The 274163-nt window shown below is 51.6% G+C and overlaps 3 protein-coding genes across 5 annotated transcripts; 2 read left to right on the top strand and 1 right to left on the bottom strand.

The window, feature by feature from the left end:
* The first annotated feature begins 30793 nt into the window (after positions 1–30793).
* On the top strand, positions 30794–145130 carry PEPD (peptidase D). The gene is made up of 15 exons (XM_057534730.1): positions 30794–30870; positions 39136–39319; positions 41237–41364; positions 48663–48726; positions 55532–55579; positions 56975–57036; positions 65309–65353; positions 75621–75696; positions 76618–76664; positions 120839–120907; positions 122351–122428; positions 132570–132718; positions 140432–140616; positions 143968–144159; positions 144630–145130. The coding sequence occupies exons 1-15, from the start codon at positions 30854–30856 to the stop codon at positions 144765–144767; spliced, it is 1482 nt and encodes a 493-aa protein (XP_057390713.1). The 5' UTR covers positions 30794–30853; the 3' UTR covers positions 144768–145130.
* A 4656-nt stretch (positions 145131–149786) lies between these two features.
* Positions 149787–158097, bottom strand: CEBPG (CCAAT enhancer binding protein gamma). 3 transcript variants are annotated; one of them, XM_057534520.1, is made up of 2 exons: positions 157964–158097; positions 149787–151669 (listed from the first exon to the last, which is right to left on the bottom strand). In XM_057534520.1, the coding sequence occupies exon 2, from the start codon at positions 151578–151580 to the stop codon at positions 151131–151133; it is 450 nt and encodes a 149-aa protein (XP_057390503.1). In that variant the 5' UTR covers positions 151581–151669; positions 157964–158097; the 3' UTR covers positions 149787–151130. The 3 variants fall into 3 exon arrangements, with proteins under 3 accessions (XP_057390503.1, XP_057390504.1, XP_007165134.1); XM_057534521.1 differs by lacking the exon at positions 157964–158097 and adding an exon at positions 157171–157936; XM_007165072.3 differs by lacking the exon at positions 157964–158097 and adding an exon at positions 151881–152323.
* Positions 158098–227365: 69268 nt separating this feature from the next.
* CEBPA (CCAAT enhancer binding protein alpha) lies at positions 227366–229928 on the top strand. Its single transcript, XM_007165224.2, has one exon. The coding sequence runs from the start codon at positions 227473–227475 to the stop codon at positions 228535–228537; it is 1065 nt and encodes a 354-aa protein (XP_007165286.2). The 5' UTR covers positions 227366–227472; the 3' UTR covers positions 228538–229928.
* Positions 229929–274163: the final 44235 nt, after the last annotated feature.

Genomic DNA, 274163 nt, shown 5'->3' with positions numbered 1-274163 from the left:
ACACTCGTGTCTCCACCTACTCCCCACCCAAACACTTCCTGGCCCACTCAGGCTGCTGTGTCACAGCCCGGCTGTTTTCACCAAAATTGGCAGGTTCCACTTAATCACCAAATCCCTCAGCTACCCCCCAGTTCCCAGCCCCTCCACCTCCTTCAGCTTGAATGAGGGAAGTGAAACAGAGCTCAAGAGACTCAGCTGCCCAAGGAAGATTCCTTAAACCCGGTAGTGACCCTGTACCTGCAGGTCCTGCCATCAGCTAACCCCCAACAAGCCATTAAGAAGAGAACAGGCCTCCAGGGCAGGCAGTGAATTCCCATCCCCCTGTGGCGTGGGGCAGAGTGCTTGTGGGGTGTCCTGCACCTGCTGGGCAATATCTCCAGCCCTTAGCACAGTCTGTTCCCTGGACAGCACTGAGGCTGGCAGATGAGAGGGCCAGCATGGGGGTGGGGGGCAGGTGCAGATATGTGCCCTCCACCATCCCCACCCTCTTTGGATGCAACCTTGGGTAACTCTGTGGTCAACAAAGATCGGTGTTCCTGGATCAGGAAACACAGGTCGTGAGCACGCCCAAATACAGGCTCCAATGTGCTTATCTGTGTGCACATGCACTTGTGCATACACACCCCTCACAGATGTGCACGTGCGCACACTTACATGTAGGTACACACCTGCACCACACACATCCATGTGCACGTACACAGACACACAGGCATCCTGTCTGCCCCGAGGCTGTCCCTGGCACCTGACTGTCCTTAGATGCCCTCTTGCCCCCTACAGCCCCCCGAGCGTGGCCTGGGCAGTCCCAGGAGGCAGTGCTGTGATTTCATTTTCCATTTTCTTCTTCTCACCGAGGAGGCCTCTGCAACATGAGCAGCCCGAGGGTACGAGCAGTGCGCAGAGCTGTATGAGATTCATTTGAGAAGCTCCAGTGGTGGTGGTGTCAGACTGTGTCAATTCCAGAGTGTCAGACTTTATTAAAAAAAAACCTGTGTGATGAACACGCACACACACTTACACACACAAATCCTCAATGGCACACTTGAGCACACTCACAAGCATGCACACTCACACATGAGAGATAAAGGGCTCACACAGATGAGAGCACTCCATACACATTTTCACACACACACACATGCACAGCACAAACACAAACGTGTATAGGCGTGTACACACACACATAGACAGGCACACAGGTAAGCATGTGCACAGAAACCAGGCGGCACGCACACATATGCCAAAGCTGGTTTGCGATTCCTGCCCGGTCTTCCTGGGCCCACTCGTCCCAGGTTGGGGCCCTTGGCTGAATGGACAGGAGACACACTGACTCGACTGACCTCCAAAAGACGGGAGCGGAAAATGCTGATTCTGCCTTCTAACCATTTTACACACGCGCTGGCCCTCTCTCCAGGCTCCCTCCCCACCCCACGTCCCGTAGATGGCCTCCAGGTCGCTCTGAACCCCAGCTCTGAGCTGCAGAGTTGCTCAGAGCCCAGGCACTTTGGCTTGCTGCCTGTGTCACCCCAAATTGCCCCCCTCAAGGACACCCCCCACCCCACCCCACCCTCCACCCCCATGCTCCAGGCCCTCCAAGCCCCCCTCCCTCCCCCCAGACCTCTAGGCGGTGGGTGCCTGCTCCAGAATCCTATGTACCCCGCCAGGCTGGCTTGGGTGGCCCCTTCTCTGGTGCCCCCCGCTCCCACCAGGCAGAGCTGGGCCCCTGGCCTCTGCTGTCCCTGAGCTGGGCATCCATACCTCCATGGCTGTCCTCTCACAGTGTCATGTAGTGCAGCTCCGTTGCCTCTGCCATACCCAATAAACCCCTTCTGGAAGCACAGGCTCCATCCTCCTCGTCTGAATGTGCCAGGAGGCTGACTCGTGGTAAGCCCTCAATAAATATGTGTTGGCGGAATGAATTAACAGATGAATGCACCCATGTTGCTAAGTTGAAGTCAGTTCTGTTCTGTTTGGAGACAGGGACCTAGGCCAGCTGGAGAACCCTCCCTCTCTGCTCTACTGTTTTGAGTTCAGCAGTGTCCCCAGAGGGAAAGGATCTGCAGGGAAAACTTAGCGAGGAAAATGCCATCTCCCAGCCTCATAAATCTGCAAAGGCCCACCTTCCTCGGGAAACTCCATCCTCTAAGTGAAAAATGTGGAATCAGACGTTCTGTATTCAAATCTATATGAATTCGGATCATTGACTCAAAACTTTGGGTTATCACCCAGCTGCGGCTCAGAGCACGGACACATCACTCTGAAGGGAAACGTTCAACACCAGCAGAGGAGAGATATTCCCGTGGTGATGGCTCCAACGGGAAGAGGTCACGTCTCCGTTCCCATTTCCATAGGCTGAACCTGTGCCCAGTGGGCACCCGCAGATGACTGACCTCTGCCAGTGCCCAGTATCTGTAACGTCTTCTTATGCCACGTGCCCTGGGGAGGGCAAGCTCCCCTTCCACCACCCTCTCCCCTAAGTAAGGTCAACTCACCCCCATCTTAGCTGAGGCTTTTGCCTTTTCAAGACGCTTTGGATATTTTGGTTCTTGAGTTTCCACATTTATCATTAAAACGATTATCAGCTAAAAATGCCCTGTTCCCTAAAACAATGCAATCAGAAGGCAGGAGTGCATTTGAAGTTATAAATAACTTCCTTTCTCCCTGCTACTTGTTTGCGGTGCTATATAAATCTTTAGGTGTACGAGTTTCATCATTACTAATGTTCTTTAAAATGTAATAAAACTTTTCTCATTAAAAAAGCCAGCCAATCAAAATAAGCACGTCACAGACCCACAGACTCGGGCGCCGCGGTATTTGCATTGCAGAACAACTGTAATTTTATTCATGGATTAGCATAGCTGCAGCCCATCAGTAATTAAACACGGAACAGCTGTCACTCTGCGGCATCCAAGGCAGACAGGATGGGATAATGAGCCCCTGTCCCTGGGCTCTGCGCAGGGGGCTGACGTAGGAGGAAGGGGGCTGTGCAGTGAGGGGCCGGTGCGGGCAGGGGCTGACCTGTGTGGGATCGCTGAGCTGGGCTCAGGGCTGTCCCGGGCTCACGCACTCCAGGCTGTCCTCCTTGACTCTGAGGCGAAGAGGGGCTTAGAGAGACAGCGGAGGGTTTGCTCGATTCGCACAGACCTCAGGGCTCCTGGTGGAGATGGGCTGGGTTGGGAGGCACTTTCAGCTTCCTGCCTTGTATCTTCTGTGCTGTTTGAAAAAGGTTAACAAGCCGGCAGGTGGTGACTTTTGTAATTGACAGAGCTGACTTTTAAAAAGGGTCCGGTGCTGAGTGGTGAGAGCAGAGGAAGGGCTCCGGTTGGACTCCCAGAGACTCGGAGGGATGGGTCCTAAGTGTCTAGGTATCCAAGCCAGAAAGGGCATCTACAACCTTCTGGCCCAATGCCCCCATTTTGTAGGTGAGGACGGCTGAGGGATGGAAAGGCACCGTGGTCTGGGGCAGTCGCTGGTGAGAGCCCAGTACAGGACTGGGAGTCTGCAGGTATGGGTTCTAGACACCCACAGTCCACAGTGTAACCCAGAGCAGCTCTGTCTGCCTCTGGGTCTCAGTCTCCTCCTCTGAACAGGGAGTGGGATGTGGTGGGGTGGGGTCTTTAGGGCTGTTGGCAAAGACATCCTGGGAGCAGAGTCTTCCCGGGGCCCTTTTAGAGATGGACCTATTCATCTCCCATGGGGCCTAGATGGGGGGGCCAGCGGTGGTGGTCCAGTTTGTCGTCTGTCTGTCCTTCTATGAACCCCACCTGGACTCCCCTTATACCTCTCCAACCCCCAGTCTGCACATCAGCTTCTCTGAGGGTCTCCTTCTCCCTCTCTCTCCCTCCCTCTCTTTCTTCCAGGCACTTCCAGGTTGTGTGTGTCACCTCCCAACAGCATGGGACATGGGTGATGTCTCCCAGGGCCCCCTGAGGAGCCCACATCAGGGGCCTGAAGGCAGGACCTCAGGGCCCCGAGCTCCTGCAGGCCAAGCTCCCTGCCAACCGCCCGAAGCTGCACACCCTCAGGTGCCTGCTGACCATCCTGACCCAGGCTTCCTGCTGGTCTGGAGGCCAAGGGAGGGGGCGGCCTTCCTCCATGAGGAGTTCTTGGCTTGTCCAGTCTCCCAGGGCACTCTCATCTTTGTCAGTTGCTGCCACACCAGAGTCAGGGAAGAACTGAGCAGACCGGCTGGCCAGGCTATGGGCGGGAGACACAAAGGCCCCCTAAGGGGGCTGCACTGGGGTGGAGAGGGGAGGTCTTCCGGGAGTGGACTGGCACGTACCGACTCTGGTCTGAGATCAGATAGACTCGTGTCCTTTACCCACAGTGACAACAGGGGCAGAGGGGACGCTACTCAGTGACTTGGACGGGGCATTGTCTGTCCTGGGTGTGCAGATGGGGATGGGAAGGGTCCATGTGTCCACTTGTCTGGATGATGGCTTTGTGGGAGCTGGGGGGTGGTCCGGAGGGAGGGGTAGTGGCTGGGAATCCCTGGGGCCATCACCGTGGGGAGAGGAATGCCAGGTCATAGCTCGGGGAGCGAGGGAGGCCCCATTGCCAGTCTGTGCCCTCTAGGACCCAAAGAAGGGGAGGCCTATAACCCAGACCCAGAGGTGGGGGAAGTGTCTCCACCGGACACACACACTGAGCTCCAGGGCTCGGCTGTACCGCAGGTGTCCCCGGGTCTGCTCATCTCCCTGTGACAGCGAGGATTTTATGTCCTACTGGGCCTGGTGTCTTCTGTACCTTGATGTCTGGACCTGTGAGGGTGGCTGGATTTTCAAAGACATCTGTGGCACCTGAGGGCTGACAACAGAAAAGAATATTTGAAGTCAGGGACCTCTGGTGAGGCTCCTGGGGCCAGGTAGAGAGAACGTCCCAGTGGGTAGGTGGGGCCCATGTTTGCAAGGACCAACAGATGCTGGATCTGACCTACCCCTCGGGCCGGGGACCCTGTGGACTGGGAGGAAACGGCCCTCCAGGAGAAGGTGGTCTCCTGGGCTGACATCCCACACGCCCGGGGCTTGTGGCTGCTGCAGAGGCCCTCAGAGGGGCATCTGCCTGTCTCTGTCTGCTCTGGCACAGGGAGAAAAAGCAAGTGCTTTGGGGCACGTGAGCGTGCATGTGTGTGCGGTGTATGTGTGTGTGCATGTGTGCAAGTGTGGGTGTCTCCACCAAACCATGCAGTCTGGGGGGCCAAGAGTCCCAGGAGCCAGCTGGATGTCCCAGCCCCAGCATCTCTCTCGGCCCTTCCTCCCCTGGGCAGTGGACCCATCGGATAAGCCCCAGGAATGGAGCGTGTTGCTTCCCCCAGGTAGACTTTCCCCTCGGCTCCAACTGCGATTTAGGACCAAGGTGGTCTGAGTCCAGCACAGAGAGAAAAGGCTTTCTTGGGGCAGGCTGGCACGGCTCCCGCTGCCTGTTAGCAGCTCTGACGGATGTGGTTGCTTGGGGAGAGAAAACCTGCTCAGAGTGGGTGGGGCTTCAGGCACTTCTGGCCACAGTGGCTAGTGGTGTTGTGGGGCTGGGGGGCACTCAGGGCCGCTTAGCTCTGAACGCAGGGCCCGGAGGCTTAGCGGCGTGGAGGGAACACTGAGGCATCCACCAGCTCAGCTGAGTCGGCAGGTGCTGAGCGGGAAGGGGGAGAGGTTGCCTAGCGGGCGCCTCCTGTGACCCAGTGGCCCGGGCTGAGCACCATCAGACGTGTTTGTTAGGCCCACGCAGGAGGGGCGCTGATGCAGAAGGCCAGCGAGCGCTCCAAGCCAGGAGAGAAGCTGCTCCCGCCACCCATGAGCATGTGGGCTAGGGCCTCCCAGCAAGACCCAGGCCCCCTCCTGGGCTGCAAAGTCACCTCCTAGACTCTCCCTGGTCTCTCTTCCTTACACTGGTGACAAGCATCCGTGCTCCACGCTGCCTCTGACAAGAGCCATGGCCACAGTTTAGGGGGGGCGCTCTGTTTGGTGCTGTACAAGCACCTCCCCGTGCACCTTCATAACAAACCCACGGGATGGGTGCTACCGCTCTCCCCCTTCACAGAAGTTACATCAATTATAACTCTACTTTGTTGTTGTTGTTAAAATTTGAGCTTTTTATTTTTTTAAATTAAGTAATTAATTAATTTTAGGCTGCGTTGGGTCTCCGTTGCTGCACAGGCTTTCTCCAGTTGTGGGGAGCCGCGGCTACTCTTTGTTTCGGTGCGCGGACTTCTCATTGCGGTGGCTTCTCTTGTTGCGGAGCACGGGATCTAGGCACGCGGGCTTTGGTAGTTGCGGCATGCAGTCTCAGTAGTTGTGGCTCGTGGGCTCTAGAGCGCATGCTCAGTAGTTGTGGTGCACGGGCTTAATTGCTCTGCGGCATATGGGATCTTCCCGGACCAGGGCTCGAACCGGTGTCCCCTGCATTGGCAGGCGGATTCTTAATCACTGTGCCACCAGGGAAGTCCAGTTATAACTCTTTTGATCACAAGGACTAAAGCCCAGCTCAAACAGGCTTAAGCAAAAGTGGGATGCACTGGCTTGAGCATCCAAACAATCCGGGGACAGCCCTAGCTCCAGGGCTCTGAACAGTCACGTGCTTAGCCCTGAACCAATCACCGTGGCTGGGGAGCGTGTTGCTCTGATTGGCCCGCCCCCGAGTTGGTAGCGGCAATCAGCTGCTCCAGAAACAGGACGACAAAGAGTGGGGAGTCCCCAGAGAAGCATGGGGTGACCAGAAGGCAGATGACTCCTGGCTGGCTGGCAAAGCTCACCACGAAAGCCAGATTTGAGCCAGGGCCTGCGGAGGCTCCAGAAAGCCCCGTTTCTCTGCTTCCCTACAGTGTTCTGGGGTCACTGGGCTGGCATGCCTGCCCCCAGATCTTTACTGCATGGCCCCCGGAAAGCCCCTGACTGTGATCCAGGCCTTGGGGACCCATTTCTGTCAGCATCAATTCTGCTCTTGATTTTGAGAGGTGCAGGATGCTGGGGCGAGACAGGGTCCTCTAGCACAGGCTCTCCAAGCTGGGGCCCTGGGGACCCCAACTGGACTGTCACTGCAGTTACATAACTTAAATATATGGGACGTAATTATTTTTTTTAATCTACCAATAAAATTGCCTCTGATTATTTTAGTCACAATACAAATAGCCTCAATTAGAGCAGAAATAGGGCGAGGGTTTATGGCTCCCATGAATCTGACAGCAACCCCAATTCTGAGGCAGAAAAGCAGAAGGCCCTCTATGGCCTTGCCATGAATCTTGCAGCAAAATGTCCCTAATTCCAGTGTGGGCGCTGCAGGCTGGGAGGAGGGGGGACGGAGGACACCTGGGTCACCTGTGCAAGGCCCCAACTCCCATAGCTTGTCTCAGACCTGCTGAGAGAGGGAAGGTCTTCAGGCCTGCAGGAAGGCTGCACGTGGGTTGAGGACACTGACCCATTTACGGGTCCACGCCCCACCCTGCAGCCCGGTTTTCCATCTGTCCCTCTGTTACAGCCTGCAGGGCCTGGACTAGCCCCACTCTGGACCTTGCTCCCAGACTCTCCTGGGCCTTCAGCTCCAGTCTGGCCCACTCAGCCCTCCCAGCCAGCCTGACACCCAGGTTCCCTTTTACAAGAGGGCAGTTTCCACCTGCTGTCTCCAAAGGCAACCCTGTTGGAGAGACCCGGGCCCTGAGATCCAGCCAACCCCTCACATTACTGATCGAGAAACTGAGACATCAAGGGGAAGAATAGTCCAGGGTCACACAGCAAAAGAAGTGGCAGACAGGGGACCCCAAGACTCTGTCCCCAGTCCCGGGAGCCACAGGGACCCACAGGAGAGTATAGGACAGAGGTGGGGCAGCCAGCCCTAGGAGGGAAGCCTCATGGTCCTGCCTGCCTTGCCCCACCCTCTCCTTCTCCTCTGAGTGTGCAGCTGCTGAGACCCCTGAGAGCCCAACCCAGTCTCCTCGGCCCCGTCAAGGACAAGGACACCTCGCCAAGCAGCCATCCTCAGAGGTCTAGACTTTGAGCTGGACTCAGCCATGGAGCCCCTGCCCTGGGCCCAGCGCGATTCCCCTCAGGAGACACTCTCTTTCCTGTTGCAGATTCAGTACGTATGGCGGGTGACCCCATCCGACCTGGGCCACCCGCCCAGGGAACGGCGTCAAGGCTTGAGGACTTAGAGCCGGCACACTCCCAGCTCCACGGTGACAATGGCTGTGCGTGGCCGCGATGTCCCTGCAGGGCTGGGGCAGGGCAGGTGTAAGGCTGATGCGTGGGGACAGCAACGGCCCTCAACCCGGCCACTCCTGCTCTTTCTGAGGAGCCTGAGCGTTTGTCTCTCAAACTCTAATGGAAATGTTTTGGGGGATTTTAAAAATTGGAATTGTGGTGAGAACACAGATGAACTTGGAGAGAAATAGGATTTTCACAAAGCGAGTCTTCCCAACCCTGAAAGAATCATTTCTCTCTAACCAGGCTTGTCTTTTTGTCCTTTCAATGTTTTAGAGTTTTCTTCATCTGGGTCTTGCATGTTTCATGTTCAGTTTATATAGTTTGTAGCTTTATTGATGTTGTGACTGAGGCTCTTTTTTTTTTTTTCATTTCATTTCCCAGGCAGCTATTCACTGGTACAGGGGAAGCTGTGGATTTTTCTCAGGGTATCTTCCATCAGCCCACTTTTCCAGGCTTTCTCAGTGGCTCTAATTGTTGTGCAGTTAACTTTCTTGGATCTTCCCGGTAAACGTAAACATATTGTTTACCAAGAATGAGAATATTGTTTCTTCCTTTCTAATCTTTGGTTTTCCTTTTCTTCACTTTCAGTCGTATTGTGCTGGCCAAGTACCCTTGTTTAAAACTCACACATAGAAGGGTCACCTCCAGCTTCCCACTGAGGCCCCAGAGATGGGCCCCTAAGAGCCCACAGTCCTGTGCACACCTATCAGCGTTCCCAGTGGTGCTGGGGCTCCTGTCCTCAGCACGCCCACAGTTCCAAATGCCTTACCTCTCCCTGGACTCTCTCTTCCTTCTCAGGGAACTCCAGGGCCAGGCTGGGGGTGGAGGCGGCCAATCCCTCCACCTCCTTGTCCAGGGGCTCCAAGGGAGATTTTCCTGGCTTGTCCCCATGTGTCTCTTCTTGAGGGCCCCTGGCCACAGTGCTGACCGCAAGGATGAACTTGTTTCCTGACTTAAGACCCATCTGGGTGTTTCCTAACAAGGGCTGGCAGGCCAGGGGGTGGTATGGGGGCTCCATGACCCTCGGAGTTCTGGCCATAGAACCATGGTCCCACCTCCCAGCTGTGCCGTCTGATCTTCCGTCCAGCACGTGTTAGTGGGGCCTCACTGCCGGCCGCACCCAGCGCAGTGACTGGGGGTCCAGGGAAGACCAGGTGAGGAGGGGGGAGGAGACTTGCCCACAGTGCAGCGAGATTGGCTGGGGACGGGGGCAGCTGCTGGGCTTGAAGGTGAGAGAGGCCTCTCCGACTTGCCTCTGCGGTGGGAGAGAGGTAGGGGTCACCTGGCGGAAAGATGGGGGGAGCAGATGGGGGACGGCAGCCCAGAGGTGTGAAAGGAGCACTGACCGCCCAAGTCCCGGGTTCCAGCAGGGCAGGATTCCAGGCTGGATGGAAGAGGACACGAGGCTGCAGGCAGATGGGGGTTTGTGCAGGGATGCCCAAGGTAATGAGCTTGAACTTTACCCGGAGGGTCTCGGGCTGAGGATGAGGGGCTTATGTAAGAAAGATCACAGCTGGGGGGAAGGGGGACTGAGGACATTCTGGGGGATTGTCCACCACCCCTAAATTACTGGCATTTTGATTTGACCAGTTAGAAATCTGAGACTAAGTCATGGTGTTTGTTAGTTTGGGGCTGCCCAGCACCCATTCCCTCTTCTCAGGGTCCTGATTCTCCATGGGTCTCGCTCCTCCTGTGTTCTCAGCCTGTGTGCCTGGAGCTGTGCCCTACGTGGGGCCAGCTTGTGACCCAGGGCCCAAGCCCATCAGAACACTGCTCCCCTGTGCCGCGGTGATGGGCCCTGCAGTACACAGGTGACTCTGGCCACACGGTCAGGCCCCGTTAGAACTAACCCCAGGGTGTTGTCTGAGCCACTGGGATGCAGTGCCCACCATGTCCTAATGGACCTGCACCTGGACAGATGTGAGAAACTACCTGACCGCCACGTGGAGCCCATGAATATCACCAACAGAGTCAACCAGACTCCAGAGTCTAGATTCCAGAGTTAGTGGTTGAGGCCAGCCCTGCCTGAGGCCAGTCTGCTCTGGATGGGATTTGCTCAACCCATAGTGGGCTGGGTGTCCTGCCCCTTGCCACCCCAAGAGACCTCCCCATGCCCAGCATCCTTCCAGTAACTTCCCCCTTTTCTGGCTTAAGTTAGCCCAAAGGGGTTTCTGCTGCTGGGTGGAGGAGCTGGCCCCAGAGGACTGCTTTGTTCAAATGGACAAGAATGAGGAGACCCAGCTCTGGGAAGACCCTGGAACCAGCTCCAGTGCAGGGACAGAGAAACCCAGCATTGTCCTTTGAGGGTTCAGACGGCAGGTGGGAACTCTTAAGGCAGATCCAGGGATGAGCCTCAAGACCGCCTGGGGTGCAGGACGCCTGGGGGCAAAGTGGCTTGAGCTGGGCCTTGGTGGCATTTGGATGGGGGAGAACATGCTGGTGTGGGACACCCAGGGGCCAAAGGCCTGAGGCAAGACAAAGTGAGGAGGCCTGGGTCCTGACGCCTGGCCGGAGCAGAGGCTGCTACAACCTGGCACGCAGGCTGGGGAGTTTGGAATTGACACCCAGGAAATAGGACATCACCGCGATATGATTTACTCCAAGTGGGTGATCATTGATTTAGGACTCCTGACAGGTGTGCTATTCTGAAACTTGACAGAGAGAAACATTAAGTCCAGGAGTCCCCATTCTGCATGGAGCAATCCCATTTCTCTACGCCTGGTCAATTCTACAAAAGCACTTTTGTCCCCTGGAGGGAGTCAGGATGGATTTGAATTAACCAGGAAGTTCTTTGATTGCTATTTTAAAACTTCTCTCTGCTACCCGGCCTGACATAATAATTACCTGCCTGTGATTTATCTCTGGCAGATTATGATCGATGATAGGGTTTGAGGTGACAACTGAGTATGTCCAACACCTCACCTCCTCGCTCGTCATTCAAGCTGAAGCAGCCCTGGTTTTCCCTCTGGGCTACCGATGTTCGCTATCACCTTGCTGAGAATGGGTTACAGAACGGGGTGGGCATTTTGCAGGGAGTCCTGTCAGCTCACACAGCACCCTGCTGTGGTCAGCCCAATGGGGGTCCATCCATCTTCGTCTTGGCCCATCACCTTGTAAGTCACCCCTTAGACAGAGACTCACAGCCCAGATGCTAAGCCAGACTTCTTCTCCCACCTTCCCCAAATATATATACTGAGCTCCTACTGTGTGTCTGGCACTGTTCTGGGGACACATCAACGAACCAAACAGAAAGAGCCCTGTCCTCGGGGAGTGTGGAGGGAGCATGAGGGGCAGGGTGCCACAGGCACATAATCAAATCAACAGGAAAGGAACTTCAGAGACAGATGTGCTATGGAGGAAATGCGACAGGGCCCGGGAAGGCCCCTCGGAAAGGTGGCATTGGAAGTGGAAGCCCAAGGACCCAGCAGTGGAAAAGGCAGGAAAGAGCAGATCAAGCAAAGGGAACAGCGAGGGGTTGGGGAGGATGGGACGGAGGTGGGGGGTGCGGATGAGGGGAAAGTGGGGGGCATGAGCTCAGAGAGGTTGATGGGGCATTGGGGGTGGTCTCCTGCAGCTGGGGGTAAGGTTGCCCCAGAAGAGCAGCCCCCATCCTCCCCCAGAGGAAGCCCTCGGGGAAGGGGTCTCAGTGCAGCCAGTAGGAAGCCCGGGGTGGAGTTCAGGACGGTCCGCACCAGCACCGTCAGTGGCCCCTGGTGGCAGGGCGGCATGATTGCGGGCCCAGTACGGAATGAAAACGCAGGACCCCTTGTTCAAAGAGCAGGAAGAAACTTCCTCTGTTCTTCAACAGTCTCTCTGGCCACGTGTCATGGTGTTTTTTAATTTGCTATTTAATGCTGCCCTCCCTTGGGCATGGGGAACCTTGTGGGGAGAATGCAGGTCCTCATGGGCACCCAGGGTCCCACCCTGCAACTCAGTGCCTAACCCGGCCTCCCACTGCCTGTGCTCAGGTTCCCAGGAGTGGAGGGTGACAGCAGTCGCTGGGTAGGGCGCGGAGTAGGCAGCTGGCATGTGGGAGGTGGTGGAAGGAGGGGACTCTAAGCTCCAACACGTGTTCCATTATCCCTTTGAACTTCACTTATAAAGCACAAGTTCAAAGATAAAAATGATTAAGAATCTCAGGGGTGGGAGGTACAAACTATCAGGTGTAAGAAAGACGTCTTCAATGCTGTCCCAGCAGTGGCCACAGGTCTCTGTCCACATGGGAGGCTTGCCTCCTCCCCTCTCCTGCTGAGGGAGCCCGGTACCCCTAAGCCATGGACCCTGGACCCTGGCCGGCTGCAGGGAGGGAGTTGGATGAGGGTGCCTAGCTTGTTGGTGCTGGTGGTCTGCTGTGCACAGGGCCACAAGCCACGGGGTGGTGCCACAGTGGGTGTATTTCTTAACAGGTCTCAGACCTGGACTCTGCCCTGGTTCTGCAGTCAGCTTCCTGTGAGTCCTTAGGAGAGACATCATTAGTTCAGCTTGGCCTCAGTGTATTTATCCATGAAATGGGCACAATGCCTTCTCTGCTCCAGGGTTCTCAGAGCTGTGGTGAGGCTATGAAGGACATGAGGGTCAAACAGCTGCTGGGCATTAAGATGTAGTTTGGTAAAAATAGCTGTGTGTGAAAGCAGAGAAATCCAGTGGCGGTGTGTGACTTTCCAGGGCCTGGAGAATCTGTGATTGGTTGGCTTGTCCCCTGAACAAGTTCTTCTGAAAGACAATTATCCTGAAAGATAATATAAGCATACTAACAAACATTTGGAAAGCAGAAGAATATCCTTCATAAGCCCACAATCCTAATACAACCGTTGTTAAAGGTATAATCTGGGGAATATGTGGGCAGAGTCTTTGGTGTGGTCGATGAGCTGGTGTGACACGCTCATTATTCCAGTCTTGGCTCACTCTGGGCCCCTCAGGTGATGGTGGGGTATAAAGAATGACTCTGAAGCCAGACCAACCAGGCTGGGGTCCTGCTCTACACAGTTTAAGAACTGTGTGATCTGGGCAAGTTACTTAGCCTCTCTGAGCTTCAGTTTCTTCATCTATAAAATGGGGATAACAATGGTACCTATTTCATCAATATATTAGGAGGCTGGAGTGAGATGGAACTGAGAAATACTGGTCCTCTCCTTGCCCCCCTGCCTTAGCCACTGCATGTGCATGGCCACACCCCTCTGATCCTGGCTGTGTGCCGTGTCCTGAGTCCTCCAGCAAGAGCCACCAATGGTGCATTGGGAGGGGGCTGTCACCTCCGCACAGAAAAGGCTGCATGTCTCTTGTGGAGGTGCAGTGGACAGGTGCACGCTCTCTCTCTCTCTCTTTCTCTCTGTCTCTGCACACCTTAGGATGGGTCTGCAGGCAATACAAGTGTCTTGGGAATGAATCTCCTGTTTCCTCCCAGGTCCTCCCTGCCCCACAGGCTCCTTTGAAAGCGAGTCCCCTGACGTACTGATGTGGACATCATGTCCCCTTTGTGGCTTTTCAGGAGGCCCAGCTATGAGGGCTCACAGTTCCACCCTTGTTACCAGAGGAACTGGCCTCCCCATGACATCTGGCTTCCTACATCCTGCTCTGTGCCTGGTCACCATGTGTCAGCCTTCACCATCTGCAGGGAACTCAACTGATGCTGGAAGAAACACAGCCACAGTGGGGACACGACCATCTGGGAAGCTCAGGGGCTTCCCAAAGCCTGCCACATGCCCAGTTCAGGCACATTCCACCTCCAGGCACACCGCGCCTCTCAGTCAGTACCTTCCTAGGCTGGGGTATGTACGGGATGCCAGGTTGTCTGAGATGTGAACAGGCGATGCTGTAGCTCACATGCACAGTCCCAGAGCCCGCGCTGCAGGAGGGGCTGGAGCATCATCTCTGCTCAGAGAGGGGACCCGCTTGCCAGAGATCACACAGCAAGGCGAGGGGCAGAGCCAGGCCTTGAGTCCAGGCCTCCTGACTCTGAGCCAAGTGCTTATCTTTGGGGAGGAGTTGACAGAGACTGGAAGGGTGGGTTGGCCAGAATTTGGGGGTCTCAGTTTTTTCCACACTCCTGAGACTTCCCTGACCAGCCCTCTTCCCCATGGATCTGTCTTATCATCCTGGGGAATGCCAGCATGAGTGCCAGGAAGAAGGGTGGCTGCCTGAGGAACCCGGATGTCATGAGGTGAGTTGTGTTTCTCCCAAAGATACGTCCACCTGGAATCTCGGAATATGACCTGATTTGGAATAAAGGTCTTTGCCGATGTTATTAGGGATCTCAAGATGCGATCATAAATCCAATGATAAATGTCCTTATGAGGACGGAAAAAGAGAAGACACAGAGCCTGAGGGAAAAGCCCACGTGAAGATGGAGGCAGAAACTGGAGTTACGGGGCTTCCCTGGTGGCGCAGTGGTTAAGAATCCGCCTGCCAATTCAGGGGACACGGGTTCGATCCCTGGTCCAGGAAGATCCCATATTTCGTGGATCAACTAAGCCCTTGCACCAAAACTACTGAGCCTGTGCTCTAGAGCCTGTGCTCTAGAGCCCGTGCGCCACAACTACTGAGCCCACGCGCCTAGAGCCCGTGCTCCACAACAAAGAGAAGCCACTGCAATGAGAAGCCCACGCTCACCAGAACTAGAGAAAGCCCGTGCGCAGCAATGAAGACCCAACACAGCCAGAAATAAATACAACTAAATAAATTTATATTAAAAAAAGTTTAATTAAAAAAAGAAAAAGAAAGAAACTGGAGTTACACCACTGCAAACCAAGGAACGTCAAGGTCTTCCAGCAGCCCCCAGAATCTAGGAGAGAGGCATGGAACGATCCCCTCTCAGAGCCTCCAGAAGGAACCAACCCTGCAGACAGCTTGATTTTGGACTTCTGGCTTCCAAAACCATGAAAGAATAAATTTCTGTGGTTTTAAGCCACCCAGTGTAAGGTAATTTGTTACAGCAGCCCTAGGAAATCAGTACATCTGGGGAGCCCATCTAAGGGCAGGGTCTCGGCCAGTCAGGGGTCACTTTCTCCGGGGTGGGCTTGGTCAAGTGCAGCAGCATCATCCTGGTAGAGGTGGGCACGAGCCCGCTCACATCCTGCCTGCCTTTCACTCAAGCGTGCGTTCTAGCGGGTGATAAAGGCAGTAAAGACAGATCTTCAGGAACCACTGCAGTAAGAGAAAGAGACTCCGGTGTAGAACTCAGCTCAAGTCCTCCATGTAGAGGCCCCTGGGCATTTTAGAGGGAAGATGGGGGGTAGGGAGGGGGAATAGGCAGGGGCGGAGGCAGAACTGGGGAAGTGAAAAAGTGCACAAAGCAGGTGGGGGTTGGTCAATGTGATTAGGCCCCTGGGTTTGCTCACTGGAGCTTATGGAAGTCAGCTCCTACCCTCCCCCCGAGATGGGGAGACAGGGGCCCTATCTTCAGGTGTTGGCTGGAATAGACAGTAAATTTTTTTGGCAGCCTTGAGCTTTCCAAGGCAGGAAATTAAGGGGGTGGGGGGAGTGGGCTGTCCCAGGGATACGGCCTTGAACTGGTTTGGTGATGTCTGTCAGCGTGGGGAGTGGATGAAATTGTTTGTCCTGAGAGGCTGCAGTCCTTACAGGCCAAGGTTGGGGCCAATGGGCAAGAGGGCTCAGAGGAGCCTGAGTTTGGTCAAAGAGAGAGTCTTTGCCAAGGAGATGGAGGCAGGTGCAAGCCCAGCCCTCCCGGCATGGAGTTCTAGTGGGGAAGACAGCCAAATCAATGGGGAGTATGCGGTGACGGGGAGAGTGCGGGAGCAGGGGGCACGTGGAGGAGAGACATCTGAGCAGACAGAAGGCAGGGCCGTCAGGGAAGGAGGGAAGGTCCAGGCTGGACCTGAAGGTGGTGGAGGCAGAGGGGGCAGGGAGGGTGGCTGGGGAACAGCATATGTGATGCGTGAGGCTTGGAAGCAGAAGAGCCAGTGCATCAGGGATGTGGAATTAGGGGAGGTGGGTGGGGGCAGTGAAAGATGGGGCCTGGGCTGACAACAGGGGGCAGGTGGAGTTGTACCAACATTCGCAACCCTGCCTGGTGGTGGGACCAGACACAGCATCGGTAAACGCTCTCCGGGTGATTCTAAGATGCAGCCCTGCTTGAGACCTGACGGCTTTAGCTTAAGGGTAATGTGGCATCCCTGAAGGGCTGTGAGCAGCCGGGAGGGACAAGATCAGATCTCTTTTATTTAAAAGCTCGCTGGGCAGAAGCTGGGAGAGCCTCGTTGAATGTTCTAGCAATTACCCAGGGAGGGAAGAGGGAACCTGGTCCAGGGCAGTGGGCTTGGGAGGAGGGAGGGATTCCAGCGATACTTGGGGGAGAAGTGGCAGCATTTGATGACAGGTGGGATGTACCTGTGAAGGTGAGGTGACACCAGATTTCTGTGTGGACAGCTGGCTGCATGGTCACTGACATGGGGAATCACAATGGGAATTGGGGCCATCAAGTAGTGACCACGTGAGGCTGTTTGTCTTGCCCAGTGATACCTGAGTGGTGCTGTTGGGAGATACAGAAATAGAGCCAAGGGGAGAGTCTGACCTGGGATGAAGGTGCTTCAGTTGCCAGCACGTGGGCAGCAGTTAAGAGGATGGAGGGCCTGCGACAGAGGGCCCCTGGGGTGGGGGGCCTTCATTTTTTGAGGGATAGGCTGAATCTCAGCAGTTGGAAAAAGACCAGCCAGAGAGGCAGGAGGAAGTCAGGAGAGGATGGGCAGCTGGGAGACAAAGCAAGAGAGAGTTTCAACAAGGAGTGAGTTATCCCCAGCGCCCTAAGGTGCCAAGAGGCCAAGTAGGATGAGGCTGAAAGGCGTCTGGTGGATCTGGAGGGACAAAGAGCCTGGGCTGGGCTGGGCTGGCTGTCCTCCTGTCCCCCACTCCTGGCCCCCAGGCTGAGGCTTGCTTCTTACTTGGAGCCCCAGGCAGCCCGGGTGTCAGAGTAAAAGGCAGCTTTGGGCGCACAGAGGGAGAGATCTCCAGCAGGATGTAAATGTTCAGCTGGCTTTAATAAGGAAACTTCGGAGTTTAGGTGTCTTCTCCTTTCCTGCCTTAGGAAGAGGGAATGCAATTTTTTTCCCTCAAGGGCAGCCTAGTATCCTCCTCAAGGGCAGCCTAGTTAATTATAGCAACATTTTACAGACTGAAAAGTGCACACACCCTAAGCATGCAGCTCTGTGCATTTTCACAAACTGAATACACCCGTGGAACCACCCAGATGAGTCCAACCCAACCTCACTGGCCCCAGAAGTCTCTCCTGTCCCCCGCTTCCAGGCACTACTGGCCACAGGTAACCATGATTTTGACTTCCAACTGTTTAGCTGAGTTTTCCAGTGTTCTTCTTAACTTTTTTGTTTTTCATTTATTTTGTTTTTATGTTATTAATATTTCTTTTTTTATAAACAGGCAATACATTGCTTCCTAAGTTCTCTTAAAAAAGAAAAATTCTACCTAGTAAATTTGGAGATCTAACTGGCTTTATTCAATGAAACATGGATTGGACAGCATCCCATAAAGCAGATAGAAAGGAGCTCCAAGGAGATGTACAAGACGGAAGACATTTATAGGCAGAAGGAGGCAGGCAAGGAAGTTATTCTAGCAAAGAGCGGATTGTTTCAGGCGAGGTCACCTTCCTATGGGGGAGGGGACATCTATCTCACTAGTGCTGACCAAGTAATTCCAGATTGACTGGTTAAGTGTCACTTTCCTGGGAGAGGCTGAAACTGCAATTAAGTTAGGTATTAAGCCTTAGTTTGCTGATGTCGGGGCTTAGCACAAGTGACTCCATTTTAGCCTGTTGTTTCCCCCTTTTTTTTCTTTTAACAGTTCAAAAACCAAAGTGATATAAAAGAGTGTGCCCATTGAGAAGTCTGGCTTCTATCCTTGTCCTTTTCCATCCCCCCTACCTTAGAGATCATGAGACGGAAAACTTTTTTCTGAAAAAGGCCAGATAATCAATATTTCAGGCTTGCAGGTCCTGCAGCCTCTGTTGCAATTACTCAGTTCTGCTGTTGTCATGAAAAAGCAGCCATAGAATCACACAACACCTGCTCTGTGTCAGGCTGATCTCGCTCAACACCGTGTTTCTGAGATTCATGCTCTTTGCGGCATAGATCCATTGCATGATAGCACCACTCTATTTGTCCAATCTGCTGCTGATGGGCATTTGGGTAGTTCTAGTTCAGGGCTTTCCTGAACAGGGCAGCTATGAGCAGCCTTGCCCATGTCTGCCAAGGGACAGATGCTCATGTTTCTGCTGGGTGCGCACCGGGGAATGGAGTTGCTGGGTCAGAGGTGGGCACTCTGCCTTAAGGTTTCAAATGAACAGCTTCCATTCTAGGTTTCATGAGTCATCCAAGCTGAATGTAAAGACGGAGACAGAATTTGGGGTGAATGGTGGAGGGACAAAGAGGATGAGGGGGCAGGGCGCATGGGCAGCCTTCAGGAGACAGGAGCAGAGTGGGGGGTGGGGACTCCGTGGGGAACTGGTCTGAATTGGTTGGGAGTCAGAAGGTCCTGCCTGGGGACCACGCTTGCCTTCCCTCTTGTGGGACCCCACCGTCCCTGTCGACTCTGTCTTGAAGCTTTCGCCATCCTGGCTTCCAGGAGAATCAACCAGGGAGTTTTCAAAAATCCCAATGTTCTATTGCCATTCCTGGAAATTCTGATTCAGTTGTTCTGCGTGAAGTGCAGGCACTAGCAGCTTTTAAAGATTGTCCAGGAGATTCCAGTGAAAGCCAGGGAAGAGGACCACTGGGCCTCATGTGGTAGTGGTCATGTGAGATCACAGTTGGCCCCCAAGAATCTAACTGCCCACTGAAGTCCACCCACCCACTGGCAGACATTGTGTCAGTCAGGGCTCCCGGATGTAAACAACAAAAATGGACTTAAGCAAATGTATACTGAAAGGACGCCCTTGGAAGGGTGTGAGGCAGCTCTCAGAACCTCCTGAGACCTGGGCTGGAGAGGAGCCCATGGTGGGCAGCCTCTGGTACTGCTCCCTTCACAGCCTGCCCAGCTGCCTGTGCCGGCTCCGACAGCGGCTCTCCTGCTGCGCCCTAGGCAGGGCACCGGCCTGGCTGGGCTTGGCCTGCACACCCAGCGGCCCTCGAAAGAGAAAGGGTGTTGAGGCACAGGGCAGCTACAGTGACAGTGCCCCATGGGCTCTGGCAGGGTGGAGGCGGGGTGGGGAATGCTCTACCTGTTCTGGAAGGGGCTAAACTGGGCAGGATGGACACTCCCCAGGGGATGATGGTCTGTGCCTCCCCCCATGGCCCTTTCTCACCTTCTCTCCAGTGGCCCAGATTCTGCAGGAGCACTAAAGCCCCAAGACACAGGGGACCCAAGTGAGCTCTTGGCTGGGCCCCTGGGTCCAGCAGAGCGGAAACCGACCAGCAGTGTCCTTGGCCCCTTCCCTAAACTATCCTGCTCTTCTCAGCGACAGCGTGACCTTTACCAGCCAGTCTGGACAGTGTCCTCTCTTGCTGTGGTCACCGTTGGCATTTGCTGCCTGGGGCTGACAGTCCCTCAGTGAGCTGGCTTTGAGGTCAGTCAGGGTAGAGCATGTTTCCCCCGGGGGCCACCCAGGAGGATGAGACATGTCAGGTTCCCAGGGAGTCCCCAGCAAACGCCCTGGGAGGCCAGGTGCCCCTCCGACCTCTGAGGTCTCTGGGAAGGGGGGCCTGTGGGAGCTGCTGTGGATCAGCTCCATCCCCCCGGGCCAGCTGACTGGGCTACTTCCCTCACTTCCCTCCCCCTCACTCTGGGCTCAGGTGCTGGGAGCAGTCTCTGAATCCATGGAAACCACAGAGGAGGCAGAAATCAGAAGGGAGGAGGGGGCTGAGAACCGTTTTGCAAATCCTGGGGAGGGCGAGGGGAGTACTCCTTCCTTGATGAGTAAAAGCCAAAGGTACCATTTTTCTCTCCCTGGCAGCCACCCCACTGGGGAGGGACTGGCCCCCATTTCTCACCAGGACGTAGAACGGAGAGCAGGAGAGGGATTGCTGCTCTGGGGGGGAGCCAGCAGGCCCCGGCGTGGGGGGCGGCAAGGGTCAGGGGAGGGGAGAAGGGCCTGGGGAGCAGGCTGTGGTGGGTGTGCGGATCGGGGCTCAGGGGTCAGGGCTCTGGGACTGGAGGTTGGGAAATGGGTGTCAGTAGTGGGGAGAGGCAGAGTTGGGAGGTAGGGATGGGGAGTTGGGAGTCAGGGGGTGGGGAGATGGGGTTGGCCACACGGTCCGGGCTCCCGTGAGCCAGGGTCGTCCCCCTACCGAATGGCCCCAACTTCCCAACTGTCCTCTTGGCACTGCGCTGCAGTCCTCTGTCTGTGATCCTTGTCAATAATAACCAGCCCTTTTCCTGCAAAACACAAACCAACCTGGGAATGTAAGTTGGTGCAACCACTACTATGGAAAACAGTATGGAGGTTCCTCAGAAAACTAAAAATAGGACTACCGTATGATCCAGCAGTCCCACTACTGAGCATATACCCAGACAAAACTATAATTCAAAAAGATACATGACCCTTATGTTCATAGCAGTGCTATTCACTATAGCCAAGACATGGAAACAACTTAATGCCCAACCACAGATGAATGAATAAAGAAGATGTGGTACATATATACAATGGAATACTACTCAGCCATAAAAAAGAACAAAATAATGCCATTTGCAGCAACATGGATGCAACTAGAGATTATCATACTAAGTGAAGTAAGTCAGAAAGAGAAAGACAGATACCATATGATATCACTTATATGTGGAATCTAAAATATGCCACAAATGGACCAATCTACAAAACAGAAACAGACTCATGGGCATAGAGAACAGACCTGTGGTTGCCCAGGGTGGGGGTGGGGGAGGGAAAGGGATGAACTGGGAGTCTGGGGTTAGCAGATGCAAACTATTACATTTAGAACAGATAAACAACAAGGTCCTACTGTATAGCACAGGGAACTATATCCAATCTCCTGGGATAAACCATAATGGAAAAGAATATAAAAAAAGAACGTATATGTGTGTATAACTGAGTCACTTTGCTGTACAGCAGAAATTAGCACACTGTTGTAAATCAACTGTATGTCAATTTTAAAAAAAGTCACAAACCAAACAACCTCCCCTCTCAGACAGAGTAGGAGGTGCAGAGGGCATCAGCGATGGCTCCAACAGATTCCAGGGCCCCAGATGGAAGCAAGCTCCCCAGTTTTCAAAGGAGCCCCATAGGCTGCAGGGCATTCCCGAGACAGAGGTTTTTTGTGTTTTTTTTTACAGTGGTTTTATTTATTTTTTAATTACACAAATGCCTGAATATATTCTCCTTAAAAAAAAAATTCAGCCATTAGATAAAGGTATAGCCCCTCCAAGTTGTCTCACAATTCCCCCCCCTCATCCCTGGTTATCTTCCTCCAGACCTTTTAAGCATTTTTACAACATATACACGTGTCTGCGGAGAATTCATAGAACTGTCTATGGTTTTATCGGTTTATAAACATAATGATATAACACAGTATGCACCGTTCTTCAACTTTTCACAAAACGAAATGCTGTTGAGAGTTCTCCAAGTTGATACCTGTAGATCTAGGACATTCCTCTTAATGGGTCTCAAGTGCAGGAGCAGACAAGGGTTCACATGTGGATGAACGCGCAGACTGCTTCTGGTTTTTCGCTATCACGAATAATTCTTCAGTGAACTTGCTGGTTTGTGGCCTCTCGTTTTCATGAGGCAGGATTTCTTTAGGGTAGATAATGAGAATTGCAATTACAGGTCAGAAGGCTTTGTTTTAAATTTTGGGGTTTTATAGCTATTTCCAAGGTACTCGCCAAAGTAGATGTCCCAATTTTATTTTCCCACAGCCTTAGAACATTTGGTCTTGGCACGCTTTTACTCGATGCCCATCTTGGGGTGAGAGTGATGGGCTATGGGCTCTTTAGCCAGCAGGGGCTGGGGCCCCGTGGACACCAGGGGTCCCTTGGCCAGGCCAGCGAGCTTTTCTGATTGGGCCATGGGAAGGGCAGGAGGAGGGGGCCTCACTGGAAAGTGGGGTGTGAAAGGGCCCTCAGTGGGAGGAAGGATGGGAATAAATGTGTGAGTGATGGGGGTGATGAGCTCAGGACCGAGGCCCAGCGCCCATGCCTCATCCTTCATCCCTGGAGAGGCAGCTGACAGGCCAGCATAGGACTGTGTGTGACCTGAGGTCACGAGAGAGGTTTAGCTACCTTGGGTGGCTGTCACACAATAAACCCCAACCCGGCCACAAACTACTGGTGGCTAGCGTGTTGGCTAGAAATCCACGTGGCTGGGTCGCCTCCCAGCCCACCAAATCCAGATCTCTGAGGGGTGGGTGACATGTCTGTCCCACCCCTCATGCCCCCAGCAACGACACAGAGAGAGCTTGCAGCTTGTCCTGTGCTGGGTGGGCCGTCCCCAGGGGACTTGGACCTCCTTAGAAGGGGCCCTTAGTCTTCACATGGCAAGTGCCCTTGGTGACAGAAGGGACAGAGTCTGCCAGATCCAAAGCTAAAACTGGTTCTCCGTGCAGCCAGTTCTGCAGACGGTGTTCACCGAGCATCCGCAAAGATTCTGGGAGCTCTTCTCATCCCAGTTTGGGCCTCCTTCTCCCTCAAGCAGAGGTGGTGCCCGGGGGAGACGCTAGGTCCGTTCTCCTCCCAGACCCCCCGTAAATAAGGCCTGGCTGCCCACCCCCGACCGGCACTGCTGCCCTGGTCGGCCGCCCAGCCTCCCCCGGAGGAAGCTGACAGCGGCCCCGTGCCGGGCCAGCAGCTGGTCCTGCGGGCGGATTCGTGATCTGGGAGGAGCCGCATGTGCTGAAGCTCCTGCTTCTGGCGTTTCCACTGTGAGATGATTTTCAGTAAATTCTCCCTCAAGCCCTAAATATTGATCTCCGAGCTCTGGAAATAAAATTGTAATTTTCCCAAAGACTGTTTGAACGGGAATGTCCAGACAGGATGGGGAAGCGAGTGAGACCCCTGCCGGCTCCTGAAGTTGCCGGTGAACTTGGCATCTGATTCGGAGACTGTGCTACTGTCTGGACTGAGCACAGCGGCAGCAACGTCTTGGGTACCTATTAATCTTTTTAAAAGTTGCCCCGGATAGAATGACCAGCTCTTGGAAGTGGGACAGGTGCTCAGCTTGGACAGTCCAAGCCTTGGACTTGGGCAGGCATCTCTGCAGCGGGATGCTTGTCTTCATCTAGGTGAGAAGGTGCTTTGCTTTGGGAAGAGCAGGGCTCTCCTCACGCTCTGTGCTTGGTCTCCCACAAGGTTTGGGTCTGTCTGAGCAAGGCTAGCCTAGGGGTGAACTCCCTGCTGACTGTCACCTCTCAGCTACCCCTCCAGGCTACCCAGGTACAACCCCATGCTATGTGCGCCCCACGTTGGCCTTGCTTTGGGGTGTGACAGTGCAGGCCAAGTTCCCAGGCCGGGCTCACTGGCTTTTGCTGCACCCAAGGTACACACAAGGCTCCATTGGCATAATCGTTTGGACCATCTCTATTACAGGGGCCCTCCAGTCCCCTTAGAAGTCTCTTTCAGGTATTCCTGGCGGGGTCACCAGAGGGGTTCTTACGGAAACTCAGAGTCCTCCCACTTCCTGTGCTTCAAGTCGGCTGCCCAGAAAGCTCCACTGGGGGCACCACGTCTCTGCACCACCGCTGCCCAGTCTCCCTCGTGCAGAAACAGAGCTATGTGAGGGTGGTGCCTTTGCACGCCCCCAAGGCGGTGCAACCACACGAGGCCGGGCAGAATCGAGGTCCCAGCAGCCAGACTATGCTCCAGGTAGAGGTGAGTTGATGGTCACACTCTCTCCCCAGGGCCCCACAGTGGGTGCTGCTGGGACCCTGCACCTCCCAGAGCTCCACGTGAAAGCAGCGCCTAAGGCCCCTGTCCCCAGCCTCCCCTCTGGGGTGTTAGTTTCAGGCTCTCCTCCCTCTGCCCCGTGTGATAACCCGGCATAACAAATCATCCAATGTAATGGCTCAGAACAACCGTTTACATGGCTCGGGACGCTGGGGCTTGCTTGGCCGGTCTCAGCTGGACTCATTCGTGGGTCTGCAATCAGTCCTTGGGTAGGCTGGAGGCTGATAGTTGAAGCCAGCCTTGCCTGTGTGTCTGCTGGTTGGCAGGCTGTCGAACGGGCATGTTACATTCTGGCAGGCTAACTAGGACATCTTCATCCGGTGGCAGGGCTCCCAAGAGTGGCAAGAGGGTCGGTCCCAGTGGGTGAGCCCTTTCCGAGGCCTCTGCTTTCGCGAATGTCTTGTTATCCGAAGTAAGTCACGTGGCCAATCCAGATTCAGGGGCTGGTGAAATAGACTGTACTTCTGGATGGGAGGGGCTGCAGCATCACTAAGCAAGGACATGGACACAGCAAGGAGAATTTGAGAACGATTTTGCAATCTATTGTATGTCCCTAACCACTCTCACAAAACTCCTTGCAGCCCCTCTTCCCTACGTGCAAACGCATGCCTACAAGCAGAGCCCTGCTGGCTTCATAGGCCAGGGATGCCCTCTCTGCAGCCTTCCCCACTCATCCGTTTTCCTGCATCTCTTCAGCATCTCTGTGTTCGGCTGGGCTGCCAGCTCATGTATAGAGAGCAGGGCTGGCTCGCAGTGGCTAGGCAGCCCCAAGAGCCAGCAAGTCCTCTTGAAGGGAATAAGCACTGACCACCTTGGCTTGGGGCTATGGACTCACCCATTTGTGTCAAAGTTGCTCTGTAGGTGGGCAAGGTTAAGAGTGACGTCATGGGGCATCTCACCCCCTTTCACGCCTTGAGGATGAGGGTCCTGGTGCTTTCCTGCTGCCCCTACTTCTCACATGACCACTGAAATAAGTATGGCAGCCATCCTGAGCCAGGGGCTGTGCTGAGGGTCTCATGGGGTCACCCATCTAATCTCTTCAACAATCCTCTGAGCAGAGACCCATCAGCCCCATTTTACCAAGGCGGAAGCTGAGGCTCACAGAGGTTGGGTAACGTGCCCAGCACCACACAGGGAGTAAAGTAAAAAAGCCAGGAATGGGATCTAGGTTCCTGCATCCACATTCCTAACCTCCGTGTACATGCTCTCGGATAATAAGTATCATAATAAGGAAAGTGACTACTGCCATATTTGTATAGTGTTAAACTGTTCCCTAAGAGCCCTGGTGTTCAAGGCCTCCTCTGCCCCTTAGAACTGCCCCTTAGGGGAAACAAAAGCACCCTGTTGTCTCCAAATGGCAAAAGTGAGGACCAGAGAAGTCAGGGGACCCAGGCTTCTGATTTTGAAGTCCATGCACTTCCTTTCTTTCTCCACCACATGATTTCTAACAGGCTGTTTGTGCTTGGGGATATTTATTTGGCAATGATATGGAGGCAGGGCTAGGTAAGACCTTTAGAGCTAAAGAAATGAAGATGATGTATCCTCTCATGTAAACTGAAAAGAAAAACCACGAAACAAGAAACTCACACTTGTGCTGAAATGAAAACCGCTGCCTTCTAGACTTTTTGATTGCAGTACTCAGGACTAGTTTGTCCAAGTTGACCTTTTCAGGGTTTTATTTGGGGGGAGTTGCTGGCACACCAAATTGGTACCCACAATGTTGTGCGTCACAGGGATTTGTGTGTATCTCCCAGCATCTTAACCCCCACCTGTTAGGAGAATTGGATTTAGTGGGATGCTGGGCTCCCAACCCTTCCTTCCCCGCTGCAGAAGCCCAAAGGGACAAGATGGCCAGAGCGTGGGCATGAGGCTTGGGCTCTGTCAGTGGCTACACTGCCCACCAAGGGCTTTGGCCATGCAGGGAGTGAAGCCAGGATGCTGGATGCTGTGTCAGTCCAAGGTGATGTCCAAGAGTAGGGGTAGTGGCAACAATTAAGGGCAGCAGTGTGTGGTGTGGTCTGGCCGTGCACTCAGCTACCAGCCTGCCTGGTTCCCTTCTGTTTTCTGAGTCTGCCTCTCCTGCAAATGTGCCTCCTAACACCCTCCTGACACATCCTCTACTTGAGGATGACCAGACTCAGGGGCTCTTTGTTACAAAGAACGCTGATGAGCATGGGGCTTAAAATGGGAAGAGACTGCAGGCAGGCAGGCAGGCAGGCAGGCAGGCAGCCCCGGAGACTTGGCATTGACATGGGGGAGTGGGAAGTGGCTGCAGGAAGGAAGAGGTGGGGGGGATGGCGGGGGCAGGGGGAGACAAGGCACTGAGGAGGAAGAGTGGACAGATGTGAGGTCAGGAGAATGAGGAGTCACAGGTGACCCCGGTCTTGCTGGTGGCACAGACAGTTTAGGTGGCTGCTGGGGACATAGTCTGTGGGTGATTTCATGAAGGGCAGAAAGCATCCCCCTTAAAATGACACCCTGACGGAAACCCACGAGAGGGGCAGTTGTGAATGTCAGCAGGGACATCAGGGACATTCAATAACTTGGAGCGGGGCAGAGGGAGAGCCCATCCCCCGGGGAGATTTCTCTCCAGGACACAAGCCACAGAACCCAATTTCCCTGAGCTGCCACCGTACACTCATACTTCTGAATTTCGTTCATTTTATCAAGATCTTGAAACGTGGTAATAAAGTTACACCAATGAATAGCCCCACACAACACGGGAAATGCAATAAAAGTGAAAGCAATAAAAGGTGGAGAGACAAGCCACTCAGCACTGATATGACTTGGAAGAAATAAAAGTAATTATCACCTGTGCAACCTGGCCAGCCCACTCCGCGTGTGCGCAAGAAAACAATTTCAGAACTTTATTTCCTATATTGAATGTCGATAATTGGATGTATTTATAAGTCTCTCTGGAAGAAAACAGCTTGTGATTTCAAGATGAGAAAACAGTCTTCCAAAGAGTGAAAAACAATATACTCCCATTTTCACACACAGACACACACACACACACAAAGAGCTTGTTTCCTTCGATGTTTTTAAGGTGCTATTGGAATGATTTGCCTTTCCGAAGGCACCGTTCCATTTCTCATCCTGAACTGCCTCATAGACCTTGGCAAAGTGCTCAGCAGGGACCACTTCATTTGAGGCAGTGACGGGGCTTCCTAGGGAAGGCCCCCCCCCGGCTGCTGCCTGCCTGCCTCTTTCCTGCAGGAAGATGGATACCCAGGAGGGCTGGGCGGGGCTAGGAAGGGCAGGAGGAGTGTGACGTGGTGTAGGGGCTCCTCTGGGGGTGCTGAGGGATGGTGGTGATGGCTGTGGCATGCTCTGGAGGAAGGAGCAGGCCAGGCTGGCCCCAGGAGTCGGAGAGCTATAGCTGCCGCTGCTGCTGATGTTGCAAAGGCTGAGGGTTGGTATCCGCCAGATCTGTGATGGAGAGGTGGTCTCCTGGGCATTTCATTTCCATCACTCTCCTTCTTTCCCTACTAGGGAAGAGCTTGGGTTAGACTATGCCACCCCCCTCTCCCATCTCACACCCGCACATGCCTGCACCCTTCTCTTCTTTCTGTTCAGTCTATTTGGTGCTGGCTTCCTGAGCCCAGTCTTCTATTGTCAGCAAAAGCAAATAGTCACAAAAACCCCACATGCCACCCCATGTGGGTTTCACCACCCGAGGCTGGTGCCCCCCATGCAGTTAGCACAGAGCCCCTTGCCAGCGCCTCCTGCTCCAGACGTGGGCTCGGACCCCACTGCTCTCCTGCTCAGAATCTCTCAGTAACCCCCAACTCGTCACACAGCCCTGCTCTCAGCCCTCCCAGATGGTGGGCTCCTTGGCGACAATGCTGAGGGCCCCTCTTCCTCCTCGGCCCAGACCTCCAGGGCAGGGTCTGGGCCCCATCCCCTCCCAGATTGGCACGTGAGACAGCTTGGTAGTAAGGGCAGAGCTGGCATCCAGTGTGGTCACACAGAGCCTTCCGGCAGACCAGCATCCTCAGATGTAGCAGAAGATGGAAGGGGCCCGTGTCCTGCTCTTCCAGGGATGCCCCTGCGAGGCCCCAGGTCAGAGTCTGGCTGGTCGCCACCTCTGGGCCAACCGTCTCCAGGCAGCCAGCTGTCAGCAGTGTCCATGGAGCTGCAAGAGCTTGGTGCCCGGGTCGAGCGGTGTGGGCAGAGCAGGGAAACCTGGCAGTGTCACAGGGACAAAGGGAGCCACGGGAGCTCCAAGGAGAAGCTTTCCTGGGACCAAGTTTCTCTGTGGTCTCTGGCTGGGGCAGGGCACTTCATGAGAGTCATGATGCCCTGGCCACTGGGCTGGCTGAGCGCTAACACATCTCAGCCACTTGGAGGTCACGATGAGGGGAGACTTTCAACCAACAGTCTGTGACCTCAGAGGGGACGCTGCGTGAGGCTTGAGTGTGCTGGCTGGAGCTCTCTCTTGCTGATTTATACTCTCTCGCTCCAACTCTCTAAAATCAATCTTTTCCCAATTGCCTCCTGGCTTCCTGCAGCATTCAGGGTTGGCCCTGCATGAGTAATCTTCACCCACTCCCAAGGCTGCTTCTCCTGGAGCCCCTGCCAGAGCCCTGATCAGGAGGGGGGTGGCGGGTGGGGACAGCCCTGCCAGAGCCTCTGATGGGGAGGGGTGAGCAGTAGCAGGGCAGCCCTCTGTGCCAGGCTCACTGGCAGGGCAAGCCCTCCATCCAGACAGACCAGGGTGGGCAGGAAGCAGGGGCAGGCCCCTCCCACCCCCCAGCACTGCCCACAAACAAGGGTGCTCCACTCAGTTGGTAGGTGCCTTGCTCCTATTATTTTGTGGCTATTTAGGATAATTACTTCTTTTTCATACTAATAAACACTCAGAGCTGGCAGTTGGCTTAATTTTCACGTATTTTTTTGTCAAAATCAATGGTGGAGGGGCTGTGATTAGCTCCGGGGCAGGTTTTCCTTCCACAAAAGAGCATGAGAAGTTCATTCTGCTCACCCTTTGCTATTTTTAAAAAGTGTCCAGTCTCTTTCGCTGAAGGTGGGAAACTGCATAACGGGAAGTGGGGGGCGGGTCCAAGTTCTCAGGGCAATGGGCTGGGCAGTCGGGTGTGGGGCTTATACCTCTGCTCTCCTCCCTGGAAACTGGCAAGAGGGCGGACAGATCCTCTCTGGGGTCCTGCCTGGAGGAAGTGGGAAGGGGGAGGAAGGATGGATGTCCCCTCTTCCATCAACTCTCCTTGGTCTTATCTGGGTTAGGGAGGTGGGAAGGGCTGTCTGGAGGTGCCACCTTCCTCCTCATGGCTTTGGCCATTTTAGCTGTGCCACAGGCTAAAGGTGCCGGGATGCCTGCTCATGAAATCCTGCAGCAGCCCCGTGAGGCGATACCATTAGCTCCCACCTGTCAGATGAGGAAACCAGGGATGGTGCTAGGACTTGAAGCAGGCACGCTGTGTCACCCACCCTGCTTATGCTCTGGTTTGATTCCTCCCCCTATTTAAGGGGCCTGCTCTCTTCCCAGCTTTGTGGGGACAAACAACAGCTGCTTCTCCGTCTCGGAGTCCCTGGTGCCTCCCTAGCTCAGCCATGGTGACCCGCATCCTTGTTCTGACAAAGAAACAAGAGGCACCCCCCTAACCCAAGGTCTTCAAAGAGAAGCTACTTCCAGCTGTGAGATAGCTGGGGGCTGGGGTAAAGAAGCCCATGGGCACGTGCTGGGCCTCACATCCTGTCCACACACATCTGCATAACCCTCGTGGGGGCCAGGACTCAAGGGGTAACCTCCCCCACCAGCCCTGGGGCCCCTTCCTTTACTGAGCCAGTGTGAATCACTACCAAGTCACTACTGCATGAGGTCAGCCCCTGTGTGAACTCAGGTGAGTTATCTACCTCTCTGGGCCTCGGTTTCCTCAGCTGTAAAATGGCATTAAGGACAGAGCCTACCTCACAGGGCTATTGTGAGGATTCAGTGAACTGACACTTGCAAAGCCCTGGGGCACACTGAGTGCTCCGTACCTGTTAGTATTACTATTATTCTAAGGCACCGGCAACACAGGGAGCTCCCCTGGAACATCTACTTACCACCACCCTTCCTGTCCCACTCCCCAACCTTCTGGAGGACACTGCACCCAACAAGAGTACCCAGCAGGGCAGAGGGAGATGCCCACAGTTCTCCTGAAACTGTGCCCTCCCTGTGCCCACTTCTCCCCAGCCCTCCTCACTGGCCTCCCTGTCCCCAGGTCCTTCTCCATCCTGCAGTTGAAGGAGCTTGGAAAGGTCCCAACAGACCTAACTCCCCAGCCCCATATTCAAGGTGGTGCAAGATCTGACCCTTGCTTACCTGAGGCTGCACCTCTCACTCCCACACCCCCCTCCTGGACACTGAACTTTTAGTTTATTCCAATTGCCCCGGCCTTTGCTCAAGCCATTTCCCTTCTTAAGCAACAGCTGTCACCTCTGTCCCGTACCTAGACTGGGTCAGAGGCTCCCTCTCCCAAGGTGTCTTCCCCCTGGACAGGCTGGGACGCCAGGTCAGGGCCAAAATCAAGGTATCCACTGCGTCGGGAAGTTCCTTCCTATTCTGGAAAGGCCTCTGCCTCCACACCAGCCCCGCCCCTCGCCTGCAGATGGCGGCCGGCGTGTAGATAGATTCTTCTCCTTCTTCAGGGCTCCGCCCCTCCGGGTCCTGCGGAGCCTTTTCACTAGAGGGGGGCGGGGCAATGGCTCCCGGCCCCGCCCAGGCCCCGCCCAGGCCCCCGCCCCTCGAAGTGGGACCTGGTGGGGCTCAGCTGACGCCTCACTTCACGTGACGCTGGAGCTGGGCAAGCATGGCGGCGGCCACCGGGTGAGTGCTGCTGCTGTCCCCGGCCCTTGCACGGCGGCGCGGAGCGGGGACTTGGGCCTCCTAGCTGGACAGTGGCTAAGAGCCCCGTTGCAGGGCCGCGTCCCCGCCGGGCGTGCAATGTGGCCGCGGGCAGCGCGCTTCTTCGCGCGGGTTGGGCGTCCAGCGCGGGGCGTCTGGCTGCGCGTCCGACTCAGCTCCCTGGCCACTGCCCACTGCCCTCGGGGCCGCAGTGGCGTTCAGGCCCCACCCGCGCGTGTGGAGTCCCCACTGTGCGGCCGAGGTGGGGTCCACGCGCGCATTCACGGTCACGACCCTCAGATGGGAAGACTGCGTTGCCCGGGCGCTGGGGACCTGGGGCCCCCCCCCGCCCCCGGGAGGAGGCAGCGTTTGAGATGGGCTTGGAATCCCCTCCCTAGCGCGGCACTTCTCCTCTTCCTTCAGGGCCCATATGGAACTTCCTCAGAGAAGATTTCCCTAAGCACCTATCCTACTCTTATCCCCACCTGGTAAATTATATAGTACATAACAAAAAAAGAAACAGCTTGTTTCTTGTCTTCTCTCCATTTAAAGTGTGAGGTCAGGGCCTTTGTCTGGTTTGCTCCTGGACCTTGTTAGTACATGTCTTGCACACAGTAGATGCTTCATAAATTCTGCTGAATGAAAGAATGGTGAATGGTCCTAGTGGCAGGAAATGTGGACGGGTGGGCTCACTGAAGCGTTGCGGAGTGTCCCTGATGAACATCTGAACAAAGGTTGAGAGTTCAGAGTGTTCTGGGGACGGGGGACAGTGGAGCGTGTCCCTGTGCTGGAGGGCACAGTGTCCCAGCTGGCTTTTCCAGACTTTGTCCTAAGGGACTGGAAACTTCCAAGGGTTTTTAATCTGCTCAGATCTGCCTTTGAGACGACTATCCCCTGGGCTATGTATGAGTTCAGGGCAAGGCCCAATTATGGGGGCGGCATTTGGGCCTGGAGATGCTGGGGGCTGGGAAGGGGAGTGGTAGAGAGAGGGCAGTGCCCCAGACGCCAGGCTGGAATTGAGATCAGAATGGGGGAACTGGTGGTCTAAATGCATCTCTCTTTTTGGAAGGTAGGGAGAGTGGCAACAGAAAATGGCCCCCTCAGTTGGCCCCCAACTCCAAGGTTGGGAGAGCTTAGGACATGCAAGTCAAACACTTAATAGGCACCTGCTGTATTCCAGGAACAGTACTGGGCCTACCCTTAGATGTTCATGGGCCGCTGGGGTAGATGTCATGCCTCTAGTCTTGGTGTGTGTCATTGACGGGCATGGATTCTGAGCTCAGAGGAGAGTGTGGGTAGGCTTCACTCCCTGGATGACATTTGTGCTCGTCCTTGAGCACCCCTGAGGCAGAGAACTGTGCTTGCAAAGTCCCAGATGAGTGTCAAGGAATCTAGGGCCAGATCCTTGAGCCCAGCCTGTGACCCTGTCTTAAACAGCAGAATGAGCAGTAGGTGTAGGCCAGTGCCCACATGTGGGTCAATTACCCCTGTATCTGGGCCACCAGCTGGTCACAGGGAGTTCCAGGGGCTGCATTTGGATTCAGGGCTCCATGCTGGCTTGAGGTCTGCTGCTCTCCCGAAGAGACAGGGAGCCAGGCCGGTGATTGGATGGGCGTGAGTCTAGAGCTGGCTGAATCCTGGAAGGAGGGCCCTTATAGCAAAACTGATTCTCTGGGCCATGGAGCAGTAAAACTGAGTGACAGAGGCCTTGGAGAGGTGTGTAATCGGAAGGGAGACCTGACAGGTGCAGGTAGCTTCCAGAGATTGGCAGGACCTGCTTGGCAAGAGCCATCCCAGGCTGGTATGGGTTACCCTGCTGGACACTTAGAGCCCAGCAGATTCTTTAAGTGGAAGAGGCTTCGAGTGTGTTTCCAGCAAAGCTCGGTGCCCAGCTGCATACACAGGACAGATCAGAGTGTCAGGCATAACGAGGCACCATACCATCAAGTCACAGCCACAGGCTCCCCAGGAGTTGGATTTGGTTGCCTGTAGAGTCCTTCCAGATCCTGGGCCCAGGGAGGCCTGGGTGCTTGGAGTGTACTCCACGTGATGTGGGGAGTAGTGGAAGCCCTAAGCTAGTATCTCAGATTCAACTAGAAACTTGAAAAGCTCTTCTGGGGAGTGTTTACGGGTTGATCCTGCTCTGTCCTGCCAGCCTGGGCAGGGACTTCAAGTTTGAGACAGAGGGTCCCACAGCCCCCAGAGAGTCTGCCGTGAGGTCGTCTCCACCCCCTCCCCTAATCCAATATCACTTGGTGGGAGGGAGCCCTGCCTTCTCCTTGAGTCATGCCTTGAGCTTCCCATGGACAGAGATGAGACTTCTCTGCTCTTGCCAGACCTGCTGCATCGGCCCCCCACATGGCTTTTTCCTTTCTCCACCTCCCTTTGCCCACTCACCGGCTGGCCCTGGAGAGTCCTCATCCTCTGACATATTGTTCACATACTTGCAGACTCAGCTCAGATGGTTCCTCCTCCTAGAAGCCTTTCCTGACCCCCCTCCCTCCTGACCTCCAGTCAAGGCTTCCTGCTCAATATTCCAGAGAATCCCAGTTTTTCCCACTGGCAGAACGCTCTTCTACATCTGCACTCCTACCCATCATGGTTGAGTGAGAGGTTGCTCCCCTTCATGTCTCTCCGGCATCCTTGAAGCCCAGGGACCAGTTCAGTTTGTGTCTCCAGGACCCCGTGGCCGCCCAGTGATTGGTGCTGGGTGACACGGTGCCTAATGAATAAGAGGAGGATTTACTTTACACTAGTCCAACATGCCATCCCGCTTTGCACGGAGCCCTCAGTGACTGAGGAAAGGAATGGTGGGCGGGAGTGGGAACAGAAGTCTGAATAGGATGAAGGAGTATCTTTCTTTTTTTTTTTTAAACGTCTTCATTGGAGTATAATTGCTTTACAATGGTGTGTTTCTGCTGTATAACAAAGTGAATCAGCTATACATAAACATATATCCCCATATCTCTGAAGGAGTATCTTTAATTCTTTAACTGAGTGACTCTCAGGGAGCTGCTGCCCAGAGGGCTTTTACCCAGTGATAAGCAGCAGGTGAGCTGCCCTGGGTGTGTACCTATGGGGTCATAGTTCACGCTGGAGTCAGCATTTCTGGAGGGCAAGTATCTGGAGGAGCCAGGTTCTGGATCAGAGCCCGTCCCCACCCTGATATGAACCTGGTGCTCTTGGAGAAGGCGCATTGGGTTGACCTTGGGGGCTGGGGGGAGGGGTGGGTCTCTGGGAGGCAGGCTGGCCACTGAGTGCCCCTTTGCTTTCCCATGCCCTTCCCCAGGCCTGGTCTGACTCCACTCAGGTCCCTGTGTGTGCTTAGCCCCGCAACCCTCCTCAGGAGAAAGGTAGGCAGGGTGGGAGATGCTGACCAGCTGCCGTGAGGCCCCTCCAGCCAGGGTGAGTGGGCTGGCCCTGCTGACAGGCAGCCGGAGGGCTCGGTGGGCTCGGTGCCTGGCCTGAGCTGGAGGCTGTGGCCAAGGAAGCAGGCCGGTCCTTGACTGGCCTCTCTTGCCGGAAGCTTAGCAGCATGGCCCCATCCAGAAGTGGTGTCACATCCTAGTGCAGGGATCTTGTCCTTGTCTGTGCTGTGGACCCCATGGGCACCCGTGAGACCTTTACATGACTCTCAGCGTGATGAAATAAAATACAGAGGATTACAGGGAAAACCAATTGTATGGAAATACAGTTATCAAGATGTTAAGAAATAAATTTGTGGTATAGTAGTATATGCTTCTTTATACATTAAATAATAAAAGCAGCAGGTCTAAGAACCACCTTAATGTTGAAGTAGTGATGAGTAAAAGTGGTATTTTGAGGTACTGTGACATCAATAAGGTGACATGAAAATACCTCTGATTTCTGTTGGTGACAGATTCACACACTGCTGATACTACTGTGGTTTGTTGCTTACATTAATAATTGAAGAAAATGTTAATTTAAAGGTGAGGTTAGAAAAAATAAAGATATAATTTTTTTTCCCATCCAAGTGGGTGGACTCCCTAAACACTATGCATGAATCCCTTGGGTGAGAACCCTGCAGGTGGCCATTGAGGTCAAAGGAGGGGCTGACTCAGTACTGATTTGGGGGACAGGAGAGAGTTTCGGAGCAGTGGTATCACACCTTCTGCGGCAGCTGGTCACTGGCCATTTCCTGGGCTCTGGCAGTTGGCAGGGGGTGGGCTGGCCCATGGGGGCTGGAGCTTGTTCCGTGTGTCTCTTTGATACCCTGGAGCCTTTGTCCGCCAGCCCCTGCGGTCCTCCCCGGGTGTTGCCTGTGCCCTTGGCTGCCTGCAGTAAAGTGTGCCTTATTTATACTTGGACTTGGGGACGACCTGGCTTTTGCCTTTTAGATTCCGGGTGCCAGTTAGCAAAAGCTCCAGCAGAAACCAGTTGGGGATGTTTTATGGGTGCTGCTTTTGCTGAACTTGCAGGAAGAAGCCACCTGCGATGGCTCTGGGCCCAACATTCTCTCTGAGGGGTTGGTTTATGTCATGAGAAATCAAAGGGCATGTCTCTATAAAGCTTGATTCTGGGGTACCCTGCCGTAATGAATGACTGCAGCCATTGACCTGCCTGGGGGCTCTGGCCAGGCTGCCTTTCTCGTTCTGGCTGAGCCCATGGAGGACTAGATTGTGTTGTAGGTTTTGCAGGAGCAGCTGATGCTCACAGGAGGGAAGCGTATTGAGTTTCCTGTCTTGACCTGGGCTGCTTGGCCCTTGGGCCACAAAGGTCCTGTCTGGGTGCCCTGAGGAATTTAGGTCTCTCAGAAGGTTCTGGATAAGACAAAGCCCACCCTTCTGAGAGCCTTCCAGGTGGGGACGTGGTGGCAGTCCAGGTGGACCCGGTAGCTGGTGCGTTTAAGGAAGAAGGTGTGTGGGGCCTGAGGCATGGGGGGTGGGGGGATGAGGTGGGTGGGGCTGTGCAGGCCGCCGGCCGAGGCTGGGCATTTTCAGGCAGTTGTGCTGTTGAGTCTGCACAGATCTAGGCACCTTTGGCCGAGGCCATCTGCAGCAGTGCCTTGGTGCCGTTCCCTCTGTGCCGCTGGGAGTCTGTAGAGACGAGGCTCTTCCCTGAGCCCACCCCCTCCATGGGCTTTGCTGAGTGAGGGGAAAGAATGGGAGGGAGCTTGGGGGACTCTGTGCACGGGTGCTGGTGGCTGCACTTTCAGTTCCTGATAGCACGGCCAGCTGGGGCGCTGGCATGTTTGTGAGCTGTCACCTCTGTCCTTTCATCCTTGTGGCCGAGCATGGCAGGCAAGTGGCACGGCTTAGAGGGAGCCCTGGCTTCTTGTATCCACCCGCCCAGGAGGGTGAGTGGGGCCCATGCCCGGGAAGTGGGACAGCAGGGAGGCTGTAGTCCTGTCAGCATGTGTGGGGTGGGCAAGACCCCTCCACCCTTCCTGGCCGGGCTGGCCCGAGGGTTCTGCTTCCTGCCCCTCTGGGGCTGATGTGGCAACTTCGCACAGCTGCGTGGGTGGCCCCACGTTGTGACAGTTGTTCACTCAGCAGATATGTATTGAGCACTTGCTGTGTGCTAAACATAGTGCTAGGCACGGGGCAGCAGGGACCAGAGCAGACCCAGATCTCTGCGTTCATGGGGTTTCCATTCTAGTGGGCAGAGGCAGACCTCACCAGTGAGCACCAGTACACATTTATGTTGGAGAGTGAACACGTCATTTCAGCAGGGACTTGGACGAGCCTCAATCCAAGGGGTGACTAAAGAGAGTGTAATGCAGGGTGGGTTTACACAGCTGTGGGCAGGTTGGGTGGGGGGAGAATGAGCAGCCTTTGTAGTTCCAGGTTTCCCCAGGGAGGGAGCCGGGAATGGATTCTCTGTCCTCCCCCATCTCTTCCCACTCTCCAGCCTCTTGCCCTGTCTCCCAGTCAACAAATCCTCCTGGAGCTAACGAGGTCCTCGTGGGCCAGGCCTGGACAGAGTGGGAGAGTGGATTTGGAGACACGAGTAGGGGAAGCCCGGCCCAGGGCTAAGTGGGGGGACAGGCCGGGGAGAGAGCTGCAAGGTTAAAGAGGGAAGCCAGGGAAAGCCATCCTGAGAAAGTGCCATTGGAGCCAAGATGTGCAGGAGGTGTTACCTTCCTCTGAGGGTCCCATGGCCAGGTGAGTGTGGGAGGTGCCCCAGGGCCGTGAGAGCAGGTTCCACCTGCCCAACTCTCACTGCAGCCCCAGGCAGAGCCCCCTCTCTTGCACCAGCTCTGGGCTGTCCCTCCCCTCTTGGACCTCCATGCCTGCTCCCTGCTGGCCAGAGAGCCTGCAGGGCCTCCCTCGAGCACACATCACACGCACTGCCTGACTCCTGCACCCTGGCTCTGGCCTTGCTGGCCCCCGGCCCGCTCGCTACAACTGCACTTCCTTCCTTTGTTTAGTCATTCACGTGGCACTATTTTAGGTGCCGGGAAGGAGGCAAGGTCCCTGCCCTCACAGAGCTTACATTTTACCTGGGGAGACAACAAGCAAGTAAATATATACTGTTCGGCAGCGATGCGTGGCTCTAGAGAGGCGGGAAGAGAGTAGCGGATAGGTTTGGATGGGGTTATTGGAAAAGCTTCCGGGAAGGGGGAGCATTTCTCCAGAGGCCTGGATAAAGCAAGAACGCGAGCCTGGCAGGCACTGGGAGAGAGCATGCCTCGCAGGGAACAGCAGCAGCGAAGGCCCCCAGTGGGAGCGTTCTGGGCGTTTCGGGAAGGGTGGGATGCCTGTGCGGCTCCGCTCAGCGCCCTGTGGCCGGGAGTAAGTCTGCACCGTGTTGTAAGCGCAGTAGAAAGCGGGGAGGGGTTGAGCGGGGTAACGCCTGCTGGAATTTCCATTTTTCAAGGGTCCCTCTGGGTGGGTGCAGACCAGGCTGTGGCAGAGTCTGGGACTGGCAACAGCTAAGAGTTCCTGCGGTTGTCCAGGTGGGAGATGGGGATGAGCCGCATGGTCCGGGCTCCAGCTTGGAGGTGAGCTGAGGACGGAGGGCGGCCCGGAGCGGCCGGTGCTGGGCCGGGTTTCAGCAGAGAGCGTGGCCTCCAGTGTCCTGGGCACCGAGGTCCCCTGAGGACTGGGAACCCACCTGCAGATTCAGGAGCATGGGGCCACTGTGGCCTGGCAGGGGCTGTAGTGCAGGAGGGGGTGGGCCAAGGTCTGCTGGGGTGGATTGAGGAGAGCACGGGCGGCCAGGACCCGGGGATGGGCTGGGTGACTCTTCAGAGGGTATTTATTGCAAAGGGAGAGAGAAGTAGACGGCTGGCGAGCACGGGGGTCAAGGGGAGTGCTTTTATTTATTTATTTTCAAGCCGGGTGAGGTTCCTGTATGTCTGGATGCTGAGAATGATCCTGAGAGGGGAAAACTGATGCTGGAGCAACTTGGGGGGCGGGTGGGGAGAAAGGCGAGGGGAGGGGCAGGCCGTGCCCAGGTGGAGGGGGAGCCTCGGGTGGGGGCAGCTGTCTAGAGGGGCCCGAGGCAGGAGGGGTCTGGAGAGCGGGTGCTAGGGGGATAGGGGGTGTTTTCTCAGTGAAACGGGAAGCCAGTGTGGGCGTGAGGAGAGACACCCACCTGCTCTGCCATGCCTGGCTCCGCCTGGCCTTCAGTGAGGCCACCACAGCTCATTGCTTGCTGGCTGCCGTCCTCAGGGCCAGCACCCCAAGGGCTGCCGCTCCCAGGTCCGTCTTGTCGTGCTTCCTCCTTGCTCATTTGGCACCTACGAGCCTGGCTCGGCTTAGGGCCTGGTGCTGCGCGCCCTGGACGTGTGTGTGTGTTCGTGTGTATGTGCTGGGGACAGGTGGGTGTCCCGACTCAGGCGAGGAACAGCGCAGGCTGCTGGGTCTGAGACTTGCAGAGCAGGTGGCGGCCTGCAGACACATGGGCAGGGATCCAGTGTCGTCTGGGCCAGATCTCGCACAGATGGGAAGCTCCTTGAGGGCTGGAATTGGGGGTTGGGGGTGTGTGTCTCCACACCACTGCAGACTTTCCTTCCGTGGGCTTCACCCATCTACCAGTTAAACAGACCCAGCTGCCTCTCCTCCCCACTGTGCTCCAGTGCTCAGGGACAGGAGGGGAGGGTGTGGCTGACAAGCCCCTGTGGTCCTCCAGCGGCCCAGTGAGGGGCTGTTTCTGGGTCACGGGCAGGCCGAGCTTGGACCCGCTTGCCACGCGCTAACGGGGGTCGTGCCTCTGGGTGGGGGGCGCGCCTGGCGGTGCTAACAGAAGCCTGCGTGGCGGTGTGTGCTTGTGTCTTTGCAGACCCTCATTTTGGCTGGGGAACGAAACCCTGAAGGTGCCGCTGGCGCTCTTTGCCCTGAACAGGCGGCGCCTGTGTGAGCGTCTGCGAAAGAACCCGGCGATGCAGGCCGGCTCTGTCGTGGTGCTGCAGGGCGGGGAGGAGACTCAGCGCTACTGCACCGACACCGGGGTCCTCTTCCGCCAGGTGAGCCCAGCCGGAAGCCTCCCACATCTCTGAGTGTGCACTAGGCCCGCTGTGGGCTGTCTGCCCTCCTCCAGCATCAGGCCTGGTGGGCCTGGGCAGCTCTGCCCCCTGGGGGACCCCGAAGAGGCTCTCTGAAAGCAGGCCGAGGCTTGGGTCCCCAGGGAGCCCCCTCTGCGGGGGGCAGGGCCGTCGCCAGCCAGCCTCCGCTCTCTCAGGTCAGAGTCTGGAGCGACGATGCTCCCGGGGGAGCAAGCAGGAAGGCTTCGTGGAGGAGGCAGTGTTTGGTGTGAGCCCTGAAGGCCGGCGTGAATTCTGACAGGTGGAGCTGGGGATGGGCGTTCCGGGCTCGGGGTAGTATCCGCAGGATTGGACCTCAGAGGGCGGGCTGGGCAGCCTTTCCTGGCCCGGGAGAGGTGCAGATGGGGTGGGCTGAGTTCCTGGGGCCAGATTCTGCCACGGCAAGGAGGACGGGGGCTGCAGAGGTCCTGGGAGGAGGCATGTGAGCAGGGTCTGAGCAGGAGTCGGCAGCCCGGGCATTGGTCAGTGCCGACCCTGTGACCCTCACTGGGTTTTGGTTTCCTCCTGTGGGAAGTGGTCCAGGGCCTCCTCGAGGTTCTGAAACCCTGTGGGGCAGCGGGTGGCCCAGCTGCAGGAAGCCAGCTTGGATGTGGTGGCCTCGGCTGAGAATCACTGGCATCTCTCGGTTCCCAGGAACAAGAACAAGGACACTGGACAGAGGAGCTCACCCAGAAAGCCAGGAGGGCCCTGAGCTGGCCCCACTTTACAGATAAAGAAACAGGCTCAGAGGGAAATGACTTGCTAGAGGTGGAGCTGGGATTATTTAGAACCCATCTCCCGACCCCAAGTCTAGCGCTCTCTTCTCCTCCCTGCGCTGCCCTGAGCGGAGGTCTGATGCGCTGGGAACTGACCAGGGGCAGGCAGAGCCGAGAGGACATGGGCGTCCAGCATCCGGGTCAGGGAGGAGGCAGGGGAACGAGAGGGGTGCTAAGTGCGGAGAGCGTGTGGTAAGGCGTGGCCTCTGCAGCTGGACAGCGTCCACCCCGCAGGGCACAGGCCGAGACCCACTGCCACGGCGCAATGTTTTCTACGGAAAGCACCTCCTACTGCAGGGCTTCCCTCTGCCGTGTCGTTCTTGCAGCTGCAAGCCTGCCGTCCCTGTTGCTGGAGATGTGCAGGTCTAAATAAGTTTTCTCTGAGTAGTCTTGATGCTTCTTGAGGTTTCCATAGTCTGTGGCTTAAAAACCGATCTCCTAAATTCAGCTGTTGGCTCCCTTACTGGTGTTATGCAAGATTAATTTTAGAAGAGCGCCTCCTCCACTTCATACCTTTATAATGCTATTTTAGCTCCGTGTTTAATGCTAAACACTAAAGTCATCAGCTGCCCCGGGGGTGGGAGAAGGAAGGAAGAAGTCCTAAATGGAGGAATCCGTTTCTCAGCAGATGCCCGGCCTGGGCGTCTAAGTCAAGGTGGCATCTTGCCCGCCTGCAGGCAGTGGGGGTAGCAGAGAGGTGGGGGGAGGGAGGGGAGTGCGGGCAAGGCGGAGACGGACCCGTGGTGCTCCTGGGCACCCGTGTCTTAACCTGCCCTGTCTGGGACCTGAGGTGGGTGGCCGGTGAGGTGGGGTGCAGGTGGGGCTGGGGCACGGGCCTGAAGCAGGGTCTGAGCAGCCAGCCAGGAGGAAGGAGGGGACGGCAGCCTGCAGCTGGTGCAGGGGGCAGAGTGCTGAGGTGGAGGGTGGTGTGAGGCTGGGGGTCAGGCACCGAGAGCCAGGGAGCCCGAGCTGACTCTCCAGGGTGCGGGGAGGAAAGCGCTCGGTCAGATACCCCACCTCTCTCCTTGCACCTCACGTTTCTGTCCTGCTGATGGGGTGACCTGGGTCCTTGTTCCCGCCACAGGAGTCCTTCTTTCACTGGGCCTTCGGTGTCACCGAGCCAGGCTGCTACGGCATGATGGACGTGGACACTGGGATGTCGACGCTCTTCGTGCCCAGGTTTCATCCCAGCCACGCCACCTGGATGGGAAAGTACGGAGCACCCCGGGGCATGTGACCGTGCCTGCTGACCGCTGGCTGGCTGAGGTGGGGGTGGGTGCAGGGGGCCTGTGCGGGGGTGGGGGGGGGGGAGAATGAGCAAGGGGGAGGGTTAGCGGGCAGGCCCGGAGCCCAGAGCCTGTTACCCTTTGCTGGGAAGCGGTGTCAGAGCTGGAGCCACGGACCACGGCCACGTTTATTCGGAGGTGCTATTTATTAATCCTGAAATTCCGGATTCCCAGCTTTGTTAAGATGCCCGAGGCTTTGGCCTGGGTCAGTGGGAGGCAGCCCCTCCCTGGGTGTGGTGGGGAGGGCAGCCTGGGGCCCTTCTCTGAAGCCCATCACTGATGTGCAGTGCAGGGCGTTACTGGGTGCCTCCCGCGTGCCGGCCTCTGGGCTAGGCTCTGCAGCTCCCAGGATGTAGGCCCTGCCTCAGCTGGCTCCCCTGGGAGACAGGGTCGTGCTCTAGGGTTGTGCTGTGGGAGAATTGTGAGGCCAGAGGCCTGGGTGAGCCTGAGAGGCTGCCTCCCTCATCATCTGTGGTGCCTGCCAGCTTCAGGGCCCTTGGCCCTGTCCACCCCTCCCGGGAGCCGTTCCTGCCTGCTCAGAGGCGCTGAGGCAGAAGCTGTACTTAACTGGGGATGCTTAAGGTGATCAGAGGATCCTGCCAAATGCTCGCCGCCTTCCAGCGTGTCATTTCTGCCAGGAGAGTGCTTATTCTGGGCTAATGTACACATTGCAGCCTTTGCTGCCTCATGGGCCCAAAATGCTCAGTACCGGGTAGGCTGGCGGGTCTGCGGCTGGTTTGAATGATAAGGCATCCGGCTGCTGCAAGGACTTTGCTCTGTGCAGAGGGCCAGGGCAGGGCTCCCACACCTCAGCGGGCTTCTCTGGGGAGCAGGTCTGGCCACTGTCGGGCCTCCGATGCCTCATCTGTGGAACAGCGATGATGGCCCTCGTGAGGCATCGCCAGGGCTGTAGTCACAGTGATGGTCACTGTGGGGTGGTTACACTGGTGACACTGAAATGAGGCAGCGAGGGTGCTGGGGACAGGCAGCTTGTAATGTCCACAGTATTTGTGGCCATTCCCGATGGAGAGCCGGAATCTCTTCCCTCCTCCCTCGCTCAGTCAGGACCTGGGTGACTGCCTCCATGCGTGAATGTGGCCGCGTCACTGTGTGACTTCTGAGGCTAGGCTGTAAAGTGTGCTACGGTTTCCACCTGGTTCTCGCTCCTCAAGCCCAGTTGCCACTCAGTGAGGAGCCCAAACTCACCCATGTGGAGGGACCAGAGGCCCCGCTGACAGCCAGCACCACCCGCTAGAGTGGGTGACGCCAAGCCCCAGCCCTCTCAGGGCTTTGTTCCGAGCCTCGACCTTCAGAGTCCGTGAACGTGATACATGCTTTGTTACTCCCCTGCGTGTCAGGGTGATTTGTCACAAAGCCCTGGTAACTGGAGGAGTTTCCTGGTGAGAGTTTAGATCTGGTCTCCGTGAGAAGATTCTCCCGGAGCCCTTCCTGCACCTTAGGGTAATCACAGAGCTGTAGCCTCAGCCTGTGCTGCCAGTGGCCCCTGTGCCATGGCTTCGGCCTGGCAGCCCTCTCAGCCTCCCTGTGGCCCTGCCTCTTGGCTCAGGGTGTGCTGAGATGCCCACTGCTCAGCAGCGCTGCAGTCAGAGATGCAGCACCGTGAGACGTGGGCGTGGGCAGTGGCGAGTTTCTGTCAGGAGGTGTGGAGGGGCTCTGAGTGCGTCCGCTCTTCTGACTGCTGCTGCTTATGCAGAGCTAACTCTCATGAGAAGTCAGGGAGTGCCTGTCCGTGGGGGAGGGTGGACATCCTCCAGGGCGTGGCCCCTGCCTCGGGGACACCACGCGCCAGTGGGAAAACCTGAGCAAATCTCACCCTGCCTCCCCACAGCCATCATCTGGGGAGCCAAACAGCACTTGACTTGAGGGCTTTTGTTTTGTTTTGTTCTGGCCAAGCTGCACGGCATGTGGGATCTTAGTTCCCTGACCAGGGATCGAACCCGTGCCCCCTGCAGTGGAAGTGCAGAGTCTTAACCACTGGACCACCAGGGAGGTCCCAACTTGAGGGTTTAAAACCCAGGACCTGATTGGTCAGGGAGCAGCTGTTATCGGTTGGCTGTTCTAGAGCATAATCTCCAATAATACAGGAATGATGTTCTGTGCTTTGACCACGGCTGGGTTTAAGAGCCGCTGGTAAAAAGTTCTCGTTTAGTCTGTCCCTGCTTTGCCAGGGCAGCTGATTGTCTGGTACGCACCTTGGAGGGTACAGATGGGTCTGTAGGGTGGGTCTCCCTCTTGGAAAGGCTCCACGTACGCGCTGGGCAGGCCAGACCGAGCAAGCTGGTCCCAGCGGGCGTTCCGGCTCTGCAGCAGACAGCTCGCCCCTTGTCTCTTGCCGACCTGGCTCCCCTCCATGCCCATCCCCGGCAGGCCTTTCCCTTCCTCTGCTCTGGTGTGACCCTCCCTTAGTCCCCATGTCCCAAGCCTTTGGGAGAGAAGGCACGATGGGAACAGGGCAGTGGAAGGGGTTGGTTGTCTAGGGCTGGAGGTGGGGAGCAGCCAGATCTGATGTGTGTAGCTGTTTCCAGACGCTCATAATCAATAGGGTGGGAGCGAGGCTGATGGGATTACCTGGCCTTTGCAGTCGAGACCCACCGGGCTGAACGTTTGACCTTCAGCTCCCCAGCTTCCTTTTGCGTCCCTGTCTGATGGCTTTTGAAAATCCATCTGGCAGACACTGCAATCCAAAGTCATCCAGGGAAACAACACCCCCGTCTGTAGGTCTGCCGCTTCCCGTGTAAACAGCCTGTCCTGTTGTCAGGGCTGCAGACGCCAGGGGGCTCGCGGGCAGCCTGGTACTCCGCCTGTTCCTCACCCCAGGCCTCTGTGGGGACAGGAGTGTGGTAGCTTCTATTTTGTTTTTGGGGTCTTTGCTTGCAAAAGTTTGGTGTCTTTTTGATGTGAGAGTGTTTCCCATCATTTTCATCAGAATCAGCCTCAGCTGATGGCAGTTTTGGCTGCTGGGGTGTCTGGGGTCCTCTAAGCAGGTGGGAAATTGCCTCTTTGGGCAGTTTCAGCACTGACAGAGGGTGAGCAGCTTTGGGCCAGGCTGGGCGACCCTCCTAGAACCTTTGGAGCCTTGGTGGTTTTCTGCTCCCATCCCTGGCTGAGGCCTCGGGCTTGGAACGTGAGACAGTGTGGCCGGCCTGGGGTTTGTAGGGAGGAGGGGGCTCTCCCCAGAGCTGAGGCCCCGAGCGCTGCACTTTCTGGGATGGAGACTGATGTGTGCTGTGGTGTGTGTGTATGTGTCTGCAGTGTGTGTGCCTGTGTGATGCGTGTGGGTATGTTTGTTGGGGGGTATAGTGTGGTATAGTATGTGTGCTGGGTGGTGTGTGTGGGGGGGTGGAGTGTGGGAGTGTGTGTGTGTGTGTGTGTGTGGTGTGTGGTTGTGGGGTGGTGTGTCTGTGGGATGTGATATATGTGTGGTGTAGTATGTGTGTGGAGTGGTGTGTGTGTGGGGTGGAGTATGGGTGTGTGTGTGTGTGTGTGTGGTGTAGGGTTGCGGGGTGGTGTGTCTGTGGGGTGTTTGGGGTGTGGTTTTTCACAGTCACTGCCCCCACCCCATACACACAGCTGGGTCACAGGACGAAGGCTGCCTCCGCCCGCCTGACGGCCTGGCCCCAGCTGCCCCGTCTTTAGGGAAGGCGCCCCGGGCACTGATGAGGGGTGCGGGAATTCCTTTGGCTCTGACCCCAGGCGGTTTGCGGGGAGCCTGACCCCGGTCAGCCCGAGGCCTGGCGAGGCGTTTGGCCCCTCTCCCCGGGCTCTGCTGCCCACGGGCCTCCTCTCCATCACCTCTGCTCTCCGCACCGGCCTCGCTGGGAAGTGCTGCCTCGCCGCCCGGGTTCAGGCGCCTGCATAGCTTTGGAGAACCCTGCTTTTCTCTAAGAAGCTAAGAGAGCCTTGACATGGTTGCCGACTTCCTTCTGGGGCAAGTGCGGGGTGCCGGGCGTGAGCGGGAGGAGAGGCCGCCGCGCTGTATGCGGCTGCAGGCAGCCTGCGGCCGCTGGAGATGGATGGTAACGGCCCTGTTACTTATTCATTAGCCCCATGCGGGTGGTCAGCTCGCCAGCTAGACCCGCGCTTGGAAATTTCATTTTCTAGAGGGCTCCACCGTGTCTGCACCATGGGCATTAATTGAGAGTCTCCTTCTCACAGGAGGGCCCGCACAGGGTGTGGGCACTCGCTGCGCCTGCCCTGGCCCTGAGTTCTGGGAAAGGCCTCGCCTGTCGCATGCTGGGCCCAGCTGCCTGTGAGAGAGGCCTGCGTGGGCCGGGTTCCCAGACACTGGCTCCTTCTTGAAGACACAAACCCTTTTGAGTGGGACCCTCCCTCCTCTCTCCTGCCAGAGGTGCCCCTTCCTTCTGAAGGGAAGAGTTTCTGGGGTGGGGTCGGCTTCCCTACTGACCCATCCTCTCCCATCCAGTTGCTTCTACTTGGATCTCCCACACGACGGGGTCTGGCATGAGGTGACCTACTGGACCCCAAACTCCAGTCAGGGCTCCATGCAGCCCTCTGTGAGGCTGCTGCCAGCCTGGCACTCAGGTGGCATATAGCTGCCCAGTGACCCCTCCAGCCAGCTCTGTAGGGCTCACGTGGACTTGCCACTCCTTCTCCTGTCGACACCTCTGGTGGCTGGCTTGACGTGGTGGCACGGCACACTTATCTCTTAGGGTGACATTTAAGTGATTTTTACTATAATTGGCCCCCAAACAGGAAAAATAAGTACTATTCAAACTTAATTATCTCTGCCCTTTAGGAAAAAAATGACACGCCAAGTGCCAGAAAAGATGCGCACAGCTTTTCGGGTTGTATCTGTCAAGTGGTTATTCTTGCTGAGAACCAGGCCTGTGGCTAGTTGGGCGATCTGGGGGCCCTTGAGGCCCAGTGTGCATCGAGGAGGGCAAAGGGCATTTGGTGAGGCCGGCCCCTGAACTCACTTCCTCCTGGACATCGGGATGGCTTCAGCCGGCTCTCCCATGGGCTGGCTGGCCCTTGCCACTCCTTGGCTCCCGTGGCAGGTGAAGTGGCTCGTGGCTGGTAGGTGAGGGGTGGACAGGCAAGCGCACGGCCCTGGGGCCGCCCACAGATCACAGCTGCCTCGTGTTCTCCTCTCCTTTTCCCCCTCGTCCCCCCAACTCCTCTGGTTCCACCCTGTCAAGACCTTGACCTCAGGCTGAATACACGGAGATGTTCCCAGGTCTGAAGTCTCCTAGGTCTCTGCTGAGTACTGACTGCCAAGACTCCCAGGTAGGGCAGGCAGGAGCACGTTTCCCGAGGTGTCCTTTGGCAAGACAGCTTGGGAGAGTTAGCGTCCCCGACGGGAGGTGAGGTGAAAAGGTCAGTGTCCAGGCTAATGGCCGAGATGCCCCTCTGTAGGGATCATTGAGGCTGGCCTCGAAAGCATGTCCTTGGCTCTTCCTGAATATTTTGGGGGTTTGCTTTTGATGCCTGTCACAGCTGGAGGGGATGAAGTGACTGGGGACCAGGGGTGAATTGGGGACCTGCTGAGAATTCTGGGCGTCTGTCCTGAGCAGGGACTGGAGCCGGGGCAGTCCGCATGAATGTGGTGATGACACCGATGGCCCTGCCTCTTGCCTCTCCGGCACGTGCTTCTGCGAACGGCTGCAGGGTCAGCTGTGCTGAGGGTGTCAGTGCTCAGTAGCAAGGGTCAGCGAGCTCTTTGCGGTAAGCCCTGGAACCGGGGCCTCCAGCCTCCAGGCAAGGTGCTTGTCATCAGTTCCTGCCCCACGTAGAGGCTACAGGCAGTGCTAATGGAGGCACAGCCTTCGGCCATTTAACTTTGAGTCCCGTCTCAATCATAGAAGCTAACGCAGTTGGATCGTGCGGATTTAATTAACAACGGGAGCTTGATACCCAGTGCCCGCTTCAGAGAGGCCAAAAGGGCGGTAAAGCAGAAAGGGTTCTGGGGCACCAGGCCGCCGACCTTAGTGGACCACTGTCTCCCCGGCCTGGCTCGCTGCCTGCGGACACCCGAGGCCGCCCATCTGTCCCTGGATTGTGCTCTGTGTTTCCTGGCCACAGTCCGGTCTGGGACGCTTGTTTGGGTGGAGAGGAAAATGGTGCAGGGCTCAGAGAGGGGAGTGGGAATCTGTTTCCTGGGTAGCGGTGCTGGTTGGTCCGTGGTGTTTCAGAGGCACGTGGAGCTTGCTTTTAGAGTGGTCGTTTCCGAGTCCCACAGCACTCTCCCTCCCTGTCCCCTACGGGCCTCCCCAGGTACACTGTCCTTGGCACCTCCACCTGCCTGTCGTCTGCTCACCCTGAGAGCCCAGGCAGCACAATCTGAAAACCATCTGCTATTTCCTCTGAGGCTTCTTTCAGATCTGACACTTGGTGACTAGAATATCATGCAATCACAGGCAGGACGGGAGTGAATCCCCCATGCTGATGTGGTGCCCAGGCGTGGGATGGTGTGTGTGTGTGTGTGTGTGTGTGTGTGTGTGTGTGTGTGTGTGTGTGTGTGTGTGTGTGTGTGCGCGCGCGCGCGCATCTTGGACACCCTTCCCCCAGGCGGCTAGAGCTCCTGATGTGAGCTCTGTCACCAGCAGTGACACTGACTCATCCGCCTACCAAGAGGCTGGGGGGTGGGGATGGTGCTTGCTGGACCCACCAGCCCTGCTTAGCGCAGCCGTGACCAGGAGCCCTTTGTGAGGTGGGCAAGGGCTACCCAGCCTCCTCCGCCCTGCGTCTTTGTCTTCTCACTGGCTGATTTTTCAGGGACGATGAGTAAGCTTGAATGTTTCTCATCACAGTGAGTAATACTGTTACTGACTTCTTTAAAATGTTAACTTTTAAACTTTTCTTTAAAGAGGCTCTGTGGGGGCCTGGGAGGGAGCTAATTTCATGCCCCAAAGCATGGGTGGGCTGGCTGGCTGCCCGGTGGGCTCTCACTGGTAGTAGAGGGAGGTTTGTCCGCAGCTGCTTGCCCCAGGCGGCCAGGGTCACGAACTCGAAGGAGGAGCAGAGGTTGGCTGGGGGAGGTGGAGAGATGCAGGTGGGGTTCAGCAGTCACCCTGTGGCCCAGTGTCCTTTGCCCTCCGAGCCTGTGTTGGGCAGACCGGCTCGGTGCCAGGTGCCGGCTGGGGCAGGGATGGGTCCTGGGCTTCTTGGCCTGGGCTCAGAAGGCAGCCTGGACCCAGCTGCGGCCAAACCCTGACCCTGGCGTTCCCTGTGCTTCTTTTTGAGGATCCACTCGAAGGAGCACTTCAAGGAGAAGTACGCCGTGGACGACGTCCAGTACACAGATGAGGTCAGTAGTGGCCGACTCCTCCCACTGCAGCAGCCTGGCTGGACATCGCAGGACAGCACGGTCCAGCCACCAGCCCCCTCAGCAGTGCCCTTGTTTGGAGAGAGCAGGCAAGAAACATGCCTCTCAGACCTCCCCGGGAGGCCCCTGGTTTGCTGGGGCAGTGCCCGACTCGGTAGCCGGTGTCTTGTACCTGGCATGTGGCCGCTGAGCTGCCCGGAGGAAGGATGTCTCTGTGAAGGTCTGATCAGGCTTGGCCGGGCCTTCGCGTGTTGGGAGGCCCTTCCCACAGGCCCTCACCAGCTGCAGGTGCCGCTGTCAGAAGAGCCCCAGACAGCAAGAGGCCTGTTGGGTGGGGTGGACTTGGAGGGCCCCTGGCTTTAATTCTCTTCCCAGCATGGTTGCCCAGTGGCATGTGGCCTGGGTGGGTATGTGACCGTCCTCCTGGGGCTATGAATCTGTCCCCCAATCCAGGCAGTCAAAAGGGGCTGCCCCTGACTTCCACTGCTGTTAGGGCCAGGCCGTGGCAAAGGTGAGGGCACAGCCATGTGCCCCCCTCGTCTCCTTGGGGGAAAAGTCCCCCCGATACTGCACCACTGCCTGGTGCACCGGAGGCCTCTGCTTGTCCCTGGGTGCTGTCACAACCCCCATCCTCTGTGCAGATCGGTGCTGGGTAGAGCATGAACACTCTGAGGTGAGTGCCTGCCGCCCGGGGTGCAGCCCTGGCCTGGCAGGATCGGCTGCACGGAGCCCCCCTGTGCCGCATTTCCCCAGACAGAGGTCGTCGTACACTAAGAGCTGGGGTGCAGTGTGGAAGCTGCCGGAGGAGCCAGCCAGCGGGAGGCCGAGCAGCTCCCGACCCCACTTCCCCTGGGCAGGACGCAGTCTGTGCCAGGGAATGACAGCAGTGGGTGAGGGGCTGCTTCCCAGGGATTGTGGCCAGGCACACAGTGCGGAACTGGTGTGTCTCAGCCCGGCCTGCTCAGGGGCAGACAGCTCACCGTGATGAACACCTGTGCCCAGCCCCCGGCAGGCCAGCGCCAGTGTCATCCTGGGCACAGGACAGTCCTGCTGCAGTTCTGCTGTCCTGGAAGGCCAGCCCACTTCTCTGTCAGTATCCTACCGATCCTCCAAGGCCTCGCGCAGCCCACGGCATCCCCTACCAGCTCCGGTCCACACTGGCAATCCTCCTCTGGCTCTTGGGACCAGTTGTGGACCCTGGCCGTGTTCTGGTCTGTACCCTGCCCTTTACTGTCTTGTCTTTGTCACTAAGGCCCAGTTCTTTTTCCCCAGAGTTTACGATCACACTCTCTCCCTGCCCAGTCCCAGGGACGTGTGGACATCAGAGCTGGTTGGGACCCAGGGCTGAACTCAGCAGCCAGGGGCACGGTCTGGTGCAGAAGGTGACCGCATGGGTGGATAGTCAGCCATATGGTGGTGCCCAGTCAGGAGGGCGTCGTGGAGGAGTGCCCCTTACTTCCATGGGGCCTGCATCTGCAGCACCTTCTGTCTGGCTAGAGTGTGAAGGCAGGGGGGCTTTTGGTGGGTCTTTATTTTATGTCATGTGATTTCAATACCAGGTTATTGGGGGTGACTCATAGCATCTAAAGAGTCTGTTAATATACACGTGATGTGTTGCATCGACCTTTGGGTATAGGATCTCCAATAGTCTGAACATTTATTTGTACACCCCTAATGAGGTCATTTGCCACTTACAGTAAGTCCCTTACAAATGAACGAGTTCCATTCCGAGAGCGTGTTCGTAAGTTCAATTTGTAAGTGCAACAAGGTTAGCCTAGGTGCCCAGCTAACACAATCGGCTATATAGCACTGTACTGTAATAGGTTTATGATACTTTTCACACAAATAATACATAAATAACAAACACAAAAAATACAGAAAACATTTTTAATCTTACAGTACAGTACCTTGAAAAGTACAGTAGTGCAGTACAACAGCTGGCATACAGGGGCTGGCATTGAGTGAACGGGCAAGAAGAGTTACTGACTGGAGGAGGAAGAGGAGGTGGGAGATGGTAGAGCTGAAAGATCATCAGCAATAGGAGATGGAGGGCAAGCTGCAATTTTACTCACACCTGATGTTGATGGAATGCACTTATGCATCTTTGAAAGTTTGCAACTTGAAGGTTCATATGTAGGGGACTTACTGTACCTTGTATTCTTGAAGTGCTAGAGAGAGAGGGACGCCCATCCTTAGTACTGATTTTGTTCTGACCCTCTCCTTTGGTGGGTGTATCCCTCCTACCTTTGTAAACTGCATCTTAACATTATTGCTCTTTGGGACCTTGACCTTCTGGGTCTCCTCGGTGTGAAACCTGGAGGGGGCAGCCTGGGATGGGCCCTGAGGCTCAGCGCATCAAGTCAGAGCGTCTCTCTGCCGCAGCCTCCCAGCCACAGTCTGGTGTTTTTGCTTTTATGACCGGGGTGGGTGGGGAGGGGGGCGGAGGCCGTGAACTCAGCTCCACTTACACAGTGATTTCTGGCGAGAAGAAGAGCCGGCCTCCAAATGCAGTAAAACAGAGGAGGTCTTGAGTGTCAGGCCAGGAAAGCCTGTCATGATAGTGTAGAATTACAGCCCCACAGACCAGCTCATTCTGAGTCTGTATTTATGAAGCAGAATCTTAAGTGAAGGCTTCAGTGGAGTTGAGAGCACGGAGCTTTCTGCGGGGCCGCGCCGTTATCACTGTCATCGTTAATCGGCCTCGTTGTGACTATTACTGCTATGGATCTTATTGGAAACGAGGGCTCCTGTGGACCGTGGGACAGGTGCTTCACTCCAGGGTGGCACCTGTGGGTTCCAGCAACCTCGGCAGCTCACACAGATCCCCTCCTCCCTCCGCCCTGTCCCGTGGTGGGCCACAGTCTCACCCCGTTAAGAGGAATCCAAGGCTCCAAGCAGTGAAGGGCCTCATCCACGGCCGCATGGCCACGGACCCCACCAACTTTGGACCCCGGGGGTTCGCCCTCCACCTCTGCCTTTGCCCTGTCAGAAGTGAACGGATGCTGCAGGACACGCCTCCAGAGGTGACAAGGCTCCCAAGTGCCTTTGATTTTCTGTGGCTTGAAATGGGGCCCGACTCAAGTACAGACACCTGGGCTGGGAGGCTCTCGAGGGTGCCTGGGGCTACTCCATCACGGAGAGCGACAGGAAGCCCTTTATGTTGGGGAAGGCTTCCCTGGACCAGTTCCGTGGTGCTCAGCTTGATCTGACCTTGGGCAGCCTTGGCTACAAATCACAGACGAGAAGCAGCTGACACTTGTCTCCTGTGAAAGGAGGCAGGAAGCCCCCACCCCAGGCCGTGGCCCGTCACTCGATACCACACGTACAGTACAGGTGTCTGATGTAGCAAACCTGGCTGTCTAGTTTCCCTCCTCCTGTAGGTGATGCTGAGTTTCTTGAGAAGGTAGAGTGAACGGTGGCTCCCCTGAGAGGGGGGAGCTCGGGAGAACCCTGAGAGGGGCTACTAGGCATTGCCATCAAGGTGCAGTGCAGTGGCTGGTGTGCATGGGGACGGGAGTGGCCGGGCGGACGGCACGTTTTGTGTCTCCTTTATGGCACCGGGCGGGTGTTGCCAGGGTCACTGGCTCGGATGTAAGAGGCCTTGGTGGCAGCACAGTGATAGATGCTGCCCGCCTCTCTGCTTCGGTGGGTAGAGGCGTCAGGGAGTGGTGGGGTCTGCGGCGGACCCTCTGAATGCTGTGTGGGACTGCTCGCCCCAGGTTACTAGATACACCAGTTGTTCACGAGTAGCTGCAAATCCATGCTGTTCGTGGTCTTTCCCAATGTTTAAATTTTAGAAACAAATTGAAGTTTTTATTTTTTAATTTTTATTTAGCTATTTATTTTGGCTGCACCACGCGGCTTGTGCGATCCTAGTTCCCCGACTAGGGATCAAACCCGGACCCTTGGCAGTGAGAGCGCGGAGTCCCAACCACTGGACTGCCAAGGAATTCCCCCCAAATTGAACATTTTAAATGCATTGCTGGCCGCCAGCGTGCAGCCCTGTTTCAGACTGCCGTGAAAAAGGTTTATTTTTAAAAGCTTTGCTTTTTGCACGGTGAAGCCCAGCTCCCGGAGCAGTGCAGGCTTTCTTGACAGCACTGGTCAAAGATTGTCCAGCCCCTTTTTCTGGATCTTCACCCTTGAAGAGTGGCCAGCAGGCCTGGTGGGAGCTTTGGGCACGAGGGTGCGTGAGGTGTCCACGGGAAGCCTCTGACTGTCCCCAGGGGAGGATCCTTGTCCACAGGGTTCTGAGGAGTTCTGTGCGTGCCGTCCACTGCGACCTGCCGGAGAGGCCAGGCTACCTGGGAAACCGATGCTGTGGCATGAAGCAAGGCAAGGCGTTTAACAGCACTGGTTCATGAGAGCTGGTGGGTCCCCAGTGACCACTGGTCCATGGAAATGAGGCCCCGTGTGGACAGAGCCACGTCGTCCTGTGTGCGGAGCTGTATTTCCCACCGGTGACGCATAGCTGCCTCAACGTCCGTTGCCTTAATTTCGGAGGCAGGGAATCAGGGTGTGCTGACGAGAGTGTAGCACTGATTGGTCTCCACGGGGAAGGACAGGTGCAGCGGCCTGGCTGGGGGAGGTTTTGCAGCCACAGAGGTAACCAGGGCCCACTCAAGCGTTCATGATCAATAAAAGATGCTGCCCTGCCAGGACCAGCAGACGCCCGGCCTGCTGCGTCAGGCCTCCTCCATCCGTCTGCACATCGGGTGGCATTGAGAGGGCTGCTTTCTCCTCCATTATCCCCAAGCAGCACGTCCTGAGTCACAGCCGAGAGAAAAACCAGCAGCCCACACATTTGTTATCCTGCTCCCCTATCCCAAGGACAATAGCACATACAATCCCCAAGTGCCTACTCGTGCTCTGGTTGTGCTGCCGTAATTGACGGACCCGCTCTGTGCTGATGAATGTAGAACCTTCAGTCGCCGTAACAACACACCCAGGGCCCGACAAGTGCGGCTCTGGTTCCTTCTAATGAGCCGCCCCCTCCTCGCAGAGGGCCTGGGGCGTGCTAGCGACTCACCACGCTGTTGTGTGTGCAGCTCAGAGGCTGGGCTTCAGTCATTCTCAGAGCAGTTACTGAGCAAGCGAGGAGGGTCCAGGGAGATGGAGCGTTGGGCTTGCTGGTGGGAGGGTGGTTGGTACACATCCAGAGAGCCATCTGGCCGTAAGCATCAAAACCTTGACAAAGTATGGGGCTTGTCGACCAGCAGCTTCACTGGGTCAATTTTTTTTTTTTTTTAAGGAAGTCATTTTTTTTAAGGAAGTAAAGACTTTATATCAGGATGTCCATCAGGGCATGATTTATAAAGTTAATCATTAGAAATAATGTAAGTGCCCAGTAGAGGAATGAATAAATAAACTATGCCAGATCTGTTAAGAGAATATGACACAGCCACCCCTGTGCTCTCTTTTAATTACGGGCAGATTAACCCATAAGCCTTTTCACTGGTGAAGTCTGGACGTTTGCAGTACCAGCTTCCTGGGTGGTTACGTGAGATGAGTCTGCAGTGACTGGCGCAGGCTGTGTAATCAAGTGTTCCCTGGACGTTTACCATCCCCCGCGGTAGTGACTGGTAAAAATGGCGTGTTTGAAGAATATTTAATGACAGGAAATAAGCGAAGCATGTAACTTCATATGATCCAAATGTCATTACAGATCTCTGTTTTTATGTGCAGAGATAAAAAGTCTCAGGGGATGGTTTTGTAGGTGTATTTTATCTTTTTATAGTTTTCGGTATCTTCCAGGTTTTCTCTGGGAGCCTCTCAGTATTAAAAAGCATATATATATATATATATATATATATATATATATATATATATATATATATATATATGTCAGAACTTATCAAAACGTGCACTTGAAATAACGTGCAGCGTAGAGTATGTCGGTGATGGCTCAATAAAGCTGTTGAAACAACAAACAACAAATCTTCCTCACTCTCGCCCTGTGTCAGGGTGTGAGAGTTTAGGGTGGGAGCGTGGGGAGGGGGCTCAATACGGTAGGAGCTGCAGTGGCCAAGATGCAGAGCAGACTGAGGGGTGGGGCCAGGAGAGGAAGAAGGTGGTCCCACCGGGGTGGCCCGCACCCTTGGGGTGAGGATGTCATGGCCGAGGCAGTGTGATCAGCCAGGGGGGCAGTAGAGGAGGGAGTGGACCAACCCGCCGGGGGGCCAGAGACCTCAGTCCTGAGTTCAAATTGAGGAAGCGGCTAAGATGGGGAGAAGGCGTCCCAGGCAGAGGTGAGAGCCCAGGCAAAGGCATGGGGCGGTGAGCTTGCGTGGCAAGCTCGTTCAGGGGGTCGGGTGGGAAGCAGCCAGCGTGCAGGGGCCTGATTGGGCCGTGGGAGGGATGGAAAGCAAGGATGTGGGGTTGGGGGTGGCAAGTCCATGTGGTCAGGGGGATGAATGGGGGCAGGGAGGAGGGTGTCTACCCTGGGCACCAGTGCCGAAGAGACTGCCTCAGTTGGTCTTTCATGAGGGACCAGGCAGATGAACAGAGGTGCTAGCCTTGGAGGGCGAGTGGGTCTGGCTGTTTGGAGCTGGGATCTGTGTGGGGCTCGGAGCCAGGGCAGCACGTGGGGAAGCCAGGTTTAGGTTTGAATCCCTCTCTGTTACCTGATAGCTGTGTGGCTTTCAGAAGTCCCTTATTCTCTGTAAACTTCTGTTTTAAGGACGTGCTTGATCAGTGTGAGCTGTCAGTATTTAATAACGCTGGTACGTCATCGCCATCAGGCTTCACGTGGTGGCGCTAAAGTGGATTTTTCTTTCTGACCTTTCAGATCGCCAGCGTCCTGACATCACGGAGCCCCTCCGTCCTCCTCACTTTGGTAAGTGGCTGGTGTTCAGGGACCAGGCAGCGTTTGAGTACGGGGAGGGGCTTTAGGGAGCTGCTTGCCCCTGCAGAGGTCAGGGCATGGGGAGGATTGAAAACTGAGAGCAACGGTCATTGCTGATAAATAGTGACACCTCAGTCTGAATTGCTAAACGTGTCCAGGACCCGTCCTCCATTCTCCAGTCGACCTGGGCTGTGTCCTGTCCCGAGGCCACTGTGGACAAGACGCCACGTGTACTCCGAGGGTTAAAACCTGACTAGAGGATGTATTTGTGTCAGGTTGAGCTCTTGGGGTTTGTGGATGTAGAATATCAATTTGCTTCCACACTGTGTCTCCTCCGTTGTTGATAGAGTTTGAAAAACACACCCTTTGCATCTGCCCATGAGGGTGCTGGGCTGTGTGGCATCAGATTTTGGACTCGGGGCACTAAATGACGGAGGGCCTGCTGCAGCCTGGGGCAGGCAGGGGTGCACGGTGCATCCTCGCAGGGCGGGGAGGGGGTGCTGAGGCTTTGAAATGACTCTGAGAAGAAGTCTGCTTTCTTATACTTCTTCAACGTTGGGGAGCTTCAAATATGAAGAGTATGCAGCCCTTCTACCCTCCCAAAGTGACCCTTCTCTCCTTTGTTAATTGATGTTTACCGAAATAGTTTTTCTCAGTTATTTTTGTTGGCACTACACATGATCTCTTTTTTCCACCCTGCTGTTTTGATGGCTGAGAAGAAGCGTTACGATTGTGGTCGTGGAGGGTTCAGTGTGTTTTATTTGGGGGCATACAATTAGACATCGACCTGAAGGTCTTGAGGAAGAATTAAAAGGCGATTTAAAAGGCCTGGCCTCTCTGGTGATGGCACGTTTTCCTCTGAATCTTTTGTTTTGTCTCCGCTCCTGTCTGAGTTCCAGTTGGAGTCTCCTTACAATTAGGGAAAGGAGAGGAATGTAACACAGAGTCTCGGTGTCACGGAGAAAGGCCCCTCCTGCCTGAGTCGGGTCACACCCGCGTCTCTGGAAGGGCCGGATTTGGCAGTGCTTTTCAGGACACTGTCTGTGGGGTGCGTGTGTGCACACACGTGCACAGGGAGACCAGCCAGCCTTGGGGCGGCGGAGGGATTTGTGGTTGGAGATGGTCCTAGTCCGAGGTCTTCTCACCCAGCCTGCACCTGTGCCCAGGCAGCCTGAGCTGGGGTCAGCAAGGTGCTTGGATGGAGGAGGCCTTGCTTTCTCTCCTTTTCAAGCTGCAGCAGAGAAAGGAGGGCTGCCCTTGTGCTGGGGCCCGGCCTGGAGTTACCTGAAAGGCGGGCAGGGATGGGTTGGCTGGGCTGAGGCGGGGGCTCCCCGTCGTCGCCCCGTGTGGTGGGTCCGCGCCCTCACGTTCCCTCTCTCTCTCCAGCGCGGCGTCAACACCGACAGCGGCAGCATCTGCAGGGAGGCCTCCTTTGAGGGCATCAGCAAGTGAGTCCTGGGGCCCCGGGAACCGTCTCCCTTCATCCTCCGTCAGCTCACATCTTCACCAGCAGGCTGGCCCAGTCTACAGACTAGACACAAAACACACAAACAGGAGGATGCTAAAAAGGGATTAGATTGGGTGATTCGAGGACATGCTTAGAAAAATAATTTGCCTAAATTCACTCCAACCTTGACTTTAAGGATCGATGCCACTTCCCTGTCAAGCTCTATCGTGAAAGCACAGGCCCGCCACGTGCTTAGGGAGCCCTGGCCACCGTGCACACACATGGGGCGGCTGTTTTCCTTCCAGGGACCTGCTCTGAGCTCCGTGGTCTTCGTTTTTATCAGCCCCCTCCCCTCCTAGCCCCTGACCTGCTGCAGCCTGGCTCACAACTTCCCCGTGTCCCCTGCTGCCCCAGTCCCAGACGGCCCCCCCTTACCTGCCCTCGCTCCCCAGCGTAGCCCCAGGCCGAGCCCCCCAGCTCTGTTCCCCTTCTAGGCCTCCCCAGGCAGGAGGGCAGGTGTTGGGCACAGGGAGCCAGCCCCTCTCCCGCCTTGCCAGCCTCACACCCTGGCCCCTGCGTCCCCGGGCTGGCTGCTGACGGGCCCTGCGGGAGGTGGTCTGTAGGGCCCGAGGCTGCAGCAGATGAGCCCTTGAGGGGAGGCACCTGCTCCTTGGGGCTGCCGAGTGTGGACAGTTCGCCTGGTCTCCTGTTTCTCCGGCCCCAGCCCCTCCCCCCCGACCTGTACTCTGCACCACGGCATCCTCTGTCCTTCGGTGGACCGAGGAAGTGCCTTATGATTATGTATGAGCCTGAGCCACGGGAATTTGTGCATATGTGTGATGCGTGATGCGATTAGGAGAGATTATGAGCTCATAAATATGTATCACTTCCCCCAGCGATAAGAGCGGTGGGGCATCAGGTTTGCTTCTTTTCATCGCACGCATCTCCGCATCCTCTTGGGAGCTCCCCAGAGCGGCCTCGCCTCCCACACCGGCAGTGATTAGCCCAGCTCGTTGAGATGCTGGCCGTGGAGCCGCTGTCTTTCTCCAGGCCCTTGAGGGGAGTGGTACGGGGCGCAGCTTGCTGCAGCCTCTCCTGATCCGAGCCTCCCTCGTGCCCCAGCGCTGCCCGGTGCGGGGCGGCTCCTGTGCCCTGCTCACCTGCCTCCGCTCTGGTCCTGTGCGCTGGCCTCTCCAGTCTCGACTTGGGTCTCCCTGCCTTGTGGGGAAGCCCTGAGCTAGAAGGAGGGAGCCGTGGTTGCTGCCACACCGACCGGTTCTGTGACCTTAGCAGAACTCGCCTCTGAGCCTCAGCTCTCCCATGTGAAGCACGGTGCATCTCAGGCTTGCTGTGGGATGAAGTGAGATCCCGCTCGTCCGGAGCCTGGCGTGGAGCTGGTGCTTAATAAACAGTTGCCCACGAGCAAACCCCCATCACGCCCCAGTGCCCCTCCGAGCCTCAGTTTCCCCGGCTGTGTAGTGGGCCAGTGGACTTCAGGATCCCCGATGACAAGATTCCTGGATGTCAGTGAGCTGTGGGGTCTTTCTTCCCCGCCCCCACAGCCGAGGTCTCTGCTGCAGAGAACGCCTTCTCAAGCACCCAGGGCCCAGGCCCCGGGGGTGGTGTGGTGGGGATGGCTCCTGGCTGCTCCCTAAGGTTTTCTGGGGGAGCAGTGGGGCACTCCAGGGACATCATCACTCTCTGTGAGCTCTGGAAGTTGAGGCCTCGTCCCCACTCCCCCGGGAGGAGTCCCACTGTGAACTGACCTCTCCCTCCACTGAGCAGACCCCAGCCTCTGTTCCCTGCTGCTCCCTGAGCCCCCGTGGCCCCTGCCAAGAGCCCAGAGGATCCTGTGCTTGGCCAACACCCCACCCCACCTTGGGAGGCTTTTTGGAGAGCCTTAACTTTGCACACTCTCCCAGGCTGGCCCTCTTCAACCCATGGTCCAGTCCAGACGGGGGCTGACTGTGAGCCGCCCCCCAGGCCCCTCATTGCTGGGCTGAGGGCCTGCCGCCATGCTGGGGGAATTCATTTCCACACCCATGTGGCAGGCTGAGTTTTCTGACTTGGCTGAAGTATCGCAGGTGAGAGCCCTCCCTGCCTTGGGGTCCCCCGGCCCCCCTGTGGTACTCCCTCCCCTCCTGTCCCCTCACACCTTGCTTTGGGCCTCACATCCCACTGTGGCACCCTTCGTGTAGCTCCGCCCTTAGGGGTTGCTCCATTTGGGTACCCCCCCAACCTGCGCGCTGTGGCCTCTGACCTCGGGCCCCCTGCCAGCACCTTCCCTGCAGAAAGTCGTGTCTGTATGCCTGGGGTCTGGGTGCAGCTCAGCCCCCTGTCTCCCACCCACCCCAGCTCTGCCACCTTTCGGCCCCTGCGCCAGGCTGGAGAGGCCCTTGTCCTCCAGAGCTGTTGCGGCTCAGTGACCGCATTCACCTGCCAGCCATGAGCACCTCCAGCAGTTTGCAGGGATAATAATAGCCTGTTTCCTATGCAAGATGAATCTTGCTGTCGTCCTGCTTTCCAATACTCAACTGCTTCTATCCTCGGTCGCTTCTCACTGCCCTAATGCAGTGCTTTATTCCTGGAATTTTTGTGTTTGACCCTTTTGAACTTCTCTGCAGCACCTCCCATCTTGGATCCTTCATTGACCTGGTCTGGCAGAAGTTCAGGTTTTGGCCTCTCGGTTTGTCCCGATGGGCCACGCCAGGCCACCTTCACCCCTTGGCCTGGGGGCAGGAGGGAGCTTGTGATGCAACAGTGGCCTCGGCTGTCCACCCAGCTAGGCAGTCAGCCTGTCAGCTCTCCGGACGTGGCTCCTCAGGGTTGGCTGCCTCGGGCCTGTCACCTCGGTGGGGCTGTGGGTTTGGTCCTGGGAGCCCTCAGACCTCCCTTGGCCTTCCCAGATCAGGGCCAGGTCGCCCGCTGCCCACGGCAGGGGGTGTGCCAGGTGTCACAATGGTGGGGTCGGCAGAGGACTCGGAGCGGGGAGACAGAGGCGGGGTGGGGTGGTAGACATGCGCTGGGATCTCCCCATGGCCGGGGGCCCCTGGGCTCACCACAGGGTGTGGCCTTGTCCTCCCTGGGGAGCCAGGGTGTGATTATGCTGGGGTGACGGGAGCAGGTGGGGACAGTCTGTAGGCCTAGTGCTGAATTTGACTCCAGCCCCGGCCACAGCTCCTTGTACAGCGGGATTGGTGCCTGGGTAGCTCCCGGGGAAGGGGTGGAAGGAGCAGGCCCTGTAGTGGGCTCCGGCCAGAGGACAGGGTCAGGTGCTCGTTGCCAGGTGCTGGTGAGGGCAGGGCCGGGGCGGGTCTGTGGAGAGGGTAGCTCCACAGGAAAGACACCTTCTTCCTGGGGGCGGCACATACCACAGCTGCCTGGAGCAGCGGGGTCCTGCAGCTGGGAGCAAAGGCAGACGTGATTCGTCTTTGTTAGCATCAGAGGAGAGGTAGACTTGAGAGCAGGTTTTCCTCAGACAGACGGACAGACAGACAGACCCTGGCTATGAAGGGAAAGAGGTTATCTGTGGGGGGCCAGGTGGCCGATGGGCCGCCTTCTTGGCCTGAGACAGTTCCCTCCAAGGCAGGCAGGCTGCCCAGGAGCCCTGGGCAGGGGCAGCGAGTGGAGGGCGCTGTTTCACGCCGTTGTCTGACGGAGAAACATGGTCGATGTTTTACATTAGCTGGTTATTCAGGATAAGCATATTTCTTATCTTCTGGCATTTACTTAAATTGCCTTGCATATTTGATGACGATTGGTTACAAATTAATTCCATTTAAATAAGCAGTTAAATATGAAATTGCTGAATTTGGGGGTTATTAATGCAGGAATATTAATGTTCAGGGATGTGAATTTTCAAACCCAAGAAATAGAGGGACATTATTAAAACTCGACAGTTACAATAAAATGGCAGTCTGTGGTGTGGGGACCAGTGGCTTTCTGGTTACTGTTAACTTATGTATCAAGTTAACAATTTGGATTGAGGTTCTGATTATGGCTCATGGAATCTCCATGAGTCTCCTGAAGAGACAAGAACCCGCCCCAGCCCCCATTGCGGGTGGAGTGGGGGGCCTTCGGGGACCTGTTCTCCATCTTCCAGTTAGAAACTGCAGGGAGGAGCCCGGGGGCTGGGGCGGGGCTGGCTGGGCTTATACTACTCACTGTCGATCACCCAGCCCACGGCTAGAGCCCACCAGGGAGGTACCCTCTGCTTCCAGGACATTCCCCGCCTTCATGGGCTCTGGTGGGCTTTGTTGTTGTTTTTACACAATTATTACATGCTCGCTGTGGAAAGCTCTAACTAGCACAGAGGCGAAAGCAAGGAATGTTCAAATTTTATTACCTGAGTTAAACCACTGACGTTGCAGTGAATGTCTTTTGGACTCTTATGTGTGTGTCTGAGGGTGTTTCTCTATCTGGATGTTTTTGTGTCTGAGTGTGCATTTGTGTGAGTCTGTGTGTTTCTGTTTGTGTGTATATTTGGGTGTGGATCTTTGTGTGTTAGTCCAAGTTTATGCCTTTGTGTGTGTGTGTGTGGATGTATTTGCCTGTGTCCGTGAATGTACATCTGTGTGTGTCTGCCTGCGCCTCTTTTCTAAGCGTATGCCTGTCTGTGTGTGTTTCTGTGTGTTTGCATCTATGTCTTTGTGCCTGGTCACCTTGCTGTTTGTGTGTGTGTGTGTGCACGTGTGTATATGTACGTATGTTTTGTAACATGAGATTTTACTGGCGTGTTTGGCTTTTGAGGAGATAGGCCATCGCTTTTCCTAGCGTCAAAGTGATATTTGGCAGAATGGGAGACAGTCTATATTGCCGTCTTTATTTATGTCATCTCCTGCTCTGTTCTTTACTCTGAGCCACGTTGGCTCTCTGTGGTCTCTTTGATATTTCACAAGTAGGGCTTGATTCTTCAACATTTTGGTAGACTTTGAATTAAGTAGTCTTATTTTTATAGTTAGGGATCCTGAAAGCTTCGAAGATCTGTAATCCTTTCAGCCTGCTAATACCTCCTTCCCTCTCCCCGTCCTTGTCCCTCCTTCAGCCAGAAGTGGGGGTACCAGCTGCACAACCACAGCATTAGATAGGTGTTTTCAAACACCCATCAGTGAGGCCATGGAGGATTCCTGGTGGGTCACAATCCTATATGCCCTGTGTGATATCCTGGCTTGAGATGGAGCAGGGCTCAGAATCTTGAGGATTGAAGGCTTCCCAAGGCTTCTCTGCTGAGGACCATACATTGTGCTGAGACACATTGTGCTTACCTAGCTGTGTCACTGATGGCTTGAGCGCTGAGTCACACATGACAGAAGTGTCCCAACCTGATCCTTTTGTCTCCTGGGTTCCCTTTTCAGTTATGTTCATCTTATCAAAGAACTTCTGGCTTTGTAGATTTTTCTCTATTGTATGTTTGCTTCTTATTTCATTGATTTTTTGCTTTAAAAAATTTCTAATCTCCTTAGGTTTTATTTGTTCTTTCTCTGGTTCATTGAGAAAGAAGAAAGATATTTCTGGGATGGAAGTTTATTTTTATTGATTTATTTATTTGGCTGCGTCGGGTTTTCATTGCTGCACGTGGGCTTTCCCTACTTGTGCCAAGTGGGGGCCCGCTCTTCCTTGCAGCGCATGGGCTTCTCATTGCTGTGACTTCTCTTGTTGCGGAGCACGGGCTCTAGGTGCGTGGGCTTCAGTAGTTGCAGCATGCAGGCTCAGTAGTTGCGTCACGCAGGCTTCAGTAGTTGCGGCACGTGAGCCCAGTAGCTCTGTGGCATGTGGGCTCTTCCTGGACCAGGGGTCAAACCCGTGTCCCCTGCATTGGCAGGCGGATTCTTAACCACTGCGCCACCAGGGAAGTCCCGGGATGGAAGTTTAGATCATTGATTTTCAACGTTCTTTTCTACTGCCTGCATTTAGAGCTATAAATTTTTCTCTAAGCACTACTTTAGCTGCATTTCACCAATTAACGATATTTCATGGTTTTATTTTCTGATTTTATTATTATCTCTTCTTTGAACTGTAGGTATTTAGAAGTTTATTGCTTAATTCCCAAACAATTTTGGATTTTATATTTTTCTGTTACTGATTCCTAGTTTAATTCTACTGTAATCAATGAATATTCTCTGTATTTCATCCCTTTGAAATTTGTTGAAACTTCCAACATATGTTATTGTTTCATGATAAGTGTTTCATGTATACTTAAAGAGAGCATGTAGTCTGCAGTTGTTGGCTGTAGTGTTCTGTATATGTCAATGAAATTAAGTTGGTTAATTGTATTGTTTGTATCTTCTGCAACTTTACTGATTTCTCTGTTTGCTTGTTCTGTCATCAGAAGAGATATGTGAAAATCTGAAACTATGCTTGTCGATTTATCTGTTTCTCATTTCTGTCAATTTTTATAAATCAATTTTATTAGAATAAAATTTATATACAATAAAATTCATTATGTGTATAATTCAGTAAGTTTTTAAAAACAGCTTTGTTGGAATATAATTCACATACCTTACAACTGACCCACTTAAACTGTACAACTAAAATGCCTTTTTGTATGTCTATAGATTTGTGCAGTCATCATCACAATCAATTTTAGAATATTTTCATCACCCAAGAAGAAACCCTGTACCCATTAGCAGTCATTCCCTTGGCCACCACTAATCTATTTTCTGTCTTTATGGATTTGCCTACTTTAGCATTTGATATAAACGGAGTCATACAGTATGTGGCCTTTTATATCTGGCTTCATTCACTGTGTTTTCAAAATTCATCCATGTTGTAGCATGAATCAGTACTTTGGTCATTTTTATGGCTGAGAAATATTCCAGTCTATGGATATATTGGTTTCTGTTTGCATAATATATCTTTTCCCATCCTTTCACTTTCATCTTGTGTCTTTGAGTCTAAAGTGTCTCTTTTGAGCATATAGTTGAATCTTTTTTTTTTCCCATCTATTCTGCCAATCCTTGTCTTTTAATTGGAAAATTTAATCCATTTGCATCTAAAGTAATTACTGATAAGGAAAACCTTCTTTCTGCCATTTTGTTATTAGTTTTCTGTGTCATATATTATTTTTGTTCCTCAGTTTCTCCATTACTCCCTTCTTTTGTGTTTAATTGATTTTTTTGCAGTATACAGTTTTGATTCCTTTTTTATTTCATTTTCTGTATATTTTAGTTATTTTCTTAGTGGTTACCCAGAGGATTACAAATGACTTCTTAAACTTGTAATAATCTAGTTTGCATTAATATCAGTTGATTTCAATAGTACACAAAAATTATGCTCCCTTCCTTTGTGCTGTTATTGCATACAGATTGCATCTTTATACATTTCGCAGTGATCTACACAGGTTTATAATTATTGCTTTACGCAGTTGTCTTTTAAATCAGATAGGACTTACAAACAAAAAATACATTTACACTGTTTCTGTACTTGCCTATGTAATTACCTTTACCAGTGCCCTTTTTATCCTTATATGGATCCTAGTTACTCTCTAGAAACTCCTTTCACTATAGTCTGAAAGATTCCTTTTAGTATTTCTTATAAGCTAGGTCTTCTAGTGATGAATTCTCTCAGTTTTTGTTTATCTGGGACTGTTTTAATTTCTCTTTCATTTATGAAGCATAGCTTTGCTGGATATGGAATCTTTGTTGACAGATACTTTTCTTTTAGCAATTTGAATATGTCATCCCGTATTCTGCCTTCTGGCCTCTGTAGTTTCTGATGAGAAATCAGCCATTAATCTTACTGAAGATCCTTTGCGTGTGATGAATTTGTTTTCTCTTACTGCTTTTAAGGTTTTCTTTTGACAGTTTGATTATGTGTCCGGGTGTGGATCTCTTTTGAGTTTATCCCACTTGGAGTTCATTGAGCTTCATGGATGTTTACAATGATGTTTTTCATTGAATCAGCAAAGTTTTTGGCCATTGTATTTTCAAATATTCTTCTGCTCCATTATCTCTCTCCTTTTCTTCTGGAACTCCTATTATGTATATGTGGGTATACTTGATGGAAGAGGCTATGCTGTCTGCCTAGCGAGGGTGGAGGATGGCGTTTTGCAGCCAAGCAGCTTGTTCTCCAACTGACGACACTTGGAGGACGTGGCCTGGACTGCCAAGTCTGCTGCAGGACGTGAGCAGCAGCAGGCCTTCTGTTGTCCAGGGAGTCATGAAGTTAAAGTTCTCTTGGTCAGGCTTTCTCTTGGTATGTCTTGAATGAAGTATTTCTTGCTGGGAGATGATAGACCACTGAACTAATGGACTTTACTTGTTTTCTGTCTGTAGGTTCAATGTCAACAACACCATTCTTCATCCGGAGATTGTGGAATGGTGAGTATGGCTTGTGGCTGTTTGTTGTGCTCAGCCCAGGAAGGTGAGAGACCCTGCTGTTCCCGCCCACTCCATCTCAGAGAGCCCCTCAGACAAGCTGGTCCCTAGAACTCTTGTCTCAGCCTCTTCTGTTTTGTATTTTTTGTTTGTCAGTTGGTCTGTTTTTTCCAAAAGGACACACGTCACTCGAATGTCAATTAAATTTCTCTTTTTCTTTAGGAGTTTTTATAAGAAATCTTACCATAAATGAGCCAAACGTATATAGCTCAGTTAAAGTAGATAGTGAAAAAGAATAAAAATAAACATCATACATGATCCTATTACCAGAAAGGTAAACATGTTTTCCTCATGTCATGCATATGTCTTGACTAGTTGGCATCCTTTTTACGTGTCTTACGTTGCCTGCTCTCTTTTTTTGCTGGTACTGATAGCCCTACCTGCAGTGTGTTTTCTGCTGGGTCACAGCAGGGCAAGGTGCCTCCAGTTGGGCATCGCCTCTGTGGGCCCTTGAAGAGGCCCTCCACTGATGTGCTGCCAGTTTTCTTCCTAAGCCATCTAGTTTTTTTTTTTTTTTTTTTTTACTTATTTATTTATTTATTTTAAAAATTTATTTATTTTATTTATTTATTTTTGGCTGCGTTGGGTCTTTGTTGCTGCCCACGGGTTTTCTCTAGTTGCAGCGAGCAGGGGCTACTCTTTGTTGCGGTGCACGGGCTTCTCATTGCGGTGGCTTGTCTTGTTGCGGAGCACAGGCTCTAGGTGCATGGGCTTCAGTAGTTGTGTCACGTGGGCTCAGTAGTTGTGGCTTGTGGGCTCTAGAGCGCAGGCTCAGTAGTTGTGGCACACGGGCTTAGTTGCTCCGCAGCATGTGGGATCTTCCTGGACCAGGGCTCGAACCCGTGTCCCCTGCATTGGCAGGCGGATTCTTAACCACTGCACCACAAGGGAGGTCCTCGAGTTGCTCTTTTATAGCACTAAAATGTGTTTTATTTGTTGTATGGCTGCACTTATTCTGAATGTAGGAGAGAGGAGAGGCAGGGCTTTGGCTGTATCGTCCCCTGACTGGGAGGCGTGTGGACTCCTCACATCTGATCCTAAGGCCATGCCTCAAGTTCCCTGTCTAGTTGGGAGACCTTGCTCACTTAGTCTTGAAGCACTTGGGAACACTGTGGCCTGAGGATGAGGGTGAGTCGGCCGTTGAGTTTGGGGGAAGTGCAGAGTGGGGAGAAGGAGAGCGTGATCCAGGCCAAGGGACCACTTGTTCAAAGGCTGGAGACAAGAAAGGTTGGTGGCTTTGTGTGGCCAGCCTAGAGCCACACACTGCGGAAGTGACCCCTGAGGTTGGTTAGAGAGATGGGCAGGGGCCGGGTGGGCCGTGGTGTCTGCCTGGACTTTGTCTTGAGAGAAATGGGAACCAGGGGAAACCTTCAAGGACTTAGGCAGGAGAATGGTAGGATCAGGTTTTCTTTTTTTTTTTTTTTAATTTGTTTTTTAAAAATTTTTGGCTGTGTTGGGTCTTCGTTGCTGCGCACAGGCTTTCTCTAGTTGCGGAAAGTGGGGGCTACTCTTCGTTGGGGTGCGCGGGCTTCTCATTGTTGTGGAGCACGGGCTCTAGGCGCATGGGCTTCACTAGTTGTGGCATGTGGCTTCAGTAGTTGTGGCGCGTGGGCTTAGTTGCACCGCGGCATGTGGGATCTTCCAGGGCCAGGGATCGAACCCGTGTCGCCTGCATTGGCAGGCAGATTCTTAACCACTGTGCCACCAGGGAAGCCCAGGTTTTCGTTTTTTAAAGCTGTGGGTCAGGAGTGGGAGCAGGCTGCCAGTTAGGAGGCTGCTGCAGGGTCCAGGTGGCCGTGGAGGGGTAGGTGACAGAGTTGAGAGTAAGGGGCAGTCAAGGGGAACGCTCCTGGGAGGAACCGGCCTTGATGCCTGAGTGAAGGGTGGAGTTGAATGTGACTCTGGGGTTTTGTCCTGAACAGCTGGGTGGTGTGTCACCAAGATGGGGCAGGTGCTTTGGCAGGTGAGGGACTTGTTTGTGGTGTGTTGAGTTTGAGGCAGGTGCCAGGGGGAGAGAGGCTGGTCCAGAGGCGAAGATCTGAGGGCTGTTGACAGGCATCGATACTGACCCTTGCGAGAGCTGGCGGGTGGGCGGGCCAGCAGCTCTGTCGGCAGCCCTGGCCCGGTGCCCATCCTGGCCGCACACTCTGTGAGCATGCGGGCTTGTGTCCTTCCAGCTCACAGCCACCTCTTCTTGTTTTGATGAAGTAACAAATGCCTGGCCCCTCCGTAGCCCCCAGTTGGCAGAAGAATAAATCCTGGCTACTCAGGGACCGCGTCCACCTATGTCCCAGATGTGACATCCCTTGTGGCCGCTTACATTCTGAGTGCTTTGGAGACCAGGGCTGGGTTGTGCACCCCAGCATCTCCTGAGGGACAAGTCATTAGTTCGTCACTTTGGAACGAGCATGCTTTAATTCTGGTGACATTTCCAAGGCTCTGAGGTAGATTCTGCGTTCATAAGATACTTCCCAGTTTTATTAAAGCCAACAGCAGAAAGGACTTATTTGGCATTTGATGGCAGTAGAACTGTTTTAGAAATGTCACGTTGTCCTTACTGCCTCAGGGGTGTGTTTTAGCAGCGTGCGTTCTGGCCTCTGTAGTGACTGCAGTCATTCTTGGTGGGAGCCATGCGAGTCATCTCCCTCCTCCGGTAACTGAAGGAAGGATTCTGGGTGGAATGGCGGGCAGGCCCCTCATTTACAGGAGAGACTGGGTTTCCATGGTATTAAATTATGGCTCATTGATGTATCTTTGGGCCCCTGTCCTGGATGCTTTTTCCAACGCCCCCCTCTCGGCCCGTGGAGAGAAGTTACCTGGGGTAATGGAAAAACTATCCAGTTGGGCATATCCAAATTCTCACCCCAGCCCACCCACCTCAGGAAGTCATTTAACTTCTCTGAGCCTCAGCTTCTTCATCTATAAAATGGGGATGTAGTAATGCCTAACTCACAGCATGGACGTGAAGATTCATGCTGCCTAACAATTACCATAGACTGGGTGGCTTATGAGCAACAGAAATTCATTTCTCACAGTTCTGGAGGCTGGAAGGTCCAAGGCCAAGGTGAGGACCCACTTTCTGGTTCATAGACGGCTGTCTTCTTTCTGTGTCCTCAAATGGCAGAAGGGGTGAGGGAGTTCTCTAGGGTCTCTTTTATAAGGGTACCAATCCCATTCATGAGGGTTCCACCCTCATAACCTAAGTATCCCCCAAAGATCCTACCTCCAAATACTATCACGCTGGGGATAGGTTTCAACCTATGAATTTGGGGGGAACACAGTGTTCAGTGTATAACACCAAGCCTCAGTTTCCATACCTGCAGAGTGGACGTGGTCTCCCTTGATGGATGGCTCAAGGATTGAGTGAGAGCAAAAGTCAAGTGACAACACATCCTAGTAATCATGCTGTCACCTTTTGAGACTTCCTTCGTGCAAGGTGCTATGCTAAGCACTTGACACACGTCACCTTATTTAAAGAGGTATTTTATTTATGTTATAAGGTAGGACTCTGATTATCCCCATGCTACAGGTGAGCAAACTGAGGCACAGGAAAGTGATTTGCCCAAGAAAAAGCCAGGAGCTGAGCCCAGGCCAATGGTTCCAGGCTCTGATGCTGCCCCATGTGGCTCTGAGGAGTACCCTGAGGGGCTGGGGGTGCTGCCTGAGTGTCAGCCTCTCTCTCGGTTCATTCTTGGCCATCCGACCTGCTCAGAGCCCACAGAAAAGATCTTGTGGAGGCCAGGGTGTGGTGGGGTGGAGGGCCTGGGGACGTGCAGCTATGCTTCCCCCAGCACGGCGCCCTGCCACCCACATGTACCCCAGCTCCCAGGTAGCGGCTGAGCTGGGGATTTGGGATCCTTCCCGCAGCCTGTCTGATTAGGAGGCAACAGGCAGCCTCTCCCAGCACAGGGGAAGCTTCACTTCTCATTTATGTTTGGGTGTCACTCATTTCCTTTCTGTGACTGCTTTATTGTTTTCCATTCTCTCAAGCAGTACCTTTTTGATTTCCTGTAAATTCCTCTATAATCATACTCTTCTTCCCCACAAACATGAGATCATAGCTGATCATTTCTTTCCTTGTGCTAGGTATTGCAGTTTGAACGTGGAGGTCAAAAGTTGAAACTTAATAAGAGCAGGCGTCTCTCACTTCCATAATTTAGGCTGTGGTTCTGCTTTCCTGTTCAGCAGATGATTAAATTGATCTGAAGGTGGGGTAGGAAATAAAAGGAGATACTTCTGTGCTGTTTAATAGCTCGGCGCCGTGGATTTCAGTTAAGCACCTCTGGAAGCGTCACAGAAAAGCAAGCATGTCAGCCATTGCCATGCGCCTTCTCGGGTTTTGAGTGAGGCTGTGTTAACTTGAGTCGGTGTCATGCCAGTGTTAGAGCTGTTAATTACACGGAACGGAGGTGGCCTGTGTGTATTCATCAGGCAGCGGGTTAAGCTGTCTATTTCTATTCCCCTGCCTTTCCGTGCACGGGAGACGGTGAGGGGTGGATGGTTTGGGGCAGACACGCACCAGGATCCTGCATCCTGGGTAATGTGTCCCAAATTAGAAAAGGTACGTAGATGATGACTTAGATTCTTGGTGTGTCTGTGAAAAGTATTCCAGTAGGCTTGCTGCCTTTGTCTCCCGGTGAATAGGCATTTAACCCTAAGTCAACGAGAAAGCCTAGTGGAAAGTGGGGACCTGAGAGTAGCGGGGAGAACCTGACTTACCGTGCACTGGGAGGCTGGACACAGGGGGTGGGAGCAGTCAGGCCCTGGTCCCAGCTCTCCCTGCACGTGGCTCTCGACTGCCTGGCCCCGGTCAGGTCTCAGGCACACTCAGCTCACCACGGGCTGAACCACCGTTTTCTTCCTGGCTCTGGTTTCTCTGAGAGGACTGATGGATTGAGCTTCCTGAGGATATGTAATTCCAACCAGCTCTTTCCTTTCTGTCCCTCCTGTTGTTCTGGGATTTTACCCTTTGAATCCCTGGGTCACAGGGTAGGGAAGGAATGGCCGTGGGGGTCATGCGGTATGGAATTCCCGCACTCCTCTCCCTCAGAAGCCCCTGCACATTCATCTGCGGGAGAGATGGAATTCCTGTCCCTTCAAGTAGGTTTTGTGCAACGCTGTGGCACTTTGATGCTTAGAGACCGATTTTGGAAATACTTCATCCTGTCTTGGTACTATTTGAATCAGTGGAGCATTCAGACCTCACTTAATTGATGTCTTAATCCTGCATATAATGCCCAGAGGCAGTTTTGTGACCTGTGAATATTTAAGGAAAAAAAAGATTGCACGAATGAATCTCAGCTTGGTCCAGTTTTTGTCATTTCGGGCCAGTAGCAGGGGACTCTGTGCCTTCACCCCTGCCACCCTGCCTGTGGTGCTGCCTTTCCCCTCAAGCAACCCCCTTGATGTGGTGATACTCACAGGCCTGGCCACGAGCTGGGGACCCTGCCTGAGTGCCTTCATCTCCTGCACACGTCAGGCACCTCCTCTTGCTGCCGGAAGAGCCTGAGTTGCCTTCTGCCCAGATGTCTTTTTTTTTTAATTAATTAACTAATTAATTATTATTTTTGGCTGTTTTGGATCTTTGTTGCTGTGCACGGGCTTTCTCTAGTTGTGGCGAGCGGGGGCTACTCTTCGTCGCGGTGCAGGGGCTTCTCATTGTGGTTGCTTCTCTTGTTGCGGAGCACGGGCTCTAGGTGTGCAGGCTTCAGTAATTGTGGCACGTGGGCTCAGTAGCTGTGGCTCACAGGCTCTAGAGCGCAGGCTCAGTAGCTGTGGCGCACAGGCTTAGCTGCTTCCCAGACCAGGGCTCGGACCCGTGTCCCCTGCATTGGCAGGCAGATTCTTAACCACTGCACCACCAGGGAAGTCCTGCCCAGATGTCTTAAGTGGCATCAGTGCTGTCCTGTCCTGAGCCTTGGTCCTCTGATGCTTCCTGAAGGAGGTGACCTTCGTCCTCCCCTGGGGATAGAAGCCTTGCAGATGATACTTCTAACCACCACCCCACATGTCCTTGGGCTGGACAAGGCGGGGGCTGAGTGTGAAACTCAGCATCCCTCACTCCAAGGCGGCTGGGCCTACAGAGGCTGAACCCCAGCAGAATCCCCCTACCTTGCCTTTTTGTGCTCGGGAGTAAAGGAAATAGCCTCCTCAAATTCAGGGCAGTGAAGTCTTCCTGCAGATGAGGAGAAACTGTGCAGAATGCTGGAAAGTCTTACCGTTTTCTGCCGTGATCTTAAAAACGGTTTCTGGTGCTTGTGTTGTGGCGATAACGGGGCCAGGCGGGGATGCCTGACGCCAGGGCGAGACTTCAGCCCCAGAGTGCCCTGTGGACAGTTGGGTGAGCCGGCACACAGCAGCCTTTACTTTCAGGGCCCTTAAAGCTTGGATTCAACTGGGCCAGGCCAGTGCTCAGCCAGGCCGGCTTCACTGGAGAACTGCCTTTGCCCTGGTTCAGTTTGCTTTTTTTTAACATGACTGAAAAAATAAGTCCTGAGGCAACCAGCTAGAGGCCTGGTTTGTCATCTTCCCCAAAGTGAAATGAGAAAAGAAAGCAGGACTCTGGGCCTCGATGACGCAACATGCTTATCATCTCTCATAGGCAGGGGGCATGGTCTGGGCTCCAAGAATCCTCTCTCCTTGGGCTGATGGAGTCTTTTTCCCGGCTCTTTTCAAGCCTGAGGGTGCCTACGGGGCAGGGAGGAGGCGAGCGGAGAGCCTGTGAAGTGGGCCTCTGAGGCTGGGGCTGCCTCTTCCTGCCTCTGTGGCGGGGGGTGAGGCAGTGGTGGTGGGAGTTCGGACTGCTGAGGCCCGGGGAGGCTGTCCCCCACGCCCTGTGCTGCCCGGGGCCTGCCCGGCTGTGCGACATCCCACCACGACCTGGTGAACGGCCCAGGGAGGGCGGGGTGGAGGAGGCCTCCTTTTCTTTTTGACATGAACCATTCTCTCTCCTGGTTGGAAGAAAGGTGTTTTCCAGCTTTGGTGCAATGCCCAGGTACTATTGCTAACCCGTAGTTACTGTGTGTCTGCTCTGGGCCAGGCACTGTTCTAGCCCTGGGACCCTGCCCTCCAGGGCTATGGGCTTTTAGGGAGAGACGTAAATGAAAAGGAAATTACAAGCGTGATAGCTTACTGAGGATTCACATAGACTGCCCAGGGAATAGAGGGAGGGATCTAGCCTGGGAGGGGGCTGGAGGGAGCCCCTCCCTGCTTTCTGAGAAAGGAGCTAGAGGATGAATGTGCAGGAGCCGGTTCCAGGCAGAGGAGTCCCTGTCGGGGGTTGGGGGGTAAGTAGTGGAGACAAGCAGGGTGTGGCCTAGAGAGCCTCCTGGTCGCTGGATAGAGTTTTAACTTCATCTGGACGACATCTAGAGGCTACTAAAGGTTTTAAGCCAGGGAGAGCCTGGTCAGATTTGCATTGCCCGAAGATCCACAGCTGTGGTCGGGGAGCAGACAGGCCTGGAGGCCAGAAGAGCCAGAAGAGGTTGTCCAGGCTGGAGAGAGTGGGGTCTGGACGGAGCGAAAGGGGAGGCGTGAGAGGTTGTGGAGGTGGAACTGCCGCCCTTGGTCGTCGGTTGGATGTGGGAGTGATGGACGGATGAGAGGGAGGTGCCCAGGTGTCTGCATTAAGCAGTGGGAGGTGGGGAGCTGTGGCTGGAGATGGGAGCCTGCAGAAGGGTGGGAGTCTCTGTCCTGCTGAGCTGGAGGTGCCTGGGGGGGTCCTGCAGGTGGAATGCAGCTGAGAGGCCTATGCCAGAGCGGGGGGTTTGGGAGCAGGTGCAGTGGCAAGGCCGGGGGGCAGGGAGGGGAGGGCCCGTCAGAGATGGAGGAGGGGAGGCAGCCGAGCACGTGCCAGCAGAGGCAGGCGTCACGGTGCCTCTTGCTCTTGGGAGGTCACGGAATGCCTCTGGGTTTGGCACCCTGGGGGTTGTTATCCCACGTGTTGGTGAGGCGGTGCTGGCAGAGTGGCAGGGGCTGAAGGGAGAAGAGGGGAGGGGAGAGGGTTAGTGAGAAGATGGGGAGGAGGTTTGTAAAAGCTGCTCTCCCTCCTCTCCGGAGGCAAGGACTGTCAGGGTTTCCTTTCTGGAAGCGTGGCTGGGTGGTGGGGGGAAAGCTTGGCTGGAGGACGAGGTGAGTGGTCATGGAGCTTCCAGTAAGAGCGGCAGGTGCACAGAGGCGGTTGGGGGCTGGGATCTGAGCCCATGTGTGCGTGTTGGGGGGCTGAGCGTCACTGACAAGAGGGCACCCCTTCCCTTGTAGGCGGCGAGAGAGGGGAGGATGGGGGTGGGGAGGGCTTGGGAGTTTGGAGAAGAGGTGAGAGTACGTCCACCTGCTGGCTTCTGTGTTCTCCAGGAAGTAGGGGATGAGTTCATTCATGTGACAAGGAGCCCTGGGAGGGCCCCGAGGTGGAGGAAGTTGAGAGGAGCCTGGACGCTCCCCCTGTGACTCCCGGCAGAGCTGGGGTGTGTGGAGGCAGGTGGCAGCTGGCTGTGCCGTCCGCCCAGCTGAGTGCTTTCCCCCTCAGCCCTCGTGTCCTGCACACACAGGCCTGGGCTTTGGTTCATCCCTTGCGGGCGTTCGGCCGAGCCTGTGTGGATCGAAGGGCACAAGTCCTAGGGGGTCTAAAGTGTTGGCCGGAGTGGTGGCTAGAGGGCTGGACCAGGGCTCTAGGCTGAAGAGAGAGGCAGGGGGTCAGAGGCGGTTGTAGCCTGGGCCTGGTTCCCACCTGTGTTGTCACTCTGGTCGGCACCGCATCGGAGAATAGAGAGACCCGCTCCCAGCTCACAGATCCTCGGGCTGGGGCCGAGTAGGGCAGGAACGAAGCATCAGGGGCCGCTAGGTTATCTGTGAGTGGATTTGGACCACACCCTCCGGGGCACGGGAACCAGCGTTCTGTTCCCCCGGGGAAAAGCTGCTCCCAGCGCCCCGAGGTGGAGCCGGAGAGCAAGCTTAGGCTTCAGGGTCTGCCCCTGAGCAAAGGAGGCAGGTTCATCTGGAGGAAGTCTCAGTGGGTTGGGGGTTTGTCTTTCCTACATCCCCTGGAAGGTTTTACAGTCTTAGGAAGGTGTCCCTGTGCTGTACGATGCCTTCCTCCCCTCCCAGGGACAAATGGCTGGCTGTCCTACATGGGCGTCGTGGAGACAGCACAGGTCGGTAGCTGCCTCTGGTGGAGGTGGGAGCGCCTTCCCTGCCATCCTCAGCCGCCTTGGCGGTGGGCAGTGGTTGGACGAGGGTTGCGCTGTGGACGGAGGGGCAGGCGCTAATCTGCCATCATGACTCTCCGCTTTGCTGATCTTGAGGGGGCTTGAGCATGTTCCCTCCATGAGAGGGAGAGGTGGCTCTGTGGGAGCTTTGGTGAAGGCAGGTCACCTTCATAAAGGGAGCAGGGTCAGCCATGAGGGATGCACTGAGGATTCCATGCGCTTAAGGGCTGGGCCCACTGCCACTTAAATGCCGTGAGCTGGAGGTGCTTATTTGAAATGGGTAGAAGTAGAAAAAGAATATTTATTTAGCTTCTCTACGGGAGGCTTACTTGGGGTTGAGATTGATTGCAAGGACCAGAAACCTAACCAATTTTGGGCAAATGAACATGAGCTTATTGTGAGGACCCCAGTACCCCCCTGGAGTCCAGCTGGCAGGAGGCACAGCTGAGCCTTGAAAGGACGGCAGGGTCTGTTGGTTGCACTGCCCCGTCCCCATTCCCAGCTTGACCCTATCTCACGCAGGGGGCCTGAGTCACATGGTTTTCCAAGGCTGCCTGGACGGGTGGGTGTGGCGGGGGGAAATGGGAGAACTCTTCAACCATCTGGGCAGAGTTCTGGGAGTCAGCACACTCAAGATTCAGGTCCAGCAGCCTTGCCATGTAGATTGTATCCCCATTTAATGGATGAGGAAACTGAGTCTCAATGAGGCACCGTGTGTCTGGCTACAGAATCTGGGCTTCTGCCACCCACAGCGGCTTCCCGATCTTGTAACTGCAAACAGCCTGCACCCCTGAGGCTGGCGTTGGGTTGGGATGGGCTGTGCTTAGTGTAGCTCATCACTCCTGGGGCTTGGTGGCCCATCCTGCCCCCATCCTATGCCCAGGCAGCCCATCTGCAGCCCTGGGCTCCTTCCCAGGCTGTGCAGGGTGTGGAGGTTTCCCTGGAGGGGTCTGCCAGCTCCTGCTGGAAGTCGCTGACTTGCTGCTTCGTTTTTCTCCTTTCTGCAGCCGGGTCTTCAAGACAGACATGGAGCTGGAGGTTTTGCGCTACACCAATAAAATTTCCAGCGAGGCCCACCGGGAGGTAAGCTGGACGCTGGCTCATTGGACCTGCCATTCTGGGTGGGCTGGGGAAGCAGCATTGCTCTGTGTGGGGCAAGACGGCGGTGTCGAGGTGGACGGTCTTGGGGGGGCGCTGGTCCCCAGCAGGCAGGAAGTGTCACTGCGGACCCGAGATACGGTGCTGGCTGTTTACTGTTCCCCAGTGGGGACAGGGCAGGGAGGGACTGTCCTCACCTTAAGGTACCCACCCTCAGGGAACTTCCCAGCAAGAAGTCCCGACTTCCAGGACAGTAGAACTTTCCCTCCTCACATTCTGGCGGTCCCAGTTCCTTTTAAAGAATCTGTGGTCCTTAACCAAGATTCAAGCACGTTTATTACTAGCATCCATTTTTTGAAAACACCCTCACCTGGTTCTTTCCCAAACCTTCCCACTTTACCTGAGGAGCAGGAGCAAATAAGGAAGTTTATTTTTGGAAATGGGTCCGGGCCATTGGGATAGCCCAGTACCTGCTTACTGACATTTGCAGAGTTGTGTCAGGAGACAGATACAGATGGGTGTCATGGGGGGCAACACAATCTCTTCTCCGAGTTCATTTTCTCTGTGTTTTATAAGCAGGGAAACCTCTTAGGATAGTTGTCATAGGCTTCTGAGCATTAAGTATTCACCAAACATGTCTTGGCTAAATCTTCACTTGCCTCCCAAGGTGTTTATCGACTTCTGAACAGAAGTGCTCCGGAGTGGTTTAAATAAACTGTATGACTTCGGAGCTTTAAAAAAGTTCTAATTTGTCACATTTCTGCACCACTGTGTGCACGTATAATTCTTTTTTTATTTTTATTTTTTAAAGAAGAGATTCTTTTGAAAAAATGCTATACATTATTTATAAGGCGGTGTTACTTATCTCCTTAATACAAATGTCTTTGCTTAATATCCATCCTCCAGGTAATGAAGGCTGTAAAAGTGGGAATGAAAGAATATGAGATGGAAAGGTAAGCTGCTGTGTTTCTCTGGGTAAAGATTAAAATGTAAAAAACAGTAATTTACGTTCGCTGAGCAAGTAACAGATGAGGCGCGGCAGCCTGGCGCACAGATTGAGTGGGAATTAGGAGTAGGGCTTCGGCGTCGTGGGCAAAGAGGATTTTTCTTCCGACTGTGGCCACCTCCCTGGCTCTTGGCAGAGTGTTTGATGGTAATGGTCTTTGATTACTTTTCAGGGTGGTTTAGTGCCCCATCATTCCACTCTTGGACTTTGTTGCTGCAATTTGCAGGAAACTACCAAATAACTGCTATTGTGACTCTGAAAGCCGCTAGTAAAACAGCTTGCCATTTTTATGTGTAAACACTCCCATTATGTCTGCTGTGCTTGGACGACTGGGTTGCGGGTTGGTTAAGTGGCTCATAAAGCGTTCTGGAGAGCTCCATCATCCTGCAGCTCCAGTTAGGCTGCAGGGAGCCTGTTGCCACCCGGGGCCTTCCCAGGGCTGCCCTGCTGTGCTGGGTGTGGCCTGGCCAGCTCCTCAGCCCCGTGCCAGGACCCAGGGGTCAGTCAGCGTGCTGCGGCCCACAGCGTGAAGGAGCCCTGGGGTCAGACCCAAACTGCCCCGGTGGCTCCCCTCCCACCCACCTCCTGGGGCAGGAAGCCCCCATTCCCGAGTCTCTCACCAGTGACTGCACCGCGTGGGAGCCCCTGTGGGGATAAGACACTGAAGCTGCCGTTTTCTCCCCCTGTGACATAATAGGAAATGCGTATTTGGTCTCTGCCCCCAGTTCCTGGCACGGAGCTTGTAAAGCCTTTGAAATGCCCTGATAGAGAGGAGTATCTGTTGTTCTTTATAATAAGCCCCTTTCCACCGCACCTGAGTTTATGCTAATGAGGGACTGTCGGAGGCCCCGACCTCCTGGGAGAAGAGAGGGACTAGATATTGAGATTGAGTTCTGACCAGTGATTTAATCAATCCTGTATCTAAGGAGGTAATGGCACTTCCATAAGCCCTAAACCAAAGGGTTTGGAGAGCGTCTAGGTTGGTGAACACCTAGAGGAGGTGCTGGGAGGCTGGCATCCCTGGAGAGGGTTTGGAAGCTCCACGCCCCTCCCCCACGCCTTGCCCTGTGCCTCTTTTCCACTTGGCTCTTCCTGAGTTGTATTCTTCCTAATGAAGTGATAATAGTAAGTAAAGCGCTCTCCTGAGTTCTGGGAGCCATTCTAGCAAATTATGAAACCCAAGGCTAGGTTTTGTGGGAACCCCTGATTTAAGGCCGATGGGTCAGAGGTAAAGGAGGCCTGGACTTGTGATTGGTGCCTGAAGAGGGGGCAGTTTCGTGGGACTGAGCCCTTAACCTGTGGGGTCTGCACTAACTCTGGCAGTTAGTGTCAGAAGGTGTCCACAGAGAAATGGAAAATTGCTTAGTGTGGAAAACCTACATATTTGCTATCAGAAGTGTTGTGAGTACGAAAAAGCGTCTTACCTTGGACCCTCCACCCTGGGCTGCCCTCTCCTGCCTGGCCTTGTAAGAGCTTGGTGCTGCTGCCCCTTCCCCACCTCGCAGGGCCCATGTCCGCCCCAGGTACCCTCAGGGCCCGCTCTGCCTCCACACCTTAGCAGTGCAGAGTGAGGGCGAGGTACAGACAGAGTCGGCAGTGGGCACCGTGGGCATTTACAATCACCATCATGTGGCTTGGGGGTAGGCAGCTTTTTTCAAAGTCTAATAACCCTTAAAGGAGTCCTGAACAGCGAGCCTCTATATTTCTCTCCCCTTACCCTGGGAGGTAAGAGGTTAACATGGCCTCGGAGGCCCCGCTGCTGTGCCTTCCCAGGAGGGGCATGGAACAAGTGAGTCATCAAGGACCCGGCTCTGTCAGGCCAGCCCAAGGAGGACGGGGAAGGGGCGGAGCCGTCTAGCTCTTGCCTCCGTGCTCTGGGATTCCCAGGGTCCTTGCCCCAGCCCCGCCCCCACCCCCGACCTGGGACAGGACGAGTTCTGCGGGGCTGCCAGGGAGGTGGGCTGGGCAGTGGGTCCCTCAGATTGGCACTGGCCCAGAAGCCTGTTCCCAGCTGAATTGGCCCACAGTGACCCACAACTGATGCTTCAAATAAAACAACCCAGAAATTGGAGCAGGACTCGCTTGCTCCGGTGTGGGGCCACGCTGACTGCTGCGTTGTGCCCTAAACTGCGGGGAGTCCAGCTCTGAAGGTGGCTCCTGGGAGGGGCCTGAGCCGTCCTCGGTGTCCCAGAGCCAGAGCAACCTGGGTGTGAGTTCTGGGTCGGGGGCTGGTGACTCAGAATACCTCCCCCAGCTCCCTACTCCCCAACCCGAGGTAATAGAGGTCTTTTCTTTTAATGACAAATTTCAAATACCCCCCACCCGTAAGTAGAAGAGTATAATGAACGTCGAAGTCCCCATCAGGGTTTTCTGTTCCGTTTTGTTTTACTGGAGTATTTAAAATCAAACCCCAGACATTGTGTCATTTTACCTGTAAATACGTCAGCGGGTGTCTCAGTGGATGACGGTATTGTTTTCCTTTTCATGTAACCACTGTGTCATGATCACATCTAAGTAAGTTAACAGTAATCCTTAATGTTATAAATGTCTAGTTCATGTTGTCTAAAACTATCTTTTTAGAACTGGTTTGTATGAGTTGGGATTCAGGGTCTACACGTTGCGGTTGGCTGTTGTTTGAAGGAGACCCTCTTGTTGAGCTGAGCTCCGAGGAGATCTTACATTTGTCTACAAAGGGCTCAGCCTCCCGCTCCACACTGCGTCCCAGGTTGGTCCCACTGCTACCTCCTCTGTGGACCAGGGGCGGCCCTCGGAGAAATGATCCTGAGGCTCAGGGCCCGAAGCAGCCGCCCTGAGGGTGCTGAGTGGCATTAATCCAGCTCAACGTGCCAGGTGTGTGCCCTGTTGTGCACCTACTATGCGTCGTGCCCACCCTGCGGCTGGCCGTAGGGGGTACAGGGGGGAAGCAGTGGCTGCCCTCGCACCCTCAGCCCGGCAGGGGGGCCATCTGATCTCTGGGTCCCTGAGGCCTGAGAGCAGGGGGTTCCTGGGGTGGAGTGTGGGGAGGGGTTTTAAAAGCTGAGGCAGAGATAATGAGGACAAGAGACAGAGTCTGTTCCCGAAGGGCAGGTAGGAGGGGTGACCCTGGGAGGCAGATGGTGTCACCCCCTGGAGACAGTGGGAAGATGGTTCTCCCAGGACATTGGGGTGTCCCTGGCTGATTTGAGGAGGGCACCACCCACTGCCAGTGCCAGCCTAAGCCCGGGGGCGTCTGCAGTGGTGAGGGGGCCGATGTCGCTTTCTATGTCCCCACAGGCACGTCCCTGCCCAGGTAGCCTGGGATGCTGTTTGGTGGCCTGTGTCCTCGGAGCCTGGGAACTTTCTCTCGGAGGCCCCATCTCGTTAATCTGCAGTGTCTGCCCCGCAGTTGGTATCAGGAAATACGTGTGGGCGGGTTAGATGGATGGGCAGGAGAGAGAAGAAAATGTCCTGAACTACTTTTGCCTGTCTTCTCTGCCGCTGTGAACTTCAGCATTCTTCTCTTAACCAAGTGGGAGTATGAGATCGTGTCTAAAGCAGGTGGGGGCTCCCCAGGAGGTGTGGCCTCCTTAACACAGGCTGGACCGATGCCCAGGAAGGTCCAGGGCAGCGACTCTCGGGCAGGCCACCGACCCCTGGCTTAGAAGAGCATCCCTAGAACCTTCTGGACGTTCTGCTGAGAGCATGGCCAGCTCCAGCCCCACGGAGGGACACAGGGCAAGAAGGGCAGGGACTCCTGGGCATGGGGGTGGGGGGGAGATTGGGGCTGATTTTCTGGAAGGCGGGCATACCACCGGCACAACGGCGCTCAGACTCAGACAAGGGCCGCTGGCCAGGAGACCCAGTTCTAAGCCTCATCTTTTTGTTTTATCATCAAAGGTTTGTCATAAAATCTGGAAGGCACGTTAGAAACAAGGAAGCCAGCTGGTGGCATTTATTAAGACTCCTCCTCTGTGCTGTGCCTGCGAGCAGGGTTCCAGGGAAAATGAAAATCAGTTTCTGCAATTGAGGTGTGGTAACTTGTGTTAAACCAATAAGACGTTAATGTTTGGGTAAATCGGGTGCTAATGGCATCTGACTGCAGGCCCAACCAGGCATGCATCTTACCTCCTCATGTTACTTAATGTTAGTGGCGTCACCGGCTTATAGCCGGCTGGCATGGGGCTGGCAGCTGAATCAATTACCGGCAAACACTAATTTAGAGCATGCTCAATTGGCTGTGTAAGCAGGTCCCGGTGCACATTTGCCACAAGGAGATTAATAACTTGATGTTTTTGACAGTCTGGGACCTTAATTGAAATAACGCTCTCTTTCTCTCCAAGCTATGAACGGGGCATTTCGGGCCCTTTCCCGGCAGCTCCCGTGGGGGGTGTGGGAGTCATTTAACAGGCAGAGGGCTCTGTGAGGTGTACTAGGGGACAACACGGCGTTGTCCTCCTTCCCCAGCTGGCGTCCTTCTTGGCGGACAACCAGACCCCATCTGGACACCCCTGACAAGGCCTGGGTTTCCTTGTGCTCCGTCACAGGCATCAGCCCATAATAAGAGTCTCCTGTTTTCTTTGTCATTTTTTTTTTTTTTAGCATCTTTATTGGAGTATAATTGCTTTACATGGTGTGTTAGTTTCTGCTGTATAACAAAGTGAATCAGCTATACATATACGCATATCCCCATATCCCCTCCCTCTTGCGTCTTCCTCCCACCCTCCCTATCCCACCCCTCTAGGTGGTCACAAAGCACCGAGCTGATCTCCCTGTGCTATGCGGTTGCTTCCCACTAGCTATGGATTTTACATTTGGTAGTGTGTGTATGTCCATGCCACTCTCTCACTTCTTTCAGTCATTTGTTAATGTTGAACTGCATGGCTGGGCTACTCCGTGCTCAGAGTCGCCTTGCTTTTTGCTCCCCTTTGTCCAGATGGAGCAAGTCAGGAATCTGTGTGTTCAGTGTGCCCACTGGGCCCGGATTGGGGGTAGGGAGACAGGGCCAGGCCTGAGGGTCTTCCCCCCAGGGCTGGAGGGTGGGGGTCTCCCCCCTACAGACAACCCCCCACTACTCACACCACATACCACACACAGATACACACACACACACAAACACACCCCACCACACACCACACACACACACACACACACCACACACATACACTCCCCACCACTCATACCACATACAACACACACACCACCACCACACACCACACACATACACTCCAAAACACACACACACACTGCCCACCACTCACACCACACACACACACACACACCACCACCACACACCACACACATACACTCCAACACACACACACACACACACACACACTGCCCACCACTCATACCACACCACACACACACACCCCACCACACACCACACACACACTCCACACCACCCATACCACACACTCACACACACACACCAAAACAACACACACAACCACACACATACACTCCAAAACACGCACACACACACTCCCACCACTCATACCACATACCACACACACACACTCCAAAACACACACACACAGCCACACACATACACTCCAAAACACACACACACACACTCCCACCACTCATACCACACACACACCCACACACACCACACACACACACAACCACACACATACACTCCAAAACACACACACACACAGCCACACACATACACTCCAAAACACACACACATCCCCCACCACACACACACACACCCCACATGCACACCCACCACACACCACACACACACACACCACACACACACCCCCACACCACACACATACGCTCCAAAACACACACACACACACCACCACACACACCACACGCACACCCACCACACACCAGACATACTCCCCACCACTCACACCACATACCACACGCACACGTCCCACATCACATACACATACCACACACCATACCACATACTCACACACAGATTCCATCCAAGCCACGTGGTGCTGGATCAGTGGCTTGATCGGTGGTTGATCTTTCAGATTATCAACCCAGGGAGCAGGCTGCAAAAATCCTCGCTGTGTTCTTGTTAAAAAAGGCCTGTTTTTTTTTTTTTTTCCTGAGGATTAGAAAATTTAACTGTAGTGAGGGTAATTGGAAGGTGGGAGAGTTTACAGGAAACCCTGCACCGCTACTAACCCGTGGTGATTGTGTCTGCAGAGAGCGTAGGCAGGTGTGTCAGACCTTTTCTGTCTCTCCCGCCCAGGCCTCCGCAGCACAGTTACCCCCTGCGCCCACCCCTCACTCTTTGCAGTGCCACCCCACCCCCTTCTCGTCTGGACCAGCTTCTCTGTCAGATCTGCAGGAGCTGCATCTCCTGCTCTCAGGTTAGCGTCCTCTTCTTTCTCTGCCCATCCCTCCTGGTGCGCTGTCACCCCTGCGGGGCCATCTCTTAGACGCCTGGGCCTGCGTGGCCCTCCTCTCACTCTGGGTCTCTCTCTGCCTGGCATGCTGGGTGTGGTGGTCAGACATGGCCCTGTATATCTCTGAGCACCCCATGCGTCATGCTGGGATCCAGGTTTCATCGGTGATGGACAGCACCAAGAGGCCCTTATTCCTTCCTGCTTTCCTGGAGGTCCTGGAGATGTTCCCTGGAGTAGTCCAACGTAATCTGGTCTCAACCTAGGCAAGCTTGGGCCTCAGGGAGACTGCCCTCAGTTTATCTACCTCAGGAAGGTGCTAGATTTTGCCTGGGGCCTTTGCGGCAGGTCTGGGTCCAGGCAACCACTGAGAGCCCCTGGGTAAGAAAAGCTGTGATGGGCCCTTCTCCGTGGGCCTGGTCACTGTCTGGGCGGTGAGTGCCCTGCACCCTCCACAGCAGACATGTCACTCACTCTCGTTGGCCACTTTGAGGGATTAGGCTGCGGCCTGGCCTGCTGAGACCCCCAGGTCTGGGTGTGGCCCAGCCGGCTCTTTGCCTTGCGTTGCGTGGCTGGTGCGGCTTTCCTGCCAGCACCTCCTCGGCGGTTGCAGATGAGCCACACACAGCCCACCACGAAAGGGTCAGGAAACCCCCAACTGTTTGGTGCACCCCTCAGGAAGGCAGCCCATGAGTCCTGCACCCCACCGCACCTCGGCGTATTTGAGCCGAGCCCTTTCTGACAGAAGAGTCAGGGCCGTCTTGGGTGGAGAATTCCTGGGGTTTTGAGCAGGCTTTACCTCATCCTGGGCCCCCCGATACCAGGCAGGGCAGGTCCTGTGTGCCCACCCAGCCTGCTCTGTCTGCAGACCTGACATCAGAGAGGAGAACCCAGAGGCTCTGCTGAGCCTGGTGTCTGGGAGCGTAGCTGGGTCTTAGCGGTCGTGGGGATCTGTGGCTTAAAGCCTGGATAGCTCATCTTGCTTAAAAGGTAACTGAGAAATGGGCACATTTAGGACATAAACTAGCGTGATATCCAGCCAGAAAGCTGGGCGAAGAACCAGAGGGAAGGACTTCCTGCAAATGTGCACCCTGGTTGATGCAGCCCTAATTAGAGCTGTTGGGGGCAAAGCCAACAGAAGTAGGCATTTTCTTTTCAGATGCCGGGGGAATTGCCCCTGGAGAACCCACTGGGTAACCATGGTGCCAGCAGGCATCTTCATGGATTTGCCTCTAGTGTTTCACCATTGAACCTGGTGCTGTTGATTTTCAATAAATATTTATCATAAGTTTAAGGAAGTAGTGTCTTCTTCCTGGCTTACTAGGAGATTTTATCAGGAAAGGATGTTGAATTTTATCAGCTTTGTGTGTCTGTGTTTTAAGCAATTAATAAACTTTTGACTTTAGAACAGTTTTAGATCACAGAAAAGTTACAGGAATATTACAGACAGTTCTCTTTTTCCCCTGTTGTTAATGTGATTGTGATACATTGTGACCACTCATGAACAGTGTCTTTTTTGTTTTTGTTTTGTTTTTTTGTGTCTGCGTTGGGTCTTTGTTGCTGCGTGCGGGCTTTCTCTAGTTGCGATGAGCAGGGGCTACTCTTCGTTGCGGTGTGCTGGCTTCTCATTGAGGCGGCTTCTCTTATTGCAGAGCACAGGCTCTAGGTGTGTGGGCTTCAGTAGTTGCAGCACACAGGCTTAGTAGTTGCGGCACACTGGCTCTAGGGTGCGCGGGCTTCAGTAGTTGTGGCACATGGGCTTAGTTGCTCTGCGGCATGTGGGATCTTCCTGGACCTGGGATCGAACCCATGATCCCTGCATTGGCAGGCGGACTCCCAACCACTGCGCCACCAGGGAAGTCCATGAACAGTGTTGATATGTTATTATTATCAAAAGTCCATACTTTATTCCACTTTCCTTAGCTTTTACCTAATAACCTTTTTCTGTTCCAGGATCCCACATTACATTTCGGCTGCCCTGGGCTGTGGCCAGTTCTCTGATTCTCTGACTTTCCTTGTTTTCAGTGACCTTAACAGTTTTGAGTGGTACTGGTCAGGTATCTTGTAGAACGTCCCTCGGTTTTAGTTTTTCTGATGTTTTTGTCATGGTTAGACTGGAGATATGTGTCATTGGGAGGAGGACCCCAGAGGTAAAGTGCCACTTTTATATCTCATTGTTTCAAGGGTACATGTTAGTGAACTGACTTATCACTGATGTTGACCTTGATCACCTAACTGAGCTAGTATTTGTCAAGTTTCTCCACTGTAAACGTACTTGTTTTCCCCCTTTCCATACTGTTTTTTCAGAAGGCAGAATACACAGCCCACACTTAAGGAGTGGGGAGTTATACTCTATCTCCTTGAGCGGGGAATTATCTACATACACTATTTGTAATTCTTCTGTAAGGAAGATTTGTCTCTTGTCTCCTGTTTATTTATTCAATCGTTTATTTACTTATATCTGTATGGACTCATAGATATATATTTTATACTTTGGTTTATAAACCAATATTATCAATACATTATTTTGTTGCTTAAATTGTTCCAGCTTGGCCATTGGGGACTCTTTCATTTGGCTCCTGTGTCCCTCTGACACACTGAATAATTTTGCTTTTTGAACACTTTCTTAGTTTCTGGCACTGCAGGATGCTCCAGGCTCATCTTCTACATCCCTTGCTCCAGCCCTTGAATCCGCCATTTCTCTGAGGAGCCCCCGTTCCTTTTATTGGATCATGGTATCAGATACCAAGATTGGGCGCTGGGTGTTCCTTAGATTAATTTTATGACTAGACTTCCTGGTGCAGAGCCAGCCGGGCATCCCCGGCACACCCGACTTTGTTGTGGTGGATTACTATTTTAATAAGCTGCAGGATTGAAATGGGGAGGCAGTCCACGTTAGAGGTTAGGGCATGGTCTCTAGAGACTGGTGTCCTGGGTTTGGGTCCCAGTTGCGCCACTTACTGTGCCTCAGTTTCCTCATCTGGAAGAAAGGATAATAATAGCACTTCATAGGATAGTTGGGAGGATTTGGTGAATTAATATATGTATAGTATATAGAACAGTATATCTAGTAAGCATCATAATGATTGTTTTATGTATTTATTTAACATCTTTATTGGAGTATACTTGCTTTACAATGGTGTCTTAGTTTCTACTTTATAACAAAGTATAAAGTGGTCACAAAGCACCGAGCTGATTTCCCTGTGCTATACAGCTGCTTTCCACGAGCTATTTTACATTTGGTAGTGCATATATGTCCATGCTACTCTCTCACTTTGTCCCAGCTGACCCTTCCCCCTCCCCATATCCTCAAGTCCATTCTCTAGTAGGTCTGCATCTTTATTCCCGTATTGCCCCTAGCTTCTTCTGACCATTTTTTTTCTTTTTTTTTTTTAGATTGCATATATATGTGTTAGCATATGGTATTTGTTTTTCTCTTTCTGACTTACTTCACTCTGTATGACAGTCTCTAGGTCCATCCACCTCACTACAAATAACTCAGTTTTGTTCCTTTTTATGGCTGAGTAATATTCCATTGTATATATGTGCCACATCTTCTTTATCCATTCATCTGTCGATGGACACTTAGGTTGCTTCCATGTCGTGGCTGTTGTAAATAGAGCTGCAATGAACATTTTGGTACATGACTCTTTTTGAATTATGGTTTTCTCAAGGTATATGCCCAGTACTGGGATTGCTGGGTCATATGGTAGTTGTATTTTTAGATTTTTAAGGAACCTCCATACTGTTCTCCATAGTGGCTGTATCAGTTTACATTCCCGCCAACAGTGCAAGAGGGTTCCCTTTTCTCCACACCCTCTCCAGCATTTATTGTTTGTAGATTTTTTGATGATGGCCATTCTGACCAGTGTGAGGTGATACCTCATTGTAGTTCTGATTTGCATTTCTCTAATGATTAGTGATGTTGAGCATCCTTTCATGTGTGTGTTGGCAATCTGTATATCTTCTTTGGAGACATGTCTATTTAGGTCTTCTGCCTATTTTTGGATTGGGTTGTTTGTTTTTTTGATATTGAGCTGCATGAGCTGCTTGTAAATTTTGGAGATTAATCCTTTGTCTGTTGCTTCATTTGCAAATATTTTCTCCCATTCTGAAGGTTGTCTTTTTGTCTTGTTTATGGTTTCCTTTGCTGTGCAAAAGCTTTGAAGTTTCATTAGATCCCATTTCTTTATTTTTGTTTTTATTTCCATTTCTCTAGGAAGTGGGTCAAAAAGGATCTTGCTCTGATTTATGTCATAGAGTGTTTTCCCCTAAGAGTTTTATAGTGTCTGGCCTTACATTTAAGTCTTTAATCCATTTTGAGTTTATATTTGTGTATGGTGTTAGGGAGTGTTCTAATTTCATTCTTTTACATGTAGCTGTCCAGTTTTCCCAGCACCACCTTATTGAAGAGGCTGTCTTTTCTCCATTGTATATTCTTGCCTCCTTTATCAAAAATAAGGTGACCATCTGTGTGTGGGTTTATCTCTGGGCTTTCTATCCTGTTCCATTGATCTATGTTTCTGTTTTTGTGCCAGTACCATACTGTCTTGATTACTGTAGCTTTGTAGTATAGTCTGAAGTCCAGGAGCCTGATTCCTCCAGCTCCGTTTTTCATTCTCAAGATTGCTTTGGCTATTCGGGGTCTTTTGTGTTTCCATACAAATTGTGAAATTTTTTGTTCTAGTTCTGTGAAAAAGGCCATTGGTAGTTTGATAGGGATTGCATTGAATCTGTAGATTGCTTTCGGTAGTATAGTCATTTTCACAATGTTGATTCTTCCAATCCAAGGACATGGTATATCTCTCCATCTGTTTGTATCATCTTTAATTTCTTTCATCAGTGTCTTATAGATTTCTGCATACAGGTCTTTTGTCTCCTTAGGTAGGTTTATTCCTAGGTATTTTATTCTTTTTGTTGCAATGGTAAATGGGAGTGTTTCCTTAATTTCACTTTCAGATTTTTCATCATTAGTGTATAGGACATAATGATTGTTTGATGTTATTTTACTGGCATTGTATATAGGTTCAAAATAGGGGATTGAGGTAGACTTTTTTTTTTTAACTTCTTAGTCATATTTTAAGATGAGAGTTTTTGAGATCATGATCTGGGAAGCTCTCCACATTTTTCCATTTTTTGGAACAATTTAGAAAGCATAGGGGCTGTCTGTTCCTTGAAGGTATAAAGGAGTCTTTTGAAGCTGTCAGAACCTACTGTTACTTTGGAGAGAATTTCTTTGATGCCTTTTCAAATTTTTCCTGGAAAATTTTTGTTTTCATCAAGAATTTTAAACTTCTTAGAACCAAGTTATCAATTTTACTCTCTTAATTTTTAAAAATATGTGCTCTAGGGAATTCCCTGGCGGTCCAGTGGTTAGGACTCGGTGCTTTCACTTCCCCGGGCCCAGGTTTGATCTGTGGTCAGGGAACGAAGGTCCTGCAAGCCACACAGCGTGGCTCCCCACCCCCCCAAGAAATTCTCTATAACTGTAGTTGTATTTCCTTTCTCATTCCTAATATTATGTATTTGTGTTCTTTTTCTATTGCTTAGCATTGCCAGAATTATACCAGTTTTATTGGTATTTTCATAAAATCAGTTATTAAATGTATTTATTGGTTCTGCTTGTCTAACTCATGGATTCCCAGTTTTATTATTGATTTCTTTCTCCCCCCTTCCTGACCTTGTTTTTGAACATCCATCTTTTAACTTGTTTAGTTGAATCTTAGTTTTTTATTTTTTCCTCTTCAGTAATAAGTGAATTTTAGCTAATATATTTTTTAATGCTGCTTTGACCATATCCTAAGAGGTTTTGATTGATTTGTTTTTTAACCCAAGAAACGAACTAAGAGCATTTCTTTTCATTTCTAGGTAGATGTGTGGTTTGTTAACTTTTTATTATTAGTTTCTGGTTTTATCACCTTTATAGTGAGAGATTATAGTCTATGTAAATTTTGAGATTTTTCTTTGTGGCCTATTTAGACATATTCTTTGTCAATCTTTTATGGAATACTGGAAAATGTTTATTTTTTATTTGTAGAGTACATACTTTGGTGTACATGAAATCAGATTTCTTACCTTATTGCAGTCCTCTGCCTCCTTCCTTATTTTTGTATATTTAAGATTAAGAGAGATGGTTTTATGAATTCCTCTTTGTGATTCTTAGTAGCTTTTTTTTTATTCATTTCCATCCCAAGTTGTTTGACGTATAAAGGTTGACGATTAAGACTTTATTGTGATATTTTACCTTTTTACAGCTTTTAAGAACCATTTTGACCTAATTAATCCTTTTTATCTTGAATCTGACTTTAACTGATACTGGTTTTGCTATTAAATGTTTTCTTCTGTTGCATTTTCCTGGTGTATCTTTGCTTACTCCTTTATTTTGAATTTTGTTCATTGGTTGCAGTTTACCTGTTCCAAATTGAGCCCCTCCCAGTGTTAGGAGGGCCATTCGCATCTGTGGTGATGACCAGTATGTTTGGTTTTTCATCCAGAGTCTCCTTTGGTGCTTTCTGGTTTTTGTTCTGGCTTTGAAAGAAAATTTTTTTTTGTCGTTGGAAAGTTGGTGTTAAAAAGTTAATCATTTTAATAACAGTTATTTAGATGTCACTGTCTTACTGCATCCAGTGTGGACCCCTATTTCGTACTGTGTTTTCCCTTTCCTCTAAAGCATTTAGTTTGACCGCGCACATTGGAGAGTCCTTGTGTTGCCTCCTATGTGAAGGAGGGCTTTACTGGGTATTGAATCTCTGTTCTATGAACATGTTCCCTCCATTGTTGCCTGAGATCTTAGGCCAATCATATTCTTTCTCTTTTGTAGGGAACTTTTAATTTTCTTGCCTGATGTTTTTAGGACTCTTGAGTGCAGCAGTATTTCCCGAGGATCTGTCTCGGTACCGTTCTGAGCTTCAGCCGTGCTTTGGGAGTCATGGATCCCACTAGCCTCGCCAGCTGGGTGGGAGGCCCTGGAGGTGGCTCCTTGAGAAGAGGCATGAGTTGGGCCTCGTGTTAGCCGACAGCTCTTCAGCCAGGCAGCGCGGGTGGGTGCGGAGGGCAGCACAACTCAAGTGGCAAGACTCAGATCAGGTGTATTCTGACCTAAGCCAGTGAAAGGTAACGCAGAGAAGCAGTCACACCTACACACAGAGCAGACGAGGTGGAGGAGGACACAGCCTGTTGACTGTGATCCAGGTGACAGGTCCGGTGATGCCAGCAACAGCTCTGTGGAGTCAGGAACAGCTGGGCCACCAGCCAGGACAGGCCAGAGGCAGTGGCCGCGTGCACACTCAGGTGAGAATGTCACACGCTCTGTATTCCCTGTCTCTTGTCCCGCTGGTCACTCCCCAGGGACAGGCATTTATCCCCTTGGGTCATGTTATCTGAGACCTGTAATGTAATTATATATCATGTCACCCTGGACAGATTTCACTCCCTGGTCTCTCTGTGACTTCCTTCTCAGTTACAGGAGCTAACGTGGTGACCCATTGGGTGCCAGCAGCTGTGTAGACAGGCCTGGGGTTGTCCCTGCCTCGGGGCTCTCATCTTTTCTCTCATAATCCCCACTTCTGCATCGGCGGAAAGTTCACAAGCTTGTCTTCTCATTCACTTCCTGTGACCCCCTTCCAGAAGCTCTGCTCCTCCCTTATTACGCTCATTTTATAACTTGGCCACCACATCTGTGGTCTTAGAGAGCCCCTTTCCATTGTGGCCCCTTCTCCATCCATGACTGTTGGCTCTTGCTCTTCAGATGTGCTGACCTTGTGGAGCCCATAAAAACATGGGCCAGAGACTCTAAGTCGCCTCCGGTTTCCCGAAGGGAGACTTGCTCTGGCTCCTTCTGCACAGCTGACCGAGAGCTGTCTGATTGACCCTGAGATGCAGGGTGCCGCTGAAATGGCTCAGGCCCAGAAGAAAAGGGGAGGAAGGTTTGGGTTGCCTGTGGATTCACTGTCAAGTTGAGCCACCCAAAGGAGCTGAGGAGGGTGTGAGCCACACTGGGGGTGCAGCAGGCCTTTGCTCTCTGGCAGTGGGAGACATCTCCCCTGCGCTGGCTGCTGCTGGAGCTGGCTTTGGCCATACCCCATTAGGTGGCCTGCCTTCCCCCGGGGGCCCTGGTGAGAATGGGCTGCAGACCCTGTGGCTTTCCAGAAGCTTCTGTCAGGTTAGGGTCTTGTGGGGAGTGGAATCTCTGGTGTCCCTACTTCTTACTCCCCAGGAGGAATTTTCTAGCAAGACAAAGTCCAGAGGTTGTAAACTGGTGGGTAGCCTTTGGGCTAGACCCAGGGCGTAAGCAGTGTTAGTTTGGCCCACACAGTGGAATTTTTTGGTTTGTTTTGGTTATTCTAAGTCAACAGTTAAAAATCAGACTTCTCTGGGTTTCCCTAGATATTGAAATTGATAGTATCCTTGGGCTGAAACTCCCATAGAGCAGCAGCCCAGTTGGGCAGAGTAGCCTTTGGGGCACATGCTGCAGGCCCCACCCCTCCCTGATGCCTCCCCAGCACTGAGGCTGACCCCTTCCAGCACCTTTTCTCATGGCTCTCATGACATTGGTTCTTTCGTAGTTGAGAAAAATTTCTCATACCAGTGTCTCTATCAATAGAAGGAAAGAGGAAAAATAGTCAAAAGGGTCATGTATTTCAAGAAAAATGGGAGTGCTGTGGGGAAAATAAAAGGACTGTTTCTCATATTTTGTGTGTAAATCTCTGGTCAGCTTCACTCCTTTACAAGTTACCTGCCAGGTGCCCCTAGGCCTCTGAGCTGGTACTGGCCCTTACCCCGACCCTGGAGTAGCTTTTCTGCTTTTCTGTACAGGAGGAGCCCCATGGCAGATAGGAACGGGTGAGGATGTGGTGCGTGGACCAGGGGCCCATCTCGGAGGGCAGTCTGCCCTGTCTGGGTCCGATGGTCAGAAAGCATTGCCCTGGGTCTCAGGAGCGTCTGGTGAGGAATTATCCTGTAGGAGCTGTTATTTCGGTTTGGCCCCCAGAACAAGCAGACAGTTGTGATTTTGCTGCAAGGTTTGGTGCTGGTTTTTGGAAAATTCTCCTCCAGACCTATTACATTCTGGTGCAGAAGGATACTCCCTGTGGGAGCAATTATTCTGGGCTGGGAGTTTTTCCCTCCTAACTCTGAATTCTGTAGATGTCACGAAGGGTTTGGTCCAGGAGCTCTGAAAGCCCATTCCCGTACCTGCCAGCAGGCGTGTACGCTTCTAAAACCCGGAGGTGATGGATGCTGGAACCACAGAGAGGGTCTCCCGCTTAGAGGTTTCAACAACAGGGGCTGCTCTGAAGCCACAGTTGTGTCCCCCACGAGCCCCCGCAGGCCAGGCCGGCCTCTGTGCCCTGCACCGGGACTCCCCTTGGTCCCTGGCATGGAGGGTGGGCCGTGGGGACCTTTGAGCTTCTACTGTTGTCAAAGGGCCTGCCACGGTCCTGGCTGCGGCCTCCTCCTCCCGCAGGGCGAGGAAGGGTGCAGGGTCGGGTGGACGGTCAGGAGATGGGCTCCTGCAGCTCCCGTGGACCCGGGACTCTCCTCACACTGTGCTTGAGGCTCAGAAGAGACAGGGATGTCCAGGAACCAGGCTGCTGCTGCCTGGCTGGGGGCCATGTCCGGTGTTGGTGACAGGCCTCGGGCCAGGGGTCTGGGCTAGCATGTCGTCACTGTGGAGTGTCCTGGGTTCCTTCAGGCCCCAGTACTGCCATGACCCAAGTCCCTTCCTGTTCCCTGCTTCTCTGAGCAGAATGAGACGACGGCCCCTGCCCATGGGTGCAGCCCTGGCCACAAAGGCTGGCATGTCCCGGCCAGCACCTGCGGGAACCTGGTGTGGTTGCCGCTGCTCACAGACCCAGCTGGCTGCGTTTATGTTGATTCCACTGTTCCGTTAGAAAACCCAGTTCTGTGGCAGCCACGTCTCCTTATCCCCTTCTGCTCCAGCGTCATGCAGCTGTGCCTTCCCCCGGGGCCATCCTCCATGAACGTGCCACACCCCCGCCAGCCAGGTGGCCTGCACTTGTGACAGCACTTTGGGTCCCCTTGCTTGTGAGTGCAGCCCCCTACCGTCTGTGCCTGGGCCTGAGGTGGGGCTGTTCTCACATCCCGACCTTGAGGAGCAGCGCTGTGGCCGGCCCGGCAGCTCTCCTGGGTGTCCTGGCAAGGGCCAGGCGCTCTGTAGCCATTCCTCCAGCCTGGGGTGACTGGGGCCTGTTGGTGGAGAGCTCTGCCCGTCTAGCCCCTCGCACAGTGGATGCCTGGTGGCTGTTAGAGTCAGGGCCTGGCTCGGCTTGTTTTTGCTGTGTTGTGTTTTTTTTTTTAACATTTATTTATTTAAAAATTTTTTGACTGCGTCGGGTCTTAGTTGCAACACGTGGGATTTTCGTTGTGGCACGCGGGCTTCTCTCTAGTTGTGGTGCACGCGTGTGGGCTCCGTAGTTGTGGCGCGTGGGCTTAGTTGCCCTGCAGCATGTGGGATCTTAGTTCCCCGACCAGGGATCAAACCTGTGTCCCCTGCCTTGGAGGGCGGATTCTTTGCTACTGGACCACCAGGGAAGTCCCTGTTTTTGCTGTTTTACTTTGTCTTGCTGTTCATCCCAGCAAGAGAAGTGGGGTTTGACTGCTCGACCTGGAACTGGGCTGGTGGCTCTGGAGTTGGGCACCCTGGGTTGGGGAGGCTGGCATTGGCTGGGCCCTGCCCCCTTGGGTGGTGAGTAGCCCTTTTGTGGGATAGGGGTTCCTTGGGAGAAGGAACTGTACCAGTACCAGCTGCAGAACTGGGGAAAGAGGGTCCTCCTGGGGCGCCTCGTTTGCAAATGGGGTACCTTGTTGGTCCCACTAGCCACAGCCAGCTGGCGTGTGTCCCTGGGGCCCTGAGTGACATTCTGCTGAGGGGTAGGAAGGGCTTGACTGAGGCATGGGCAGCTGGTGCTGGCTTCAGCTGGACAAGTCACTGTCCCACGGGTGAAAAGACACAGGAAGGAGTGTGCAGGTGCCTGCGTGAGTCTGGGGCCCGGCTGCCAGCACAGCCCGTCCAATGAGAGTGTGGTCGGTGCCTTTCTCCCCAACGCGGGGTTACTCAGAATAGGCTCTACGCAGTCCGTATATTTTCAGCATGAGCTGGAGTCTTTGAATCATTTATCTTGGCAGCTCTTCTTGAAACTGGAGAAAGGTAAAAATTCATCTAGGTGCTGAGAAAGGAGCCTGGAAGAAAAAAGTGTCTGGTGGCTGCCGTGATGGGTGGCGTGCTTGCAGGTAGTGCTGGTGGCTCAGAGATCAAACAGCGGAGAAATGGTTTCCCAGGAAGAACTCAGGGAATTCTAAGTAGGTAATGAGTAGTGACTTTCTTTTGATTTACGGCAAGACTTGGCAATCAATCTATAATGCTTTGAAGAGGAAAGAAATGAATCTCCGAGAGGCTGCAGTCTGGATGGTTCGGACTGGCAGCCCTTCCTTGGGGTGGGAGTGGGGGTGGGCGCCAGAACTCCAGCCAGGGGTGGGCTGGGTGGGGGGCTCTGCATCTCTCTTCGGCCATGAAGACATGAGCCCCTCCTGGCAGGCAACAAAGCTGTGGCTGGAGCTAGCCTGGGGGAGTGGCTCCTCATATCCTCTCTCTGGCCTCTGAGGTCTTGGCTTTGACCCTGGTGGGACTGTGGTTCAGCTTTTAGGTCATGGGCGATTCAGGCTCTGGTGGTTTGTGACCACAGCCTCCCTGAGAGCTTCTGGAGACCTCTCATCCTTCTGGCCTGAAGGTGTCTGTATTAGTTTGCTAGGGCTGCCATAACAAAATATCACAGACGGGGGGCTTAAGTTATAGAAATTTATAGTCTTACAGTGTTGAAGCTGGAAGAGACCAAAATCAAGGTGGGGGCAGGTTTGGTTTCTCCTGAGGGCTCTCTCCTTGGCTTGCAGATGGCCACCCTCTCGCTGTGTCCTCTCATGGTCTTTCCTCAGTGGGTTAGCACATCCCTGGTGTCTCTGTGTCCTAATCTCCTCCTATAAGGATGTCAGATTGGATTAAGGTGCCCATAATGGCTTCAGTTCAATTTAATCACCCCTTTAAAGGCCCTGTCTCCATACAGTCACATTCTAAGGCACTGGGGTTAGGGCTTCAACATAGGAATTTGGGGGGCACACAACTCAGCCCATAGGAGTTCACCGCTGACATTCCAGAGGGGAAGGTAGACAAGCAGGAGAATTATCAATACATGTGGTGGTAAGTTGGAGTCCAGGAAAGAACAGGGAGCTGACGGCCCAGCGTGACCCTCGCACTGAGGCCGAGAGGGGCTGAGGAGCCAGCCTGGCACTGACCCACCTGGTGAGGGGCACAGGGACCGGGGCCTGGTGGGTAAGAGAGGAGCGGGTGGCAGGCCGGGTCTCAGTGAGACGCCCCTCGGAGATGTCTGTGATTGGCATGACTTGACCTGCTGGGGCTGTGGCTTTGGGTGGCAAGTGGACAGAGGCGGCCACAGGAGGGCAGTGAGAGGAGAGGATGGGTTGGAGGATGGTTGAGGCTGGAGCTGGAGCTGAGGGCTTGCTGAGGGATGGCACGTGGGGGTGAGGGAAGAGAAGGAATGGTGGGAGTCCCAGGCTTCAGACTTGCGGCCTAGTGGTGCCGAGCCAGGCTGTGCAGGCCGAGTCACGCTTCCCCGACGCCCCTTGCCTGTCCCCTTACAGGCAGGTCTGGTCCAGGCAGCTCCAGGTGCCGCGCTTCCAGACTGCTTGCTTCTTTTTCTCCCGCCTCCTACCTCCCAGCCACTGTAGTGCCGGCCTGAAACGCAGAGGCTCGGCCTTAGGGCTGTGCTTTTATGACATCCGTGCATTTGGATGGGAGAGAGCTCCCTAGGGACCTGGCTCTGCACTTTCATTAGGGCCTGGCTGTATTGCATGTCCCTGCCTTAAGTGTGTGTGGTGTGTGTGTGTGTGTTGTGTGTAATGTATTCGTGTGTGTGTGTGCTGTGTTTGTGTGGAAGGGTGTGCACACCCATTAAGCACGCCCCCTCACTCTGCCTGCCTGAGAGCACACAGGCCTGGCCCTTGCAGGTCCCTTTAGACCACGGGCAGGAGGTGGGGTAGGTTAGACAGATCTCCAGAGGGACAGAGCCATTTGTGGGGCTGACGACCAGGTGGAGGAGTGAGGAGGAGCTGGGGCAGTGGGTCTGGGGTCTTAGAAATGATCTGTCAGTGACCTGTGCGGACAGGATGGTGGTGGTTCTCAGGGAGGGGCAAAGGGGCTTTGGGGATCAGAAGTTCTTGGTCCAGCATGTAAGACACAGAACCCCTGAGGCCGGGGCGAGTTCCCTCAGCTGTTCCTCTTTCAGCCCATTCGTTTGTTCTGCAGGCATTTATTAAGCACAAACTGTGTGCCAGACACTGTTCTGAGCCCTGGGGATCCAGCAGTGAAGGAGGCCCTTTACCCTGGAGCTAGTTCTGGGAGAGGGAGGCCATGGGCATTGGCCAGGCGGCAGCGACAGCCCCGCAGGCGTTTCCAGAGGCCTGGGCTTTTCCCCCTTCTGCTGTCAAATGAGGGTATGATGCATTTCACCCTCACGGCAACCTTCTGCATGTAGGCACAATTGACTCTTTTATAGGCAAGGAAAGTGAGGAACAAAGAGGCTGAGTAACTTGTCCAAGGCCATACCATTGACAAGAGGCCAATCCATTGAGCCAGGATTGGAACCCTGGCCCGTGGCTCTAGAGTGCTTGACCTTCGCTGTTGGGCCATGGCGACCTCTGCCCTATGGATGGGGGCCTGCTGCTTTCATCCTGGCGGTGATCACTGCACAGTGCAGGGTACCAGAAAGGCCCAGGTCTCTTCTATGGGAGTTCTGATTTTTTAAATTACCTATGCAAATTAAAAATGACAAAGACCTATCACTTTATGAATTACGATGACATATAACCTAATGCCAGAATGGGGGTGGGGGGGAATCTGGCCAACCCTAGGTAAGGAAGAGGTTCTGCCTCCTGAAGTGCCTAAGAAATGGCAGGGCATTCAAACCACCCCCCACCACCCCCCCACACTCACCCCGGGTCAAGGTCAATCTCAACCAGGAAGCCCAGGGGCCATTGTCTAGAGGCCAGGGTGTGGCCTTCAGAGGTTGCTCCAGCCTCTAGAAACATTCTCTGTGGCCCTTTAGAGACCACAGGTCCAGAGCAAAGGGACAGGTTGGGCAGGGGAGCGGTCGGGTAGACATGCGGGAGCGGGCAGAGGTCACCAGCAGGCAGAGGTCACCAGCAGGGATGGACAGTTCTGGACTGCAGACAGGGCAGGGAGAACAGGCCCTGCCTCAGGGCCTGTGGCAGCCTGGTACGTAGCAGGTGCTCAGTAACTATTCCTGAGGAAGAGGAGGGCTCCACAGGCCCCTCGATCAACCCTTGGAGGATTCAGGGGCCAGGGAGTCTCCAGGCCAGCTGGGGCCAAAGTCGTGCATGTCAGAGCAAGATCACGTCCCACCCCCATCCCACCCCACCCTACCCTGCCCACAGCCATCCCCTCTTCCAGGCAGCCTCACTTCCTGTGGATGTGGTCACTGGCCCTGGTGAACCTGACAGCCCAGTGGTTATTGAGGAATTGGGTCTGCGCCCCTGCGCTGGCAGATAAGAGGCGTGTTGGTGTCGCAATGAGGCGCAGTCATTCAAAGGTGGTCTCGAGGCCAGACAAAGGCCGGCCTCGCCAGAAGGATGTTCATACGGCAGGCTGTCGAGGTCACCTCCGCAGGCCTGGAACAGCCAGAGCTGACCTCGCTGGGCTTGGCGGAACCTACAGAAACCAGCTTCACTGTCCCTTCAAGACCAGGATTTTCCGAAGTCATTTCCAGATATAGTCCGTGCGGCGAAAACTGGCCCAGAACTACGTTTAGCGTTGTCCGTTGCAGAGAGTTCTGATTTGACCATTCAGAGGGTTCACCGGGAGGGCAGCGGAAGCCCTCTGGACCCTCCCACTGGTCTTGGCCGAGCAGGCTGACAGATGCCCCCCACACACTGCCTGTCCTTGGCAAACAGGCCACCCCTGGGCCCATCCTGCCCGCCGGCCAGCAAGTATTGGCTCATTCCCAGCTTGCCTGTGCCAGTTGGTTGGATTACAAACATTTATTGGGGGAACTACAGGTGCCAAGCAGTGTTCTAGGAGCAGAGAGACAGAACAGAGGGAAACCTATCTGCGAAGCTCTAGAGGAAAGAGAAACAAAAGAAATAAGTAAAATGTACAGAATATTCGTTGGTGACAAATAACTACAGAAAACGGAAAACTGTGAAAAGTGATAGAGGGAGTCTTAGGAGTGATCTGCGGTTTTGAGTTGGGTGGCATCACAGCCTCGCAGAGAGGTTGGGTACGACCCAGAGGGGCTGGGGGCCGAGCCCTGGGGTGGCAGAGGAGAGGAGCAGTGCAGAGGCCCAAGGGGCAGAGAGGAGAGGGCTGGGGGGTGAGGGCCGAGAGGCGACAGGTCGGGCAGCGGAGGGACTGTCTGATAATGGAGAGTAGCCTTAGGCAGCTGTGCTGAGCGGAGACAGCAGTGGGGCAAGGGCGGCAGCAGCAGGCCCCACGAGGAGGCCCTTGCAGTGGTGAGAGGTGACAGGGCCCCAGTCCGGGGTCAGAACGTTTGAGGGGAGAAGCAGACAGGTTCTGGGTGTATTTTATGCTGGACCTGTTGAACCCGAAGGCTCAGAGGTTATCGTGGAATCTGGTCCCTGTCTGATTTGGAAGGTAGAGCCAGCAGGATTTGTTGTCAGATCAAGGGTGACTGCAGGGTTTTCGACGTGAGTACCTGCAAGGATGGAGTTGCTATTAAATGATTGGGGTCGGGGGGAGACTGGCTAGAAGAGTCCGGACCACCTGTGCCTGGGGAGATTGAGACAGCAGAGGGGAAAGGTTCGTCTCCAGCCAGGGTCACCCGTCTTGTGACAGGTCCCACTGGACATCGTCTAGAACTTTTATAAATGAACCATTGCTATGCTTGAGGAAAAGCCAGCATACAATCATTCAGAACATTTCTTGGAACCGTTTTCTTGTAAGGTTTGGCATTTGCTCCAGGGAATGTATGAAAGGCATTAATCAAGGCCTGAGGGTGGCAGCACCTGAGAGGCTGTGGTCTGATTTAATCACGGACGCTGACAGTTGGGGGCGCCAGCCACCCTTCACGAGGATGGTGCTGGGCTGCGTGACCCGCAGACCCCTGACGAGCCAGCTGTAGTGGTCATCTCTGGGCCGAGCCCTCTCACTTGGGAATCTTCTTTTTGGTGAGCCCCCAGGAAGCTAAAACCAACTGCCTGGGCCCCAGGGGCCCTGCCGGGTCACCCTCAGAGACCCTGCTTCTTGGGGAGGCTCGACGGGCATGCCAGCCTGCCCTGTGCCCGGTCCCCCTCCCCACTTGCCCCTGTGCACAGGGGAGAAAGCCTTTGTGCTGACCCACCTTTGTCTAAGGTTTGGCCCCTCCAGGAGAGGATTTGGAGGGTCTAGTGCTGCTCCCCAGTCCTGGCAGAAGTCATGGCCAGGACTTCCCTGGTGGTGCAGTGGTTAAGAATCCGCCTGCCAATGCAGGGGACACGGGTTCGATCCCTGGTCCGGGAAGATCCTACATGCCGCAGAGCGACTAAGCCCATGAGCCACAACTACTGAGCTTGAGCTCTAGAACCCGCGAGACACAACTACTGAGCCTGCGTGCCACAGCTACTGAAGCCCGTGCGCCTAGAACCCGTGCTCTGCAGTAAGAGAAGCCACTGCAGTGAGAAGCCCACGCACCACAACAAAGAGTAGCCCCCGCTCGCCACAACTAGAGAAAGCCCACGCTCAGCAGCAAAGACCCAAGTCAGCCAAAAATAAATAAATAAATAAATAAATAATAATAAAAACCCAAAACAAAACAAAAAATAAGCAGTAGTTTCTAGCATTTGCAAAAGCTGTTTAAAAAAAAAAAAAAGAAGTCATGGCCACCAAGAGCTGGGGCCCCTTGTCTTAGGTGCCCAGCCGAGGGGAGGCGGGGCCAGGAGGTGTAGGACCCGCGCGCTGCCGGTACCCTCTGGGGTCTGTGGGTGCCTGTGAGACATGGCAGGTTATGAGAGCCCTGGCCAGGTCACGATTTTCCCTGCCCAGGCCATGACTTGTCTGGAGCACGGAGCAGCCCCTCAGACCTCCACTTCAGGTCCCCTCCGAGAGCAGCCACTTGTGCACTGCCAGGGAGGAGAAGTGTGTCAGTGGGCTGGCCTGGAGCACAGGTCCCTCTTTGTTAGACAGCATTCTCCTTGTTTCCTGTGTTCTTACAGAAGCACACCTCAGTCCCAGAGACGTCATTGGTTTGGCTCCACAGTTCTGCTCCGGTGAGAGCGACCAGTACAGGGAGACTGTTTTCCTTCAGGACAGCTGCCCCGCCAGGGCCGGCTATTGGTGCGAGCAGGACCCTGCCGTACCCACCTCCATCACCCAGGGGCCACTCTGGTTTGGCCTGGCTGGCTGGACAGTGGAAGAGCTCACCATCTGGCAAGGCTGGGGGTGTCACGGGCCCCGGCAGAGGTCTTGGTCTTGCAAGGAATAGGGCTAAAGGGCCAGTGGAACCCTTTGACCTGCCTCTTCTCTCGATGTCCTGCAGTCTTCATTTTCTGGCAACCCCAAAATCAGGCGGGTCTGGCCCAAGAGAGGGAGCGGCCCAGCGTGTTGGTTGGGGCTCCGAGCTGGGGCAGGATCCTAAGATGGGCATCGTTTCTCCTGCAGAACAGGCACGGCATGGGTGTTGAGATGTGGCGTCCCTGCCCCCGGGACAGTTATTTTCCAGGCTCAGGGGCGGATGGATCTGTTCACCCTGTACCCAGCCGAGTGTCTGTGCCAGAAGCCCAGAGCCCCCAGGGCTGCCCTCTGAGCGCCCTCCCTGGTTTCTGGACGTCGCACAAAGTCTTGCTGGTTGGTGACATCCTTGGGGGCTTGCCTTTGGGCAGTAGGCCAGCCAGCGGGACGTGGAGGGCGATTTCCAGCTGTCCCGGAGGATCACCCATGGCTTTAATGCACTTCTCTCCTTATATTTCACAGTTAGACGCATCACTCCATCATTCTTCCTGTGTTATTTTTTTTCTGCCCATGTCATTGGCTCTGCTGCGACGTGGTGGTTGTTGGGGAGAGCTGGGTATCAGACCCCACATGTTACTGAGGGTTGGGAACCCCACCTCTTCCAGCAGTGAGGTGACACGACAGGAAGTGGTGAGAGTCAGCGAGAAAACAAGCCCCTCTCCACACGGCCCACACACCTCTGGAAATCACTGTCTGAGTTGCTTCTGATACCACCCGCCCCACCCCCGCAACCCACTGTCATGTCATGTCTCCTTACCTGTACTGGGCAATTTGGTTGGATTTATTTCTGTGGGCTGTATGCACTTAGCAGTTGAGAAAGATATTTGTCATTTTGCTATACAACATCAGATACACCGTGGCCTAAACGATTGTGACAACAGAGAGTTCAGCCACAGTCTAAAATTTCAGCATTATTTATGATGCCGAGAGGTCCGGCGTCTACAGCATCTCCTTAATCCGGTCTAAATCTAGAGCCCTGTCTCCCGGGCCTGCCTGTGTGTCTCTAATGGCTGTTAATAATAGTCCTCCAGGCACCCTGTTTGCTGATGGAAAATCCATCTGAAGCTTTTGCATCTCATGTGGCAGTTAAAAATTGACGTTTCTTTATTGATGTAACTGGTTCCTGCCAAATACTTGGGGACAAATAAAAGTGATTGAACGCAGAGATAAGCAGAGAACCATTTGTTCATGGAATGGCTGGCCAATTGATGTTGGTAGTTAAACAAGCTCCTTGAAAGAGGAAAAAGTAGACTGTTTCAAGAAGTTAACGTTCAGAGTGCCAGGAATGGGCGACACAGGCGTTCTGAGGGTCAGAGCCCCCGGAGCTCTGGCTGCCTCCTCGGGCCTTGTTGCCGCTCCTCTCGCATGCCCTGCTTCTCTCTGCCTCTGAATTTCCCACTTGCTCTGCCCTCTGCTGCAGACCCCCTCCTCCAGGAAGTCTTCCTGTGAGTCCCGTCACTTTGGCTGTGCTCTCCCTCACATGGCTTCTGCTTTGTCCAACTTCCCACTGTCACGGTTAATCAGGTAGTGTCTGTCTCTCCGTGGACGAGGGCCTGGGTCTGCCGCACTCATCCTGTTGTGGTCACAGTATGTCACGACTGGCGCATAGTAGGCGTGTGGATGGTATTGCCCAGGGACCTGATGGACAAGCCGGGGAGCTGGGCGTGATGAATCTCTCCCGGCCGCTTCCCATCCCGGGCCCTCCTGGGATGCAGGCGTGAGGCAGGCGGGCTCTCGGGAATCACCGGTTTTGGCCTGTCATCCTGTGGAGTAATTACTTTAGACCAGCAACAAGTGTGGAAGATCGAGGAGGCAATATCATTGATTTTCCCATAAAGGTGCAATTTATAGTAAGTGAAAGAAGCTTCCTGGCAATTCCTCACCCATGTTCACCGATGGGCCCCTGAGTCCCTACAGGGCTAGTGGACAGAGTCTCTCTGGTGACCTCATCTGGGGCAGCCCCCGAGGCCTCACTGGTGGGCACTAGTCTCATGGCCCATGCCAGGGGCAGGTGCCTCCTCAGCCTGGGGGGCCCTGGAGCTTGGATTGTGCTGGTCTTGGTCAGGCAGGAGCAGCCTGTCCTCGCCAGCGGGAGATGCTGGAGAAGGCTCGCTCTAGCCTCCAGGTGGGGCTCTGGGGGTCCACTGGGAAGGCTGCCCGTCTGAGCCCTCCCGCCCCTTTCCTCCTCCTCCACCTCTCCTCCCCTCTCCTGCTCCTCTCTCCAGAAGCAACCCTGAAAGCAAGCTGGGAGCCGAGAAGTTGGGGGAAGCTCTGGGCCAGTTTGACTTCAGGCTTTTCCTCGTCTCCCCCAACTGGAGCCCACCTTTCTTCCTCCTCACTGCTTCCTGGAGGCCAGCCTCTTTCTTCCTCCACACCTGCTCTACCTTCCAGTGATGCTCGTTGAGGGATATTCAGTGCCAGGCACTGGGAAGGCAGAGGACCTGCTGAGAGCTCTGGGGGGGACACCGACCTGCAGACGGGCTTCGGACTAGCACAAGACCAGCCAGGGGACCCCATGGGAATGTGGTGTGAGGGGCCCGAGGCGGCCCTCAGCCTGCAGCCCTTGGCGATTCGGACCCCCAGGATGCTGATGTGAGTGAGAGCGGAGGGTCATAGGATCAGCACTTATGTGACAACATCTAGTCAAAAGTGTGCTCAAGGCCAGAGAGGCACGCTGTGGAGCCAGGACCCCAGCACCAGGGCGGACCCGGCCTGGGGCTGAACCAGGGGGAGGGTTCTGGGGGCCTTTGTCTCCCAGCCAGACCCAGGCCCCAATTGTTCATTGTTCTGGGCTGTGGCCAGGTGAGGGAGGGGCCTAGCACCCCCCCACCTCCTGACCACCTGTCCGTTCTGAGGGGCTGGGCAGCCAGAAGTGACGAGGGAGGCCACCTGCTGAGTCACCCATCCCGCGGCCTCCCCTCGGCTTCCAGATTCTGTTTTCTCTCACATTAATTGCATTTATTATTCATAAACTTCTAAAACTGGCTTCTGGGGCCTTAATTTTCCAAGCTCCCCAAGGCTGGCACAGCTGAGACTCTGTGTTGGGCTCATCAGGGATCCGCTGTGGCTTTGAGTCGAGATCAGATGCTGGCTGACGCCCGCCCAGGGCCTTTGAATTTGGAAGTGAAAACAAAGGCCTCCCAGCTTGGTGGCTTTCCAGCAGCCCAGGGAGGCTGGGCTTCTTCTCTCCTCTGCCTAGAAGTGCAAGGTGGATGTGAAACTGTCACCTCAACTGCCCGCACTTGGCCGCCCCCGGTGCTGGGGGCTGTCTGCCACCTCCTCTGTCCCTCCTCGTCCCTCCTCATCCCTCCTCGTCCCTCGTCTTCAGTTCTGGCCTGTGTTCTGATAGTCCCTGTTGCTCACGCTGCAGTGGGCCTGCACCCTGGGGCTCCTTCCCTGGGGAAGTTGATGTCTCTCTCTGCTCCCTCTCTCCCGTTATCCTCAAATGTTTGCCTGTCCAGTGTCTGCGCGGCCCCTGACCGCCCTGTCTCAGTCTGCACTCAAAGCAGGAAGGGCTGGACCTTGCAAGCCACTTGCTGAGCTCCCTCCTGCTCCTTCCCGACCCCGTTCCCGAGGCTGAGCAGCCACTCAGAGGGCATGACCTTTCCCAGCCACTTCTGGACGCCCCCAGCTGGTACCTTTCTCCCCTGCTTGAAAGGGTTTGTGTTTTTCACTCCCTCTGCCTCATCCCCAATCAGATTTCCATTTCTGCAGAGGTCTCTACTCGCAGATGAGGGGACGTCAGAGTCCCTCTGCAACTCCATTTCTCAGGAGCATGTGACCCCACCTTTGGGGCTGGGGGGAAGGCTAGATGTGCTGTCATCCCACGGGGTAGGTCTGGCTTTAGGAGAAGGTGGTTTCTGCCAGCTTTGCCCGAGATGACCGAGAGAGGCAGGACCCAGGCCCGGTGAGGCGCTCCGAGGCCTCACTCTCGGGTTCAAGCCTCTAGGTCATAAAGCGATGGGCTTGAAAGTTTCTTCTCCGCCAGGGAAAAAGCAGCAAACATGAAAAGCAGAGACACTGGAGGACGACTGGCAGCGTCCACCAAAGCTGAGCATCCCGTACCTGGCGACCAGCAGTTCCACTCCGCATACAGCAGACACGCCAAGAGCCACACGCGAGAACACTGTGTATGTGGGCTGGGGGTTCTCTAAAACCGCGGGGACCCAAAGCCCGCCTGTGGAGGTGGATGGACTATGGTGTGTTCACGTGATGAGTACCGTTGAGCAGTGAGAACCACAGGTCTCTGCACACGAGACCAAGGTCAGGCGGCTCCCGTGGGGTCAGTGTTGAGAGAAAGGAGAATTGTTCCATTCCATGAAGTTCCCCAACAGGCAAAACTCTGGTGATGGAGGAGCAGATGGGGGCAGAGAGAGGGGGCAGCGGTGGCACCTGCCAGGGGACTAGACATGTTCTGCGTCTTGGTCTAAAGGGTACATTTGTGAAACCTCATCAATCTGGACACCTACGATGTGTGCGTTTTACTGTACGTATGTTATATTTCAATAAATAGGTTTACCCCCCAACCCCCAAAACAAAACAAAACAAACAACTCTACAAAAGCAGAGCCGTTGCAGTGACAGTCTGGGCAGAAAGGCTGCCGCATGTCTCTGTCCTTTGTGGTCCTTGTACCTTCCAAATTTATAGGCATCTCAGGAGCTACAGGCTGACACGGTAAGATGACCGTTTGTGTGTTTTCAGAATTATTCCATTGGCCAGTGACAGAAAGAAAATGAAAAGTTAAGTGTAATTTGGGGAAGTACCGCCCGGGCTGTCTGGTAAGGCCAGGACCTGAATATTGAGTCTATTAGAAGCAATTATAAAAGGGACAGCATTTTTTAATGTTTCTCATTTGACAGGAAGGTTTTTAAATATGGGGCATTAGTTAATAAAAAGTCCCCAGAAGCCTGTTGCAATATATTACCTAATTCCTAACAGTTCGTAGTCACTGAAATAGGTAAAAAGGGAATGTAAAATTAATATATAGTTATTATTAAAATTGCCTTATAAATTAGTTAAGTCCCCTGGAGGTACCAAGTGGGCATCATTATTCTAAGACCGTCTGAAGGGCCTCTCTGTGCCCTGTGTGTGTGTGGAGTGGGAATGCCCAGCAGGGAGGGGAGCTCTCGGCTCCGTATTTAAGGGTAAAACACCTGCTCATGCTGGAAGAGGCAGGAACTAGCAACCAGACCACAAGAAATCTCTTCCCTAGTTGTCAAGAGTTTCTGAGGAAGCCTGCGCTTTGTGGCCTCATGATGCTTGTCCTGTGCCTGAGACAAGGAAGGCCAGGAGAGATAGCCGGATTCACATGGGGTGGAATTGGTTGGGAGCCGCATGCAAGTGTTCGTGTAGCTCCTGGGGCCCTGGGGACCACCGTTTGTCCCAGAACTGGGGTGGGGGAGGATGCGGGTAGAAAGTGTCTTCCCCCAGAACATCCTGCTGCGGGCAGGTGGGCGGGAGGGTCTGATGCCATGTACCCAGCCATAGCTGCAGGTGGTACAGCAGAGGGGGACCAGAGGCTCCCGGGAGACGTGTGTGCATTTGATTCAGGCAACATCAGGGCCACTGTCTCCAGGTTACACGTGCAGGGAGCCCCAACTTCCCACCTTTGCCGTGCAGCAATGCATTGCATTGGGGATTTAGAAGCTGTGAATGTAAATCCATCCAAATCTGAGCTGTTTACTGAATCTGAGTGCTCTTTCCAGGGGCATTTGGTGAATGTCATGCTTTCTGTGTCCTAGGTGAGGTTTTCCCTGTGCATGCTGAATCTGTGTAGAGTAGCAGGCTCGCTTCCATGGAGCAGCTCAGTGCCCTGGGCAGAGAAGCGTCCTCCTGCTCCCAGGGGAGATGGAGAGCTGGGGTTTCCCAGTAGCAGCACCAGGGGCAAATTTGCTTCTTAGTTTGGCCCTTCAGAGCTGCATGTACAGCCCTATCCTGTCTCTGGCTCCCTCCACTCAGCGGGAGGCCAAGCCCTGTGAGTTTCCCGATGTTGGGGGCGGGGGGGTGGTCCATGGAGGGCAGTGTGTACGGTGTGGGCAGCCAGAGGAAGCAGGTGAGGCTGTTTTCCAGCCAGTCTCTGACGTCCCCAACTTAGGCTGCAGGAGGGATGCCTCCTCACGCAGACAGAATCCCATTCCAGAGAAGACAGATAAGTGAGCTTTTGAAGCAGGGCTGAGCAGACATTCTTGTGGCTTGGACTCTTCACACTCCATACCAAAGGGCCTTCCTACAGCATTTGTTTCTGAACTGTGATCCCTCAAGCCGGGCTGAAGTCTTCTCAAGGTTCTCAGTGTGAGTGGCGGGCGGTGTGCACTAGCGACCCCTCGTGGCAGCATCGCAGCATTGTCCCGGATCGTGGCCGTGTGGGTTGTGTCCACGTGGGAAAGAGGCCTGGTGGAGCCAATGGGGCAAGGCTGGCTGCAGGGGAGCTGGTCTTTAACAGGTAGCTTTCATTTCTTCCAAAAAATATTTTCAAAATGAAAACAGCTTTCTCAGATAAAAAGATATTATGTGTGCCAGCAGGAAGTTCAATCAGCACAGAACATAATAGACAAGATATGAAAAATATCCTGTGATATTCAGAGGTTCACTAATCCCTGTTGCTTTAGCAGTCGTGTTCTGGATCTCTCCGGGGGCACAGACAGACAGACTCGGGTCTGCTGGGATCACACTAGGCCGAGTTGTCCCTCCTCCTCTGTGAAGTGGAAATTTCTTCCGTCAGTGAACCAGAACCCGCTGCACCCGCGGGGCTGCACTGTAATCCGCTTATCGAGCCCTCCGCCGGGGCGGCCAGGTGGTTTCTGACTTTACAGCGTGAACAACACTGTGATGATCAGCCTTATCTATCCACCTCTTGGGTGTTTAACTGATAATCTCTTTGGGGTGGATTCCTGCTAATGGAATTTCTGGGGGGGATTTTGATACACAAAACCTAACTACCTTCTAAAAGTTGTTCTCCCACACAGCTTGCATGGTGTCAATGTCTGGTGAGCACATACTATGGGCTTCCTGGGGATTTTCTCATTTAATCGTGTGAGGTGGGGATGGCATCTTTGCTTTATAGCACACAGAGCCAGGAAGGCTTTAAGGAACTGGCCCAAGATCGCACGGTGGACAGATGGGTCTTAGAGGAACCAGGTGGCCTCTCTCCAGAAACCGAGTTCTCAGCTACCGAGCCGGACAAACACACACACACATACATACATATACATGTACATCCATAGTGCCTGTGGGCCCACTCGGACAGCAAAGTTAATTAGTATTGTTTTTATTATTAATCATCTTTACCAGTCTGATAAGGGAAAAGTAATATCCCACCTTTATTTGTACTTCTTTGTCTACTGGCAGGATTAAACTTCTCTTACAGGTGTTTCCTGGGCATTTGCCTTCGTGGCTTGTCTGTCCTTGGCACAATTTGCTCTTGACATGTGTAGGTTGACTTACTGATCTACAAGAACACTTTATAATAGGGCTCTTCATGTTATAGTTCTGTTGGTCAAAATACTTTTCCCAATTTGATATACAGGAATTTTTAAATATAATAGTCAAATCGAGCCTTTCTTGTATAGTTTATGCCTTTTGCATAGTTACATAGACCGTTTCTAGCACCTCAATACAATTCAATTATTTGCGTATGTTTTCTTCTACTTTTATGATTTTCTTTTAAAAAATATCTTCTGTACGGTTACAAAATATTTTGACGCTGGTATGTATAGTATAGCATATCCATGTATCCATGTGATTTCATTTTTAAGTTGTTAACTCTTTATCTAAAGTGCATTTAAAGTGGTGAACGAGCAAGGATCCTGGCACTTTTGCCCTCTTGAAATGAGTAGTTGATTCCCTGTCTTTGGAATAATGTCTTTGCCCCACTGACTGATAATTTCACCTTTACCATATTCTAAACTCCTATGTGTGTTAGCATAGGATAGCCTTTGCTGCCGTAACAACAAAACCCCAGATCTCAGTGGCTCAGCCTAGGGACAGTTTATTTCTGGCTCATGTTACAGTCTGAGTGGCCCCATGTCTCTCCTCCAGACATGGGGAGGGGCTGCTTCATTGCCCAACGCTGCCCCCTTTGAGAGGGGAGAGAGAAAGCACAGAGGACGTACATCCAACTTAAAAGTCTTGCTGAGAAGCAGCACACGTCCCTTCCCCTTGTACTCCCATTGGCGAGATTCAGTCCCGGGTCCCAGCCTAACTGCAGGGAGGCTGAAAAATGTGCCCAGAAGGAGGAAGTGGAGTGGTGAGCACACGGCCAGGTCTCCACCTGGGGCTCCGCCTAGACAGGCAGGGCTTAAGGCTGTGTGTGTGTGTGTGTGTGTGCACGCGCACACATTCTGTTTTGGTCATTAGGCATGTGCAGGCCAACCATCCCTGCCGTCTGTTACCCTTTCCCCAGATGTTTACTGAGGACTGACCGTGCGCTCCTCACTGTGCCCAGCCTTGGGTACAGGGTGACTTGAGCCTGCTTCTAGGAATTCCCTCTGAGACTGGAGGGGGAAAAGGCAGGCACTGTGGCACAGCCATGTGCAAGCCTAACAGCCATGAGAGGGCGTGCACGTGTGTGTGTGAGAGAGAGAGAGAGAGGGTGGGGAGGAGGTGGGGAGGAGGGTGCCTCAGCTATGAAGAGCTTTCGATGGGGAGAGGAGGGGGAGGCTACTGGGTGGGCCCTGAGGGGACCTGCTTAAGGCTAGCAGGGTAGCCAGGTGGCCTGGGGGGAGCCACGAGGAGGGGCCGCAGTGGTCCTGGGGAGAGGGGACCTGACGGGGTGCTGGCAGTGGGTGCTGCTGGAGGTGGAGCCTGGGGAAGGAGAGCTCAGGGCACACTGGCCAGCATGAGGATGCTCCCCGCAGGGGTCAGCATGGCAGGTGGGAAAGCACGCCTCTCGGGGTGGCCCCCTCTTCCTCATCCTCCAAGTTCTCACTGCGTTTCGTGAGCTTTCTGAATTTTGGCAGGTGATTTGGTTGCTCCTGCAGGTCACTCTGGTGAGATGCTTTGCAGGGTGTACAGGGAGGGGAGTGGAGAAGTCAAGGGACTCTTCTGCCTGGTGCTGCACAGCAGAAGGGGAAACCCAGGCCCTCATCGCATAACTGGTGTGTCCGCCTTGGAGTGTGGCTCTTACAGGCCGGGAGCCAGGGGCGCGCGCTTCAGGACCAGGCAGTTCACTGTAATTAGATTGCCATCTGCCAGGACGAGGACAAAGAGTTCCTGCAAGCACCTTTGCTCCCTGAAATGGGATTTCACACCCATAAGAATTCTGCTGCTTGTCTGCTGGCTTTGGTTAGCAGCGTTAGTACCATGAAGAAAGATCATTTAACTTTGCATCAACAGGCAGAGAATTATTAAAATATAATTAAAAGCATGAATTCTTCTAATTATTGGCTTTATATAATGTGCATTTTAAAACAAGACATCTGTTAAGGCTTTCTTTTGAATCTATCCAGAAACCAAAAGGGGGTAGCATTTTAATTAAAAATGGATTATTTCAAAAACAGTTTAATCACCCTGTCATCAGAGGACTTAGACCTTATTAATTAGCTGTTGATAAGTAGGTTTAAGTTACCAAAATATTTAATTCATGGGGGGTGTTAGAGGTGTACTTCTAGGAGCCTGCCCTGCAACTCGGGGGTGTGTCAGTTGGAGGAAGGTTCAGAGCATGGGAGTGAATTCTTAAATCACCTCTCCCGTCCCCTTGGACCCAGAGTGGACATCCTGCAGCAGGGTGGGGACAGTGGGAAGCACTGTGGCGATGGGAGGTGGCATCGTTCTCTGGCCGTGTCCTTGCTGTGCTGAACCGCGGCTGAGGCCCCGCTGATAAGTTCCCGCGGGAGCACCGACGCGGCCCCCACCGTGCTGGAGACGCCACTGGCCAGGCCAAGCCCTCCTCTCCGCCCCCCACCCCATGCTTGCAGAGTGTCCACACCGGCAGCACCTCCTCTTTTCAGGGCTGATCTTTCTCCAGGGGCAGCGTGAGTGCAACCCCCCATTTATCATCTTTAGTGGATGACGACTTTCAAAGTGATAAGTAGAGTTCTCTGTTGTTTCTTCAGCCAACTGTGACTGAAAGAACGTTTGGAGTCGTGAATGAGGATGGGAAGGCTCATTAGAAGAGGGGTCTTCGGCAGCTCACACCAAACAGCCGATATGCTGCCAAAAAGCACAGCCACACGCAGGGTGGGAAGGGCCGTTTCCACCAAGGGTCCCCGGGCCTTGTCGGACAGTGTCTGGGCCTCCATCCACTGCTGTTTTGACTTCGACCTGGGCTTTGTGGCTCCTGGGGGCTTGGGAGAGCCTTCTCAAAGAAGAGACATCATGTCGCAGGAACCTGGGGTAGCGGTTGCCTGGTGAAGCACCCATGGGTCTCGCTTCCTGCAGGTGGCCTGCAATCCTGGGCTGCAGGGACGCAGCTCCCTGGGTCCCTCCAGCCTAGGGGTGACCCCGGCCTGCTGCTGCACACTTACCTCCCGGGTGAGCAGTTCCCTGTATTCGGTGCCCTGTGCTTAACACACCTAGAGGGGTGTGTGTGCAGGTAGGCCTGGCTTGGGCAGCACCTGCTGCTCTTCCTCTCCCCTCAGAGCCTTGAGCCGAGGGCAGCTGGGAGGGAGGATGTGGACACGAGACCAGAAGATGAACCAGAATAAGCCGGGGCCCAGCGGCGGCTCAGCCAATCAGAAGATGAGGGCCACGGGGGTCTGCCCAGAGCCGGAGCCGGCCCAGGGAGAGGGAACCAGTGCTTGGGACTGCCATGTTAGAAAGGCAGTGATATAAAATGGTGCTTTCCAAAGAAAGTTCTATCTGATATGACACTGCTGTGAAATATTTTAAGATTATAAGACTGAGAAGGGAATTCGATGTTTGGAAATAAAGTAGCACTGGGCTCTGTAGAAACAAAACACAACACCCTAGAGGGATTCAGGAATAAGGGTTAGTCGTCCTGTCCTACCTGCACCCGGTGGAATCCGGGGCCCTTGTCTCCTGCAGGATTAACATTTAGGAAGCACCTGTTTGGTGGAAGATTCCAGGTTTTGTTTCTTCCACTGGGGATGGGAGGGGAACTCATGGAGTGGGGAGAGTTGTAGCAGGTGGTGCCCCCAAGGACACCCCAGGGTGGAGTAGGGCAGCTGCCAGGCACCCAAGGTGCTATACAACCGTGGTCCCGAGTGGGCCCCAGACAGACAGTCATTGCCCTGACCAGGCTCTGTCAATGACCCGGCCTTATGAGGAGCTATTAAATAAAAGAAGGTAGAAACATTGCCAAGCGAGACTCCAGCCAGGATTCTGGGCTAAAGGGAAGCTCTCACTCGCCTGCACTTGGTAGGGGAACAGAGCATTGTGGTAAGAGCTTGGCATCTGCTTGTCCGAGGCCCTCGGCAACTAGGTTTGCTGGAGGTGGCTTTGTTCCCTGAGACCCCTCGGCATCCCCGGTGCTAAGGATGGAGGGCCCATTTGGCCTTTGTCCCCGGGGTCCACACCAGCTGGTGTCCAAGGCTGCTGAGCTGGGGACAGGAGCAGGTGGGGGCACTGGAAAGAGCCTAGGTTCTCTTGGGGTCCTCACACCAGCTGTTTTCCAAAGACTGGCAGATTTGGGGGACGTCTGGGGACGGGGAGCTTCTGGACTGTCCTCCCACCCAGAACTGAAAACAGGCTTTTCTTCAGAGAACTTCTGCTAAATCCTTGTATTATTTGCTTAATAGTTTATTTACTTTTTTCTTGAGATACATTTTAAAAGAAAGCTTTGTGTTCCTGTCATGAGTGAAACCCAGTATAATTTGCAGGAAGGTGACTTTAAAATAAATACCTAATGCATCACACATGTTTATCAGTGTACCCCATCCCATAATGTCATCTCATGGACCCATGTCATGCTTTGGGAAACACTAGCTCAAAGAAAATCCCTTCCCTCCCCTCCCCAAGAAGACTCCCTGTGTATGGGCTTCCCTGCCCTGCACCTTCCCGGGGAGGGGAGGAGGGGGTGCTGGCATCCCTTGGAGGGAAAGTAGGCTCTAGATCATGGTGAGTGAGGATTATCTCCCTCCACCCCTTCCTGGTCCTGCAGTTTGATCCTCCCTGGCTGATTCCTAGGGCGACCTGGTGCATTCTTAAAGGGGGAGTTTTTGGTTTGGGGCCCAGAAAGGTGTTCTTGTTGACATCGGCAAGAACTAGTTAGATTGGGTCAGATGAGAGCAGATGTTGGTCTCTGAGGAAGGCAGAGAACAGTTGGCAAATTGTACCTGTGTTTACATGGTTCTTCCAGGGCCTTGCAAAGCTGGGGCCTCTCACTTGCTGGAGAGAGCCAGCCCCAAAGAGGTCTGGATCTACAGATCTAGAATTTCCCACTTGAGCCATGTGCTGTGGGATCCAGGTTTCATCCTCCTGTGTGTCGTCACCATCCTGGGCACCAGTAATGCCCTGCCTGTGTCTGCAGCTCCTGCCCCAGGCACCCCGTTCTTTTTCCAGACAAAGAAGGAGCTGGAGAGGGTCAGAACAGGCCAGCCGCTTGCCACGTAGATGATGGTCAAAACCACTAGCTAGTATCCTTCATAGATAAATCCCTTAAAGATCAGTAAGAAAAATAGAAGCAGTTTTCTAAATAGAAGCAGGCCATTCAGAAAGGAAGAAATATGAGGAAATAAACATATAAACATGTCCAAACTTGCCAGTTAACGAGACAACGAAATCCTTTTTGTTTTGCCTACCAGATTCGCAGTCCAGTGGCAAACAGGCCGCACGGTACACGTCTCAGGACCCTGAAAATCCTCATGAGCTTTCTGGGGTCCTTTTGGCAGAACATGCCCTGAGACTCAAAACTGCAGATGCTCAGGAATTCTCTTTCTAGGAATTTAGCCCGAAGATAGTGAAAAGCCATATGGCCACGGGTGTCCATCGTAACACGGAGGTGGAAGCAACCTAGATATCTAACAGCGTGAAATCGGTTAGGTAAATTATAGGCTGTGGTCCTGCTCATGCAACCATTTACTTATTCCGTCACTCAACAGATGTACTGAAAACTTCCTGTGTGCCAGGCACTATTCGAGGCTCTGGGGATTCTGCGGTGAACAGAATAGACAAAACCCAGCCTCATGGGAGGTGAGAGAGGATGGATGGATGGATGGATGGATGGATGGATGGATGGATGGAGGGATGGATAATAGGTTGTATATTGGTGAAGGAGTATTCTTTACCCAGGGGGCTCAGGACAGGTGTCCTGGAGTAGGAGACATGAAGGAGAAGCCTGAAGGAGAGAGAGCAAGCTGTGGACCTGTGGGACAGACGTTCCAGGCAGAGAGAACAGGGCTCATCTGGTGGCCCTGAGGTCGGAGCTTGGCTGGTGGTCCCATGAGTAGCAAGGAGGCAGATTGGGAAGTGAGAGGAGATGTGGGAGCGAGAGGGAGGCAGTCTGCTCATGGGAAGGCAGGGTTTGAGCAGAGGAGCCCTGGGGGCCTACGTACACTGTTAAAGGAGCACACTCTGTAGGAGACGAGGGCTGAAGCAGGGCTGCCAGCTCCACCACTGTCACCATCTTTAAGAGAAGATGGTGGCCTGCACCAGGGGCAGGCGGTGGGGAGAAGTGTCAGATTCTGGGCATAGTGGAAACACGTATCTGTGGACAGGGAACAACGTTCTTGCTTTAGAAGGAAGCTTCCCTGGCACATTCCGGCCCTCATCCCGGGCTGGGTGGGGCCATTGGTCCTTGCAGACCCTCTTCAGCTCAGTTGGGCCCCATGCACAGGTATGAAGTGGAAGAGGCCAGTGAATACATAGATCCAGTTACCTGGAAAGATTGGCTTTATCTGCTAAAGCTGAACCTACACAGAATCCAGCGACACACAGCATTTCCACTCCTGGCTACGTGCTCGGTGGGGGATGTGTGTGCACGTGCCCTTGAAGACTGCACAAGGTCCTCGGCAGCACTATTCATGATGGCTGCGATCCGGAAACAGCAGGCACGCTCACCAACAGAAGACTGGGACACACTCACCCGGCGGAACACTGCCAGCGCTAAGGAACAAATGACAGTGACCCACCATGGGGGGTGGTTCACCAGCGTGAGGTGGAGAAGCGGAAGAAGCCAGACTCAAAGAGGTCTTGGTTTTTTATTCCATTTACGTCAAGTTCAAAAACAGGCACATCTAATCTGTGGTCTTGGAAGTCAGGCTCCCCGTGGGCAGGAGGACTGACAGGGAGGGGCCTCTGGGCACAGAGATGCTCACTTGTGACAGGCTGTCGTGCCGAGCCCTTACGATTCTGGTCCTTTTCTGAATGTATGTCAGACTTCAGTCAAGAGGTGACTTTTTTAAAGTTTAGTTCATTATTATTTTAAAAATCTGTGTTTTTGCACTAAAAAAATTGTCTGGAAGGATGTTCAACAAAATATTTGATAGAGATTGTTTCTAGGAGATAAGATTATGGATGATTTTAATTTTTTTTCCTTTGTGTAGAAAATTTCTAAAATCTTTTCCACACACACACACACACACACACACGCGCGCGCGCGTGCATATATGGCTGAAGTTTACTAGCAGTCTGATGCGGCCAGGGCTTTGCCAGCTGAAAGGATGTAGTGCTTTATCCCGGAATGGATACTGAGGAACTCAGGAACTCCACCTAATCGAGCACGTCAAGAATAAAGGGGAATATTTGTTAATTGAATGTCATGTTATGTCCTCAGTTACGCCTCATACAAGATAGGCAATTCAGAATTCCCAAGTATCCAATTAAAATGCTAATTATCTCATACCTTGATAAGGCCGCTCTCGCGGGGAGAGAGAGAGAGAGTGGCTTCTCCCTGGCACTGCCTCTCCTCATGCCCTGACCACCGCCGTCTTTACGCTGCCCTTGCCTCTGGCAGGCGAGCTTTCCCTTTCCAGGATCTCTGCACCCCAGCGGCCTCTCCTGGAGCACCAGCTCCTGCTTTCTACAGGCCGGGCTGGTGCACCGTCCCTGGGATGGGTGGGCCATTTGTCCTGGCAGACCCGTTCCCGCTCAGTCTGGGCCCCATGCACAGACTAGAGTCCAGGGCCCTGGAAGGCATAGCACAGCGTCATCCACCGCTGGTGTTTGGGAACAGAGCACCTTGCCCCGCCAAGTGCCCCCACCGCCGACAGATGTGAGGTTTAGAGGCATCGGGGTCAGAAACCCTACATGGACCCCAGGCTCAAAGGGACTCTTCTGAGGGCTTTCCTGACCACAGCACATCACCACGCTGACCTGCAGTTTCCTCATCAGCAAAGTAGGAAACCCTCTCCTCCCCTGAAGGATTGTCCTAAATGCCAAATGCTGCAGGTAGCTGTTGGGTCTTTCTCGCTGGCCAGGCCTGTGGGAGGTCCTGGGTGAGAAGGCGGCAGCACCCCCCATCCGGCCTGGGTTGCAGGTGGTCCTTTGTCCCTGGTGGTGCTGCATCGGTGCAGGCTGGGCCACGAAGCTGTTCTGTGAGCACTGGTTTTATTAATAATGCATTTCTGGGTTTATCCAAGGCTTTAAATCCATCCCTTCTTGATGTCATTCCGTGTGAATGCCACTTGCTCGTTTAAAACGTGCTCGGAGCCTCTCCGTGGTGGCTCCCTGGAGTGCTCTGTGTCTTTCTTCACCAGGGGGCCTGGGGAAGGAGGGGGACAGGGCAGCCCCCCGGTTCTCCACCGAGTGCCGGTACCTCCGTCCCGCAAGGAGGCCCTCACGCTCTGGCCCTGCCCACCTTCGTAACCCCGTGTCCTAACTGCCTGCCCTCCTAGACCCTCTGCTCATCCAGGTGGCCTCCACCACCACGCCCATCTTCTCTTCCACGCTCCTGTTCCTGGCTCGGCCTCCTGGGAGCCTGACATGCATCGAGGCCCAACCTGGGAGGGGATGAGGTGGCTGATCTCCCTGGCTGGCCCCGTCTGCTGGCGCTCACGCTCGCACTGAGAGTGTGACGACCCTTGCTGCCTGGGGCAGCCCTTCTGCCATAATCTTGGGCAGCTAATGCATTTTTTGCGGGGCTGTGGCTATCTGCTCATCAGATGATACACCTCAGAGGGCAGAAGCTAAGCCGTGCGGCCAGGAAGGCTCCATGGGCTGGATTTGCGGGCACGTGGGGAGGCCCAGCAGTATTGTCCCTGGAGACCTGGGCCTTGGAATCTGCTGTCCCTGCCCTGTTAACCCCTCTCCAGGCACTGACGGACGGGACTGCCACACTGTCGCTACAGGAACCCCATCCACGTCGTTATTCACAGCACAGACTCTCCCAGGTTACTTAAAGGTTCTCATTTATGCCTGGATACAAAGCATTTTCTACCTGTGTCTTGCTTGGGAAAAATGTATAGGCAAGAGTGTTAGAGGGATGGCCATGTCGGGGAGCTTCAGGGACCACCGCAAGGCGGGTGGCAGGGCTTTGGGCAGACCCTGCCCTTCCCTCTGCCCGTCAGGAAGCCCCTCCTGCTGCCTGGGGAGGCTGTGGGCCATGTGCCTGGTCGGAGTGCCCGCCACCCTTCCTCCGTCCAGGTGAGCCGGAGGAGGCTGGGGTGGTTAGGCCCACCTGACCCTCGCGCTGCACGTGAGAGTCCAATTGTCTGAAAGGGCAGGCGGGGCTGGTCTCTGGGGCTGCCGACACTGCTGCCGGGCTTTCTGTCTGCTGTCCTCTTATGGATAGACCAGTCATCTCTAGCAGTTCTGTTGTGACTCTTTGTAAAATCTGCCTGCTGTGTTTTCATACTGTACTTTTAGGTGTTAATTATCTAATATGTGTTTATAGTCTCTATCTGATGGTTCTTTTATCGGAAGTCCTGGGAGGGTCTAGCCTGCTGCTTGCTGTGGCTGACAGCTCTTGTGGACTATTTTCAGACTGTGAGTTCATCTTCAGTGTGTAGGGTGTGTGTATATATATGTGTATATATACATATATACATGTATGTGTGTGTAGACTTATGTAGACGTAGGTGTGTATATGTACCTGCATGTGTGTGTAGACATATGTGCATGTGTGTCCATACATGTGTGTGCACATGCAGAGATTGTGGCAGATCGTGGCTCTCCTGCCTGGGTTGAGAGTGTGGCCGCTCAGTTTGGCTTTGTCAGTTTGGCTCCAGATATCACCAGTCAGGAACCGAGTTTTTTGTTAGTTTCCTGGCTTCGGGGTTTCCAAACCATACAGGTCGTTCACACTTGAACCTGAACCCCGTGGAGGACAGACCTATGCTGCGAATTCTGAGGGAACATTCATTATTTTTTTCCCAGAGCCCGGGAAGCTTCCTGATTGCCTCCTGTGGTGCTGGTGAATTTTCTCCAAGTCTGTGCATCCCTGCCCAGCCCCCAGCTTTATGTTGGGGAGGGCTCTCAGTTCTGGCCCCCTACCTCTGGTTTGTCCGGGGCCTCTTCACTGTCCCCACATGGCAACGAATGCCAAGGCCTCCAGGTTAGCAAGACCGGCAGCTTCCTCTTCTCTTCTGGCCCCGCTTTCCTTTTGTCCTGTGGATGTGGCTCTGCTTATGAGTTTTAATCAGCACCTCTGAGTGTTGGGGGTGGGAAGGCTTTTGGCTGCATACTCTACCTGCATCTCATTGTGGCTTCCAAGGGGCTGATGGGTAGCTCACAGCCGAATTCGGCCATAGACATGTGTCATCAGTAGTCAGCCCCTCAGGTTATGCGTCAGCTGGACCCTCACCTGGTTCACAGTTTGCCATATTCTCCGTAAAGGTCTAGCGGGTCTTTATGAAGTGTCCTCCCGTGGCTGCCTGGTCCGTGAGCCATCCAGTGGGAACGGGGTGCCTCTGCTGCTGCGGCCCGTCCTCCAGGCCTGTTCTTGCCGAGCTCTGACCGGGCTGTGCGGGAGCCTCACGTCGAGCCTGTGGCCCCAGATTGGAGCATCCTTACTCCCCATGCCTTGAGAATCAGAAATATGTCAGACTCAGGGTCCTGGGCCACTGCACTTGCCCCAGAACTTGGGCGCCCTTGCATGTCCACGGCCCAAGGCTGAGGTCCTGGGGAGAGGGGCCCTTGAGGTGTGTGAGCAAAAAACGCAGCCCGTCGAGTCCACGTGTTATGCCACTAGAGCATCAGTTTGTTCTTGTATCATGTCAGACAGGTTCATTTGAAACAAAATCAGATGCTGAAGTCCAGCTTGAAGGACTTAAACCCTTTTAAGGGAGAGCGAATTTCCAGCATGTGGCATTTCCCCTCCTCTTTCCAGCTCTTCCTTGTGGGTGTGGGATCATGTGGCTGACAGAGGTAATCCGGGCTGCAGCTTGCAGATGAAAACTGGGTCGGCCGTTCCTTAGTCTGGTGCTTCTGTGAGTCATGCCTTTCAAAGGCTTTTTACTTCGAAGCCAAGGCATGCGATGAAGGCTGTTTCTACTGAGTAGATTACAGGTTAGGAAAACACCTGCTTCTGAGACTGGCTGCAGGTGGGGGAACCGATGCCACCCCGTTTCCCCAGGCTGAACCTTCTGATTTGTTCATTCATCACCCCTCTGCCTGTCCCCTGCTGTCCCCATCACCTGGAGAGTGGCTGCTGCCCCCAGAGCGCTGCTTCTGTCCGGGCAGGGCATCGTCCCCCAAGGCTCGGGGAGCCCCGTGGGTCCGTGGCCTGTCGGCATCCCCCACTCACCGTGGGCTGCTGTGTGGAATCCCAGTGTCTGGGTGGGCGGTGTGTGGCCGCCTCAGGGCCCTGACTCCGCCTGGCCGTCCTGTGGCCTCGGAGAGACTGAGGCTGAAGTCGGGGGCAGCCGCCTGAGCGGTCCCGCCATGAATACGGGGGCAGCTGATGCCGAATGCGGCTTTCCTCACCTCCCTGGGCAGTTCCTGAAATCCTTTGTGTTGAGGAAATATTTCCCTTGCAGATACCCAATTATTCTGTGGGATTTGTAAAGCAAGTCTGAAAGCTGATTGAATATAGCAGAACTGTTGCTGCATAACAACTCCTTAATACCGAATCGTAACAATTATGCATAATTTGTGTTTATGGTGCCTGGAAGATTAGACTCCTCCGTACAGACGTGCTCTAAAACAGGCCTAGAGCATGCAGGGCAGGATTGCCACTTAGTGTGCCCACGGGCAGCCTTGGTGTTCTGAGCACAGCCCTGTGGTCGGTCTTCCCTGCCCTGGTGGTCAGTGGGTAGGGTGGGGTCCACCTGGACCTGCTTCTCAACCAAGGCCACCCAGAAGCCTGGGCCCGGGCTCTTGCCCAGGCCTCAGGGAGGGGGTGAGGGCAGCCCCCCACCGTTGCCCCCCTCCCCGGCTGGGTTCTGCAGAGGCCGGGGCCTTGGAGCACCGAGTCCCACGCCCAGATGATCTCCCACCTGCCAGGTCCTGCAGTGTGTGGTGGGGGGAGGGGCCGGGTCCTGGCATCTTCAGAGCTGTTGGCACTGTGGTCTCCCGAGGGTTCAGCACTGCTCGTATGGTGTTGATGTGGCAGTGGCTCATCCTCTGACCTCCGTCACTCCCCTGGGCTTGCCAGCCTCTGCTGACCTCCCCTGGAGGCCTCCCCTGGCTCTGTCTCTGTCTGGGCTCAGCCTAAGGGTGGGCTACCGGCGACCTGCTCTGAGGTCTCGTCTTTCCCTCTAGACCTTCTCCTGGCCTCCCCTGCTCCAGGTGGGAGCTCGTCCAGGGGGCCAACCGGTTTGCTACTTGTCACAAGTAGGGAAAAGCTGGGCCTGCCCCCAGACCCTGCCTTCCTCCCCCTCCCTGGAGCCTGCCCTGCCTTGCTCCATCTGCACACGGACCTGCCCCTCAATCCCGTCCTCTAGGCCAGGGCCCAGTGTCTCCCGCTCTCCTTTCCCTGCGCCCCTCTCCGGGCTCAGGCTCAGGGCCTGGGTGAGTCCAGCACTGGGGCTGGGAGAGCTCTCATCCCTCCCTGGCTGTGCATCCAGCCCCTCCTCGTGTGGGAGGGTGTGGCCACCGGAGAAGGGAGTCACAGGGAGACGCTCCCTCCAGCCCTGCAGAGGCAGGTGGCCCCTGCCCCAGCCCATCTCCCTGCAGGACCAGGGCTGTCTTCCTGATCGGCCTGAAAGGCTGGGCAGTGCCGTGGCACTGGAAGTGGCGAGCTCTTCCAGCCTTGTCCCCTCTCCGTGCTGACCTCTGTGCTTCGGCGGCCTGTGGACTACAGGCTACCAGCCACAGATCCACGCTGGGGAGTTCAGGCCTTCCTGCAGGTGCAGCTGAGCAGGGCCTGGGCTGAAGATTTGCACGGGGGCGGGGGGCGTGCGTGCTCCAGTGACTCTACTCTGACGTGTCTTCCTTCCCCCGCAGCCTCTTCGAGCACTACTGCTTCTCCCGGGGTGGCATGCGCCACAGCTCCTACACCTGCATCTGCGGCAGGTAAGTGCGCCTCCTGGGCCGCGTGGGAATGATCACGGGAGAAGGTTAGGGAAAGTGAGGGGACCCCACCGTCCTCCCAGCTTAAACGCACCTGTTGCTCCCATGCCCGAGGCAGTGCCCACCTAAGCCTAGAAGTCGCTCTCCCCTCCCGAGGCTCTGGGAGCAGAGGTTGCTTCTGCCCGTCCTGGGAGGGGAGCCGGCCTGCCCACTGCCGTGCCCTCCCTTCCCGTCTCCAGCTGGCTGCTCCTCCTGGGGCTGGCCTTCCTCGCCCCCTCCACACAGGCACGCTCCCAGCATGTGGGGACCAGGCCGTGACCTCAGGCTATGCCAGCTTCTGTGTGCAGGCGGTGCAGAAGGAGCTGTATCAGTGCTGGAGGCTGTGGTTTTGCGTGTGTGTGGCCGTGTGGGGAACAGCACAGCCGTGGGTGGGTCTGGAGCTCTGTCGTGCAGGGTGTCACTGTAGGCGTGTTTGTGTGTGGCACGTTGTGGCTGGGGGTGGGGGCTCTTTGTACGTCCTGTGTGTCACCCGCACTTGGCCGGGTGTGCTTTGGAGGCACAGGGTAGAAATGACCACGAGTATAGGGGCAGCTCATGGCCGTGAGTTTGCACCGCTGTGTGGCTTTGAGGGGCACGTCCTGGGTGTGGGCGGCCCCCTCGTCCCCAGGCTCACCCCATCTAGTCTCCTTGTGCTCTCCCCTTGGCTCAGAGGGTCTGGCCTCTGTCCAGCCAGGATGGAGCCGGCAGCTCTGCTGATGTGCACGTCCTTGCCACATGAATAATACATGTGAACATCTCAGTCCTTGGAAATGTTCTTCTCTGGTGGATAGAGAGAAAAATCATTATTTCTACTTTTATGATTCCTAAGACTCCCAAACAGGGCCATAAATATTACACCCAGTGGGTTTTTTTTTTCCTTTGGACAGACTTAAAAGTCTTTATTTTTTCTTAAAGGCATCGCTCATTAGGGAAGTGTTCTCAAGCAGAGGAGCGAAGAGCCACTGGCTCGCCGTCTGTGGCCCTGGCCTGGCAGACTCCATGGCAGCCCCCAACACAGCCCGGGCCCTTCCCACTGGGCCTCCCCTCTCCGCTAGTCACCAGGAAATAAGGGCTTCTTTGGAGTCCCTTCCCCGGGCCTGCAGGCCCTCGCTCCCACATCAGGCCCACATCCCCAGCTCCAAGGCCACCTACCCGCACAGCCTCAGCCAAGGGAGCGCTGCCAGTGCCACCGCCATGAGCCCAGAGGTTGGCCAAGAGCTGTGTGACTGCAGTATGCCAGGGCCACCTTGCCCCTCACCCCCACCTCAGGCTGTGGGCCTGGTCCAGCAGCCCTGGGCCCCTGCTGCAGGGTGGACAGTACTGCCCTTGGGGCAGGGAGTTGGGGTGCTAGTGCCGGGGGCCTGCTGGGTGAGGATGGGCTATTGACCTCCCCCTGGTGCTCTGCAGTGGTGAGAACTCGGCCGTGCTGCACTACGGACACGCCGGGGCCCCCAACGACAAGACCATCCAGGACGGAGACATGTGGTGAGTGAGGCCAGCCCCCGAGCTGCCCTGGCTCTGCGTGTGAACAGCGGGGCTGCGGTGGGCCTCAACCCCAAAGGTGGCTGACCACGGCCTCTTGGTCCCACCCTGAGAAGGCTGACCACGGTGAGGTCCCCCCATTGCTCTGGGTCCAGACTTCTCTGCCAAGGCTTTGGCCTACATGTAGCCCCCTCTCCAGGACCAAGGAGGCCCTGAGAGAGGGGAGCGGGGGCCCTGTGCTGTGCGGGTGAGGCTCCACCTCAGAGGAGGGCCTGCGCCGTCTCCCGGCACCCACCACGCTCACTTCTCTGGCTTGGTGCTGGGAGGGTGGGCATCTCAGTTCGGAGCGGAGAAGACCCCTAGGGAGCCCCCCGCCCTCTGACCCCGCCAGCTCCTGCCTCAAGACTCCTTGGCACGAGCGGCCGTTGATTCAGTAGATCAGAGGTGGTGCTTGGCCCTCAGGCTGTTGGCAGGGCTTTGCTGAGCACAGTGTGATGTGCTCCCTGCCCCCCATGGAGCCGTGAGTAAGCAGACGTGGGCAGGACCCACAGCCTCCAGCCCTCGGATGAACCGTGCCCAGCAGGCGGGGGTCGCAGACCCTGCTCCCAGACCCCAGTGTGTAGGGCTCATACTGGGCATACGCGCCCCTCTCTTGGGTAGCCGCTCTGGCCTTGGCAGGGGCCTGTGGGCGCCTCACTGACCTGGACCGGCCCCGTCCTCCGCTCACGGGCACTTGCACTGCCCGCCTGTTCTCTCCACCACCCAGACGTCGGGCAGGGCCAGTCCAGGCTGCCAAGGGCTCCCGAGAGCCGTCCAGAGGCCGCCAGCCCCACGGGGCCACCTGTCTTGGCCTGCAGACATCTTGCTGTGGTCACCGACCCGCAGATGAGGGCACGAGAGGCGCGCGCTGTCCCGCCTGGTCCTTTGGTGCCTTTCCCTCCTGTTGCTGAGGCACCTGAGCCAGGCTCCATCGCGCTGCTTCCCGCTAATGCCGCGCCCCTTCTCGGGTCACACACGTGCCCTGCTGGGCTCCATCCCCAAGCCGGCATTCCGGTCCTGCCCGCAGCACTGGCCAGGACCCAGCGTCGCGCAGGGAGTGGGGAAGGCTGCACACGGGGTTCCCTGGCCCACAGCCACCGGGGGACGTGAGCCAAGAGATGCCCGGGTCTGAGCTGTCACTGCCCAGTGTTTTCAGAAACCCGCCCAAGCCCAGGGTGCCCCTGCTGCAGGGTGCACCAGGCACCCACCGGCTGCGGTGTCCACTCACCCAGGGTCAGGAGCTGGATGGATGTTCTGGCCCGGGCCCCTGTTGGCAGGAGCCCAGCTCAGCCTTCTGGGAGGAAACAAAGCCTCTTAATTCCCACTCTGAGCCTCAGTTTACCTGCTGTCGGTGGAGATAGCACACAGCACTTGGCACTGCACTGGGCGGCAGCAGGGACACGTTGGGACCGCAAGTGCTGGGTGGACACACGCTCTCTCAGGGGCCTGGGCCAGCAGGACAGGGACGGGAGCCTGCAGAGGGGAACACCCAATGTGGACACAGCGGCCACTGCCGCTCACTGCAACCCCCCCATCCCCAGAGTGTCTAACGCCCTTCCTGGCATAGGGGCCAAGGGCGTGCAGCAACTTTGACAGGGTTCTCCCCTATGCCTGCGCCAGGGACAGCTCTTTATGTAGATTTGCTCACCTTGATCCCATGAAGTGGGTGTCTCCCCCTCCCCTCACCAACCCCCCCCCCCCCCCCCCCCCGCCGCCCGACGTGTAGGCAAGGCCACTGAGACACAAGAGCGTCCAGGTACAGAGCCAGAGGATTTGGGGAGGGGGTCGGCTGCCTCCGGCTTGACTCAGCTGGAGACTAAGGAAAGTGGGGGGGGGCCTGCCCTTTGGTGGCCCCAAAGGAAGATCGCCTGGTGTCTTCAGGGACTCACGCTTCCTAGAACCTTTCCTAACGCGTTTGACTCTGCGGCCCCTTCTGGCTGGGCCAGGACGCGGGAACCCAGTCCCCAGGCAGAGGCAGACCCCAGCCACACCAGCAGGCCCCAGCTGTCCCCGTCGGAGGCTCTGCAGCAGGGCCATGTGGCTCTGAGTCTTTCTTCTCTGTGAGTTTGGCACGGCCCAGAGGAAAGGACTGCTTCTCCTATCTCTTTATGTGTCCTAAGACAGTCCTCCCCCCATGAGAGGCTGGCTCCGGGGGCCCCTGGCGCGGCGGGGCCTGGTTGATCGGGGGCCATGCGGCAGGCCTCCTCCACACGTCCAGACGCTGTGGCCTCGACCCTCCTGGGCAGTGTGTGTGGCACCTGCGTCTCTTGGTTGCGGCTTTAGAGACAGGAGTGATCCAGGGAATCCCACGGATGTTAATGCCAAGCCCAAACTGGTGATTTTATTTTTCTAGTGCTAACTTTGAAATGTAGCCAGTAGAGTAATTATGAGTTTATTATAGTCAATTTATTATGCAGCATTTAGAACAACATGTTTTGTTGATTACTGCTACTGCCAGATTGCTGGCGGCATTTATAATCCATTGTTTTATTGAAATTGATCTGCCAAGCGCCTACTGTGTTTGGTAAATAATAAAGCACTCTGTTATCCCAACACAAAATTCACAGCACTTCATCATAAGGTACAAAACCAAAATATAAGCATAGTGCAGAATTTTTCCTGAAGCTGAGCATCTCGCAGAGCCATGACTATTTTCCAGGGTGCCCATCAGGTGGTATGCTCTGGGTCTCAGTTCCTTGATGTCGGGTGAAAATGCCCCGAGATAGTTTAACATTTAGGAGTGGGGCTGTTTGGGGGCCAGAGCTGGTCCAGGACAGTCAGACTCTGCTGGAGAAAGTGAGGAGTGGGTGCCGAGGGGCAGCCAGCCCTTCCCATCCCTCTCCCTCTGGTCCCAGACGTGTGATGATGGACACAGAAGGCCCCCAGTTCAAGTCCCTGCCCTCCCCCTCCCTAGCTGAATGGCCACCCCTCTGAGCCTCAGTTTCTCCATCCGTCGTTGGGGGAGACACAGCACCCAGCTCTGAGGACTGGGGTAATGAGGGCAAAGCGCTGAGTGTGGAGCCCGGCACAGGTGGCTCCTGGCGGGAGAGAGCTGCAACACAGTGACGTCCCCAGAGCCAGCAGCGCACCTGAGGCCCGCCTTCCAGCAGCTGGTTCCAGGACGGAGGCTGGAGGCGAGAGCCACCAGCAGAGCGTGTGCCGGGCCCAGTGTATTCAGACAGCTCTCCGGTCACGTGGTTGCCTGCTCTGTGTTTTCAGCCCCGACACTGTCCTCGAGGCGCGTGCCAGGTGGAGCATGTAGCCGGCCAGGGCCACCGTCTACTCCTCTGTCCTTCTAAATCCAGGCGCCTCCCGGGAGCCGGGCCGGGAAATCAGGGCCCCGTAAGTTAGACAGACGCGCTGGTTCTTACTCCACATCAGACGCGTCACCCGAGAGCTGAGAAGAGGAATTTGGGGACCACTCCGCCATTTACCTCGGCTGGACGCTGCCCCGCTTGCTCTGCATGGATCCCGGGGTGGGGAACTGGACTTTGACGTGGCCTCAGGTCCCCACATTCCTCCCTCTTGGCTGGTTCTCAGAGACACAAGGCCTCTTGTGGGGCCTCTCGGGGCTTAGCTGTTGCCTCTGAGAGCCTTTTCTTTCTGTGGCCCTCGGGGTTCACCATGAACCCCGTCACCAAGTTGCTGTCCTAGAGAAGCCGTTAGCTGCTGTTTTCATTTTAAGGCAAAAGCAGGCAGACCTTCTAAAACAGGGTAACAGAAGTGTGGGGCACTTCTAATTAATGCTCTTGCCGAGCTCACACAGGGGACGGTGTCTAACGTCATTGAAGGCCCTTCCTGGGTGGGAGCCCCAGGAGAACCCCTCACCACCAAATTGGTCCTGACCCGGTCGCTCTGAGCACAGGAGTGGCTGGGGTGATGGTCCTCTGAGTCCTCACGCACTGCCCTCTCCTCCCAGAACCAGCCTGGGCTTTGGAAACCATAGTCTCCAAAGGTGGGTAGAAGCGCCAAGGGCTGGTGCCCTGCCCATGGGCCACCAGGGAGCGCCACTGTCCATGTTTAAGTCCCCAAGGAAGTAGTGCACCCAGAGTTGGACCCACTCTTGCACTCGACTCCCCGCCTCCTCTGGGCCCAGCAGGCACACCCCAGGGGGCAGAGGTAGGGAGGGTCCAGGGTCTGCATCCAGTGGGGTCTGATTTGGAAAACAGCTGGGACACCGCTCCTCACCTGCCACCTCCTCCCTCTCCCACCATCTGATCAGGTGGCGGAGGAGTGGTTCCCGGGGTAGCGTGCCCTGTGACCCCTATCAGAACCTTCTAGCTGCCCCAGTCGAAGGATGCCCCGGCCTGGGTTGCCCAGCTGCAGACAGCATGTGGCTGGTGGGTGGTGAGCCGGACCTCCCAGCACTGGCCAGAAGAGGGCAGCGTTGCCTCAGGACGTGCTTGCCGGGCTCATCTCTGCTGGCTGTGGTCTCTGTGTCCTGGGGCATGGGAGGGGGGCCGCCAGCTCGGTTAGTGGGGGGGACAGATGCCTGTCCCAGCCCGTCCCTCAGCAGCCAGCCTGTGTCATTTCCTCTCCTTCCCTGTAGTGGGACGAGGGCGCCTTCTGTCTCCTTGCCCCGATAATGGTCCGCCTGAAGCCCCGGCTTTGCCCTGCTGACTGGCGGAGGGCTGACACAGCACTCCTGGACCGAAGCCCAGAGAAGTAAGGGCTACTGATTTCCTCCCAGGGAGGCCCCGGAAGACACCCGAAGTGTCGCTGGCGTGTGGGTGGTGTGTGCCGCTGCTCCCCGAGTTGAGGTGGTGTCAGACACTGTCTGCAGGGCTGCCCGGGCTGCCCGGTCCTTTCCTGCCACAGAGGAGGAGCCAGGCCCACGAGGGGGCACGGCTGGGGCAGCTCTCTCCCCTCCTGGCCACCCTCCTCCTGCCACTGCCACCACTACCGGCCGGCTCCTCCCTGCCCTTCTCTCGAGTTAGTTCCCTGTTCGTCCCACGGGTTTGATGTGGGCTAGACATTAGTTTAAACTGCTTGGGAAGCGTGCCCCCGCCTCACCCCCTCCGTCACACGGCGCCCGGGACAGCAGCCTGCGTCTCCGTCATCGACATCCCACCCCCACCGCTGCGGGCTGCTCACCCAGGGCCCCGGCAGCCCCCTTGGCATCTCAGGCAGGGATGGGACGATCCTGCCCACTCCTGGGGGCCACTTGGTCTGATGTCTTTCTGGCATCTGTGTGCTGCTGCCCACGGAGGGGCGAGTCATGCCTGGGGCTCCTCCCCAGCTGGCAGAGAGGCCACATGGAGGGGGCCCCCAGGCCCCCGTTGTCCTGGTGCCTGAGGTGCCTGAGGCCTCGGTCAGCTTTAGGGAATGAGTGTCACCTCCAGGCCCAGCTTCCTGATGCCAGGCCCAGCCCAGACACACCCCCGCCCCGCCCGCACCCACCTTGCTGTCTCCTCAGAGGACAGCGCAGCTGTCACCAGCCAGCCCCCTCCTGAGGATTGGATGGTCTTAAAGACATGCCCCAGTCCTGGGGGCAAGAGAACACTCTCAGGAGGGCACAGGCCCTGGTCAGCCATCTGTCCAGACCAGTGGCCGTGGCCTTCAACCTGCCATCCAGGTTGAAGCAGCCTTTACGTTATAACGCAGGACCAGGGGAGCAGACACGCCTAGATGGTAACCAGGCGCCCTCACCGTGGGGTTTCTGTCCGTTCTGTTGTCTGTTTATGCTCCTTCCCTGTATCCCACCAGTTGACGTCACGACTCACAGTGTGAAAGCACCAGTCCAGACAGCCCGGGTGCGCGCAGATACCACGGGACACTACTTACCGAAAAGTGGAACGAAGCATGTGCTGTGCGCGTGATACCGACTCACTGCCTCCCCCACAGAGGCCACTGCCCTGACGCCCAGCCCTCGCCCCGCTGTGCTGTGGCAGCAGCCAGCCCCGGGTGGGCGCCCGCCGTGTCCCACCCATAGGTCGGACCGGTACCGAGTTATGTCCTTCCTGGGGACGCAGCCCACACTGGTGCTCTGCTTCTCCCCACGTCATCTGTGGAAAGGTAACAACAGTTCCATCCAGACACAGGAGGCCCACAGCACGTGCCTGCTCTTGTCACCATGTGTGCTGGGGATTGCTGGCTCTGGGGGTCCTGGAGCTGGTTGCCTGGGTGACTTCCCTGTCTGCCCGGGCCCCACGGGTAGCTGTCCCGTGACTGGGTTGGGGAACAGGGATGCCCAGAAGGCAGTCTCTCTGGGGAGAGATCAGCTTGGTGAGTCAGCCTGGGGTATGGAGGGAGCCTCCAGGGCTCCGAGTGGTGGCCTTTGCCCCGCCGGTCACACCTGGGGCTCGGCATTGCACCAAAGGTCTGGCTGGGAGCCAGTGGGTGGCCCGTGGGTCTTGTCTGGCCTGCGGCACACGAACGGGAAAGTGACCAGTACGCCTCCCTCCCTGTCTCATGCTGAGGTCTGGAGGGAAGCAGGAGTTTCCCGCAGCTCAGAAATCCCCCAGCCTGGTCTGGAACGCAGACTGGGGCGGGTGCAAGTTGGGGTCTGAAATGCTGCGACTGTGGTGAATAGGTCTTTGAGTGAGTGCACACACACACACGCGCGCGCATGGACAGTGCCTTGTCTGGGGTGAGAGGTAGCTGAGGGCGAGGCAACGGCCCTGGAGCTTAAAATGAAGCTGCAGCCTGCGTACACAGCGGCCCTCGTATAAACACTGCAGCATTTCCCCCAAACCCTCCTCAGGCCTCACATCACTGGCTGAACCATCTCGTAGGCCTTCTGCCTGCGGTGGAGCCAAGGGGACTGAGGAGGGCCTGGGTGGGCCAATGGTGGCAGGTAGCCCGGGCCTGAAGCTGCCCAGGAGGAGCCAACGGAAGACAGAACCTCTCATCTGAGCCAGAAATAGAACCAGATGAACACATGTGAGGATTGAGACGCCAGCATATTGCTCGGAGATGTGTAATATCTCCCCAGATGGCTTAGATTATCACACGCGTTCACTCGGCCAGAGATGGTAAGGTCCCCGGTGGGTGTCCCCAGGCAGCCGGGGAGGACGGATCCGGCGTTCTCGGTTGAGCCAAAGTATGAGCGAATTCTCCATCATCAGCGTGCATTCAGAGGACGGATGGAGTGGACACAGAGGAGTTGGGGGAGATGATTTATAAAAGGCGATGGCTTTCATCCCTGGATTCCAGAATGGCTTAAAATCTGAATAACTTATACATGTAGGAACTCTGAGGGGGATTTAAAAAAAAAACAAAAAACGAAAAGAGATAGGGAACTGAGAGCACAAAAATAGACGTCAGCCCTGTGCCTGAGCGTCGCTGGGCAGGATGGAGCTGGCCAGCTGGGTGTACACTTCCTTCTCCAGAAAGTGGATGATTTTAAAACAAAAAATACAGCTGAAGTTTTCTAGAACCTGAACAATAAAGCCAGACTGGCTGAGGAACTCCAAGCACCCACATTCCCACATTTTTGTTTTTGAGAACTTGGTCAGGAGTCTTGTCTGTCCTGGGGAAGAGTCCTGTTTTCGCTGCTCTGGATGACTCCCAGCGTTTGGCCTGCTCTTGTGGGCTTCCTGGCTTTTTAAATAGTTAAATTTCTGTTTTTCTTTGAGATCTGCACCGTCTGATAGAAATTTCTGCCAGGGGTGCTGCTACAGGTTGCCCTCAGATGTGCTGGCCCCCAGGAATCCATGTCCCCACGCCCCTGGCTCTATCCTGTCTGCTCAGGTCATTCCTGGGCATTCTGAATCAACAAACCACAGGTGATTTTCCTTTGTTGCCTCTGAGGAGCCCAAATGAGAATGCTCTGCTCCGCGGGTGAAGCTAGGCCGCGGCCCCATGCAGTTCCACTCCCCAGGCCTGTCCGCATGCTGGCCCTGGCGGACGTGAACGTGCAGCAGTGGTGGCGTCCGCGTTTTAACAGTGGGAAAACTGAGGCCCCGAAGGCTGAGGGCCAGAGCCAGGACAGGAGAGCCCATCCCTGGGCTCTGAACTGCTGACCACCGACTTGGGACTTTGCTGCACCAGTGTTCAGAGCCTCAGTTTCCCTGAAGTTTAGGGCTAAGATATGCCCCACCCTCCTGGCCAGCTGGGAGCGGGGCGGGAGTTGAGCGGGGATGTGCCCTGGGCAGGAGTAAGGCTGCAGACAGCCGTCAGCCCTAACACCCTGGTGCATCTGGAGCATCCTGGAGAGCAGATGCCTGGGCATGTCTGCTCAGGGCTTCTCGACATTTGGTCCTCGGTTCCCACACCGGTCCTGGGCGGGTCCCCTCAAGTGAGGCCCAAGTCCCCCTTCCGTTGGCCCGCCCCAGGCAGGGTCCCCCAGAGTCTGTGACTTTGACCCAAACCGAAGTCTCCCCTGCCATGCCAGTGGGGCTCTTCCCCCGCCCCCTGAGAATCACCTGAGTTGTTATCTGATGGTTTTTGCACTATTGACACTGTTTATGGTGTTTTGCAATCAGAAAAAGACAAGAGATTAAAAAGTGCCCGACTGGGGACTTTGGATTCCAGCAGGGCGTCTGCAGATCCCGAGCATTCGCGTTTTTCCTTTGAAAATCTGTTTCTGTGGTGTCCCCGGTGCTGCTGTCAGGCCGCGTGGCCCAACTCCTTGCTCCACTTGTAGGGCCAGTTGCTGGGGGTAGGGGTCCCCAGAGTCAGGCACACAGGCAGCTTCTGGAATGTTGGTTGAGCCGTCATGTTTACCATTAGAATTTGGGTTTGGGTGAGAAGCCCTTGTCATGGAAGGTGTGGCTCTGCCCCCGGGCTCAGATTTGCCAGGATTTGTGCGGCTACAGACTGCCCCCCAAGGGGCAGAGCCAGGCACAGAGAGGACAGCCCTCACCGCCTCCACCCCACCTGGCGCTGTGGTCCCCTGGTCCTGAAGACACAGCAGGGGTCCGGGCCTGAGGCTGGACTGATGTCCTTCTGTCGGTTTTGTCACTGTCAGCATGCTGACTTGGCCCTGACCCCGTGATGGGGTCAGGGGGCTGGTGGGTCCCTGCTCTGTGCCTGCAGTTGAGCAGCCTGCTGGGGTGGGACAGGATGTGGAAGCCGCTCAGTCTGGGCACCCCACCCCTGTCAGCGTGGGTGACCCCGTGGGAGCCAGGCTTGGACCCAGCAGCCCCTCACTTATTTTGTCTTATCTCACCGTGGAGGATGCGTGGGGCAGGATTCTTACCCGCCCTTGACCAGTAAAGGGTGTGAGCGCGTGGTCAGGCAGCAAGGGTGTGGGAGCGAGGCTCGCTCCACTCCCTCCCAGCCCTGCTGCACCGGGGCCCTGTCACGGGGTGTCCAGAGGGCAGGCTCAGCTGGCCCGTCCTCCTGACTCAGCAGCCTGCCTGCCTGTCCCAGCACCGTCCTGCCTCTGCTGGCTCGTGCTCCCAGCTCCGGCTTCTTCTTTCCTCCCCCTCTCTACTCCCGCCTTCTGTGCCTCCTGGTCTCCACCCTGTCACCTGGAGATGCTGGGGACCAGATGGCCCCCGAGTCGGGGACTTGGCCCGCCGGGCCCAGGCAGAGCACACTGTCCCACCCCAGTGGGGAGAGGGCCGCGCTTCCCTGGCCAAGGGGACCCCAGAGCTGGAGCAGAGCTGTCGGCTGGGTTTTCACTGGGACACTGGGGCCTGCAAGAAGCAGGCACTGCGGCTCAGCCCACGTCTTCTGTCAGGCGGGTGCATCTGTCCCAAGGACCCGTCCAGCTCCCATGAGCATTGCCTCGTGGGCTGCAGCTGTGCCCCATGCTGGGTGCCGGGTGGCCCCGGGAGGGTCTGTCAGAATGCCCTTGTGGAGGCCAGGTGGCAGGCGGGGGCCTGAGGACATCTCCGCCCCTCCCCCTCCCCACAGCTGGGCATCCAGAGGCCTGGCCAGCGGAGGCCGTGGAGGGGAGGTGTGTGGGCAGCCCCACTCCCCCCAACCTTCCTGCTCTGGAGTCGGAGGTCTCCTGGGACGCCCCATGGTTCCTTGGCCGCTCGTGTACCGTGAGGAGACAGCAGGGTCGGAGGGCCCCAAGCTGCTGCCTGCACCGGCCACGTTGCAAGAAGGCTCGGGCTCAGCGGCCTTGAGCACCGGGCGGGAGGGAAGTGTGGTTGGAGGGGACGGGTGCCCCTGAGTGTACCCCTGGCCTCATGCCCCACTCTCCCTGCAGCGTGTTCGACATGGGCGGTGAGTATTACTGCTTCGCTTCGGACATCACGTGCTCCTTTCCCGCCAACGGCAAGTTCACCCTGGACCAGAAGGCCATCTATGAGGCGGTGCTGCGGAGCTCCCGGGCTGTCATGAGCACCATGAAGCCAGGTGAGGGCAGGGGCGGGGCCTGCGGGGAGGACCACCTGTGGGGATGCAGATGGCCAGGTGGCAGGGCACCTCGGAGGAGCAGGTCCCGCACTCTGCGACCTGAATCCGTCGCCCCCTCTCATGCTCAGCCAGCAAGGCTCCAGATGCTAGCGGGTCCCTGGCGTCCCTTTCCTGGGAAAGGGGTCTGACCACCAAGCAGGGACAGAGCTGGGGATCGGGGAGCTCAGCCCAAGGTCACCCCACATCCCATCCGACCTCCACCTGCACATCTTCCGTTCCACACTGGCCGCTGGGATGTCAGCGTGTCCTCTGCCCTGTCTCAAAGCAGAGTCTGTTCCAGAGAGGGCTTGGCAGCTTGGACACTGGCCTCTGGTGGCGCATGGAGCAGACTCGTTCGGGGCTGGGTTGGCGGGAGCCGAATGTCTCTCCGGTATTTGGGGAATGGTGAGAGGAGGCTGCGGGGCCATCTGAGCACCTGGCGTGACGGGCCTTGAAGACTGGGCTCTGAGTTCATGCTGAAATCGGGGACTGTGGCAGTCAGATTTGTATCCCTCCATGGAGCTTTTTTTTTTACAAAGAGGAAAAGATCCTGAGCCCCCAGCCTGTAAGGCCCCAGTGTGTGGCCCCTTTCGGGCCCAGAATCTGATGGCTTGGTTCTTGGCCTCCGCGGCCCCGTGGCTGGTTATTGCGGGCCAGGTGCTGATCGTGAGGGGTCCTCTGCAGCTGCCCCCTTCAGGGGAGGCAAATTGTCAGCAGGGCTTTGTGGATGCCCCCATCCAGCACTGGGGCCCACCAGAGGCCAGGGAGCCCTGGAGGGGTGATGGGCCCGCACCCTGTGTCCAGAGGGAGCAGAGCTTGATGACCAGATGAGTCCAAGGATGAGGAACTCAGATACACCCCAGAAAGGAGACAAGGAAGGAAACCTCAAAGCTAAGCTCCTGCCGGGTGACAGTGTCAACGAGACTTGCCTGGTTTAGCGGCTGGGGAAGAAAACAGCATCTTGTGCTGTAACTGTGTTTAAACAGCAGCAGCTCCCTCTAGGTAGGAATTAATATGGACACCTCCAGGACAGGCCATTGCATGAAGACACAGAAGTGCAGGAGGAGGTGGCCAGGGGACCCCCTTTTGTGAAAAACAGAGGACGGCGAGAACGTGGGTCCACATGTGCTTGGAAATCCACAGAAGAGGTGCAGGAAGGGAACCAGACAGACAGGGTGGGGCGTGGGGAGAAGGGAGAGTGTTCACCAGGAGCCTTTTTGTACTTTTTGACCTTTAAACCTCAGAATGTGTGACCTGTTTCCTGTAAAACCCGGCCTGTGTGGGGCAGTCACCCCGAGCGAGGGACATTTCCTCCTCCCCCTCCCTTGACACTCTCGCTTTACCCCAGGGAAAGAAGGAATAGACGGTTCTGCTCAGCTTTGAACATCGGTCGTTTAAGTGATAAGCGTTCTGGATGTAGCAAAAGGTTTGGGCCCGTGAGAGTGGGTGGAGGTGCCTGGCCCCCGAGGTGGGCGCTCCTCTGGGTGAGCCCCGTGACCCCTGTGCACCCACGCCCCATGGCGGGTCCCTCTGGGAGCGTGGCGTGGGCCTGTGTGGACCCGAGCCTGGCGCTGGGCCGCGGTACAGAAGGATGGAGAGCTGCTACCGCACTCCACGCTGGAGACAAAGGGGCTGGCAGAGGGAGCCAAGGCATATGGCGGTGGTGGTGGGGGAAGGTTGGCGGGATGTCGGGCAGGTAGGGATTTGGAGGGACAGTGTCTCCCCTGGGGCTCTTCGCTCACCTTGGCGCTCCAGGCTTCATGTCCCTGGCATGGCTTAGCCCCATCCTCGTGCTGAGACAGGGGTGGCGGCCAAGGCCTGGCTGACCCCACCCACCCACAGGAAAACCTGCTGCGGCCTGGGCAGGACCTAGGTGGCGCCTCCCCAGCTGGTGTCCCGGCCAGCTCAGTCGGCCAATCAAGCAACCCCAACTCTGCCCAGAAGGTGGCCGGGCCCACGGGCAGGTCCCCGGGGCCACACATTGCACTAAAAGGGCCTGGTGCGTGGTCCTGGCACCGAGGTACCATGGGGCTGCCTGGCCACGTCACTTCAGGGGCAGTTATAAGGCTTCAGGCCCGGCCAGGCTGGGCTCAGCTGAGCTGGTCCCGGCAGACAGAGGCAGGCCTCTCCCGGCGCACAGTGGGGCCTCGAAGTTCTCTTGTGTTGGGGTGGGGGGGGGGATGAAGCAGAGCCCCTGCAGAGCTCCCCCGGCCCACACCCCGTGCTTCAGGATTGTGACACACAGTTCCCCGGGGGCCGCATGCGGCGCAGGGCGGGTGGGATGGGGGTCCTGCCCACAGAGCTGCTCTCATGTCGGGGCAGGTCGCCTCCCCACAGGCAGCTCAGAGGCCGTGGCCAGGTCAGCCCCGTGCCCTATCCTAGCGGAAATGCCCCGGGTTTGTGGGTTTGGCTCCTGGGCCAAGACAAACACCCACTGAGACTGCGTGACTGCTTCCTGAGCCTTCCAGGGAAGAGTAAATAAAGGCGGCCCGGGTCACAGCAAGATGCCCAGAGGAGAGGCAGGGACCAGTGCTTGGAGCGTACACGGATCCTGGCCTACTGCCCCGGGATTGAGGAAAGCAGGCCTGGGGTCAGAGGGGGAGCGTCCCTCACTGCCACTCAGAGACAGCCAGGAAAGGAGGGCTGAGCTCACTCAGGGGGGCCGCACGAGGTGGCAGGGGCAGGCCAGGCAGCTGCCGCACCTGGGAGAACGCCACCCTCATCTGCCCCGCAGGAGGCGATGCGGTGGCCACGTGCCGGCTTCTGGCCGGGTGCAGTCGAAGCTCTCCAAGGCTTCCGTGTCAGGGCAGCGGCCACGCCCCCCTGTCTCTGCGGGCACCTAGGAGATTGCTGATGGGACCCGGCCCGCATGAGGGGAGGAGACACTGTGGGGAAGGCTGGGGCCAGAGCCGGTGTCTGAGCTGGCCGCAGGTGCAGGGCGGGGCACTTCTGCAGACTCCCAGGGTCAGGGCGCCTTTGCCTGCTCTGCCTCACTCCCTGGCGGGGGCAGGGGCTGCAGCGGCAGGACTCCCTTCGGGCCTCGCGCCTCAGAGCTGGTGCAGAACGCAGGGCTCTGGCAGACAGAGGTGCTGGGAGAGGGCGCCATCCAGATCGTGAGCGCCCTCTGGCAGAAGCCAGGACAGGGAGGGCTGTGTTGGGTGAGGGCCCTGTGTCCCCGCTCTGGCCTGAGAGGCTCCCTTGCTGGCCGAAGGGCAGTGAGTGGGTCCCCGCCCTCCCTGGCCTCTCCGCCAGGGAGGGCGGGGAGGGACCACGCGGAGACCACGTGAGGCAGCCACGCTTAGCTCAGCATCGAGGCGCCTGCAGCCCGGGCGCGTGCTGCCCCTGTCCTTCTGCAGGGTGAGTGGGTCCCCAGAGGTCCTGGCAGCAGGCAGGGCCGTGTGGTGGGGCGGTCTGGAAGGCCTCAGCCCTGCGCCAGTGCGGCCTGCCAGACGGTTCCCTGCAGCCCGTGGGGCCTGCCCTCCTGCACCCCCAGGGCCTGGCGCGCTATCGTCCCCCGAGGGCCATTGTCTTCAAATGAAGTGAGCTCTTTGTCTGGATGGGGCTGTGAGGATGTAGCTCAAGGGGCCCTCTGCTGCCTTCCAGCTCGGCTCAGGGCCTTCGAGCCCCCAGGGCTGTCACGCTCTGGGCAGGAGGCCTCAAGCCGGTGATGGATGCTGCCGAGGCTCCAAGCAGCCGGCCCAGGCGGCAGGCCCAGCAGGCTCCGCGCCCAGCAGGGGAAGGTGTGGTCGGAGGGGGGCCAGGTGGGCACAGAAGACCAGCCAGTGACTTGGGGCTGCTCTGGATACACAGTGGGGCCTGGGCACTGGGACTCTGGTCCCTCTGAGCCAAAAGGCAGGTGATGCGGCGCACACCCAGATGCCGCCCTGCCACCCGGGGGTCTGAGTGCACGGAGGAGCGGGGTGGGGGGCACACCTGAATCCTGGGCCCGTCAGGTCACTGCACTGGCTGCAAGAGAGCCACGAGGGAGGCAGGGGCTCCCGGTCAGGCCAAACGGTTACCAGCCTCGGAGCAGGGCATAGGCCCCGCCTTCTCAGCGTTCAGAGGCCACGACCTGCCATGGCTGTGCCCGTGTGCTTAGCTCTGGCAGCACGGGAAGGGGCAGTCAGGGAGGGCTTCCTGGAGAAAGCCTCAACACAAAGGCCCATAGGAGGAACGGGAGTGAGACTGGGAAGGCGAGGGCCCTGGAGGCGGGTGGTCCCAGCTGAGGGAACAGCAGGTGGAAGGCACGGGGGCACCAGCACTCAGGAGTGGGTGAGGGTGAGGCTGGAGTGGGAAGCCGGGCCGAGGAGCTCGGGGCTCTGTCCTCGGTAGCGGGGGGTGGGAGGGGACTGGCATGGTCTGATCCATGTTCTAAAGAGATGTCCTGGTGTCCCGGCCTTGTGCAGGATGCAGCGGGGGTGAGGCATTGCGAGGACTGGGGAGGAACCAGGCAGGGGTCCAGGAGAGGTGAGGGCCCACAGAGGCACCGGGTTCAGGAGACGTTTCGGGAAGACGGGACGAGACTTGGTGCTTGCTGGAGGTGGGAGGGTGGGCAGGCAGATGACACCCAGTCTCTGCAGTGTGATCCCTGGCGTGGCATCCCCAGTAGGAGCAGGCTTGGGGGACTGCCAATGCCCCTGGCCGGGCATGTGGGCTCAGAGGTGCCTGCGGGCTGCAGAGGCTGAGGAGCCCGGGCGTTGGGGCGTTAGGGGGGCAGGGAGGCCCTCTGGCCTGTGCCCACCCCTCCAGCCTAGCCCTAGGACAGTAACCTCCACACACTTCAGGGGCCCCTGCCCTGGCCGTGGGTGTCGTAACCACCATCCGGGCCAGACGCTGGGGCCAAGTTGCTGGAGGTTTAATCACTGTCACAACCCTAACCACACGCAGGCAGAAACTCCCACTCCCGGCCAAGAGAGCTGTGTGCAAGGCCTTCCCCAAGGGCACGCAGGCAAGGAAGACTAGAGGCGCCGTGGGGACCGCTGGGGCCTGCACGTCCGGCCCCCACAAGGGGCCACGAGGACAGGAGGAGAGCCGAGCTGCCAGCACGGAGCTTGATTTATACCTGGTTCCCACCCTCTGCTGCGGCTGGGCCGAGACCGCAGCCCCGCCGTGGAAGTTAGCCAGGTTTGAAGTCAGACTGCTTCCCGGGCCTCTCTCTTGGCCACCGGAAAAGGCCCTGCCCAAGAGAGATGGAGCTGCCCTGGGGTTGGGGCATCGGCCCTTCCTCAGTCCCAGGGGCCAGGCTGAGTGACAGGAGCCGAGCTCGCTGGGCTGTTAGGGGGCTCTTTTAGGCCCAGAGCCCCAGGCGGGAGCAGACCTTAGAAAAAAGTGTGCTACACACTCAGCCCTGAACCGGCACCCGCTCCGCCGGGCCCTGGTGTGCCCGGGGGAGGCAGCCACCCTTCTGGTGGAGAGACCCTAGAAGCAAGGAAGCACACGTGCTGGACAGGAACAAGGTGCACGGAGAGAAGTAGCCAGGACAGCAGAGAGAGAACGATAGCGGGGGTGGGGTGGGGGGGGTGTCACCCCAGGAGGGGCTGACGTTTCCGCTGAGACCTCGAGGATGAGGAGTCACAGGCCAGCCGGGTCTGGAAAGGGTCTGACGTGCAGAGACCTCAGTGTGCTTCTGGAACACAGGTGGCCTGACCCAAGGAGGTCGAGGTGGGTGGGTCAGTGTTAGAAAAAGAGGGGCGGCCAAGGCTGGGGCAGGCTTGGCTTGTGCCCCAGGAACGCAGAGAACTGTCAAGTGTCCAACCCAGGGTCTGGCTGGCCACAAGTGGCTAATGACAGTTTTGGGGGGATTAGTGAGCTGGTCCCCCAGTAGATGCCAGAGCCTCTACAGCCAGCTTTCTGGGGCCAGCGTTGTGGCCCTGTTTGACAAAGGAGGCGTCTGAGGCTCACGGAGGTGAAGGCTTGGCCAGGTCACAAGGCAGGTGAGCAGCCAAGGTGGGACCCGGTTACCCAGGTCTCCATTTCAGGGTGCCAGACCATCAGAGAAGAGCCCCCCGTGCCGGCTCCACCCTCAGGGGTGCAAACCTGGCCCCCCACGCTGACATGGTTACAGCCAGACTCCAGACCCCAGGATGCCACCCCCACGTGGTGGGCCCGGGCAGGTAGAACGGGGCTGGACTCAGGGGCTGGATTCCAAGGGGGCTGAGCCTCGGGACAGGACTGGGCTTCCTCCACCCTTGGCCTCCCTGCAGCTTGGGCCGGGGGCTGGCCACTCTCCTGTGAACTGGCCAGGGCGCAGCACCACCTGCTCAGAGCCTGGACCCTGGGGATCCGGGACGTTGGATCAGCCCTGGGCCTCCAGCCAGCCCGAGACCCCAGCCGTGGGCCCACTGTCTCTGGCAGGCAAGGGGCCCCCACATGGTGCCCAGCAAGAGCATCTGAGAGGGGAGGGTATGTGTCCCAGGATGGGCTCTCATCTCCTTTTACCCCTTGGGCCCCTCATCTGCCCTCTGCCAGCCACAGAGGTTCAGACCCTGGTGGCCTAACCCTCACCAGCGCAGGGTCCAACAAGGCCCCTCAGGGTGTGGGGTCCCAGTGCTCCCGTGATCATCAGGGCATGGCTGGGAGGCCCCTTGGGAGCCAGGGTTACTCCCCACATGGAGGGGGCTGCAGGGACCGGCACTGGCCACCCTCTCTGGGTGCCGGTCCCACCCTATCCAGCTGGCCCTGAGTGTCCTGGGGCTGCTAGCCTCGGCCGGCACATGGCCTGCCCCCAACTCCACCCTCGTAGGATGGGGCGGGGGGTTTTGCCAGCCTAAGGCCTTGTCTGGGGCTTAGGCTGAGCACCCAGCGCCCTCGAGTGAGGCTGAAGGTGGGGACTCCATGGAGCCCAGTGGCCAAGGCAGCCGTGCGCCAGTGACGGCCAAGGCTCTTTGAGGCGACTCCCTGAGGGCCCTAGGCTCCAGCCCCTAAGGGCCTCCCTGGGCGCCAGGCAGGACTGAGCCCCTGAGCTCTGCACAGCCTGCCCTCCTCGAAAGTTGGTTACTGGGGATACTCTCCACGGTGACCTTTGTACCAGAAGGATGGGGCAAAGATGAGTTTGATTAGCAGCCTGGGGCTTGGACATCTGGGCTGCCAAGGAGATGGTCACCTAGCGCTTGTAGCAGGCAGGGTCACAGACCCCTGCCAGTTTGCCCATGAGGTAGTGCCAGCTGCACTTTCACCCCAGAAACCTTTGCTCCCCACAGAGCCTCCAGGGATGACTCAGTCCCATGCGGGGGTGGGCAGGGACGCCCCCTACCCCCAGCCTGAGGCGCTGAGGCAACGTTTGGACCTGAGCCTCAGTCTGGGGCTCACTGAGGCCGCCCCACGTCCGCTGTTGGGGACATAACGCTTTTCTCCTCCTGACGCCAAGGACCTTACTGGGCTCCCCTGGCCCCAGGAGCAGACATGACATGGGCTGGGCCCCCGTGGTGACCGTGGGTGACAGGAGCCTGCCCCTGAGGGCACAGTGGAGAGAGAAGAATGGTCTCAAGTCCAGAGCTGTGCTGGGAAAGCCCTGCATGGAGGGCTGCCCGGGACACGTCACTCTTGCCCCTCACCTCAGGCCCTCTGGCGTCAGCCAGTGCGAGGGCGTCGTGTGTCCCCTGACACCTTGCCCGGGGAAGCCCTGGCCAGGCTGCCAGACTCCGCAGCTCATTGCAACCTCCTTCTGAGCCACAGGCGTCTGGTGGCCCGACATGCACCGCCTGGCCGACCGCATCCATCTGGAGGAGCTGACCCGCATCGGCGTCCTGACCGGCAGCGTGGACGCCATGGTCCAGGCCCACCTGGGAGCCGTGTTCATGCCTCACGGGCTCGGCCACTTCATGGGCATCGATGTGCATGACGTGGGAGGCTACCCCGAGGTCAGTGTGGGCGCGTCAGCCCGAGTGGCCTGCCTGTGAGCCGTAGCTGGGCTTGGCCCTCCCTGGGCTGGGCTGGGGCTCTGGGAGACGGCGGGGGTGTAGTGGGACAGGCAGGGTGAGGAGGAATGGGGTCCCGGCAAGGCCCGCTGCCCCTCCTCCCCCTTCACCCATTGGTTGGTCCTGGCCCAGGTCGCTGCCCTGATGCCCCCCGTGCCCAACGCCTCCCCGGTGGCTGCCTCCACAGGACCTGGTGTGGGATGGGCGTGCTCTGCACAGAGCCCCGGGCTGTGCGCTGGGGGCAGCGCCTGCCCTGAAAGGTGGTAGACGGTCCGTGTGCAGTGCACGGGGTCCCCACAGGGCAGCGGGAGCCGCAAAGCTGGGTCTTGGTGATGGGGCTGGCACTGCACCCGTCATGTCCTCATGCCTCTGGCTTCGTTCAGACAGGAGTGCTGAGGCGCCACCGCTGGTGGCTGTGGCCCCGGTCCCTCCTGGGACCAGCTGAGCCCAGCGCCCCTCACAGGTCCTACTCCTGCTTCCTGCCTGGTGCAACCTCTGCCCCCCAGGCCCCTGGGCCAGCACGCTCTGCTGGCCTCCTTGTCTCTAGGAGGTACCCTTGGCAGGGGAGGAAGGCTTGTGTGGGTGTCTCCAGGCCAGGCTTTCCCCTCCCCCTCCTACTGACCGACCCTTGAAAGGACCAACCAGACGGTGCTTGTGGCTTCGGGAGGCCCTGCCGAAGCCTTGCGGGGCAGGTGGCTGCAGCCTCCCGGGCCGTGGGTGTGGGTGAGCCCGGCCCTGCCGTCTGGCCTGGTGCCCGCAGTGCAGGGGGTGGATTATGCAATCGGTGCACGCCCTGGGGCCCACCAGCCAGTTAGCCAAGACTGGGCTTGGCCTCTTAGCTGCAGGGTATTTTGAAAGCTCTAAGAACGATATTTTGGGGGGGGAGGGGGCGCAGAGTTGCTCAAGAGAAGCATTATTATTCAATTATTTTTTCCTCAAGTGTAAACAGTTAAATTTGGAGAAACAAAATCAGTTTTAATTTCCTAATTTCTATCCATCACATTGTGCGCGGGGAGCCAAGAGCTGGGCCTTCCAGACATTGTTAACTGAGGTTCGTTATTCATTAGTCTCCAAAGCACTTTTTTTCCACCAGAGAAAATTGGCAGCAAACTGTTTTCATCTTTTCCAGTAAGCAGTCCTTTGTGCTCAGAGTCTATTCTTCTGACAGATAAACATTGTGGAAAAAATATGGCTTTTCCTATAAAAGTCATTTGTTTTATTTCAGGCCTATAGACACATCTGGGTCTCTTCTGCCCGGAGCCCAGTAAAGTTGAGGCCCCGTCGAGCCCTGAGCCCAGGCAGAAGCCAGCGTGGACCCGGCATGGGCAGGGGCCCCTGAGCCCCAACAAGGCTGAAGTCCCCGGGCCCAAGGGGCTGGGCGCTCGGCTGCTCCCCTTCTTGGGGTCTTCTCCCCACTCAGCTCGGCCTCCATCCTTCTCCCAGCCCTGATCTGGCCATTCTTGGTGGGCCCCGTAGGGCAGACTCCCGAGAGCTAGCGCTCTGAAGGGGGGCGGGGGGTCATGGTCAGTGGGCTGGGGCACGCACATTCTCCTATGCCCCATGGGATCCCTTCCATTCTCCCCTCACCCCCAGTCTGAGTCGTGGTCCTGAAATCTTCCGGAGGGAAGGCTGTCTGTACAAGTTGGAGCAAACCCTCCAACCTCGGCACACAGCTCTGGGGCAGCGGGGGCCCACGGTGACCAAGGAGGTCAGGGAGACCTTGTCAGTCTCTGCCTCTGCCAGGCCCCTGGCTTTGACAACCTTGGAGTAGAGAGAAGGGGACAGCACCTGGGGGGTAGCATGAAGGGAAGGGACGGGAGGGGCTGCCCAGGGGCAGGCACGGGCTTCAGATGGCAGGAGACAGGGCCCCGCCCCGCCCCACCAGCACCTCCCACCTGAGCACAGGGACTGTCATCCCAGACTGTGCCCTTCTAGGTCCCCTGCCCTCCTGCCTAGCTCCTCCAGGCACATAGTGCTTTGGGGTCGGGTACCACACCAGACAGGCGTCTGGGCCCAAGAGCATGACCCATCAAGGGTCACAGGGCCTTGGTGTCCCCTCATCACCTCCGTCCCAGCCTGACTCACACCAGGTCAGGGCGGCTGCGTGTACCAGTTTCTACACGCCCCGCTGTCCCCGCCCTCATGGAATCACGCTCACAGCCTTCCCTGCTGTGCCCAGCCGTGGATGGAGGCTGAGCCAGCCCGTTTCTGGTTACCTTACATGAACCACTAATTGAAGTCTGATGTTCTTGGCCCCCAAACAGTCAGAAATGACAGCTCCATCTCCAACATCTGGGCTTCCAGGGGAGAGCTGCGAGCGGGGCAGGGCAAGCTCAGAGCCCGACCAGAAAGCTTGCTTGCTGCCCCACTCACTCACAGGCCTTGGCCAAGGGATGGATGGGTTCCTCTGGGACCTGGGGAAGGCAGGGAAATTTCTGCAAGTGTCCTAGGTACCACCTGCCCTCATGGCCCCGTTGGCCCCGCCCATGTGAGTGTTGGCAGGGGAGGGGGCTGGTGCCCCTGCGGGGCTGAGAGCCGGTCACCATGGCTCAGTGGGGGTCCAGCACACGGGCATGGTGTGGAGCCGCCCACGTGCGCTTCTTGGGGGCCACACCCCCAGGCCATGCACATGGGGTGAGTGTGCGTTTGTGCACACACGAGCCAGAGCTCGTACTGACAGCCCGTCCTGCCAACAGCACCTGTTCCTCCTCCTGGAAGGCCACGTGGAAAACCTGGGACTTGGCTTGTGGGGGGAACCAGGTCCAGCACTTATGGGGCTGGTTTCCACTTGAGCTGCCTAGAAGAAAGCACGCAGCCTGGGAGGCCCCGCAAGCCTTCTTAAAAGCTTCGCAAGTTTGGCTTCTACTGTTCCCCTTGTGGGGATAGGGCCTGGGTGAGGCAGCCGGACCCCCAGCCAGCCCCATGGGCCAGCAGGGGCAGCTTGCCCTGGGTGTGTGCGCACGGGCGTCCACGGGGCACAGTTCCGAGGAGAAGCAGGGGCAGGGACGTGAGAAATCTAGGGGAGCGTGCAGAGAGCGGAGGGTTTTATCTGGAGTGCCGTGGACAGCACAGCGAGGCTGAGTCTGGGCTGGAGACCCCCATGGTCACAGCCTCCTGCAGCTCCAGGGGAACCCATGGGGCCCGGGGCCCGAGTCAGGCCCCACGTGTAGACGCCTGCACAGGCAGGGGCGGGTGCCCTGCGTGCTCACCTGTTTCCATCTTCCTCCCGCCGATGCGGTGGCCCTGGGCTGGGGCTGCGCCCTCCTGGAGCCCCCTCACTGTCCTCTCCCCCAGGGCGTGGACCGGATGGACGAGCCCGGCCTGCGGCACCTGCGCACCGCTCGGCACCTGGAGCCGGGCATGGTGCTCACTGTGGAGCCCGGCATCTACTTCATTGACCACCTCCTGGACGAGGCCCTGGCTGACCCGGCCCGCGCCTGCTTCTTTAACCCCGAGGTCCTGCAACGCTTCCGTGGTTTTGGCGGGGTGAGTGCTGGTGGGCCCCGCGTCCTTGCTCCCAGAACGGCCCCCCTCCAACTGCTGCGTGTCACCTCTTTGTCCTCCAGGACAGGAGGCACAGTCTTGACTTCCTCACTTGAGAGGGACCTGGCCCGCCCTTTCTCATGGTCTGTCACCAGACAGGAGCCTCAGCCCTCAACACAAGCGACTCAGATTCCTACAAAACCCCTGCCCACTCCAGGGGCTCCCGGCCACCGGGCAAGGGGCAAGGCCAGGGTGGGCAGGTGGCACGAGCAGGTCCCTATGGGAGGCGCCTTCTTCCCAGCAGCTGCCCACAGAGGCCTTGAGGCCAGCCCCCCGCCCCCGGCAGTACTGACCACTCCTCAGAAAGGGCTCTTCCCATTCGGCGGGGCTCAGCCTGGAGCCGTCGGGCCCGACCCTCAAACTTAGCGTGTGAGGCCAGCTCAGAAATAACGAGCGTCCGTCGGTCTGACCAGGTCCGGATCGAGGAGGACGTCGTGGTGACTGACAGTGGCATGGAGCTGCTGACCTGTGTGCCCCGCACAGTGGAAGAGGTTGAAGAATGCATGGCAGGCCGTGACAAGGCCTTCGCTCCCTTCTCTGGCCCAAAGTAGAGCCACGGGCAAGCTCACTTCATGGACGGCGGCCTGACGGTTGGCCCCCAGCGGTGCTCAGAAATCACATGCGGCATCGGCGTTTGATCACACCAAATATGCTGTTTCCCAGGGAGAAACTTTTTTATTAACCTTCTGTGGGATCACACCCTTAATCTGTTTTTACTTTGCTTGAATGACAGCGGCTTTTAAAATGCTAATTTTCAATTATCCCGTTATTTTGAATAATCCTGTTCTTCACTAGCAACTAAATGTGTATCTTGCCATCATTTGTATGCTGCTCAGGAAAGAGGCCTTCCTCGTGTTTTCTCTCAAAATCAATACACAGAATGGAATTTGCAATAAAAGATTTCCTAAAATGGACCTTTGTGCCCGGCTCCCTCTCTATTCTTTGTCCCTTTGCAGGTGAGCACTGCAGGGTTAGACCTGGAAACTGGCCCTGCAGAGACCCGGGAGTCTGGGCATAGGTGGGGCTGGGCCTCTGCCCACGTGAAGGGGGCCGTAGAGTAGGAAGCCTTTTTGGTACGGTTACTGCCTCAAAGCTGGATTTCCGAAGGGGGGCAGAATTACGCAGCGCTTAAGGTACAGTTATCGACAACATGAGACTCGCAGATTCCTTGTCTGTGATTTCCTTCTCGTGCGGGACAGGCTAGCAAAGCCAGCATCTGTTTGAGAGACACTGCCGCCTAAGGCAGCACCATGGCAAAGGTGAGCTTTCTGGCTCCTTCCACGTCTGCTGAGTCCATTTGTCTCCCCTAAGTGGAAGCCCACTGGCCGAACTCCACTCTGAGGCTGTACAGCCATCCAGGGCCACCTGGGCCCAGTCCCTGCCAGTGGCAGAACACCTGGCCTTCCTCTGCCTGCCCACCTCTTCCACGGTCCCACAGAACCGCCCTCACCCCTGCAGCGGGCTTCGAGAATTCTGCACACCATTCTAGGGTTCTCTCATCCTTGGCTCTCATCCGAGCCAAGGTGAAGGGCAAGTGAGAAGGACAGACATCAGAGATGAAACCTTAATAGGGTGGGGAAACTCTGTAGCCCAAGCCAGAGACCGCTGGAGTCACTGAAGAGTTGAGTAAGTTGATTTCTTCCTATGGCAGTAACACAAAAGTGCTTGTGACGTGGCCACATTAAAATAAAGCAGCATTAGTTTCAAATCACCATTTATCTTTTTCTTGCCTCTTCGATTTACAAACAATTTTTTAAGGTTTCCTCCTGGTGTGCAGATACATTCCGTAAGTTATCTGTGGTATTAAGCAGTTTGAGTAATGATCGTCTTTCTGAGGGTCAGAAGTTTGAGTGTGCCAAATCGTTCTCTCCCCCAGCTGTATCTGCGAGCCATGCTCTAGTGCGCAGGGTTTCAGGTTCCCCCACCCCCAGGATAAAACCAGTTAAAAGTTAGGTTGGAACTCTAAGTGGACAGTTTAGTTTAGCTGTGTTAACTACAACACACACACATCTTTCTCCTTCCTCTCCTTTAGACGTTTTATACCAAAACTGCCCATTTCATATAAATGTTTGATTATCAAAGAAGTCGATAGGAAAGAACAAGGAGAAATCTCAGGAACTAAATGCTCTTTGTCCAAGAGGGACACTGGGGACAGAACTGGCTGCTTGGGCCCAGGTAGGCGAGTCAAAGGCATTCTTTGCAGGTGCAGGTCTCAGGGGACCGCAGTAGCCACCTACTCTGCCCCATGTTCTAGAGAATGGTCCAATTCCTAAGTCTCCAACTTCTGCAGAAATTTGTACAGCTTCAGAAATATATTAGAGACCCTTCCAGAAAGCCATGCAGTGCCAAAAGCTTTTCCAAAACCCAGGAAAGATCTAGGTATTCATTCAAGAAATGAGCATCTGCTATGTGCCAATGTGGCATAAAGACATGGCCCCTGCTCTCAGAGCCCAGAGTCTCCTGAGAGAGGCTTCCCCTTAAACAAACATGCACAAATAGATCATCTCAAACATTAGAACGTGCCAAGAAGGAAAGTAACAGGACTGACCTTGTCTAGAAAGCCAGGGGGGCTGAGACGGGAAGGGAGGAAAGTGAAAAAGCAAGAGGAGATGAAGCATTCCAGATGTAAAGAGCTGTCCTAAGGCAGCCGGCCCTGAGCTAAAAAGTGCTGAGAAAAGCCCTGCAGCCAAAGCAAAGTGATGCGGGAGAGTGGAGGGGAATGAAGGCAGCGAGAGCAAACAGAGCCACATCCCGGGGAGACTGGGTCTCACCCGGAGTGCACTGGGGAACCACGAAGGTTCTGGAGAGCATGCAACAGTCCAGGGAGACAGAAGCCAGGCAAAAGAGGGTGATGGCTCTGCAGAAGGTGGGGAAGGGGAGGTGAAGCAAACGTCACAAGATTCATTTAGGAGGCAGAACTGAAAGGTGGTGATGTACAAAGGCACCTGGCTGCAACAGCTGCTTCAGAGAAAACAAGACTCTGGTACCTGGGCTGCAGAAAAGTGTGATGTGTGACAGCCTCGAGCCCGGTTCTCTGGACACCCCTGCATAACCTTCAGGTCTACAGCTCTGGTAGGAGTGGGATGTTGCAGTCAAAGGATATTCAGGGTTGCTGCTCTCCTTTGAGTACGTGTAAAATACATATGAACTCTTCAGATACTCACAGGCAGCCAACCAAAGAGCAGTAGGTCTAAAGTGCTTTTATTGAAAAAGAGCTAGCACCCTCACAATCATGTCGATATAAAATGCCCTGACAAGTTATTGGATTTTAACTTACAGCTAATTCATAAAAATGAAATGGGACACATTACCCACAGAAATAATTACTGTACTACAATTTTCATTAAGATGCAATAAGTAGAAATCTATTTCCCACGACATGAAAGTAACTGAAGGATCATAGAAGACAAGTATCTATGGCACTTTCCCTTGAAACACTCAAATCAGCTTCTCAGACTCTTATGTATGAATTTGTTTCGACAGACACCCTATGGCATCGTGTAAACGAAGACGACACGCATACTATAAACTGTACTGTTAGGGGAAAGGCCTTACTTTGACATTCCGTCGACCTCAAAGCCTCAGAACTTATTTCCTACCACTCTATAGGTGGAGACCACGCTCTGAGACGTCAGGTGTCTAAGCAGGATGCGAGTTATTGCTTCTTCTATTCTGGTATACATTTCTACATTAGACTAGGGGACAAAGAATATTACTGAAAGGCACCTAAATTCAGAGAAAACTAGGTTCCTATCATTAAGGGAAGTCTAGACTTGGGACGACAGCGCCTCCGCCTGCCCCCACGCCCACCTCACCCCTGCCCTGGGCTGGGAACAGAAAGGCAGCAGGGCATCTGCCTGCTCCTCAGAGCTGGTTAACATTTGCACTACATTCTTGGTATCTAACATAAAGAAACCCACAATGAAATACAGTCATTATTCCAAAGTTTTTTTTTTATTTCAAATTCATTGAAAGAAATAAAATTATATTTAAAAAAATAGAGTAATCTCACAAACTGAGGAAAGCCAGGAACAAAAAGAACAAGTACTTTTTCCTGAGAGGCAGATCTAACAGCTATAGGACGGACTTTCTTCCTTCCTAGCTTTTGTCAAACAAAATTTTTTCCTATTTCTAAGGCATCAAAAACACTCAAGTGTTTTAACTGGGTTGTTCAGGTACAAGGTTTCAAGCCCTCTAAGGGGGATTAAGAAACATCAAAAGCTGCTACGATTTCCTTTGTTGTAACACCAAACATTAAATTGTACATACTTCTACTTCTTTATGTAAATTTGAGAATTTCACACTCGTGACCTGAATTTCAAAGATCTGGTCATATTTTATTAAAATTTTACTACTTCTTGGTAAGAACGTCCAAAGTATCTGAGCTCACATCCCAGTAACTAAAAGGGGCCGGACAGCAGGAAGAACTGTTGGATCGCACCACCTGCAGCCAAGACCCGTCAGAAAACACCCATCCCGGAAGACTCACATGCAGCTAGAAATTTATACTAAAGCCTAATTCCTAAACCACTAGACCTGCCAGCAAAGGCAGATCATATCCTAATGGTTCATATGTAACCTACAGGACAAAAGTTACAGAAGTCATATACAATTCCCAAACTTACCCATTCCCTGTACTTGGTTTCCCTCCATTTTATACTGATAAATCTATCCAACTAAAAACTTTCATTCCCAAACACTTCAGTGAGATAGTCAAGACAACGGTTAACATTTCTGTTCTAAGCATGACTGCTGGTGCTAGTTTTGATTTGCATAGGTAAAAGGAAAGCTTGAATTTTTCCAAAAGGTACAATCTTATTTTCTTATTTGAAATAATTGAGTATATACCTGATGATTTCCCTAAAGCTTCTTTTCCAAGATAGTTAAGTCAATTCATATAATTGGTAACAATAAATTCCATGGGGACAACCATTTCTGAAAGATATTGTTTAGTAAATAAGAGATTAAAAATGTCTGTAGCACCTCTTACAGGTGCTTAAAGATTCAAGTGACCTAACTGCATCTCCAATGAGGTGCTATTAAAGATTCAGTAGGATTCTGTGGGTATCTCCTAGTTAGTCATTTAAAACATCTATCAACCTACAAGTAGATCCATACTCCAACCACAGTAAACCGATGTTGGACCCTAATAGGAAGCCCTATCCTGTCTCCTGGATCTGTAGGGAGTTAACCGTCCTGGGACAGTCGCTCTCATGGAACAATACAGGGCTCTTGTCACATGCAGAAGGGACTCTTGGCCTTTAATAATGGCTTTGCTGAGTTGCAGGGCACTGTGATGTCTTCTTCCGCCCAGAAGGGCACAGACAGCACTCTTCCACCAACCCAAGGATGCAACTGGAGTTACATCCTGGTTACACTGTCCCAGGTCCTAGTATGAAACAACAATGTGGCCCAAAATGACCATGTTCAAATAAGATACCTGGTAACTTTTTAATCTGATGTGACTCAGTCTCTTGTCACCAGCCTAGGTCACCCAAAAACAAAAACCAAAAAAAGAGAAAAACACAAATTTGAGCTAGAATTGTTCTTAAAAAAAAAAAGTCAACAAGGACAATCAAAACTACCAACATTTATATAAGCCAGACCCTAGAGATTTCCATCTTCAGTGACTGCCACTTTTTAGTCTTAACAAAAATGTCAATATCCTGAGTTTTATCAGTATTTTCTTGCTAAAATAATTTATGGGACATAAATGCATACAAATGAATAAAAAGTGGTACAAAAGTCTGGAAGAACAGCCCACTAACTAGAAAATGTTGCAAAAACAATATAAAACGATGTGTTTAAGTGAAATAAATTAAAGGTTAAACCTTACACTTTCAAGTTTTCTTAGACTATTATTTTGGGAAATGGCATGGAGTTGATGACATATTTTTCTAATAATCAGTTGTTTAAGATCAAATACCAAGTGATCGTTCACAAGAAGTTTTTGCTTTTAAAAACCACGGCCCCACTGCAGTGTATCTGAACACAGGAGAAACTACCTGCTGATATTAATATTCAAAATCCTAATCAGTAACCTGTGTGGCCATAAACTGTTAAGACGTTTTGTTTACTAACTTGGCTGTCCAAATGGTATGTTAAAAAAAAAAATGCTTACTTTACTAGCATCTGCAGAAACTAAAATTTTGGTACATAAGTTTCTCTAAACCACTGAGTTGTTTTTTTAATTTTAACAAAATAATGCCAATGCAATAACCCAAAGGTATCCCAAATGCTTTGCTTTTACTTTTAAAAAACCTATTTGCTTACTAAATGCTATTTATATTTTTAAGCCAGTTGGCTGCATACTGCCTTTAAAATGGGGTTTCTTTACTTAACCTGACATCACTATTCAAAAACTTGTACTTGCTGGGGAAAACGGTACTAATTATGCTAAAACAAGGTTTATGCTATACATAAAATCACTCCAAATTATAAAGTGATTGGTTTCTATAGCTCTAAGCATTTTTAATACATAATTTAGAAAAAAGTCACACATAGATGAACAGAGATGGCATTCAACTTTCTTTCATCCAATTAACCATATCCATTAAAACCAAGACCCTTCTGCATGACTTGCCAGTTCCCCATTCCTTTTGTCAACCTAGAAAAGAAACATTTCTTGGGAAGTCAGGATTTATTAAGAACATCAAGCTCCAGGGCATTTTTTTCTTTTTACCATATACCTTTAAAAATGTTTTTTATCCCCACAAAAATCCTTATCATTTAAAACCAGATATTCAAATTATATGGCTAACATCTTTAGCTAATCAACTGTTCAGTGCTGATCCTAGAAAACAACCTTCAATGGATCTTTGAATAATGGAGATTCAGCCGCTGATACGAGTAGTGTAGGTAGTCACACCTTTAACGTTCAAGCCACAAGTTGTGACGTTTGAAAGGGGTGAGGTCTACTGTCCTGCATTATCAGAACTTGTCGTCTTTTCAGTGCTACTGGGTTGCACATTATCTGCGAGGTTGTGTGCATGCTCAAGAAATAAATCTTTCAGTACACTTAATTCCTTAGTCAGCAATTTAATTTTTGCTTCCAACCGTTCATTCTCTTCCTTGAGCTGATTCACCCTCTGCAGCGTATCCTGCGCTTTCTGCTTGCTTTTCAACCGGCTCTTTTTCACCGCCATGTTGTTCCTCTCTCTGCGCTGACGATACTCGTCACTGTTGCGATCCATGGGCAAACTCTTTTTGCTCTGCTTGCTTGGAGGCAAAGCTTTGCCTCCGCCCCCAGGGCCGGCGGGCACCAGCTGAGGAACCTGCTGTAAGCCGCTGGCATGAGCCTGAGTATGAATGACACTTATTCCATTCACGCCCGGGGTACTGTTCTGCTGTGATACCTTGCTCATTTGGGCACGCTCCCTTGTCAACACAGAACAAGTAGAAATGAGGACAAGGTGATCAATGGTTTGATCTGCCAAGAAATCTTCACATGTACCTAGTTAAAAAATAAATTGCATTAAATATTTGAAATGACAAGATCAAGTAAGATTAAACTTGCATGTACCTAATAGCAGGCCAGTATTAATTGATTATGCTGAGAAAAGTCTATGACAACGGCCAACTGCTCCAATGTTTCAGAAGTCTAAGTCATGTAATTTAGAGAGGTAAATTAATACAGACGCACCACACGGCCAAATTCAACCCACCTGAACCCCTGAGGGTACTGCCCATCTGTGCTTGTTATCAAAAATGGGAGGAAAAACAAAAGAATACCACTAATTAGGTAGCACATATGAACCAACAGCACTTGGCAATCTGCAAGAGAGAAATGTGAGATGTTTGGTTTAAACACAATGAGTTCAATTATGATAGGAGAGACACCTGCAATAAAAGAGGGAAAAAGTTTCAATTGTTGGCTCAAGTCAAAATAGAAGGCTGGAGCAGAGCGCCCAGCCCAGTCTCCAGAGCTCATCAGGACACACTGCACTACGATCTCTGCATGGTACTTACTCTAATATGCAGAGACTGAGTCATCAAGGACTTGACTTTTCTCCCGGAGCATAAGAATCTTTACAGGATATTTTGAAAAGGTGTTTTTTGCTGGTTTTTATTTCTTTTAATGACCTCAAATGAGAGTAGTTTACAGAGATTTTTTTTTTTTAAACAGTTTTTATTTATTTATTTATTTATTATTTATTTATTTATTTATTTATGGCTGTGTTGGGTCTTCGTTTCTGTGCAAGGGCTTTCTCTAGTTACAGCAAGTGGGGGCCACTCTTCATCGCGGTGCGCGGGCCTCTCACCATCGCGGCCTCTCCTGCTGCAGAGCACAAGCTCCAGACGCGCAGGCTCAGCAATTGTGGCTCACGGGCCCAGCCGCTCCGCGGCATGTGGGATCTTCCCAGACCAGGGCTCGAACCCGTGTCCCCTGCATTGGCAGGCAGATTCTCAACCACTGCGCCACCAGGGAAGCCCAACAGAGATTTTTTTAAGTTAGTTTCTTGGATCACAGATTGAGGAGCTCTGAGATACCCAATTTGCTTCCCCATCCCATCATGCTTCTAACAGTATTTTTTTAATTCTCGACATAATTAGTAAACACATCTAAACACAGTCAGCCTAAAACCACAAGGAAAGAAACAAAAGCCCTGATGATGCATCCAAGGAGGTGCAAGCACTGGGACTCAGGCTGGACCAAGAGCCAGAGCAGCTGCAGCGCCTGCACCCACTTGACACTGCTCAAGGAGCGCAGAGGAAACGCCAATTCTGAAATATTACGGCAGTGCTGCCCGTAGAAATGAAGTCACAGTTTCAGAACTAGTCATATTTGCATTACTATGAATTCAACCAGTTCGCTACAACTACCTCAAGATGTGTCAAAAGCAGACCTATCCTATCATCATGAGGCCACTTCAAGACAAACTGACTAAAGCTGAGTGAACCATGCCCACCAAGAAGTCACAGCACTCTTGGAAACTGAGAAAGCAGTGTTAGGAACCATAAAACTATCCCGTTCTCTTTTCACAAAACTGCTAAAACTGCATCAGTGGGAAAAAACCTGCAGCCAGAATTATGAACTGCCTCAAATGAGTACACCTTACAGTTCTTAAGAAAAGCTCAGTTAGTAAACACCAGCAGCTTCACCCAAACCTTTAGCCAGGCATTTCTGTATAAACACCATTTACTGGTCTGCTTTTTAAAAATCTTTGCTTTTAAAAAGGCCATATATCATTACTTTCCATTGTTTTTCAAGCCACACAGGCAGCCCTGAGCTAGCCGGTCATCTGTTCTCACTTCAGTGCTAAGGAAACACCAAAAGCTTCCTTCCAAACCATGATGGATATCTACTCCAAGTCTATCTTCAGTAATGGATATTTCACGTTTCCCTTGATAATTTATCATGTTGCCTATTTTTTCTTCCAGTTAAAAAGTGGCAGTTCAGTATAATTTGAGCTACACTTACCACTAATAGTGTTAAAGGCCATCTATACCATTGCTTATCTATTTGGTACGAAGTGAAAAGTGTTTACTCAATTTTTATGAACTTGTTTGATTTAACACGTCTCCTGGGACCGTCTCAACAATCATGATTATGTTCATCTTATTTATCTTTTTTATTTTTTATATGTCAATTAGGTTTTTAGTCTTTAAAGCTACTCTCTAATAAACTCAGAGATAACAATGATCCAAAGAAGTACAAACCAGGAACCAAGTCAGTTCTTGTCTTGGCTCTGACTTCCCCCATTTCACTCTGGACATACCCCTTCCCTCTGTGAGCCTCGATTTCCCCATCTGCAAATGAGGAACGTAAAGTGGTAAAATGCCTTCTGACTTTGACAATATACCACGAACTTCAGTCACCAAAAACTCTTATTACAGCCTCCAAATTTAGTGATGTTCATGCCCATTTTTGTTCTCAAAGATACCGGAACAGGGAAGGGCTCTTTTACCTCAGTCTGACTCAAGGTACTAGGCTGAACACAGTAGGTAAGGTTTTGAAAATGAGTCCTTTGGCTTGTAAAACAAAGAGTAATCATCAAACTGGTAAAAATGTAAGAAAAGGCAACTTGGAGATAATAAAAAGAACTCCAATTTTTTTTGTTTTTTAAGTTCTCCAACCGAAGACAAGCCAAGAAAGTAGCTCTTAAAGTGAAGAGCTATCCACTAAGGAAGTGGTCTAAGACTTAACTCCAAACATATTATCAATTTTGTTTTTTACACTGAGCAAAACAGCTGCCTCTACAAGTGACATATTTTACAGTTCACACAGTTATCTGTGCTTTTGTTTCTTCCACAAACATTTATTGAGCACCTACAATGCACAAAAAGAAAATAAGTTTATTTCAAATCTGGATATTCAACCCTAAGTGAAAGTCTGGCTCCTATGTGGACAAATACTATTCCAAAGTTCAGTCTCCAGGAAGCAGAGTGGCACCTTGTTTCCTTGCTGTGAATCATTCAAGCAGGAAGCAGGAGAAAACCTGAAAAGCAGTGGTTCTCAAAGTGTGGCCCCTGAACCGGCAGCAGCAGCAGCACCTTGCTAGAAATGCAAATTCTCGGGCTGCCCCAGACCTGGGAATCAGGAGCTGTAGGAACAGGGCTGGGCGATCTTGTTTTAACAGGCCCTCCAAGTGATTCTGATGACACTGAAGTTTGAGAGCCACTGTTGCAAATCAACCATGGACCTTAAGAAAGATGGACTGAGTGGGTAACATTTTTTAAATTCAAGTTCCTTAATTCAAGTAATGTTCATTCAAATCAGTGACACACTGACAACTCAAAACGTTAGAATGAGTAAAACAAAATCAAAATTTTCTCAATTTTCACTTGGGAAAATAAACCTCTCAAGGATTTTCCTAACCCTCTTGTCATTTTCTTCACATGTGTACAACCAGATATTCCTCCCCTGCCCCCCCAAATAAATTTTTAACTCCAATTTCCTCAACGAAGGTCTACACTCCAAAATATTCCGATGTTTGTCCCTTATTCCAAAACTGTTCAAATCACTGGTATCTGACAATTCTACCCACCCCCACCCCCCCAAAACACCGCACCTCTAGTGTCCGTCTCCATCCCAATGCCACAGAGTTACCTCAGGCTGACATCATCTCTCAGGGGCACAGCCTCCTCTGCTTTAGCCGTGTTCCCTCCAACCACTGTCTCCAAAGCAATCTAACACTCAAACCTGAGTGTGTCATGCCGGCTCACTGAAAAGTCTTCTGTGACTCCAGCACACAGATCAATCCAAGGCATTAACCCTCCTCTCCAGCCCCTGCTCCCTTTCACATCACACCTCACTACTGAACCACTATCCGTCCCCTAAATGGTCTGCACGTTCTCTTTTCTTTGTGCTTCTGTCCAATTTGTTCCCCCCGTTTCTTGGTCAATGCCAGCTCGATAGTGTGCCTCCCTGTAGACTAAGCTAGAGACAGGACTCTTGTCTTTATCACCATATGCCCAGCATCTAGCGGTGGTGCCCAAGAAATATCTGTTGAATACAGACTCAAAAGGCTAAGAGAAAACATTTAGTTTTACAAATGTCTTACATAAAAATGAGATTCTCTAGCATTAAAATCTCTTATAACAACCATAATTAAATCAAGACTGTTACTAAGATATTATGGTCTTACCACCTAAAGTTCTTGGTCTTTCTTAATGGTATACAGGAAAATAAAAACATTTGCTACTTCTAGCCCCCAGCCTATACAGTGAACATCATTCTTGTCTGGTCTTTGCTTCATATCAGTTGAGAACCTTTATTTTCCACTTTGCCCAGTTATGTTTTCCATAACCTCAAGTTCTTAGACATATGTTGCCAGGGTCTGACAACTCTGTACTACAAGTGAAGTGAAGGTAAGCAAAATTAACAAACACCCAAATGAGCAGGATTTCTATTTATTTGCCACTGCTGGTTTCATGACCCAAGGCAGGGGTCCATGAAGGAGGGTACATCCCTTCAGGGAGTACACAAGTGGTCCACTGGAGTATGAGAAGAAAATGCATGTTCTTTTGTTTTTTCATGTCATCTTTTTACTCTACTTTTAGTGCCATTAACAACACACACAAACTAATACACACACATTGTTTATAAATATACATCTATTAGGGAGTCATGCTCAATTTTTCTTTTCTTTTTTTTTCCTTTTTTAAGTGATAGGTCTGGAAAGCCAAAAAGACAGGAGACCAATGTACCTACCAGTATAAGAGCCCATGGAAGCACCCCCTCCCAAGAATACACAATAAACCTGGAGTTGTGGCTACCTGCGTTTACCATTTCTGTGATCAGGTGAGGCAATCTTAGGCCATAAGACCAAATTCAGCCCCATGAGGTCCTATTTATCTTTACCTAGGACTCACCAGGTGCTGTTTAAATCCCAAGGGATGAAACCACCTGTCCAAGATCAGACAACCTTGCTGACAGTCATGATGTGACCTTGAGAATTTAGAAGATATTCTGGGGGAAAAAAAATTAAGTTTTGCTTCCACCTATGTTTTTCAGGGAGGTATTAAAATGACTGAATCCGCCAAGTGTGCCCACCAGAAGCAGGACTCGAACTGAAAAATTCTTCAGCTCACTAGCATCCTGTAATTCTTTAGCCTTGTTTACACTAAGTTTTTCCAAAACAGTGAATCAACTTTAATAGCTTATCCCAAATACTACTCAAGTAGTAACAGCTGACCAGATTTCAACTTTTAACTGTCAAGGGCTTTTAGATGCAGAATTTCTTAGTAAAGCAAACCTTTATACTATTTTATTTCAAAAGTTTCTTTGAGCGTCCCACAGCCTATCTGAATTAAAGGACAATCTCTTCCAATAAGAATTCAACTGAGTGAGTGTACACTGGGAGAGAGAACTACCAATTTTTGTGTAACCCACCAAGGTTAAAACCATTCTGAAACGGACACATTTTAAGACGCCAGATGACAGCACAAACTTCAGACCAGAGGAAAGCCCAGCAATTAAACCTTCTGAAGAATAAAAACACACGAGCTTACTTGGAAGAACAGATTCTCCTTCCCCTCAAACATGCATTTCCATCCTCTCCATCTAGACACCCCTGCTGGCAATTTTCCTTACTCTGTTGCCTCCAAGCATGCTAACGAAGCACTTCATTTTTTGCCCTTCTCTGTTCTAGTCAACTCGTGGCTGCTGCACGTTCATCCAACCTGTGTTCAACAGTCACCTGAAGGATATTCAAAGTACAGCTCCATAAGGAAGCACAATATTATTTGTGTAAAGTCACATATTTAAAAATCGACCGCCTTCCCTGACTACTTCTCGACTAACTTCTAAAAAGGATTCTCGATTACCCGACACCGAGCAGTTTCGCAGGCGCAGGAAATACCCCAGGTGGCACTGAAGTAAGATACCGTCCACCTTCTGCTATTCTGGGAACACCCTTTATCCCCAGGGGCCAATACGAGCCTGGCTAGTCACACTGCACGTTGCATAAACAGAGGGCCGGGTTCTGGAGGGGGCACAGCCCGGCTCGCATCCCGTCCCGGGCCGGCAGCAGGGGCGCTGGGGGAGCGCGGGGGTCTGCGGGTGGCGCCGCGGCGCTGGGCCGGGGCCAAGGATGAGATCAGCGGCCCCGCCGGGTGTTGCCGGCAGGTTGCATCAGACGCCGCGCGGGGCCACCGCCCGCGCCGCGGGCCGCGCGGGGCCTTCCCGGCAAGCCGGCCGCCCAGGGCCGGGCCGGGTCTCCTCGGGCCGGGGCCGCGCCCACGCGAGCGGCCGGCGGCGCCGCGGCCTCCTCCACCTCCCTCAGCCCGCCCGCGGCCTCCTTACCTGCGCCTCCAGCCCGCCCGCCCCCAAGCGGCCTCCACTCCCAGCGGCCCCGCACGGCGCGGCCCGACCCAGGCCTCCCGGCCCGCGAGTCGGCGAGGAGGAGCGACGGTTACGAAACCGGCAGCCTCCGCCCGTTCCGCAGCCGCCGCCAGCGCCACCGGGTTCCCCTCCTCGCCGCGGCCGCGCGCGCGGCCGCGACCGCCGCCGCCATAACCAATGGGAGCGCCGGCTTGCGGGGGACGCGCCCTCCCTCCTCGACGGACAGCGCCTCCAGCCAATCGCGGGCGGTCTGGCCGCGGGAGGCGGGCACGTGGCGGAGGCGTAGCCCACTGCGCGGTGGGGAGGGCGGGGGCGGTGGGGGCGACCGAGTGGGGTTCCCCGGCCTAGCGCGCGGGGCGGCACCCCTGCGGTAGGCGACCCGCTGCGAGAAAGGTTCTGTGAAAGTTGGAGCCATTGGAGAACCGTAGCCTCGTGAAGGCAACACTTGTCTTTGGAAAACACAATTTGCTGAGGTGATGTTTTGAACCATCGATTTCTGTTTTGGTTTCACCACGTCCTCGGCGAGCCCCGCCTCGGAGTCGCTCCCGGGGACATTTTCCCGGAACGGCCCACCAGACTCGCCTCCCGGGACGCGGGGTGCCCGACGGTCGCCTCACCGCCGAAGGCCCGCGCCCCTCGGAGGGAGCCTGGAGAGAAGTCCTGGACCTCACGACACTGAAGGCAGCTGCAAACTTGTTGAAAGACGAAGGGTGCAAAATTTTCCCAACGTAGGATTAGTGTTGATGGCACTGGTGCAGACTGTGGTTACGGGAAAATGAATTTCCACGATCAATTCCCTTGTGCTGTCCTCCAGGTGAACAGATTGAGAGACGTGAACTCAAAAAAATGGATGGCAAACCAGCCTTATTTATCTAAGACGATTCGCAGGAGGATCTGAAAGCGTATTACAACCGGGAAGCAGCGCGCTGGATGGAGGCAGACAGGTTTGATTGCTTCCTTTTTAGCAATTCTTATCGTCTAAAAACTGGAGTCTTTGAAAGAGGAAACGTTTCTTCATCACCCAGGCCATGGCACCACCTCTCCGCATAAGACGGTTTCGAGGAATCAGTAAAGAAGTGATAAAACATTTGCGAAAAAAATAAAGATATAAAAATTAAGAGGGCTGCAACTAAAAGTGAACACTGATAACCACAGAAGCAGACTTGGTAGAATGACACAATATCAAAACCAGTGCGTTTGGGCTTCCCTGGTGGTGCAGTGGTTGAGAATCCGCCTGCCAATGCAGGGAACACGGGTTCGAGCCCTGGTCGGGGAAGATCCCACATGCCGCGGAGCAACTGGGCCTGTGAGCCACAACTACTGAGCCTGCGCGTCTGGAGCCTATGCTCCGCAACAAGAGAGGCCGTGATAGTGAGAGGCCCCCGCACCGCGATGAAGAGTGGCCCCCGCTTGCTGCAACTAGAGAAAGCCCTCACACAGAAACGAAGACCCAACACAGTCAAAAATAAATTAATTAATTAATTAAAAAAAAAAAACAACCAGTACGTTTCTTTCACTTTGGCCCTTAGTGTTCTGAGTTGAAATTTCTTTGATCAAGATTTTAGCACTACTAAAACTGGATTCGATTTTGTGGCTCACAAAATTATAATTTTACCCTCACCATGTCCTAATCACTTTAAAAATTGTATAGAAAAAAAACCCCCAAAAAACCGTGTAGATATGTTCATTTATCCCCTGGTTTGCTAACCACTCTGCCAAGCTGCTCCAGCATTCTCTGTGTCTGTCTGGGCAGACCTTCTTCCACACTCAGCGGATTAGTCAATGCCAAGGAGACTAGAGTATTTATTTCGTCTTCAGCTGGTAGCTGGTAATTCTGTCTTCTCAGTTTACAAATATTTATTTGGTGCCAACTATGTGCTAAGCTGTGGGGAATCAGCAACAAACAACACAAGCAGTCCCTGTCCACATGGAGCTTACACTTAGAGGCAGGGAGACAGACATTCAGTAACAATTTTCTAATTACCATTTTCACAGCTCTTACAAGAAGGAAGTACAAGGTGCTGTGAGAAATTATAAGAAGGGAGTCAAACCTGGTCTGTGGGTTCCGGAAACACTGTAAGATGAGCAAGATTTGCCTAGGTGGCGCAGATGAAGCGGATGTGCTTTCAAGTCAGAGGGACTGTCTTATCTAAAGGTCTTGAGATGGGAGAAACACCTTTCTTTGGCCGAAGCGCAGTGCCCCGGAGGAGACTGATGAGATGGACAGGGCCTTGTGGCCTGAGAAGGGTTCTGATTCTTACCCTAAGAGAGATGGGAATCCTCTGAAAGACTTGCTCTCACCATAAGGAAATGAGGAGAGCCTGGTGGAGCTGTCTCTAGTTTGAGGAGATCCACCTTGTTGTTTCTTGCAAGTCACAGGGACCCAAGCCACTATAATCAAAGAAAAATTTCCTGCATGGTTCTCTGCCTCACTGATACCTGATGCGTAGTCTGCAAATCCAAAGAATTTGTAAAGAAATAGTACATTAAAATCCCCTCCAAAGGACTTGAGAAGTAGGATCTCCTGCTAATTGAATAGGCTAGTTACCTGAGAGCTACTACAGTTAACTACTTAGTTACCTAACAGGTATGGACTCTAGTGTCAGGCTGTTCTGTTCACAGCTTCACCTCTTACTGGTGTGTGACCTCGGGCAAATTACTTAACCTCTCTTGTCATCTGCAAATGGGGAGAACAGTGTCTATCCAATAGAATTGTTGTGAGGATTAAGGAGTTGATAAAAGTTAGGGCCCTAGAACACTGCCTTACTGATACATGGTAGGAGCTCAAAAGTATTAGCTGTTATTACCATGATGCTCATACATGAATTATAAACAAATTATATCCATAGAATTGTAATAGACTAAAATACACTTCAAAACAAAGTCGTGCTGTGCTTAATATTGCTTTGATGATTCAGGCACTGAAATATTCACAATATTGAAGGTGATGTTGACTCGTTAGGGTATCTCAAAAGGCGTTTTTTAGAATAATTCCCTTAGTTACCACATCTTATCATTTCACTTCTTTCCACAGAGTGGAGAAAAAGTTTAGTAATTTGAAATCTCTTACTGTTTGAAAGCCAGATCAATAGATGTTTACTATGCATACTTAAGTATTTATCTTAAATGTGTCTTAAGTACTTAGGATAATACTTAAGTATCATAAATGTGTATTTGGAAAATTTCTGAAAAATTAATATACCAAATTTACCACCTTTGACAGATCTGGACTATAGCTATATAGCATTTTGAGAATTGAGATAATATCTGTCACAGGTTTGAGTCTCAGTAGATACGTTTTCTGGTATATAAGCAATAACAGGGCAGTGATTGGCCATCATTCTGCATTGGTTAGGGCTGTTTTGATAGGAAGTAACTGAAAACCATCCCTGAGTAGGCTTAGCATAAAGAAGGATTTGGTCAAAGATTTTAGGGCATTATTCTTTCTTCACACGGCCACTAACAGCCTCAATGTTCAAAGCTTTGGTCACTAAAGAAAGGCCCACTCACCTTTTAAGTTCCTGTTACAAAAGTCCTAGGCAAGGACTCTGGGGTTGGTCCAGCTGGATCAAGTGCTCTTCTCTGGAATGATCAAGTGGCCAGGACCAGGTCACAATATACTAACATGGCAGCTATGGATGGGATGGCAGAGGCACTTTCCAGAGGAAAAGGGAGTGCTGAGCAGACGAATCCATCAATATCCACTTCAAACACCAGCTCACACCGTGGTCACTCTGACGGAGCCTTAATCACTCTGGTTGTCTGATCTGTTCTTTCCTGTATCATATGATTCTCCATCCTTGAGGGCAAAATTTAAACCTCCAATTTTACCTTTGGAAGCACTATTTGGAATCATAACAGCTAAGATGCTAAACGGTTGTCTTAGGACATCCCCAAATTTCATAAGCAGGTCCTATGCGTGAAAGAGAAAATTCTGACATAGTTTAAACTTGAACGGGTGGCAAATAGGGTGAATGTCCATTATAAAGCACTTTTCCACGTGTCGGATTTCATTATTTTGTGAGTTAAGACATGTCACCTGTACATTTAAGGGTAGTACATGTCATCTGTGCACACAAGGATCGGTGTGTACTGTGGTGTGTAGCTTGTGAGCACATGAAGCTAGGTACAGACTGTCTGCACACATGAGGAGAGCTGCATGCATCTGTGCTCATAAGAGTGGCGTGACATCCGTACATAGCAGGAGAGGTAATCCGTATCATGTTGTGGGCCTAGGAGGGTCTTATTCTTATATCATCACCCCACTGAATAAGCAATGATTACCTGTTACATATTGATTGTAATGCAAGTTATTCCAGTGCCTATGAAGCACAAAACTGAAGATAAACAGAGGGTCTTTTGGTTTGTCTATTTGTGACATATGTGATACCAGTCTCCATCATAGCGGTGTGATGGGTTTTGGAGACAGAACAAGGTGATGCTGGCTAGCATTTACCTAGCTAAACCTCTGTACCCCATCTGTAGAGAGGGTTAACAGTAAATTCCTCATAGAATTGTTATGAGGATCAAGTAAACTGACATGAAAAGAAGCTAACATAGTGTCTGGCACATAGCAGGCACAAAATAATCTGTCCATCCAAAAAGAATTTGCTACCTAGGACCCTGTTCTTGGTTTCTAATAACGTTCTCCAGTAATAGCAACTGGGCTCCTTGGAGAAATGGCTGATTCTAGGATTGACGCAGGAAATACACAAGATGAACCTGGAGCATCTTGCAATGCCAGAAAGTAACGAAGCACTCAAAAAGCAAAACAATGAGGTTATGTGTCTTAGCTCAGGCTGCCGTAACAAAGCATCATAGACTGGGTAGCTTAAACAACAGAGATATCTTTCTCACAGTTCTGGAGGCTGGCAAGTCCAAGATCAAAGTGCCAACGAGGTAGATTTTATTCCAAGGCCTCTTGTCTTGGTATGTAGGCAGCCACCGTCTCACTGTGTGCTCACGTGATCTTTGTGTGGATGCTGGGAGAGAGAGAAACATGCTCTCCAGTGTCTCTTCTTATAAAGACACTAATCCCATTATGAGAGGGTCCTCATGAACTCATCTAACCCTAATTACTGCCCAAATGCCCATCTCTAAATACCAACATGTTTGGGATCAGGGGTTCAACATATGAATGTGGCAGGGGAAGGGTAAGACACAAACATTCAGTCCAAAATGGCATGTCAAAGGGGCATAGGAAGCAAATGGAAGAGCCCCTAATGCCCAAAGAGTCCTAATACCAATTTGAGTGGAAAACAAATAATGTAGTATTGAATTATAACCCAGAGTATAAAAGAAATACCCAAGAGTCCATGTTGATGTAAATAAATGTTGGAGAAGAGATGAGTCTCCCATGCAGAAGAATTCCAAATAATTTATGTAGATGCTCTGCCCTCAGATGGGGGAGAATAATTCTTCACTCCTTATGTATGGGCTGCACATAGTGACTTCCTTCTGAAGAGCAGAGCATGAAAGGGAAAAATAAAGAGAAACTTTATGGTGGAGAAACCTGACAAACACTACCTCAGCCAGGTGATCAAGGTCAATATCAATTAGACATAAGCCATGTTGCTATAATGAGATGAAAATGGCACTTGACCTCCCAAGAACTCATGGTAGTCTAACTATGAGAAAAACACCATACAAATTCCAATAGAAGGGCATTCTACAAAGTATTATCTGACCATTACACCTCAAAACTGTCAAGGTCATCAAAAACAAGGAAAGTCAGAGGAAGTCTGGAGAATCCTAAGGGGACATGACAACCAAATGTAATGTGGTATCCTGGGTGGGATCCTAGAACAGTAAAAGGACATTGGGTAAAAACTAAGGAAATACAAATAAAGCATGGACTTTATTTGATATTGTATCAAATTTATCAGTCCCCCTTCTAGAGTCCCCTCAGCCTTGGCCAGCACGTCTCCTACTCTAAGAAACTTACCTGTTGGGGTAACCTTCACCCTTCATTTCCATGTCCTTTTAAGGCTTTAGCCGCTGCTCTTGTCCATTTACCATCAAGACTGGCAGGGGATCAGTCACGCAAAGGAAACACTGGGCAAATAAATCAGAAACTAATGATACTGGTTACCTATGAGGGGTGGATGGGACGGAGATAGAAAGAATGGGAGAGTGGGAAGCGGGTAGGAGGGATGAGGGAGCGAGTGATACCTCTGTGAGTATACCTTTTTGTATATCTCTGACTCTGAGAACTGTGGTGAGGTTTCACAAACCCCAGAAACAAATAGTTAACACCAAGCAGGATGTGGGAGGAACCCAAAATGAAATATCGTACAAACAGTAACCAATAACCTAACTGTACTACAAATGAACAACACAACCACACTGTGGCGAAGGGACTTCCTTGGTGGCCCAGTGGTTAAGACTCCACGCTCCCAATGCAGGGGGCCCAGGTTTGATCCCCGGTCAGGGAACTAGATCCCACGTGCATACTTCAGCTAAGATCCCGCATGCCGCAACTAAAGATCCCACATGCCGCAACTAAAGATCCCACACGCGGCAACGAAGATCCTGTGTGCGGCAACAAAGACCGGCACAGCCAAATAAATAAATTAATATTAAAAAGAAAGAAAGAAAGAAAGAAAGGAACCAACCTGAGTAGCTTCAGAACACAGTATTTTGATTGGATAGGCGAAATACAAAAAGAACTGTACACCGATGATATGCACTAGTTACTAAGTTTTTCAAAGGGGTATTGGTTAGCAATTCAGAAACTATTTTACATATATGTTAGGACTGATGAATTAAGTAAATACATTTGGATAATGAGAGCAGGTTTCTCACTTTGGAGAAAGGAGTTACAAATAAAAAAAGAGCAAGACTAGAATGAACCCTGTGGTGTTGGATTGGAATCAGAGGCTATCAGAATGAATTCACGATTTGTAGTATATTCATAGATTGATAGATATAGAAATAAATACAGATGTGTGTGTAGGTGTGTGTGTGTGAGAATATATATGTTCTATGTGTTCTCTAGGTTTGTCCACTGAGAGGACCTAAAAGCAATGACACCCCAGTAGCAATGATCCTACCTAGAGACCAAATCATGGTTTCTAAATATCTTTCTTTGATGAGAGGAACTAGGGCTCATTGGAGAAGTGGTTGATTCCAGAGTTGGGCAGGGAAAAGACAAGAAGAATCTGGCATACCTTATGGTGACAGGAAGTAAAGAAATGCTCAAAAAAAAAAAAATGGTGGGAGTATATCAAAGAACATATGTGTTAATTTGAAGAAGCTCCCAATGACCAAATCTGGTACAATTTGAATAACAAAATAAATAATAATAATAGATTATAGTTCACAGAATAAAATAAATATCTATTACTTTATACTGATATAAATAATTAAACAAATAAATGGCAGAGAAGAAACAGCTGTTCCTTACAGCAAATCCCAATTAATAAATGTAGAAAGAATGGCTGAAACAGCAAGTCACCATTAGATAAGCACAGCAGTATAATTGTTGCAGGCACGAATCATCAATAAATGTTAAAACCAATGGGTGAAAGTATAATGAGAAACAAAATATCTATATATTCTCAAAGTATCTTCTCACAAGATACTTACTAGCTACAATGGGAAAAATAACTTCCAGAAACCTGGAAGATACTACCAGAAACCTGGAAGATCACCACCAAGTAATCAAAGTTAACATCAGCAGGACTAAGACATATTGACATCATGAGCCCCTGTTATGAGGCACTGAGAAAGGCATTCCTGTGAAAATGCATAAATAACCTCAATCCAATCATGAGAAAATTTCAGACAGATGCAGATTGAAGGACTTTCTATGAAACAACTGACCAGTACTCTTCAAAAATGCCAAGGTCGTGAAAGACAAAGAAAAGCCGAGAAATTATCCCAGGTTGGAGGAGACTAAGGAGACATGACAACCAAAGGCAACACGGGATGCTGCATTGGATTCTGGACCAGCAAAAGGACATTAGTGGGATAACTGGAGAAAATCTGATTGAGCCTATAGATTTGGTAATAGTATGTATTGTGTCAATGTTAATCTCCTAATTTTGACCAGTGTTCTATGGTCAGACCAGTATTTTTGCTGGGGTGTTGGGAGTGGAAGCAGCCATTGTGTAAAGAGACAGGCACCCCTCCCTCACCCCGCTGAACCACCCACTGTGTTCTAGGCAGATACTAATGGTTATCATGGCCAGAGAGTAGCAAAAGGCCAGCAGGAGGTAAGGCTCCCCAAGTACACAGGACAGTAAGAAAAATTTCCCTGATTAGCACTCAAGCCCTGCCCCAAGGCTATCACAGAGGTTAGCAAGTTGCTCCCCTACAGGATAGAAACCTGCCACACGGAGGTTACATAAAATTGACTTCCAAATCAAAAAAGACAAAGAAAACAATTCATAGAGTTGAGCACGTAAATACTTGAAACTTTTGGATATAAAAATACACCATAAATAAAATTAGTAACAAATGAGAAACTGGAGAAATATTTGGAACATATAATAAATTTCCTTATCATACAAGTAACTCTTAAAAATCAATAATCAATATACAGGAATATTACTCAGCCATAAAAAGGAACGAAATTGGGTCATTTGTAGAGACGTGGACGGACCGAGAGAATGTCATTCAGAGTGAAGTAAGTCAGAAAGAAAAAAACAAATATCGTATATTAACGCATATATGTGGAATCTAGAAAAATGGTACAGATGAACCAGTTTGCAAGGCAGAAACAGAGACACAGATGTAGAGAACTAACGTATGGACACCAAGGGGGAGAGCGGGGAGGCAGGGTGGTGGTGGTGGGATGAATTGGGAGATTGGGATGGACATATATACACTAATATGTATAAAATAGATAACTAATAAGAACCTGCTGTATAAAAGATAAATAAAATAAAATTCAAAAAAATCAACAATCAGAAGATGAACACCACAATATAAAAAAGGGCAAGGGACATGGACAAGCATTTCACAAAGAAACACTAATGGACTGAGACTTGAAAAATAAATTACCTTATTATCATCAAACAAATGCAATTAAATCAACAAGATACCAAATTTTGTCTTTGATTATAAATCACCAAAAAGAATGTTAATAAATGATGTTAGCGAGAAGGTAAGGAAATCGGCACTTCACATATGGTCAGTGGGAAAGTAGTTTGGTAAAACCTTTCTGGAAGGTCACTTGGCAATTTGCAATAAAAACCCTAGAACTGTGTGATGTACCCTTTGACACGGCCATTCCAATTCAGTCATTTATTCTAAGAAGATCATCATACATGCATGCAAAAATACAAGGAAGTATATTACATCATGTTTACAATAGCAGAGGAAGAGAGAGAATTCATCTAAATGTCCATTCGGATGAGCCCCAACCAGTGGTGACCCATTTCTCAAAATCAACAAGAAGGAATGAAGGTGATGTTTGGAAGAAAAGATATGCCTAACATAGGTAATTGCCTTAAAGTAACAGGATTATATCTAGGACTATTATTGGATTTTTTTTTTTGTCACCTTTCTTTCTTTTGTCTTCTTATCCCTTGAGGAACTAAATGCCTATTTGCATGGATTGCACTGTAATTTGACCATTAGGGCAGAGAACTCTATCCATCCCACCTGATCTCAGGTGTTGATTAAAAATGTACTCCTCTGGGCTGTCTGGTATTTGAACAAAACCAAGATTAATGACCTGTGTTCTTTCTTTCAAAAAGATATACACACAGCTTTGGAATATATATATAAAATATATATTCTAAATGAATGTTCATTCATTAATATATTCATGACTCTCAAGATTTTTATACTTCTAAGTTTAAAAATTGACTTACAAAGATCAGTTTTATTAGATTCATTCTTCTGTATAAATTAGACTGATACCAAATCTTACATAAGTGTTTCTTATTTTTAATGAGGATTTACAGTGAAATACATATTAAAATGTATACATTTTAATGATGAGTTTTTTATTAGAAAAAGTGTGCATAACTTTATAGTAGTAACAAAAGCTTATATTTAATAAAGCTCTTTTTATTTCTATAAAGCATATATTTGCATATATTATCTAGAATTTGAATGTTGTAGGTTCAGAAACTTGTGAAAAAACAGAATTATAAATACTGTAGAAAATCATAAAAAAATCACTGATGTATGGAAGCAACACAAACGTCCATTAGTGGATGAATGGACAAACAAAAAGTGGTATATACATACAATGGAATACTAGACAGCCTCAAAACGGAAGGAAATACTCTAACATGCTACATGCATGAAACTTTTTTTAATTAAAAAACCTTTTTCTATTTTTATACAATTTTTAAAGGTTACTTTCCATTTACAGTTACTACAAAATATTGGCTATATCCTCTGTGTTGTACAGTACATCCTTGAGCCTATCTTACATCCAAAAGTTTGTACCTCCTATTCTCCCACCCCTACATTGCCCCTCCCACCTCCCCACTGGTAACCACTAGTTTGTTCTCTATATCTATGAGTCTGCTTCTGTTTTGTTATATTCACTAGTTTTTTATATTTTTTAGATTCCACATAAGTGATATCATGCAGTATTTGTCTTTCTCTGTCTGACTTATTTCACTTACCATAATGCCCTCCAAGTCCATCCATGTTGCTGCAAATGGCAAAACTTCCTTTTTTTAATGGCTGAGTAGAATTCCATTGTATATATATATATATATATATATATATATATATATATATATATATATATATATATATATATATATATATACCACAGCTTCTTTATCCATTCATCTGTCGATGGACACTTAGGGTGATTCCATGTCCTGGCTATTGTAAATAGAGCTGCAATGAACATTGTGGTACATGACTCTTTTTGAATTATGGTTTTCTCAGGGTATATGCCCAATAGTAGGATTGCTGGGTCATATGGTAATTCTATTTTTCGTTTTTTTTTTTTTTTTATAAATTTATTTATTTATTTATTCATTTCTGGCTGTGTTGGGTCTTCGCCTCTGTGCGAGGGCCTTCTCCAGTTCCGGCAAGCGGGGGCCACTCCCCATCGTGGTGCGCGGGCCTCTCACCATCGCGGCCTCTCCCGTTGCGGAGCACAGGCTCCAGACACGCAGGCTCAGCAATTGTGGCTCACGGGCCCAGCCGCTCCGCGGTATGCGGGATCCTCCCAGACCAGGGCTCGAGCCCGTCTCCCCTGCACTGGCAGGCAGACTCTCAACCACTGCGCCACCAGGGAAGCCCTATTTTTCGTTTTTTAAGGAACCTCCATACTCTTCTCCATAGTGGCTGTATCAATTTACATTCCCACCAACAGTGCAAGAGGGTTCCCTTTTCTCCACACCCTCTCCAGCATTTATTGTTTGTAGATTTTTTGATGATGGCCATTCTGACTGGTGTGAGGTGATAACCTCATTGTAGTTTTGATTTGCATTTCTCTAATGATTAGTGATGTTGAGCATCCTTTCATGTGTTTGTTGACAATCTGTATATCTTCTTTGAAGAAATGTCTATTTAGTTCTTCTGCCCATTTTTGGATTGGGTTGTTTGTTTTTTTGATATTGATCTGCAGGAGCTGCTTGTAAATTTTGGAGGTTAATCGTTTGTCAGTTGCTTCATTTGCAAATATTTTCTCCCATTCTGAGGGTTGTCTTTTTGTCTTGTTTATGGTTTCCTTTGCTGTGCAAAAGCTTTTAAGTTTCATTAGATCCCATTTCTTTATTTTTATTTTTATTTCCACTTCTCTAGGAGGTGGGTCAAAAAGGATTTTGCTGTGATTTATATCATACAGTGTTCTGCCTATGTTTTCCTCTAAGAGTTTTATAGTGTCTGGCCTTACATTTAAGTCTTTAATCCATTTTGAGTTTATTTTTGTGTATGGTATTAGGGAGCGTTCTAATTTCATTCTTTTACATGTAGCTGTCTGGTTTTCCCAGCACCACTTATTGAAGAGACTGTCTTTTCTCCATTGTGTATTCTTGCCTCCTTTATCAAAAATAAGGTGACCATATGTGTCTGGGTTTATCTCTGGGCTTTCTATCCTGTTCCATTGATCTATTTTTCTGTTTTTGTGCCAGTACCATACTGTCTTGATTACTGTAGCTTTGTAGTATAGTCTGAAGTCAGGGAACCTGATTCCTCCAGCTCCGTTTTTCATTCTCAAGATTGCTTTGGCTATTCAGGATCTTTTGTGTTTCCATACAAATTGTGAAATTTTTTGTTCTAGTTTTGTGGAAAATGCCATTTGTAGTTTGACAGGGATTGCACTGAATCTGTAGATTGCTTTGGGTAGTATAGTCATTTTCACAATGTTGATTCTTCCAATCTAAGAACATGATATATCTCTCCATCTGTTTGTATCATCTTTAATTTCTTTCATCAGTGTCTTATAGTTTTCTGCATACAGGTCTTTTGTCTTCTTAGGTAGGTTTATTCCTAGGTATTTTATTCTTTTTGTTGCAATGGTAAATGGGAGTGTTTCCTTAATTTCTCTTTCAGATTTTTCATCATTAGTGTATAGGAATGCAAGAGATTCCTGTGCATTAATTTTGTGTCCTGCTACTTTACCAAATTCATTGATTACCTCTAGTAGTTTTCTGGTAGCGTCTTTAGGATTCACTATGTATAGTATCATGTCATCTGCAAATAGTGACAGCTTTACTTCTTCTTTTCCAATTTGGATTCCTTTTATTTCTTTTCTTCTCTGATTGCTGTGGCTAAAACTTCCAAAACTAAGTTGAATAATAGTGGTGAGAGTGCAACCTTGTCTTGTTCCTGATCTTAGTGGAAATGGTTTCAGTTTTTCACCATTGAGAACGAAGTTGGCTGTGGGCTTGTCATATATGGCCTTTATTATGTTGAGGTAAGTTCCCTCTATGCCTACTTTCTGGAGGGTTTTTATCATAAATGGGTGTTGAATTTTGTCAAAGCTTTTTCTGCATCTATTGAGATGATCATATGGTTTTTATCCTTCAGTTTGTTAATATGGTGTATCACATTGATTGATTTGCGTATATTGAAAAATCCTTGCATTCCTGGGATAAACCCCACTTGATCATGGGGTATGATCCTTTTAATGTGCTGTTGGATTCTGTTTGCTAGTATTTTGCTGAGGATTTTTGCATCTATGTTCATCGGTGATATTGGCCTGTAGTTTTCTTTCTTTGTGACATCTTTGTCTTGTTTTGGTATCAGGGTGATGGTGGCCTTGTAGAATGGGTTGGGAGTGTTCCTCCCTCTGCTATATTTTGGAAGAGTTTGAGAAGGATCAGTGTTAGCTCTTCTCTAAATGTTTGATAGAACTTGCCTGTGAAGCCATCTGGTCCTGGGCTTTTGTTTGTTGGAAGATTTTAATCACAGTCTCAATTTCAGTGCTTGTGATTGGTCTGTTTATATTTTCTATTTCTTCCTGGTTCAGTCTTGGAAGGTTGTGCTTTTCTAAGAATTTGTCCATTTCTTCCAGGTTGTCCATTTTATTGGCATATAGTTGCTTGTAGTAATCTCTCATGATCCTTTTTATTTCTGCAGTGTCAGTTGTTACTTCTGCTTTTTCATTTCTAATTCTATTGATTTGAGTCTTCTCCCTTTTTTTCTTGATGAGTCTGGCTAATGGTTTATCAATTTTGTTTTCTTCTCAAAGAACCAGCTTTTAGTTTTATTGATCTTTGCTATTGTTTCCTTCATTTCTTTTTCATTTATTTCTGCTCTGATCTTTATGATTTCTTTCCTTCTGCTAACTTTGGGGTTTTTTTGTTCTTCTTTCTCTAATTGTTTTAGGTGTAAGTTTAGATTGTTTGTTTGAGATGTTTCTTGTTTCTTGAGGTAGGATTGTATTGCTATAAACTTCCCTCTTAGAACTGCTTTTGCTGCATCCCATAGGTCTTGGGTCATCGTGCTTTCATTGTCATTTGTTTCTAGGTGTTTGTTGATATCCTCTTTGATTTCTTCAGTGATCTTTGTTTATTAAGTGGTGTATTTTTTAGCCTCCATGTGTTTGTATTTTTTACAGATTTTTTTCATGTAATTGATATCTAGTCTCATAGCATTGTGGTCAGAAAAGATACTTGATACAATTTCAATTTTCTTAAATTTACCAAGGCTTGATTTATGACCCAAGATATGATCTATCCTGGAGAATGTTCCATGAGCACTTGAGAAGAAAGTGTATTCTGTTGTTTTGGGATGAAATGTCCTATAAATATCAACTAAGTCCATCTTGTTTAATGTATCATTTAAAGCTTGTGTTTCCTTATTTATTTTCATTTTGGATGATCTGTCCATTGGTGAAAGTGGGGTGTTAAAGTCCCCTACTATGATTGTGTTACTGTCGATTTCCCCTTTTATGGCTGTTAGCATTTGCCTCATGTATTGAGGCAATGCTCCTATGTTGGCTGCATAAATATTTACAATTGTTATGTCTTCTTCTTGGATTGATCCCTTGATCATTATGTCATGTCCTTCTTTGTCTCTTGTAATAGTCTTTATTGTAAAGTCTATTTTGTCTGATATGAGAATTGCTACTCCAGCTTTCTTTTAATTTCCATTTGTATGGAATATCCGTTTGCATCCCCTCACTTTCAGTCTGTATGTGTCCCTAGGTCTGAAGTGGGTGTCTTGTACACAGCATATATACGGGTCTTGTTTTTGTATCCATTCAGCCAGTCTATGTCTTTTGGTTGGAGCATTTAATTCATTTACATTGAAGGTAATTATCGACATGTATGTTCCTAATACCATTTTCTTAATTGTTTTGGGTTTGTTATTGTAGGTCTTTTCCTTCTCTTGTGTTTCCTGCCTATAGAAGTTCCTTTAGCATTTGTTGTAAAGCTGGTTTGGTGGTGCCAAATTCTCTTAGCTTTTGCTCGTCTGTAAAGGTTTTAATTTCTCCATCGAATCTGTATGAGATCCTTGCAGGGTAGAGTAATCTTGGTTGTAGATTTTTCCCTTTCATCACTTCAAATATGTCCTGCCACTCCCTTCTGGCTTGCAGAGTTTCTGCTGAAAGATCAGCTGTTAACCTTATGGGGATTCCCTTGTATGTTATTTGTTGTTTTCCCCTTGCTGCTTTTAATATTTTTTCTTTGTGTTTAATTTTTGATAGTTTGATTAATATGTGTCTTGGCATGTTTCTCCTTGGATTTATCCTGTATGGGACTCTCTATGCTTCCTGGACTTGATTAACTATTTCCTTTCCCATATTAGGGAAGTTTTCAATTATAATCTCTTCAAATATTTTCTCAGTCCCTTTCTTTTTCTCTTCTTCTTCTGGGACCCCTATAATTCTAATGTTGGTGCATTTAATGTTGTCCCAGAGGTCTCTGAGACTGTCCTCAATTCTTTTCATTCTTTTTTCTTTATTCTGCTCTGCAGTAGTTATTACCACTATTTTATCTTCCAGATCACTTATCCGTTCTTCTGCCTCTGTTATTCTGCTATTGATTCCTTCTAGAGAATTTTTAATTTCATTTATTGTGTTGTTCATCATGGTTTGTTTGCTCTTTAGTTCTTCTATGTCCTTGTTAAATGTTTCTTGTATTTTCTCCATTCTATTTCCTAGATTTTGGATCATCTTTACTATCATTACTCTGAATTCTTTTTCAGGTAGACTACCTATTTCCTCTTCATTTATTTGGTCTGGTGGGTTTTTACCTTGCTCCTTCATCTGCTGTGTGTTTCTCTGTCTTCTCATTTTGCTTAACTTATTGTGTTTGGGGTCTCCTCTTCATAGCCTGCAGGTTTGTAGTTCCCGTTGTTTTTGGTGTCTGCCCCCAGTGACTAAGGTTGGTTCAGTGGGTTGGGTAGGCTTCCTGGTGGAGGGGACTGGTGTCTGTGTTCTGGTGGATGAGGTGGGATCTTGTCTTTCTGGTGGGCAGGACCATGTCCATTGGTGTGTTTTGGGGTGTCTGTGACCTTATTATGATTTTAGGCAGCATCTCTGCTAATGGGTGGGGTTGTGTTCCTGTCTTGCCAGTTGTTTGGCATAGGGTGTCAGCACTGTAGCTTGCTGGTCATTGAGTGGAGCTGAGTCTTAGTGTTGAGATGAAGATCTCTGGGATAGCTTTCGCCATTTGATATTATGTGGAGCTGGGAGGTCTCTGGTGGACCAATGTCCTGAACTCAGCTCTCCCACCTTAGAGGCACAGGCCTGACACCCAGCAGGAGCACCAAGACCCTGTCAGCCACAGGGCTCAGAATAAAAGGGAGAAAAAAAAAAGAAAGAAAGAAAGAATAAAATAAAAAAAATAAAGTTATTAAAGTAAAAAACAAAAAATTATTATTAAAAATTAAAAAATTAAAAAGTAATAATTAAAGAAAAAAAAGAAAGAAAGAAGAGAGCAACCAAACCAAAAACCAAATCCACCAATGATAACAAGCACTAAAAACTATACTAAAAAGAAACAAAAAAACAATGGACAGACAGAACCCTAGGACAAATTGTAAAAGCAAAGCTATACAGACAGAATCATACAAAGAGGCATACCCATACACACTCACAAAAAGAGAAAAATGAAAAAAATATATATATATATCATTGCTTCCAAAGTCCACCACCTCAATTTTGGGATGATTCATTGTCTATTCATGTATTCCACAGATGCAGGGAACATCAAATTGTTTGTGGAGATTTAATCTGCTGCTCCTAAGGCTGCTGGGAGAGATTTCCATTTCTCTTCATTGTTCTCACAGGTCCTGGGGTTCAGCTTTGGATTTGGCCCTGCCTCTGTGTGTAGGTCTCCTGAGGGCATCTTTTCCCCACCCAGACAGGACGGGGTTAAAGTAGCAGCTGATTTGGGGGCTCTGGCTCACTCAGGCCGGGGGAAGGGAGGGGTACGGAATGCGGGGCGAGCCTGTGGTGGCAGAGGCCGGCATGACATTGCAACAGCCTGAGGCCCACCATGTGTTCTCCTGGGGAAGTTGTCCCTGGATCACAGGACCCTGGCAGTGGTGGCTGCACAGGCTCCCGGGAGGAGCGGTGTGGATAGTGACCTGTGCTTGCACACAGGCTTCTTGGTGGCTGCAGCAGCAGCCTTAGAATTTCATGCCCATCTCTGGTGTCCGCACTGATAGCCACGGCTCACGCCCGTCTCTGGAGCTCGTTTAGGTGGTGGTCTGAATCTCCTCTCCTCGTGCACTCCGAAACAATGGTCTCTTGCCTCTTAGGCAGGTCCGGACTTTTTCCCCGACTACCTCCCAGCTAGCTGTGGCGCACTAGCCCCCTTCAGGCTGTGTTCACTCAGCCAAACCCAGTCCTCTCCCTGGGATCTGACCTCCGAAGCCCGAGCCTCAGCTCCCAGCCCCCACCCGTCCCAGCCAGCGGGTGAGCAGACAAGACTTTTGGGCTGGTGAGTGCTGGTCAGCACCGATCCTCTGTGCAGAATCTCTCTGCTTTGCCCTCTGCACCCCTGTTGCTGTGCTCTCCTCCATGGCTCCGAAGCTCCCCTCCCAGACCCCCCCACCCCATCTCCACCAGTGAAGGGGTTTCCTAGTGTGTGGAAACTTTTCCTTCTTCACAGCTCCCTCCCAGAGGCACAGGTCCTGTCCCTATTCTTTTGTCTCTGTTTTTTCTTTTTTCTTTTGCCCTACCCATGTACTTGGGGAGTTTCTTGCCTTTTGGGAAGTCTGAGGTCTTCTACCAGCATTCAGTAGGTGTTCTGTAGGAGTTGTTCCACATGTAGATGTATTTCTGATGTATTTGTGGGGAGGAAGGTGATCTCCACGTCTTACTCTTCCGCCATCTTGAAGCTCCCAAACCTTCTGCCCATTTTTAAGTTGGGTTGTTTGTTTTTGATGTTGAGTTGTATGAGCTGTTTGTGTTTATATATACTGGATATTAATCCCTTATCAGTCATATCATTTGCAAATATTTTCTCTCATTCAGTAGGTTTCTTTTCATTCTGTTGGTGGTTTCCTTTGGTGTGCAAAAACTTTTAAGTTTAATTAGATCTCATTTGTTTATTTTTGCTTTTATTTCCTTTAGTTTAGGAGACAGATCCAAAAAAACGTTGCTTCAATTTATGTCAAAGTGTGTCCTGCCTAAGTTTTCCTCTAGGAGTTTTGTAGTATCTGGTCTTACATTTAGGTCTTTAAGCCATTTTGAGTTTATTTTTGTGTATGTTGTTAGAACATGTTCTAATTTCATTCTTTTACATGTAGCTCTTCAGTTTTCCCAGCACCACTTATTGAAGAGACTGCCTTTTCTCCATTATATATTCTTGCCTCTTTTGTTGTAGATTAATTGACCATAAGTGTGTGGGTTTATTTCTGGGCTTTCTCTCCTGTTCCATTGATCAATGTGTTTTTGTGCCAGTACCATACTGTTTTGATTACTGTAGCTTTGTAGCATAGTCTGAGGTCAGGGAGCATGATTCCTCCATCTCTGGTCTTCATTCTGAAGATTGTTTTGGCTATTTGGGGTCTTTTGTGTTTCCATACAAATTTTAAAATTACTTGTTCTAGTTCTGTGAAAAATGCCATTGGCATTTTGATAGGGATTGCATGCAGTCTGTAGATTGCCTTGGGTAGTATGGTCATTTTAACAATATTGATTTTCCAATCCAAGAACATGGTATGTCTTTCCATCTGTTTGTGTCATCTTCAATTTCTTTCATCAGTGTCTTATAGTTTTCAGAGTACACGTCTTTTGCCTCTTTAAATAAGTTTATTCCTAGATATTTTATTCTTTTTGATGTGATGGTGAATGGAATTGTTTCCTTAATTTCTTTCTGATATTTCATTGTTAGTTTATAGAAATGCAACAGATTTCTGTATATTAATTTTGTATCCTGCAACAGTACCAAATTCATTGATGACCTCTAGTAGTTTTCTGGTGGCATCTTTAGGAACTTCTATGTATAGTATCATGACACCTGCAAACAGTAACAGTTTTACTTCTTCCTTTCCAATTTGGATTCCTTTTATTTCTTTTTCTTCTCTGATTGCTGTGGCTAGGACTTCCAAAACCATGTTAAATAAAAGTGGTGAGAGTGGGCATCCTTGTCTTGTTCCTGCTCTTGAGGTAATGTTTTCAGCTTTTCACCATTGAGTATGATGTTAGCTATGGGTTTGTCATATATGGCCTTTATTATGTTGAGGTATGTTTCCTCCATGCCCACTTTCTGGAGAGTTTTTTTTTAATCATAAATAGATGTTGAATTTTATCAAGTTTTTTCTGCATCTATTGATATGATCATATGTTTTTTATTCTTTGATTTGTTAATGTGGTGTATCACACTGATTGATTTGCAGATATTGGAAAAGTCTTGCATCCTGGGATAAATCCCACTTGATCATGGTATATGAACCTTTTAATGTATTTTGGATTTGGTTTGCTAGTATTCTGTTGAGGATTTTTGCATCTATGTTCATCAGTGATATTGGCCTGTAATTTTCTTTTTTTGTGATATCTTTGTCTCATTTTGGTATCAGGGTGATGGTGGCTTCATAGAATGAGTTCAGAAGTGTTCCCTCCTCGTACATGTATAAACCCTGAAGACATTAGGCTAAGTGAAAATAGCCAGTCACAAAAGGACAAATACTATACAATCCCATTATATGAGGTATCTAAAGTAGCCAAATTCATAGATATGGGAAGTAGAAGGGTGGTTACCAGGAGCTGGGGGTAAGAGGCAAAGAGGAACTGTTGTTTAATGGGTATAGAGTTCCAGTTCTGCAAGAGAAAACATTCCAGAGATCTGTTTCACAACAATATAAATATACTTAACACTACTGAACTGTACACTTAAAAATGGTTGAGAAGGTACATTTTATGATATGTGTTTTTTTACCATAATATAAACAAACAAACAGCCTTCTTTACTTTAAAAAAAAAAAGAAAGATGATGCTGAACTGTCAAGCTAAGAGAGGAGCTATTTATTCATTCATTTCAATATCTATAGTCCATCTGCTATGTGCTAGGCACTTTGCTTAATGTTGGGGCTAGATGATGATTAAGGAACGATCCCTGCTCTCAAGAGCTTTCAGCCTAGTTGGAGACAGAGAGAAATAAACAGTGTGATATGGGCTCCACATAATAGGGATAAGTACCAGGTGCCAGGGAAACACCAAGAAGGGGAGCTTCCTCTGGTCTTGGAGTGGTGGTCAGGAAAGCCTTCGCATCTTCATGCTGGAGTAATGAAGGTAAGTATGCATTAGCCACGCAAAGGTTCAGAAGGAAAGACCAGGTGAAGGCATAGTGAGGAAGTCAGGGACAGTGAGAAACATGGTATGACCAGAGTTTAGGGTTGGAGAGGGCTGGGCTGAAGAGACTGAAAATGGAGGCCTCCTTAAAGAGTTTGGATCTTTTCTTGAGACCAATAAGAAGTCATGAAAGGTTTTTATGGAGGGGAATCATGTGTTCAAATTGGCATCTTAAAAGGATTATTCTGAGGGCTTCCCTGGTGGCACAGTGGTTGAGAATCTGCCTGCCAATGCAGGGGACATGGGTTCGAGCCCTGGTCTGGGAAGATCCCACATGCCGCGGAGCAACCGGGCCCGTGAGCCACAATTACTGAGCCTGCGTGTCTGGAGCCTGTGCCCCGCAACAAGAGAGGCCGCGATAATGAGAGGCCCGCGCACTGCGATGAAGAGTGGCCCCCACTTGCCACAACTAGAGAAAGCCCTTGCACAGAAACGAAGACCCAACACAGCCATAAATAAATAAATAAATAAATAAAATAAACCCAAAGTTAAAAAAAAAAAAAAAGTAAGCTGAAATATTAAAAAAAAAAAAAAGGATTATTCTGGCTGCTACAGTGAGAAACAGATGGAAGGAGAACATGACCAGAGGCAGAAATATGAGCAAAGATTTAACAATAAGGAAGTGACAAGTGACCTTTGAGAAGAATGAGGAATGAGTGGGAGGAGAAGAAATGATGAGTTTACACAACTTTTTCTAGAAATGAGGTTTTGAACAAGAGGAGATAGCAAGACAGCTGCAAGGAAATCTGGAGTGAAAGAGTGTGTGTTGTGTGTGTGTGTGTGTGTGTGTGTGTGTGTGTGTGTGTGTTAGGGTGAGAGGGATAGGCATGTTTAAACACAGGGCAGAAAGGAGCTATTCCCTAAGGGGATGGGAGGGGATGGGACCAGATCTCACTTAATAGAGCTTGGGAGGAAGAGGGCAGGACTCTCTCTCTCCATCTTAATATCCCATATTATGGTTTGTTTTTATTCTGTAACAAAGAAGGGAAGTACATCCTGGAGGAGTAAATGGAGGAGGGATGGTTTAAGTGTAAAATTGAAGCTAAGAAGGACAGGAAAGAGAATTGACTCTGGAAAAATGAGACTTCAGAGCAGCATGGGGCCCAGTAGAAGCTGAAGATCATAATTCTGTTCAGTGTATTTTATGGTTGTTTCTATGGAACATAGCACCAAAGATATTTCTCTAGAATCTTATCTAGGTGCTCTGCCTGACCTCAGCCTGTGCATCTAGACTCAGAAGACCTTAAAGGGTGCCCTCTGAATTCACTACAGGTTTGGGAAAAAATACTGAAGAGATAGATACTTGTCTTACCAGAAATCAAAATAGACTATTAATTTATAGCTATTAAAACAATGTGATATTGGCCCAAGATTAGACAAAGAACCCCAAAGCTGAGACAGAAATTTAGGAGATGAAAAATGTGGCCCTTTAAATTACTGGGAAAAGAAAGGATCAGTCAACAAATAGGAAAGTGACAGGTGGCTATTTGTTAGATGCCTACCACACACTACACATGAAAAGAAGTTCTGGATGAATTGAGGATCTAAATATATATATATACACATATGCACCTTTCTAAGTCATTAGAGGAAAATATTTTTTATGAGCCTGGACTGCAGAAGTTTTCCTAAATAATTCATGAGACCTAGAATCCAAAGAAGAAAATATCAACAGATTTGACGACATACAAATTAAAAAACTAAAATAAAAAAAAAAACCTGTGTAATAAAAAAAAAAAGGAAGAAAAGAAAAAAGAAGAAGTTTAAACTAAAAGGTTAAAGGATAAGGTACAAACTGGGGGGAAATATTTGTAACTATATAATATACACAGGGTTAATATAGGAGTTTCCACAAATCAAATCTACTGCTCTACATTTGTCACATTTATCATAAATTGTGTCCACATATGTGTTGATTTATTTCCAGACTCTCTGTTCTGTTCCATTAGTCTGTTTGTCTGCCCTTGTGCTAATATCACACTGTCATATTATGGTAAAATGATGTTTTTACATCTAGTAATATAAATTCTCCAAAATCATTCTTCAAAATACAAAGTGAAAAGTTGGTGATAATGTTATTTTTCTTAAATTTGATGGGTACATACTCTGATATTTGTTATGTCAATAGTTATTTATAACTCATATTTTACAAATATTAATTTGTAGCTGCTTAATACTTAATAACCCTATAGCAGAAAAAACCTTTTATGTGCTTACTATAGTAACAGCATTAAATTTTATAGAGTAAAAAGTTAAAAACAAAAGGTAAAAATGTACAAAACCACATTTTTAGTGGGATAGTTTAATATACCTTTATTCTTTGACAGGCCAAGGAAAAATACATGGAATTGAAGGGACCCACATGGTGAAATAGCAGACAAAAACTCCAAAACAGTTATTATAAATATGTTCAAAGAATGAAAAGAAACCATACGTAAAGAATTAAAGGAAAGGATAACATTGTCTCATTAAATAGAGAACATCAACAAAGAGATAAAATTACTTAAACAGCAACAGAGAAATTCTGGAGTTGAAAAGTACAATAATTAAAATAAAAACTTCACTAGAGAGGCTCAACAAAAGATTTGAACTGGCAGAAGTAAAATCAGTGAAATTGAAGATAGGTCAGTATTGATTATCCTATCAGAAGTACAGAGTAAAAAAATAAAATAAAATAAAGAAGGAAAACTAACAGAGCCTCAGAAAAATGTGACACACCATTATATGTGTGTGTGTATGCCAAGAAGCTTAATCAACTCCAAGTATGATAAACAAAGAGATTCACACTCACACATATCATAGTTAAAATGTTTTAAGACAAAGACAAAGATAAAATCATGAAAGCAGCAAAAGAAAACAACTCATCACACACAGACTCCCTAGTAAGATTAACAGCAGACTTTTCATAAGAAACAATGGAGAACAGAAGGCACTGGGATGATATATTCAAAGTGCTGAAAGTAAAATATTGTCAAACACGAATCTTATACCCAGTAAAATTATCTCTAAAAAAATGAAGACAAAAGAAAGACATTCCCAGATAAACAAAACCTGAGAGAATTTATTGATAGCACGCTTGTATGACAAGAAATATTCAGGCAGAAAGCAAGTGACCCCAGACAGTAATTTGAATACACAAACACACACCCACACTCAGAGAGGGCTGGTAAAGGTAATTATGTAGTAATTGCAAAACAATACATAATTGTATATTTCTTCTCCTGTATTCCCTAAACTGAATTATAAAACAATGTGAATATAATTGTATTGCTGGGTTTATAACATACAGACATACAATATATTTGACAGTAACATTACCTAGAAGGAAGGTGGTAGGTAGCAAAGCTATACTGGGGTAAGGCAACATACAAGGTGACAACCCAAATCTATAGTAATAAATGAATAGAAAAGAAAGGGTAAGAAGGTAATATAACAGCTCTATAAATATATACTTGCTTTCCTTTCTTCTCTGTTTCTTTAAAATATATGATACTACATTAAGTTAATTAAAATAATATATTGTTGGGTTTTAACATTTAAAGTGTAAAAAATTAATAATCAGAAACCTCAATTAAATAGTGTCGATAGACCAGAAGGGGGAGCTCTCATGCCCTGTGTCAATAGCAGAGCCCAACAGGAAGGACAAAGACTCCTCTTTTTTCTGTCAAGGACTCAGCCAATGAAGAGGCATGGACTCTCTGTTTACTAGAGCCCTCCCAACTTCCTTTTCCCCTCTATAAAGATGTTCTTCTTTCCTTGCTGTGTGGGGACTTGCATGTGGCTTGCCATGGCTGCAGACCCCGAATTGCAATTCTCTGCTGATCTCAAATACACTCATCTTTGCTGAAGAAATATCTAGCAATCTATCTTAGGTCAACAAAAGACATAATATTTATAAGAATAATTGCATAAAGAGGAGGTGGAGTGGAGCTTTTTAGGAGTAAAATTTCTATATTTCACTACAACTAAATCATTATAAATCTGAAGTTGATTTTGATAAATTAGGCTAAAATTAGAATATGGTGATTTTTGTACAACTCTGTGAGTATACCAAAAAACACTGAATTGTATACCTTAAGTCAGTAAATTGTATGGTATGTTAATTATACCTCAATAAATTTGTTATTTTAAAAAGACATGGAAGATCTGAATAATAACATATAACTGTGAACTAATAGATAAAATATATCAATGCTCTATTGGGCAAAGAACGTGCATTCTTTCCAAATGCCCATGGACTATTCACACACGCGCACACACACACACACACACACACACACTCACACACACACACACACACACAAATTTACATTAGGCAATAAAAGAAATGTGAATATATTCCCCCAAAACAGAACTTCCACTGTCCACAATGCAATAAAACTAAATGATAAATAAAAAGGATCAACATAATAATCAAACTTATAAATCAAAATAAAACAGTCTTTAAGAATCTTTTGGGTGCAACAAATCTTTGGATATAATAAAAATGGCAATTTCACTTATGCTTAGAAAATAATTATAGAAAAGTACATATTAAATTTTGAGAATACAGATCTAGTTACTCTGGAAAATTCACAGTTTTAAAGGCTTGTATTATTGGAAAAGAATAAAGGGGCGATAATTCAGTTCTGAGAAGTAGAAGGGGGATTTCTTTATCTGAAATATGATATTTATGAAGTTGCTCAGGGAATCTGAAGTAATCATAACGTGGAAATATGAATGGCCATGGTAAAAGGGTTGACCATGGTTAAAATAAACCCTCACTTACACATCTCCTGACCCAACAAGGGAGCCATTTTGCCTTTCATGTTACCATTCTGAGGGGTCAGTGTCTTCTTGGCAATGGAATGGGATACACATACAACAGATCTACCACGAAGTGAAATTGAGAAAAAAAAAAAAAAAAAGCCCAGATTTCACACAGTCTGTGTAAGTCATATTGATTGCTTGTATCACAAGCAAAGCCATTGTCAGAGGTGGATAGGGCACGATTCAGACAGGTTAACAACTGAGGGAGGGAAATCGATGGATAAAGGATACCGACATGAAAGAGAATGAGTTAAGTAGCAAAGGGAGGCTCTTGGGATAATTAATAAAGTCACCTTCTCTGTCCTCACACTGTGACAGTCTAAAGGGAAATCCACAGAGTGTCAGCACACATCATAAACAGAACCTCCCCCAGCACCACCTGACTCATTCTTTGTTCATTGTAAGAACTGTTCATGATTGCAATTATAACCCATTTTCTGAAATATAAAATAAAACTTTTTGTAATGCTTGTTTAATTTTCAAGGCAAAGCCCTAATCATATCTTTTTTTCCCTGTCCTATGAAATTTTGGCTCCTGTTTTAAATGGATTCACTACAATTCCCTTTTTTTTTGATACTACTTTTCCTAGAATAATGAGCACCCACCCCGACCCCCTGCCACACACACACACAAATTAACCTTTCACCAGCAATTGGTTCCTTAGTATGAATTTCTTTTTCTGGTGGCTGAAAAGGTGAAGGCAAAAACCTGGGGCATTTTGGAACTAGTGGAGCAACTCAGAGATGGAGCTGGTGCTGGAAGAGTCCTCCTCATCGGGGGCACACAATGCCAACTTCAGTTTTGCCTGGCATATCGGGCACTGGAAAATGGAAGATTAGCCCTAGACAAGTCACAGGCCCTGCTGACAGAACTGCAGTAATTCTCAGACATTCAGGTCCAAACGCCGATTTCCCTCGAATCATCAATGAAAACCGTGTGGAAGTCCATCTTTTGGCCTGCTCAGTCCAGCTTTTCTGTTAATACACCTTAGTTCAGCCACGCACCTCTCTCTTACCTCACACAGGGCGTCCTCCTCCGAAGAAACCAGCTTCCCTTGATCATAGCTGATACCTGTAGGAAACAGGGCAACAGTACCTGGGCCTCACAGGGATGCTCTCTTGCCTTTTAGAAACCACTTGAGTCACACATGAACGTTATCATTGAACTGGCCCCCCAGTATCGGTGTCCAGGCTTTGGGCTGACAAGCAGTTTTTTTCCCTGGAGTGGTGAATTCCAAACTTCTGTGTGAAAGAAAACACACATCTGATGGGGCACATGGCATGTCATGGCCTGTTTTAGCACTTATTTTTGTGTTTGCACTGCAGACCTACATACCACTACTCAACTGTGACTCTGATAAGACTTGTGGTATTTTTTTAAAACATGGGGTAATACGTCTTTATATGGGGAAATAGAAAGGGTTTGGTCTCAGCAATGATTGATGTGTGGCCGCCACATTTGATCTTTTGCTTCACTACAGGTAACCTAAATAGCTTTTCCAAGAGAAGTTTCAGGGTCAAGTATTTTTTCTTTTCTCCTATGTGTTAAAGTTTATCAATGCGTGGAAAAGTAAAGTTTTTAGGTTAAATGCGAGAATGAATCATAAACTCTCTGCTCATTTTTGGATGTACACATGAGGCAGTAAATCAACTCCAAGTGAATGCCACTGGGCAAGGGTTATTGTCTCTAGTGGCCGAAGGTGACTGGCCTTCAGCTTCCTGTTGATCATAAACTGAAAGAAACTTACCACCCAGCCTTGCCGGGTTTGTTCACCCGTGGATTTCTTAGGCACACTATCCCTGGGATCTTTCCCCCATTGCTCTTCCCAGCTGTGGGATTTTCTAATTTAATTTATGGTACAAAGCTGCTAATGTGATTGGTTAACCTGACTTGTGTACTTTTGCTTCAAGGAACTACCTCAGGGTTTTAAATGTTTTACATCAGATATTGAATATTTAATGCATGACTAAATTGATGAGTCACTAATAAACACACATAACTTGATCTCCCTCTGGGAATGCACCTTCCCTTCTTGTAATTCACCCCATACATATATTTGTCATGGGCCAAAAGGGTGTGTGCAATTATTTCAGTGTGGGAGAATCTCAGATGATTAGCTACAACCACAATGTTTTGAAGGTATGACTGTTGTGGGCACAGCCAGATAATTAATTAGATTTGAACAGTCTGTGTGCCATTGTCTGTTCTTGAAATTAACTGAAGCCCTTCCAAAAAGAAAAAAAGAATTACTTATGTCCTTTAGAACATAAATCAAAAAACTTTAAAATGTTTCAATAATTCTTAAAAATGTCAGTAATTGCCCTAATTCCCTATACTTAAAGGGATTTATTGAGTTATTTTCCCATGACAACTTTTAAATGAAAAACTCCGAGTTGAAAAGAAAAAGGAACTGGAATGATTGGCTTTGGTGAATTCAAGTTCCAGTTCTGCACCGTAACTACAGGAGAGAGTTTAAAGGGACAGGTGTGCTCTAAAAATATACTCTGTGAATTAGCCCGTCGCACTGTGGAAGGTAATGAACAGTGCTGAGATGTATAGCATTCACCCAGTAAGTGGGTTATCCTAGGCTTAGTTCTTTCATGGTTTCAGGACCAGGCATGGTGCTGTGGTTTTGCATCTGAGATCTTGCCAGTGTTCTGAGCCAAAATACAGGGAAGCCTCTCCCTGCATCATCCCACAGAGCAAACCCAGCAGGGCATTCAGTGCTCTGGCATCACCCTCTTCCACACCTCAGCCAAAGCCCCCTCTATCTGGACGGCCCAACGTCTCCCGTGACTCCATGACTCCTGGTGGCTTCTTGTGTGATTACTAAGCTTCAGGTAACTTCAGAGGAATGAAGAAAACACTGAATTTCTCAACTTCATTAGGTAAGCGTCAGACACCCTTCAGCCTGTGGAGAAAGCATCGGAGCAGGTAAACAACAATTTCCTAAAAGCAGATTTCACTTTCTGATTCAGTGATGATTGTCCCTAGAAAGTTGTTGTTGTTGTTGTTGTTTTTTCATGAAATATATCCATCAATGTGAAATGCAGGGGAAAAGGGTAAAGAAAAAGATACATTTTGCCAGTAAAGATTGGACAATAAATTTAGGACTGTATCGACTACTGGGAGGTTTACGGGAAGCTCTCGTGGGCGCTCAGACCTGATGGGAGACAAACCTGCTCTCAGGGACATGTGTCACTTTCCTCATCCCTGGAGCAGCCCAATCAGGAGGTGGCTGCTTCAGTCTGGCCTCTGTCCACCGCAGTCTTTACTGCCAGCAGATGGTCCGCCATCCTTGCGTCATTCACTCAAGATCCAAGGTCACGGCAAATATAAAAGGAGACTTCCCTGGTGGTCCAGTGGTTAAGACTCCGCGCTTCCACTGCAGGGGGCGCAGGTTCGATCCCTGGTCGGGGAACTAAGATCCTGCATGCCGCTCTAGCAGCCAAAAAATATTAAAATAAATAAATAAAGTTAAATAAAGATCCAAGGTCACGGGCAACTGGCCTGCAATTGGCCGAGTGTGGGTCCCATGCCTCCCGGCTTCCCCCCATCATTGGAGAGAGGAAGCATTTGCCTCTCCAGCTTCCACAGAGGCTGGAATGCGAGTGAGGCAGCAACCTATAGTTACCCCTGTGCTGAGATCACGCGGCAGGGGAAAGGTCACTTCTCCTGAGAACTGAGGTGCACTGTGGGTCCGGATAGCAGCTGGGCAGCCAGACCCAGCCAGCGGCTCCGACCTGACTGAGAAGGCAGAGGGCCAGCCTGTGCTTGGGCTCTGGGAGCCCGGCCCAGGAGGGCTTCTTCCGCTTCAGCGCTCCCACCGCATCTGCGTGGATCCCACTCGTCATGTCACATCCTCTGCCCAGGTTTCATGAGTATCTCCCAGCGAGATGGCAAGCTTCTTACAGCGATCTCCAAGGAAGCTGACACAGTGCTATGAACATAACAATTCCTCGAAACATATGTGTTGACTAAGAATATTGAAACCAATGACATATGTGAGTATCTCATAAAGTCACATCACACTGTTTTCTGGAGAACTAGCACAGTGTCTGTGGGGTTGAGCAAACCTATGTTTTCATCTGAGATCCGTGTGACCTTGAGCCAGTTATTTCTCCTTTCTGGGCCTCAGTTTCCTCATCTACGGATGTGGATGATAATACCTACCTTAAAAGGTTGCTGGGAAAATTAGAGGTAATGTAGGCAAAGCATCTGGCACATACCAGGCATCCGACATACAAGTTTTAACAATTGTAATTGGATATGGACTTTTCGTGCACTGTTCCTCAAACAGACACTTCATGCCTTGATTCAGGACAAATATGTTTTGTCTTTAAGTTCTCCTTTAGAGACTCTTCGATTAACCCCCAATTTGCTTTACACCATAGAGTATGTGTGTGTGACATACATACTTTTTTTTAATTTCCAGGAGTTTTAGACCTTGATATTAGAAGATTTGCATTCACTAATAATTTGTTTTAAATGGTATGATGAAAAGAGATAGTGCAACCCAATTCTGTCTGGAAAATATGTTGCAGTATCTTTTTTGGATAACAGCAAAGACGTTTTAATCAAAAAATGTAGTGTGATTTGCGGCAAGAAGGTGAAAAGGCTTGGCACTTGGTTAATTATGGTGCTGAATTTTCAACTTGTCAACAACTATTGAGTGCTCACTGTGTGCAGGGGATGGTCCCCAGCATTTAGTATGCACCAGGGAACAAACCAGAGGGAGATCCCTGCCTTCCTGGTGTCACCTTCTAGCAGGGGGAGACAGACCACCAACAATAGACAGAAAACAGAGATAAACTGAACACTATATGAAAAGGTGGGGGGAAAGTGGAGGGGAGAAGTGTAAGGAGGACTGGGCATAGGATTGAGTGCATCTAAATAGGATGGCTCGGGTGAGGTGCTCCATGTGGGGGTAGACTTAGAGAGTCCAAGAGAATCAAAGCCCCCAAAATGTGCCATGAGAACAAAATGATCTAGAATGGTTTTCTACAGGTGTCACATTACTCTGAAAACTGACAGGTTCGGTTTTTTTTTTTCTCTTAGGACATGGTATGGTAGATATAATCACAGTCATTCTTTTGGGAAATGTCTCTGCCCCTCCTCCCCGCCCTTCTTTTCGAGGATTATATATAGGATATGTGCTCAGAGAGGCAGCCAGATGTATGCTGGGCAAAAAAGTAAGTTCCTTTCTCTTAACAAGACATTTGTCCCTGCAGGGAAATATTTTTTTGATTTGAAATTTAAGTGAAACCCACTCCAATTTCATACTTGGTGAATTATTTTTGTTAAAGGGGCCTATCGATCCAAAACAGGTCCGAACAAGAGTGCGTGGGATACACCTGGGAATAGAGTGTGTACTGTTGTATATGGGTTTAGTGACCACCACACCTATTTCCAAAAGCTCCCTTGAGCCAGGATTTTGCTCTCCTGAGCCTGGAAGAGCAAAAGAGTCATGGCACTGTGCCAGCGAGTCACCAGGGTAGGAGGAAATCCCCACCTGCAATTACTGGGATATTCATAAAACTGAGACTGTCATAAAAAAAATTCTGGTTTTGGTACAGAGTTCTCCCAGAACCACGTGAGGTACACAGATGCCAAATCTTCAGAGTTCCAAGGGTAACTCTCCAGTTAGCTCAATTTTTTTTCCTGTTACATCGAAACTAGAGAAATCCAAAGCTGCAGCTCTGAGTGCTCAACTCTGCCCCATGGGATATGGAAGAGGAGAGGAAACCTTGCTTTTGATTACCGGTCTCCATGGTATCCAGGCAGAGAGAGGAGAAGAGAGGGGTTTGGGAATGATAACTGCAAACTCAGCTAGCTTTGGGACACCGAATGCCCCAGTTCAGCTAAATAATCAGTTGGGAATAAAGAAACGAAGTCCTTAAGAGGGATCTGTGCTGAAAATTCATTTTTGATCCTTCTGGGATCAAGACAGTGTCTGGGTAAATTTGCTGGACTCTGTTCTTGTTCTGTTTAAGCAAGTTGTTTTCTCTTCTGAATCCCTTCTCAATTCCATAATAAAAAGCAGTCCCTTATCTAAGCTCCTCTTTCTAAGAATAGTCAGTGTAATGTTCTTTTGACCATGGGAAGTGTAGTCTTTTGCGAGAAGTTTTCCAAACCGTTGCTGAGGAGCTGTATTACAAATGCAGTCAGCAGCTCGGAGAGAATAACGCCCATTTGCTATTTGTGACCTCCTACCTGGCATGGACAGACAATAGGGACATTGCAATATCCTGGCCTAGGTGCTGATTTAAAAATCAATTGCAGGGCTTCCCTGGTGGCGCAATGGTTGAGAGTCCGCCTGCCAATGCAGGGGACACGGGTTCGAGCCCTGGTCTGGGAAGATCCCACATGCCGCGGAACGACTGGGCCCGTGAGCCACAACTGCTGAGCCTGCGCGTCTGGAGCCTGTGCTCCGCAACAGGAGAGGCCGCGGCGGTGAGAGGCCCGTGCACCGCGATGAAGAGTGGCCCCCGCTTGCCGCAACTGGAGAAAGCCCTCGCACAGAAACGAAGACCCAACACAGCCAAAAATAAATTAAAAAAAAAAAAAATCAATTGCAGACCGGTATCAGGCTGGCCTGAGGTGCTTTGCTTTCTTTAATGAACTGAGATACTGAGGAAAGTTGCACAAAGTGAAGACGCAGATCAAGGAACAGAAGACCCGTCGTGGTTCCCTACCCCCAGTCACTATCCTACTTCTTCTTCCAACACCATGCAGTAGTTTGCCTAGTTCTGAACTTGAAGTGAATGCAATTCTATAGATTGTACAGAATGTACGTTTTCATGTCTGGCTCCGTTCACTCAGCATTATGTTCATGAGATTCAGCTATGTTGGGAGTAGCAATAGATCATTTTTATTTTTCTATAGAATTCTATTGCATGAATATACCAAAATTTATCTATCCACTTATCCACTGTGGATATTTGGTTTGTTTCCAGTTGAAGCAATTATGAAGGTCTCCATAAACATTCTTGTACATGTCTTTTGATGTACAAATGTCTGTGTTTCTGTTGTATATCCACCTAGAAATGAATCATCCCTGGGGCACAGGATGCGTGTCTGCTCCACTTTAGTACATGTTGTCCAACCATTTTTCAAAGCAGTTACATCGATTTATATTTCCAGTATATGAGAGGTCCAGTTGCTCCAGGTTATGGGCTGAATTGTATCTTCCTAAAATTCATATGTTGAGGTCCTAACTCCCAGCACTTTAGAATGTGACTGTATTTGGAGATAGGGTCTTTAAAAAGGTAATTAAATAAGGTCATCAGGGTGGCCTATTGTCCAATGACTGGTGTCCTTAGAAGAAGAGGAAATTAGGGCACAAATACACACAGAGGAAGGACCATGTGAAGACACAGGGAGAAGATGGTCACCCACAAGCCAAGGAGAGAGGCCTTCAGAAGAAACCAACTCTGCTGACACCTTGATCTTGGACTTCTAGCCTCCAGGATTGTGAGGAAATGAATTTCTGTTGTTTAATCCACCCAGTCTCTGGTACTTTGTTACAGCAGCCCTAGCAAACCAAAGCACTCCACTCCACATCTTCACCAACACGTGGTATTATCAATCATTTTTATTTTAGCCATTCTGGTTGGAGGGTGCAGTGATAGTTCATTGTTCCATTAATGTGCATTTCCCTGAGACCTCATGAAATAGAGCAAATTTTTCTATGTTTATTGACCATTTGGAGATCCTCTTTGGTGAAGTGCCAATTCAAGTCTTCTATTGGGATATCTTTTTTTTTTTTTTAATAGAGGAGGAAGGAACATTTCCCACTTCATTTTAATTTATTTATTTATTTATTTATTTTTGGCTGTGTTGGGTCTTCGTTTCTGTGCGAGGGCTTTCTCCAGTTGCAGCAAGCGGGGGCCACTCTTCATCGCAGTGCACGGGCCTCTCACTATCGCGGCCTCTCTAGTTGCGGAGCACAGGCTCCAGACGCGCAGGCTCAGCAGCTGTGGCTCACGGGCCCAGTCGCTCCGCGGCATGTGGGATCTTCCCAGACCAGGGCTCGAACCCGTGTCCCCTGCATTGGCAGGCAGATTCTCAACCACTGCACCACCAGGGAAGCCCGGGATATCTTTTTTGATTTGTAAGAGTTCTTTCACATTCTGTGTTTAAGTCCTTTGTCAGACATATGTCAGCAAATGTCATCTCCCATTCTGTGGCTTGTCTTATTATTCTTTTAATAATGTCTTTTGATGAGCAGAAGTTCCTAATTTTAATGTAATCCAATTTATCAATCTTTTTCTTTATGTTTTGTGTTCTATTTAAAAAAGCTTTACCTCATGGTAATGTAGATTTTCTCCTGTATTTTCTCCCAGAAGCATTGTCTAACTTTCACATCTAGATCACTGATATGACAGGAATTCTTTTTTTTTTAAGATCTACAGCACGTGGATTTTTTTTTTTTTTTTTTTGGCTGCGTTGGGTTTTCATTGCTGGGCACGGGTTTTCTCTAGTTGCGGCGAGTGGGAGCTACTCTTTGTTGCGGTGCTCAGGCTTCTCATTGTGGCGGCTTCTCTTGTTGTGGAGCACGGGCTGTAGGCACACAGGCTTCAGAAGTTGCAGCATGCAGGCTCAGTAGTTGTGGTGCACCGGCTTAGTTGCTCCGCGGCATGTGGGATCTTCCCGGAGCAGGGCTCAAACCCGTGTCCTCTGCACTGGCAGGCGGATTCTTAACCACTGTGCCACCAGGGAAGTCCAGGACTTCTTTTTTATGAATGATCTGAGGTAGTGGTCAAGATTCATGTTTTTCCCCCTGAAGATATCCAACTGATCTAGCACCATTTATTGAAAAAGCCATCCTTTCCTTACTGTTCTGCATTTGCCATCTTTATCATAAATTAAGTATCTATATGTGTGTGGATTTATTTCCAGACTCTCTGTTCTGTTCATTGGTCTATCTTTGTGCTAATATCACACTGTCACATTATTTTAACATTATGGTAAGTCTTAACGTCTGGCAGAATAAATCCTCCAAATTCATTCATTCTTCTTCCAGGCTGTCTCTGCTATTTTTAGCACTTTGTATTACATAAATTTAGAATCAGCTTGCCAAGTTTCTATACATCTACTGGGATTTTTATTTGGATTGCATTGAATTTGGAAAGAATTGACATTTACAAAATTGAGTGTTCCAGTTCATGAACATGGCATATCCCTACATTGACTTAGATATTTTTTTATCTCAATAATGATTTTTTACTGTCACTGCAGAAGTCTTCTATACCTTTCATTTGATATATACCTAATTATTGGCTATTTTATACTATTATAAATGTCACTTTTACAATTTTATTGTCTAATTGTTGCTGAACAGAAATATAACTAATTTTTTTAATTCTTTTTTTAAAAATATTTTTTATTTATTTATTTAGGCTGTGCTGGGTCTTAGTTGCAGCATGCGGGATCTTTAGTTGCGGCATACCGACTTCTTAGTTGCAGCATGCAGACTTCTTAGTTGCTGCACACAGACTTCTTAGTTGCGGCATGCATGCAGCATCTAGTTCCTGGACCAGGGACTGAATCCAGGCCCCCTGCATTGGGAGTGCGGATTCCTACCCACTGGACCACGAGGGAAGTCCCATAATTAATTTTTGTTTGTTGATTTCGCATCCCATAACCTTGTCACACTTATTTACTGATCTTAACAATTTATCCATGATTCTTTGGGTTTCCTGTGTATACGATCATATTGTTTGTAAATAATAGCAGTTTTATTTCTTCCTTTTTAATACTTATGCCTTTTGTTTTCTTTTCTTGCTTTTTTGCATTGCTTAGGCCCTCTAGCGCAATGTTGAATACAAGTGGTGATAGCCGTTACACAGGTGGTCCCTGACTTACCATGGCTCCACTTATGATGTTTCTGCTTGATGAAAGTGTGAAAGGGATACGCATGCAGCAGAAACCGTATTTTGAATTTTGATCTTTTCCCAGGCTAGCGATATGTGGTTAGACATTTCTTTTGCCATGTTGGGCAGCATCAGTGCAATCCAAGGGTCATCCCTGACGGCCATGCAATCACAAGGATAAACAACCAATACACTTACAACCATTCTGTACCCATACAATCATTCTGTTTTTCACTTTCAGTACAAGTATTCAATAAATTACATGGGATACTCCACATTTTATTATAAAATACGCTTTTTGTTAGATGACTTTGCCCAACTGTAGGCTAATATAAGTGTTCTGAGCATGTTTTAGGTTGGCTCAGCTAAGCTACGATGTTTGGTAGGTTAGGTATTTTAAATGCATTTTCAACTTATGATATTTTCAACTTACAATGGGTTTACTGGGATGTAATCTCGTTATAAGTTGAGGAAGATCTGTATTCTTCTTGTTACCGATTTCTGATAGTGATTTCAGTATTTCACTTTTCTGCAGATATTTTTAGATACCCTGCAAAAGGATGTTTCCATTTTTTTATTAGTTTGCTAAGAATCTTTACAATGAATGTATTGAATTTTATTATATGATTCTTCTGCATCTATTGATATGATCCCATGAGTTTCTCCTTTAGTGATTGTGTGAAATTATATCAATTGATTAAACCAATCTTTTATTTCTTGGTCTTTGTATATTATCCTTTGTCTATAGTGCTGGATTTAGTTTAATAATGTTTTGTTTAGGATTTTTACATCTAAATTCATGGGAGAGGTTGGCTTATACTTTTCTTATAATATCCTTGTCAGTTTTAGGATCACGGTTATTCTGTCCTTATAAAACAAGTTGGGAAGTGCTCCCTCTTTAAGTAGTCCCCGAAAAATAAATATTTATTCTCCTTGAATGGTTAGCAAAATTCACTAGTGAAGCCATCTGGACTTGGAGTTTTCTTTGTGGGATGGTTTTAATCATGGATTCAATTTATTAAATAGATGTAAGTTTATTCAGATTTTTCTGTTTCTGCTTTTGTCACTTTTGGTAGGTTGTGGGTTTTTTTTCTAAATTTCATTGGCATACAAATTTTTATCTTCTTATCTTTTTAATGTCCGAAGATTGGCTGTGATATCCTCTTTGTCAGTCTTATAATGGTAATTTGTGATTTTTCTCTCTTTTCTTGATAAGTCTCACGAGGAGTTTATAGATTTCAATATTCTTTTCAAAGAACTAATTTTTGTCTTTGTTTCTTTAATATACATTTGTTTTTAATTTCACTGGTTTCTACTCTAATCTTTATTTTTCCTTCCTTCCACTTTCTTTGGGTTTATATACTTGCTGTTCTTTTTCTAGCATTTGAAATGGATACTTACATTATTGATTTTCATCCTTCTTTTCTTTATTTTTGTTTTTTTAAAACGTTTTTATTTTTTTAATATTCTTTTAAAAAGTATTTATTCATGTATTTACCATTTCTTTTTTTCTTTCTTTTTTTTGACTGCACCACACAGCTTGCGGGTTCTTAGTTCCCTGACCAGGCATCAAACCCCGGGCCCATGGCAGTGAAAGTCCAGTCCTAACCACTGGACCACCAGGGAATTCCCTCAGCCTTCTTTTTCACTTAAACATTTAAGGTATAAAAAGCAGTTTTATCTGTATCCAATACTTTCATGGTCATATTTTTATTATCATTCCATTCAACATATTTTCTAACTTCTATTGCAATTTCTTCTTTCACTCATTAGATTTTTTAAAGTGTTTCTTAATTTCTGGAACTGGGGATTTGGGGTGTTTTGTGTTTTTTTTTAAATTATTGATTTCTAGCTTAATTATATTATAATAAGAAAACATATTCTGTATGATTTTAGTCCTTTAAAATTTGTCCAGATTTGCTTTATGGACCCAAATCTGGCCAATTTTGGTGAATGTTATAGTATTCTCGAAAAGAATGTGTATTCTGCAGATGTTGGGAACAAATTTATATGTGTTAATTAGATTAAGTTTGTTATTTTTGTTTACACTTTATATATCCTTATTGGTTCTGAGTGTCCTATCAGTTACTGAGAGAGATGCGCTAAACATTTCTCACGTTGAATATGAATTTGTCTCTTTCACCTTTTAGTTCTGCTCATTTGCCTTATACATAGTGAGGCTGTGTTATTAGATGCATATAAATTTAAATTATCATATCTTCTTGGTGATTGACTCCTTTCTCATTATCCTTCTTTAGCCCTAGTAATGCTTCCTGTCTTAACATATATTTTGTCTGACATTTATATAACTGCACCCACTTTGTTTTGGTTGATGTTTGTCCTGTCTTTATTTCCCATCTTTTTATTTTCAGTTGTTCTGTATCCTATATTGAAAGTGTCTTGTAAGCAACATTTAGTTGTATTGTGCTTTATTACTTAATCTGCTAATCTTTGTCTTTTCATTGGAATAGTTCATCATTTTACATTTGCACAATTAATGATACATCAAGATTAAAATCTACCATCTTAGTATTTGTTTTCAATTCATTCCATTCTCCTATGTTCATTTTTTCAAATTTTTAACATTTTTGGATTAACAGGTCATTTTTATCAATCCTTTTTCTCCCTCTACTAACTTTTCAAATCCACATTATTTTACTCTTTAAAATCTGGAGATTACAATATGCATCTGCTGTTTATTAGAGCCTAATGTAAATTAGTACATTTATTTCTTCCTGGATGATTAAAACTAAAGTTTTAATTTTTTAACTCCCTTTTCTTCCAGTAGTGGATGCTTTCTATGCCCCACCTAAACCTCTTTGGCACCATTTCCATGCATGTTGGCACAATTGACAACTCCCAGCATCTGTGACCCAACTTGGCCTGAGGGCTTCTTTGGATGCTGAGTGCCAAGCAGGCTAGAAGTGCCTAGAAATTTAAAACTCCCTGAAGTAGTCCTCAACGAATTACTGATCAGAAATGGCGAATAAATATCCCAGCTTCTTTGCCCTTCAGGTGGGATTAACTCTGAGGTGCCTGATCTCCTCTGGTCCCACAGTTTCCAAACAGGATTAAGCTCCAGTTACGCCTGGTGATACTTTGCTAGATTATACAGACTTCATTGGTTCCCTCCCTACCCGACCTCACTTCCCCAGTCCCATACTGATGTTACCTTGTTAACTCCCCAAATAAATGATTTGAACTCAGATCTCTGTTTCAGGGTCTGCTGTGGTAAATTCCCCTTCCACCATTTGTGATATTGCTGTCATATATTTTTTTATTCTATGTGTCTATAAGATTCATAAGACGTTATTTTGTTTTTTTTTTTTGCCACACAGCACGGCATGTGGGATCTTAGCTCCCCGACGTGGGATCTTAGTTCCCCGACCAGGGATCGAACCTGTGCCCCCTTGCAATGGAAGCGCGGAGCCTTAACCACTGGACCACCAAGGAAGTCCCCATAAGTCATTATTTTTGTTTTATGCCATCAGTATTCACTTAGAGTTACACACACATTTTCTCTTTCTGCCACTCTTTAATCCTTCCTAAATTTCCGCCCTTAACTCTGGAATAATTTTTCTTATGCTTGAATAACTCCTTTTAGCATTTCTTCTAGAGTGAGTATACAAGTAACTAATTCTCTCTAAATGTTTGTTTGTCTAAACATTTCTTATTCTTTGTCTAAACATTTCTTCATTTCACCGTCATTTCTGAAGACTATTTTCACTGGATCTGGAATTCCAGGCTGGCCATTATTTTCTTTCATGACATTAAAGATCTTGTTCAGTTTTCTTCTGCCTTCTATCCTTTCTATCAAAAACTCAGCTGTCAATTTCATTGTTTCTTTTGGAGAGAATGAGTCTTTTTTCTCTAGATACTTTTAAGATTTCTCTTTACTTTAAATTTAACATCTTCACTATGATGTACCTAGCTGTGGCTTTCTTTGTATATATCTAGCTTGGGATTCATTTCTCTCTTTCCTCTTGTTCTGGGACCCCAATTATATGATGTTAAACATTTTTAACATGTCTTTTACATTATTTTCTGTATTTCGCATTTTTTCTCTCTCCTCATACACATAAAATTAACAACCACAAGTACACCCCTTGTCAACTTGGCACCCACAAGGATCTCTTAAACCATACTTTAGCTCCAAATAAAAACAATAACAAGGTCATAGTTCCACATTATATGGTACAACAATTCTGTGTACAACTAAAAACACACAAAAAACTAAAAACCTCCTTCCACAGAAGAGGAGGTAAAGTCCTTGAGTGATGTTTGCTCTTCTCCTTGATAACCTTTAACTTAAAATATGATTTAAAATAAGGAGGAAATACTCATGATAATTAAAGTCCTCATTTCTGCACTGGCCATGTGGCTGTAGCTGGTATTTATAACTACCTTCCTCTGCTGCCCTTTTTGTATTCCTTCTGCCTTCAGCAGGCACCTCAGCTGGTCATGGTTCTTTAGCTGGTGGGGTGACCCAAACATTTTATTCCTGAAGGGTCTGGGCCATTAGTAGTCCGACCTGATTTGGGTTGTTGTAGTTTTCCATTGACCTTAATCACAGGTCATGGTAATACTAAGAGATGTCTTCAGGGATCTCCTGTATTCCAGACATGCTCTTCCTTACCTCTGTTGTAGAGGAGCAGTCCAATCTCCCCTTGGTAGTGAGGATCAATCACCCCAGTCAACACAAGTGCAGTAATTCCTTTCTTTGCCTGTTGATTCAGAGGCGTGAGGAGTCCAAAATGACCAGGTGGAATCATTGTTGTGTCTCCTGGTAGAAGCATTCCTCCCATGGAACTAAGACATCTAGGCCAGCAGAGCATATACTTGCAGGAACAGGAGACAAACATTTTGCTAGTGGGTCACCAGGGGTAATAGTGAGTGGTACCACTCCCATTTCCTCTCCTTGATTCCTGGACCTGTGAATCCTGGCTATGGGGGAAACAGCACCATATTTTGGATGTTGATTCAAAGCATTTACATCCTTGAGAACCTTGCCCCAACATCGTAAGATACTGCCACCTAGCTAGTGCTGTAATTGAGTCTTCAAAAGGCCAGTCCACCATTCTATCAAACCAGCTGCTTCAGGATGGTGGGAAACACGGTAAGACCAGTGAAATCCATGAGCATGGGCCCATTGCCACACTGCTTTTGCTGTGAAGTGAGTTCCTAGATCAGAAGCAGTGCTGTGTGAATGATGAATAAGATATTCTGTTAGTCCACAGATAGTAGTTTGGGCCGAAGCATCGTGTGCAGGGAATGAAAATCCATTTCCAGAGACAGTGTCTATTTTAGTAAGAACAAAACATCGCCCCTTACATGATGGAAGCAGTTCAGTGCAATCAACCTGCCATCAGGTAGCTGGCTGATTCCCCCCGGGAATAGTGCCATATCCAGGACTGAGTGTTGGTCTCCTAGCAGATTGGGCAGTCAGTGGTGGCAGTAGCTAGTCTGGCCTTGGTGAGTGGAAGCCCATGTCACTGAGCCCATGCAGAACTCCATCCCTGCCACCATGGGCTACTTTGTTCAAGAGCCCATTGGGTGATGACAAGGAGTGGCTAGGGGTCTCCAGAGGCTGACTGGTATCCACAGAACCAGTCATCCTATCCACTTGGTTATTAAAATCTTCTCTGAGGTCATTCTTTGGTGAACATCCACATGGGATAAAAATATCTTCACACTTTTTACCCATTAGAGAGGTCTATCCACACACCTCTTTCCCAAATGTCCTTATCACCGATTTTCCAATTATGTTCCTTCCAAGTTCCTGCCCATACAGCCAAACCACTGGCCACAGCTCATGAATCAGTAGAATCACACATCTAACCGTTCCAAGCAAAATGAACCAGGTGCACTGCTAAAAGTTCTGCCCACCGGGGAAACTTCCGTTCACTGCTCCTTCAAGGATGTCTCAGAGAGGGGCCGTAGCACTGCAGCTGTCCGGTTTCAGGTGGTGCCTGCAGATCGTGCAGAACCATCTATAAACCAGGCCCAAGTCTTCTCTTCCTCTGTCAACTGATGGTAGGGATCTCCCCTTGCCGTAAGCGCAGGCTGCGAGTTCAGCTTGTGTTGTAATTCAGCCAATCACAGGATGAGATTCTGTGTTTGATTTTCAGCAATCTCAGCCCTGCAGCTGCAGGAGTTAAGGTTCTCCTTCAGGGCACACGTAGGAGCTTTACAGAGATGGTACATGCCTGTTGAAATATTATCATAATACAGAAAGATTTAAAGCAAAGAGTGAAAGTTCGCTGTCCTTTCTACCTCTTTCTCCCAACTCTTACTGCACAGGGGTGATCACTGAACTAATTTGGGTTGTGTGTGTGCGTGTTTGCACATGTGTGTTTTCAATTTTTTAAGTAAGAACATGCTGTTCTGCAACTCTCTGTATTTTCAATTAGCAACACATCCTGGACATACTTCCATGTTATTGTATGTAGATCTACTTCATTTCTTTTTTTTTTTTTTTAAACAAGTTTGTTTTCTTTTTTTAGAAAAATTTTATTTATTTATTTATTTTTGGCTGTGTTGGGTCCTCGTTTCTGTGTGAGGGCTTTCTCTAGTTGCGGCGAGCGGAGGCCACTCTTCATCGTGGTGCGCGGGTCTCTCACTGTCGCGGCCTCTCTTGTTGCGGAGCACAGGATCCAGACACGCAGGCTCAGTAGTTGTGGCTCACGGGTCCGGTTGCTCCGCGGCATGTGGGATCTTCCCAGACCAGGGCTTGAACCCATGTCCCCTGCATTGGCAGGCAGATTCTCAACCACTGCGCCACCAGGGAAGCCCTACTTTTTCTTTTAACAACTCTACAGTGTTTTGTGGTAAAGGAGATATCATAACTTATTAGAACATTTATTAATGGCAAACTAGTATCTATTAGTTTAATTGTGATGATAGGTACAACTGACAAGCCATACACACAACAAGAACAAAACAATTTCAGTTGAGATGTAGAAAATAAAGTTCTTTCAAAAGGTTCTATTATGTTATCACTGTATTAAGTCACTGCATTAAAAGGTAAATTACATTTACAGCATTTCCAATATTTTGCTTTTACAAACAATGCTGCAATGAATATCATTGAACATATATAATTGCTATGCTCTCTGTGTATGTGTGTAATTGTGTGTTTCTGTAGAATAGATGTCTAGAAGTGGAAATGTGTGGGTCAGAGGGTATGTGCTCTACATTTGGATAGGTAATGGCAAATTTGCCCTGTAAAATTCACGATAGATTTTTAATTATCTTTTTTTGTTTGTGATAATGAGAATATACCAGGTAACTAGGCCACCAGAAAGGGCTGAAGATTCTTTTGTTCTTTTAGAAGATGTGGTCATGACAGGGATTAGCAAACTATGGCCTGCAGCCTATTTTTGCCACATGCGGCCTGCAGCCTGTTTTTGTATGGTCCATGAGCTAAGAATGATTTTTACATTTTTAAGGGTTTGTAAAAAAAAAAAAATCAAAGAAGAACATGCAAGCAAGACTATCTGTGACCCACAAAGCCTAAAGATTTACTATATGGCCCATTATGGGAAAAGTTTACTGACCACTGGTCTAGAGCATCCTTTTTAAGCTTTAATGTGCATTTGAATCCTGGGAAACTAGCTTCTGAGATCTAGAGTGGGACTACATCTCTAACAAGGTCCCAGGTGATAACTGCTGATCCCCGACCATACTTTGAGTAACAAGGCTCTAGAGCTGCACTGTCCAAAAAAACTAGCACTTGCAAAGTGGCTAGTGCAACTAAGGAACTACATTTTTTGATTTATCTCATTTTAATTAATTTATATTTAAAATTTAAAACTAGTACTTGATTCAGCAACTAGAAATCTTTTAAATACTTTGGTACACTTTCAACTGTCAATTTTATGAAATTTAAATACATATCAGTTATTTCCAATAAAAATTTAGTGTCCAAATTGAGGTGTGTTCTAAGTGTAAAATGCACACCAGATTTTGAATACTTTGTATGAAAAAAGACTGTAAAATTTTGCAACATATTCATGTATCAAATCATTATGTTGCACACCTTAAATGTATACAGTGTTATATGTCAATTATATCTCAATAAAACTGGGGTGGAAAGACTGTAAAATATCTCAGTAATAATTTTTTATATTGATTACATGCCAAAATATTTTTATATATTTGGTTAAATTTAAATTAATCAACTACTTCTTTTAACTTTTTAAATGTAGCTATCAGAAAATTTTAAATTACATATGTGCCTCATGTTCTATTTCTATAGGGCAGCACTGGTCTAAAATGGCCCAAGCCTGTGTTTCTGAATGCATGCATCAGCCAAAAGAACCAGGTTTTATCAGCCAATATGTGGGTGGCACAACGGGAGAAGCTAGCTCATGGAAAATGTAAAGACTAAAATAATGTGTTGATAAAATTATCCATTTGTCTAGAGATTCTCAGGTGGGTAAGGAACTCGGTACCTCATCCCCCCAGAATCCATGGTTCTCACCAGTGGCACAATAGTCTTACCCTTCATGGAACTAACCCTATAATGCTGTGCATTTCAGTGTATTCTTTTGTGTATGATGGGCCAAGTCTAGTCCATCCTAGAAATACTGAACCTAGATAGTGGTGAATAAAGTAATGAAGGATCAGAGTGAGTTTAGATGCCTTGCCTGAAGCCAGGAGAATAGAGCAAATGTTCCCTGAGAACGTCTACAACAAGAAGATTTGAAAAAGCTTTGAAAGTAAATATCTATAAGCAAAGAAAAAAAAGCCTGAAAAGGAAAAGAAACAACACAAAGGGATTCTGAACAACAGATTCTACCAGCAACCTGGAATCTTCTTTGGAACAATTCCAATTTTAATTGATGGGGTAAATGCATGTTCATCATAATTGGAAGTGTTTAATCCAGTCCACAAATGTTTGACTTAAAGACCATCTGAGTTCAGAAACCAGAGGACTAAAGTTAGATTGAGTAATGACATAGAAAAGGAAAATGAAAATTTTTTATAATTATTCTGCTAATTCAGTTTCTTCTACTTCCTGTCCCTAAAATATCTATTTACAAGTGTTCTTTTAAAAATGCATGAAGCTCAAACAAATACTTTTTTTTGGAAAAAGAGTGACAAGAATGTTTCACTTTACAGAAATTTTCTTTACTAAGTATTCATTTTAGGATCTCACACAAGAGTAGTCTTTGAACAGAGCATCACATAAGTCATAAAGAGAATCCCATTGTCATGTCCACCACTTACTAAAGAACAGTCAAACGTGAGGATGACAAAACTTTGATATTATTAGTAAAGTAATAGGAAAATATAACTTGATTTGCCAAAAGAAAGTTATTTGCATATAGAATCCAAACATTTACCAGTTATATAAATAAACTGAAGTTGGGGTAAAAATGGATGGAGTGGATTTTTACTCTTTTGGACACTGTTCATTCTCCAAAAGGTCTGGGTGGACAGAGAGGCAATATCACAGAGGGTGTTAGTATTTTAGGGGTTAGTTTAAAACTACTTAACATTAAAAAAAAATTAAAGCCATATCTGAAGCTACATAAGACAAATTAATTCACAAGACACTGAGCTGGAAGGTGTGCCCAGAAGAAGTGTTATTGGGACTTTGGGGTAGACTCTGCTCATCCTTGTTATCCCTTCTTTATTCTTTTGGTATTAGTACAAGATTCTTCTTTGGGGTACCAGCCTGGCCTGGCCAAATCGGAGTCATAGTAATTGGTTGAACGTATGCATGGCCACATGACCCAGGCTAGCGCAACTGACATCATCTGTTGGGAATCCGAATGGTGACAGGAGTGACAAGGTCAGAGAGCAGTTGGAGTTGATTCACCTCAACAGCAGCAGCACCCGGAATAGATGGTCAGTTAGTTCTTGCTCTCTGGAGCCCTGGAGTTGTCCTGGATGGTCTCCCTTACGAGGTTATTCTATTTTTTCCTTGAATTCCATGAGCTTCTCCAAATCCTTTCAATAGATTGTTTGGTTTAAGTTAACCAGACTCAGTTTCTGTTACTTGTAAACAAAGACCCTGCTGCATTCCGACTTAACACAATGAGAAAATACATTAGAGGTAATTTAGCCCATCTGTTTATTATCATTAGGCAGAATTAGGTATAAATGATCTCAGAAAGGTGAAATCTGGCTTAGCTAAGCAGAAATAGTGTATTCCATAATGTCACCTATTAAAAAACTGAGTGTACCTGCCAAGAAGTTCTCCCAAGAAGGTCTTCCTTCACATCTAATTTAAAATTCTCAATTTTTGGACAATATCCATTTAATGCCATTATCTCCCTATGTATTTATTACATGCTTATTAGGTAATAAGAATGGCAACATGTCAATGTAGAGGGATGAGTACACAGGTGTTCACTGTACTCTTTTCTCTACTTTTGTGAAGTTTGAAAATTTCCAAAAGTTGTTCTTTTTTAAATGCCTCTCATGTATGAGATGGTGGCAATATTATGGGACGTACAAGACAAAGTTCTACCTTCACAGAGTGTATTAGGTAAAAGAATGAAAATACAGAATTCTTGGTCCACATAGAAAAGCTTTTGTGAGCACAGGCATGGAACAAGGGTCCCTCAGGTACAGGTGAACTTATACTGACATCAGGGAGCCAAACAAACACAAAATAATAAAGATGAGCGAACTCCTTGGGGTGGGTACCAAGGCTGCATGCTAGCCACTTGCAAAGCTTCAACTTTAATACGTGTTAGAGGATGTGCTCCTTTTCTTAAATCTGATTGGCCCAGCCAGCTGGCTGCTGGGGCACCAGTCATGAGAAGACAAACACCTCCAGGCAAGGGCGGGGCAGGGGGAGGTGCTCTGAATGTACATATAAGGAATCCACTGATAAACTGCCTGGGTTGGGGAAATGAGACCTCAAAGGGGGATAATCTGCCTTCTAAGGCGCATGGGTCCCCTTACCTGCAGGACTAGCGTAGCCTAGCGTTAAGAGCAGGCATTGTCATCAGATGACCTGGATTTGGATCCTAGCTCCACTACTTCTTTTTCTCTTTCTTAAATTTTTCCTCCCAAATTTTTTTATTTTGGTAAAATGCACATAATGCAAAATTTACCATTTTTAAGTGCACAGTTTGGTAGTGTTAAGTACATTCACAATGTTGTGCAATCAATCTCCAGAACTCTTTCATCTTGCAAAACTGAAACTCTATACCCATTAATAACTCCCCACTCCCTCCTCCTCCCAGCCCCTGGCAACCACCATTCTACTTTCTGTTTGTATAAATTTGAGTACTCTATTATTATGTAACTCATGTAGGTGGAATCATACATCATTTGTCTTTTTATGACTGGCTTATTTCCCTTAGCATAATGTCCTCAAGGTTCATCCAGGTTATAACGTGTCAGAATTTCCTTCTTTTTTAAGGCTGAATAATATTCCATTGTATGGAAATACCACATTCATCCACATTGTTATCCATTCATCCATCAATGGATTCTTGGGTTGTTTCCACCTTTTGGCTATTGTGAATAATGTTGCTATAAACCTGGGTGTAGAACAATCTCTTTGAGACCCTGCTTTACATTCTTTCAGTTATATACCCCAAAGTGGAATTGCTGGATCATATGGTAATTCTATTTTTAAGTTCTTGAGGAACCTCCATACTGTTTTTCACAACAGCTGCACCATTCTTCTTTCCCCCCAGCAATGCATGAGTGTTCCAACTTCTCCACATCCTCAAGAACACTTAATATTTTCCTTTTAAAAATTATTATAGCCATCCTAATAGGTGAGCTGGGATATTTTAATGCTCACATCTGATTTGGAAAATGTAGATCTATAACCTGTGGCAGAGGGTACTGACCAGCTAGTGCCAGAGGAGAGAAGGTCACAGACCACCTAGTGCCAGAGAACCTGAAAGAGCTGGCAGGAGCCATGACTGCCCAGATGAGGGAAGTACAGTAGAGCCACACCCAGAAAACTGTGCTTAGTTAGGGCTGTTTTCTACCACAAGTATATAGAGAAAAGGCTGGCAGGGCCCAAAGAGGAACCAAAGTTATTAAAAGAATGGAGGAATTGGTCCAGAGCAAAGACGAAAGCTCCAAGAGGTAGTTTGGGTCATCAGTGTCCACTGTTTACAAATATGGACAAAACCAACAAGGGAATTTTTCTTTTAAGAAAAGGGATGTTTTAAAAAGGGAAAATATACTAGCAATATGGCAAAGACTTAAAAAGGAGAATCTGAGTTCAATATTAGACCAAAAAAAAATATTAAGATAAAGCTATACAAAATGAGGAATGGTTTCACCAGAAAGTGAGGAAGTACTATTTTTGGAACTCCCTCTGCTGAAAGAAGTGTGCCTTATTGGAGGGAAAGTTCAATCTTTCTACAGATCAATCAAGTAACAGAAGAATGTTCAGTCTCTGGCTTCTTTGAGATATATATATATATATATATTTTTTTTTTAACTTTGTCATTTTCACATTTCCCTATTCCCAGTTATTTCAGAAAACTCTCAGAATTCAAATTCAGCATGCCTGAAATCTAACTCAGGCTCTTCCTCCCCTCCCACTCCACCCCTATGAAAAATTCCCCTGACACCACAGCTTTCCCTCCCCAGCTGAGTGGCTGCCCTGCCACCCCTCCTGCCCTTTGGAATCACCTTCACACCTCCTCCCCTTCACTTACCCAGTCGGTGGTTTCTTCTTCTGACTTGCTTTCTGAACCTGCATCATTCTCCTCTGCCCCAGACCTGATCCTCTCCCCAGGCTTATCTGTAGCGTCTGGCAGCAACTTCCCGGCTCACCTCTAGTCTCCATCCTCCATCCATCCAGCACTCCCAGGCCTCAAGGCTGCCACACCATCCACTGCTCTACAGCTGGTCAAGCACCAACCCATCCTCAACTCCTGGTTTCCCAAAGAGTAGTCGGAAAACTTTTAAATGAACTTCAAGGCAAATTAACCTCCAACCCATAAACAATCACTGCTTCCAGGATTCACCATATGTGTTTTTTAAAAGTTACAATATTGACAAAACAGTATTATTATTTTTTAAAATATATTTATTTATTTATGGCTGCGTTGGGTCTTCGTTGCTGCCCGCGGGCTTTCTCTAGTTGTGGCAAGTGGGGGCTACTCTTCGTTGCAGTGCACGGGCTTCTCATTGTGGTGGCTTCTCTTGTTGCAGAGCACGGACTCTAGGCGTGCGGGCTTCAGTAGTTGTGGCACGCGGGCTCAGTAGTTGTGGCACGCGCAGCCTCAGTAGTTGTGACTCGCGGGCTCTAGAGTGCAGGCTCAGTAGTTGTGGTGCACAGGCTTAGTTGCTTTGCAGCATATGGGATCTTCCTGGACCAAGGATCGAACCCGTGTCCCCTGCATTGGTAGGCAGATTCTTAACCACTGTGCCACCAGGGAAGTCCCAGACAAAATAATATTATTTTAACAACAAAAATTCAAGGCAAAAATTCCCCACAGTCTCATGGCTTTGTGTACATCCATGATATCCTCTAGTCCTTGTCTATGTGCTTAGTCCATGTTTACAGACTTGCAGTAATGTTGATAGAATTTTGAATCTTCTTATTTTACTTAACATGATATAGGGAATAATCTTCTATTTTGTTAGTAACATTGCCTGATCATTTCCCCAAAGCATTGCTCCAATTCACGTTTCTACCAACAATGTACAAGAGTGTCTGATTTCACGTATTCTTACCAGCCACTCTTTCATTTTTTCCAATCTGAGGAGTGTTTTTTTTCTTTTAAAAAGGTACCTCAGTTTCTTCACATGTTTATTCATTCTTTGAATTTCTCTTCCTCTGAAAAGCCTATTAAATACCTTCTCTATTTTTCTATTGGATTGTTTTTCTTCCCAAATTGAGGGTCTTCGTGTATTGAAGATTTTAACCCTTCATCTGCCATGTGTATTGCAAGTACTTTCCCATTATAGATCTCTCAGCCTCTCCCCACCCCTAGTCCTGAGTCAGAAAATGAAATGTCATTTGTCATGGCACAGGAGAATGCATCCAATTTGCTGCTTCCTTGGGCACCTTGCCCCACCGTTCACCTCCTCCTCAACGGGCTAATTCCCTTCAAAATAGAGTGATGCCTAAGTGTCTTTGTTGGTGTGAAAGGCCAGAGTCCCTGAATGAATGAAGGTGCAGGGGATGGGACTGAGGAATGGCTGTAAGACGTGACTGGAGAGATGAAGCAGGAGCTGGGTCATGCAGGGCCTTGTAAGATTTATTTTAAGTGCAAAAGGAAGGTATGAGCTGGATTATGTTTTTGAAAGGATGTCTGTAGCTGCTGGGTGGAAAATGCACTAAGAGAGCAGTACTAGAAGCAAGGAGCCCAGTTAGGAGGACATGACTGTGGTCCAGGTGAGAGACAGTGGTGGTTTGGACTAGGGTACTGGCCGTGGGTAAAGGAGAGGTTGATAGACACATTTTGAGCCATAATGAAGGGTTAATATTGTCAATAGATTATGCTAAGAGATCGGACACAGAGTGGTGAGATGGAGATGTAGAGATTTAACTCCTGGGATTCTGGCTTAAATCACTGGATGGGAGGATCTGATTGGGAGGGGAGTTCAGAAGGAAAACAAGATTCAGTCTTAGACTTGTCAACTCTGAGCCACCTGTGAAACAGTCAGATGGAGAGGTGAGATGTTGGAGGATGGAGCTCAGACTTGGTGTCTAGGTTGAAGACACGAATTTGGAAATAAGCAGCAAAAATTCAACAGATGGTATTTAAAGCCAGGGGAAAGGAGGTGCCGATAAAGGAGACTATTGAATCTGGGAGCCCAGAAGGCACCTTACTAAAAGCAGTTTCAGTAAGCGTGTGGGAGCGTGGTGAGTATATTGGAATGAGTTGGAAAATTCATAAAAAGTGAGGAAGTAGAGATGGCATATAGAGACAACTCTGTCAGGAAGCTCAGTTGTGAATAAAGAGTGAGAAATAGGGAGGTGTGAAGAAAGGGTGTGGAGTCAAGAGAGAGGTGTTTTGTTTTTTTAAGTGGGAGATAGAGAGAGAGAGCCAGAGCGTGACTGAATGCTGAATGAGATGGGGGTGGGGTGCTGAGAAGGTGAGAGGAATGGGTCCAGAGCACGGGGAAAGGGCCTGACTTGGGGCAGGAGGAGGTCACCTCCCTTGGCACAATAGAAGGAGGTGAAGGAGAGGATGCAGATGTGAGAAGCCTGTAGATTAGATGGTAGGAAGGTGAGAGGGGTCCTGTCTGGTGGGAGTTGAGGGGGGGATGCTGGCAGGAAGGGAAGCAGGAGGGGAATGGAGAGAGAGAAATATTTACAGAGTGAAAGAAAGAAACCAGTTCTTAGATTGCTAAGAAGAGTGAAGACAAAGCCCATCTCATGGAATTTCAGAATACCAAAAATATAGAGAAAAGTTTCCAAAACAGAGAGAGAGAGAGAGAGAGAGAGAGAGAACCAGATCACACAAAAGGGAATGATGATCCTATGAGAACCGTATCTCTCTCGTTGGCAACACTGGATGCTGGAAAACACTGGAGCAACGGATAGATAGTTCCAAGAGAAGTTTAATTTTTGAACCCGGAGCTCTATACCAAGTCAAACAAGCATTCAAATGGAAAGGACAAAATAAAGATATTTTCAGTCATCCAAAGATTCATAAAGTTTACACTCACAGACACATCCCTGAAAATTTCCCAGCAAGTCAGAAAATGAATCCATGAGAGATATATGTGATACTAAAAACAATGATGAGCAAAGAATGGGGGTAAAGGGTGTGCTTATAATTAAGTATAACTAATTACTGGCTGTTTTTTTGAAGGCAGTCTGAAGGCAGTCTGAAACTCAAGTTCAGCTGATTATAAACATGAGAGGTGGGGGTGAAGAGAGAGAGGAGGGAAGTGAAAGTCCACTAAGTTCTTCATCTCATTCAGAGGAGGAAATAGATACTGATTACCTCTAGTTATTGAAGGAAAATGTGTGTTAAATGTAATCATAATCCTAAAAAGAATAGAAGACGTATACTGTCTATATAGTCTAATCCCCAGAAGGAAAGAATGGAACAACAACAACAAAAACCTATTAATTCAAAGAAAATAAAAGATGCTTTAAAAGGGGGGAAGGGGAAGAAAGGCAAGAGAAAAGAAATAATTGTATTCAGAAATAGAAAACCCCAAAGAAGATGGTATAAACGGCGCTAAACATATCTCATTGAGGAATTGAAGAATGAGATTAGAGAAACATAATAAAATTTCTGAGCGAGGTTATCTTCTCTTTTCCACCCCAACTGGAAGGTGGTGAGGAATACCTCTAAAACTATCTTTATTAATAAATATACTACTTACCATGGCTGTATAATTACCCAAAGTGTAGTGGCATAAAACAACTATTTCTTTTGCTTGTGAATTCTATGTAGCAGGAATTGGGGCAGGGTACAGTGGCGGGAGGTGGCCTGTCTTTGCTCCTGATGTTTGGAGCCTCAGTTGAAAGTGTCAAAAACTTTTCACTCACATGTCTGGCAGTTGGTGCTGGCTGTTGACTGGGGGCCTCATTTCTTCTCCATGTGGGCCTCTCCATGTGGCCTGGGCTTCCTCGCCACATGGTGGCTGGGTTCCAAGGGCAAGCATCCCAAGAGAAAAAGAGCCAGGTGGAAGCTGGAAGTCACACAGCATCACTTCAATCTGTTTGTTAGAGGTGAGTCACTAAGGCCAGCTCATATTCCAGGGGAGGAGAATTAGGCCTCACCTTTTTTGAGAGAAGGGTCAAAGAATTTGTGGGCAAGTTTTAAAACCATCATAATAACCAAGTGGAATTCTTCATAATAAAACCAAGAATGTACTATATAAACAAACTTTAAAACTTCAATTCTACAGCAAAACATGATGATATACTAAGCAAAGTTAATATACAGCTATACAGACAGACTTTTAAATAACATTAGTCTTAGCGAGTTGTCAATAACAAACTCTTTGGGTTTTGCAAGTTTCCTTTTTTTCCAGCTCTCAGATCAGGTAAATTCTGTTAGAACTACAATCAAGAAAACCTAGCTATTTGCTATTTACAGGAGATATGGACAAAACAAAGTAAAAATCAACATAAAAGGATAAACAGAATTTTAAAACTTTAAAAAGGGATGTAACAAATATACCAGATATCCTAAGAAAAATAATTCCGGGTGAAAATGTTAGGGAATTTCATATTGAACTAACCTTATAAGTAACCAAGAAAAGAGAAGTTAAAACAACGAGATATCAAACAAACACAATTTTAAAGTATTAATAATGTACATTGCTTGCATGGGTGTAGGGAAGGGTATATGTATTCACTATTGTTGGGTGTGTGAAATTGTACACCCTTTTCAGGGGACAATTTGCAGTATTTGTTAAACTGTAAAGCCCACACCATTTGACCCAACAATTTCACTATTAAATATTCAGCCTACATAATCTTTACTAATGCAATACGATGTGAATACTATGCAGAACTTTTAAAGAGGAATATCTATACATAATAATATGGAAGGATTTCCAGAACACAACGTTAACTGAAAAGAAGCAAGCAGCAGAAGAATACATACAGCATGAGCCCTCTTATTTTTTAAATTACAAAACTAAATTATATATCTACAACTTATGTTCACATTGGGTTGGCCAAAAAGTGCCTTTGGTTTTTAAATAAAAACAAAAGACACATTTTTCATTTTCACCAAGAACTTTATTGAACAACATATTCACCCTTTTGTTCCACTACTTTCTGCCATTTTTCAGGCAACTTCATAATTCCATCTTCCCAAAACTTTTTATCTTTTTGAGCAAAGAACTGTTCTAGGTGCCTTTTACAGTCTTCCAGGGAATTGAAATTTTTTCCATTAAGAGAATTTTGTAAAGACTGAAATAAATGGAAATTCAAAGTTGCAATGTCTGGTGAATATGGTGGATAAATCAGAACTTCCCAGCCAAGCTGTAACAGTTTTTGCCTGGTCATGAAAGAAACAGGCAGTCTTGCGTTATCCTGATGGAAGATTATGAGTTTTCTGTTGACTAATTCTGGACGCTTTTCATGGAGTGCTGCTTTCAGTTGGTCTAATTGGGAACAGTACTTGTTGGAATTAATCACTTGTTTTTCATAATAGAGGAGCTCATAGTAGAGGACTCCCTTCCAATCCCACCATATACATAACATCACCTTCCTTGGATGAAGACCGGCCTTTGGTGTGGTTGGTGGTGGTTCCTTTTGCTTGCCCCACGATCTCTTCTGTTCCACATTCTTGTACAGTATCCACTTTTCATTACCCATCACATTTTGTTTTAAAAACGGAACGTTTTCATTATATTTAAGTAGAGAATCGCACGCAGAAATACGGTCAAGGAGGGTTTTTTTGCTTAACTTATGTGGAACCCAAACATCAAAGCGATTAACATAACCAAGCTGGTACAGATGATTTTCAGCACTTGAGTTGGATATTTTGAGTATGTCGGCTATCTCCCGCATGGTGTAAAGTTGACTGTTCTCAATTAATGACTCGATTTGATCTCCATCAACTTCAACTGGTCTACCCAACCGTGGAGCATCGTCCAGCGAGAAATCTCCAGCACAAAACTTCGCAAACTACTTTTGACATGTTCGATGGGTCACAGCACCTTCTCCATACACTGAACGAATCTTTTTTCGTGTTTCTGCTGCATTTCTACCTTTCTTGAAATAATATGCTGAAAACGTTGCTTTTTTTCTTCCATCTTCAATATTAAAATGACTACACAAAAATTCACTAATTTTGATAAGTCTTTTTTTAAAGGCACACTGATATGACAGCTGTCACCATACAATCTAACAAAATTGTTTCGATGAAGTTAAAGTGCTACTAGAGCCATCTTATGGGAAAATAATGAAGGAACCTTTTGGCCAACCCGATACATAAGCAAACACAAAGAAAAGTGTGAAGAAAGATTTGTATTAAACTGATAAGTGGCTTCCTCTCAGGATTAAAAGTAGGATTAAAAGTTTAGAATAAGAAGGTAAATGAGATTTTTTTCCTCTATACCCTGCTATATTTTGAATTTCTTAAACATAAAATATACATATATAAGCTATATAACTTTGAAAATTCAAAACAAAATGAACTTTAAAAATTGTTTTGTATCGATATATGTATAGTTTTTGGTAACTGTTTTACTGATACATAATACCCATACCATACAGTTCATCCACTTAAAGTGTACAATTTAATGGTTTTGAGTATATTCGCAGAGTTGTGCAACCATCATTGTAATCAGCTTTAGAACATTTTCTTCACCCTCAAAAAAAGCCTTTAGCTGTTTACAATAGCCAGGACATGGAAGGAACCTAAACGTCCATCAATAGAGGAATGGATAAAGAAGATGTGGTACATATATAGAATGGAATATTACTCAGCCATAAAAAGGAATGAAATGGCGTCATTTGTAGAGATGTGGATGGACCTAGAGTCTGTCGTACAGAGTGAAGTAAGTCAGAAAGAGAAAAACATATCGTATATTAATGCATATATTTGGAATCTAGAAAAATGGTATAGATTATCTTATTGGCAAAGCAGAAACAGAGACACAGACATAGAGAACAAACGTATGGACATGAAGGGGGGAAGGGGGAGGTGGGATGAATTGGGAGATGGGGATTGACATATATACACTATTGATACTATGTATAAAATAGATAACTAATGAGAACTACTATATAGCACAAGGAACTCTACTCAGTGCTCTGCGGTGACCTAAATGGAAAGGAAATCCAAAAAAGAGGGGATATATGTATAAATATAGCTGGTTCACTTTGCTATACAGTGGAAACTAACACAACATTGTAAAGCAACTATACTCCAATAAAAATTTTTTTAAAAAAAGCCTTTAGCTATCACCCGTTTTCCAATCTTCCCATCCTCCCCAGTCCTAGGCAACCATTAATCCATTTTCTGTCTCTGTAGAATTGCCTTTTCTGTACACTTCATACGTATGGAATCACATAATATGTCATCTTTTGTAACTAGCTTCTTTCACTGAGCATAATGTTTTCAAGGTTTAGCTATGTTGTAGTATGTATCAATACTTCATTCCTTTTTATAGCCAAATAATATTCCATTGGATGGATATATGTACCTTGTTTAGTTCATCCATTCAACAGGTGGTGGGCATTTAGGTTGGTTCCGCCTTTTGGCTATCATCAATAATGCTACTATAAAATATTCATGTACAAGTTTCTGCGTAGACATATATTTTCATTTCTCTTAGGTATATATCCAGGTGTGGAATTGCTGGGTCAGATGATATACCTATGAGTAATTATTTGAGTCACTGCCAGACTTTTCCAAACTGGCTACACCATTTTACACTCCTACCAACAGCGTATGAGGGTTCCAATTTCTCCACATTCTCACTAACACTTAAATTATTTGTCTTTTTGATTACTAGTGGATGTGATGTAGTATCTCATTGTGGTTTTGATTTGTATTCCCTGATGACTAACAATGTTAAGCATCTTTTCATGTACTTTTTGGCCTTTTGTATATCTTCTTTGGAGAAATGCTTAATCTGAATAACATTTAATAATTAGCCCATTAATTATTAATCTAATTAATAAAATTAGATTACTTTTATTGTTGAGTTGTAAGAGTTCTTCATATATTCCAGATACAAATTCTTTATCAGATGTATGATTTGCACACATTTTTTCCCATTGTATAGATTGTCTTTTCACTTTCTTAATAGTGTCATTCGAAACACAAAATTTTTAATTCTGATGAAGTCAAATTTGTTAATTTTTTGTTAAATTTTGTTAGTACTGATGAAGTTGAATTTGTTAATCTTTCGTTGCTTGTGCTTTTGGTGTCATATCTAAGAAACCATTGCCTTATCCAAGGTCACAAAGATTTACCCCTATGGTATCTTCTAAGAGTTTTATAGTTTTTGCTCTTACATCTAGGTCTTTGATGCATTTTGAGTTAATTTTTGTATATGGTGTGAGATAGGGGTCCAATTTCATTTTTTTGCATATAGATATCCAGTTGTCCCAGCACCATTTGTTGAAGAGACTATTCTTTCCCCACTGAATGGTCTTGGCACCGTTATAAAAAAATTGATTTACCATAGAGATATGGGTTTATTTTTGGACTCTCAATTCTCTTCTATTGATCTATACATCTATCTTCTGCCAGTACCACACTATCTTGATTACTTTTGCTTCGTGGTAAGTTTTTAAATCAAAAAGTGTAAGTTCTCTAAACATTGTTCTTCTTTTCAAGATTATTTTGGCTATTCTGTGTTCCTTGAGTTTCATGTGAATTTTATGATCAGTGCATCAATTTCTAAAAGGAACCAGCTGAGATTCTGTTAGGGATTGCATTGAATAAAATGAACTTTTAAAATGGTAGATCTTGTTATGGTGTTATTATTATTCTATGAGAAATAAGAATAAAGTAGCACTTCGTCAAGTGGTTTCATGAGACTCAGCTTATGGGAGTTAACAAATATCAGTGTGTGTCATCATCTAGATCCAGAGTTGCCAAATTCTCACTATACTGCTTCCTATGTATCTTTCAAAACCATGCTTCCTTCTCCATCTCTGCTCTAAAGTTATAAAATACATCCCTAACTTTTCACAATCTTCTAAGAGTTTATAACATGAAATGTAGAAAGGTTGCAACCATGTAGGTCCATTTACATCCCCTGTCCTTCATGCATAGTTGTTATAATTATTACATCCACATCCATCATAAACCCCATAATACAATGTTATAGTTTTTATTTAAACAATTATTTGTATTTTAAAGAAATTAAGATGACAAAATAATTTTTTATAGTTATCCACCTATTTACCATTCTCAATGATCTTCATTCCATCCTGTAGATTTGAGTGTTGATCTGGTTTCATTTTCCTTCCATCTGAAGAACTTCCTTTAGCATTTCCTGTAGTGCTGGTCTGCTGTTGACATATTCTCTTAGATTTCCTTTCATCTAAAAATCTGTTTTTCACCTTTATTCTTGAAGGATATATTCACTAAATATAGAATCCTGGAATGACAGGGTTTTTTTCCCCCCTGTACTTTAAAGATGCAGTGCCAGTCTTCTGGCCTCCTTTGTTTCTGAAAGAAGTCTCAGGTTATTTGAGACTTTGTCCCCCTGTACACAGAGATAACAATGTGTTGTTATCTCTGACTACTTTCAAGATTTTATCTTTATTTCATTTTCAGAAATTTGACTATAATGTCTCCAGGTATGCTGTTGCTGTTGTTTTTAAAATCCTGCTTGGGGGTATCCTGAGCTTTTTAAATCTATAAATTTACACCTTTACCAAATGTAGCCATTTCTTAAAACTCTTTTTTCAAACATTTTCTGTCCCATTTTTCCTCTTTTTTCCTTCTAGGACACCAGTTACATGTATGTTAGACATTTTGATATTGCCCCACACGTCCTTGAAGTGCTGTTCATTTTTTTTTTAATGTGTATGTCCTTCAGAATGGATAATTTCTATTGATCTACCTTCAACTTTACTAAGTCTTCTGTAATCTTTCTTCTGCTCTTAAAGCCACCCAGCGATTTTATATATGATATTGAAATTTTCATTTATGATATTGACTTTTCTGAGAAATTTTGAGAATTTCCATTTTGTTCTTTTTTATAGTTACTATTCTGCTGAGAATTTCTGTTCTTTTATTTATGGCAAATACATTTCCTTTATGTCCTTGGGCATAGTTGTAATAGCTGCTTTTAAATCCTTGTCTGCTATCCTAGTATCTGAATCATCTTGGAGTTGGTCTTCATTGGCTATCTTTTTTCTTAGATTGTTGTGTTTTCTTGTTTTTTGGTATATCAGGGAATTTTTATTGTATCCTGGATGTTACGAATGATGCATTGTAGAGTCTCTGGATTCTGTTATGTTTCTCTGAAGAAAATTGGTTTAGATTTTAGCTTGTAGTTAACTTGACTGAATTCAAACTGTAAATTTTGTCTCTCCCCTGTGGTGGGTAGCAGCTCAAATTTAAGTGCAATTTTCTTAGCCTTATCTGGCTGCTTTGTGTCTTCCCCATCTATTTGCAGCTTAGGTGTCAACCAGAGATTTGGGCTCCCTCTCTCCTTTTTTGGATTCCCCTCTCCTCACTCTCCAGTAACTGTGGTTGCCCTCATCAAACCAATAATAATTCAGGTTTTTCTGTCAGACTTTTAGCTGTGCTACACGCATACACTGGGGCCTACCTTCAGGCTAAATGTTACTTAAAAAGAAAGAAACTTTGTGATGTCCTTTTCTTCCAAGTGTCAACTTCTTTCCAGCGTCTGCCTGCTTTTTTCTTTTTCATTTTTTTGTTTCATTTTCATGTTTTCATTTCATTCTCCATCATTTTCAGATAGCCAATGTTTAGATTTTGTTTAGAGTTTATAGTTGGATATCACTGGATTTTGTTGATTGATTGTAAAGAAGTCTATGGTCAGAAAAAAATGGCTAGGAATCCCTGATCTCACTGTTAAAGGGATTGTTATTTTTATCCCATATAATATGATTTTCTAACTCCCCATACTTTAGTCTTAATTTATTTCCTTACTGGGACAGCTAATCCTCAACATTCATCTAAGCACTATTAAATTCATGGGTTATTTTATTTAATTCTCACAACTACTCTATGGGGAAGATGGCTTTGTTATCCCCATTTCACAGATGGAAAACTTAGCAGGAGAGATTAAGCCGTTTATCAAAGTCACTGCGCATGAGTGGCATTCACAAGGGCTGTTCACTCTACAGCCCGTCTTTTTTCTCAGTCTGGCTATAAGACACAGCTTGCCCTGGCTATGAGGGCAAGTTTTCAGGACCAAGGCCATAGCTGGAGGGAGAAGGTGGAAGGAGTCATCTATGACTTTGATCTTGACCCAGTCCTTGCTAGTCATCCAAGTCAGAGGCTTATCCCAGCTGGGCATAACCAACAGAATCCACCCTAGTTAACAAGAATGAAGTCCAAGAAGAGTTCAAGAGGATGTTAGGTAGTTGGCAACATCTCTAGGAGGGCCCGAGGGTCCGGTATGGGGGCCAGCTTTAAGTGCAGCTGCTAACAATGCCCACAGCACCCCAGACACTGGCTGTCTCTTGGCCTCCCCAGAGTGAAGCCCAGCAGCACCTGCTCCTTATACCTCTCACTGATGCCCTGACGGCTTTCACCAGCGTGTGTGTTGTCAGATCCTTCCTCTCATGCCTCATCCCAGCCGCGAAGGAGGCTGGGCAACCAAAGGGTTCAACTGATGTGCACATTCCATGTCAGTGAGCCATTGGGCAGATTCCGTGTGACCTGCTTTTCTTACAATAATTTCTCCCAGTAAGAGGCCCGAACAACCCCTTTCTATGCTGCCTGACTTTGAGTTTTCCCCGTTTAGAGAAAAGCCAAACTCTGCAAGTAGACGGTTTTATGCGAGCATGACTCATGCTGGTTTTCGTTTAACTGTTATTGCACCTTGACTATGATAAAATGACGGCATTTGGAAAGTAAGCTAGATTTTCTAGTTATTATAATAAAAATTGGATTCTAAAGATATACTTGTTGAAACTTTCAATTTGTTCAGTGTCACCTCCAATTTTTGGCCAAGTAGACAAGGGTTTATAACAGTGCTGCCCTGGTTCCCAGGACTCTACATTGGGATCTGGGCCTTGGAGGGTTATCTAGCCAAAAGGGAGTGTCTGGAAAGCTTAGTGGGTTATGTGCTTTTCAAGTGACCTTTGGAATTTTGACTGAAAATGGTAGAGACAAATCAGTTGGAGGGATGGGAAGGGGTAACCCTGCCCGCCTGCAGTCCCTGAACTGCTAAATCAATATGGACAGGAAACTCAATTCCATATTTGGGGGAAATGGGCTTATGTTGAATAGAAGAGTTTTACTGTAACTGACTGGTTTATAGATTTTCTTGGTGACAAAAATGAAAAAGTATTGTTTGGGCTTTTATGATCATTTATTTCTGTTCAAGTATATGAAAACTAAACTAAATCCCTGTCTCATTATCCTAAGGCTAGTGTTTTCAGGGTCTATTCAGCAGTCATATGATTTGGGATTTTTGGAGCAATCCCAATTTCTTATTATTTAATTATTGTTTAATTCTTTTATATATCTTTATGTATAATAAAAAGTCTCACCCATTTGCAATTTCCTCTCTAGTTTCCCTGCTTATGCCCCCTTCCTGAGATGTTCTAGACAAAGACAGCATACGTGTAGACCCTCCTTCTTTTTACACTAATGGAAGCACATTTACTGCACTGGGTGTATATGTATATGTATAATATATATTCATATCCACATGTGTGCAAGTGTATTTTATACATATGTATATATGAATGAATATATCAGAGCTCTATGTGTTCATAGACAGATTTTCCTTCTTCTTAACAGAGATACAGAGGATTATTAACCAGCTATCCCATGGTTATTTAACCAGTCTTATATTAATAGACAGACATTCCATTGCTTCCAGTCTTTCGCGACTCTAAGCAATGTTTTGGTCAATATCCATGTATGTACCTCTTTGTGCACATATGAGAGTTCATGAGATTAAATTTCTGTAAGTGAGATTACTAGGTGAAAGGTTAATAACACTTTCAAATTAGATAGGCGTTGCTAACTTGGCCTCCAAAGAGATTGTATTAATCAATATACAATCCTAGCTGTTTGCCCTACCCATTTATCAGTACAGCACATTACACCTATCCAACTGGTGTAGTTTTAATGTATATCTTTTATTCAGAGTATTAGCACTTTTAAACATGTTTAAAATCCATTTGTACTTACTGTTTTGTTTTGTTTTTTTTTAATAAACTCTCTGGCCATGCCCATTTTCCTTTGGACTGTGATTCTTTTTCATATTGATTTGTAGAAGTTCTTTATATATAAATTATATATATAATTTCTAAAGTAAATGAGCTTTCCTCATTTTAAGTAAAGATGACCTTATTATGTAACAACCTAAATGGGAAAAGAATTTGAAACAGAATGTATATGTATAACTGAATCACCTTGCTGTACGCCTGAAACTATCACAGCATTGCTAATTAACTATACTCCAATATAAAATAAAAAGTTAAAAAAAAAGAATAAAAGTTGAATTGAATTATCAGCAAAAAAAAAAAGAAAAGTAAAGAAGACTTGTTAAATGTAGAACTAGATGTGATTCTGTGTCTATAACTAGGTGTGGTTCTTCAGATGAGCAAATTCATAAATCAGGAACAATTCATTCTTAGAGCATGTTTCCAGATTTTTTTTATTTGGAAAGTATGCTCATTAAAAAGCATTTTGAAGTAATTTACAAAACTATGCTATCCATTATGGCATTACATGTTTGCAGAGTAAATTAAAGTGACTTTAAAACATTTTATAGTTTATAAAACTATAAAAATTATAAAAGTATAAAATGTACGTGACTTAAAATATTTTTATAGTTTATAAAATTATAAAAGCCATAAATATATACTCATCTGTTTTTAAAAGTCCAATATACATAAGTGTGTAAATTTAAAAGTACAAGTTATCTCTCTTCCTACCAAGGCAGCGCCCCTGTTAACAGTTTGGTGTGTATTCCTCTTAACTGCTTTCCATACACCAACAGTATGTATTTAAATAATTTTTTCCTCAAAAAGTGGAAGCTGCATGCTGTTCTGTAACTTGATTTTTTTCAGTTAAGGATTAATCTTGGATGTCAAGAATGGTAACTTTTGCAAATCAGTTTTTTAACTCTGTAAGTTGACAGTATATCACCACAGATATGGCTTCCTTTGGGAGTAATCCAGCCCCAGCTAATGGGCTAGAACAGATAAGGCCTTTGGAGACCTATCAAATAGCTCACTGTATGCAGGTCATTCCTCCTGTAGCTCCAATGTCTGCACCTGGGGGACGTTTTATACATACTTGGGGGTGCTCAGACTGGAGGGAGTTGCTAAATCTAATCCCAAGGAAAAAGGGCTCCAACTGAGGCCTTCACGAGCCAGCACCTAAAAACTCATTTTGATTTTCAAAAGGTTTGTCTTCTCACCTAATTTAAGGGGTTTTGTTTTTTAAGATGCACCTTGCCTAAGTCCTTGGAATCAGCAAAGACAAAGAATGGGGTCAAAATGGTGGGTGCACAGAAGTGGGCTCCAAGGAACCTCACCCCGTCTCTCGAGAAGTGCGGTTGTCTGGTCTACACCCTGGACCAGCCCCTGCCTCCTGCGTGGGCCTGCAGGAGGCCGGCCTGTTCTCCCAGGTGGATCTGATGTCCAGTCACCTCCGAGGACTAAGTCTTGCTCTCCTGGGGCCCCCTCCCAGCAGTGCCCTACAGATAGTGGGCGCTCTGGAGCTAAGGTGGAGGGAGAGGTCCAGGGTCGTCATGCAGGGCTGAGAAGTTTGCGCTACACAAACGACTCCGATGCAGGAGGCCTCCACTCACCAAGACTTGTGTCCTGGCCTGGCTGCATCTCTCCAGAGAAAGGAGCCCTTTTTCCTCCCAACAAAGGCACTTTCTGCTCAGCCAGACCCCTGGGGGCTGCATGTGCCTGAGGGGGGCTTCCTCCGAGTCAGCTCAGAGGCACTAAGCAGACTCTCCAAGCCCTGGCAGTCTTGTCTGGCACAGTTTCAGGAGGCTCCAGATGGGTCTGCCCTGGGGAGCCCTGACCCAGGGGGGTCGGGTCTTCCCCAGCATCCTTTGGGCCCACCCTTGAGCTGCCCTCCTAGGCTTGGGAACAAACTGAGCTCTGGGAGGGTGGCTGGGTAGCAGTTTTCCTGAATAGAATCCATTCTGTGTTCATTCAACAAATATTTGAGGTGCTACCATATGCCAAGGCCTGTTCTAGCTCTGGAAATAGGCAGAACAGGACAGACAAGGTCCAGTCTTTGTGGAGCTGGCATTCTAAGTGGGGGAAGCCAGACAGGGAACAAGTCAAATGAGTAAACAAGACCATTTTCCAGGAGGATAAAGTAAAACGCACAATGGCCTAACGAGTGATGGGAGAGGTGGCTTGTGTGCAATGTGTACGTGAGAGGAACCTCTTGGAGAAGGTGCGGCTCAAATGACAGGAAGGAAGGAGTCTTGCCGACATCTGGGAAGATCATTCCAGGGAGCCGGCAGAGCAGAGTGCAGCGCCCCGAGGCTGGGAGCCCAGTGGGCAGCCAGGGAGAGTCTGAGGTGTAAGCAGAGGTGAGGGCCAAGCCTTGCAGGGCCTCGTGGTCAGGCCGAGATGCGGCACGTCCTCTTCCACACGCGACGGGCGGTCACGGGAGGGTGAAGCAGGTGAGTGTCATGATCCAACTGCATGTTTAAAGGGTAATTTAGGCTGCTCCGTGGGGGAGAGCTGGGGGGCAAGGAGCAAGGAGGGCAGCGGGGAGACACTTAGAGACCTGCTGTGTGGTCCAGGTGAGAGAGTGTGGGACCAGGATGTCTGCAGTGAAATGGAGAGAAGCCATGGACTGGGATACAGCTTTGGGATTACCGCTGGCTGACATGTCCTCGCACAGAAGCAGGGCCCGGGGCCTCCAGACAAGGCCAGAAGCAGTGGTATCACACCCTCCTGTTTGCACTGAACGGGTGTCGGCCCCGCCAGGGTGCTGAGACCCTGCCTGGGGGATCCCCCGTATCATCCTTCAACTCAGGTATGGGGGCCCCTGAGAGGGACCCTCAAGCTGGATCCTCGACATTAGAGGGCACCACTCATGCCCTCCTCTGGCTGCTCCCTTCCCTCTGGGTGAGGAGCCTACAGGCCAAGGAATTTCCTGCCCGAACAGCCCAGAGCCAGCTGCTTGGGCCCTCACGGGCCGCTTTTCCAGGCACTTGGCAGTGTGCACACCCCTAGATCAAGGGGTGACGGGAGGAGGACAATTTTCAGGGGGTATGGGTAACGTTGGAATCCTGTGCTGGGAATCTACACCCCGCTGACTAAGGACCCTTCTGGTGGGGGACGGCACAAGGGGTGGGAAGAGAAGGGGGTGGTTGGCTCTCCCGGCGCCACCGTGTCCCAGAGTCCAGTTCTAAATTTAAATCTGGCCTTCTAGGACGTTGCGAAGATTTATTTGTCAAGTCAGAAAGGTAGAACATATTTTATCTAACAGTTTCTGCATTTGATTGATAACTTTTAATGTTTAAATAGATGGTATGGGGGCTGCCATTTGTAATCTTTTTCCGGATCCCACAATAATATGAGGTGGTGGGCCCACCCACATCCACAGCTTGCTTTCTGCCGTGTCCCCCAAATGCTCGATGACTAGTTCTGGGATCTGTTATCTACCAAAGGGGTTTACCAACATAAAGGACTTTTCCCAACTCGCTAAGCAAAATTAAGATAATGGATAGAACTTTCTGAATCTTTTATTTTGACTCAACTTTTCTCTTTCTAAAATCTTTGCTGCCTGCTACCGCTCATCTGCCAGCAGCTGCGAGCACATAAACAGAAAACATAACAAACCCCATACACATTAGAGTAGATGAAAACTGAGAGAAAACTGGAAACAGCTGAATCTGACAGCGTGGATTTTTTATGGACCTGAGTACTCATGGTTGTGATTTCAGATGGTATACATACATATACATATATAGTCATCTTTCCTAACAGTTAAATCACTTCTAGCTCATGGTGACAGAATTAATTATGCCTTGTAATATTCCGTGTGACTTCTCAGTGCTTTGTCCTAGAACAAGCTAAGAATGCACTACAGTGAATTATTGCCCCCAATTTACAGAAGAGAAAACAAAGGCTCGGAGATATTCAATAACTTTCCCAAGGTCACCCTAGTGAGTGTTGAAGTAGGGGTTTTAACAGGTCTGAGGAATCCCACACACCACCGGACCTCCTGTGAGATAGAACATGTAATCTAAGAGTAATAAGAATGTCTTCTCCAAGTACCCAGAATCTGTTCGTAAGAAACACTAGACTCTTGGTTGACTGTCCACTGAGTTCATATGCTTTACCTGTCAATACCTAAAGCGTAAGACGAATAGTATAAAACTCACTAGCCAGTGCATTTGTATTGACAAAAAGTAACTGGTGTTTTGTTTTGTTTGTCTAAGTTCTAGGAAGGTCTCTGAGAGTATTTTATTGAATCACTATTAGATATCCTATATTAGCCAGAGGGCAAACTGTGACTGAAAATATAGCTCTTGTCTTTTATCTTAATTCGCCCTTGTTAATTATCTTAACTAGTCCTGCTTTGGAGTGACCAATCCTACAACCATTTAGCTGTAGATAAAGTTAGAAACTAAATCAGAAGGGTTTATTCCAGCTTTGCTCTTCAGCATTCAATTGATTTTCAAACGTAGGTACTAATCTCTTGGATGCGTTGCATTAGGAAGGTTGAATCAAAGGAAAATAAAAACTTCCTCGCTCTGTCTTCTCAAAATGGTTAGCATTGTGAACGACTCTGGAACTAGGCTCCATTCCAGAGCACCCCAAACTCAGGACCACAATTCATGGAGGGAAGGGCTCACGCCCACTCGCTCCCCACCCGGCCTGCCCGCCCCCGGCTCAGCAGCCTTCCCTCCTGAGCTGTTTGGAGCATAATTCACACCTACGAAATGCATTTTCACTTCTGTGGCTGATTTTCTCTTTTGTCAAAAGTAGAGCCAGAGCACGCCTCTCCTCTCCCCGGGCTCATGCGGTGGCAGAAGTCAGGCCGGCTGAGCTGGTGGCCTCGGAGCTGGGGGTCCCTGCCCCATGCCCCCCTGCCGAGCGCACTGAGGCCAGGGCTTATGAGAAAGCTCTCCCTCTACTCGCTCCTCAAGCACTGCCAAGTGCCATCAATTAAGATGAAGCAGAAGGATCGTAAAGGTGGTCAGATTTACGAGCTTCTTTCTTTTACTGGCTCTGCCTCAACCGAGCGTGAGCCACAGAGCCATTTCCCTCCCAAGCCATTTCCCTCCCATTCCAGCCAAACGCTGGCTGCCCACGTGTCCTATCAGGCCACAGCCCCCTTCCAGCCGTGGGCACCTCCCAGGGAAAGTGGCTCCACCAACCCTGGGGTCTCCCCCAGGTTCTGCAGCCCATTCTTGTTTCACGGCTTAGAAGGCCCCAGGACTCTCCCTCACCTCTGCGCAGCCCACCCACAAACCCACTACTTGCCCTCTAAACCGCTTCCTCCGCACCCCAAGGTGTTCTCTTAGACCTCAAAGGAAAAACTAGACTATGGACGTGGATCCTAGCGGCTGTTCTTGGGTCATGGTCCTCTCCTCCAGAATCGCAAATCACGCAGGGGGTGTCCTGTGGGTGGTGAGATCCCAAGAACCCCAGGGGCTTGGAGGGGACCCTCTATTTTCCCTGCATCACATATGTTGGGGGATGGTGACCCCAGCCAGGAGCCAGGAATTCAGCCCCCACCCAGTCTCCCAAGTCCTGACATCTCGTTCAAACCCGTCCCTGCCCTCTAGCCCCCATCCTGGGGCCTCAGGCCTCCACTGCTTCTCATCTGATCCACCCTCCCCTCTCCAGGCCCTACCAGAGTGGCCTTTCAGGAACCCAGATTGGATCACAGCACTCCCCTGCTAAAAGCTGGACGGCAAAAGCCTGAGAGGCTCTCTCCTTCACCTGGAGCCGCCTTGGCCATGAACCAAGCCCTGTCTGTGGATCCAGCCCTTATCTAGGCCCCTCCTCAGCAATCCCTGCGCTCCAGCCCGTCAAACGCCTTGTCCTTTGTTACCAGAACATGCCTTGCACTTGCAGCTGCTCCACCTTTGCACCTGCCGTTCCGCAAACGGCACCTATCCTTCCAGCAAATTCCTGCTCATCCTTCAAGCTGGGGCTCAAAGGTCCACTCCTGCATGAAGCCCTCTCCAACCTCCTATCTCAGTCAGCTCAAGCTGCCATAACAAAATGCCACAGACTGGGTGCTTAAACAACAGAAATGAGTTTTCTCGCAGTTCTGGAGGCTGGAAGTCTGAGATTAGGGTGCCAGCATGGTCGGGTTCTGGTGAGGGCTCCCTTCCTGGCTTGCAGATGCCACCTTCTCCCTATGCCCTCACAAGGGGCAGAGGGAGAGAGAATTTCCCTCTTGTCCTCTTCTATCAGTCCACCAATCCTATCAGATTAGGACCCCACCCTTATGACTTTATTGAACCTTAATTACCTCCTGAAAAATCCATCTCCAAATACAGTTATGTTAGGGGTCATGGCTTCAACATATGAATTTGAGGAGGACACAATTTAGCCCATAGCACCTCCTCAGACGAAGCTGGTTACACCCTCCTCCAAAGCCATATTTGCTAGAGCAGGACATCCCTTTGTCACAGCACGTTCATCCTTCATCCGCATTTGTGTCTCCTAACAGACATTTGATGAATTAATGGACTCCATGCCTCTACCCAGTTCCATTTCCTGCTCCTTCAGCATCACCTCCTCTGTGAGGAGGCCCTTGTCTCTCAGCAGATTTTGTGTGATAACCTGTCTGTCTCCCCAGCTGTGCCCAGAGCTCTGAGAAGGCAGGGGCCACTTCTCACTCACCTCTGGGCACTAGGCACCTTGCACAGAGCTGGCCTCGTGGGGAGCTTTCTGCTTCTGCTATGGGAGGACCTGCAGCTGCAGGCTGGACAAGGCCTTATTCCAAAATTTCTCCAGCCCCAGGAGCCTCTGCGGTTTCCTCGGATCCTAAGAGGAGACATTTCTGCTGCCTGCACAGGAGAGCAGGTGTACATGCTAGGACAGGTCACTTTCCGCAGCCCTTTCTTTGTTCCTGCACCGGAGCAGACCGTTATTTTTAGCACTGCAGCAAAAATGAAAATCCCATGCTATGTTTTTGGGTTTCCCTCCAGGTCTCCACAGGTGCATGGTGTATAAATGGTCCTACACCCGGGCCCAGAGCTCCTCAGCTCACATAGGCTATTTATTTAATGTATCTACTTTTACTCCCAGTCCAAAAGCATCAAGCTCTGGACCAAAGCATGAAGCAGTTGGGCCATTAATCATTGGGAATATGTTGAATAGGAACTTGATTAAAGCACAGTATGCGTTCCCCAGACGAGGTTGCTTCTTTAATGTGACCACAGTGGAAGCTCAGCCTCCCCGGGCCTTGCTTTTACGCTGCGCCTCCTTGAGGGCTCCCGGGCCGGTTGTGGCGTCTTGCCAGCCTTTTGAAGGCCGCTGTCCAGAAGGGGTCTTGACCAGCGCAGCCCGGCGATTCTCAAGCAGGCAAACTTCCAAACAGCACCCAGGCGGCGTTGGGCTTCAGGGCACTTAGTCCGTAAGGGGCAATGGGGGGTACAGGCGTGAGCGACTTGCGGGCCCACGAGGCCCCTTGGGAGCCGGCTGTCCCCGCGATCCCTAAGTAGAACGCGCGAGGCGCCACGTGGCTGGGGAAACGCGCTGCCTTGAACCCCTTCCCCCCGCAGCAGCGAGTGCGGAGGCGGCGTGGCGCCCAGGGGTCACCGGGGCCGGACCGCCTTGTTCCCCAGGATTCCGGGGACCCAGCGCCCCGCGAACCACCCTGCAGGGTTCTCTCATTAGGTGCTCGGACCCTGGGCCGCAGAGACTCGGAGGCCCCGACTCCCTCGACACCCCTGCTCCCTCCTTGGAGAGCACCTGAATGGGGCGTAGGGGAGAAGGCTGTGGATTCCACCTCCGTTGACCGCTGGCCCCGCTTCGGGATCCCAGTCTGGGAGTCAAATTCGCCTCCTCCCTCTGTGCGTCCCCCCCTCGCCCCGGTACCCCAGCCGGGGAATCCAGTTCGGCCCGTCCCGCAGGAAAAAGTTGGCGGCCCCGCGCCGGGTAGCAGCGCCAACTCCGTGCACCTAGCAACACCTAGAGCTCCGGCTAGGAGAAGTAATCAAAAACGAAAAAGTTTTCCAGCCCAGGCGGGTGGACCAGCCGGGTCCTCAGCCGGGCCGCGGCCGCCTCTCCTTCCCTCCGCTCCCCGCGGGGTCCTAGCGCCCTGCACCGCGGGGCTGCGGGACCCCGGAGTACTGGGAGGGGCGGGGCGGGAGGAGAGGTACTTTTGCGCGGAGTCGGTGAGGACGCCTGGAGATCAGAGAGATTCGCAAAATCCTCTGCCCTCGGCCTCTCCATGCGGCAGTGTGCGCTGGGCCGCACGTCCCAAACTGCCCCCCACCCCTTCTCTACGCCGCCGCCTTCCAGAGAGCCCGGACCCGGACAGGACTAGTTCTAGCTTTTAAAGCGAGTCCGCGCCAGAGAAGCTCAGAGACCAAGACTTGCCCCCCCGGCCCCCCCCAACCAATCCCACCCCCCTGCGCGGCGCCTGGGTGCTCCCGGACTCCCCGACCGTTGGCTGGAGTTGGGTGCCCTGCGGAGGCTAGAGGAGGGGGCCCTACCACCGACCACGTGTGCGCGGGGACGACAACTCTGCCGAGGGTGGGGCACCGCGCGCCGGTCGTGGTTCGGCTGGCGGCGCAGGAGGTAGTGGGCGTTGCACCGCGGCCCCTCCCCGCCAGCGCTGCGCTCTCGCCTCACTCGCCGCCCTCTGCAGACCGCAGGCGCTAAGACCCAGGAGGTGCTGCTCCGTCGTCGCCGAAGGTCCACGGCGGGTTTGGACACTAGAGGGCGACCACCAACCCGGTATAAATGCGGGGCCCGCGCGGGCCTGGCCATTCGCGACCGGTAGCCGAGCGGGCGCGAGCGAGTAGGGGCTCCGGGTGGGCGGCGGCAGCAGCGGCGCCCCGCGCAGGCTGGAGGCCGCCGAGGCTCGCCATGCCGGGAGGACTTTAGCTCCCCCATGGAGTCGGCCGACTTCTACGAGGCGGAGCCGCGGCCCCCGATGAGCAGCCACCTCCAGAGCCCCCCGCACGCGCCCAGCAGCGCCGCTTTTGGCTTTCTCCGGGGCGCGGGCCCCGCGCAGCCCCCAGCCCCACCTGCCGCCCCGGAGCCGCTGGGCGGCATCTGCGAACACGAGACGTCCATCGACATCAGCGCCTACATCGACCCGGCCGCCTTCAACGACGAGTTCCTGGCCGACCTGTTCCAGCACAGCCGGCAGCAGGAGAAGGCCAAGGCGGCCGCGGCCCCCGCAGGAGGCGGCGGCGACTTTGACTACCCGGGCGCCCCCGTGGGCCCCGGCGGCGCCGTCATGCCCGGAGGGGCGCACGGCCCCCCGCCGGGCTACGGCTGCTCGGCGGCCGGCTACCTGGACGGCAGGCTGGAACCCCTGTACGAGCGCGTCGGGGCGCCGGCTCTGCGGCCGCTGGTGATCAAGCAGGAGCCGCGCGAGGAGGACGAGGCGAAGCAGCTGGCGCTGGCCGGCCTCTTTCCCTACCAGCCTCCGCCGCCGCCGCCACCACAGCACTCACACCCGCCGCCCGCTCACCTGGCCGCCCCGCACCTGCAGTTCCAGATCGCGCACTGCGGCCAGACCACCATGCACCTGCAGCCCGGCCACCCCACGCCGCCGCCCACGCCCGTGCCCAGCCCGCACCCAGCGCCCGCGCTCGGCGCCGCTGGCCTGCCAGGCCCCGGTGGCGCGCTCAAGGGGCTGGCCGTCGGGCACCCAGACATCCGCGCGGGCGGCAGCGGCGGCGCGGGCAAAGGCAAGAAGTCCGTGGACAAGAACAGCAACGAGTACCGGGTGCGGCGCGAGCGCAACAACATCGCGGTGCGCAAGAGCCGGGACAAGGCCAAGCAGCGCAACGTGGAGACGCAGCAGAAGGTGCTGGAGCTGACCAGTGACAATGACCGCCTGCGCAAGCGGGTGGAACAACTGAGCCGCGAACTGGACACGCTGCGGGGCATCTTCCGCCAGCTGCCCGAGAGCTCCCTGGTCAAGGCCATGGGCAACTGCGCGTGAGGCGCGCGGCGGCGGGACCGCCCTGGGCCGGCCGCTGGCTGGGACCCAGGGAGTGGTTTCGGGTCGCCGGATCTCAAGACTGCCCGAGCCGCGCAAGCCAGGACTAGGAGATTCCGGTGCAGCCTGAGAGCCTGGCCTGCCGCGCGTGCCCCTGGCCTTCCTCTGCGCCCGACACGGTGCGTCTAAGATGAGGGGTCAGACAGAGAGGAGAAGCGCCGTGGGGCAGAGCCGGGAGCCCGGCAACTCTAGTATTAAAGGAATAACCCTGTGCCTTGGAAACGCAAACTCACGGCTCCGATTCCTACCGAGTAGGGGGAGCAAATATGTGCCTTGTCATTTTATTTGGAGGGTTCCTGGCCCCGCGAGAGAAGAAGGGGTGCAGGCCCCCCCCCACCCCCGGCAGGAGGAAGGTTCAGGGAGCAGAGATCCCGATAAGCCGGCCCCAGCCGCTCCTGAGCGCCTATCCTTGGAGGGGAGGAAACACAGGGACTTGGGGCTTTGAACCTAAGGTTGTTCCCCTAGTTCTACATGAAGGTGGAGGGTCCCTAGTTCCTTGCCTCTAAACTCCCAGCCTGCAACAGGCTGGGCTCTTCTGGGCAGAACTCACTGAGATGGGCGTCACCAGGTGACCAGTGTGAGCCTCCGGCCCCCAGTCAGATCAGAAAGCCAGGTCGTGGGTTAGGTATGAGGACGTATGTTCATGGGTGGCCTGGTGGGAGAGGGGAACCTAGAGATCTGGTCTGGGGGTTAGTAGCGGGGTGGTGAAGGGACACTGGGACCATCAGCCTTGTCTGTACTGTATGTCGCCAGCATTGCCATACAAACATGAAGCACAATCAGTCCATCCCAGAGGGACCGAAGTTATGAGAAGCTTTCCAAATATTTTGCTTTATCAGCCGATATCAACACTTGTATCTGGCCTCTCTGTGTCCCAGCGGTGCCTTGTGCAATGTGAATGTGCACGTCTATGCTAAACCACCATTTTATTTGGTTTTTGTTTTGTTTTGGTTTTGCTCAGATACTTGCCAAAATGAGACTCTTCGTCAGCAGCTGCAGGGAGGGTCTGCGGCTCTCTTTCCTTTTGGTTTTGGGATTGCTTTTGCTCCCAGGGGAACCGAAGAGGCGAGGTGGGCTTCCCCTTTCCCCTCAGCTTTCCCTGGGGGTAGCTGTGGGCCTCGGTCCCCTCCAGCCCGGGCTGCCCACAGCTTTGTCCCCCGCAGAGGCCCTGGCTCCCGGTCTGGAAGGGAGGCGGCCTCAGCCAGCACTCACAGATCAGATCGCTGGGCCTGGGAGCAGGGAAGGCTGGCTTGGTTCTCTTCTTTGGGGAGAACATAGAGTTTCATGCTAGATGTTTTATGTATTATATCTATAATATAAACATATCAAAGTCAGTTTTGGTGTCTTTTTAAAACCAGAAAAGCTACTTCCAAGGTTTTCTGTGGGCCAGGTCACATTTGTAAATAATCACAGCATATTCTCTGGCTGAGAGCCTGACTTTCATTAGCTCTCCACCCATCCCGAGCCCCTCTTTACATTAAAGGGGTGACTTCTCCCAACCAAGGCAAATAAATGGCAGAAGGAGGACGAGGCTCCAAGCTGAGAATGCCAGAGCCTGAAGAGTCTCTGGGTGTGTGGCAGGGGGAGGGGTGTGTGGGGTGTCACGGGGCCTTGGTGTGGCCTCTCCTCAGCCCCTGGGAGGAGAAGAGGGACTCGGAGGGGGGGCCCTCTGCCTGAAGTTGCCACGGCCTCTTTGGGACTCGGGCAGGCCTGCCCCCAGGGTTCCAGGCTCCAAGGGCCCTTTGACCACACTTACTTCCAGATCACTGACAGCTCCAGCTCTGGAGCAGCGCTGCTCACACCTTCGTTTGCCCCAGCCCTCCGGCGGGACCGTGGGCGGGCAGGTAGAGGCCACAAGCGGTAGGACCCTCCACCCCTCCCTGCTAGCTCTGGCCCATGTGGCTGCAGCCTATCCCAGCGGGGCCCTGAAGGGAGACCTCTACCCAGCCTTCCTCACCTGCCCTGCCCCAGCCCACCCAAGAAGGGGGACCCACCACAGGCCTGCGCGGGATGTCTGGCCCTTCCTCACCTACTGCCTGGCAAGGAGCCAGCCCCAGCAACTGCTTGCCCACTGTGCCCACCCTGGACCAAGCCCCCGACTCCAATGACCGCCCCGTGAGGACAGGCACCCGGAACCCCCTTAGCAGCGGTGATGGCCAACCAAGGGAGGGCACGCCCTTGTGCCTGAAAGCACAGGGCCTTGGGGGGAGGTAGCCCAGGAGGCGGGCAGGGCTTTCAGAGTTGACCCTCTCTGAGGGTAAAAGGCAAAACCCTTTACCTTCTGTTTTCACCTGCAGAGCGTTCAATTGAGCAGCTGACAGTATATGCCAATGCGGGCTGTGACCGTTTCAAGAAATTACACATTCTTTTTAAATTCTGAAAGCTTTTGCTTCACCTGCCTGTGTGGTTAGCGGGGTGACTTGCCCCCTTCCCGCCCCACTCCCCCACCCCCTCGGCCGCCCTCTGTCTCTCCGTCCGGTGTCTTGCCTCCTCCTCACCCATGGCCGCCCTTGGCGGAAGAAAGGCCACGAGCCCCGGTGAGGAGGAGGCAGCCTGCCCCGCCGCCTGGGAACCAAGGACGCAGAGCCCCACCGCCTGCCTAGAGGCCTGGGGCAGGCCACAGCTTGCTAGGCCCCAGCAAACCCTCTCTGAGTTCAGTGCTAATTCCAGTTTTTCTTGTTTGAGGGGGCCAAGCCTCGGCTTCCCCCTTTGCCCCCAGAACAGATCCCAAGACAAGTGGGGGAGGGGCACCCCTCTTGCCCTCACTCCTCCCCCTCCTGTCCCACTGTCCCATCTCCAGGGGTTTCCTCTTTCAAAGCTGTCAGCTCACAAAATGGCAACGCTCCTGCCGCAGATCCTGAGGTCCAAGGCAGGCTTTGTTGGGGACAAGTCAGCCCCAGGAAAGGGATGGGGCCAGTGGGGTCCCCCGTAGACAGAGAAGCCTGCTTGGGGGGAGAGGGCAGCATGGGGTGAACCTGCCCAGCACGTGCTCTGTGCCCAGCCAGAGGGGTCCCCAAGTGGGTGGCTCCTCACCACCCACTGCTTCCTGAAGGGCTCCCCACGGTTGCCCCCCTGACTGCAGCCTTCATGAAGACCCACTTCAAGAGCCTGGCACCGAACACACCCCAAGTATTTACTGGATGCCTACTGTGTACCAGGGGAAATGAACAGCCTTGTGGACCCAAGATGAGCTTCAAGGGTGACAGGGCAATAAGGGGAAGTTCAAAGTGTGAATAGAGGCCACCAAGGAAGGCTTCCTGGAGGCAGCAGCTTTGACCAAGACCTGGCCATGGACCAAGTCCAACATGCCTGGATGCCTCTCTCTTGTACTCTCCCATGGGAGGCAAGAGGGACCTCACGTCCTCAGTAGGCCACTCGAGCCCAGTGTCCCCTGAAAGCACTGTTCAGGAGAGCCAGCCTCCAGGGAAGGAGCAAGGGCAGAAGGGAGAGAGGGAAGCATCCCTTTGCACCAGATGCCTCCTAATGGTTGAGCAGTGTCACAATGTCACCCTTATCTCTTGGATCTCCTGGGAATCTGTGAACATGGGGTTTGGCCCTGACACCCGTGATGAGCCATTGGGACTGGTGAGGAGTGTCTGCCCCCTCCCAGGTCTTCCGCTCCCTCCTTCCCAGGCAGGAACCTGCCAGGCCTCCTCCAAAAGCTCCTCATGGGAGGAGAGGGGGCAGTGGGGGGAGGAAGCGGGAAGCCACTCATGGAACAGGTCAAGGGGGAGCAGAAACCCAGACCTTGCTCAGCCATGAAGCCTCACCTTCGAGGCACCCTCGGGCCTTCCACAGACATGGGGCAGCGTCCTTGCCCCGGGCAGAGGCGATATCCCATTTCTTTCTTTCCTATGCTGGCGGGAAGGGCAAGGCTTTACTCTTCTCTTCTTTAAATGAAACTAAACCACAAGCACCTTTGAAAGATTTCTTGTCTCTGTGAGAGACTTGTGCTATCTCCCTTCTCTGGACATCCCTGCTTCTCCCCCTCCCCCATACCCCTGTCTGTGGATGGAGGATTTGACGTAAGCAGAGACACAGGAAAGATACCAATTCACTATCAAAGCATCCTAGCCCCATCCCAGAGCAATTAAAAAGCCAGATGGAATCTCTGGGAAAACGGCATTAATAACGCAAACAATCTGTGCAGGCCGGCAGGGACCCAGGGGCTGTGGGCGGGGGCGGGGGGAGGCTGGGGTGCTGGAGCATGAGCTTAAAGCAAGGTCTCAGCCGCGTTGTGGCTAACCAGGGATGGGGCCATCACAAAGAGCATGTATGGCTAGGTCTGGCCACAGCTGGGTTGTCCCCTCTAGCCCCTCAACGGCCCACGGTGCATCCTGGATCCTGGTCATTGTAGACGGAGCCAGACAAATGTGGAACCCATTACCCAGGCAGCCACAGCCTCGGCCAGCCCCATTCTGGCACCCAAGAGCTTTGCTTCTCTTCACTTTTATTTGTATTTATTATTTTTCTAGCCTTCTGACCCCACCCATCTGAAACAGACCTCCCCAGGTGCATGTCTCCCAAAGATGCTCTTCCTCTTCATTAGCGGTGTCCAAACCTACTGCCCATACCTGAGAACAGCGGCAGTTGGGGACCTAGTGGGGCCTGAACCCCAGGGGCTCCCCTTAGATTACAGAATGGCAGGCAGTTCTGGCAGGACCAGCTGAGCTCTCAGAAGCTGGCATGGTTGCCAGGGGAGCAGGGGTCCATACCGCCTGGCGGCCTTGTGGGACCCAGAAGGGACTGAATGAGAAGCACAGGAAAAGAACCTTCTGCTGCTCTGAAGCCTCTTCTAGGCAGAGCCAAGGCAGAGTCTTCCGTAGCCCCATTTTTCACACCATGGTTTGGAGCTCCACCCAGCGTGGACTTAAAGATGTGGTTTTCTTATATACATCAAGTTGGGATGGGAGTTTGTGTTTTACAAACATCCTTTGTTTCTTACATACCCAAAGACTCACTTTCTGAACTTCATCTTCTCCTTCCCCGTCCCCACCCTCCACCCTCACCCTCACCCTCACCCCCCCTGGAAACTGTTCTCCCCGAGGTCACCATGAGCTCCGGGAGTCAAATCACATGAATTCGCCTGGGATCCTGCCTTTCTTGGCCTCTGGCTGAATTTGGCCCCAGTGGACGTCCAGTGTCTGGCCCACAGCAGGTCTTCAACACGTGTGTCTGAAAGCACAGATCTCTCTGCAACTCATCTCTGCCCTTTAAAAAGCATCCACACCCTCTCCTCTTCATGCAGGGGTCTGTGGGGTTGGCCTGAGGTCCACCAAGCAGGGGTTTGAGGGTTGGGAGGCAACACAAGGGCACCGGAGATAAGACTCCACTGTGCCGGCCCTCTTTAGGGGAGTTGTTGCTTCTACAAAGTTAATTTTTAAATGCAAGAATCCTAAGAAAAGTAACTTATCCAGTTCTAGATAATCCTCAACACCTCTGAGTGATTAGCTTACCACCAGGTCTAGCCAGGCCCCAATGAGATGGTCATGCTCGTGGGGAGTGTACAGGGAGAAGGTGGGATTCCAGGAGGAGTGGAGAGAGGAGGACGAGGCAGTGAAGTGCGCCCCAAGCCTGCCAGGGCTGCTCAGAGACGCCGGGCAGCTGGGGCCACGGCGTTTCTGCTGTAAAGGTCTATCAGCCTTTGTGTCTCCCCTTTTGTGTCTCTCTAGGATGACTGGCAGTCATTTTTGACAGACTATGGCCCAAGAGTGGGAACATCAATGACCAAATGTGGTGGCCTAGGGCCGGGACACGTCACCTGATGACCAAGACAGGATTGAAAGGGAACCATCAGGGCCAGTCCCAAGCCTTCTTGGATACAAAAATAATTCTGCTTCTTGGCAAGTGGCAGCCAGACTTTCACCAGAAAGCAAGCCTGTCCTTCCTGAGCAGCCCCTGGTCCCACCCTACCCAGACAGGGAAGCCTTAGCGAGTCCGCCCCTTCCCCCAGCCAACCTAAGCGCTCTCCCCTCTCCCCGGTGCCCCCAGGAATCTGAGCTGCTCTGGCTGGTGAGGAAACGTGGCTGATTTATGGCGGCCCTTCTTGCACACACTCTGGGCAGTCATCTCGGCTGGATGTGACAGCACAGCCCCTACCCAGAGAACGTGGACGAGGGGTGTCAGGGCTGGGGTGCCTGCCCCAACGGGAGCCACTGTGGCCTTCAAAGTCAGGTTTGGACCCGTCTGAAGTAGCCTCCTCAAGTGATTTACAATTTGCGAACACGGTTTATTTGATTCCTCAGTTTTGCTGGAGCAATTACAGTGACTCAGCATGACAAATCACTCCGAACACCACGGTGTCTACGCGCTGTTAGGAAATGTGTTTGCTTCACTATTTTGCCTGGTGCAGCAACGTTTTAAAAATAGACTCATTCACTGTACTTGAAGGCAATTTGTTCCAAATTTTCCCACTAATTTGATTTTAATCTGATAGTTAAAATTCGTGTGACCACATTCCCACTGATTTATAGGGAATAAGCCTTACCTGGCAGCAGTTTAATTGGCCTTAACCCAGGAGTCCACAGGACAAAGGATTTATCCTAGGACAACTGGAAGACACTGGAGTGTGTACTGCTTAACTATACGTCTAATTCAGCCTTGCAAGTGCCGCTCGCCTGGGGCCAGTAACAGTGAGTGTGGGCTAAAGACCACACTGCTCTTCTGCAGAGCCCTGGCACATAGTAGGTCAATGGTCCTTGTTGAGCAGATGCATCCAGCCCAGCTGGCCTGGCATGACGCACCCACCGCTGAGCTGGGTGCTACAGGAAAGCAATTTGTTCACGCGTGATAAATAGAAGTTTCCTCTTTCTCCCATCCTGTGATCGGAATGGGCCACGGGAGGTGTGCCTGTGGCACCGGCACGAACCAGCTCCTGGCTTTGCCTCTTACTGTCTGTGGGGCCCTCACCAAGTCTCTTCATTTCTCCCGGCTTCCGTTTCCTTTTATGCAAAACATATGCAAAACTAACCCCACATCATCCAGTTGTTGTGAAAGGTAAACAGGCAAAGCTTGTGAGACGCTTGGCTCAGTCCAAGGAGATTGCCATCGCTGTGTGTTAGGGCAGGAGGCGAAGTGGGCACAGAGGCCACGCCCAGCCCCTGAAAGCTCTCCTGGAAGGAGACGGTCATCTGGATAATTTAGGGCAAAATCCTTGTACCCAGAATAACCAAGTTACTGAAGTCGTTTTACCATTGCTTAGATTTTTCTTTTTTCCAGGATACCTTCCATTTGCTTAGGAAACACTTAACAAGTTCCTCCTGGGTGCACAACCCTCTTGCCAGTGACCTTGAAGGCTGAGCCGGAGGTCAAACCCTCCTCCACTGCTCTCACAGAGCAGGCAAGAATGCCCCTTGTGCTTGTCGCAGTAACAGATTCTTGATACCAGTGCAGAATCCCAGGGGATGAGTCCTGGTCAGTGAGGACAAGCATTCTCACACCTGGGGGGCATCAGCCTCCCCAGATCCTGAAAGACCCCCAGTCCTGCTCCGCTGGGCCTCCCCACTAACTCCTTTCCATTTGGGAGGCTGGGACCTCAGCGACTAGGGTGGCCCTGCCTCCCCCATTACTGGTGGATGGGAGTGGAAGGTACACTCGTGTGTCTGTCGGGGGGTGGACACCTCCCGCCCCGTTGCCTCCCTCGGTTCCCCACTGGGTCACAGCGGCGCTTGGCCAACCAGCTGGTTCCCATTTGCCAACCCAGCTCGAGCCCAGGAAGCGAGGAGGGAGGCTGGCCTCTGCCCTGTGGGACGGCCTGGCTGAGCTCACACGACCAAGGCAGCCCCTGGGGTCCTGGAGGGGTGAGGAAGCCTTCCCCAGAGCTGGGGCCACCAGTAGGAAAGAGCTCTGGAACCTACCCTGCTTCTCCCTTGGCTGCTGGGAATGCCACCACGAGAGTAATTTGGGTTAATGAGCAAACTCCTCAGGCGAGGAGGGAAGGCAGCCTTCCTCTGCGACACCTTCACCACAGGAAGAAGTTAGCTGCCACTTGTCAAGGGAGGGAAGCAGGGATGGGTCGTCCACAGCCAGGTCAGCTGGGCTTGGTGCTGGAAAGGAGAGAGGGCACGTCCGGTCTGGGGGCAACTCCCTGGGGAGAGGGTGGCCATGGGGTGTGGGCACAGGTACAGGTGTGAGCCGTGAGCATACAACCTCGGCGCCAATTCGGAGCCTTGGGCTGGAGGAGCTTTCAGGCCCGGGAGGGGTGAAGGGTCCTCCCAAGAGCGATTCCCATGTTCACCACGGCCCGACCTCTAATTGAGGAGCATCTCTTCTGGGAGAGGTAGAGGCACGTGAGTCATGAGCCAGGCCCCTGAGCCGAGGGGAGCTGGGGTCAATGGCTCCGAGCCCGAATTGTGTCAGAGGCAAGATGAGCATCCTGAGTGATGTACCATTTATGTAATTATGTGGGGCAGCACTGCCCAGGGTGTGTGTGAGCCGAACTAGAAAGGAGAGCAGCTCTCTCCTGTTCTCTACTCGCCAACCGGCCTGCACCCCAGGCTCCCCGGAGGCCCAGATGCTCGCCAAGGAGCCCAGGCTGCCAGGACCAGTGATGAGACCAGGGCAGGGGCAGTAGCAGCACCTGGGGCCCCCCTACACTCCGCATCCAGTGGGAGAGTTTCACCCTCTCCAAGCCCAAATCCACCCAGGGGAGTGAAACGCTCGTGTGTTCCTAAGCCTCTCCTTACTGGCTGCATTCCATGCCACCCTCCCCTTCCCCTGCCTCCACCCAACATTCCTCAACTTAATTTACTTGAGTTTTTAATTTTTTAAATTAAATCAACTGCACGTTGTTTGGAACATCTTTGAGAATTTCAGAAATTGGAATGGCATGCCAGAGACACTGCAGAGCCAGGTTAGGGGGCCCGCACGACCCATCCCCCATCTTCACTCATCAAGGCCTGAGCGATCTCTTTCTGCTTTTGCGCCTGAGACAAGCCGCAGGTTGGCACCCCCGCTGCACAGTGGTTTGAAGGGACCTGCTGTTGGGGGCGGGGAAATGGTTACACAAGGGCTGGGTCTGCATCCCCACCCACCGGACGCGTGAGACCATAAGTGTCCTCGCCTCACCACACACCCGCTGTGTGACCAATCCCAGGTTTGGCGGCCTCTCTGTTTGAGCGTGTCTGAGAGGTGTGCCAAGGTTCCCAGCAGCAAGATGATGAATGGGTGTCCCTGCAGAACAGAGCAACCACAAGAACCTGATCCCAGGACGAGTCACACTGAGCAGGACCAGGACCGGGCCACCTGGCAGCGGAGAGGGGAGGGTGAGTCAGAAACAAACTACCCACCTGCCAGCCAGGTCACTTTCCTGCCCAAGAGAGCTCAGGCTTGGAAGCCAGAGGGCTGCAGGATCAAGGGTTGGGTGTTTCTCCTCCTGCCTCTGGAGCCCAGCTTCTAGATCCTTGCCATTCAGGTTGTAGGTGACGCTGGCGGGCTGGACAATCAGGGACATCAGTGCTCCTTGGCTTATCTTGGGGCCTGGGGTTGAAGGACCCTCAGGTGGTGATGGCATCATCAAGATTTCTTCAGCTGTGGCAAAGGGACACTCCAGCATCACCTTCTCTTTCAGATCCCCCCACCCCAGCCGGGATCAGACCATATCAGCCAGTGAGTCAATAAGTCTCCATCAAGCACCCCTGAGGGCTGAGATGGGAGCCCAGCCACAAGGAGACCAGGGTCAGAGGAGAGAAGAGACATAGTATCTAGGAGGAGGATGTCACCATCTGTACCGAATCAGGGTAGGACACCCACCCATGCCACTGCACCCCCAGTTGGCTGTGGAGGGACCCTAGGGAATGGCGTTCTGCTATCTCCCCGTGACTGGTTCGGCAAGGCCTGCAAGAGGGAAGAAGGAACAGGAGGCTGAAGCTGTGGTCATCTCAGGGCTGCCCAAATAGTTGCTAAGAAGGCAGGGGTGGACTGTAGAGGCAGGGGAAAGGCAAGAGTTGATTTTTCACCTGTTTCTTGTGTCTTTTGCTATATTGAACTTGGCATTGTACAACATCATGGCCCTTGGCCAAGAGCAAACTGGGTCCAGAATCTCTCATCAGTATTCTTTGAGCCCTGGGTTGTCTGAAACATGGAGCTGTGTTACCAAAGCACAACTAACCATTAAATGGTTCAGTGCATCCCTCATACATTCATTCATTGGTTCCAGAAAATTCTTACCCGTTAATCCTTAAAACATTGCTTCTGCTTCATTTCCTCTCTCCTCTCCATCAGGGACAATATTAATCATATGTTACACCTTCTCTTCCTCTTTATCTCATATGACCTCTTCCATATTGTCTTCTTTTTGTCTCTGTGTGCTACATTTGTGATAATTTCTTCTGACTTCTCTTATAATTTCCTAATTCTCTTCTCAGCTGTGTTTCCTCAGCTATTAAACCTGTCCATGGAGTTCTTCATTTTGGTTATTGTAGTTTTCACATCTAGAGATCAACTTGATTCTTTTGCAGATATGCTATGTTACTTTTCATAGATTCCCATTCCCTGCAATTATTTTTAAGCAAGTCATATTTCTTTAAACGTGATATGCACAGTTCTTTCATAGTTAATAATTTGCGTCGTAAGAGTCTATTTCTGCTTTCTGTTGATTCTTCTAGCGTTTGCTCTAGTGCCTTCTTTTCTTGTGTGTCTGATCTTTGACTGTGTTCAGGTCATTGTTTTAGAAAAAATTGTTTGCAAGAAAAATTTTTGATTTATCACAACAGTACCTTCCACTTGAGAGCACTTTTATTTGCTCCTGCCAAACATCGAGGAATACTACTAGTTCAGGACCACCTTAACCCACCTTTAAGGATAGCCCACCTAGGAGATGAGACTTAGATTGCAAGATCATGTGAGGGCTGGTCTACTTCTGGTTCACCCATATCCTGATGGTGTAGCACTTTGGAGTTCCACATCAATGTGGGATGGTGTCTTATTATATGGACCCACCTGTGTGAGCCCTGAGATTTGATTTCTGTCTCTCTCATGTCATGAGGCCGTCAAAATAAAATTCAAATTTGTTGGTATCAGACAATGCCTCAAGGAAAACAAGTGGCTTCTCCTCTTGCTTACCTGTCTGGATTCCTGTTCCCCCCAATTTTGGCCTGGCAATTCCCTTTGGTACTGCCAACTCTTCAGTGCTTTTAATGTTTTTAAAATTTTATCCAGCATTTTTAGTTGTTTTCAGTGCGAGGATGGGCCCAAATCATTTGGCCTGCCATTGATTACTGGAAGCTGGAAGTTCTCTGTCATTCACTCAGCAAGCATTGGTGAGATGTCTAGTGTGTGCCTGGAAGCCACTGTGCTGGGCAGATCAGCAAACCAGACAGTCAGAGGGGGCTCTTGTGGTGCTCACCGTCTCTCTAGGGAGACAGACAATAAACAGAGAGTTACTCAGTTGATTAGTTAATTACAGCTGTGATGAGGATTGCGAAGTAAGGAAACTCAGGAGTGATGAGAAGGAGCCCTTGCTTGCTTCGTGGGCTCAGAGAAGTCATCCCTGAGGGATATGATTTTTAAGCTGAGATCGGAAGAATCGGTGGGATTTATAAGCAGTCAGGGGCTGGATGGAGAGAATCCAGGCAGAGGGAACAGCATATACAAATCTCAGCAGTAGGAAGGAGCATGACATTCTAGGTACCGAAGAACGTCCAGTGTGGCCACCGTACCTGGCACGGTGGGTGGAGGATGAGAGGTGAGGCTGGAGGGCAGCTGGGTCAGACGATCAGTCTCTCACAAGCAGGGGTTCAGACTTTGGTCGATATGCCAAGAACAGTAACAGCCGTGGAGAACATCAAGGTCAGGCTTGCTTGTTACCATCCCTCTGCTGAAGTGTGGGGGATGGGAAAGGGCATCAGTCAGGCCAGTGAGGGGGCTTTGCAGCACAGAGGTGGACGGATTCAAGAGATGTTTCGGGGATAAGAGAAGAAGGATTTCCCCCAAGTTTGACCACAGAGCTGTCGCAGAATGCCTTCCCGGATCCTGCTGGTTTGCTCTCGGGTCCACTCGACACCTCCTCTCTGCCCTGGGAGTCTGGCCTGTGTGGGCCACACTGAGGACCTCCCGGGCCTCTGGCTTCCTGTTGGGTTTGGCCAATGATAGGTACCGGCCGGAGGTCAGAGGGAGGAAGAAGAGAGAGCTTGGGGCGTTTTATCTCTGCTCTCTTTCGGCTTCAGCACCCCATCTGCATGTCCACAAGACTACAGCCCCCCTCGGGTAAGCCTGTGTTCTGCCCTCCATGGGTCCAGTTCTCATGGGGCTCTGGCAGCACGAACTCCTTGCCTCACCCCTGGAGCCCTATGCTGGTGACCACTGCCGCTGTGGCTAGTCTCTGGGGACCTTGACATCCCTCCTTGATTCCCTCAACCCGGGTCACACTCCACAAATGGTCCCTTTGTTAACACCCCTCTATTGGAAGCATCCAGGCTGAGTTTGGTTTTCTGCCAAGGACCCTTGAGTGACCATCAATACTCAGGTTTTTTTGCTTTAAAGAATCTGGAGAAGCAAATCTGTCTGGGAATCCTGGAGAGGGGCCAGTCCCTCGTGGCAGCCAAAGGGGTGGTGTCCGAGCCACATGAAGGCCCTGCCGTCATCTGTGTTCCATAAACAAACACCCGCGTGCGTGCAGGGTGAGCCAGAGCCCAGTGACAACCACGGCTGTGACAATTTTATAGAGCCCCAGTATCAGAGAGGACAGAGGTAATTAGGAAAATCATAAACATATCTGGTGTCTTCTGTTTGGCCGCTGGGAGTTCCAGAGGCGTTGCTTTCCAATCCGCAGTCACATTCAGGTTCCAGACACTTCTTAAAAGAAGTGTCCGAGCGGCGGGGGTCAAAGTGCATCTGATTTCTGGGGTGGATGTGATGGACCCAGTGCCGAGTGCAGTTCCGGAAGAACCCACACCCCCTCTCCCTGCTCTTTCCCTCCCTCTCCTCTGTCTCCTGCTTCCCCGCCTCGCTCCGGAGCTGAAGCTCCTTCCCTTCACTTTCACTTTGGAGATGTGTGCTGGGAATGTGAGCCTCTACTCAGAGGTTGACAGATGTTGAGAAATGGGCTCCCAAACATCTTGGGTTCATTTCTGCCCATTCCCCGCTGGCCTCTGTGCTGGGCATTTGGGCACAGAGCCGAGGGGAAGGCAAGAAAAACGAAACGCATCCTCATGGCAGAGGTTGCCTGGGTGGAGGTGGGGGTGGGGGGCGGGTCAGGGAAGGCCCCGCGGGGTGGCAGTGTTCAGGGGAGACCAAGGTGATGAGAAAGATCCAGGCGCTCAGAGGACTTCTCCAGGTAGAGAAACAGAGCAAAGGTCCAGGGGAGGGTCGGTGAGCCGGATGAGGGGGAGGGGCAGAAGATGAGGCCGGAGAGCTGGGCAGAGACCAACCCGCTGGTGGCCTTGGAGTGGGGCAGCCCCACGTCCCAGATGACATGAAGCAGCCCTAGCTTACTCCCCTGTCCCAGCATAACTGTTTATAGCATCCCCTTTGACTCACAAAGTACCCCTGCTTATTCAGTAAATGACACGGTCACCCTACTTACAGGGTAGAGCAAAGAAATCTAGATTTTTCATATTTTAACGACAATGGGAAGCCATCAGAGGATTTCAAGCACGGGAGGGACAGGATCCAAGCTTTTTCCTTCATTCACCAAATATTTACTGTTACCCTCCTCGGCTCCAGGGCACAGCAATGAGCCACACTTGGCAGAACTTCTGCCCTCATGGAGCTTACATTCCACTGTTAGAAATGCCGACACGCGTCTAACAAAATTAACTAACTCTCCACTCTCAGTGCCCTTGACAAGTCAAGGCGCCCGTTGGACAGATAGAAAGATGAAGCCAAAAGAGCAGCCTGCTGGTTCTTTTTCTAAATTTAATAATTGGAAAATCATAAGCTACTTCCCATGAAGTCTGCTCCCAAATTTACCCCTGAAGGAGGTCTCCGTGGGGAGCCACTTGCAGTATGGGTTGCCCTTGACTCCCCTCTCACCCACATACCTAGGCTTCCATGGTTGGCGGGCCTAGCTCTGTGCTGGTTGCTCTGACCGGGCCCTCACGCCAGGCTGGTCCTTAGCTCTAGGTAACAGGCTTCCAAATGCTCGCAGAATCCTAGCTTGAGTGATCTAAGGAGAAAGGAGCATATGACACTGGCATATCTCACCCAAAATCCTGCCTCTGTGCCAGGGACTCAGGCATAGAGCCAAGTGCAGTGAGGAGGACAAAACTTGGCCAGATGTGTCTTCAGGCACAGCTGGATCCAGCAGCCTGACTATGTCATCAAGAGTCCTCTCTCACAGCATTTCCTGGTTTGCCATCCTCTGTGCTGCCTTCAGTCTCCTGTTAGAGGTTCCCAGTGACCCAAGGCCTCCAAACAGATACCCAGCAACCCAGAATAGAGCTTCAATTTTTTTTTTTTTTAATTTTTGGCCGCGTTGGGTCTTCGTTGCTGCACGTGGGCTTTCTCTAGTTGTGACGAGTGGGGGCTACTCTTTGTTGTGGTGTGCAGGCTCTAGGCGCACGGGCTTCAGTAGTTGCAGAACGCAGGCTCAGTAGTTGCAGCGTGCGGGCTCTAGGGCGCGTGGGCTTCGGTAGTTGTGGGCTCAGTAGTTGTGGTGCACGGGCTTAGTTGCTCCGCGGCATGTGGGATCTTCCCGGACCAGGGATTGAACCTGTGTTCCCTGCATTGGCAAGCGGATTCTTAACCATTGCGCCACCAGGGAAGTTCCAGTTTTTGAATAGTTCCATCAGAAATCCTGGAATTAGATTCTCTTGGACCATAGGCTCCTCACTGAACAGCTAGTATCTCCAGGAGGATGGAAGACCCTAACTGGCCAATCCTGAGTCACGTTCTTACCCCTGCCATAACCCTTCGGGAGGGGGAACCAGCCTCACTCATACTGCAAGGAATGAGAGTGGGGGAGGGGGAGGTTCTCAGAGGAAAATCCAGGTGTTTGGGCTGGAATGAGAGAAAATGAGGCAGGCAAAAAACAGCTGGTGTCCACTGTACCGGTGTCCCTGAAATAAATAGAGCCCATGGAGAGTGAAGACGACTCAGGGTGACTCCTTGCTTCCAAAGAAAAAGCAAGTTCACCGCCCTGGGGGAGGCAAGTGGGGGGTTTCTGGCAACAGCTGTTGTGATTGGGGCCCCAGATCCCTTCCTTACTTCTGCCCCACCTCAGGCTACCAGCAACCTCTCCCCACAGGCAACACAGGTCCTCTGGGCTCCAGGCTATCCTTGAGATCTGTGACTCTAGCCCATGGAGGCGGGGCTGCTGGGGACACACGTGGCGATGGACAGCTGTCCCAAGAGAGACTTCAGAGGGGCTCCAGGCAGAAGCCCCCCGTACTGCTCCCACCCAACACCTACCTGGGGGGAGATGAGAGGCTGAGAGGTATAACCCGAGGCCTCTGGGGTCACTGGCTCCTGTCCCCCATGGGCCCCTGGAATACCTTGATCCTAGCCCTTCTGAGGCCTCCAGCCCTGGGGTGGGAATTCTGCTTCCTGATCCCTAGGACCAGAGCTGGGGGAGGGGGAAGGAGCATGGTGAGGGGATTGGGGTGCTGGCTACGTAGGGGAGGTTAGGAGAGGACTCCTGCCCTTCTGGCTTTAGGAAGAACCTCCAGAGGAAGAGGTGACCCCTCACACTCCTTGTCACCTGTACTCAAGGATGCTGCTTGATGGTGGGGAAGGAGAGCCTTTCCCTGAGTACCAGTGGCCTGCAGACGCTTTTGTAAGTTTCTCAGCTGCTCCAGGGATGGTCCCACACCAGCCTGCCCACGGGAGGAGAGGTGGGAGGAGAGGTAGGAGGCTCCCGAGGTCCACTGGACTTCAACCAGGTTCTCTAACTATAGATGGGGAAGCCGGTACCCACCATGAGGCTGCCCCCCTCCCCAGCCTCCCTCCTGCCGAACAGAATGAGCAGTGAGGTCAGGGAGGCGGAGGCAGAGGCCTGGGAGGTGAGAAGCAAGGCCGTCAGAAGCAGCACAGCACTCATCTCTTCTGCTAGGGTGAGAGGCCCCAGCTCAGGAAGGGAGGGGGGCACTGTGGCCCAGGCTGGCAAGTGGGGAGCCCTGCCAGGGACAAGGAGGAGGGCTTCCTCTCAGTGTCTTCATGCCACAAGATGTAAAATAATCCCCTCGGCTCAGAAAAACACATTTTATGGCCGTCTGACTCATTTCCCACAAAGCTAGGTTCAACCCCCAACCCCCCAGCACGTGTAGAGCTTTTGTTTTGAAAAATAAAAAATATGTTGAAAATTTCAGGATGACTTTTAGACATAAATTGTTCCCTTCCTCACCCTCGTCCCAGACCCCCCTCACCTAATTTCCCAAACGCTGGCTGCCAGAGCCTCAGGAGGACCCAGTCCAAGTGGGTGTGGGATGACTCTGGTCCACACAGCCCCCGGGGCCAGGCCAGCGGATGCCTGCTGGGCATGGAGAAGGGCCAAGGGGCCCTCCAGGGAAGTGGGCCTCCCTGGCATCTGCTGCAATGCCCCTGGTCCTTCTGGTTTGGGGTCCCACGTGGGCCCCAACACCCGCTCCAAGCCATGCAGTCTCTCCAGAGATCCCGGGACACAGGTAATGCCTGGCTGGTTCCTCCCCACTCTGCTACTCTAGGCTACGGGTTGCTCCCAAGGTGACCTCAAACACCCAGCTGGGATTCGCCCCAGCCCTCAAGGCCACACTGCTCCTCCCCAGGCCAGCAAACAGTGGTGCTGAGTCTCACTGCCCCTGGGACCCTGCAAGTGAAGCACAGGTGTCCTCTGTTCCCCCAGGTGCATCAGGGCTTTCGATTACCCCACACACACCCTGGGGCTCGGTCTCTTGGCTCCCTCTCACTCTGCCATTCCTTTCATTTCCCAACAGTCCTGAACCGTGGGCATCGGCATCCCCATTTCTCAGCAGGAAGAGGAGCCCGGACAGCACGTGACCCATGGCAGCTGAGGGAGGCCTGAGGGCAGACCAGTGGGCAGCTTCACGTCTCCTGCTGACTTCCAGACAGCCCAGGAAGAGCACCCCGGTCGGAAGCGCAGGGCTGGGCTGGAGGGCCATCCCAGCAGGCCCCTGGTTTCTGGCACGTGGCACACACACACACCTAGAGAACACCCAGCCCGTAGAGCCGGCCTCCCCTTCCTGCCAGGCAACTGGCGCATTCAGGGCCCTCCACACGGCACTCAGGTGGCTGCCCACGGCACCTCTCCATCTTCCCAGATCACGGCCTCTGGAAGCTTCCTAAGGGTCTCCAAGGGAGGGGCAGTAGCCTGTGGCCAGGCGGGGGCACCAACCATCACGAGCTTCCACTGAAGTGAGAGCCCAAGCTGGGCAGGAACCTGCCACTCCTGGGCTGGGCATCTCAGCCCGTGGGCTCAGGCGCCTCAGATCCAGGATGAGACAGAGGCCCCACCCCCTGGCTGCAGCAAGCCTCCCTGGGGCCCAAACAATGGTCCAGTGAGCACCCAGAGCACAGCCCCCCAAGAGCTGCCCACTTCTCATGCCACTGGAGCCCACAGTCCACAGTGGGATGTGACCTGGGTTCCTGGCTCTCCAGGGCTCTGGACTCCCACCTAGGAGCAGAAAGCAGCTGCGAGAGGCAGCAGGTGGGCTGGGGTATCTTACCGTCAAGGGCTCTGCTGGGAGGACCTTGGGGTTAGCTGGGAGCAGGCTTGGGGGGAGTGTGAATTGGGGTCCCCCAGGCTGGCTGGGCCGTGAGCATCAGGGGAAGGGCCAGAGGCGACCTGGACTTCCTTAACCATAAGAAAATGACTCAGCTAAATTGAGGAAGATTTCTGTTTCAGCACACTACTTTTTCCACTACGGTAAGAGCTTTTTACCCACAGGCTCCAGAGGAGCTGATACCCCAGAGAGGGGCTTGGGGAGTTTCGATTTGAATAGTCAATGCTGATTCTTAATCATTATTTTGAAAAGGCAGCTTTTGGTTTTCCAGCAGGTGGTTGGGTCCTGGGGAGTGAAGCCAGGTGTATATGTGTGTGTGTGTGTGTGTGTGTGTGCGCGCGCGCGCGCACAAGTGCATGTTTGTGCCTGGAGGAGACTGGGGCCCAGGAAGGGGAGATTTAGTCAGGACTGTTTTCCTTTGCCTGGTGGCAGGCCTTGCCCAGGTCTGCAGAAATGGCTTGGATTCTCAGCCCTCTGAGCCTGTTGACCTGAACAAGGCTAATTGGCTACATTGATTGAAGGCTAAGTTTGTTCCAAGGCAGCAGGCTGGGCACATATGCACATTACCTCACAACCCACTCCAGTTATTAGCTGAGACTCCTAGAGGGAAAAGCACAGCCAGATGCAAACCCAGGCAGCCATGGTAGACACTGATCACTGCCCCCACCTGCCCTTTCTCCAACTCCTGGCACCTCCTGACACTGTCCGGGCTCATCTGCCATGGCAACTTGCAGCTCTGGGCCCAGCGAGGGCTGAGGGTTTCTCTGCAGAGGCCCTGCTCAGACGCCAGCCCACTGGTGATCAGAAGCTGGGCCTTGCCCTGGATTCTGAGATGTCAAGTCGGGGCATCTCCAGTGCAGCCCTGGCTCCCAGTGTCCAGCCCAGCCCTGAGGCCCAAGAAGGCGGGGTGGCAGATTAGGTCTTCCCAGAGTGGAGGACTCAGCCCTGTTCCTGCGACTTCTAGCCTAAGGAGCACGATGAGGACAAGTCCTGGTCTAGGTGCTTGATGAGGAAGAAGGCCGGTTGATCGGGGGTCCTCCCACTTCTGGTTCAGCCCAGGTGGGCTTCCTGGAGGTGGGTGCCAGCAGTCTCTGGACTGAATGACAGCACTGAGCACAATAAGGGCCCCAGGACAGTGACTGCCCAGGCTGGAAGACGCTCCTCCCCATCCTCCCAATGGATGCCCCTGTGTCAGCTCCCACCCTGGCTAGATCCACAGCTGTGAGAGGATCCCTGTTTCTCATTTCCCCTTCCAGGGAAGGCTCTTCCCTGAGGCCCCACTGAGGGGGATGACAGGGCTATTGCTGGCTGGACCTCGATTCTGCTGGGGGCCATCCCACATCTTGCTTCACCTAGACTCCTGCTCTGAGCTGGGGTCAGTTTCCCAACCTGGAGTGGGTCGGGGGTCCACACTACCCAGTGGAGGAGCCTTGCCCTCTACTTGCTCCGGGAACTTCAGGCAACAGAGTTGGGCCTGGCCAGTGTGGCTCTGCGGCCAGGGCTCGGGTTCTGCCTGGGGCCAGGACACGTGTCCTGGCTCTGTGGCCTCCCCACGGTCCAGCCTGCTGGCCAGCCTCCCAGGAGAGGAGCAGGGGCCGCAAAGGCTGGGGGAGGAGGCGAGGCTACTGGCCCCCTTGGGTGCTGGCAGTTCCAGGACAAAGGGCAAGACGCTCTGGCCAGAGCAAAGAAGCAGGGCAGGGAGCAGCGTGAAGATGAGAGCTGCGCGGAGTGACCGAGGGGCCTGAGCCCAAGCTCTAGGCTCAGCCCCTCCCCTGGGTTCCCCCTTCCGGGCAGCAGAAAATGAGAACAATAGACAGAGGAGAGCTGAAAATGGGGAAGGGGCTGAAAGAGGCCACGGCCAAGGCAAGGAAAGGGAGAGGAACAGAGAAAGTGCATCAGAGGAGCAGCTTGGAGAGGTCCCCTGTCCAGGGGGTCCCACTACTAGTAAAGAGGCCAGAGCCCAGGAGTCAGGCAGGAGCCCTGAAGGTGGGGCTCCCTGTTTATAGCCCCTGCTCCCGCCCACACAGAGGACCCCCACCTTCCCCACCCCAGGGCTCACACTAGATGGCCATCATCTGTGAGTGTGTCATCTGTGTGCTATCGTGTGTGTGTGTGTACGGTGCGTACATGTTTCTGAAGTCCTCTGCCTCTAAGGCTCTCGACTGCCCAGAGTCTTGGGGGTGGCCGAGCACCAGAACAAGGCCTCTGTCTGAGCCCAGCGCCATGAGGCAGCCCTCCTTGGTGGCCCTGGGGCAGCCCTCCAGAGGCCCTCTCAGACGTCCTTCCCACCCTGTGGAGCAGGAGACGCAGCCCCTTCGCCCTGCGCTCCCCCCACTCAAGTGGTTCTTGGCCTCCCAGGAACCACACAGCCGCAGGTGGAGGGGCCTGACTTACCAGAGGCCTCTGACCCACTCACGTGCAGAGTCAGCTCCAGGCCTCTGGCTCCTCTCAAAGGCTCCCGGAGTGGGCCACAGAATGTTTGTTGCATGCAAAGCTCGGTGTGGCACACACAGACACACAAGCACAAACGTTCACGTTCGTTCCCTTGTTGGTGAGCTCCAGCCTGTCAGCCTCGCCCATTTGCCCATCATCCCCTCACCCAGAACTTCCAGTGGCTCCCAAGAGCCCAGGGTACCAAGGTCTCTGCCTGTCACTACCTGGCCTGGCCCAACCCTTCCTTCGTGCTCACTAATTCCTCCTTCCACCCCCTCGCTACAGCCAGGCTGGTTCCCTCACTGGACCTGGTCTTCATTCACATTTTCTACGCAGAAGTTTAGCAGTGTGTGTACCTGCAGCTAGTGTGTGTTTGTGGCATCTTCTCTGCATGGTCTGAGTCAGGTGTGAGAATGTGCAAATTGGGGAAGAAACCCAATTTGCGTTGCTTTGAGCAGAAAGGAAATTTATCAGCTCTTGTGATGGAAAAGCCCAGGATGGTACCAGCTTCAGGCACAGCTGAATCCCTCTCCCAGCCCTACTACCCTGTGTGCTCCTCCACCTTCTGGCAGGCTCCCAGCAGGACAGCCTCTAGGCTCACATTCCTCTGCTTTGCCACCTAGGTAAAAGAAAATGATTTTTCCCAGTATTTCCAGCAGAAGTCTCAGGGCTGACACCCACTGGGCAGGCCCAGGACATGTGACCCACTTCCGGAGGCCCGGGCTGCAGCAGCCCTGCCTGAACCACGTGGCCTGAGAGAAGGAGAGGGCTGGTTCCCCAGAGGAGCACCAGGGCTGCTCTAGAGGAAGAAAGTAGATGATGGCAGCTAGGAACACGGTTGGCCCAGATGACTCTGTCCATGAGTGATGACCTGGGGCAGGGTGGGGCATGCACTGTTCCTGCCCTAGGTCTCCCTCCAAAACAGAATGCAGTCTAAAATCCTGGAGCTGGCAAGCCTTGGATTTCTGTGCCATTTCTTATAGTGCACATGGGGAAACTGAGGCCCAGAGGGTCAGGGTCACACAGGGCAAAGCTGGAACTAGAATAGGAGCCTTTTGACAGCTGATCCTGACTGTCTACACAGGGGTGTTCAATGCAGCCCAAGCTGCATGTTGCCCGCCTGGGAGATTCTGATTTACCGGCCTGTGATGTCCATCCCAGACCAACCAGTCAGACCTGGGATGCAGGTCCCAAATGTCAGTGTCCACACGAATCACATCACAGAAGGTCAGCATTGATGGGCTGGAGGCTGTGCTGGGGGCTCTGGGCTCAACAGGTCCTAGCAGTGCTGATGCAGGGGCTGAGACACTCCATCAGCAAACCCTAGTCCCAGAAGAGGCCCTCACCTAAAGGCCAGGGGCGTGGGGGGGAAATGTGCGGAGAGAATACGCGCTGGGGCAGGAAAAGGTGGTAGGCCGATCTGGGGTGGGGGTCAGAGAGGCCCAGGCATCCAGACCACTGGCTGCTGCTGCAGCTTGCAGCTGAAGGGGGCAGGGGGGGCCTGGCCCACGAGGCCAGAAGAGGTCAAGGGGTGGAGAGGCCATGAGGGGCCCAGCGGGCTCCAGCCAGGCTGAGGACGCTTGGCCAGAAAGGCCTGTTTACTCAGAGGCCCACGAGGTCAAGGCCCAGGCCCAGGGTTAATTATTAACGGCCACCCGGCTCGTGGCTGCCCGGTGTGGTAGAGGCCGGAGACCGGAGCCCAGGCACCACCACCGCCCCCCAGCCCCCTGCTGCCACCCTGTGCAAGGGGGGCCCTGGAGCGTTCCCCGCCCCTCAGCTGCAAAAGGCACTGCCTCTGCAGCCCCCGGCACCTCTGACACCCTCCTCCCCAGCTCCAGCCAGAGTGAAGCCTGTTTTTCTGGCAGGGGACAGATTTGGTGGCAGTATCTGAGGGGGAAGGGCACCCGAGGACTGAGCTGGAAGTTCTCCGGGACCGTCGCTTGTGCTGACCCTGCGCAGGGACAGCTGAGTTCCTAGTCATCAATGTCCCAAACGAGCCAAGGCAGGTGGCTCCCTGTGTCCTGGGGAGGCTTCTTCCCTCTCCAGGGAGCAGGTGCTGACAGAGGAGCTGTAGCCCAATTAGCAGCTTCTGGGCCACAAATCCCCACTTTGTCCTGCAGCTTTGGTCCTCGCACTGGGCTTGGAGAAGGGAGTGAGCGCAGGGGCAGGGCTGGCTGCCCATCTCTCTGGCTCCAGCCAGGCCTCCCAGAAACCCACCCTCTCAGCCTCCTGGCCCCGGGCGGCCTTGCCCTCATCCCACCCAAGAGACAGGTCTCACCAGGGGGACTGGGGTGACAGGGCCGGGTCACCACCCAGTGCTTCTCTTGCAAGGTGACAGCAGCACCTGGAGGGAACCTGGTTGAAGCCCAGGGGCTGACTCAGCAGGTCCGCGGCCCAGGACTCTGCATTTCTCAGGAGCGTCCAGCGGGGCCAAAGCTCCTGGACCCCCCGAGAGAGGCAATGCTTCAGAGAGGCCCCGGCATGGCAGAGCTCTCCTGGGACTTTTCACTCACTCTTAGATTGAGACAATCAGCCTCAGAAGTTTTTCATTTTTATCTGTTGAGCCTTTGGTGGATGGGGCCAGTGGAGGGATAAATGAGCCGGGGAACCAGATACCCTGGCCCAGCCTGGCGGGGCGCCTAGGACAGCCAGAGCCGGGGGTGTTGGAGGTGCCCTTCGCTCACACTGAGCCATCCTGCCCTCCAGGCTGTAAAGGGGGCATCCAGGCCCAGAGCCCACAGCCTGTGTGGCTCCCGTGTATCCGCGGAGCACCGGGAAGGGTTTTAGGGCAAGTCCTACAGGTCCACTCAGGGGCAAAGCGTTTCTGCAGCTGCCTCTGGAAACCCAGTCCGGGAGGGCGTGCGGCCTTGGGCCCCACGGAGCACTGCACAGCCCAAGCCCTTCAGCATCCACTTCGGGATACAATTGTTCCCTTTTCAAGACACCACTTCTGCCCAACCAGGAAATCCTGAACTAAGACTGCCGTTCCCTCCCTGAGTCAACACTCGCTGAGAAGGAGGGCAGGGGAAAAGGAAAACAGGCCTCGGGACGCGGCTTGAGCCACACCAGCCCCAGGAGTGCAGACCACACACACACACACACACACACACACACACTGACACTCACAAAGATATGCACACGGGTGCACACAGACCCTCCTCATGCGCTCACAGTCACACGTATACACGAAGACGCCATGCACACACACTCGTAGCCCCTGCACCACTTATAGCCTCACACGCACACACAAACAGATAGATACACACACGCACACAGATACACACACACGCACACAGATACAGATGCACCCGTGCATCCTCACCATTCACCTGCATGCACACGCATGCCCTCAGATTCACACGTGTACGCACACACACGCACACATGGGCCTTCCTGCCCCCAAACCCCTGCACACGCACACAGACACAGACCCACACACACCACTCTGCCCTGCTTGCCTGGTGGCCTTCACAGTCTCTGGTGTCCTCCCTTGAAGACACCAGCCACCCGGTGCCCAGGAGCCCACGCCTGGCAGCCTAGGAAGTTCAAGACCAGGACTGAGTACCTGAACCTCACACAGGGCTCCGCCTTTGGGGCCAGATGCTGCCCTGGATGTCCTGGCACCACTGGGGAAATGGGCACTGGGAGGAGGAGAGGCAGCAGCTGACACCCCTCAGCTGGGACTGGGCTGGGGCTGGAGGTGCCCAAGACCCTGCTGTGGGAGAGGGCACCCATCGCATGCAGGTGGTGCACCCATCAGACCAGACGCTCACTTCCTGCAGGTCTGCCTGGCTAGACAGATCCTGGGATGGGGCTGTGTCTGGCGCACAGTGGGCCCTTGTTACGGAGTGGTTGGACAGACCGACAACAGCCTGGTGAGGGCGGAGGGGCTCTCGGTCCTCTGGGCTGGCTTCCGGCCCAGGGAGGCCTCTGCCACCCTGCCACCCGCCTCACTCCGCAGTGCTGAGAGCCTGCCCAAGGCTCCTGCCTCTGGGGTGGCAGGCGGGCAGCCCTGGGACGTGCCCGTACACGGCTCCCCGGCTGCAGCGCTCCAAGCCAACGCCAGAGCCAGGCCAAGAGCGGAGTCGCAGGGCCTGCCCGCCGCCCACGTCTCGCCCAGCCTTCTGCGCCTGCTCCGGCACAAGACCCAGCCCTTGACTTCCCCGTAGGACCCAGGCTCCCGTCCACACACCAGCCTCCCAGCGCACTTGGGGACAGGTGTCCTGCCCGCAGTTCCCGCCCTCAGGGGCACCCAGGGATCTTTGCAAATGTCTATCTGATCATGTTCCTGGCCTGGCTTCCCAAAGGCTCTCCAGGCCCTTATATCCGCTGCCCTCCCCACAGTGTCCTGTAAGGTCCTGCGTGGCCAGGCCACCTCCCTTCCCCATGCTTGTCGCTCTGCCCCTCCCTCTGGGCTGTCCCTCAAGCAGCTTGCTCCTGTCCGGGACTTTGCACTGTGGTTCCTTCTGGGTCTTTGCTTGGCTGGCCCTTTTCCTCAATCAGGTTTGGGATCTACTGCCCCCGCCCCAGGGAGGCCCTCCTGAAGCAGGCCCCAGTCACTGCCCAGTAACACTGTCCTGCTATGCTGTACTCCCAGTTCCTCGTGCTCTTAGAAATGGCCCTGTTCTTGGCCTTACTTGCTTGTCCATTATCTGTCTTCCTGCTGGATTGTCAGTCCCATGAAACAAGGACCTTGTCTGTATTTTTTGAATCCCGAAGGGGGTCTGTCCGGCGGGTAGTCGGTGGGAGGCGCACCAATGTTTGTTGAGTGAATGAATGACCGAGATGGGGCAATACTGAACCCAAACTCATGAGTCTGAAATAGAAAGGGCCATGTGTCAGGTGTGGGGACAGGCCTACAGCAGGCATGTTGGGAACTCCTGGTGGGGCCTCCTGGTTCACTCACACCACATGGGCAGACCCAGCCGAGTGGGTCAGGGCTAGGACCGGGATTGGGGCCCATGCCCTTTGCTCCTGATGGAACTAAGCTCTGCCCTGGCTGCTCCCAGCCCTGTACAGAGAGGAGCCCCTTGTATCAACTCCCCTGGATTTACTGTGGCCGTGCATTCTGACAGCTCTTACCCCTGGAACCTTTGTCTGGAATGTGTCCTCCGCCTGCCCGGACAACACTGCCCTACCCTCGGGTGCAGCCAAAACCCCTCTCAGCCCCAAAGCCCTCTCCCCACCACGCAGAGCCACCCCAGGCTCCTCTGCCAGGCAGCACCCTTAGCCTGGCAGTGATGAGTGCCCGTTAGAAGTTTCTAGGCACTTCCTAGGCTTCTCTTCACCACCTCGGGCAACTCGAAGGTTGATGAGAGGCCTGGCCAGAGGTCAGAAAGATGGCGGTTGGGCAAGAGGTCAGTGGGATAGGTCAGGGGACAAGGGATCAGTCAGGTCTAAAGAAGCCCAGAGATGAGAAGGGGGTTACTCTGAACCCAGGAGATAAGGGCTTAGTTAACTGGTTAGTTGGTTAGTTAGCTCTCTCATTCGTTCGCTCCCTCCATTTGTTGAGCACACACCATGTTTGAATGGGGGCCCCAAGGGACCACTGACCAGGCCGGTCTCAGAGAGGGCAGAGTTTTGTTCTCACCCTGGACCAAGGATCAGCCAACCACAGCCCCCAGCCTGAATCAGGCTTGCTGCCAGTTTTTATACAGCCTGTGAGCAAATGATTTTTTACATTTTTTTAATGGCTAGAAAAAAATCAACAGAAGAATCGTATTTCGTTACACGTGAAAATGATACGAAATCCGTAAATAAAGTTTTACTGACGCACAGACACACCCTTTCGTGTATGCCCTGTCTGTGGCTGCTCTTGCCCCGCAGTGGCAGCAGAATAGTTGTCACTGCGACCAAGTGGCCCACAAAGCCTAAAAAATGTACTGTCTGGCCTTTTACAAAGAAAGTTTGCTGCTCGCTGCCCTAGACTCTCCACCCACCATCCGACTGGCTGTGGGCCAATCGCCTCTGCTCCCAGCGCTCAGCTTCCCTCTCTGTACCATGGGACGAAGGCTCTTCCATCAGAGAACCGCCGTGAGGACTCCAGGGTTTACCGTCTGTCACTGTGTGACATGGCTGTCCCCTGCTCACTCTCCTTTTATTTTTTCCCTTTCAGGAACTAAGCACTTACAAATTCTGCGTCAGGCACAGGGCTGGCCTGACACCCAAGACCTGCCCTCAAGGGACACCTACCCGGGGGTGTGGAGACCAACCATTCAGCCAGGAGTGGATACAGAGGAGGGTCAGGGAACCTGGTCTGGAGTGCAGAGAAGGCCCCCGGGGGAGTGATGCCCAGGCTAAGTCCTAAAATATAAGTAGAAATTTGCTAGGGGAAAAGGAACAGGGAAAAGCATTCCGGGTGGAAGGAACAGCTTTAGCAAAGGTGCAGAGGCTGAGAAAGGGGCAGGCCGAGACCTGGTGGAGGTGGCACGGAGCCAGGTAATGCAGGGCTTTGGTCAATCAGAGGTCATCCCTCATCGCCAGCCCCACTCCACCCCCACCTGGGTTTGGCTCCAGGCTGGCAGCGGTGCCCACCAAAGGCGGATGTCAGGATCTGGCAGGGTGAGGTGGGGCCTTGAGGGCAGGGGAGGGGCATCCTTAGGATCCTTAGGCCACACCTGGGGCCCTGCCCACAGCCAGCAGTGCCAGTGGAAAAGGAGGAGCCAGCTGGTGGTCGGGGCCTAGGGGCTCAGCCCAGTAGGGTGTGGGCTGCAAGGGCTGGTCCTTCTTCTGGCCCGGGGCAGCCGCCTGGTCCTTCCCCTGGCCGGAGTCCAGGGACCAGGCAGGCTGCCACAAGAGGGGAGCTGGCAACAAAAGCCTATTCTTCACAGTTTAAAAAAGTCTTTAAACCCGTCCAACTTTCCTTCATTAGATGCTCCAGGATGTTTCCCCTTCGGAGGCTGCTCAAGGTACCTGGCCGATAAAGGCCTGATTCTCGGCATCTTAATTATGGCCTGGAGACCTCCGCGTAAACAATCATTGAGTGTTTGTTCTACGCCTCCCTTCAGTTTTCAGGGCAACACAAGCCAGGTGCAGAGGAGTGGAACCGGGTGACCCTGGGCTCTTGAGTTCCCTACGCTATCTCCCTGTGGAGCCGTCCCCAGGGAGGGAGGTGGCCAGGCCCTGAGTCTGGTGTGCATCCCTGTAGCGTGGTCACCAGCTTTGGGTCCTGGATCCACAGCCTCCTGACCACACGGCCTCAGCCTGCTCATCTGTAGGTGACAGTACTGGTCATCAGACAGTGAAGGAGACCCCTGGCCTGTAGCGAGTGCTCAGGAAATGCTGGAGTGGAAGCTTTGGTGGAGTGGCATTGTCCTGACCTTGACCCCTGCCCCAGCCCCTGGGAGGAAGCATTTGAATCCTCAGCTCCATCCCCAGTCAGCTGGATGAGCAGGGAAGTGGACGCGAGCCCGGCCCCTCAGCAGCGCTGCCCACATTCGCCCCAACGCCCCACCCCAGGCCCAGGGTGCTCACGAGGTGCGCATGATCTCACATCCTCAGTGGATCAAGGTGGTCCCAAGGTGGCAATTTGAGGACTGCCTTGGGCACCCTCCCTGTGCATGACCACGCCCCCCACCCTCACCTTAAGCACACCCAAGGACTCCCCGGGGGGAGGGAAGCCCACTGCCTCACGCTGTGCCTCCTGAGGGTGAGCTCAGGGACCTGGCAGGACACAGCTCAGCTTTATTCGGGGGGGGAGGCTGCACCTCCAGCCCGCAGGATGAGGTTGGGAAGAGACTGTGCCCCCCAAACCAGCTCACCCAGAGAGACCCACACACACATACACGTGTGCACACCCCACTGGATCCTACACACACACTCACCGAGGCATGCACACACAAGGCCAGGCCTCAGCATCCAGGAGGCTGCAGCTCTGCTCCTGGTGGGGCCACAAGCATGCGTGTGTGAGTACGTGTGCATGTGTGAGTACGTGCACGTGTGTGCGCACCGTGGGCCAACGTGGTGCTGCTCCTGAGAGCCTGTGTCAAGTACGAGTGTGCCTGGGAGGAAGCAGGAAGAAGGGGAGGGTAAGAAACCCTCCGGGTCCTCTGTCTGAGGCAGGAAGGGGCCACGGTGACTGTGCAAGGTCACGCCAGCGGGGTCCAGCCACCTTGGCCTCAAGCAGTGCTCACGGCAGAAGCCCCGAGGAGCTGGGACAGCCTTGTCAGGGGCTCCAGCTGCAGCGCTGTGGGAAGGACCACATCTCAGTGGGCCCCGCCACATCCCAGGGGCGCAGAGCCCCCCTCTCCCTCCCTCTGTTGCCGTCCCTTGGTCTGGGGTGACCAGCCTCACACTGGGCCTCCAGCTGAGAGCAGCGAGCCATTCTGAACCGTGATGAGAAGAGGAAGCTCCTGCGGCCCCAAAACAGAAACAGGAAGCTGGGGGGGGGGTATGGATAGGGAACGGGAGGGGGACACAGGCACCCAGCAGACGCTCCCAGAGAGCCCCAGCCTTCCTGGGTCCCGCGCGGCAGCCGTGTCTGCGTGTCTCCGCCTGACCCCGGTGCCGCTGGGCTCACCCACCCAGCTACACCCACCCAAAGGGCAGACTCCCTGCGGGGTTCTCAGACGCTGGCTAATCGTCCACCTGGCTGTGTTCAATGGTCCAGGCTTATCTGGTCCTGGTCGAGAGGTCTCCGTGGGTCTGCTCGAATCTTCCTGTTCACCCAGACACTTGGGTCTGGCCACGCCACCTCTCCCTGGCCCCTGCGCGGGGTCACGTGGGACTCTCCACCAGGCTGGCCTGACTCTCCCCAACCCACCCTGTCTGTGTGGCCACCTGACCACTCCCCTGACCAAGCATGCGGCTAGCCGTCTCCCTGGCCATGACTCTGATGACTCCCAGCCCCAGCTCTGTTTTCCCAGCCGCCCTGCGGGACGTGGCAAGTCTGCAGTCACACTCTTACTTGGTAACTGGACTCAGGACTGTCCTGGTCCCCTCAGCGGAGGCGGGAAGCCGGGCCTCTGCCGCACACGTACCACAGCCTCAGCCTGCGTCCTGGGGCAGGATGTCCTGCTGCCTCAGTCTCCCCTCTGCTGCGTGGGGTGGGAGATGGAATGTCTGAGAACACTGTGCCCCTGAGCAGAGGACGGCAGTGCACAGAATCACGCGCCAACCTCCAGAACCAGGGGGTGTCTGGCTCACGCAGGGCCCGGGCCGGGGTGGGGGGGGCGGTGCGGGGGTGGGGGGAGACAGCAGGGCGGCGCTCACTCAGGGAGGGCAAGACCCGCTGCTGCTCCCGGCTTTGGAGGCTCCTGCAGAAAGACTGGGGCGAGTGGGCGGGGGCGGGAGCCAAGGGGCCAGAAAGGCAGATGTCACCAATTTCAGTTCTGCCCTGGCTGGCCTGAGGCAGCTTGGGACTTCCCAGAGTGGAAGGACAGGCTGGGGGGCCAGGCCACTTGGAGGCAGGGGCTGGGGGCAATGGAAGTTCTGGGGATCCAGGGTGGGCTGGGTGTGCCTCCCTGGGGTCCCCACTCTCTCCCTGAACCACCTGAACCTCCCTCCGATACCCCATGCTAGTCAGCCCCAGCCCAAGATCCTGGCAACAGAAGAAATTATCGGCCGTCTTGTCCCCGCAAATAAAGGCTGTAAAAGGTACGGCTGCCCCAGAGGCATCTAGAAAGATTTCCAGGATGGGACAGAAGGGTGCCAGGCGGATGCCTCTTGCCATGCCAAAGGGTGAGGCAGAAGCCACAAGAACCCCCCAAACGGCTCCATCTTCTCATCTCCTCGTGCCCATCCCCCAAAGAGGGAAAGCGGGGAACAGGTGGGGTGGGCGGGCGAAGCCCCCCGCCTCAGCCTCAGCCCTCCCCTCGCCACCCAGCCAGGCAGGCGGTCAGCACCAGAGCCAGCAGGGAAATGAGCCCCCCGGCGGGGAGCACATCTGACTGGACCGTGTTCTTGGGAGATCAGTTGTGAAACTTGCTTCAAACCCCCAAACCACAAAAACGGCCGATTTTCCCAGCCCTGTTCTCACGTTTCTCAGATCAGCCTAGGAGTCTTCAGTGTTTCCATCCGAGAGACGCCAGGCCAGCCACCAGCCCCCGGGGGACAAGGAAACGGTGCACGAGAGACTTGGGTGCTGCGGAAACCCCTCCTGCCTTCCCCAGAGCGCACCATTCCCGCCAATACATCTGGAAACGTGGGGTCTGGAGAAGGGCAAGGCCTGGGCCTGATGGAGGAAACTGGAAATCGGGATAGAGGGGCCTAGAAGCTGTTAGGGCTGCCTGGGGCGGAGAATTCAAGAGCACCCTTCTCAGGCAGGGGAGGGTAGTGTCTGGCTGGCAGAGGGTCAGATGGAGGGTAACTGCGAAGATGCCCTTCGATTTGAAAGAAGGTCCCAGCAGCCGTCCCCTGGGGTCTTCCTCCCCCGCCAGGGGTCCAGCGCACACGGTACTAGTTCTTTCTCGTTCAGGGCTGGTGACAACCGAGAAGCAGGCTCTCACCAGGCAAGGACTGACGTGGGGACCCTCAGAGGTGAGCGGAACCCCAAGGAGGCCTCACTGCTTTTCTCAGCTGGGTGGCGATGATGACAAAAGCCACCTTAGAGACAGAGAAGTTGCCTGGAGGTGCTTTGGATGACGAGTTGCCTCAACGCCTCAAGACCCCCTTCCCTGCTGCAGGGATGAAAGCCCGTCTCTGCCCCTCACCTCTTCTGGCTTCCTGGGGCCAGATGCCCCAGCCGAAGCCAGCTGAGGCCCTCCACACTCCATGCCACCGTCTCTGGGCTCTGCCTGCTGCCCTCCTGCCGTCTGCCTTCACCACCCACCCCTGCCTGAGGGCCTGCCCTCTCCTTGGCCTGCCACCCCTCACCCCCGTCTGCCGCCACGACTGCCTGTTTCCAGCTGGAACCTCCTTGAGCCTGGGACAGAAACCCTAACCAAGTTAACTTCAGCAGTGATTCCGAAAGCAAAACGTTGCTGAGAAAAATACCAAGCTTTAGCTTCGTGTGTGCTGCTCCAATCCCTTCCCCGGACTGTCAACTTTCTTTAAAATGCTGTGTAAGAGGTTAGCTGATGCTGTGCTCCCACTGTTAACCCTAGTGCTAGTTCACGCTGGCTATGGTACTATGCGTAGGGCCTGAAAGCTACCTGTTGTAAGAACTAATACTTCTCTGCCAGGGTCCAGAGAATCCTGCCTGGGGAGGCTGTGCCCTGGGTTCCCTGAAGCCAAGGCCAGGGCAACAGAATCCAGGAGGACCCCACAGACAGGGGGTCCCACCTGAGGGGCAGGGTTGGGGCCGCCCATAAGCCAGGCCACCCTGGCTGATGAGAAGCACAGGGGACAGTGGGGACGTGTGCGTGTCTCGGTCTCTCTGTGTCTCTCTGTGTATGTAGGTTTGCAAGCCCATGTCTGTGAGTCTGGCTGGGTGTCTGTGTATGTGAGAGTTCCCGTGGTTTGCCCGTGGATGTGTTTGTGTGTTTCTCTGTGTGTGCACCTGCGAATGTCCGTGTCTCTGTTCATTCAACAGCTGTCTAGCGTGCCAGGTCCCCGGCCAGGTCCTGGATGGGTGGTGGAGGGCTCGGTCCCAGCCTCATCACACCCAGTCTGGTGAGAGGTGGGCGGTTCACAAGGAATCACCCCTGAAACGCATAACTCAGTGGTGATGGGAAAGCCACGCCATGAGGGCAGAGCGTGGGAGGCCAGAGCCCCTGAGACAGGGGACCAATGGGGACCCTCGATGTTCTGAGGAAGTGACATGAAAGCTGAGTGACACATGGGAGTCGGCCAGGTGGGTGAGAGAGGAAAGTGTTCCAGGTGGAGGGAACAGCATGTGCAAAAGCTGGGGCACAGAGGAGGGGTAAGGAGGCCAGGGTGACAGGAGCAAAGACAGCTGAGGGACGGTGGAGGGCGAAGGCAGGGAGTGGGGCGGAGCTGGACATAAAAGCCTGGAGGCCATTGTGACGGCAGTGGGCTGGTCCTGAGAACTGCGAGAGGGCTCGGTTAGGAGAGGGGCCACCCTGTCTGCTAAGAGAAGAATGGGCTGCAGGACGCCTGGGGCAGGGCCTGAGAAGCCGTGCAGTGAGGAGGGTGGAAGGATGAGGTGCAAAGATTGGCGACAGGGGAAGTGTGCAAAGGTCCAGGAGGCTTCCTGTGTATGTGTGTGTGCGCATGTATGCATGTGTGCACGTGTGGGTGTGCACACGCCTGCCAGGGGCTGAGACCTGGCCCTCAGTCCTCTCCCTCTCCCCTGCCAACCTAGTGCCCATGTCCCCCACCGCCTAGCCTCGGACATGACAGTGACGGTAAGAAGAGCTCGGTGTTGCAACTGCATTTCCTCTCGAACCCAGGGCCACCAGAGATTAGCTGAGAGCCCCACGTGCGCTAGGCGATAACAGCCCCACTCCCTCGTTTCCTAATCTCTGATTCATTTCCAGCTGATAGCAGGATGAGGGCCCATGGGGGACTAAGAAATGCCCCAGCGTGTCCTGCCAAGGCTGTGGCCGAGCTGCCTGCAGGGGCTCTGGACCGCAGAGCCTCAGGAAGATCAGGGTCGGGGGTGAGCTTGGAGGGAGAGAGACAGGGCGGGGGAGGAAGGAGAGAGAGACAGAGAGAGAAGCAGGGAGACAGGGAGATGGAGACAGACACAGGCAGACGCAGAGGAGCCGGGGTCAGGGTAGGGTGATGAGAAAGAGAGAGAAGGAGAGAGAAACACGGAGAGCAAGACAGACAGACTGACAGATGTATAAATATAGGTAGAGAGGGGTTGGGAGTCCCGGGGGCTGCACGGACTTACGAAAGAGAGAGAAAAATAGAAGAGACTAAGAGAGACAGAGAAAGAGAGAAGAGGTGACCCAAGGTCAATAGAGATGGCGGGGTGGGCTGCCCTGGCTTCCCAGGCACTGCCCATGCAGCCTGAACACAGTGGGTCAGAGCCGGGGGCTGGTCTTGCTGACTTGACCCCAGCCTGGCACAGACCCCAGCTGGGAGCAGGGAGGCAGGGGCAACAGCTCCAGACCCCGTACCGCACACCCACCCACCCCCCAGAGCCTCTGGAGGAACACGGGGCTGTAGGCTGCACGGCTGTGGGGCTGATCGAGCCACAGTGCTCGCCAGCACGAGGGCTCAGCCAGGGCAGAAGGACAGAGGAGCGCCCCAGGGGTTATTTGTATCCTGCTGAGGTCTGGTGGGGCTGGAGTGAAGCTGGACGGTCAAGGTGGGGTGGGAGGGACTCAACTGAGAGGCAGGAGGCTGGGACCATGGGGACAGGGGCCCAGCCGCCCTCCGGGCTGCGAGCGGAGGGAACACGTTCTCCCCTCAGCTCCCCTCCCAGGCCCAGCTCTCCTTGGGGGTCAGAGCCTGGGCTCATGCTCTGCGACGCTCGGAGGAGGGACGGTGGGCTCCAGGAGCTATGGGGGCCCGGCCACCTCCCTCGCTCCCTGGCCCCCACTCCTGGCGCCTCCCTAACAAGAGACGGAAGGACGCAGACAGCCGCCCGCTTGAGCAGCCTCGGTGCTGGGCAGGCTGCACAGGCTTCTGGGCTCAGGTCCTGGGGAGGAAGGGGTTTCCACAGAGCAGCCCGGCCAGGGGCGGAGGGGTTCCCAGAGGGGAAGGGGCAGCAGGCCTCTGGGGAGGCCCTTCGTCAGTTCCGAGGAACTGCGTGAGCAGGTGCTGGATGGGCGGCGTCTGGAGATAATGAGGGGCAAGAAGCGAATCTCCAAGCCCTGGCGGACCTCGTTCTGAGGGCAGAGCGGAGCACTGGGAGACCCCCAAACAGGGGACCCATGGCCGCATGGGCATTTTAGTAAGTCCCTTCTTCCCAGGGCCCCCGGCCCTGACCCACGAAGGACAGCAGCAGGTTGCCTGGATGAGGTCTTCCGGCCCAGGCCGGCTCAGGGAGGCTCACCTCGCCTCCTCCTGGGGCAGGGCAGCCGCCCCTCTGATTTGCCATGCCTGCCCTGATGCCCTGACTGCCGCGACCACAGGAAGCGCTGCCCCAGCTCGGCACTTCCCTTTTCTGAAATCTGCCCCCAGCAGCCTGGTGGCCAGGGAAGGCAGACTTCCCGCTGCCCTCACCCTGGGCTCTTCCCACCGGTCACAAGTGGTTTGTTCCCGAGCTTCCCTGGGCAGAGGTGACCTTCTTGCCTCAACCACAGATCAGTTATTTATCAGAACAGGAAAGATGGTACCAGAGATATGTCCTCACCCCCTCCCGGGAGGGCCTGGCCTGCGCCAACGACCGCACGCCTGCTCCCCACATCACACGGGGCCTGTTCCCCACATCACACGGGAGTGTGTGGCTGGCGCGTGCGGGCTGCAGGGGGCGGGGGGAGCCAAGTAGAAGTCCTCGTGGGCAGACAGGGCAGACCCAGATGAACTCTGTGTGCGAGCTGGGAACATTCCGGGCATCCGGGGTCCCTTGGGTCTGATGAAACTCGCTCTTCCTCCAGATGCACTCTCAGCCTAGGGCTGGTCCTAGGACTCCTCTGTTCCACTCACTGGGAATACCCTGGGGTCAGGGTCTCAGGCTGCTCTTCTACCCCTCCCTTCCATCACAAACATAGGGCTCGGTGCCTGGGGATTCAGAACTCAGTTGTGAGAAAGGGAAGAAGAGGCTATCAGGGTTCCTCAACAGTGGCACTGTTGACACTTTAGGCTGGATAATTGATTCTGTGTTGTTGGGGGCTGTCCTGTGCATGGTAGAATATCTAGCAGCGTCCCCAGCCTCTATCTCCTAAATGCCAGTAACATTTCCCCACCAGCACCACCAGTCACAACAATCAAAACTGTCTCCAGATACTGCCAAATATCTCCTGGGAGGACAAAATTGTCCCAGGCTGATAACCAGTGATCTAGGTACCTGAGAATGCCCTGGCTTCCATGGCTAGAATGTTCCAAGTCTCACTTGGCTTGTTTTACAGTTTTGTGCTAGAAGGTCACAGATTCAAAAGACAGTAATTTGTCAGAGTCTGGGGCTCTTGGGAGTTGCAGGGTGTGTTTGTCTGAGGGGTCTGTGCTATCGGGCCCCCTCTGGGGTTCTGGGCATCACTGTGTCACAGAACCTGGAGCCAGAAAGGGGAGCCCTGGGACTGGAAAGGGGATGGTGAAGGTGGGAAGTTGCATTCAAAGGAAGGTCAAGGAGATGTACTGGGGAGGGCATTGAGTCACCTAGAGGCACTCAGCATCCTAGACCAGAAAGGTTGGGAAAAGCTACAGAATCAGGCAGAACACAGGGCCATGATATGCATTCTGGACTCCCCAAGGTGGTGTGCTAGAACTGACATCCTCGTGTAAAGCCCAGGGCTGAAAAGGTTGCCCCAAACAAAGAAGACTTGTAAAGCTGACCCAAGAAGTGAAGTTTTCCATCCTCCTGGGACAATGGGCTGGGAAAAAGGAGTCACCTTTGAGAAGCCAAAACCCTACCCAGAGCTATAAATAGGTGTGGAATTCAAATGTACAAAATCCAGGGGTTCTACAGCCTCAAGTCTAGAAATTAACACAAAAACCAATAAAGAACCATGAGAGAAACTTACTTCTACCCACTTTGTATGGACACTTCCACCCAGAGCAATTTCCACAGAAAAAAACAATCCCTGGTGAAGATGAGCTCACAATAAAAAGAAATTATGAATGACCTAAAAAAGCAAGCCACTGCATCAGCAGGAGATCTTAGATGCAGATACTAGAACAATTTGAAAAAGACTACATTATAAAATTTTTTAATTATTAAGGAGATAGAAGAGGGAGTGGAAGACATAATAAAAATATTATTTAAAAACAAAGAACAGATAGATTTCAAAGGAAATCAAATAGTCATTGCAGTATAAAATAAAATCTCAGTGGGTAGATTATATAGCAAATTAGTTGTGGTGGAAGAGGGGATTGGAAAACTGGAAAACACAGCTGAAGAAATTTCATGAAATGCAGCACAAAGACATAAAAACAAGGAAAAATAAGATACAAAGGCTCTTGGAGGATAAAATGAGATAGTCCAAGAAAGTCCAGCATGCATATAATAGGAATTCCAGAAGGTGAAAACAGGAAATATTCAAGACCTAAAGGTTGAGAAATTTCCAGAATTAAAGAATGAGTCCTCACACTGAAGATGCACACTGAGTCCTAAGAAGGGTAAATAAAAAGAAATTCACATCATAGTTAAACTACAGAACATTAAAAACAAAAGACGATCTTAAACGTACCAGCAAGAAATGAGGAGTTACCACAAAGGAATGATGATTAGACTGACAACAGACTTCTCCTCAGCAACAATGGATACCAGAAGACTAGAGAATCATATATTCCAGGTGTTTTGGGAAATAACTTTCCACCAAGAATCCTATACCCCACTAAACTGGAGTGAAATAAAGAATTGGGACACAAGAAGTGGGTTGGAGGCAGGATCTGTGGTGAGAAGATAGTGTTCATGGGATCAGGAGTAGGACTGAGGGTCTCCAAAACAATCTTGGTGGGGGGACAGAGTGAGGAGGTGGGCCAATCCGGCCTTTTGGAGAATGGCTTCACTTTTGATGGACACTTTAGACAGGAAAGTAGTGAAAGACAAGGTCAGAAACTGTTCCAGAAAAGAATAAGAGAAAGTAGTAAGAGAAGCCCTGCAAGCCAGCTCTGTGTCTGGTTTTGACAAGGTTTTGAGGGTGAGGTCAAAAGTGACACCTTTAGCCCTGGAGCCATGCTGGCTTCTGGGCACAGCCACATCTTCTCTACATCTCCACCTGACCTACTCTTTGTGTTCCACCCAGACGCTACCTCTTTTGCCCTGACCCCTCACCAGATGCAACGTCTCTCCTCCATGAACTCCCTATGAACTATCTTAGATTATCTTTATCTGGATTTCTATGTTCTTTCCCTATGAGACACCCACCCCAGGATCAGTATAAACTCACCTGTGCTTCCCACACAAGTCTTCCATGGCTCCTTTTCTCTGGTGGGTGGCCAGGAAGTATGCCTTGCTCACTCATCAGAGGCTGTCCATAGGCTCGGCCACACCCCAGATGCCCTTGGTCAGGGCAAGGCTGTAATGGAGCTGGAGGGTCAGAATGCCTACGACTACCCCAGGATCACTCTGAGAAGCTGCCATCTCAGTGCCTGAGACATGGGGTCAAGGGGTCCTGTGGGTCAACCTGGAGCACAGAGGGTAATGGATCAGCCTTCTGGTGCGGTGGAGTCAAGCTCTCATCACTTCCTGTTATTCCTGACCTGTTCTCTGGGAAGACATGGAGAAAAAGTTCTAGGACTCCACATATGAATCCTCAGAGGCAGGAATTCTCCACCCACTGTGAGGCCCAGCACAGCTTCCCTGACTGGCAACACAGGGCTAAGGACAGATACCCAGCCCCACTCAGATCCGCGGACGAGACAGGTCATCTGCGTGGGGGGTGTGGCCTGCATCTTGGAACCACTGTTACCCTGCCTCCTGTCTGTTCCTCAAATACTCCAAACCTGTTCCTGCCACAGGACATTTGCACTCACTGTTCCCTCTGCCTGGTACACACTTCCCCCTTAGAGTCATTTTGTTGGCCCCTTCTTGTCATTCAAGTCTTGGCTCAAGTATCACCTCCCAGGGAGATCACCTCTGACCCACTTCGTTAGCTAAAACCCCACAGCCACTCTCATCTCCCTCATCACTCTGATTCGTGTCCTTCATGGTTTTTCTCAAAAGCTGAAACTACGTCATATCCTTATTTGTTTACTCTTTGATCATCGTGTCTTCCCAGAATGTCAGCTCTCCAAAGGCAGGGCTGAGCCCGTCTTGCTCACCACTGTGTTCCCAGTGCCCAGCACAACACAGGGCACAGAGTAGGCAAATGCTTTGGGGTGGGGGGGGGTGACTTTGAAAACCCAGAGGGCACTGGGGGTGGACAATGCCAGCCACTGACTCCAAACCGCAGGCCACCCCGACGACTCCCTACCCAGCTGGGCTCACTCAGCCTCACCCTCCCAGCTGCTCCCTGGCCCAGGCCTTGGAGGCTGGACCTCACTGTCCTCGCAGTCAGACCCTGGGCCTAAATAGCCCCAACTTCAAGTCATGGCACTGCCAGCTACTGGCTGTGGGACCCTGAGCAGATCTCTGGGCCTCAGCTTCCTTATCTGTAGCATGGGTCTGCCCGGCGGGGGTCCTGGGAAGATGAATAGGAATAACAAGCAGATGCCTTCAGCATGGTTTGGTTCCTAATGCGTGCCCCGGCAGGGTGGGCCTTTGAGCCAGCTGGAAGGCCAGCAGCGCTCCCCAGAGGCTGGGCACAGGGCTCCCGACAGCCGTTGGTGGGTGACTAAGGCCCTTCCTTCCTGGGAGTTGCCAGCCCCACACCCGGGAAGAATGGCAGATGGGCACCCGCCTGGCACTGGAGACCACTTCCTATTTTCATCCTATCCTGACTATGAACATGACTCCTGCCAGAACAGGCCGGCCGGCCGGCCTCCACAAGGGCCAGAGCCTGAGGCTGGGAGACGGTGGCCTGCTGCTGACTGGGATGAGGGCCAGAGTCCAACCAGACCCAGGTAGGGGGGCTTCCTGAGAGAAGGGGGTCCCTCACCCTCAGGGCTCCCCAGTTCTGCATCCTCCCCTAGGCCTTCTACTGGGCAGGGGGCTGCTGGCAGTGAAGCCTAGTGGGCACTGACTGGAGACAGTGGTGACTCTCAGGGGGCAGCAGTGTCAGCGGGCAGCTGTGCAACAAGGCACACTGCGTGAGCCGGGGCCCAACACTGGCTCCGCCTTTCGCTATCCTGTCGCCACCACACTGGGACCCAGCCAGGGAGGGAGTGGCAGCCTTGACGCTTCAGAATCCCACTGCCCACCACGCCTGACCTCTGGGAAGATCCCCACAGGACTAGCGAAAACCCACTCCTCCTCGGAGCCCCCCTCACCCAGGCCCCACTTGCCGTCAGCACCCCACCCCCTCCACCCATCCACAAACGGCCCAGGAGAGCCTTGGGCACTTTCCAGCAGAAGAATCCAGCTCCAGTGCTGGAATGTCAGGCAGACGCAGTGGGTCAGAGGTGTGAGAGGCCCTGCTCTTCAAGATGGGACCTCTGCTCCGACCAGCTCAGGCTCGGGGAACCGAGACTGGCCTGGCCACAGGGTCTGGGAAAGGCCTCATGCCCTGGAGCGGGTGGTGGGTCTTGGCCCAGGCCACGGGTGACCCCTAGGGGCCAAGCCCCTTGTTCTGGGCTCGAGATGTCGGGACCCCTCCTTTTGAACTCCTGTGTTCCAAGCCAGGAGGGCAGCAGGGTGGGGGCCCAGCAGGACACCCCAGATCTGCTCTGAAGGGGTATGGGTGGAGTCAAAGACCAGGGCCTCTTTGGGCCCACATATACCCCAGGGGGGGTGGCAGAAGCAGTCCCAAGGAGGTGAGAGACCCCACCCTGAGGATGCAGGAAGTGTGGGGACATCCCCCAGCCTCAGGCCTCAGCATCCAGTCACCCACCCCTGAGTGCACCCAAAGCCCCCGACAAGTCCTGGCCCCGCGGGAAGTGCCCCTGGAAGCCCTGGCTTCCCCTCTGAGTTTCTCCCATCAGGCATTCAGCCGAGGACACCCTGCCCTCCCCTGAGCTCTGACTTCTGCCAAGTGGAGGCTGAGGAACCTCGGGGACGGGGGAAGGGCTACATGGCCCCAGGGCTCCTGCAGGGTGACTTGGCTGGCACTGTGAGCCTGTGTGCATGGTAGGGCGGGGCGTGTGGCAGGTGGGGCAGGGTCAATCATGTTGTGTGTGTGTCTGTGGGCTGTGTCGTTGTGTGGTGTGTGGTGTCTGTGGGCCGTATCAATGTGGTCTGTGTGTCAGTGTATGCTGTGTGGGTCTGTGTATGGTGTGTGTGTCTGTGGCCTGTATCACTGTGGTATGTGTGATGTGGGCATTGTGTGGTGTCTGTGTTAGTGTGTGGTATGGAGGTCTGTGTGGTGTGTGTCTGTGTGTGGTATTGGGGTCTGTGTGTGGTGTCTATGTCTATGTGGTGTATGGGGCTGTGTGTGGTGTGGTGTGGGTATCTGTGGCATGTGTGTCTGTGTGAGGTGTGTGGGTCTGTGTGCGGTGTGTGGGTCTGTGTGTGGTGTGTGATTCTGTGTGTGGTGTGTGGGTGTGCGTGTGGCGTGTGGGTCTGTGTGTGGTGTGTGATTGTGTGTGTGGTGTGTGGGGACTGTGTGTGGTGTGTGGGTTTGTGTGTGGTGTGTGGGTCTGTGTGTGGTGTGTGGTTGTGTGTGTGGTGTGTGGGTCTGTGTGTGGTGTGTGATTGTGTGTGTGGTGTGTGGGGTCTGTGTGTGGTGTGTGGGTGTGCATGTGGCGTGTGGGTCTGTGTGTGGTGTGTGATTGTGTGTGTGGTGTGTGGGGTCTGTGTGTGGTGTGTGGGTTTGTGTGTGGCGTGGGGTCTGTGTGTGGTGTGGCTGTGTATGTGGTGTGTGGGTCTGTGTGTGGTGTGGGGTCTGTGTGTGGTGTGGCTGTGTGTGCGGTGTGTGGGTCTGTGTGTGGTGTGTGATTCTGTGTGCGGTGTGTGGGTTTGTGTGTGGTGTGTGGGTCTGTGTGTGGTGTGTGGTTGTGTGTGTGGTGTGTGGGTCTGTGTGTGGTGTGTGGGTTTGTGTGTGGTGTGTGGGTCTGTGTGTGGTGTGTGGTTGTGTGTGTGGTGTGTGGGATCTGTGTGTGGTGTGTGGGTCTGTGGGTGGTGTGTGGGTCTGTGTGATTTTGTGTGTGTGGTGTGTGGGTCTGTGTGTGGTGTGTGGGTGGTGTGTGGGTCTGTGTGATTGTGTGTGTAGTGTGTGGGTCTGTGTGTGGTGTGTGGGTCTGTGTGTGGTGTGTGGTTGTGTGTGTGGTGTGTGGGATCTGTGTGTGGTGTGTGGGTCTGCGTGTGGTGTGTGGGTGTGTGGGTGGTGTGTGGATCTGTGTGATTGTGTGTGTGGTGTGTGGGTCTGTGTGTGGTGTGTGGTTGTGTGTGTGGTGTGTGGGTCTGTGTGTGGTGTGGGTACTGTGTGTGGCGTGTGGGTCTGTATGCAGTTGGGGTCTGTGTGTGGTGTGTCAGTGTGTGTGTGGTGTGTGGGTCTCTGTGTGGTGTGTGGGTCTCTGTGTGGTGTGTGGGTGTGTGGGTGGTGTGTGGGTCTGTGCGATTGTGTGTGTGGCGTGTGGGTCTCTGTGTGGTGTGTGGGGTCTGTGTGTGGTGTATGGGTTTGTGTGTGGTGTGTGGGTCTGTGTGTGGTGTGTGGGTGTGTGGGTGGTGTGTGGATCTGTGTGATTGTGTGTGTGGTGTGTGGGTCTGTGTGTGGTGTGTGGGTGTGTGGGTGGTGTGTGGGATCTGTGTGTGGTGTGTGGGTCTGTGTGTGGTGTGTGGGTGGTGTGTGGATCTGTGTGATTGTGTGTGTGGTATGTGGGTCTGTGTGTGGTGTGTCAGTGTGTGTGTGGTGTGTGGGTCTCTGTGTGGTGTGTGGGTGTGTGGGTGGTGTGTGGGATCTGTGTGTGTGGTGTGTGGGTCTGTGTGTGGTGTGTGGGTGGTGTGTGGATCTGTGTGATTGTGTGTGTGGTATGTGGGTCTGTGTGTGGTGTGTGGGTCTGTGTGTGGTGTGTCAGTGTGTGTGTGGTGTGTGGGTCTCTGTGTGGTGTGTGGGTCTGTGTGTGGTGTGGGGTCTGTGTGTGGTGTGTGGGTCTGTGTGTGGTGTGTGGGTCTGTGTGTGGTGTGGGGTCTGTGTGTGGTGTGTGGGTCTGTCTGTGGTGTGTGGTTTGTGTGTGTTGTGTGCCTGTGCCCGAGAGGCTGACCATCAGGCATGTGCAGAGTCTGCAGCTCCACAGGGAGCCTGAGGAGCCCAGGAGTGGTCATCAGGAAGGACCTGGGTTCCCCGTGCGGCCACGTCACAGGGGGTGCAGTGCAGGGTGCAGGCACCTCAGGGACCAGGGTGCTGGCACTATCTGCACCCACCCGGATGTTGCCCAAAGCCCCAGGGGCCCAGCGAGCCTGGGGCGCATTTCCCCTCTCTGGCCCTGACCCAGAGAGCCATGTGCCAACCAGAGACCGGTGGCGAACTGTGTCTGCACTTGCAGCAGGATTTCCCACCTGGTGCCCTGAAACTCCCTGCCTGAGGTTCAAGTCCAGCTCTGTCCCCTGAGTGTACTGTGTGAGTCCCTCCCCTTTCTCAGGTTCAGCTCCCGGGGTCTGGGTGGGGTGACCACGCACCAGCTTAGCTCATGGCGGGCGAAGAGGGGTCACCCAGCACATGCGACCACTACTGCTGTTGTGCCCCCACCTCCCCCAATCCAGGACCCCCTGGCTGGGTTGAGGCAGGCTGTTTCCACCTGACTTGTCCAGGTCCCAAGCAGAGAAGGAACTGGCGGGCAGAGTTGTGGCCCAGGGCATGGCCAATGCAAGTGTGGGAGGTGGGCCTCAGATGCTATGGTGGGGCCTCCTGGGTCCCCCAGCCCTACCCCAGCCCACCCACCGACCTCAGGGCCTGCTGCCAACGCACCTACCAGCCTGGGCCAGCACAACCAGTCTTCCATCCCAGGCCGGGCGCATCCCTCCTGGCACCTGAGAATGCCCCAGGGAGGCAACCCTGGGGTCAGGCCCACCTGAGCCCACATCCGGGCGTGCCCCTCCTCCCCGCCTCTCTGTCTCCCCACCTCCATGCACTCCTCGCCTGCATCTCCCGTCTTAGTGGGCGGCCCCTGGTCATCCTCCTTCTCTGCTCCTCTCCCCACTTCCTTTCCTCCTCAGCCTCCCCTTCTCTTCTTCCTCTCCTGGGGGGAAGTCTCATTGCTGGAGTTCCTGGACCATCTCCCCTCCCACTACTGCAGACCCAGACAGACCCAAGACAGAGGGCTGCTGGGCCCCATGGCCCCCTCAGAACACCCATGTGGGGGAGGGGGTCCCCTCTTAGAAGCAGGAGCCAGTGTGGAGACACTCCAGGTGCCAAGAAAGGCAACCAGGTAAGGGTCACACGGTGAGTGACCAGCAGGTTCTGTTGTCCTGGCTAGACCCTCTGGGGGCTGAGTGTTGTGACAGCAGTATCTGCCTGGGAGCCCAGGACTCCGCAGATTGCATCCCAGGGTGGTTCAGGGGATAAGGCCCCCAGGGTTCACAGGGGATTTCAATGGGACAATGGGCTAAACACCCCCAAGGCTGGAGGAGGCTGGGTGGGTAGGACAGGGTGGCCAGAGCAGTGACACGCCCAGTTGAGCCGAAGGGGACCAGCCCAGGTAACTCAGTAGGGGGCTCTAAGCAGCCTCTTCCTCATTCTCAGCTCAGGGCTGAGACACAGACCTGGGACAAAGATTGGTCAGGGGGATGGCTGCAGGGAGGGGACCCACTGGATGGGGAAGCCAGGGTCCCTCCATCCCCTAGAGGTTTATGGGCAGGTGTCCTGGCCGTGGGGCCAACGTAGGCTACAAGCCATCCCTAGCTGCACTCTTTCCGGTCTTAGCCCCCTTCTCAGCCAGGACCATGCCGAGGGTAGGGGTCTTGAGCCTCAGGTCCCTGGCCTGATGCACAGCAGTTTGCAGGGGGCAGGGTAGGGGGATGCCTTAGTAGGCCTCAGATAGGAGATAGGAAGCCCAGAGTCCCTTCCCTGATGGCTGGACCTCAAAGGCCCCTGGGCCCCAGAAAGGAACCTTCGAATCCTTCATTCACAGCCCTTGGCTTCTTGCGTATTCAGCTCCAAGGCCCAGCATCTTCCCCTGCCCGGCAGGGCCCCCTTGCAGAGCCGGCCACCCGCCTGCCCCGGGCCAGCCGCTGACCGCAGCCCTGAGTGTGGAGTGAAGGGAAGAGGCTGGGCCGTGGAGACTGAGGGCCTCACACTCCCTCCCCTCACAGCCTGGGCTGGAGCCATGGGTCACCCCTCATCCACCCCAGAGACCAGGGCAAGGATTGGTGGAAATGCCGAGAGGTTCAGGGGTCACAGTGCATGGCTGGGTCAGAGGTCAAAGATTTGCTGACAGCAGGCTTGGAGGTATTGATCTGGTGGGGGAGGTGACAGAACTCTGTCCCCTGCCAAGGGCTATGGACATGCGCTGGTGGTCAGCAAGCTGGACTCAGCAGAGCCCACCCCAGAGCAGGCTCCTGGGGATGCGGGGCTGGGGGCTACAGAGCCCCTCTCATGACGCCAGGTCCTTCGACAGGCAGGGGACCAACTGTCATACCACAAGTGATTTCCATTATCATCCTTGGGCTGATGGTCCAGCATGCCTGGGTCTGCGAGGCCAGGGGGACAACAGGGACCTGGGCGGCTGCGTGCTCCAGCACCCGAAGCCCTCACAGGTTTGAGACGACCAACCTGGGGGAGCTGGGAACTGAGGAGTCAAGAAACCCAACATCCTCTTCGAGAGAACTGCAGGCTGAGGGTCGGGCTGGCTTCCTGGGGGAGGGTGCACAGCTGCAGTGACCCTCAGAAGCCTCCCCCAGTCTTACCTGTTCACCCCAGAATCAGGCAGCCCCCCCACCTCGGGTCCTATACCCAGCTGGCTTCTGTGGGATGCAGGCACCATTCCAGCTCGCTCCCTCCCCAGAAAGATGTAGTGCATCCACCCCGCTCCCGCCCCAGCCTCTGCCCAGAGCCCTCCCAGAGGCGGCCAGACACTCCAGCTCCGCCTCACTCGTCCCCCACACACACATCCACAAGTCCAGGCCGGGCCAAGGCCTGCCCGGAGCTGGGGAGCCTCCGCGACCAAGAGGATGAAGGGCACCTCCCCAAACTGAGCTCACCCCAAACAGACTGGACCCAAAGGTGTTTCTCCATCCATCCTGGAGCCTGCCTGGGGAGAGAGAGAGGGGAGTGTGTGTGTGCCTGTGTGTGTGCGCATGTGTATTCACAGGTGTGTACATCCATGTGCTTGTGGCTATGTGTGCACATGTTATTTGTGTGAGTTTATGTGCGCTGGGTACGTGTGTGAACACGTGATTGTGTGCATGAGTGAACTGTGTGTGATTATGTGCACGTGGGAGCATTGTGTGTGTGCGTTTGCGTGTACTCACATGTGTTTGGCTCAGGCCCGGGGCTGGGCTGGCCCCCTTCCAGGCGCTGACTGGAGAGACACTCCAGCTGTCCCCTGGAATGGCTTGATCCGGGCTTAGCCAGAAACCCTTACCAGTCCCTATGGCCCTGGCCCTGGCAGCTCTCCTAGAGCTGAGGGCTTCTGATCAACCCCAGCCAAGCTGGCAGCATGGCCAGAGGGCAGCTCTGTCCACTGGGAAGGCATGTGGTGGCCCCTGGCTCAGAGCATGCCTAGGTTCGAGGTCACTGGCACTGAGGCAGAGGCACGTGGCACACTGGGGTCTGGAGCTGTCATTGATGCCACCAGGGCCTGACAGGGGACGCCTCCTAGCAGTGACCCCTGCTGGGAACATAGGTACTGCAGACTGGCTCTATAAGCCATTGTGAGGGAAAGGGGTCCCCTTCACCTCAATGGATTCCTCCCTGCAGGGAGCAGTGGATTGATATGCATGGTTTTCAAATTGTGAGCGAAGGAACCCTGGGGTTCCTTCAGGTCTCTCCAGGGATTCCCAAAATTTGATGCTCCCAGCTTCCCACCTTCCTCCTCAAAAGAGCATTGCTTTTAAGT

The sequence above is a fragment of the Balaenoptera acutorostrata genome, chromosome 19 (genome assembly GCF_949987535.1).
Source record: "Balaenoptera acutorostrata chromosome 19, mBalAcu1.1, whole genome shotgun sequence".
Lineage (NCBI taxonomy): Eukaryota > Metazoa > Chordata > Mammalia > Artiodactyla > Balaenopteridae > Balaenoptera > Balaenoptera acutorostrata.
This window is presented reverse-complemented; position numbering and strand designations above follow the sequence as displayed.

Coding starts and splice junctions, on each gene's coding strand:
- CEBPG (XM_007165072.3), bottom strand. CDS start 151,905: ATGGGCAGTACCCTCAGGGGTTCAG. Junction 151,670..151,880: donor CAGTACCCTCAGGGGTTCAG/GTGGGTTGAATT, acceptor TTTTTTAACTAG/GTACATGTGAAGATTTCTTG.
- CEBPA (XM_007165224.2), top strand. CDS start 227,473: ATGGAGTCGGCCGACTTCTACGAGGCGGAGCCGCGGCCCCCGATGAGC.
- PEPD (XM_057534730.1), top strand. Junction 65,354..75,620: donor CATCCGGAGATTGTGGAATG/GTGAGTATGGCT, acceptor TCCTTTCTGCAG/CCGGGTCTTCAAGACAGACA. Junction 75,697..76,617: donor CCAGCGAGGCCCACCGGGAG/GTAAGCTGGACG, acceptor TCCATCCTCCAG/GTAATGAAGGCTGTAAAAGT.